The sequence below is a fragment of the Cetorhinus maximus genome, chromosome 17 (assembly GCF_964194155.1).
Source record: "Cetorhinus maximus chromosome 17, sCetMax3.hap1.1, whole genome shotgun sequence".
Lineage (NCBI taxonomy): Eukaryota > Metazoa > Chordata > Chondrichthyes > Lamniformes > Cetorhinidae > Cetorhinus > Cetorhinus maximus.
The window spans coordinates 89,467,047-89,755,404 of record NC_135895.1 but is presented as its reverse complement, the minus strand read 5'-3'; the positions used below and the strand labels follow the sequence as shown (position 1 = coordinate 89,755,404).

The following is a 288,358-nucleotide window of genomic DNA, read 5'->3' as shown; positions in this document are numbered from 1 at the left end:
TGTCTGCCAAGATTGTGTCTGCCCAGGGAGGTGGTGGCAGAACTCTTTGGTATGCTGGAGCAGGAGTTGATGCCAATGGGAAGTGGTAGGGCACCCAATGCCTGTGGTTCACCTGTGGTTCGTTACAGGAATCATATGGAGATCTACCTGGCATCTCTTAGTCAGTGGTCCATCACTGCATAAATGAGGCCACAAATGCCCATGTACCGTCGGGCTGGCCAGTATATCAAGCTCACGACCAGACAGGCTGAGAGGACAGTCAGTTTCCGGGCCATGGCAGAATCTCACCAGATGCAAGGAGTCATTGACGGTACTCACGTGGCTCCCTCCAAACAACCAGGTGGCTTTGTGAACAGAAAGGGCTTCCATTCCCTGAAAGTTAAGGTCAGCTGTGATCACTTTAAATGAATGATGCAAGTGTGTGCAACATTTCCAGAAAACTGTCAGGATTCCTACATCCTTAGGCACCCCAGTTGTCTCAGCCCTTCAAGCCACCCAAACACTTTCATGGCTGGATCCTGAGGTGGTGACAAGGGGTATCCACTGAAGACATGGCTTCTGACGCCAATACACAACCCCAACACACAGGCAAAGGACACATTGAACTGCTGCAATATGACTACAACGGCCACCATGGAGCAGGCCATTGGGCTGTTGAAGATGAGGTTTTGATGCCTGGATAGATCTAGGAGAGCCCTGCAATATGCACCCTCAAGAGTGTCCAGCATCATTGTCATCTGCTGCATGTTGCACAACCTGGCACCACAGAGGGGAGTAGCATTGGAGCCAAAAGCTCTTATCATCTTTCTGTACCCGTCACCACTACTTTTAAAAAATTATTCTTTTTATTGGGATGTTAATTGCCCTTGAGAAGGTGGTGGTGAGCTGCCATGAAGTGGTGTCCATGAAGTTTTCACTGTTACAGACTGTCCCTATATTTGATTCCAGCTCTGAGCACTGTCAACTGGTTCACAAAAGTAAATACAAAAGCCATTATATATTGCATGTCAAACCCTTTAACTCTCACAAAACATTAAAGTCTTTTGTTATTAACAAATGATCACCTAGTGAAACCTCAAGTGCAAATCCATCCATTTACGTACTCACTTATGGTTACTTCTCCTGGCTGCTTCCGCTGTGCCTGGAGTTGATGTGGAGCAGCCTGTTTCCTTTCTTGCTCCAGTGCATTGGATGTCCATGGCCTACATCCTCTGGATCTGAGCCCTCCTGAGACCCAGCATATTCAGGACCGCCTGTGTTTGTGCAAACTACGCCTGTCATCAGACCATCATGCAGCATTGGTGTCGCCATCAAGGGGTCAAGAATCTGCCTCCAATCAAAATGCCTTGAGGGAAGCCCCCATCGTTGCCTTCACCCTGCCTCTCCTCTGCCCTTTCTGATTCCACATCCATCCTGTGGTTGCCTGGAGTGTATCAGTTCCTGGCAGTTGGGGTTGCGTGGCAGCCCCATTGTGCCCACCCATTGCTCCATAGACCTCTTGGATGAGGTTATCCTATGAAGGTGTATCTACTCGGTGCTATGCTCCATTTGTCTCTCCATGGGAGTCACGACTCTCTCAATGGAGGATGTTATGTATTCACATGCCAGAGGTATGATGCCACTTGTGTGGATGGGCTGCAGGTAATGATAGACACCATCATCAGTTCATTCACTCTCCATTACATTTCCACTTGCCTCGCACTTAGCAACAGGCTGCATGCTGTGACCCTTTCGATCTCCATTGTCTCCCCCTCCTCCATCAGTGTCGTCATGGCAATAAATGACATTCAATCTCGGATTTGCTGATGTTCCCTGTCATTCACAGCACATTATCCCTGTAAGCACAGGCATACAGAGTGTCACTCCTGTCTTATAGCCCATCTGTGCTGGTCACTCTGAGGCACTGTAAACATGCAACACCACGTCAGCCATCTCAATGCAGCATTTATCCATCACTGAGCATGTGGTTCGGGAGCACGTGAACTAGAAGCATTGATCTTCTAACTGGCCTCACATTCCATGGGTGCCTTTTCCTTCACGCTGGCCTTCCAGTTTGCAACTCTAAACATCAGTCACTGCAGCTGGTCATTTAAAACTCTTCCTGCACTGGATCCAGGTTCTTGAAACCACCTCTCAGCTGCTTACAATATCTGTCACCTTCAGTCACGCCTTCATGTATCTTTCTAGCCTCCACCTCCCATCTGCTGGTAGCAGGACATCTCTCTCTGACTGCTTGCAAAAAGCGCCAACGAATCATGGACCAACCCTTCAGCATTAAAAGTGACATCATTGCCCTGCTGCTTGTTTTGCTGTTGACTCCTCCTTCTTGCCCCCGTCTTCAACCGGCCTGACTGCTGCGCATACCTTTAAAAATGGCCGCTGCATTTGAGATGCAGGCACTAGGACCCACATGCCACTGTTAATTGGCCGACCCTATTTGAAGTTGATAAATCTCCTGAACCGGATGATCTACATCCCAGAGTGTTGAAAGAGGTGGCTATAGAGATAGTGGATGCATTGGTGGTCATCTTTCAAAACTTATAGACTCCGGAATGATTCCTGCTGATTGGAAGGTAGCAAATGTAACCCCACTATTTAAGAAAGGAGGGAGAGAGAAAACAGAGAACTACAGACCTGTTAGTCTGACATCAGTAGTAGGGAAAATGCTAGAATCTATAATAAAAGATGCGATAACAGGACACTTAGAAAATAATGGTAGAATTGGGCAGAGTCAACATGGATCTATGAAAGGGAAATCATGTTTAATAAACCTGTTAGATTTTTTGAGGATGTAACTTACAGAATAGATAAGGGGAATTGCTGGAAGTGGTATATTTAGATCTTCAGGAAGCATTTGAGAAGGCCCCACACAAGAGGTTAGTAAACAAAATTAGAGCACATGGAATTGGGGGCAATATACTGACATGGATTAAGAATTGGTTAATGGACAGAAAACAGAGATGGCAGGCCGTGACTATTGGAGTGCCACAAGGATCAGTGCTTAGGCCCCAGCTATTCCCAATCTATATCTGATTTGGATGTGGGGATTACATGTAATATAGCTAAATTTGCAGTGACACAAAAGTAGGTGCAAGTGTGAGTTGTGAGGAGGATGCAAAGAAGCCTCTAGGGGATTGGGAGAGTGTAAGTGAGTGGGCAAAAATTTGGAAGATGGAATACAATGTAGAGAAATGTGAGGTTATCCACTTTGGTAGGAAGAACAAAAATACAGATTTCTTAAATGGTGAGAGGCTGGGAAGTGTTGAACTTTAAAGGGACTTAGGTGTCCTTGTTCATGAGTCATTAAAAGCTAACATGCAGCACAGCAAGCAATTAAGAAGGCTAATGGTATGTTAGCCTTTATGATAAGAGGATTTGAGCATAGGAGCGAAGGTGTCTCACTGCAGTTATATAGAGACTTGGTGAGACTGCATCTGGAGTATTTTGGGGAGTTTTGGTCTTCTTACCTAAGGAAAGATATACTTGCCACAGAGGGAATGCAACAAAGGCTCAGCAAGTTAATTCCTGGGATGGAGGGATAGTCCTGTGAGGAAAGATTAAATAGACTGGGCCTTTATTCTCTGGGGGTTAGAAGAATGAGAGGTGATCTCAATCAAACGTACAAAATTCTTACAGGGTTCAACAGGGTAGATGCAGGAAGGATGGTTCCCCTGGCTTGTGGCGGGGCGGGGGGGGTCTAGAACCAGGGGACACAGTCTCAGAATAAGCAACAGGCCACTCAGGTCTGAGATGAGGAGGAATTTCTTCATTCAGAGGGTGGTGAATCTTTAAAATTCCCTGCCCCAGAGGGCTGTGGAAGCTCAATCATTGAGTATGTTCAAGACTGAGGTTGATAGATTTCTTCATATTGAGAACATCAATTTATACAGCAGCTTTCACAAGATCCCAAATTGCTTTACAGCCAAATAAATACTTTTAAGTTATAGCCACTGTATAATATAGGCCATGTTATCAAATGGTGGAGCATGCTCGAGGGGCCAAATGGCCTACCCCTGCTCCAATTTCTTATGTTCTTATGACTCACCTGCCTGCAGGCCCTTAGTTGGCTGTTGCTGGTGAAATCCTGTTGGAATTCAGCTGGTGTATGCCGCCAGCCTGCATTACATTGGTACATTCACCTGGCCGGTAAAATTCAGGTCAATGTTTCAGGTCAATGATCTTTCCTCAGAACTGGTAAACATGAGAAATATAATAGTATTAAGCAGGTGAAAGCTGGGAGAAGGATGGGGTGGGGTGAAAGGTGGTGCGTGAGTGGTGGGTAAAAGAGCAAAAGGGAAAGTTTGTGGTCGGAGGAAGGCAGGAGGGATTAAATGAGAAAAGAGTTGGTGGCAGTGCCAAAGATACTCGGATACATTTGCTGTAAAGATGTGTTTGGTCTGTCGCTAAGAGATCTTGAGACTTGTACATTTAAACACAAACCATTTATTATTAACCCATAAATATGTATATATCCCAGGTACTGTCATGCATGGGTGCTGCCTTCTTGATGGCTCCTTCCAGACTCTACCCCCAAAGTCCATTACCAAGTGACTCTATACATCATACCATGGGCAGTACTATTCTCCAGTCCCACATTAACCTTTGCTGTGCCAAACATCTTTATATTACAATGGCATGCTGCTACCACATACAACAACTCCCTTTTTTAAAAAAAAACTTACCTTTCTTCCAACAGAATATAACTATTTACAATACAATCTTTACTTTACTTGCTACCCCTTCTCCCCACCCACCCCCACCCCCCCAAGTCTCTGACTTTATAAATTCAGACAGTTTTGAAGCTTGACAAGTCTTCCACATCTTAGTCTGTCACATTTGAAGGAATGGTAGACTCAGTTGTTTTGGGTTGACTTTGTTGATTTAGCATTGACATTGTGGCACTCTCTGTCTTTCCAGTACTTGGTTGTCTCCACTTGATTCACTTTTTGCGTTCCTTTGAGTTGCATTTCTCTTTATCGACAGCCCATCTGATTTGTTCAGACAGCATGGGTTTGCCCCGTTCCTTCCGAAGGGAATGTGCACTCCGTTCATCCCTAGAGTGGACTTGAAGTTTATTTTTTTGTGGGGTCCGCCATGTTTTTGCTGGATGTTGTCATTTACAAATGGAACCTTCATTTCCTCTTCTTCCACAATTTCAGCCAAGCATTTGTTTGCTCTTTTATTTTCAAGTTGTTTTGCAAACTTATGAATCTTCTCATTCAGCTCAGCAACTACTCTGGTGAGTCTAGTTGGCATTGTTTCAGAGTGATCTGCAAAATCCTTAGACACACTTAACAACTTCACCTGGGCTTTCAGTTCCTTTTGGAGTCTTTCTTCCGTGGCCACTGACTGCTCCTTACATTCTCCCAATGCACTCATTAGATCATCAATCAGTATCCTAGAATTTTCCTTTTCAGCTTTTAAAGTCTGGATTTGGTCTTCCATGCTGCGCATTTCATGTTCTTCAGACAGTATCGAAGTTCAAGAATTTCACTGATCTTATCATGACGAAACTCCAACATTTCACCAAACCCATCTTGCGTATGTGAAAGTTGGTTCTTTACACTGACCAGTTTTTCCTTAGCAGAGTCTAATTCGCGTGTGCTATCCTGCAAGCTCACATTCTTTAATTTTACATCTGCTAGTTGTATGTGAGACTCCTCACGCTGCTTTGTGAGAACTTCTAATTTTCATTGCAACTATTCAGCTTCTTCTTGACATTCTCGGTTCTTGATTTTCATTTCAGCCATGTCATTTTTCAACAACTCGATGGTTCTCAATATGTTTGAGGTATCCAATGCTTTTTCTTCTTCTAGTTCCTTGAGCTTCAGTGTTGTATTTACATTTTCCAATCTTATTTCTGTCTTTTTTTTCTCCGTCTGCAGCAGGGCCTTGTCCTTGCCCTTCATTTTGGTTTCACTGTTGGCCAGGTCTGTCTCCAGCAAAGTCCTAATTTGTTTCAATTCTGTAATTTCTGTAACAAGAAGTGCTACTCTTGGCTTCGTTATCTGCTCGCAGCTTGAAAAGTTCCACACTTTTCCTTTCAATGCCTCCTCTTTTCCATTCAGCTAGTTCTTCAGCTCTTCAGTCTCTTTCTTGTACATTTTGGCTTCCTTGTGGAGAATGGAACATTGCTGAGTCTTCTCTGCCAGCTGGTTCTTCAATTTGTTCACAGTGACTTTAAATTCATTTTTCTTCGCTTCCTAATTTTCCAGAGGAACAAACTTTATCCTAAGGGGTCCTTGTATTGTGTGAAGACCCTTCAACAGGTTTTCCTTTTCTTTGCAAAGCCCATTGCCTCATCTTGAGTTTTCTTGTAATTCAGCAATGTCTCCTCGAGTTTCCTTTTCTGTTCTTCCATTCTACTGTTTAAGACAGAGTTTATTTCTTCATTCTGCTGAAGGGTTATGTATTCATTTTGCATTTGATCTTAAACATCAATCAGCTGTTCCTTCAACTGTTAATTTTCTTGTTGACCTCTTGCCAACTCATTCAGCACTTCAGTGTATTGCTTTGTTGCTACTGATAGTTCCAACACAGCTTTTTCTGAAGTAATATTCAACATCTTTTTCAGCTCTTCACGTTTTTTTGATGGCTACATATTGATTCTTCAAAGAGCCTTTCAGGGTCTTAACTTCTTTGAGTGCCTTTTCTGCCTGCTGTTGTGCCTGGGCACTCCATCATGATTACTTTATCAGCAAGTTCACCAAATGAGCGCAAAAATACATAAATTTGGACTTCTTCAGATTTTGTGCTTAGACCTGATGCAGTCCAATTTAGAAATTCCCTTTTTCAAGATTCCCAATCTTGGGTCTGGTTAAGCCCCTGCCTTATCCAAAGTGAGTCTGGTGATCTTAATTTTCAATCCATGGCTGTTTTTTTAAAATCTTGTAGTTACTGCTTTAAACGTTGTTGCCCCTTTAAGGCTATCTGTGCAGTAACCTTTTTTTCACTTCAGGATGGCTCTGCAGCTGTTGGTTTTCTCTCTGTGATTATCCTGTGCTTTTTGGGGATCAGTAGGACCCCTCTGCGATTGTGGGCCTTTTTTTAAATGTTTACAAAGTTGCAGCAATTTTATCTTCTTTTTGTTTATACTCTGCAGATTTCTCTCTACTCTGCCTGCCATTTTTTCTAAACTTTTTTTTTTACTTCAGCCCGGCCACCTTGTGTTATGGTCCCAGCTGGCATTGTCGCTTTCCTCCAGCTGCCCTATGGATATTCTGAGCCCTGAGACTGCTGCCTATTTTAGAAATATAATACAGCTTTATTTTTTGTATTTTGCTCACTCTTTTTGAGATTTGGCCAGGTCTATGGTCTCTGCTTCACTCAGGTGTTTCTCTGCATCTACACAGTGGATTCTTCTTTACAGTGGATTCTTCTTCTGTCAGCCTTTTTCTTTTTTTCTTGTTTTGAAATTTGCGCAGCCCTTTTTTGTTGCGATCAGGCCATGTTCCTTTACTCTGCTTTTCTTGATCAGGTCTGGCAATGGACCTCCACGCACTCTGGTAGAGTCCTTCAGCCTCCACATCTGTAATGGAGCTTTCTATTTGGGCAATCTCCAACTGTGTCTTCAGTTTTTCTTCTTAGGCAATCTCCAACTGTGTCTTCAACGCAGCTGCACTTCTCCCGGGTCAGGCTTCAGTTTCTTCGGTTTTTCATACCTTGGGATTCCACGGCCCTTCTCCAGCTGCTTTGAGGTTCTGGGTTCAGTCATTTGTCTGCCACCATATTGTAAAGGTTTGTTTCGTCTCTCACTGAGACGTCTTAAGACTTGTATGTTTAAACATAAACCATTTATTGTTAATCCATAACTATGTACATATCCGAGGTATTGCCATGCATGAGTGCGCCAGGATGGCTCCTTCTAGACTCTACACCCAAATCATGTGACTCTATACATCATACCGTGGACAGTGCTATTCTCCAGTCCCGCATTAACCCTTGCTCTGCCGAACATCTTTCTATTACAATGGCAAGCTGCTACCATATAAAACTCATACAGAAACAAAAGATGTGTCTAGAGGAGGTGTGAATGGAAGACTGATGAACAGCTGCTTTCTGAAAGAAAAAGCAAGATTAAAGTTCTACCCTGCAAAGAAAAGTGGGGGGGGGGGGGGGAGCAATTGAGTCTGAAACTATGGAACTCATTTTTTAAAAAATTCACTCACGGGATGTGGGCTTCGTTGACTGGGCCAGCATTTATTGCCCATCCCTAGTTGCCCTAGAGAAGGTGGTGGTGAACTGCCTTCTTGAACCTAGAAGGGTGTAAAGCAGGCTAGTCCAACCTTATCGCTTGGTGGGCCACACTTCCATTCTTTCTTCACTCAAACGGCCCATGAGAAAGTTTTGGAAAGATAAGGTTTGGCGTAATATTAAACTGAATTTCAAAAAAATGCTGAGGTATTATGAAAATAAACTGCTCGCTGAGCAAAAATCAAGCAATGACATAGCAATGAATTGTTAAGTTTAAAAAAGATTAATTAATAAAAGATTGCTTAATAAAAATGACCAGAGTGTGAAAGGGTCAAAGTGTGTGTGTGCCAGGCTCATTCCCAGTCTCAGGGTGCTCACTCGCCCACCCTCACCCTCTGTGTGGGTGGCTGTGTGTATGTGTCAGTGTGGGCTGGTGGCAGTGAGTGATAAACCTGAGACTGGGAGTAAGACAGACGCATATACACTCTCTCACTCTCACACACACACATGCACATACACACTCTCTCTCACTTCTACACGCACGCACGTGCACACACACACTCACTCACTCCCTCTCTCATTCCCACACATAGACACACTCACTTACTTCCACACGTGCTCACTTTCTCTCTCTCAAACACACACACACATACACTCTCTCACTCCCACACACATACTCACTCTCTCAGTCCCACACACATACACTCTCTCACTCCCACACACATACTCACTCTCTCAGTCCCACACACATTCACTCTCTCAGTCCCACACACATACTCACTCTCACTCCCACACACATACACTCTCTCAGTCCCACACACATACTCACTCTCTCAGTCCCCCACACAAACACAAACTCAATCTCTCACACTTGCCAGCCAGCCTCTTCCACAACCCACCACCCTACTCTGACCACGTGCTCACGTCTCATTCTCGTGTCTCACAGTCCCTCCTCTCCCCACCAGCCCTTGGCACTTCCTTCCTCCCCCAGGCCTTCAGCACTCACTTCCTCCCCCAGGCCCTCGGCATTCGCTGTCTCCCCGGGCCCACGGCACTCGCTTTCTCTCCAGGCCCCCAGCACTCACCTCCTCCCCTGGGCCCTGGGCCCATGGCACTTCCTTCCTCCACAGGGCCCTCCGCTCTCTCTTCCTCCCTGGGCCCATGGCACTTGCTTCCTCCTCAGGCCCCTCCGCTCTCTCTTCCTCCCTGGGCCCATGGCACTTTTGCTCTCCTCTCCTCTCCTCCCCCGACTAAAAGAAGATCTTTTTCTGCCCAGCAACTCACTAGCGGGCCGGTCGGCAGCAAATGTGGGGAAGGAACAGCCTGTGATTGGAGGAGCAGCTCCTTGTAGAATTTTCCACTCCAACTTACGTGTATGAGCAGCATTTTTTAAACTGGCTCTGGGGGGGGGGCCACAGAGAGGGGCTTCGCAGGCCACATCCGGCCCGCGGACTGCCTATTGGACAAGCCTGCTGTAAAGTGGCTAATTGAAAGACGGGGTGCTGTTCCTGAGCTTTTGTTGAGCTTCATTGAGACACTGAAGGAAGCCGAGGACAGAGAGGTCAGCATGAGCGCAAGGTGGGGAATTAAAATGACCGGCGATCGGAAGCTCAGCGGTATGCTTGTGGACTGAAACCATTCAATTTGCGTTCAGTGTCCCGAGCGCAGGGCATACCACGTTGTGAGCTGCGATTACAGTACACTAAATTGAAAGAGGTACAAGTAAAATGCTGGAAGGTATGTTTAGGGCCTTGGACATTAGGAGAGTGGAGATAGTAGGGCAGGTGTTACATCGCCTGCACTTGCATGGACAGGTGCCTGAGAAGGAAAGAGGGTGTTGGGGCTGACTGAGGAGTGGACCAGAGTAAAGGGAAATGTCCCTTTGGAAAGTTGGAAAGGGAGGGAAGGGAGCGATGTGGTTGGCGGTGGCATCACACTTAAGTTGCTGGAAATGACTGACGATGATCCGTCATCAAAAGGCATGAATAAGTGGGACCGTTGCAGGTACCCATAGCAACACCTTTTATCAGGAGGAAGTGAGTTGAGTTAAAGGAGAAGTTGTTGAACATTGAACACAGTGACCTGTACCGTTGCCAGGGAAGCACGCTGGTTTGTTCTTTGTTGTTAATAGGGTTGCATTGCTTCCCCTTCAGGATAACTCAAGTTTACCACATGAGAGGTAAGATTAAAAAAAAACCTCTGTGTGGGTTGCTTACTTTATGTTCAGCCCTGGTAGGCAGATTACCAATTTAATCACAGTTTAAATGAGTCGATGGGACCAGACATCTGTAAATGCATGGTTGCTATTGGTTTACTTGGCAGAAGACGTGTCATTGCAATCACCTTTATTCAATTCTTTGATGATCAGTTTTCAAAGTCGCCAAGAATTGAATTCATCCTACTATGCAGTGACTTGTGGTTTGCATAGTGCTTCACTAATAATTGAGACTGAATAGTGAACTGTTTCTTTTCAGTTTCAAGCAAAGTACTTTTTCAGTAATCCTCTCAAACAATGCCATGCCATATTGCTAGAGAGGAGACAGATGAGAGCAAAAGCTATATGTTGGTCATATTCAGATGGAAGAATAAATGAAATGTCATATGTCAATTAACAAGATGATATCTGAATTTTATCCTTGGCTATGCTAGAAATTAATTATTTAGCATATTATAATTTCAAATAATGCAATAAAAGACACTGCTTATGTTAACAGTAGGGGGCATAGTATAATGTTTAGCAAATTAAATATTAATTTATCCAACTATTTAGTCACATCACATTTTTGAACGGGACTTCTATGAATCAATCTCGGTCATATGTAATCTGAAGAAACAAAATATGGGATAAAGTGTTTTGGTTTAATATAAAGCAAAATACTGCAGGTGCTGGAAATCTGAAATAAAAACAGAAAATGTTGGAAATACTCAGCAGGTCTGGAAGCGTCTGTGGAGAGAGAAACAGAGTTAACGTTTCGGGTCAGAGATTCATTATGGAGAAGGCTATTTGGCCTCTTGAGTCCATGTCCAACTCTATGAAAATGACAATTCTGCTGAAAGATTATTGACCTGAAACGTTAACTCTGTTCCTCTCTCCACAGGTGCTCCCAGATCTGCTGAGTGTTTCCACCATTTTCAGTTTTCATATCAATATAATACTCCTGGTACAGGTAGAGTCGCAATTATTACTGTCTTTTAAATGACAAACACTTGAGTGCAAAGGTTTGGATATTTGATAAATGCATTGCGAGATTGCAGATACATTTAAATCTTCAAAGTTACTCTGCAAACGGCATGCCTCCACAGAAATAAAAACAGAAAATTCTGGCAAAAGCTTAGCAGGCCTGGCAACATCCGTGGAGAGAGAAGCAGAGTTAATGTTTCGAGTCTGTGTGACTGTCCTTCAGAACTAAAGAGAAGTAGAAATGTGATGGATTTTATACTGTTTGAGAGGGAGTAGAGCATGTGGAGCAGAATTGTCTTTCGTTCTGAAGAAGAATCACATGGCCTCAAAACATTAACTCTGTTTCTCTCTCCACAGATGCTGCTGGACCTGCTGCGTTTTTCCTCATATTTTCTGTTTTATTTCAGATTTCCAACATCTGTATTATTTTGCTTTTGTCTCTACAGAAGCACTGGCCTGCAATTTTCAATTGCAATGAGGCCGAAACTGTGTGTGGCCGTCATGACTGAACAAAACTGACAGCAAATGCTGGCCTCTACACATGCACAGTTAAGCACAGAAATCTAGAAGTTTCTGTCAGTGATATTTTGCTCCTCCACAGGATGCACTGTTGCAGTTTCCACAGATACGATGAACATAGAATCAGTGATTTGACCATTTTCGCTATAAAAACTATTGAAAAAGTTAATCCTACTTGAATGAGGTGTATCTGAGTTTTTAATGACTCACTAAATCATAATCTGAACAACCTCTCTGGCCCTAAAGAGGTTATTTTACAAATGTGGAGTCTTATTCCCTCAGAAGAACATTTAATGATTTTAACAATAATATAAATTAGTATTTTAAAGTTTTTAAAAATTATAATTTTGCTTCTCCTTTGATCCCATTTGTATGTTTCAACCTTTATTTCTCTTTCTGTACGATGATTAAAATGTGAATTACATTCCATGCTTTTTGCTTCCTGCTGCTGGTGAGAATTCTTCAATCTGATTGGCTGATTAGTCTGTCTGTACTGTTGCTATATGTCACAGATGGTGCCAGATTCAGAATGGCATTTGAAATTGGGAAACCTACACTCTAGATCCCACAAAATCTTTGTGGGGAATCTCTTTCAAGGTCAACGTTGGACACCATCCCTGTGCCATTGACTGCAAAATCTGGACCAAAGTTCTTTAAATGCACCATCAGATTTTGCATTGAGCCATGGAGAGTCCGAATTGTCAGCTCTGAATTTGATTTAAAAACTTGTGCTAAGCGAAGTAAATGCACACAATTCTGACATTTGAAAATCAAACCTTAACAAATTTGCATTTGATATCAGGCACTCAATTAGTTCAATAGTTGCAAATGAGTGAACAAGGTTTATCCAGCTTCATGGAAAAAGCTATACTGAAATGTTAAAGCATTCCTCCTGGGTGATGATGAATCAGACCAGTCAAAAATGTTCTTTTAATATTATTTTCCTGAACCCAATTTTCTCACTTCTTCTATTGAAATCACTGCCTGAAACTGGGGAAAAGCTCACTCAGCTCCAGCTGTCCCCTGAATAGCTCATCCAAAGAGCCATTTTCTGTGTGAGGATCCATGAGAGTTGGTTGGCTCTTTGACTATGGGAGGCATCATGGCCAAGCTTGACTGAAAGTGTATGCATGTGTTCACATTCTGGCAGGGGTCATTCACCACACAAACCCTAGCTATTCTTTTTTTTAACCTCAGTGGCCCTCCTGATTAAGATAAATCCTTAGCACAGGCCTTTCTGCTCCTTTTGGAACAGTTCCCTCCCAGGCAGTCCATTTGCCAAACATTCTTCTGCTCTAATATGCCAGGAGGGGAAGGCAAAGGGTCCAGTCTCCACACTGATCCTTCACCATTAAGTGACTCAGCTTTCTTTCTGATCCCTCCAGTTAATGAACTCTCTTCAAAGTGTTACTTTCACATAGGAGAATACATCATTTAACCTTTGGGGGTTTCTTGTCAGTAGAACTTAGGCAAATATATCTCCTATGCTCTGTCTCCCTCTCGCTGTACTTGGGAAAAAACAGTCCAGAAAACCAGGAATATTTTCATTTATGGATTAGTATAATCTGAAAAATATAATTTATATCGCAAAAGTTAATCTGAAATTAATTTCTTATATTCGTTTGTGGGAAGTGGGCATCGCTGTCTAGGCCAGCATTTATTCTCATCCCAAATTGCCCTTCAGAAGGTGGTGATGATCCACCTCCTTGAGCCACTACAGTCCATGTGGTGTAGGTACACTCACAAGGCTGTTCGAGAGCAAGTTCCAGAATTTTAACCCACTCACAGTGAAGGAACGGTGTGGGATTTGGAGAGGAACTTGCAGCTGATGATGTTCCCCAGGTGTCTGCTGTCCATATTCTTCTAGGTGGTGGAGTCTGCAGGTTTGAATGGTGCTGTCAAAGAAGCTTTGGTGAGTTGCTGCAGTGCATCTTGTAGATAGCACACACTGTGCATCAGTGGTTGAGGGAGCAAATGTCCAAGATGGTGGATGGGGTGATGATCAAGCAGGCTCCTTTGTCCTGGATAGTGTTGAACTTCCCTCGTGTTGGAGCTGCACTCATCCAAGCAAGTGGAGACAATTCCATCACACTCCTGACATGTGCCTTGTAGATGGTGGACAGGCTTTAAGAGAGTCAAGAGGTATGGATACTGCAGAATTCCCAGACTCTGATCTGCACTTGCAACCACAGTATTTATGTGACTAGCTGCTCCAGTTAAGTTTCGGGTCAATGGTAAGCCCGAGGGTGTTGGTGATGGCGGGGATGGCAGGGTGGGAAGGGTGCCATGGGCCGGGGTTGGGATGGGTGGGTGGGGTGGGGGAATGGGTGTGGGTGGTGGTCCGCATTGGTAATGCCATTGAATGTCAAGGATTAAACTCCATGGGAGGAATTTTCCATGCCCACTGGCGTCTGGCGTCGTGGCAGGCATGAGCAGACAATATGGCAGGAAGGCCAAATATCAGTTTCACGGCGTCCTGAATCAACTGCCATGCTGGATCATCCGCACACCGACATGTTTCACAACAGCATATATAAGGTGTGTACCTGATGAGGGCACTTGAGGGGAACTCGGAGGTGAGTGCACAATAATGTTGCGCAGCACTTGCAAGGGTCGCCCGTCCGACATCAAGGTTGAGGCGCTGTGCATTCAGGCGAGGGCACAGGCAAGTTGCTTTTCCCCAGCTGGCTGACAGTGTGGTGCCAGGGCAGGGGTTGCACTGCGTCTGAGGTGAGTTGGGTGAGGTTGGGAGAGGGGCGGGGAGGTCTGCCCTGCGGCTGAGGCGAGTTGAAGGGGGGTAAAGGCTGCATTACGGTTGAGGCAAGCGGGGGGTGGCGGGTGCAAGGACTATCTTGCAGCTGAGGCAAGTTGGTGGAGTGGGGGGTGGCCAGATTGTGAAGGGAGCAACACACGTGGTTGAGGTAAGTTGGGGGTTGGGTAAAGGCTGCACTGCTGTTGATGGTAGTGCACAAGCACGTGCTGGGGGGTGGGGGAGGGAAGCGGCCATGCATTAGGGAAACCTTGTATAAAGTGACCATCCCTCTGCAGCTGAGACAGTTCAGGTGCAGCCACATTGACATGCTTGGAATCGGGCCTCTAGCTTATCTGCCCACTTAAGCAATGAAGAGGCCTGAAAGTGCCACAAAGTTCTCCAGAGTTTTTTTCACCCCTCGGGCACAGACTGTTTTAGTGGACTGGAGAACAACTGGTGACTGGGCATGTTGTACAATCTCTTTGCTAAAGCTGACCATAGAGCAGTCACTGGTGGAGGCGCTCACAGCCCCTTGCAATGTCATCATTCCGGTTTGGACCAGTCTCCCCCATGGTTCAAGCTAACAGTGCAGCCTTGCAGTGCGGGTTAGGAGAATGCCTGTACCCGAGCTGAGGGCACACCATGCAGTCCAATGGGCAAAGCTGCTGCCAATCAGTCGGTGGAGTAGGGCAGAGGTGGGTGGGGTTTTGGGCAGCCATGCAGCGCACTAATCTCTGGCCATCGAAGTAGTGGACAGCACTCTCTGGGATGTGTTAAGGGGCCATCAAACTTAACCAAGGGAGGTTCTTAGTACACCCAAACTAACCCACGCATCTCTGTCTTTCATCCTGTAGGAGGACCACATCAGGAGCTCAGAGCCTGGTCACCTAGCTGCATACCTCATGGCTTACAGAGAGCGGAGACGAAGGAGAAGAGAATGCCTGGCTGTGCAGAGGGAGGAGCAGCACCCTCTGGAAGAAGGGGCAGCTGGTGCTCCTGTGCACGCCGCTGAAGAGCCACAGTGAGCTGTCGCTGGTCGGCACCTAGCGACACCCAGGGTCTATAGATCGTGCTTGTCATTCCTGAAGATGACCGAGAACCAGTGTTGCCTAAGACTGCGCATGTCTAGGGAACTGGTTGGTTACATCTGCCAGCTTCTGCAGGATTGGTGCCACTGGGGCATGGTGGGCATCCACTGCCAGTGGCCTTGAAAGTGACCCCGAGACTCAATCTTTACGTCAGTGGCTCCTTTCATGGCTCCATAGGTGATCTCTGTGGGATATCACAAGCCTCCACCCGCACAAATGCATCCATGAGGTCACAGATGCCAACTTCGCGAAGGCACACAACATTGTGCATTTTGCCCGGGGCTAGGAGAGCCAGGATGCAAGAGCGATTGGATTTGCCCAGATCTCAGGATTCCCACAAGTGCACGGTGTCATCGACTGCGCTCACGTGGGGTCTCCGTCGCAACAAGGAGTCAACTATATCAACTGCAAGGGCTTCCATTCACTGAATGTGCAGCTGGTGTGCGACCAACATAAACGCATCCTGCAGGTCTGCACACGGTTCCCAGGGAGTGTCCATGACTCCGACATTCTCAGTATGTCACAGATCCCTGACATCTTCCAGGCTCCTTGGGGACAAGGGTTACCCACAGAGGACGTGGCTGATGACACCCTTGCGGCAGCGGCCTCAGAGTGCTGCAGAGCGAAGGTATACAAGGCTCATGTTGCAGCTTGCACCTTGGTTGGGCAAACCTTCGGGATGCTGAAAATGAGGTTTTGGTGCCGGTCTGGTGGAGCCCTGCAACACAGCCCGCAGAGGGTGCCATACATCGTCGTTGTTGCTGTGCCCTTCACAACCTGGCGCTGCCACAGAGAGAGGAGCTGGCTGAGGAGGAGATGGAGGAGCTGGAGGTCTCCTCCAATGAGGAGGCGTCAACGGAGATGAGGGTGAGGAGGTCCTCCAAGGCGAGGATGAAGGCAATGAGGCCATGGCACTGGCCAGATGAGGCAGGTGCACTCCGGAGGCCCTCATAGCTGCTAGATTTATGGAGGATGATGAAAACGTGCAGTGAGGAGACACCATAGATCCTCACGTTGCATCTGTGAACATTTGACTCCTGTCTGGCTGATGGCAGCGCACATACCCTCTGTGATAAGGCTCCTGTCATGGGGACACAGCTGAGACCCTAATAGTCACTCAATTCCGGGAGGATGATGATGACATGCAGTGAGGACACTCCATAGATCTTCACTGAGAATGTCTGACTCCTGTCTGGCCGAGGGCAGCTCGCTTGCGCTTTATTATCAGGGTCATATCATGGAGACGTAGCTGTGAAACTTTAAATGCACCTGGTCCTTTGTCAGGCTTCAGCACCTGACCCCTTCAGGAGCACAGTGTCACTGGTCACAAATGCTGAAGAGGTGGGGGCCAGCCCCACCTTAAAGGTGCTAAGAGAATGACGGAACTCTGTGATGCCTGCCCACGACATTCTGGCAGCAATGACCAGCACCATCGAGGTGCAGGTATCAGTAATGTGTCCAGGGAGTTTGAGGCCGGACCATCATTTTGTTCTGAAGGCTGCCCAAATCACAGGGAAGAGACCCTGGACTGAGACACCTGCCTTTATCTTGTGCAGAAAGGTTTCACATCTGAGCGACATGAACACTGCTCATCAGAATAAGGAACCAGAAGCAGAGAGACATTCTTGGGAGTTATTTACAATAGCAAACATTATGTACAAGTGATTAACACCCATGCCCAGGCTGTGCAACTGCATCTTCTTAACTTTTCTAACCCTGCCGCCACGTCTTGGTGCTCCCCGGACATCCACAGCGGAGGTGGAGTCAGACTGCTGATTGCTACGCCCTGTCTGCAATGACATTGACGGGCGTCCTTGGAGGGCCGAGACCCAGAGGGCCTTGGCCTGCTTTCGGGGTCCTACTGTGTGGCAGTGGTACCCTGCTTGACCTGTGGAACTGAAGCTGCTGGAGTCACAGGAAGAGGGAATTCAGATGGGCTAGACACTCCCAGAGTCACCTGGATCGATGACCTTGGGTGGGAGGGGGACCTGTTGATCGTCCTTCCTTTGGGTGCCCAAGAGCCCAGGCTCACTCCTTGAGGAGCAGGGGTAGCTGAAGTGAGATTGGGCTGCCCGCACCCCTCTCACGTTGACACTGCTGGAGGCCTTGAACTGTGGATATGTGATGGGTTTGTGAGTGTGTGAGTTGAGAGTGATGAGAAGAGTGACTTACCCTGGCGGAATGGAAGATTTCATTCATCCTCTTGCGGCATCACTGGGCAGCTGTCCTCTTTTGCAGGGTGTTGGCACTGACCACAGTTGCCACTGCTTCCCAAGGTGAATTGGTAATGATGTCCTCCTGCTGCCAGAGCAGGGGTAGAGGACATCACGGCGGGCCCCCACATCATCCAGAAGGTATTCACTAAACCAGGGGTTGCATTTTTCTTGCCTTTTGGGGCCACGTCTTTTTTGCAGCAGTCCTGGACTGAAAACATTGAGGGGTGTGAATGTGGCTACACGTTAAATATGGCGCCCGGCATGACGAAGTGGAGAGGTGAGCGCATGGTGGGCGGATTGGAGTCCACCTGCCATCAAAATAGTGTGTTTCCCAGGAATGTATGATTAATGAGGCAGGATTGGGACGATGGGGCGTGAAAAGCCTCCATTGCGGCCGGTGGTTAATTCATTCTCTTTCTTGCCCGCTACCGCACTTAGTGCAAATCTGGGAAGATTCCGCCCTATATCTTGGATATTATCATTACCAGCTGTGAATATTACTTGCCACTCATTAGCCCAAGCTGAAATGTCATTTAGGTCTTGCTGCTTGTGGGCGTGATTTTATTGAAAGAATTTAAAGTCAAGGCTTTCTTCAGAGAATGATACAGCACAGGAGGAGGCACATAGACATGTTCAAAATGTAGCCATATATTTTAATAAGCAATTATTCTTGTTGATTAAATTGCTTGCTCTCCGTGCAGACATTATGGCTGCTGCTTTCCTTAAAGTTGCACTTCATTGTAATGCATTTTCATCCGAGAAAAAGACTTGTCCAGGTTTCTGGTAGAATTAGCAACGAAGTTGTCAGAGCTCACCATTATTAAAGAGTAAATTGGATGACAACCTCCAGCATCTGGACATTTGTACTGTTCAAAGTGGATATGATGAAGTTGCTATCCAAGTTGTCCTACTCCTCAAGGCAATTCTAAATGCCTAGAGATTTGGCATTAAAAGGAAATGAAGCTAGATATCCATTGAACACAGCAGAACTTCTTAATGGTGTGGTAAGTCTTAATTACTACCAAACCTCCCTAGCACTGAAAATTTAGTTTACATGTTTAGATGTTTCATTCCTTGAGATTTTAACTATTGTTGGAGATCATTAAAAAACTAAATTTGTTAAAAAGCTTTTTCTTCTGTCTTTTTTTGTCTGTTGATCTTTTCTTCCTATCTCTCTTTTAGTTTCATGTTCTATACATAACATTGAATTTAATATTCCAACTTGCACTTCCTGATTCCGACTCATGCATGTGACGTTACCAGCAGGTCCCCCACCCATGAGCCAGTGTGCTTGAAAGGCTTGACTTCCAGCCTGATGGTGAGCAGTCCAGGGCAGACCACAGGACTTCACAGGTCAGTGGCCACAGGGAGGAGAGGAAATGGATTTGACCCCAGGAAGGAAGGATGGTCAATCCCTGGGGATGGGGAGCTGTGAGAGGTTGATCCTGGTGTGGGGGGATGGGTCCTGGGTGGGATGGGGGAGGGTTTGGAGGGCTGGTGCAGAGGACTGGAGGCGTTGGTGGGTGAAGGGGTGGAGGTAGCAGGGCTGTTTGGTTGTGGGAGGGTGAAGTTGGTGCAATCAGGGGTCTATGCTGAGGGCAGTTCATAGGTCTTGGGCGGGAGAATCGGAGGACTGGGGGGTGTAGGGGTGGTGCTGAAATCAGAGGCCTTACAGGTGTGAATTGGTAGCTGGGGGGGAGGGGCATTTGGGAGGTGAGATTACAGGCCTGAGGAAGTGGATTGACGGCCTGGAAGCTGAGGTTGGAGGCTTTTGGGAGGAAGGTCACAGGCCTGAGCAGAGTGTGGAATCAAAGCCTGGGGAGATCTGAGGCCTCCTGGGGTAGCTGGATGGGAGATCGGAAGGACCAGGTGATTTGATGATGGGGGTTTTGCTCTTGCGGGCACACTGGATCCACTAGGTGAGGGGAAAGGAATCCTGTTAATCCTTGTCTGGGTTTAGAGACCAGATTTTGCGAGGCTCGGGAAACCCAGTCGCCCATAGTTAAATTCAAAATGTTGAAAAACATTGAGATTGGAATAATACTGAAAGTGACAACCCGCCTCCCTGGAGCAGGCTGGTCGCCCGCTCCAATGAACCACCTCCCCTCATCAACCCCCATCACCCTCCCTTCCCGAAGGGTTGGTGTCAGAATTCTAATTTTTTAATACCCTAACCTCCTACATGACCCCAACCCGTCAGTTTTTGTGGTTGAAATTCTTCAAGCTGGTTGGTTGAACAGACTGCTGTTGCTTGCCATGTTCACACAGGTTCCAGATCCCCAGTTGTCGGTGCTGGACTAAAATGGAGCTCAAATCACCCGACATTGCCACATTGAGAGTCAACTGAGAGTCTGCTGGCAGCAGCAAGTATAACGGGCAGTGAACCCTGTTCATCCGCCACTTTCCGCAAAATCCCAGCCAATCTCTTTTCAAATCTCGTTTGCAGGTTGCTCTTATTTCGATCTAAACGTAAGTAAGGTCACAGCTGAAATCAAAATAGCTGCAATGTCACTGCTCAAGTAGTTTCTATTAGGCAGAATTGAAGTACTTATCATTTTGAGCGCGCTCTACGAATGTTGCAAGTGTGGGGCATGACTGAAAAGGAGAAATTACAAAACTCCAGATGATTAAGCGCTCACAAATTTGTTGGAAGAAATAGTGGGGGAGAGGAAATGGCTAAACTGAGAAAAACAACATGTCATCATGGCCAGAAACATAAATCAAAAAAATGAAAGTAACTGCAACTTAAAAAAAAATAGAAAATAGCAAGGAAAAGTCCCATTATCCAATCACCATGGCAACGTGGAGCTAATTGTCACAGTGGTGGCTGTTCATTAATTAAAGGCATTAAAATGTTAAGAGCACAGCTAGTGCCTCTTGTAGCTTAATCTTTAAGGTGATAATATCTGTTCTTTGGAGATTTGCGTTGGGGGGGGGCAGGTGGAAGGTTGCATTTTAAGGTTTGTTGGGAATAATTGCTGCTCGATATAAAATCGTCTTTCTGATCATGTTAATTCATTGCATCTGTCACATTGATTGGTGGCATTTGAACTGTGCAGAGATATATTGGAGGAGGTGGCACCCAAACTCCCACTTTGCTCCAATACACTGTGTAGCAGAAACTGAAGAGCTTCTTGTTGCTATTGGTAACAAGAGCACAAAGCAGTTTTCATGCTCCTTCACCTAATTTCCTTTGATTTATTTGCTCATTATCCCACTGAGGCATCCCACACTATGAACATTCATAAAGATACAGCTCTCTAGAGCTCTCCTTGTGGTTTAGTGGCTAACTCTACTTGATGATGTGGCACCCAGCCAGACAACCCAGGAAAACCCCAAGTCTGTTCTCTCTCTCTGTCTGTCTTTCTCTAAACATCCCACACCCCTCGCAAACACCTACCATCTGCTCTCTCTCTCTTTCAACTCTGTCAGTCTCTCTGTCAGTCTCGCACTCTCACTTTCATTCTATTTTCATTCTCTCACTGCCTCTTGCTCTCAAACTCACTCTCACTCATTCTCTCTCTTTCAATCTCTTGCGCTCACACTTTCTTGCGCTCTCACTCCCTCACTCTCTCTCATTACTATCAGCTGGAGCTATAGGGGAGCTCCAATCTTCCTGAGTGCCACTGGGCTAGGGAGGGAGACCAATTAGCCTGGAGCTTCGCACCTGATAAATAATCCCTGCTGAAAAGTAGCTGTGTATAGACCTTTGGTGGGGAGGGGACTTGCCATTACTGTGATGTCCCCACACGGCTGGCACTCACACATGGGGAATTACCAGCTGAAGGAGGTATGGCAGGCTGGTGAGCATCGGTGAGACCATACCACAACATCAGCAAGAAAGGCTGGTGCAAACATAGAGGGGACGTTGAAGAAATATTTCCCAGACAACCCCATTTATACCTTCCATCCACTTTAAATATAGCCTTCTACGCAACAGTATTCGGCTGAGGCAGGATGTGCCAGCACTCTGTAACACGTGCCATTGAAACTACTGTGCCCATCATTTGCCATCAGAGAGACAACTCAAGGTTTTCCTACTCCTGTTAAGTGCAGTGCTCCATTTTCAAATATGACCAAATCTTATATGTCAGCTAGGCAGGAGGGTTGAAGGTAGTGGGCCGCTTTAGTACTGTTGCTGAATCGCTTAAGAATAACAATTGGGCTTGCCAGTCACAGAAGATGTATTCTGAGATATTATTATGCAGTCTTTAGCTGAAGATACAATTGGATGAAAATCCATGGTGTATTATTAGGTCTGACTCTGCTGTGTGAGTGACTTGATTTAGGTCCATTTAAACTATCCATTTAAAAATGTAATTTTTTAAACATGGCTACAGATAGACATGTATTTTGAATAGCTGAAAATGTTAAGCTCTGGCAATGACCTGCAGTTCAATTATCTTTTTCTACATAACAAAATCGACCGTGTATTGAAAGCCTTCTAAAAGATATTCACGAGTGGCAGGTTGAAGTATTTCTTAAGGAACCAGTTTGCGAGCATATCATCTCATTATTGTTACAGAACAAGGTGCCTGTTATATGTCAAAATGTCATGACTTGTGGGGCTGGATGAATGGTTGGTGGTAAACATCAGTATCACAGCTGAAAAATTACATGAATGGGAGCATGTGAAACACAGAGCTTTTGTCCTGTATGAAGGAATGAACATGTCTTTAGATAGAGTAAATGTAACTGGAAAGAAAAGTCTTCCATTGTCTCTTTGACAGGGCACTATTTCTGTGACATTTTGATGCTGGCAGGGGGAAGGAGACAAGTTGATTATCCGTAATGTCTGAAACATCAGGAGGTCACGGAAGAGGAGGACGGCTAATTAATACCTGTGACGTGAAAGGCTTTCTTTTGGCATAAGGGTACTGCTATTGCTTCTCCTATTTATTTAAGTCTTCAGCAACAACATTGTTGCATTTATATAGCATCTGTAATGTAGTAAAATGTCCCAAGGTGCCTTGTAAGTGCATTGTCAAACAAAATTTTGGTACTGAATCACATTAGGAGATATTAAGACAAGCGACCAAAAGCTTGGTTAAAGGAGTTGGTTTTACAAAGCAGCTTTAAGATGGAGAGAGTTGTAGAGAGGTGTAGGGAGAGAATTCCAAAGTTTAGTGCCTAGGCGGCTGAAGACAATATGGCTGCCAATGGTGGAGCAATTAGAATTGAGGAATGCTGAGATCTCGGAGGGTTGCGGGTTGGAGGAGAGATAGGGAGGGTCAAGGTCATGGAGGGATTTGAACACCGGGATAAGAATTTTAAAATCAAGGCATTGTTGGACTGGCTGTCAAAGTAGTTCAGCAAACAAAGGGTTAATATGTAAATGGAATGTGCTGTGAATTAGAACACTGCCGGCAGCATTTCAAGTGAGCTCAAGCTTACGGAAGTTGCGAGATGGATGACCAACCAGGAGAACGTTGGAATATTCAAGTCTTGCCGTAACAAAGCACGGATGAGGGATTTAGCAGCAGATGGGTTATGTTACAGATGTTGCATCTTCAGCTTTGTTTCAGATTCTGACAGGGTGTTTCTGGCAGTTGTATTGCCCCAACTCCATATATACGGTGCATTGGGAAGTCTACAAAGGGCTGCTTGCTCAAAAACCTTAGAGGTCATTGAACCATAACTTGTTCTGAAGAAGACAATCTTAAAGTTTTGAGGACTGATTATACTTTGTTTTCAAGGGATTTTACCATCAGCATCTTGCAGGGGTTTTTTCCCCCATGTATTCTGTTTAATTGTTTGATTTGTAAATAGATCTGACAGATTTAGCTTGAACTTGGTGTTGCAGCAATATGGTATTTACCACCTATCAGACTAAACAGGACAATACAATGGACATCCTGCATTGTCATCTATGTTGCACTTTGATTAAAAGGTGGTTGTTCATTCTGACTCACGCTGACCCACTTGCAGCTCAGATAAGGCTGCAGGTTTTGTTCATGAGTCATTGGGTTTGATAACCTCCTTCTGTGAACCAAAGTTAATTACTTAATTTAAAAAAGCTTGAATCTCAATGGGAGGGTTGGGCTCAGAGAATACTTTGGAAATGAGAAAAGCTTGGTGCAAAACTCTGATGGTTTAATTTTGCAAGTAAATATTTTTGTACTTTTATAAATAACCATAAACACATTTTACCTGATAAGATATTTTGCGAACGGGACATAAATTTGATACGCCATAAATTTATTGAATAACCAGTGAGTAGGTCACAATGTCAAAATACATGGCAAACTCTTAGCTCATTTGGTGGCAAAAATCCATTTTAAAAGTGTCAGTGATAACCTGCTGTACCCAACGTAGAGGATGCCGTGATAAGGCTTTCCAATGTAATTAACGGCACTGTCTCTACTGTATAGTACATTTGAGCCAGTATTGCTGTGACAGCTTCCCCAGCACCAGATCTGACGTTGAGGAACCTTTAACTTACGAGATCAAGACCTGTAAATGCAGAAGAAAGAAGGAAACAACCAATTGTATTGTGGAGATAACTGTTTAGGCCTTGGCAGAGGCTTTTAATTATGAATCCTCTTTAATGTTATTGTGCTGGATCATCTGTTCTCGTGCCCTCCCGACCAACTATACTGTGCCTTGCAAGAAATTTGCACAGCTCAATCTGTCCTAAATTCCCTGATAAGCATTCCTCATTTGAATCCTCTCCTTAACCAAATGCAGCTGAAGGTTAAGTTTATAGACTTTCCACCCTCTTTGGTCCCATTGCTATTTCATGGAGCTGTCAAATCATGGGCTAACATAGGCCAACCTCTGATGCCACTCTGTACGCAGGCATCACTGAGCACAGCAGCCCGCTGGTATCTGTTGTCACTACAATTCTGTTCCAATTCCTTGCTGACCATCCTGGAAATCCCCGTCTCCACAATGAGATTTTTCTTGTTGCCTCTCCCACGCCCCTCCCTTTCCTCTCTGCCCTGGAGTGTTCCTGGAAATACAGACCCTCTCCACACAGACCATTATCTCTCTATCTCTGCTGAGAATCTTCCATGAAGACACTCTCCCAGATACTCTTCAGAAGGACACTAGCATTTTCCTTTGGAATGAAAACAATCTTCCACTATTACCCTTACACAATTTCAGAAAGTTTTATCCTCTTTTAACATTTCCCAGGGAGTAAAAGTCCCAATTTTACAAACCTTTCTTCTTAAATAGAATACTTGCACACCCATTATCATCCAGTGAATGTTTTTGATACAGAACCACAAAATCACAGAATTGTCACAGTGCAGAAGGAGGCCTTTCTATACCGGCTCTCCGAATCAGCATTTCACTTGGTGCCATCCCCCACATTCTCTCCGTAACTGTGTAAAATCTTCCTTTTCAGTTAAAAGTCTAATTCCATTTTGAATGCTTAGATTGAACCTGCCTCCACCACACTCTCAGAAAGTGCATTCCAGACCTTAACCACTCACTGCGTAAAAAAGTTTTTCTCATATCATGTTGGCTTCATTTACTAATTATTTTAAATCTGCACCCTCTCTTTCTCAATCCTTTCATGAGTGGGAACAGTTACCCCCTATCTGCTATGTCCAGACCCCTCATGATTTTGAAATCCTCTGAAAAATCCACTCCCTGCCATCTTTTCTCCAAGGGAAATAGCCCTAACTTCTCAAATCTATCTTCAGAATCAAAGTTCCTCATCCCTGGAATTATTCTTGTGAATATTTCCTGCACCCTCTCAAATGCCTTCACATCCTTCCGAAAGTGCGGCACCCAGAACTGGACATAATGCTCCAGCTGAGGTCAAACTTGTCCTCTACAAGTTCAACGTAACCTCCTAGTTCTTATACTCAATGCCCCTGTTAATAAAGCTTAGGAGACTGTATGCTTTATTAACCACTCTCACAGCCTGTCCTGCCACCTTCAATGATTTATGCACGTATACACCCAGGTCCCTCTGTGCCTGCACCCCTTCTAGAGTTGTACACTTTATTTTCTATTGTCTCTCCATGTTTTCTTGCCAAAATGAATCACTTCAAATTTCACTGCATTGAACTTTATCTGCTATATATCCGCCCATTCCACTAATTTTTCAATGTCCCAATGTCAAAGTTCTACACTATCCTCCTCGCAGTTCACAATGTTTCCAAGTTTCGTATCAGTCGCAAATTTTGAAACTGTCCTGTACACCAAGATCTAGGTCATTAGTTTATACGAGGGAAAGCAAGGGTCCCAAAACTGGCCCTGGGGAACTCCATTACAAACCTTTCTCCAGCCCAAAAGACATCCATCAGCCACTACTCTCTGTTTCTTGTCACTCAGCCAATTTCATAACCATGTTGCTATTGTGCCTTTAATTCCATGAGCTATAGGTTTGTGCAATGTATGAAATGCCTTTTGGAAGTACACCACATCAAAGCCCTCATCAACATCCAGGACAAAGCAGCACCTTGATTAGCACCCCATCCACCTCCTTCAACATTCGCTCCCTCCACCACCAACGCACAGTGGCAGCATCTACAAGGTGCACTGCAGCAACTCACCAAGGCTCTTCAATAGCACCTTCCAAACCCATGACCTCTACCACCTAGAAGGACAAGGGCAGCAGATAGATGGGAACACCACCACGTGCAAGTTCCCTTCCAAGCCACACACCATCCTGACTTGGAAATATATCACTGTTCCTTCACTGTCGCTGGGTCAAAATCCTGGAACTCCCTCCCTAACAGCATTGTGGGTGTACCGACACCACAAAGACTGCAGCGGTTCAAAAAGGCAGTTCACCACCACCTTCTCAAGGGCAATTAGAAATGGGCAATAAATGCTGGCCCAGCCAGTGATGTCTGCATCCCACGAAAGAATAACAAAACCTCTGTTATCTCTTCAAAAAAACTCCAGCAAGTTAGTTAAACATTTTCCCTTAAGAAATCCATGCTGGCTTTTTCTAATATTAATTATCTCCCAAATTAATGTTTCTAGATGTTTCCCCACCACTGAAGTTAAACTGATTGGCCTGTAGTTGCTGGGCTTATCTTTACACTATTTTTGAACAGGGGTGTGACTTTTGCAATTCTCCAGTCCTCTGGCACCAGTCCAGAGACTAAAGAAGACTGAAAAATTCAGGCCAGTGCCTCCACAATTTATAATCTCACTTCCCTCAGAATCATTGGATGCAACTCATCTGGTCCTTTAACTACAGACAGCCTATCCAATACCTCCTCCTGATCAATTTTAAATCCTTCTAGTGTCTGAGTTATCTCCTCTTTCACCATAGCGTGAGTAGCATCTTCTTTCTTGATAAATACATTTTCTATGGATGTAATAGACTTCCCATAATGGCTCATTCATTGAACTATGTGTAATATTCCAACTGTGGCCTTGTACAAATTCAAAATCACCTTCCTGTTTTTGCATTCAATATCTCTGCACATCAAACCCAAAATAAGTCACTTTGTTCTTCTGCTCTAGTAAGAGCTTCACTCTTTCCAATACATCCTCTGTTACTGTTCTTTTTCACAAATTCTACTACTTCCTATTTTTCTCAATTGAAGCACAACTATTACCAAACTGGTACAACTCCCCTACTTTATTCTCTCAGATAATATAGCTCTTTTTGCTATTTGACTAAGTGAAACTTCTCTTTATAAGTCTACACCATTCCATACCAAACCCCTGTTTTTTATGGAGTGGTGGAGTCATTGATGTTATTCTTCTGCAGAACTGGTTATCAGCTAATGAAAGTTCTCAGCAGTATGCACTGGGATGTCTTTGAATGAGGTTTAATGTCTAAACTAAACATTGCTTTAGCGTCAGTCTTAATTCAATAATTCAGTGATCCATTGCATCTAAATTGGCTTAAACTTTGTCACATTAACAGTAAAGAAATGAAAGGCTATTGTTACTACAATATAAAGTGAAGTCAATAAAACATTAGCAGACCTCAGGACAATTTGATTAACACTTTCCTTTTGCTGGTGAAGTGAACAATTTCAAAGTTTGCAGATGATACAATACTTGGCAACAGAGTGAAAAGTGAACAGGAGAGGTGCAGACTTCAGGGAGACAGATTGGTGAAAAGGGTAGACACATGGCAGGTGCAATTTAAAGTGGATAATTGTGAAGTGATATATTTTGGTAGAAATGACATAGAAAGGCAGTATTATCTAAATGCTACTATCTTGAGGTGGGTGCGAGAGCAAAGGGATGGTGCATATTCACAAATCCTTGAAGGTGGCAGGTCAAGTTGATAAGATGATTAAGAAAGCGCAAGGGGTACGTGCATTAAATACAAAAACAAAGAAGTCATGCTGAACCTTTACGAAGGTAAAAGTCGCAGCTGGAGTATTGTGTCCAATTCTAGGCATCACAATTATGGAAGGACTTCAAAGCCCTATAGACAGCACAGAACAGATTTACTAAGGATGAGGGAGTTCAGTTACGTGGAGAGCTTGGAGTCGCTGGGATTGTTCTTCTTAGGGAAGAGAGGTTAACGGGAGAAATTCAAAACTGGCAGAGCAAGTAGGGAGAAACTTTTTTCCTGGTAAAATAATTGGCAAAAACATAAAGAGGAAATGAGAAATTTCTTCACATGGAGGATTGTTAAGATCAGGAACACGCTACCTGAAAGGGTAGTGGAATCAGGTTCCATGGGAATTTTCAAAAGGTAATTAGATATGTCCTAGAAGACTAATATGCAGAGTTATGAAAAAAAAAATGGTGGGACGTGGGACTAAATTGGAAAGCTCTTTCAAAGAGCCAGTACTGACATGATGGGCTGAATGGTCTCCTGTGTTGTAAGGTTCGATGATTCTAAGTCCTTCCACCTACTGAAGATGAGGTCATCCGATGACACAATTCTTTTCCTGTGACCAGCATTCTTCATTCAACCACTGAATCTTATTACATTTGACGAAGTATTGGACAGGTAAAGGTGCACCATAGCTTGTATGAGTGTGTCCGATGAAGGTTGAAATGAAATGAGATGGAAGGAAGCTCACGTGACGCATAAATACTGACATAGACACGTTAGGCTCAATGGCCTATTTCTGTACTGTAAGTCCTGTATAATTCTTTGTGTGGAGTGTGAGGAAGGTTCCCTCTAAGCACCGCGGCTACAACCTGAAAATTTCCGCACAGACTGTGCACAAGTTGAGTCCCTTTAAGTGATCATGCATGCACAGCTGAGCAAAAAATTTAAAGAGCTCGTGCACTTAAAAAAAATCGCCCGAGCACTACAAAGAAAAAAAATAGAATGGATGTTGAGTGCGAAGTCTGTTTATGGTCATTTATGGGAGGGGCCTTGGGCGATGCACCCAAGGAAATGTCTCACTTAAAACATGTAACACTGGCGTGCCAATCCACTGAACCACATTGTCTCAGGATGCAGAGAGCGTCTGCAAACGGGACTGTTCCACTTTGGCCAAAAGTAGGCAAATTTCAACATAAGTCTGTTTGTTTTGACACTACAGGCTTTTTAATTTGAATGCATTTAGGTAGCTGTGAATTTGAAATATCTGATGATGTTAGTTATTATATTCTAAATTGAATTTCCATAGAGTATCAGCTAAATTTAAAAACCAAAATGCTGACATTTTCCAGGTTGAATGCAAGAGGTAGGAAATTTCAGAGTTTTGGGGCAATATGGAGAAAATCTTCATTCAAATTTACATTGCTAATTAAATCTGTACATCAGAAGTAACCTCAGTAATCAAATGCATAAGCACGTACAGTGATCCTACCTACAGTATTAACCAGACTTTATCCACCCTAGTTTCTGAGTTGTGTACAGAGACAGTGCTCTGTAACAGCTGGTGTGTAAATTCTACATGCACTCCACATCTGATTCTTGCAGACTCATCACACTCATGGCATCAGCTTTGACTGTGGTGTGGTTGTTGCTTGGAAACTCCCAGGCGGCCTATGAGTTTCCACACCTTTCAGCTTGAGTGCGTGAAGTCAATCTTCTCCGCTGTTCCCCGCTATCTTAAATGGTGTCCTTCATCAACGGACCCGAGGAGTGCTGCGCTGATGCCATCACATCACAGTTCCTCATAAACTCAGATACCGGCCAGCAGGGAAGATAAGCGGACAGTAAAGACAGCCCTGATGCAGTCTGTCAGGACTGTCCCAGTGCAGACAGACTTCTCAAGCCCTTACACACCAAGAGGAACTGGACAACGACCTGACGGCTACAAAGTCAGGCAAAGCAGCAGAGTCAATGGGACTTGCCCAGAATTGCTGAAGAACGTCAGGTCACAGGTAAGGAAGTAGCTAGCAAAGCTATTTACCAATGTCCGCAGCACAAGCACCATTCCAAAAGTCGGCCACCAATCCAAGATAGTGGCCACGCTGAGCTAGGGGAACTATTCATCAACACATGGAGCTACCACCCCATCGCACTGCTCTCAGGCGAGGTGGTGGCGTAGTGGTATTGTCAATGGACTAGTATCCCAGAGACCCAGGGCCATTCTCTGGGGACCAGGGTTTGAATCCCACAACAGATGGTGAAATTTGAATCCAACAAAAATCTGGAGTTAAAAGTCTGATGATGACCAATGAAACCATTGCCGATTGTTGTAAAAACCCATCTGGTTCACTAATGTCCTTTAGGGGAGGAAATCTGCTGTCCTTACCTGTTCTGGCCTACATGTGACTCCAGACCCACAGCAATATGGTTGACTCTTAAATGCCCTCTGTACAAGGACAATAAATGCTGGCCTAGCCAGCGACGCCTGCATCCCATGAATGAATAAAAAAAATAACATATAAGGTCCTGGAATGCCACCTGCTAAACAGACTGAGTCCCACTCCAACAGGCAGGTTATTCTACAACTGCTCCAAGTGGACCCTGACTTTACATATGAGGCTGGTTTCCAGAAAGGCCTGAAGTCACGAACTGCTTCTTTGTTGACTTATCCTGTGCCTATGACACAGTGTGGTGCACAGGCATGCTCACCCAAACTATCTGCTGTGTGGAAACCCTACAACCTGTTATGAAATTGTGGTAATTATGGTTTTGTTTAGTGTGTAATGTGCCTTTAAGAATAATACTTGTTAAGGAAGATCACATGATCTGTAGTAACCAATAGGAGAGTAGCACAGGCTACCTCAGCAGTCAGTGTAGAGTTGGAGTTGAAAGCACACGTGTAGTTACAGCTGAGTACATTGTAAATAAACTTTATGTTTCCGCCCAAGAAGTGTCTGATGATCAACTCTAACATCAATAGTAGCAATGTGGCCACCCTTACAACAGAAATAGAGAAAGTTTAAGTAAGTTATATTGGCATTTGTAGTTGTTAGGAATGAGCTTTAGCTTTAATGTTTAAGTTTGATTTGTATTTCTGCATCTGTGTTAAGGAAGGTCAAATTGAGTTTTAGTTTCACTTTAAAAAGCTGCGTGCATTTCTAATGAGTTTTTTTTAATGACTGTAAGCTAAGGTAAACAAACAAGGGTGGAAAAATTGGGCTGTTGTCTAGCAACAGGGGTCCAGAGAGTCAGGTCTTCCCCACGGACACACACACACACATGATAGAAACAGCAGGTTTGACCTGGAAGCTGTGTAGTTCAGTTGGTTTTTGAAAGTAGCTGCCAGGAGAGACTGGAGCAAATGGGACAGATAGCCAGTCCCAAGCTAAGGAAAACCCCAAAAATCCTGGGGAATGGAAGAGCGGAATGTTCAAGAAGATCTTCTAGTCAAAGGAAGGGCAGGAACCTGGAAGAGGTCTTTTTAAGTGAAGTTAAGAGTGAGAGGCAGAGAGAAAGGCTCCATGCTTCAGGTTTAAAGAGATAAAAATCTGCAGGAAACAGGGTTAAAGCGAGAACAGCTTCAAAGAGGCAAGAAGGTCCAAAGAGAAAACTGAAGGTGCGTAAATATTTTTCTATGGGCATGTGAATCAGTGGTACTGTTGATGGCTGAGTCAGTGAGAGAGAGTAGGAGGAAGACAACTTGAATGCCTGTGGTGACCCAGGGAAGAGGAATATCACAAGGAGAGTTCAAAACCCTGGAGGTGAACCCTTACGCAAGGTGTCTGAGAGAAAGCGTTAGTTTGGGAGAAGATTCCAAGGTGAGGTCTTGGAGAGTTGAGATCAGAAACCCTCGTGTGAAAGATGGAATTCAGTGAGACTGGTTGACTCATGGTGTGACAAGCGTCTGGGGGGAGTTGATGAGAGATCCATAGCATCTGGTTGAGGTGGCATCTGTCACTTGATTTCAGAGCGTGGCGTGTCTGAACACAGTTGCCACAGGTTTAAATGGACTGTGTATTTACTGTGAACATTAAAATGTAAGACAGCCTTTGTAGCTTGTGTTATCCTTACAAATCTGTATGTATATGGAAAGGTATAGTTGTTGGTGAAGGAGTATTATAATATAGTTCATCTTTTCTTGATGAATAAATGTTTTATTCTTTTGTTAAAAGTTCATTAGCTGACTCCAGTGACTGTTCAGTAGTCACTCTCCACGTATCTAAACGAACAAATAAAAGTCAGGATCTATCAAGCCAGTTCCACCCTGGGATCAGGCTTGTCCAGAGGTAACATCAGCTGGGATCGTAACAAACCAATCAACTCCATGATCAGCAGCTGACAGTTCCGTGTGCACCTTGGAGATCATGCATAACCAACAATGGAGTCCCACAGGGATCAGTCCTCGCACCAGCTTTCTTCAACATATATACCAGTGACCTCCATCCCACAGTCACACCTCTTAATGACTTGATCCTGACTTTCCAGACTAAAGAATGTCAGGATATATTGAGAAAACACTCACTTTGACTGAACGCTGCCAAGATTGTTTTTTCAGGCTTCCATCTGAACAACTCAAAGGCCAGGGAAGAACTACACGTCCAGTTCTATGGATGACCACTCACCCATGACCCAATGCCAAAATATCTTGACATCACTCCTGACCATACATTGACGTACCAGTAACAGCTCCAGAACACCAGAGTCAAGGTCAAGATGAGAGTGAATCTCATATGGAAATTGTCGGGTACCATCTGGGGCAGCAGAGCCAACACACTTTGCACTGCTTCACTCACCCTGGTCTACCCAATAGCAGAGTATTTCTGCTCAACCTGGCTCAGGAGCCACCAGACATATGTAGCAGATATCCGTGGAAGCCATGAGCATTATTTCTGGGACATTGAGACTAACACAGCTCGAGTGGCTTCCTGTGCTAGCGCACATTGAACCTCCTGGTGTCCGCAGGGAAAGCATCCTCAAAGAACACCATCGGCTGACAGCTAACAAAGCACTCCCACGGACACAAGACCTAAGAAAAAAACCCACACGTTCATCTGAAATCCGGTATCCCCTACTGGAATACACTACACACCCTAAAAACTGACCACAGCCCCGCCCCTCAATGAGACACCTTCTGGTTGAACGCGAATGTCACCAGCCGCAACCTGGTAACTAACCCGAGTGGTGACCACCTTCTGTGGAAAATCTAGACAATCCTCAACCCCTTGAGGACAGGCCAGGGAAGGAGTAGCCACTTGCTCTACAATGGAACATGAGGAACAGGTCAAATGGTGACTGTGGCCATCCAAGTCAGGCCATCACCCGCATATTGAACTTATGCCCTGAGAAAAGCATACCTGGTGGCATCACAACCATTCACACTGCCTCAGCTGAGGCCTTTGAATGGATTGTTAACCTTGACATTGAACGGTAACTGCTTCCCCAGCCATACGCATAAAAAAAAATCACATTCACACTGAGGGAACAGATCCCAATGCTGAACCTGACTTTTGTTCAAATTTTAAAAATTTATAAACCAAATGCACACATCAATTTCTTTCATTTGTACATGACTAAATTTTTATTGCACTAAATTAAAGAGTTTTACATTTTGAGTACTTTGTTTGTACATTCTCAGTGTGACATTTCCCTGCACACACTACCATTCATTCCAGAAGCGTTGATTCTGCACAATGCATTGTGAAGGGGAAAACTGGGAGACAGCGCCAGCTACTGGACTCTAAAATCAATACACCACAAAGTGTACACATTTATACATTTGATTTTAAAGTCTAGTGGGCCTTATATATATTGGGTTTTTAATCATCCTATATCTCTCCAAGCTTCCTTAGTGCAATTAAGGGACAGAGTAATATGGTCACATTTAGGGGCTTAATCATTGTTCACTCAATATAACACTTAACATCTGGGAAATATATTAATGGAAGTGTATCTCCATCTGAATTGCACACATAAAGAAATACAAGAACACACCATCATATTGCTTCATGTTAAGGTCAGACAGTTGAATAGCCGAAAAGGTCAAATTGTGTGTTTACTAGCTCTTTCCAATTAAATAAAATTGGATTTACTTTCCAATTATATGTTACAATTAATAGTTAAACACCAATTACAGATTGTCAGTCAAGCTCACAGTGTGGTGCATTTGCATGTACTGGAAGCTACATATATTATTACACAGTGACCTGTAATTTGCAGACAGAAAGGACAGGTACACACATTGCGCCTGTTTCAGCTAAACAAGTTAAGTGACAGCCATTCGCTGACTCATTCCTCAGGGCAATGCCTTGACCAATCAGGGTCAAGCTGCCCCATTTAAATTTCAAACAATGTTTGGCAGTTAACCATCAGCCATCATCAATTGGTGCATTCTCCATGGCAATGCCTCTACCAATTGGAGTCCACTTGCCAACCAATCAGCGCTCTCTTCTCAAACAGTATAAATTGTTGTTTTCCCCTTATATTGGTTTTCTTGCAAAGTGTCCTGAAAAGTTTCAACATGTCTCTTTTTTCAGCAATACTCAAGTTCTGTACTACTAAATGACTATAAACATTAATTTAATGGTCTCAGTTACACTTACCTTTCTAAAACAGGAATGTACAGAAATATATTTCTTTTAAAAAATTATTCCTTTCCCAAAATATTTTCTAGGAGGGTAACTATTTTATTTAGGTCAGCAAAGTGACAGATGTTCAGAAGGTGCTTCAGTGTCATGGCCAATATTTATCCCTCACCAAACTTCACTAAAGCAGATTATCATATGGCTGTTTGTGGGATTTTGCTGTGCAAAAATTGGTTGCTGCGTTTCCCATTCTACAACAGTGACTACATTTCAAAAGCACTTCATTGGCTGTGAAGTGCTTTGGAGCATCCTGAGGTTGTGGAAAGGTGCTATATAAATGCAAGTCTTTTTCCGCATGCAACAACATGCTGTCTGTACATCTGCTCTATAAATTATAGAACAAAACAGATCTAACGTCAATGATAATATGAGTTAATGGTGCATGGTGATATACAGCATTCAGTTAATATCGGTGGGCACTTTGAAAATGTTCACAACTGATGGTTTCCTGGGATAGTAACTATCTGATGGTGAATAATAGTGACATACAAATCTTCACCTCTGTAGTACAGGGAATCATGAACCTGGCTTTCAGGTTACAAAAGAGTCATTGGCAGTTTAGCCCTTTGAGAACTGTAGTAGCGTTTGTGCAGTACAAGAAAATATAAGAAGCTGTGAATATTCAAGAAGTATAAATGCTAATGAAAGCTTTTCTATTTAATTTTGTGCTGCTTAGGTTTGGCAATGGTGTATTTACATAACAAAGCTGAGAATATTTTAAAATATGCAACAATATTTGTTGCCTGTAAAGAGCTCACATTGCCCGGCCAATTAATTTTACTGTGCAATATAAGACTGAAGCTGGCCACAATACTACAACCTGATAAATATTCCAGATCAAGGTCTAACATAAAATTAACATTTTAGCACCCTGGTTTTAAAAAAAAGTATGAAGAATGATTAGAACCTCCCATCTCAAAAGTATTCTAAATGTGTTCTTTAATTTGTAGAGATTTTCTGCAACATGGGTTATTACACCCCTTTAGTCTGCCATCAATATTGCTAATTAAATAGAGGGCAAGATCCTAATCCACTTGTGTGTGGTCATGAAATTTACAAAGTATACTAGGAAACAAAGAAAGTAAACTAATTTGTTGGAGAGAGAGGCAAACAAATCAAATTGAGATGACTTTTCTCATTATTCCTTGTCCCCTTCTCCTCTCCTAATGCCTTATTGGGGATGAAGTTCCACAAGTGGAACCTTAGCTGATTACAGTCCATTTTCACCCAGGTGATCAGTGCCAGACAATCATACCTTAGACAGGTGACCATTCTTCCTCTGTCCCCAGATAGCCAGTGCCAGGTTACCAGTCTCCCAGTGTGCCTAGGTCATTTGTGCCAGAAGGCCATATGACCAGCGAAAGCATCAATTTGCCTCGCTCTCCTTGGCCTAGGGCTGAGTCAAGCTGGGTTCCTGCTGGGTTCAGCCAGGACTTGTTTTCACTTGAGGTCACATGCATACACACAACTTCCAAAATGTGGAGGGAGACCCCGGTCAATTTTTCTCTTCCCTGGTCTAGTGACACTCGGGCCAAGTGTAGCGTTCTAGCCGAGATCATCCAATACATCACAGTTGGAAGCTGTGTTACGTGACTCAATAGCACACTGGGCAGCTCATCCACTTACTGTGTTTCTATGTTAATGAGGCAGAATGTCAGATGTCTGTTCTCTGGAAATACCAGCACCACATCTGGAGATGCTGCCAATGAAAAAACACAAGTGAGGCATCCATAAACATTCATCAATTAGTTTGCTTCTGGTTTTAGGGCATGGTGCTGGCAAACTTCAAAGAGGTATTTAAATTAGTGCCACTGAACTATTTAATTCACTGCAGTGTCCCACAGCAGTTGGCAAGGCAGTGTGTTGTAACAGTTAATAGTTAACTGAGTTTCATTGTGTCAGCTAGAGAGAAAACACAGACATTTTTTTAAGGGATTTGCTGTAAATCCTGTAATGCAGCAATTGCTGCTCAAAAAATTGAATTATGCAAATGACAGATGCATTTAAGGGGAAGCTAGATAAGCAGGAGGGAAATTGGAATGGAAAAAATTGAAATAGGATGAAGCATAAAGACTGGCACAGAAGAGTTGGGCTGAATGGCCTGGTTCTGCTGTAAATTCTTTGCAAACTAGAGTACTTTCCTGCCTATCTTCCAAAACGGTCTTTTCTGTAGAGCACATCTTGGGAATTTAAGCAGTATGGGGATTCTGCCACCTGGTGGCCAGAAACCATAACAAGATAGTAATCTATGACATTGGGACTGTTACTGGACCCAGCAGTGCTAAAATTATTCAGTTACCACTTGTGGCGCAGAGGAATCTGCCAAGCATTTCTGTACAATGTAACGTCAGAACAGGAAACAAGGTAAAAACTCTGCCTCTGTCTATCTCTTATTGCATAGGCTTGAGTGTTAACCATGTGGGATATTAACTGGAAAACAATGAATCTGGAAGTGTTTAGCAGTGGAATGGAGGAACAAAACCAAACGACTAAGGTACAGCAGGTTAAAGCTAAAATGAGGTGATCATTATTTTTGCCAAAAAATCCACAAAGCGTTGCATCTTTTATTAATTTACTTGGGATGTTTTTGGCACCACTTACTTATAAACTTCAGCTAAAAAAAAAATCAAGAATTCTTTATCAAGAATTATTTTAAGTACCTCACAAAAGTAAAGATAACCAAAGAACTAAATTCCTATCAGTAATTATGGTTTTGTTTTAGTTAAAACTTACAAAAGCTAGGAGAAAGATTCTAATAAAAGAACTTCAAGGATAGTAATCCCAGAATTACCCCCCTTTCCATGTGCTAGTGAGCATGGGAACAGGAAGATAGTGCAGGTAAATGTGTGGCTGGAGAAGTGGTGCAGGAGGGAGGAGGGAGGGTGCGGGGGGCTTCAGATTCCTGGTGCATTGGGAGAGATTCTAGCAGAAGGAGTACTGTACAAGTTGGACTGAGTCGGGGCCGATTAACTAGTACTGACGGGGAGGGGGTTAAATCAATTTGCCAGGAGGAAGGGAACCAGAAAATAGCAGAAGTGAGATCAGAGGACAGTGAGATATAGACAGCAGTGAAATTAGAAATATCCCAGAAAATTGCTGGTACCAGGTTGAGGAAAATAACAAATTATGACCAAGGAAGTATTAAGGTATATGCATGAGAATGTCTTTAGTGTAACAAATAAGATCAGCAAGCTGTGGGCACAGATTGCTACATGGCATTACGATGTGGTTGCATGATCAGCAACATGGCTCAAGCAAGGCCAGGAATGCGTTCTTAATATTCCTGGTTACCAAGTTTAAAGGAATGATAGAGAAGTTAAAAGAGGACAGACCATGGCAGCATTGATAAAGGATGTAGTTATAGTTGCACATGGAAAGAATTTACTAGGTGGCTCTGGGACTGAATCTATTTGGCTTGAGTTGAGTTGAGGAGCAGAGGGGGAGCTGTCACATTTGTTTAAAAGAGTTTCAAGCAATGAGAAGCAGGTGAGGAAATGTGTTGGCAAATTTCAACGGCATGTAACAAGAATAGTGTAATGATTTTAGGAGATTTGAATTACCCCAACAGAGACTGGGAGAAACATAGTGCTAAGGGTAGGAAAGGAGAGGAATTTCTGATATGCGAATGGGAGAACTTTCTCAATCAATATACCTCCTCTTCAATAAGGAAGGAAGCAGTTTTGGCTCTAAATCTGGGAAATGGGGGTAGGGTCAGTGGAGTGTATAAGAGTAGGACATCTTGCAGCATTTTTACTTCTCTTTAGCTCTGAAGAAGAGTCATACGGACTTGAAACGTTAATTCTGTTTTTCTCTCCACAGCTGCTGTTAGACTTGCTGAGTTTATCCAGCATTTTCTGTTTTTGTGTCATATAGCTAACAGTGGTCACAATAAAATTCGGTTTGGAGCATTTATGGAAAGAGACAAGAAAGTGTCATGTGTAAAATGCACATCTGGGAAAGGGCTAATTTTAGTCTTTTAAGAGGGGTCCTAGCACAGGTAAATTGGAAAAGGCAATTACTGGGTAAAGAAGTAACTGAACAATGGAGGGCATTCAGGGAAAAGCTGGTTCAGGTACAAACTAGGTATATTCTTTGAATCCATAGCTAATGCACCCTGGCTGACAAAGAAAAAATATAAGTTAAAATAAAATGGAAAACATTCTGATCTGTGGTAGTCCACCTGTGAGTATTGTTACAAACAGGGGAAAGACGTGGGATAATTTCTCCCTTTTTCCCACCTTTCAACTGACTGCAATGAGATGTATTTTAGAGAAGAAGTGTTTTAACCCCTTGAGTGCTGTGATTTTTAGAAACAGTCACAAAACAGGCTTTCTGGTAAGTTTAAATCAAAAGAAAGGATAAATGTTTATTTCTCACAGCACCCGAAAACGTACACAGCAAACACCTACTCCTCATTCACACAAACTCAAACGAAAAGATGATTTCCAAAGATGTAACAAGCACTTAGATTATTTAAGGGCAGAATTTTCCCCCCATTGAAGAGGAAGTTGAAGAGCGGGCGCGCGGAGGTGCGTCTCTGATTGACGCCCCCGATTGGGGCGCGCTGCCATTTTACATGGGCGGGCCAGCGTGAAGTTCGCACGGAAGCGCTATGTGCTCCCTGTGTGGGTGGGGGAATCCCTGATCTGGGAGTGTGCTCTTTTGCGCATGCGCACTAAAGAGCGCACTCATCTCCCTGAGGCTAAGTGCTGCCTCAGGGAGATCGGCTGTACATTAAAAGATATAAAAAGATCGAAAAAAATAATTCCCTGACATGTCCCCTCATGTGACATATCCATAACTTTTAAAAACACTTTAATTAAATTTTTTAAAACTGACACGAAACCTCATCATGCCCATGGATGAGGTTTCATGCTTTTTCTAATGCCCATCAGGGCTCCTGGCCTGCCCGCCAACCTTAAGGTTGGACGGGCAGGTCCATTAATTACTTAAATGACTCTGTCAATGGCCTCAATTGGCCATTGACAGGTCAGCGGGCACACAGCTGATTTTGCTGAGCCCCCGCCTACCTGAAAATGTAAATGGGGTGCGATGACATCGGGAGTTGCGCCCGACGCCAACGCGCATCAATTTACGCGTTGGCGCGGGGGCTCTGCTCCCCGCTCGTTGACAGGAAAATCCTGGCCTAAGGTCCCAAAAGTCAATATTAGTTTATTTCCCAAGAAGGTCGTTGAAAACATTGCCGGCCTGGAAATTCTCTTTCAGTTCACTGCAGGGGAAAAATGAAAGTCAGAGGTTTCTGGTGATGAACTCACCAGAGTCCGAGCAGTAGCAAGTTTCTGGTTTTTCAGTCGAAGTTATACTCGAGCCTCTGTAATGAAGAAATATAATCTTGCAGGTATAAGGAAAGCTCCATTTCTCTGCCTGAGGTGACTCATTGAGGCGGGATTCTTCCATTTTTCATGGTGAGGTCTCTTCCTTTGTGGTGTTGGTTCCAGACTGCCTTTTATCTGGGACATTCTCAGAATGATAGGATATTTGCTAGCTCAAACCAGTTTCGATCACGTGACCACGGGATAATACTTCCATTATCCACACAAATCATTTGATGGCAAGCCATTGTCACACAATGGTGAATGAATGATGCAATTCATACCTGCTTATAATAAACTGGTTCAGTCACACCCCTCTTTGTTAGATTTTAAGTTTGTAGACACCCCAAATCTGGGGTCACCATTGTATCTGAGTTTCTGTAAATATCCAGACAACAGTAACTGTTAATTCCACAAGTGATGTTGCATCCTGATGTCTCTTCAATGGAAGGTCCTCCAAAAAGGACATTTGTATTTTAATGACTTTCCAGAGACATGTTCAGGCCTGAGTTAATACTTTTCTGCATTGAAACCACAAGTCACCTGACTGCCTGGAGTCTATTTTGTCAAGGTAAATTGTAAATATTTTATGCTCCTTTTAAAAAGTAAATTGTCCATCTTCCTAATAGGTTTTACAGGCATATGGTGCTACTGTTACAGCACCATTCTACCAAAGATGGGCTGTGAGATGGTTTGGCAGCCCTTTGTCAGCATTACATGGCCTAACCTGGGAGAGGGAAAACAAATATCCTGCTCTTTCATTCTGGATTCATTCATCCCTCGATGAAGGATCAAAAGGCAGCTACAATTTGGTTTTTTTAATATATACATACATTTATTTATGGGATGTGGGCGTCGCTGGCTAGGCCAGCATTTATTGCTCAACCTGCTTTACACGTCCGCTTGTTATTCCCACTTCTGCTTAAATCTTCTGATGAAGATGGTGTTGCACGTGCAGAGCTTAATTACTAGTTCGAAAGCATATCACTGTCCCTCTCCATTCAGGTGTAAGTAGATTTGTGCACACTTTACCTTTTCCATGCTGATTCCCTGACATGGACTCGTTTCCTGGAAAGGATGAGAATACTTATGTTGCACTGGCAAAGATCAAGTAGTTAAGGGGGCTAGAGTAGATGAATCTAAGTGAAAGCTTGATATGTATGTGAGGGAGGAATGAATCTAAGGATATACTGGAAGAGGGGTAGGAAGAGGCTCATGTGGAGCATAAACGGTGGCGTGGACCATTTGGGCTCAATTAGCTGTTTCTGTGTTGTACATTCTACATAATTCTTTGTGGCCTATGAACTCGCTTAGCTACTCCTTGTGATGGTGATTGATCTTTGCCAATGTGTCCTTAGTACTCTCTTCCCTTCCAGAAAAAAGCCCAGGCAGGGAGTCAGTATGGAAAAGGTGAAATGTGCACAAACCTATTTACACCATTCTTCTTTGTAAGCTGGGAACTTGCTTTGTGTTCATTTCACTACCTCTCAGAGGGAAGAACACAAAAAGGGTCCCATTTTCTACCATTGGAATCCATTTAAATCTTTTCTGGAATAGTTTTGTCTATACCTTTATTTTAGCGATTCATTAAAAGTCAAGTTTGTTAACATGTCTTTTGTTCCACCTTATTCATTTCCCTGTATAGGAGAAGTTCATTTGACATTAGTTGCTATTTTTCACTTGTAGTGACCTCCTCTTCCGCAGCTAGGCAAAGGCAAAGTGACGGAAGGCCATGGGTGAAGGAAAAGCAAAGACTAGACGAGGCCAAGGTTTAGGGTGATGATAAAGGTCAGAACAAGGACAAGAACGAGGCTAAGGCAAGGTGAGAGTGAGTATAATAGGAGGCCAAGGGCAAGGGCAAGAATGAGGGTAAGGAGAGGGTGAAGGTGAGGTAAAAGCCAGGGCAAAGACGAGGGAAAGAGTAAGGGCAATGTGAGGCAACGGCAAGATCAAGGACCAGGGTAATGTGCTGCAAGGGCAAGCGTCGGAGCGATGGGCGCTGAGGCTACTTTACAAACTACAAACAGCAACCACAGCAGCTTACCCTAGTTTACATGATCAACCAATTGGAGTCTGGCTTCCTTGAGGTGAACGAAGCTGTCTCCCATTTTCTTCAGTGACTCAAAAGCCCTGACCTTATCTTGTGGTAGGCAGGGGTGTGGGGGCTGCAATCTTAATGTCAGGAAACCCAGAAGAACAGGTAGTCCAGCTAAATTTAACTATCCCATTTAGAAAACGTTCATTAACCTCAAATTGAATTGAATTTGCAGAAAGAAAAAAAATTGTCCCAAAATGAAAAAAAGGAAAAAAATCTGAAACTATATTGATTGCCACACTGAGCTCTTAACCGCTGTTCAAAAAAGCACAATGATCTATAAAATCTAACATTTATTCCAGCTAAGCTTCCTTTCTGTGCTCAGAGCCCCAGTGCAATCTAGCCAATACTAAGCCAAGTTGCTTTCTCTGTATTATTGAAAACGTTTCAGCAGTATTAGCCCGCTAAAAATTAAACTAACTTGACAGACGGCAAATTTATAGGATAAGGTACATCACACACTAGATGATGACTCGGTGTTATGAAGATGTGCTATTTAGAATATTAATTTGTCATGTTATCTGCCTGAACTTTTTGAAAATAAATTTTTGAGCTAAAACAAAGGTTACTAGCCTACTGCAGCTACTAAGTTGCATTTCTTAAGGTCACAAACCACTTTAAGAAGACACAGAGTCTATGTAGCTCTCAGGGACAATGGCTAAAATAAGCCCCAGATTGAAACCAGAGAGAAATCCCGTGACCCAGGTCTTGGGTGGAAAATATACTGGATTTGAATTAGTAGATGGACACTGTCACAACGATAGCAGGGGCAACAGCCTTACTCCCTCCCTCCCTCTCTTTCTCTCTCTGTGAAACCTCTCTCATCGAAGCTGAGCCCTATTTATGGTTTGAAAAGCCACCAGGAGACCTCATTGCTGCAAACTGAGAATTCTTAAAGGAGGATTCCCACTCATACCACTATCTTCAAGAGAAAAGAGAGTCAACCAGCCATGACTGCAGACTGTGACAGCTTCAGTGAGAAACCAAAGTACCAGCAGCCACTATGGAAAGGGACTCTCTTGCTACGAACAAACATTCGGACAATCAGTGAATAATTTTTCTGACTTTACCTTTTTCACTTGGTCAAGTTTTAACATCTGATACTCTGTGAAGTTTTATTTATTTCGTGCATGCCTGTGGAAGTTATGTATGCTTTTTTTGCATTAGTGGGAAGTTGGACATATTTGTATATTTTAAACCTTTCAGTGTTACGACCGGGCTGGGAGGAGTGTATGGATTATCTCGCCCCACTACTCTGCAGGTCATACCATTAGTTTAAAAGTTTAATTTACTCACCAAAATGGCTAATTGTTTACCTTCACAACAGGTACCCAGAATAAAAGAGACTTTAACCAGGCTTCTTTCAATAAACTCAGAATGATTGATTTATTATAAAACAAAGCTTATTTTTTTAAAAACAAGTTGCAAGTGCTGGTTAACATACAATTGTACTCTGGAAGCATAATTATCTATCCCTTTTAAGAATACCCCAGCATGCACACACGCACACAAACAAAGAACAAATAGATAGGGTCTCACTGCAGAGATGGGCTTTAGAGGATAAGCATTATAAAAGAAAGGATAAGGTTCAAAGGGTCTCAACGCTGTCAATCTGGAGATCCCTTGTATGAAGGCAGGCCGCTGGAGGATCTCACCAACGGAGCTTTGGCATGGAGGAGAATATAGAGCTGGACCAATTCTTCCTGTCTCAGTTTTGCAGGTCCAAAATGCAGACAAGTTACACTTAAATGAGGATGCTCTGGCTACAGGTTTATAACCACACACAGAATTCCAGCCAAGGCAGAGGGAGACAGTCAGTTAGGGTAGTCTTCCTGCTCAGCCAATTCCCCAACAAGGCTGAATTCACAAAATAAAAGGTTCAACACTTAAAGCTTGTATCTGCCATGTGATTTCCAGTAAAGCATCTGCTGTGCCTTTACCAGTTTCCCCCCATCTATTAAAATGATTACAGTTCAAAATAAATAAACAGATCTTCCTCAAGTACCATGCTGATCAGATACTTTCTTGGAAAAGGCATGCTTGCTGACAGTTCCAAGGTGAACTTATGAACATTTTTAAAAAAGAACTCCAGGTCAGCATCCAAATGTCCAGATAATGCCATGCCTTTCCATATTTTAAAAGAAAAATCCAGTTTGTGAAGATATGGATTTCCCAACATTAGTTTATAATTTCTTTATTTAGCTGAGTGAGTTTTCGTAATAAAACTAACTTCTTACTTATTAACTCAAGGAATACGGCTGGCTTAACTCTTACACTGAGCTATACACAATTAAATACATACAAACTGGCAATATTACATCTTTTTTAAAAATTCAAACTTTGTATAACCAATTTTTAAAATTCATTCATGGGATGTGGGCTTCGCTGGCTGGGCCAGCATTTATTGCATATCCATAGTTGCCCTTGAGAAGGTGGTGGTGAGCTGCCTTCTTGAACCGCTGCAGTCCATGTGGTGTAGGTACACCCACAGTGCTGTTAGGAAGGGAGTTCCAGGATTTTGACCCAGTGACAGTGAAGGAACGGCGATATATTTCCAAGTCAGGACGGTGAGTGGCTTGGAGGGGAGCTTCCAGGTGGTAGTGTTCCCATCTATTTGCTGCCCTTGCCCTTCTAGATGGTGGTGGTCGTGGGTTTGGAAGGTGCTGTCTAAGGAGCCTTGGTGAATTCCTGCAGTGTATCTTGTAGTTGGTACACACTGCTGCTACTGTGCGTTGGTGGTGGAGGGAGTGCATATTTGTGGATGTGGTGCCAATCAAACGGGCCGCTTCGTCCTGGATATTGTCAAGCTTCTTGAGTGTTGTGGGAGCTGTACTGATCCAGGCAAGTGGCGAGTATTCCATCACACTCCTGACTTGCGCCTTGTAGATGATGGACATGCTTTGGGGAGTCAGGAGGTGAGTCACTTGTCGCAAGATTTCTAGCCTCTGACTTGCTCTTGTAGCCACGGTATTTATGTGGCTCGTCTAGTTTAGTTTCTGGTCAATGGTAACCCCCAGGATGTTGATAGTGGGGAATTCAGTGATGATAATGCCATTAAACATCAATGTTCACCAAATCAAACATCAAATCAAACATCAAATCAGAGTAGGGCAAGGGTCAGTTCACCGCTCCTAACCTGGTCATAACACAAGGTAGAAATGTCTTTAGTTTTACAACAGCTCACACATAAATATAAACACATAATAATAATTCACTAAAAAGAAAAGCTTGTATTTATATTGTGCCTTTCATGACCTCGGGACATAAAAAAAGAAAGCCTTGCACTTTCATGTCCTCTTCAAGTGGATTTCCACTGAATATCTCAAGATGCTTTACAGCCAATGAAGTGGAACTTCTGAACGCTTCTCAAGGTGTGGTCACTGTTTCAGTATAAGAAATGAGGCAGTCACTCAGCACACAGCAAGGTCACATGAATAGAAATACTGTTTTGACTGTTAGTTGAGGGATAAATATTGGCTCTTCTTTGAAATAGCGCCATGGATCTTTTATGTTCACGTAGCCTTGGCTTAAGGTCTGATCTGAAAGACAGCGCCTGCAATAGTGCAGCACTTCTTCAGTATTGGACTCAAGTGTAGCCTGAATTTTGTGCTCAAATCCCTGGAGTAGGACTTGAATTGACCAAATTCAGTGAAATGCTTCATGTCCATAGTGAGGCATTTTATCTAAAATAGTCTAATTGGAAAAAAGCAGTCTTTGCTAGTTAGTTGTATACACATGCTTATTAGTGACAGTTATTCTGTCAGTTATTGGCCTTTGGACATGACTTGTGCATCATGTGTTTAAAAAGTTCATCGATGCTCCCAGTGCAAGAAGAATCACTTGGAACCAGAAACGGTATGATAGGGTGAGGCCAGTCAATGTTGCTGCCATTCAATCCTAAACTTAAGGAGGACAAATGAATGATCATTGGAAGTTTGCTGATACAGCTCTCAGTGACACCACAAATCCAGCTAAGTTATCTGTACTGGACTTTTCATTGCCCGCTACAGCACAAATAGCCTGTGCTTTAAGAAGGTTGAACAAAATTGAGAAAATCAATCATCAATTCTCTTTCATTCCCCCAGTAACTAGTATGTTATTGAATGATACATGTATTACATGCACTCTCGTGTAATAGAATATTAACAGGAGGCTGAATTCATACAATTGGAAGGAAGGGGGAAATCAGAGAACAACAGGCTACATTGTGCACTTGTTTGGTCCTGGTAGGAGCTGTCCTGGGAGGGCAGAAACTGTGCTAGGCACACTCAAGGGACAATACACTGATGTTCGGTGCCCAAAACTGAATGCAGTACTCCAGATGGAGCTTGACCAAGGCTCTGGACAACTGTACCATCAATTCAGTGGAATAAAGGTAATTAAATGAATGATTGGCATGAGCTATGCACTAGCCCCTAAAATAAGGTATATAATCGGGCACTTGGGGAGGGAGGATAAGCATATAATGGGATGCTTCATACGAACATACAAACAAGGAGCATGAGTAGACCATTCAGCCCCTCGAGCCTGCTCCGTCATTTAAGAAGATCATGGCTGATCTGATAGTAATCTGAAATCTGCATCCCGTCTACCCCCTATAACCTATCACCCCTTTGTTTACCAATAATCTATCCGCTTCTGCCTTAAAGATACCTTTTCAGGAACAGAGTTCCAAAGACTCAGACCCTCTGAGTGAAAAAAAATTGCCTTATCTCTGTTTTAAGTGGGCAACCCCTTATTTTATACAGTGACCTCCAGTTCTAGATTCTTCCACACGAAGAAACATCCTCTCCACATCCACCCTGTCAAGACCCCTCAGGATCTTATATGTTTCAGACAAGTCGCTTTTTACTCTTCTAAACTCCAGCGGATACAAGCCTAGTCTGGCCAACCTTTCTTCATAAGACAACCCACCTACTAGAGGTATTAGTCTGGTAAATCTTCTCTGAACTCCTTCCAATGCATTTACATCTTTCCTTAAATCGGTGATCAGTACCATACACAGTACTCCAAATGTGGTCTCACTAGTGCACTTGTACAACTGAAGCATAACCTCTCTACTTTTGTAAACAATCCCCTCACAATAAATGATAACATTCTATTAGCTTTCCTAATTAACTGCTGTACCTGCATAGTAGCCTTTTGTGATGCATGCGCTAGGACACCCAAATCCCTCTGCACCTCAGAGCTCTGCAATCTCTCACCATTTATATAATATACTTCTCTTTTATTCTTCCTGTCAAAATGGACAATATCTCATTTTCCCACATTATACTCCATTTGCCAGATCTTTGCCCATTCACTTAACCTATCTATGTCACTTTGTAGCCTCATGTCCTCTTCACAATTTACTTTCCTACCTATCTTTGTGTCCCCAGCAAATTTAGCAACCATTCCTTCAGTCCCTTCATCCAAGTCATTTATGGGATGGTGATGGTGGTGTCTGGGACATGATCTGTAAGGTATGATTCTGTGAGTATGACTATATCAGGCTGTTGCTTGGCTAGTCTGTGAGATAGCTCTCCCAATTTTGGGGCGAATCCCCAGATGTTAGTAAGGAGGACTTTACAGGGTTGACAGGGCTGAGTTTGCCATTGTTGTTTCCTGTGCCTAAGTCAATGCTGGATGATCCTTTGAGACTTTTTAGCGGTTTGATACAACTGAGTGACTTGCTAGGTCATTTCAGAGGGTTTTTAAGAGTCAACCATTGCTGTAGGTCTGGAGTCACATGTAGGCCAGATCAAAAAAGGCCAGCAGATTTCCTTCCCTAAAGGATATTAGTGAACCAGAACCAATTGACAATGGTTTCATGGTCATCATTAGACTTTTAATTCCAGATTTTTATTGAATTCAAATTTCACTGTCTGCTGTGGTGGGAGTCGACCCCAGGTCCCCAGAGCATTACCCTGGGCCTCTGGATTACTAGTCCAGTGCCAATACCACTATGCCACCGCCTCATCAAGAAAAGTAGTGGTCCCAGTACTGATCCATTAACACCACTGTACAACTGTTACGACCGGGATGGGAGGAATTCGCGAATTATCAAGCCCAATATCCGCAGGCCGTACCACTAATTTAAATGTTTAATTTTCCCACTGAAATGGCCAATGTGTCCCTATACCTCTAGTGCCCAGGAGAAAAGAGGCTGTGACCAGGCTTCTTTCAAAAACTCAGAATGATTAATTTATTTTAAAACAAAACTTCTTTTAATAAGTTTCAAGTACTGGTTTACACATAATTGTAATCAGGAAGTATAACTATCTATCTCTTCCTTAATTATTCCTCCATAACACACACACACACAGAGAAACAAAGGACAAACAGATAGAGTCTCTCTGCAGAGATGGGCTTTGGAGGATGGGTGCAAAACAAAGGATAACGCTCGCAGGGTCTCGATGCTGTCGACCTAGAGTTCTCTTGTGTGCAGTCGGGCTGCTGGTCCTGGTGGATGTGTGGAAGCTCTCGTCAACTCAGTTCCACTTTGCAGGTCCAAGTGCAGCCTAGTTACACACAAATGAAGGTTCTCTGGCTACAGGTTAATGGCCATACACAATTTTAGGCAAGGCAGAGCGAGAGAGAGAGCCAGTCAAGGTAGCCTTCCTTTTCAGCTTGTTCTCCAACAAGACTGCCTTTCAAACAAGCAGGTTCACAACTTAAGTTTTTTTTCTGTCTGCCATGTGACTGCCTTTTAGTCTTCCAGCTTTTCATTAATTAAAGTCATTGCAGTTCAACACAAACAAACAACTCCTTCTCAAGGACCATATAGGTCAGGTGATTTCTTGGAAGAGTGCCTGCTTGTTGATCGTTTCAAGGTGAACTTATGACCTTCTAGTGAAAAAAAATCCCAGGTTAGCATCCACATGTCCAGATCATGCCAAATCCTTCCATTGTGTAAAAGAAAACTTTAGTCTGGAGAGATATGATTCTAACATGCCTCCGCCCTTAAGGGATGAAACACAATTTTCAAGTGTGTTTCATCGCAAAGTGTACAGAAAAAAGATATGTACAGCATATAAACAGAATTGAAACATGCACTCACTCAGTCATTCGCTCCTTATACAGAATCTGTTCAGTTTTTTGACTTTCTTGCTTTCCAGACAATTATAAAAAATGTACATTCTTGATAATGCATCAGCAATTATATGATCTTATCCAGCAATATGAAAATCTTCAAGCTATAAGGTTGTATTCGGAAGCTCCATTGGAACAGTCTGTCGTTCTGAGTCTTAAATTTTTCCACAAAGGCAAAGGGTTATGGTCAGTATATATTAATGTTTCTTTACAGCCTTGTCGGATATATACTTCAAAATGCTTAAAAGCCAGTAACAATCCCAGTATTTCCTTTTCTACCATAGAGTATCTCTTTTGATACTGACTTAATTTTTTTGAAAAGTACCCAACTGGCTCCTCTATGCCCAATTCATCTTCTTGCAATAAGACTGCACCCACCCTCAAGTCACCAGCATTGATTGCCAGTTTGAAGGATTTAGCGAAATTAGGGGCAGCTAATACTGGTTCATTAGTTAGGATCACCTTCAGCTTCTCAAATGCTGTCTGGCACTCTCTTGACCGTACCACCTTTGCTTTCTTTTGCAATAAATCCAATAGTGCAGCCGCTATTGTGCCGAAGTTTGGCATAAATTTACGATGGAAACCGCACATCCCTAAAAATCTCATGATTTTCTGTTTAGTTTTAGGGACAGGGAATTCCATCAAAGCCTGTACCTTTGCTGCTCTTGGCAAGAATTGTCCCTGCCCTAGAATAGGCCCTAAATAAATTAATCGCACTTTTGCAAACTCATTTTTTTATTAGATCTGTTGACTATAATTGTTTAAATAAGGCTTCCAGTTGTTTTTTATGGTCTTTCCATGTGTTGCTATAAACCAATACATCATCCAAGTAAAGTAAACCACACAATTAGGTACATTGATGATCACCTGATTCATCAATCTTTGGAAAGTGGCTGGAGTACTTTTTAGTCTAAATGGCATTACTCGATATTGGTATAGCCCAATCGGTGTTACAAACGCTGATATTTCCTTAGCTCGTGATGTTACAGGTATTTGCCAGTATCCTTTCAACAAATCTATCTTAGTAAGGAATGTGGCATTGCCAACCCTGTCAATCCAATTTTCTAGACAAGAGATTGGATAAGAATCCGTTTTTGTTACTGCTTTAACCTTTCTATAGTCTATGCAGAATCTGGTTGACCCATCAGATTTAGGCACTAACACTACTGGGGAGAACCAACTGCTTTGATTAGGCTAAATTAGGTGATTTTCTAACATATACTGAATTTCTGCTGTCACTTCGGCTTGTTTCTCTGGACTTAACCAATAAGGATGTTGCTTTATTGGAGAAAATTCCCCTACATCCACATCATGTGTGGCTAAAGTTGTAGACTCTACAGATCCTTTTAAATTCTGTAAGTAACTTCACTAGAATCTCTCGTTGTCTTACCTCTAAGTATGAAAATTTGGTATCTAACTGACCTAATATTTCAGTGTTAGCTAACCAGATAGTAGGAGGTTCAATTTGTGAACTGTCTAAGTCTTCTTCTACCTCACTCTCACGGTGTCTTTCATCCTCCACTACGTTTACAACCTGACATACTTACTCTTTCCTATCTTCCTCCCAATGATGATATCATTTTAACATATTGATATGTTTTTCCTATGATCTGGTGTATTTATCAAATCATTTACTTTACTAACCCTCTTAATTACCTTGTATGGACTACTGAACTGTGCTTTCAGATGTTCCCCATGTAATGGCAATACTACTAACACTTTATCCCCTGGTTGTAATGTTCGGGTCACAGATTGCTTATCAGCTCATTCTTTCATCTTTGTTTGAGAAACTTTAAGATGTTCTTGAGCCACTTTGCAGGCTCCCTTGAGCAGTTCCTGGAACATGGACACATAATCTAACATAGAGGATTTGTCCTTCTCTCCTAAAAACTTTTCTTTGATTAATTTCAGAGGACCTTTTATCTTATGTACGTAAATTACTTCAAAAGGGCCAAAATCAGTAGATTCATTTGGTGAATCTCAGGTAGCAAATAAAAGAAAATCCTGTCCTTTGTCCCAATTATGGGGATATTCATGACAATATGCTTTAATCATTGTTTTGAGAATTTGATGGTATCTCTCTAAAACTCCCTGTGTTTGTGGATGATATGATGTGGACTTTAACTGTTTTATACCCAAACTACTAATTACTACTGAAAAATTTGAGACATAAAATTGGAACCTTGATCTGACTGGATCTCTACTGGTAATCCATACCGAGTAAAAAACTGGGTTAATTTCTCTATCACTACTTTAGCCATGATGGTCCTTGAAGGTATGTCCTCTGGAAATTGAGTTGTCATATCCATAACAGTAATGATATACTGCTGTCCTGCTTTCATTTTTGGTAATGGACCCACATTGTTCACAAACACCCTACTGAATGGTTTCTCAAAAACGGGTATAGGAATTAATGTTATGACTTGGCAGATGATGTGTGCCAGGCGGACCAAATCCACAAGGGAAACTTGGTCACGCTATCAGAACGGTTTTACAATTTGTGTTTATTACAAGATATGTGCACTGAATTCAGAAGTAATGAGTCCACCAAGACCTTTAGAAATGTTTTAAAATTAAATTAAAATATTTACTAACAAAATAAAAGATTTCAAGCACATACATATGACTACAATTACTTACTACTATAACAAATCCTAAAATTTCTAATTAACCAGCCCCCAGTTACACCTCCTTTAAGGCAACAGTCCAAAATTGATTTTAGATTTAAAACAGAACCAGCAAGTTAACACAATACCCACTTGACAGTGGAATTCCAAATGTCTTTTCCCCAACTTCAGTTTCATTACATAGCAGACTTATGCACAAATGGCTGGAGACTTCTTGAAAGCTGTTTCACACACTCCTGTTAGATCTTACATGGCCTCCTCCACATAGCCTTTCAACCTCCTTTATATATGTTTTTCTTTCTTTAATATGTAAATTCTATTGTTCCATATGTCTTGAAACTGTATCTTCCCCATAATATAAAGACTTTCATGTTGCCAATATTGTCAGTAATCTCTGGGGAAAATGAACACACTCCTTAGCCCTGCTTATCTGGCTAGTTGTAAACAGACTAACATCCCTTTGAAATCCAACAATCCCTTCATTTATCTAAAAATGCAAATTCCCTTCACACCTTACATGCTAAACCAGCATCCACGTTTACTCTAAGATAAAAGCAAAAAACTGCAGATGCTGGAAATCCAAAACAAAAACAAAAATACCTGGAAAAATTCAGCAGGTCTGGCAGCATCTGCGGAGAGGGACACAGTTAACGTTTCGAGTCCGATTGGTTCTGTTGAAGGGTCATTCGGACTCGAAACGTTAACTGTGTCCCTCTCCGCAGATGCTGCCAGACCTGCTGAGTTTTTCCAGGTATTTTTGTCCATGTTTACTCATTAGCATGTCGTGCACATTTCTCCACCTAGCTTCTTTTGATGATTTCAAGCTTGCAGTCTACTTGACTCCAAATGTAATTAAATCACACAGACAGACCCAACTATACTTATCCCCATAAATCTACTTCACAATAAACCAGAAAAATATTGTGAAAATTATTATACTTTCGTCACAATAAGGATGCCGGTTTGATTGCATGTTGTGGTTTTCCTACCATCTGGCATGTATAGTATGCTTTACAAAACAGCACCACATCCTTATGAATACCTGCCCAGTAAAACTGCCGGTTTATCCATGCTTGAGTTTTCCGTATCCCTACATGTCCTGCCATAGGCATTTCATGTGCTATCTGTAATATCTCTTTATGCTATCTGGGCGGTATCACTATCTGATGAACAAGCATCCACTCCTCATCTACAGGTGTGTGAGGAGGTCTCCACTTCCTCACTCGAATCCCATTTCTAATATAATAACATTCTGGAACTGCCTTAGCTTCAGCTTCAGTTTGGGCTGATTGTACTATTTTACTTAACTCTGAATCAGCTGTTGACCCTCAACGCAAGAAGATTTGTTAACATCTCTTTCGGATTATCTAAGTCTTTAAAGAACGTTTCAGCCAGCCAAATATCTGTCTGTGATATCATTTTGACCTTTGATGATGGACTTTGCTTAGCCATTGCTCAGGTCATCACACACAAAGGAAAATTTCCTGGAACCTTTTCCTGTAACTACTCCATCTCTTTAACCTCACTTGGGCTTTCTGTAATTATGGGAGAAGGTACTACCTTCGCTCCAGCTAAATCATTTCCCAGGAGTAAATCAACTCCATCTATGGGTAACTGCTGAACAACCCCTACCATCACTGTCCCAGACAAAAAGTCACACTCCAAGTGCACCCGGTACAAAGGTATGGGTATATACTCCTCACCAATACCATTGACTAAAACTTTGGCTTTTGATGTGCTCTCTGGTGGAAAAGTTAAACCTTTCCCCAGCAAAGGTGTTTGAGTGGCTCCTGTATCTCTAAGTATGTTTATAAGTTTAGCTGTCTCATTTGAGGGATAAGGGGTTACTTTTCCCTTCGACAAAAATTCTTTATAACTCTCATGTATCTTATTCACCTCTCCTGGACTCACAGCAGTGTCCACACTCAGTTTCATAGCTGCAGTTAATGCTACAACTTGATCTGTTGTATTTTCAGTCAGGGCTCCTTTTCCTGAGTCACCCTTATGTACCCCAGCACGTCCCATGGATTTCCCATGCAACTTCCCGCAATCGGCAAGAATATGTCTCACCTTGTTACAATGGAAACACTTAGAATATCCCTTACACCCTCAGCACCTTCCTTTCTGGCCTGAAGAGGAGTTTCCAGGGTGTTCCCAGCTGTCCCTTCTCTTCCCTGGCTACTTGCTTTCCTTTCACGTTCCCACCTTCTATCCTTCTTAGGCTTGTAAGGGTAATCGAAAAAGGGTTTAGATGTATGCACCAGTTCACAGTCAGCCATTTCCACTGCCTGTCCAGCCATTTTCACCCTCTTGTCTTCGATATGTGTTCTAACTACAGGAGGAAATGAATCTTTAAATTCTTCCAATTATTTCACTAAGAGCTTCATATGTTGTCCCTACCTTTAATGCCCATATCTAACAGTCAAACTTACTCTGCTTTACCCTCTCAAACTCAACATAGGTCTGCCCAGGCTATTTCCTTATATTCCGAAATTTCAGGGCATACTCATAAGCACTCAGAATAGCCTTTTTTTTTACTGCATCATACTCCAGAGACGTCTTCTGAAAGTAAGGCATCAACTTGTGAGCTTTACACCAACCTACTCTGTAAGAGTAATGTCCAGAAGTCTTTTGGCCATTTCATTTGCTTAGCCACCTTGTCAAACATCCCTTTCCTCAAATTTTGGGAGAGCTTGCACAAGCTTAGACATCTCCCCACTGGGCTTTAGGTTGAAGGTTTTTTCATCATCAGAACCTTCCTCAGCATCTGAGGCCCCCTTTTTAAGGTGCAGCCTTTTAAGCCGGTACTCTCTTTCTCGTTCCTTCTCTCTCTCCTTTGCCTGTATTTCTTTATCCTTCTCCCTTGCCTGAAATTCCAGTTCCAGTTTCCAAATGCTCCTTATGTTTCCTTTTCTTCTCTTTCTTTTTCCTTTTCTTTTGCATCTAGCCTGTTCAATTCCAATTCTCTTTATCTTTTTCTTTCGCCTCCAATTCAAGTTTTTTCATTTGTAACTGAATCTTAGTCAATTCAATTGACTCACATTCCCTGGAGAACGTAGTCTCTCTGGCATCCCTTCCAATTTCAAATGCTGTGCTATTATCTCAACTATATCTGCTTTCCTCGCCCCTCTGGGTAATTCTAACTCCAGCTCTTCCACCAATTCCGTTAGTTAAGTCTTGGTTAATTTATGTAAACCAGTCATGGTTACATTTTCCATCTGTAAAAAAGCCTTAGCAACTTCCAAAGCCCTTTCAGTTTACCAATGTATAAGAAACCTGATCTCCGTCCTTTTATCCTTTACAATTATTATTATGCATCCAATCACCCACTGTCCACGTTTCAAATCCCGCAAGAGCCTCTAATTTATGTTACGACCGGAATGGGAGAAATGCACAAATTATCAAGCCCACTACTCTGCAGGCCGTACCATTCATTTAAATGTTTAATTTTCTCACCGAAATGGCCAATTGTGTACCTATACCTCTAGTACCCAGAAGGAAAGAGACTCTGACCAGGCTTCTTTCAAAAGCTCAGAATGATTAATTTATTTTAGAACAAAACTTCTTTTAGCAAGTTGCAAGTTCACACACAATTGTAATCATGAAGTATAACTACCTATCTCTTCCTTAAAAATACACACAGCACACACACACAGGCAAACAAAGGACAAACAGATAGAGTCTCTCTGCAGAGATAGGCTTTGGAGGATAGGCATTATAAAAGAATGGATAAAGTCCGCAGGGTCTCGATGCTGTCAACCTGGAGTTCTCTTGTGTGCAGATGGACCTCTGGTCCCAATGGATGCCTGGAAGTTCTCACCAACTGGTTTCAGTTTTGCAAGTCCAAATGCAGACTGGTTACACTCAGATGAGGGTTCTCTGGCTACAGGTTGATAGCCACACACAATTTTAGGCAAGGCAGAGAAAGGGAGAGAGAGAGAGAGAGAGAGCCAGTCAAGATAGCCTTCCAAACAAGCAGGTTCACAACTTAATTTTTTTTTACTCTCAGCCATGTGACTGCCAATTTGTCTTCCAGCTTTTCATTAATTAAAGTTCTTTGCAGTTCAGCACAAACAAACAACTCCTTCTCAAGGACCATATAGGTCAGGTGATTTTGGAAGAGGCCTGCTTGTTGACAGTTTCAAGGTGAACGCACGACCTTCTATTTAAAAAAAAATCCCAGGTTAGCATCCACATGTCCAGATCATGCCAAATCCTTTCACTTTGTAAAAGAAAACTCCAGTCTTGAGAGACATGATTTTAACAATAACTTCCTCCATTCCAGAATACAACTGTTCTCCATATTTCACGTCACTCGGCCAATTTTGTATCTATGCTGCCACTGTCCCTTTTATTCCATGAGGTTCAATTTTGCTGGCAAGCCTATTACGTGGCAATTTGATCAAACATCTTTTGGAAATAAATGTACACCACTGTAAAAAACTTAGAGAGTGCAGGATGGGTTTCTTGTAAGAAACAGTAAACTTTATTAACAGACTTCAGAGGAGACTACATTTTTGTTCCAAGACCAAGGCTATAAAGCTCCGCCCCTAAGATTCCCCATGGTTAGGGCTGATTGGTCTATACAGTCACATGATCCCCATAACAGTAAGAAATGGTTTAATGTACAATCATTACATCCCTCCCCATTTACTTTTGTTTTACCCTCCTATTTATAAAACATCTGAACCCATATTATATACAATTATATACTGTTCTTGCCATTATAAATTTAATCTTTGAGGAGGTTTTCGGATCTGGGTAGAGTGATGCAAATCCACAATTGGAGATTCTTCCATTGGATCGACTTGACCAGGAATTGCAGCTTCGGGGACATCCATGGACAATGGCAGTTCAGAGTTATTTACTTCAGCAGTGACATTCGATATGTATTCTTTGTCAATCTGGCACCTCAGGTGTCGAAGCTTCGACTTCGATTTCAGGTGGATTAACTGGTTGTTGGAGAGTTTTCGACTTCTGAGATGATCCACGTGTTTCCTAAGAATTCTGTTTTCCACTTTTACCTGATAAGATAACGGCCCTGTTTCGGGGACGATTGTACCAAGGACCCATCTCAGTCCAGTTGCAAAATTTTATACAAAAACTGTCTCTCCCACAGTAAACTCTCGACCTTTACTGTGAACGTCATTATTCACATTCTGACTCCCCTGGTTTCTCTCCAACTTCCCCGCTAAATTAGGGAATACTAGACTCAATCTTGTATGAAGTTGGCACTTCATTAACAATTCTGAAGGTGTTAAACCAGTGGTCGCATGAGGAGTTGTGCGATAGCTGAACAGGAATCTTGAAATTCGTGTTTCTAATGTTTCCTCTGATTGTTTCTTCATGCCTGTTTTAAAGGTTTGTACCCTCTTTCCACCAAGCCATTAGATGAAGGATGGTACGATGCTGTTCTGACGTGTTTAATCCCATTTAGATTCAAGAATCTTTGGAATCCAGTGCTAGTGAAAGCCATACCATAGTCTGATACAATAACTTCAGGTAAACCATGAACACTGAAACTCTGGCAGTTTTTCAATGGTTGCAGATGAAGCGGGTGATCTCATTTCAACACGTCCATCCATTTTGAATGTGCGTTGATAATCACCAGAAACATGGTACCTAGAAATGGACCTACATAGTCTATATGTAGTCTAACCAAGGGTCAACCAGGCCACTCCCACGGATGCAGCGAGGCTGAAAAAGGCAACTTCTGCTGTTGCTGGCACTGTAGACAGTGTTTCACCATTTTTTTGATATCACTGTCTACACCTGGCCACCAGATATAACTTAGTGTGAGCATCTTCATTTTTGAAATTCCACTACGAAGTTCTTCCGATAATGGTTCTCTTCCTTGGACAGGGATACTGACTCTTGGTCCCCATAATAAAATACCACCTTGACAACTGAGTTCAGATCTACATACAAAGAATGGTTTCAAAATTTCAGGAACTTGGGCATTTGACCATCCTTGCAATACTTGTTCACGGACTCTTGCTCAAATTGGATCCTGATTCATCCAATCTTTATCTGAATTGCACAGACTGGTGAGGAGTCCAGGAAATTTTAATGTAAGTACTATCTCTTGAGGTACTGGTACATGTGTAATGCTATCAAGCAAAGGGAGAAAACTGAGGGCGTCTGCGTTTGCTTTATGCACACCTGGATGCTGCATAAAAGTGCACTCACATGCAGACAAAATTAAAGCCCATCTTTGAATTCTAGCAGAAACTATCCTGAGCTTCACTAAACAATCCTAACAGTTGTTTGTGATCTGACACTGTGGTGAAGTGTTGACCATGTGAATATTGATGGAACTTATTTACTCCAAATAGATAAGCCCTCTTTTTGAAACTGTGAGTATCCTTTCTCAGCTGCAGAAGGGTTCTGGATACATATCCTATCGGTCTTTCAGATCCATCCTCCATCTTGTGTGACAATACTGCTCCTACTCTATAGGGAGATGCATCACAAGTGAGTATGAATTCCTTAGACAGGTCATAGTACAGTAGCAGACACAACAGTTGTAGAAGCTTCTTAACTCTAGTGAAGGCTACCTCTTGATGAGCCTTCCGGGACCAGCTGTGGTTCTTCTTCAATAATAAATGCAAAGGGGCTAACACTGTAGATTGGTTAGGCAAAAATTGGCCTTAATAGTTTACCATGTCCAAGAAAGACTTGAGCTCTGTGATGTTAGTGGGAGAGGACGCTTCCTTGATGGCCCTGATTTTCTCCTTTAATGGGTGCAACCCTTGGGCATCCACTTGATGACCCAGATACGTAACTTCCTTTGCTTGGAAGGCGCACTTTTCTTTTTTAAATGAACGCAAGCTTCTAAAAATCTCTTCAGAACCTCTTCCAGGTTTGTCACGTGCTCTGCGTCTGTGGATACTTTAATTAAGACACCGTCCAAGTATACTATAACTCGGGGGAGTTCTTGTAGTGAGCTTTCCATAGTTCTCTGGAAAATTGCACAGGCAGAGGACACACTGAAAGGTAGGCATGTATATTGGTACCATGTTTATGGTGACATAATTTCTTGATGTGTTGTTGAGCTCGAGCTGCTGATACATTGGCTCATATCAAGTTTAGTACAGGATCTTCCTCCTGCAAGTTTAGCAGACCAACCTTTGGGGTTGGGTACTTGTCCAATTTCGCAGCCTTGTTTACTGTTAATTTATAATCCCCACAGATGCGAATGATTGGTCCGGCTTCAGTACAGGGACTATGGCTGTTGCCCAATCTGAAAACTGGACTGGCTGTCTTATTCCTAATTTCTCCAAACGACATAATTCCGCATCTACCTTTTTTCTCAGAGCGTAGGGCACAGGTCTTGCCTTATAAAACCAGGCTGTTGCTTCAGGGTCCACGTATACTTTAGCTTGTAGACCTTTGATTTTCGCCACCTCATCTCGGAATGCTCTGCCATATTTTTTCAACTCTGGAATTCCTCCAGTCTTGAACTGAAAAATTTCTGACCAATTTAGTTTGACTTCCTTCAACCAATTACGGCCCAGAAGGCTAGGTCTATTGTCAGTTACAACAATTATTGGCAGCAGAGCTATCTGTATGATACAGGTACACAGGTGATGCCTTTCAACCTGTATGGCTTTTCCTGCATATGTTTTTAATAGCAGTTTCCTTCAAACTCAATGGCTGGGTACCTTCTCTGAGGTATTCAAAGATGTGTTCCCTCACCAATGTGTCTACCTCCATGAACAGAGGCTTTCCATTTACTTTAAGTGTAACAGTGATTGGTTCAGTTTTCCTGGCCTTCAGATTGTGTAGGGAATAAACATCAGCTTTAGTATCTTCTGGCTCTTCTATATTGTGCCTTTCATTTAACTTGACTTGCTGTTGGAATGGCTGCCTTGATCGAGTCCTGCAATTTTTAATAAAATGCTCTTTTTTGTGGCAGTAGTGGCATTATGCCTCTTTAAATCTACAGACTTCGGGTACATGATTTCCCATACAACAGTAGCACTTTAACTTCTGGGTTACTGGTGAGCTGCCTTCAGCGTTTCTTTTTGCTTTTCTAGTGGTAGGGGCCATGTTCCACTTCACTATAGCCTCCCTGATCTTCGCGCAATGTCTGGCGGCAGGTTCCTGCCCTAGCTGCAAAACGGCGCCACGTTGCACACTCTGCAAAGCCTGCGAATCCCTTTCATCACTCTCCATTGCTAGTGATACCTCCATGGCATGCTTCAGGTCTATCTCAACTTCTGCAAGCAAATGGCGCTGAATGGCGTCGTCATTTATGCTGCAAACTAAATGATCTTGCAACATGTTGTTTAAAGTATCACCAAAGTCATGGTGCTCTGTTAATTGTTTTAACTTCACGATGTACGTTGCAGTGGGCTCACTGGGGTCCCTTATTCAAGAATTAAACTTGAACCTTTGCATGATCACTAAGGGTTTAAGCTAAAAATGTCTTTTCACGAGGTCGACTAGCTCGGTGAAGGATCTGGAATTTGGCATGGTCAGAGCTGTCAAGCTATGGATTAGGTTATAGGTTTTGCTCCCGCGGACCCTTAGCCTTCTGTTTCTCCTCCACTGTTATTTCGTTGGCTATAAAGTAGAAACCTAATCGCTCAATGTATTGACTCTGGACCACAATGGATGAGATGAGTCGTAGGGGTCAATTCTTCCACAGTGAGCCATTGCTGGTGAGAATACTTCTCTTCTTCCCTTAAAATATCGGAATACTCACAGTCGCGAGCCAAGGTGCTGCATCGGCGCTTTTTATCCTCGTCGCCACTTGTGATAAACTTGGAGAGTGCAGGATGGGTTTCTTGTAAAAATCAGTAAACTTTAAGACCAAAGCTAAAAAGCTCCGCCCCTAAGATTCCCCGCGCTTAGGGCTGATTGGTCTATACAATCACAGATCCCCATAACTATAAGAAATGATTTAACTTACAATCATTACAACCACATCAACTGCCTTACCCTTAACAACCATCCCTGTTACCCCATCAAATTAGTTGAACACAATTTGGCTTTAACAAATCCTTCCTTAATTAATTCACGCTTGTCCAAGTGATTGTTAATTTTGTCCTGGATTATTGTTTTTAAAAGCTTTCCCAGCACCGAGGTTAAACTGCATGGCTTCTAGTTGCTGGATTTATTTTGGCACACATTTTTGAGCAGTGCTGTGGCTCCACCCTTGCATCTAAGGCGGATGGGAAGATTACGGCCCTCAGCAGCAGATTGGGGGCCAGCACTCCAGGCAGGCTTTAAGGCCCTCCCTACCTGTTTGGGTGCAAGTGCAGCAAAAGGCTGCCCTGCCGAGGGATTCCACACCACCCCCCACCCACCACCCCAGCTTCACAGTGGTGGTCTGGCTGCTATTTCTTGTTACTTACCCTCTACTGCAGTTTGCTGCTCCTCTCAAGCTGGAAGGCTTCTGATTGGCCTTCCAGCTTTGAGAACCCCTTTGCTGCCCTTATCCATATCAAATAATGGGGCACATCCATGAAAATTCTAAAGAGTGACTGTGGGAAATAGGAGCCTGGACTGTTTCCAAATCCCGGGCACGTGCACTGAGGGAAAATCCAGTTCTCTAACTCTATTGTCATCCAAGAATACATTTATTGTACTTATAAAACTGGTAACAGAGAAGTAAAACAGTAGTTACATACAGTATCTACAAACTCTTGAATCTTTAGAATTGTACCCTTTAATTTATACCGTGTCTCCGTTTTCTTCCTATAAGATACAATGCTTCCAATATAGATTTGGTATTCAGAACAAGGGACAGTAATTGAGAGTTAAACTGGTTAAAGCAGAAATAAAAACTTTGCGTTCACGGTAGTTTTATGCCCATGTTACAGAAATCTGGATAGTCCATTGATTTGTAAAGTGTTTTATTCTTACTGATCATCAGTGTTACTTACAATGCTCATCATCAGGGAATGATATGAATAACATTTAGATCAATTTAGTTTGGAAACAACTTTAAAGACATACAGAAAGGGTGCTTATTAAATTTTTTAATGGTGACAATGAATGCATCATATACATGCTGGATTTTGCAGAGAATGAGTGGCAGGTGCTTCTGCTCACTGACCCTGACAATAGTTACAGTACCTTCAGATGTTCAGAAAAGATAGGAAAGGAAGGAAAGGAGGAGGGCTGACGATATTGATTAAGGAGGGCATTGCAGTGCTGGAGAAAGAGGATGTCCCAGAGGGTTCAAGGACAGAATCAATTTGGCTAGAGCTAAGGAATAAAAAGGGTGCAATTACATTGCTCCGTATAGTCCACAGGCCGTCAAATAGTGAGAAGCACGTAGAGAACAAATCTGCAGGGAAATTGCAGAGAGATGCAAGCATTATAGAGTAGTTATAATGGGGGACTTTAATTACCGGAATGTAGACTGGGACAGTGGTAGTGTAAAGGGCGGAGAGGGGCAAAAGTTCCTAGATTGTGTTCAGGAGAATTTTCTACAGCAGCATGTGTACAATCCAACAAGAAAAGATGCACGGTTGAACCTGGTTCTTGGAAATGAGGTGGGCCAAGTAGATCAAGTGTCAGGGGGGGAACATTTAGGAGACAGTGATCATTGTATTGTGCGTTTTAGGATGATGATAGAAAAGGATGATAGGCAATCCAGAGTAAAAATAATTGACTGGACAAGAGCCGACTTCGATGGGGCAAGAACGGAGCTGGGCCAGATAGAATGGAACGAAAGATTGGTGGGGAAAACTGTAGTTGAACAATGGGCTACCTTCAAAAAAGAATTGGTTTGGGCACAGTCAATTTTTATTCCATTGAAAGGGAAAGGTAGGGCAAACAAATCCAGAGCTTCCTGGATGAAAAAGGAGATAGAAATTAGGGTAAAGAAGAAAAACTGTGCTTATGACAGATGTCAGGTAGAAAACACAATTGCGAACCAAGAGGAATACAGAAGGTTCAGAGGGGAGGTGAAAAAGCATATTAAAGAAGCGAAGAGGGATTGTGAGAAAAGACTGGCAGCCAACATAAAGGGGAATCCCAAAGTCTTTTACAGGCATATAAATAGTAAAAGTGTGGTAAAAGGAGTAGGGCCGATTAGGGACCTAAAAGGGAATTTACACATGGGTGAAGAGGCCATGGCTGAGGTATTAAATGAATACTTTGCATCCATCTTTACCAAGGAGATAGATGCTACCCAGGCCATGGTGACAGATGAGGAAACTCTGTCACAAGAAGGATTCAAAATTGATAAGGAGGAGGAAGTGTTGAATAGACTGTCGGTACTTAAAGTTGATAAAGCAACAGGACTAGATGAGATGCATCCAAGGATATTGAAGGAAGTGAGAGTAGAAATTGAAGGGGCACTGGCCATAATTTTTCAGTTTTCCTTAGACTCAGGGGAGGTGTCAGACGACTGGAGAATTGTAAACATTACGCCCTTGTTCAAAAAAGGTTGTAAGGATAAGCCCAGCAATTACAGACCAGTCAGTTTAACTTCAGTGGTGGACAAGATTCTAGAAACAATTATTCAAGATAGAATTCGTCACATGGAAAAATATGGATTGATAAGGAAGAGCTAGCATGGATTTCTAAAGGAGAAATCGTATTTAACTAACTTGCTGGAGTTTTTTTGAAGAGGTAACAGAAAAGGTCAACGAGGGTAATGCTGTTGATGTGGTGTACATGAACTTTCAAAAGGCATTTGACACAGTACCGCACAACAGACTTGTGAGAAAAGTTAATGCTCATGGGATAAAAGGGACAGTAGCAACGTGAATACAAAATTGGCTGAAAAATAGGAATTAGAGCATAATGGTCAATGGATATTTTTCGGGCTGGAGGAAGGTTTGTAGTGGAGTTCCCCAGGGGTCGATATTAGGACCTTCCTTTTCTTGATATATATTAATGATCTAGATATTGATGTGCAGGGGACAATTTCAAAGTTTGCAGATGCTACTAAGTTTGGGAGTGTTGTAAACTGCAAGGAGGACAGTGTAGAACTTCAAAAGGACATAGACAAGTTGGTGGAGTGGGCAGATGGGTGGCAGATGAAGTTCAATGCGGAGAAGTGTGAGATGATGCATTTTGGTAGGAAGAACATGGACAGACGATATAAAATAAGGGGTGAAATTTTGAAGGGGGTGCAGGAGCAGAAAGACCTGGGTGTATATGTGCATAGATCATTGAAGGTGGCAGGACAGGTGGAGAGCAGTTAATAAAGCATATAGTATCCTGGGCTTTATTAATAGGGGCATAGAGTACAAGAGCAAGGAGGTTATGCTGAATTTGTATAAGACAGTCGTTAGACCTCAGCTGGAGTATTGTGTACAGTTCTGGGCACCACAGTGTAGGAAGGATGTGAACATATTGGAGAGCGTGCAGAAGAGATTTACAAGAATTCATCCAGGGATGAGAAACTTCAGTTATTACGATAGGTTGGAGAGGTCGGGACTGTTCTCGTTGGAAAGAAGAAGGCTAAGAGGAGATTTGATAGAGATGTTCAAAATCATGAGGGGGCTGGTCAGGGTAGAAAGGGAGAAGCTGTTCCCTCTCGTAAAAGGATCAAGAACGAGAGGGCACAGATTTAAAGTGATTTGCAAAAGAAGCAAGTGTGACGTGAGAAAAAAGATTTTCACAGGAGTGGTTCCAGTCTGGAATGCACTGCCTGAAAGTCTGGTGGAGGCGGGTTCAATCGAGCATTCAAGAGGGCATCGTGCAGGGGTATGGGGTAAAGACAGGGGAATGGCCCTAGGTCATAATGCTCACTTGGAGAGCCGGTGCAGACGCGATGGGCCGAATAGCCTCTATCTGCGCCGTTAAAATTCCGTGATCTACAATCTTTAGAATTCAAACTCATTGGAATCGTGCCCTTTATTTTGTACACACTGGGGAGCCCGCGCTGCACAACCGGAACCTTCGTCCGGGGCAGGCGGGTTCCACCCGGAGTGTTGATGGGTCCGGGCCAGTTTGTCAGTAGTTAGTGAGAAGTTGGAGGGGGGGGCGGGGGAGCCGCGGATAACGAGTGATTAACCAACCACTCACAAGCCAGTTAGACAGCAGTAACCGAGGAGTATCGCGGGAGGCCTGGGGCTGGAGCTGGAGCCGGAGCCGGGCACATGGCGGCGGTGTCGGGCCGGGCGAGTGGCAGCGGGAGTGAGGAGCATCCGGAGTCGGAGGCCGGGCTCGCGGACGGGGAGGAGGGGGGCGGCGCCGGGCGCGCGCTGGAGGCCGAGTTCGAGCACGCGGCTCAGCACGTGCAGCAGGTCGTGCACGAGGCGGGACGGGAGACCCTGCTCTACCTGTACAGTCGCTTCAAACAGGTAACCAAATACCCCCCCCCCCCCCCGGGAACAGGTAACTAAATACTCCCCCCCCAGGAATAGGTAACCAAATACCCCCCAGAACAGGTAACCAAATACCCCCCCCCAGGAATAGGTAACCAAATACCCCCCAGAACAGGTAACCAAATACCCCCCAGAACAGGTAATCAAATACCTCCCAGAACAGGTAACCAAATACCTCCCCCCCGCGGGAATAGGTAACCAAATACCCCCCAGAACAGGTAACCAAATACCCCCCCCCCCCGGGAATAGGTAACTAAATACCCCCCCCCAGGAATAGGTAACCAAATACCCCCCAGAACAGGTAACCAAATACCTCTCCCCCCCCCCCAGGAATAGGTAACTAAATACCCCCCCCCCCCAGGAATAGGTAACCAAATAACCCCCCCCAGAACAGGTAACCAAATACCTCCCAGAACAGGTAACCAAATACCTCCCAGAACAGGTAACCAAATACCCCCCCAGAACAGGTAACCAAATAGCCCCCCCAGAACAGGTAACCAAATACCCCCCAGAACGGGTAACCAAATACCCCCCAGAACAGGTAACTAAATACCCCCCCAGAACAGGTAACCAAATACCCCCCCAGAACAGGTAACCAAATACCCCCCCAGAACAGGTAACCAAATACCCCCCCCAGAACAGGTAACCAAATACCCCCCCAGAACAGGTAACCAAATACCCCCCCCAGAACAGGTAACCAAATACCCCCCCCCAGAACAGGTAACCAAATACCCACCCCAGAACAGGTAACCAAATACCCCCCCCCAGAACAGGTAACCAAATACCCCCCCCCAGAACAGGTAACCAAATACCCCCCAGAACAGGTAACCAAATACCCCCACCCCCCGGAATAGGTAACTAAATACCCCCACCACAGGGAACAGGTAACAAATACCCCCCCAGTACAGGTAACCAAATATCCCCCCCCCCCCCCCCAGAACAGGTAACCAAATACCCCCCCGGGAATAGGTAACTAAATCCCCCACCCCGGGAATAGGTAACTAAATACCCCCAGAACAGGTAACCAAATAACCCCCCCGGGAATAGCTAACCAAATATCCCCCAGAACAGGTAACCAAAAATCCGCCAGAACGGGTAACCAAATACCCCCCTGGTTACCTGTTCTGGGGGTATTTAGTTACCTATTCCCAGGGATGGGGGTATTTAGTTACCTATTCCCGGGGGGGTATTTGGTTACCTGTTCTGGGGGGGGTGCGGAATATTTGGTTACCTGTTCTGGGGGATATTAGGTTACCTGTTCTAGGGGATATTTGGTTACCTATTCCCGGGGGAGTTATTTGGTTACCTGTTCTGGGGGAATAGGTAACTAAATACCCTCACCCCCGGGAATAGGTAACTAAATACGCCACCACAGGGAACAGGTAACAAATACCGCCCCCCCCCCCCCCCCCCCCCCCACAACAGGTAACCAAATATCCCTCAGAACAGGTAACCAAATATCGCCCAGAACAGGTAACAAATCCCCTCCAGAACAGGTAACTAAATACCTTCCCCAGAACAGTAACTAAATACCCTCCCCAGAACAGGTAACCAAATTCCGCCAGAACAGGTAACCAAATATCCGCCAGAACAGGTAACCAAATACCCCACACCAGGGAACCAGTAACAAATACCCCCCCACCCCCATCCCAGAACAGGTAACCGACTACCCCACCCCGGGGAGCAGGTAACAACTGCCCCCCTGGGAACAGGTAACCAAATACCCCACCCCAGGGAACAGGTAATCATATACCCCCACCACAGGGAAGAGGTAACAAAAACTCGCCATGGGAATGGGTAACCAAATATTTCTTGGAAACAGGTAACCAAATACACCCACCCTCCCCGTGAATAGGTAACTGAATAACAACTCTCCCTCAGCCCCACCCCCCCACCGGGAAGAAGTAACATATACCCCACACCACACTCCTCCGCCGGCACACAGTGGCAGCAGTGTGTACCATCTACAGCATGCACTGCACAAATTCACAAAGGCTCCTTAGGCAGCACCTCCAAACCCATGACCACTACCACCTAGAAGGACAAGGGCAGCAGATAGCTGAGAACTCCACCAGCTGGAAGTTCCCGTCTCAGTCACTCACCATCCTGAATTGGAAATACATTGTCGTTCCTTCACTGTCGCTGGGTCATAATCCTGGAACTTCCTCCCTAACAGCATGATAGGTTTACCTACACAAGGACTACAGCAGATCAAGAAGGCAGCTCACCACCACCTTCCTAAGAGCAACAAGGGATAGGCAATACATGCTACCCCAGCCAGGGAAGCCCACATCCTGTGAATGAATAAAAAATGGAAAAGTTATCAAATACTTCCTGGGAACAGGCAACAAAAAGCACCCTCCTCCCCGACCTTGAGGGAAGAGGCGCCAAATAGCCCTCTCCAGGTGGAGGCGCCGAACGCCCCCTCTCCGGGAGGAGGCGCCCAATACCCGCCCCCTCTCCGGGAGGAGGCGCCCAATACCCGCCTCCTCTCCGGGAGGAGGCGCCCAATACCCGCCCCCTCTCCGGGAGGAGGCGCCCAATACCCGCCTCCTCTCGGGGAGGAGGCGTCCAAAACCCGCCCCCTCTCCGGGAGGAGGCGCCCAAAACCCACCCCCTCTCCGGGAGGAGTTGCCTAACAGCCTCCCTGCTCCTCTGGTAGAAGGTGCCAAATACCCTCCCTGGCTAGCAATACTAAATACCCCTCCCCGGGTGGAGGCGCCTAGTAGCCCCCTCCGGGTGGAGGCGCCGAACAGCCCCCTCCGGGTGGAGGCGCCGAACAGCCCCCTCCGGGTGGAGGCGCCGAACAGCCCCCTCCGGGTGGAGGCGCCGAACAGCCCCCTCCCCTGGTAAGAGGTACCAAATACCCTCCCCGGCTAGTGATACCAAACATCCTTCTCCGGTAGGCGCGCCCAATACCCGCCCCCTCTCCGGGAGGAGGCGCCCAATACCCGCCCCCTCTCCGGGAGGAGGCGCCCAATACCCGCCCCCTCTCCGGTAGGCGCGCCCAATACCCGCCCCCTCTCCGGGAGGAGGCGCCCAATACCCGCCCCCTCTCCGGTAGGCGCGCCCAATACCCGCCCCCTCTCCGGTAGGCGCGCCCAATACCCGCCCCCTCTCCGGTAGGCGCGCCCAATACCCGCCCCCTCTCCGGTAGGAGGCGCCCAATACCCGCCCCCTCTCCGGTAGGAGGCGCCCAATACCCGCCCCCTCTCGGGGAGGAGGCGCCAAACACTCCCCCTGGCCAGCGATACCAAATACTCCCCCCCCCCGGGAGGAGGCGCCAAACGTCCCACCCTTGGTAGGAGGTGCCAAAAGCCACCCCCCCCCCCCCCCCCCCCCCCCCCCCCCATGGTGGAGGTGCCACTAAGCCCTCCCCTGGGAAGAGGTACGAATACCCCCTCTCCCCGGGGAAGCGGTACCAGATACCTGTCCCTGGGAAGGGGAACCCTATTCCCCCCCCAATGGAAGAGGTAACAAATACCACCCCCTCCCCCTGGAAATAAGTAACAAACAACCCTCTCCCTTGCGGGCAGTGGTAACAAATACCTCAGGAAGAGGTAACCAAATGCAAATAATATTACTTTGCTGGTAATCATAAGGCCTGGACTAATGCTCAGGAAACACGAGTTCAAATCCCACCATGGCAGCTGGTGAAATTTAAATGCAGTTAATTAATAAATCTGGATTGGTGACCATGAACCTACTGGAATGTGGTAAAAACCCATCTGGTTCACTGATGTTCTTCGGGGGAAGGAAATCTGCTGACCTTGCCTGACCTGGTCTGCATGTGATTCCAGACTTACAGATGTGTGGTTGAATCCTAACTGTCCTCTGAAATGACCTAGCAAACTAATCAAAAACAGAATTACCTGGAAAAACTCAGCAGGTCTGGCAGCATCGGTGGAGAAGAAATCAGTTAACGTTTCGAGTCCTCATGACCCTTCGGCAGAACAAAAAAAAAACATAAAAGCTTTTAGCTTTTTGTTTTTAGCAAACTAATCAGTTGTATGAGGGAGGAGCACAAATGCTGGCCTTGCCAGTGATGCTCACATCCCATGAAGGAATAAAAATGAAAGTAAACTTCTCCTATTTCAGTCCCTAACCCACAAGGCCACCCTCATGTTTGTCTCTTGCCTGGATATCTTGCTAACCTTAATCCGTTTTTTTTAGATATAGGCATAAGACCCTGCTTTATGAGCTCCAGAAGGTATTGTACAAAAACCTAAGCCTAGAGTTATGTCCTTGACAGAGATAATAGGCTTATGCTGTTCTGTGTTTTTGTCAGCTCTGGCCAGCTGCTATAGAATCTTTCTTAATAAGTGAGAAGAGAGAGAGAGTGCTGTTTCTATAATATTCAATTAATTCCTTAAGATCTTATAAGGTTACTAGACAAGCCATTTTTTACATTGGGTAACAGTAGATTTTAATACATGACTGTAAATCTGCACCTGGCTTAGTAGACTGATCGCCTGTGCTTACTTCTCTGTATATTACTGCACCCAAGTGCACAGGATCAAACTGGTGCAGATAAATCTCTGACCATACGGAGAGTAGTATTGCAGGTGAAAATGTAGGTAAAAAAATCATTAAAATTGTTTATGGTATGGGAAATTATGGCTGGTGTTATGATCCACGTAGAGACTGATAACTTTTAAGAGATAAATTTCCCAGTGACCGATGGAAAGAATCACATGACAAAATTTCACATTTTTAGAACATTACTGAAACAAACATACTAAAATAAACAACAACTAAACATTACTTAGTAAAATACGCTAAACGACAGAAAAGCAACTTTGCCCATTAACTAATTAACACAACCGAAAACCCCATGACATGTTAAAATGTTACACCTCCCTCTCAGCAGATATGTATCCTTGTAGACAGAGCCCCAAACTCCTCTCGGCTTCCAAAAGGATCCCTTCTTTCCTGTCACATCCCCTTGGTCTTTAAATCTCTACAAGTCCTGTCTCTTCAAACAGAGGTCCTGTTCTCACCAGCATTCTGTTTGATGGTTAACACAAAAACAGTCTTTCCTTCCGCTTGGCACAGCAGCAGCTGTTTTCAGTCTGCCTCTCCAGTTTTCTCTTCCTGCATGAATCTGAGAGTCTGTGTCCAGTAAGACCAGCTGCCTCTCTTTTGTGTCAAGGTGTGAAAACTGGTGCTTGAGTTTCTATGGGTTTTGACCTGGGCCTCTAATAGCCTGACAACCACATAAGCCTGTTTCCAGGGAAGTAGTACAATTACACCATCCCCCATTCCAGGACATTCCGTTTTACCTTAAAACCTTAAAAGAGACAGTTTCAAACATAACCATCTTATAAGATCTTGCCTTATTTATAATGCTGGTGAATGAAACTTTCAGGATCTAATGTCAGGCATGGTAACATTGGTAAACAGAGATTATTTTTTGTTGCAGAAATAAATTTTATCCTTCAGCAAAGTGGAAAATATACAAGCACTGTCCGAAAAAACACTACTTACATAGTAAAAGTCAGTTAAAAGACATGCTGGGGTACAGAATACCAGCTGGGTTAGCATTGATAACTTTGATTATTGCACTTGCATTGTTAGTGTTGGCCTTGGTGCATCTAAACCACAGCCATCTATTTGGCTACTGGCTACCGAACCCAACTGTCTGTAGATTGACTCCAGGTGCTCAATATAAATCTGCAACAGGAAGGATGTGGTTATTGAAACTGCCAAAGAGAACCCCAGTCAGCCAATGACCCTGTCCTCTTCTCCAAGTTCTCAGTCAGCCAGAGTTGTCAGTCAATCTGCATCTTCCCCTGACTGGGGCCTATTCTTTGATTTGTATCAAGGTGGATTGGGAATATTCCTCCCAGGCATCCTTAAATGAAAGCAGTGATGACTCCAATTCTTATAATCAAACAGCCATTCCTCAATATTCAATTTCTGATAATGGTAGAGATGTTTCTGATTCAGTGTAATGGCCATGAATTGATTTAGGATTGTGCTACTTAGCTGACTGCTTCTCTGTTTGAGCTAGCCACTTTATTCCCTTTTTGTTACTGATGGGAATGTGAATTTTTCACGTGTAATATCCATTTGAATGATGGAAAAATAACCAACAGTACAATGATACGCATTTTTCCTTTCTAGGTTTAAGCTGTACTTATGATTTCCAGCAACTACAGGTTGTCACTGATGATGATTGGTGATCATAGAATCTTGCAGGACAGAAGGAGGCTATTTGGGCCTTCATGCTTGTGCTGGTTCTTTGAAAGTGCTATTCAATTAGTCCCACTCCCTTGCTCTTTTCTGTTAACCCTACAAACTTTACTCTTTTAAGTATATATCCAATTCCCTTTTGATTGTTACTTTTGAGAATCTGCTTCCAACACCTTTTCAGGCAGTTCGGTCCAGGTTGGCTGGTTCTTCTTTCAGCTTTTCCCGTGTTATGTGGGATCAACACAACGCTGGTTGATCACCTTCATGTCAACCATCATTTTTGGATTTGGTGGGTGGTTTTACAGCCAGATACTCTTCCTGACGTTATCTCGCCATGTTTTTCCAGGCTGGGGGCCAGCACTGATACTGGTTTGCCTGCCAGTGGCTGGATTCTTTTGTCGCCAACAAGTCCTGAAGTGGAACTTGAAGCCAGGGCCTTCCAGCTCAGTCCCTGGTGTGCTGTCCATTGAGCCACTCCAGCTCCGTAGGTAGTTCAGTCCCCTCTGGTTCTTCTACCAATGATCTTAAATCTGTCTCTTTGGCCATTCCTTCTGCCAGTAGAAACAGTGTCTCTTTATTTACTCTAACAAAACCTCTCTAATTTTGAACACCTCTATTAAATACCCCCTTAACAACTTCTTTAGCTCTGCAAGTTTGCCCAGGAATTGCTGCAGCAAACAGACTCTTAGGTGTGTGCTGAGTTAGCTGATGTAAGCCCGGCCCACGCAATTGTTTTTGGCTCTTCTGGATTAGAGCAGGAAAGGTTGGCCAAGGTTTCCTCTCTTGAGTACTGCCCATTGATCCAAGTTGGAAATGCATACACGCATGTTCAGTCTCAGCTTCAAGGCCCTCGTTGTCAGATGGAGTGCCAGCATTCACTGTTGGAGTTCACACCTGAGTAATAGCCATATACTTCACCCATCGCCAAAGGAATCATACTCCAGCATGGAACCAAGAGGGGAGGAGACAGTTGGCTGTGCCAAAAAAAGAAATGTGATTTTGGTCCAGGAATGCAATCCCTGTGAAGACCTGACAGTTTTAAATTGGGTGCTGTTTGTTTTATTTGCTCATCCCACATTGGTAATAAGCTGCGTTATGATGTGATCAAGTAACGTTGAACGGTGTCACTCTGAAGAGATTGACAAAGAAAAGAGATAGAGGAAGGAGTTTGTAATATAAAGTGAGGAAATTATAGAACGCCTGGATAATTTTATACAAAGCTAAACTTGCAAATGTAAAGCTCTCTCTTGTGAGTGGAATAAATTGTACAGTAGGAAAAATAGTCCTAATCCGTCTAGCTGAATATTTGTGAGCTCCGCAGTGATAAGGCAGTGTTTGTGGTACATTGGATACATTTATTAAAAACAGAGCAAGACGATAGTGGTAAACGAAAGATAAGAGCATGGTTGCACATTCTGGAGCTCTAAAGGGCAAGAATTTTAGGTTGCGTCTTTGAAACCGTCAGTGTTTTTCCCATATGGTTGGACTTTCCTTCAAACTAAATTTCTGACATCCACAGGCAGTGACCATTGTTCTACTGTCTATCGATTCCAAAGATCTAAGCATGCACTTCTTTAACTTTTGACCCCAACTTGTTGAAATGAGATGAACATTTCTTCTGCCTCTTGCTGGGAATGGTCCAAAGAATAAAAACAATTTCAAACTAAAAGTAAAAATTGCAGCCCATGTCCTGTCACATTGCATCATTTCAATGAGGTTTGTAGAAACTGACCATTTTCAATTATCAATAATTTCAGCTATTATTCCTGTGTTTTGTTTTCTAGGCCAAATTTGGGAAATGCAATGTCCCAAAGCCTGGATTCTTTGACTTTGAAGGCAAACAGAAATGGTAAGTGGTTTTAAAAAAAATGATTTTTTAAATATAAGTGCTAAATATAAGTACCAATATATGTTTCGAGAGAGAGTTAAATATGCGTAGGATGGAATAAACACAGTGCTGGAAATACTCAGCAGGTCTAGCGTAGCATCTGTGGAGAGAGAAAGAGTTGTTTCGAGTCCAATATGACTCTTCATGTGCAATCATGCTCTCATCTTTGGTGTACCACCATAGTCTTGGTCTATATTCAATAAATGTATCAAATATACCTCAAGCATTACTTTGTCACTGTGGAGCTCACGATTATTCAGCTGCAGTGAATAGGACTACTTTTCTTGCTGTACAATTTATTCCACTTCCTGTTCTGAAGAGTCATATTCAATTCAAAATGTTAACTCCGTTTCTTTCTCCCTAGATGTTGCTAGACCTGCTGAATATTTCCAGTATTTTCTGGTTTTATTTCAGATGTCCAACCACAGTATTTTGCTTGTATTTGTTTGTATGGGTAGGATGGAGTCCAGTCAGAGATTCGGATAAAACCATAAAAGCAACGTTCCAGTGGATTGCTCAGCCTCAAGGTTGGGTAACTGCTTTTCATTCTACCCTGATATTAGTTTGGGTTTTGAGATACATATTTTGCTTTTACAAGTTGAGATTGAAAATTTTGTTTTTTTTTGCGTGTGGACATTTGCTGTTGTGCCGGTCCAAAAATGAACTGTCAAGTGCTGGAAGCCTGGGTTGATTTCCCACTATTCATACGTTGTATTTTTTTTTTTGCCTGTTCAAGTTTGAGGACCAGTGTTCAAGAAGGATCAACTGAAGTTTTCTGTGCTTTTGATTTGAAGAGAGGTATTACTAAAACCAGAAATATGAGCATGAGCGCAAGGTGGTGAATTAAAATGGCATGTAAATGGAAGGTCAGGGTCATGCTTGTGGACTGAGCGAAGATGTTCCACAAAGCAGTCACCCAGTCTGCGTTTTGTCTCCCCAGTGTAGAGGAGAGCGCAATGTGAGCAGTGAATACAGTATACTAAATTGAAAGTACACTCCTTGTTGAGCTCTGGGAGGGATGTTGGTGCCTGTAAATCTGAATCCTGGCCTGCACGTTTTGGAAGAGGAAGGGTCAAAATTTAGAACATGAACAGAAGTTGTGCCCAGCAGTATATCTGATGAGGCAAGCCAAATCTGAACATTTTGCTTTCCTTTAGATATCTTCAGCTTAAATTGTTTCTTGTTTACTGACAGGGAAGCATGGAAGGCAATGGGTGATATGACTGCACAACAGGCTATGCAGGAATATGTTGCAGCTGTAAAGAAATTGGACCCAGAGTGGAATCCTAAGGTAATGTTACAAGGAAGGCTGAAAAAATTTACACCCTCAAGTTGTGAGGTTTAGAAATAACCACATTTTCTATTATTTGCTTCCTTTACTCTTCCTTGATCTTTTCTTCACTACATTCTTGCTCCCTCCTATCCTACGTGACCAGTTACCACTCTTTCCTTGGGTGTCTTTTCTTTTGTCCTTCAGCTTCTCGCTGTAGTTGCATAGTTCAAATACATCCGTGACCAAGTGAGAAGTTCGTGGAATTCTCTTTTATATTCACAAAGTTAGGATTATAAACAAGGAAACTGCACTGTATAATAATGTGTGGATATGTAATAGGTTTAAAATAACTGGTTACAAAATTGGATAAAGGAATTTCAAATCTGTGCATTACACATTAGTTTCTAATTTAATATCCAGGTCAGTGTACTCTGATGACACTCAGGAATGTCATTATGCCGCTTTAGCCTGTGCTTTCCTTAATGTGGGTATGCGTTTGCACCCATTGTGGCAGAGAGATATGTTAACAGGCAATAACCCATTCTCTCCAAAAGGAGGAAGCAAAGATTGGCGCTTAACCACAGCATTTTTGTTATCATTTGGCTGCTGAAGTATGAAGGGCACAGGCAGATGCCTGGGAACAGCATATCTATGGTTCCAAACCTCTCCTCCATTGTGGGGGTTTTCCTGGGTCTGTTCTGGACCTATTGATAAAGATTGTTTGCTATGATTAGTCAAATTCTCCATTATTAGTGTATCATGATGGCAGAAGGTGAACTAGGTCAACCTTAACCTTGGCCGCCTTTGCCAAGCAATCCCTATGTACCTGGTACTTCTCATCTTTTGATGCATCCATCCTATGAAGTGGATTCACTGCAAGAGTTCCTCAGGGCAGTGTCCTAAGCCCAACCATCTTCACCTGCTTCATCAATGACCTTCCTTCCATCATAAGGTAAGATAGTCGTTTGGTAGTATAGAACTTGAGTATTGCTGAAAAAAGAGACATGTCGAAGCTCTTCAGGATACTTCAGAAGAATACCAATATAGGGGCAAGACAACAACTTATAGTGTATGTGAAGAGAGTGCTGATTGGTTGGCAAATGGAGTCTGATTCACAGAGGCGTTGACAAGGAAAACGCACCGGTTAATGGTGACTGACAGTTAGCTGCCAAGCATTGTTTGAAATTTAAACCAGGCAGTTTGACCCTCACTCATCAAGGCATTGCCCTGAAGAATGAGTCAGCGAATGGCTGCCACTTATTTTGTTAAGCTGAAACGAGCTCAACGTGTGTACAGGTTTTTTCTGCCTGCAAAGAACAGGACTCTGTGTATTAATATATGTAGCTTCCAGTACATGCAAATGTGCCACACTGTGAGCCTGACTGACAATCTTAAATTGGTTGTCAGCATAATTCTTAGCACACTGAGGATTATTTAGCAAATGTTGCCCAATCGTGGAATCAGATCTAATGTTGGACACTGTTTTGAGTTTTGCAAGCATGGGCTGGTTGGATATGGCCTGTATCTTGTCCGTTGCCAACAGTGTGTCTTCAACGGAATGACTCCTAACCACCTACCCCTCACATATCATCCACATATAGGAAATATGTTTGCTATGTTTAAATCTGCAGTTGCATGTAATAATTTCCTTACATGTCTTAATGGGCTCAATCCTGCAGTTAAACTCTCCTTTGAAATGGAGCACTCAAATGAAATCTCCTTCATTGACATACTAGTTGAGAAATCTGCCAGGGGGTTTTCTACCACAGTCTACTGCAAGCCTGCCTTCATTGGTTAGTATACGCATTGGGATTCTTACAGTCCCACACGCTATAAGATTGGTCTTATCGGTAACCTTGTAAATAGGGGCTGAGCCATTTGCTCACCATGCAAGCTTGATGCTGAACTAGGGCACATCAAAGGCATTCTGTAGGATAATGCCAACCTGATCAGATCATTTTGTGATGTATATCACACAAACGCATGGTTTTTGGCCCTGAAAAATGTCCAGTCTACCTCGGATTACCCCGGAAGGGCAAGAGATCTCAAAAATTTGAGCAGAGGTAAAGCTAGCTGTTTTACGCTAGCAGTAGCAACACGAGTGGTATTTGCCACTAACAGGGTGCTGCCATCAAGCCAAAAAGACATTCTGCCTATCGCACAAATGAATAATGTGGTATATGAATTTCAGTGCCAGTGTGATGCTGAGTATGTAGGCAGTAAGTTCCAAAGACTGGCGGATTGTATTAAACAGCATGCCCCAGGCGCTGTTCACAGTGGGCAAGGCACAGACCATACCCAACCAGCCTGTGCTTGCAAAACTCAAAACACAGTGTCCAACATTAGATGTGGTTCCGTGATTGGACAACATTTGCTAAATAATCCTCAGTGTGCTAAGAATTACGCTGACAACCAATTTAAGATTGTCAGTTGGGTTCGCTGTGTGGCGCATTTGTGTGTACTGGCAGCTACATATATTAATACACAGAGCCCTGATCTTTACAGACAGAAAGAACATGTACACACATTGTGCCTGTTTCATCTAAACAAAATAAGTGATAGCCATTCGCTGACTCATTCCTCAGGGCAATGCCTTGACAAATCAGGGTCAAGCTGCCTGGTTTAAATTTCAAATAATGCTTTGCAGTTAACTGTCAGTCACCATCACTGACGCATTCTCCATGGCAATGCCTCTACCAATAAGTCCACTTGCCAACTAATCAGCACTCTCTCCACATACAGTATACATTGTTGTCTTTGCCCTATATTGGTATTCTTGCAAGTGTCCTGAAGAGTGCAAGACGAAAAGCTTTTGTCCCTTTTTTCAGCAATAAGGTAAGATCATAAATGGGGATGTTCGCACAGCGCTCAGCATCATTCCCAACTCCTCAGATAATGAAGCAGTCCATGCCTGAAAGTAGTAGGACCTGGAAAGCATTCAGGCTTGAGCTGATAAGTGGCAAGAATTTTCTATTCTTTCATGGGATGATGTGAGCATCGCTGGCAAGGCCAGCATTTGTTGCTCATCCCTAAACGCCATTGAGAAGGAAATGTGAGTCACCTTCTTGAACTGCTACAGCCTGTCTTATCCTACCGTGCTGTTAGGAAGGGAGTTCCATGTTTTTAACCCATTTACAGTGAAGGAATGGCGATTATAGTTCCATGTAGTTTGAGATCGTGTACAACTTAGAGAAAAACATGTGATAGGGTTCCCATGCATCTGCTGTACTTTTCCTTCTAGGTGGTAGAGGTTGGGGGTTTAGAAGGCATTGTCGAAGGAACCTTGACAAGTTGCTGCAGTGCATCTTGTAGATGGTGCACATTGCTGCCACTATGCGTCAGTGGTGGAGGGAGTGAATATTTAAAATGGTGGATGTGGTGCTGATCAAGTGATCTGAGTTGCACATATCCAGGCAAGTGGGAAGTATCCCATCATACTCCTGACATGCCTTGTAGATGGTGGACAGGCTTTGGGAAGTCAGAATGTTAGGTTTTTGCTGCAGAATTCCCAGCATCTGACGAACTCTTGTATCTATGTGGCCGGTCCAGTTCAATTTTGGGTCAGTCGTAACCCCCAGGATATGACAGTGGGGGATTCAGCAATGGTAATGCTATTGAATGTCAATGTGAGCTGGTTATATTCTCTCTTGTTGAAGATGGCTATTGCCTGGCACTTGTGTGGCATGAATGTTACTTGCTACTACTTGTCCAAGCCTGAATGTTTTCCTGGCTTTGCTGCATGTGGACACAGACTGCTTTTTTTTAATTCATTCACGGGATGTGGGCTTTGCTGGCTGGACCAACATTTATTATCCATCCCTAGTTGCCCTTGAGAAGGTGGTGGTGAGCTGCCTTCTTGAACTGCTGCAGTCCATGTGGTGTAGGTACACCCTCAGTGCTATTAGGGAGGGAGTCCCAGGATTTTGACCCAGCGGCAGTGAAGGAACGGCAATATATTTCCAAGTCAGGATGGTGAGTGACTTGGAGGGGAACTTCCTGGTGGTGGTGTTCCCATGTATCTGCTGCCCTTGTCCTTCTAGATGGTAGTGGTCATGGGTTTGGAAGGTGCTGAGTAAGGAGTCTTGGTGAATTCCTGCAGTGCTTTTTGTAGATGGTACACACTGCTGCTACTGTGCGTCAATGGTGGAGGGAGTGAATGTTTGTGGATGTGGTGCCAATCAAGTGGGCTGCTTTGTCCTGGACGGTGTCTAGCTTCATGAGTGTTGTGGGAGCTGCACTCGTCCAGGCAAGTGGGGAGTATTCCATCACATTACTGACTTGTGCCTTGTAGATGGTGGAGGTGCTTTGGGGTGTCAGGAGGTGAGTTACTCGTCACAGGATTCCTAGCTTCTGACCTGCTTTTATAGCCACAGTATTAATATGGCTAGTCCAGTTCAGTTTCTGGTCAATGATAACCCCCAGGATGTTGATAGTGGGGGATTCAGTGATGGTAATGCCATTGAACATCAAGGGGTGATGGTTAGATTCTCTCTAGGAGATGGTCATTGACTGGCACTTGTGTAGCGTGAATGTTACTTGCCATTTGTCAGCCAAATCCTGGATATTGTCCAGGTCTTGCTCCATTTGGACATGGACTGCTTCAGTATCTGAGGAGTCGCGAATGGTGCTGAATATTGTGCAATCATCAGCGAACATGCCCACTATTGACATTATGATGGAAGGAAAGTCATTGATGAAGCAGCTGAAGATGGTTGGGCCGAGGACACTACCCTGAGGAGCTCCTGGAGTGATGTCCTGGAGTTGAAATGACTGACCTCCAGCAAACACACGCATCTTCCTTGTGCTAGGTATGACTCCAATCAGTGGAGGGTTTTCCCTCTGATTCTCATTGACTCCAGTTTTGCCAGGGCTCCTTGATGCCACACTCTGTCAAATGTGGCCTTGATGTTAAGGGCAGTCACTCTCATCTCACCTCGGGAGTTCAGCTCTTTTGTCCATGTTTGAACCAAGGCTGTCATGAGGTCAGGAGCTGAGTGGCCCTGGGTGGGACTTCGTCTCCACCCCTACCAATACTGTCATGGACAGATGCATCTGCAGCAGGCAGGTTGGTGAGGATGAGGTCAAGTATGTTTTTCCCTCTTGTTGGTTCCCTCATCACCTGCCGCAGACCCAGTCTAATGGCTCTGTCCTTTAGGACTCGGCCAGCTTGGTCAGCAGTGATGCTACCGAGCCACCCTTGGTAATGGACGTTGAAGACCCTCACCCAAAGTATATTCTGCACCCTTGCCACACTCAGTGCTTCATCCAAGTGGTATTCAACATGGAGGAGCACTGATTCATCAGCTGAGGAACAGTGATACATGGTAATCAGCAGGAGGTTTCCTTGCCCATGTTTGAAGTCATGAGACTTCATGGGGTTCGGAGTTGATGTTGAGGACTCCCAGGGCAATTCCCTCCCGACTGTATACCACTGTGCCGCCACTTTTGCTAGGTCTGTCCTTCCGGTGGGACAGGACATACCCTGGGATAGTGATGGTGGTGGATGGGACATTATCTGTAAGGTATGATTCTGTGAGGATGACCATGTCAGGCTGTTGCTTGACTTGCCTGTGAGATAGCTCTCCGAACTTTGGCACCAGTCCCCAGTTGTTAGTAAGGAGGACTTTGCAGGGTCGACAGGGCTGAGTTTGCCATTGTCATTTCCGGTACCTAGGTCGATGCCAGGTGGTCCGCCCAATTTCATTCCTTTTTTTTGAGACTTTGTAGTGGTTTGATACAACTGAGTGTTTTGCTAGGCCATTTTAGAGGGCATTTAAGAGTCAACCACATAGCTGTGGGTCTGGAGTCACATGTAGGACAGACCAGGTAAGGACGGCAGATTTTCTTCCCCAAAGGAGGAGTCGTGAATGGTGTCGAACATTGCATAATCTTCAGCAAATGTCTCCACTTCTGACCTTGTGATGGAGCTGAAGAAGTTTAGGCTGAGAACACTGCCCTAAGGAACTCCTGCAGTGTTGTCCTGGGACAAAGATGATTGACCTCCAACAGCCACAGCCATCTTCCTTTTTGCGAGGTATGACTCCAACTACGGGAGAGTTTTCTCCTGATTCCCATTGATTTCAATTATGCTACGGCTTCTTGATGCCACACTTGGTCAAATGCTGCCTTGAAGTGCAGTCACTCTCACCTCACCTCTTGAATGCAACTCTTTTGTCCATGTTTGGACTAAGGCTGTAATGATGTCATGAATGAAGTGGTGCTGGCGGAACCTAAACCAAGCATCAGTAAGTAGTAAGTTGTTGCTCTGTAAGTGTTGCTTAATAGCCCTACCATTAACACCTTCCATCACTTTGCTGATGATTTAGAGCAGATTGATGGGGCTGTAATTGGCTAGTTTGGATTTGCCTTGTTTTTTGTGGACAGGACAGACCTGGGTAATTTTTCACATCGTTGGATAAATGCCAGTGTTGTAACTGCACTTGAACAGCTTGGTTAAGAGGTGGCCTGTTCTAGAGCACAATTGAATTAGTTGAAGATTTGCATCTGTGATGGTGGGGATCTCAGGAGGAGGCCAAGTTGGACCATGCACTTGGCACTTCTGGCAGAAGATGGTTGCGAATGCTTCAGCCTTGTTTTTTGCATTGATGTGCTGTGCTCCCCTATCATTAAGGATCAGAATACTTGTGAAGCTTCCTCAAGTTAATTGTTTAATTGCCCACCACCATTAATGACTGGTTGTGGCTGTACTGCAGAGCTTTGATCTGATCCATTGGTTGTGGGATCACTTAGCTCTTTATACTGTATGTTGCTTCCGCTATTTGACATGTATGTCAACCATCCCTGGGTTGTAGCTTCGCCAGATTGAACTCTTATTTTTAGATCTGCCTGCGTGCTGATGTTAGCATGCTTTCCTGCACTCCTCATTGAACCAAGGTTGATCGACTGGCTTGATGGTAATGGTAGCATGAGGGATATACTAGGCCTTGAGTTTACAGATCATGGTTGAATATAGTTCTTCTGCTGATGGCCCACAGCACCTCAGGAATGCTCAGTTATGAGCTGCTGAACCTGTTCTGAATTTATCTATAAAGCATGATGGTAGTGCCACACATATGTGGATAATGTGCTCGGTGTGAAGATGGGACTTTTGTCTCCACGAGGACAGTGCAGTGGTCACCCCTTCCAATACTGTCATGGACAGATGCACCTGTGACAAATAGTTTGGTGATGGTTTATAAGGCCTATGTTCTAAGCATATTTCTGTATAGTTGTGAAACATGGATGAGCTACAGCTATCAAGAAAATAAATTAAACAATTTCCATCTTTGCTGTCTGTGGCGCATTATGTGTATAGGCTGGCAGGACAAAATCACTAATTGTGGCAGGCCTCACAAAGGCAGAGCTCCCAAGTTTGTTAGCACTCAATAAACAGAGGTGGCCTTGTTGGCTTGGATGTGTGAGCTGGATGGCAGGCAGTCACATACCCAAGGACTTTTTGAGTGATGAGTTAGCCGGAGCCAGACAACCTGTAAGGTGCCCAAAGCTCCGCTTCAAGGATGCTTGTAAGCATGACAGGAAGGCCCTAGTCATCGGCTATCACCACGGCGAGTCACTAGCTGCGACAGAGAAAAATGGCGACACCTGTGGGTCGGCATGCACCATCACGATGACCAGCGGTTACACTGGCTTTGCAACAGACAGCAACGCTGAAAGCAACAGCACACAACAACACTTGGTTGCTTGCTGTGCTGCACTTGTGGCAGAACCTGCCTCTCAAGGATTGACCTCTTCAAACATCAGCTTACTTATATGCAAGCACACTTGTGGTGGTAAAACATCTCAAGGCAGCTCACAGGATAATTATCAAACAAAAATTGACATCCAGAAAGCCATGAAATCCAGTTTAGATCAAAAAGAGATATGTCGTGTTTGACACCACACATGTTATGCAATCATATTTTTAGATGTTGGCAGTTTGAATATTGGTAGTTTGGACACATTCCTAAACGTAGAACACTCAGGCCATTGGCCAGCACTGCGGTACCTGAGAGAACATCAGTGGCAAGACCCTAAATCTGTAATTGTGTTTCACGGCCAATTAATAAGTTTTGAACTGGTGTAAGCAATTGTGGCGGCCTACTTGGGCTTAGGAAGATCTCTCAAACAGCAATGAAATGAATTACCAAATTAACCTGTTTTGGTGCTGTCCATTAGGAATGTTAGCCAAAATGCCAAGAGAACTCCTGTTTTGTTTTGTTCAAATATTGCTATGGGATTTTTTAAGTCGATCGGAATAAGCTGGCTGTTCTGAAAGATGACAGCTTTGACAATGCATCGTTGTCTTGGTTTTGCACAGATAGGACAGCCTAGATGGTGTGCTCAAACCCTGGAATGGGAGTTCAAACCCACAAACTGTTGAGTGCCATTTCTGTAATGCTTAAATCTAAAATGAAAGTAAGACAAATTATCATACAGCTTGGCAAAAACTTATCAACAGATTGATACTTGGTGAAAAGTTTTCATAAGATACCAGGCTAGCCAATCTGTTCCCAGGCCTTTCCCAATGCCACCATTCGCATAAAGAAGTGATGATAGAGTGATTATTACTGCTGCTCCATCCCTGTGACTGTAGAGAGGCAGGAAGCAGATGCCAGATACCTCCAAACAGCAACTCAGTTTGAAGGCTGAAACAGAACGTAGAGGAAGTGGCACTTTGCATCAGTGATCCAAGGTAGTGAGCTGCTTAGTTTAACCCCATGGACTCTGTTAGAGTGCCTTGTTCTGAGGGGCATCTTATTGTGTTGCTCTGCATAAAGTCGGCCTTAGAACATAAGTTTTAAGATATTGAATCATAGAGTCTTATGGCACAGAAGGCGGCCATTTGACCCGTCATGCCTGTGCCGCTCTGAAAGTGTGTCCAGTGTAGTCCCGTAACACCGCTTTTCCCTCCATAACCCTGCAAACCTATCCTCTTCAAGTATGTGCCCAATTGTCTTAGAAAAGTTTGTATGGAATCTGATTCCAGCAGCCTTTCAGTTGGTGCATTCCAGATCTTAACTACTCTCAATGTGAAAATAAGTTCTCTTAATTTCCTCCTCAATCTTTTGCCTGTCCAATTTATGACCTGGGTTATTGATTCATTTGCCAAGGAAACAGTTTCTCCCTACTTGCCCTGTCAAAATAATTTTGAATACCTCAACTGGATCTTCCCTTAACCTTCTCTATGGAGAATACTCCCAGCTTCTTCAATCATTCCACATTGCTGAACTCCCTCATCCCTGGTATTCTCATAAACCTATACCCCTTGAGAGCCTTGACATTCTTTCTTAAGTGTGTTGCTTAGAATTGTAAACATCACTCTAGCTGAGGCTTAGCCAATGATTTGTAAAGGTTTAGCATGACTTCATTGTTTTTGCCCCTACTTAGAAAGCCAAACATCCTATATGCTTTCTTAACTATCTCATCAACTTGCCCTGCCACCTTTAAAGATTCATGAATATGCACCCCTAGTTCCTCTGTTCTTGCACATTCCTCAAAATGGCACTATTTGCATTATACTGTCTCTCCAAGCTCTTTCACCCAAAGTGCGTCACTTCATACTTATCTGCATTAAATTGCATTTGTCACGTGTCTACCTAGCCTGTTTATGTCCTCTTGAAGAGTGTTACTATTGTGCTTATTGTTTACTACATTCCCAAGCTTTGTATCTTCTGCAAACTTCAAAATTGTACACCTTTATCACCAAGCCCAGGTCATTTATATATAACAAGAAAAGCAGTGGTCTTAATACTGACCTCAGGATCCTCCTGCATACTTTTCTCCAGTCAGAACAACATCTGTTCACCATTATTCTCTGCTTTCTATCACTTTGCCAATTTCCTACCTAAGTTCTCACCATTCCCTTAAATGCCATATGCTTCTATTTTCAAAATAATTCAGTTATGAGGTACTTTATTGAAGTCTTTTGAAAGTCTGTATATACATCTACTGCGTTGCCTTCTTCAACCCTCTCTGTTGCTTCATCAAGAAACTCAATCTGGTTAGTCGGACACGATTTGCTTGTAAAATGGCTTTCCCATGTTTCAAGTGAGAATTAATTTTTCCCTTAACAGTAGCTTCCAGTAGTTTTCCCATCACTGATATTTGACTGATTGGCCTGCAGTTACATCTTTTGTGAACATGGGTGTAACATTTGCAATCCTCTGGCCCTCTGTACCATTCCAAAATCCAAGGAGGATTGAATGATTGTGTTCAGAACTTCTGCTATCTTCATCCTAGTTTCCTTGGCAATGTAGCACGCATCCCATCTGAAATGGGTGACTTGCTAACTTTGAGTGTTGCCAATCTATATAAAATCTCCTTTCTATCTATTTTTATCATATCCAGTATTTCTACTCTCCTCTTCTGCATCATTAACTTCATCCTTTCATTTTGTGAAGATAGGTGCAAAGTACTCATTTAGTACCTCAGTGATGCTCTCTGTCTCCAATAGAAGATTTCCAGTTTTGTCCCTAAACGGTCCCACCTCTTCTTTAATTATGCTTTTACTTTTTCTATGTTTATAAAATATTTTGGATCCTCCTTTTGTTTTGCTATTCATTAATCTTTTCTGATGCTTTCTTTGTCCTTACGCCCTTTCTTCAATTTCTTTCTGTAATCTGCCTAATTTTCTGTTGTATTCTTTACCTGACCTTTTTTTGTAACCATTTTTCTGTTTTGTTTTAATGTTTATTTCATTTGTCACCTTGGGAGCTGTAGCTTTGGAAGCCCCATCTTTCTTGTACCTGAGCTACCTCTGCCTTGAAGGCCTGTTATTGCTCGTTTAGTGTACTGTTTTCCTGCACAAATTTTTTTTCAGTCCATTTGAGCTAGATCTCTTGAATCGCTGAAATTGGCTCTATTCAAGTTGGGTATTATCACTCTTTATTTTTCTTTGTCTCTTTCCACAGCTACTTTACAGATAGCAGTGCAGGTTACATTAGCAAATCAGTTGAGTTCAATTTCCAGATTACATGCTGAAGCTAAACAGTCTTTTAGTTATGCTACACTTGCAATGCTGTGCTTAGCTCGAGTCACTATGAAATAAGAGGGAGCACAACTCCTACAAATGTACAGAGTAGAGCAAAGCTGATCTTTGGTCTCAAAGAAAAGAACTTGGGAATGGCTTGAGTAATTGGGCTCTTCAGTTGTTTGAAAGAGGTGTCTCAGGGAGGGCCTTCCAGAAAGGCGCTTTTTGTGTTGGTTCCAACATTATCCAGGGTGCATTCAAATTGATGTTGTTAATAAGGATTTACCGAATAATTTTAGAAAAATTCGTTTACTTACTTGGTATTAAAATCCATTGTTGAATTCATGAATTGATTTTTGCCATAGAGCCCTGAGTCAACTCCAGTTAGATTTGGGAGTCTTGGGGGTTCATAAACACAAATGGCCTTATTATCTTTTCAGTGGACAAACATAGTGCCATAAATGGAAGTAATCGCGATTGTTTCCAGGTGTACCCTCTAAAGTTTTTAACTGCTGTTCAAGAGCCATGACCATACATTTTTAGCCAATTTGACCTTTTAGGCAGCCTCATACACAATATGTTGAATGTAAACAAATGCATGCTGTTACATTTTTAGGTTATTCATTTGACTGAATGAAGCAACTTGTGTCCGACAATCAATTGGGTGCTCAATAGCATCAGTTTCAGATGGAGCTATTTCTTTCTGCTGTGCAGTTGTAATAATTTATCCACTTCATTTATCTGGCTGACTGTTAATGCCACTGAAGGCTGTTGACTCATGGATAATTCGCTCTCAGGAGAGACTTTAAGCCATCTATTTTCACAATGTTGTGTGTGTGTTTTTAATTTCGGTAGTATCCTTTCAGAATAAGCAATGAAAAATAAATTTGGCTTACTTTTCCAAAATGTGGAAAAGAATGCTCGAGTTTTGTGTTCTTTCAACGGATGAACTTTGCCATCTCAAGTAAATATATAAACAAGTCCATCCTGATATAATTAGACTTTTTGACCCCTCCCTACCTGAATCTAAGGATGCTATTGTTAACTATTGGGTGGCTAAATATACAGTATAGCCAAGTATTCAGTGGCTAAATATACCCTATAGTTAAATATTCAGTGGCAGCAACTAACTCAGACTGATGTTTGTAATGAGAGGAATCCAGCATTTTATGTTCCATGTTATTGCAAGAAACGGGAAGTAATTTTCTCTTCTGTAAGAGTTCGCTTAGAAACTTCAGCTTTGATTCTAGCCAATGTAGTACTTCACCAGATTGATTGTACATGTAGCTAACTGCATAACATCCTTCTCTACATAAGGTGGCACTGTCAGATCACATTCATGGAATATGCAAGTTGCTGATTGCTTTACAGCAGGTGCTTTTACTCTGTTGATCTCTTGTTTCTGATACACCGAAACTGAAAGAAAGCGTTGGATTTTTAAAAACTCAAATAAGTAGCTTAAACTAGTTGACACCATGGGGGTGGAAAGGATTGCTGTTGAATAGCAATTTAAAAGTTCTGCTTAATGTAATCGTTTTAAACATTAGTGAACAAAAACATTTTACAGAGCAATTTTAGAGTCTTGGCTTCCAAATTCCTCCTTGTTGAAATGGTGCCAATACCTTTTCAATTCTGCACATTCCAGAATAGCTTGAATGTTAGCCTGAATCAGTTTTTACTAGTAAATTCTTGCCTAGGGATAAAAGGAAACCATGGCCTGAAAAATAAATGCAAAGGGTTCTGGGAGAGATTAGGTGCTACAGTGGATGCTCACTGTGGTATCTGGGTGTGAAACAATCCAAACAAATGGGTTGGCACCAATATTCTCTTTCATTTTCTCTTTTTCTGTCTCTTTATCTTTTATTCTTTATTAATTTAGTTTGTGGCAGTCTAAATCTACTTACCACTGGGAGCTGATCCCCTAGTGCTAACCTGACAATCTCATTTGGGCCACAAAGATGACTGATGTTAGAGGTAAGAATGAATCATTTGGATGTCTGGATGCTGGCAGCTGGTGTCCAAAACCAGGCACGTCCTCTTTCCAATTGTTACCCTCTCTCACCTTGATGAGCTCAAAAATTATAAATTTAAAAGTGATTCAAGGGAGAGCAACCATAGTGGACTTTTGTCTCCATTGACTAAATTTCCCATTGGGCCCAATCTGCAGTAGTGCTGAGTGGAGCCCATATATCGGAGTAGACGCAAAGGCCTATTACAATGCATTATTCCACGTCACTGGGATCAGTGTTGAGTTTTATCCTCTTCCAAACTTTTAATACACTGTATGGGAAGCAAGTTCTTAGATTTAAATAAATAGTTATTTGTTGATGAGCTCTTAATCTCAGCATTTTGCATAGCCCTTGGTTTCCATGGGCAAGATGTGATCATGTTATACTGCAGGGGGGGAGGAGGAGACTTTTCTCTGTTGTTGTTTAGAACCTAGCTTCGCTCATGGATGGAACATTATCTTATTCTTCAATCTTGGCTATTTCTTGTTTAGCAAGTTAGCTAGACAGGGACATGCAAATTGGAATAAAAGTAAAATACTGTGGACGCTGGAATTCTGAAAAACGGAAAGTGCTAGAAAATCTCAACAGGTTTGGCAGCATCTGTGGAGAGAGAAACAAAATTGATGTTTCAAGTCTCTTCTTTGGAACTTCTACAACTCTTCTTCGGCACCCAATGAAATGAGAGAGAGAGAAGTTTCATCCTATCAGCTGGATTGGATTTAAACTCAGATTTTGCAGACAATGCTCATTTTACCACCATGTTATGCTTTCCTCACACTGGAGCTTTTTTTTTAATCAGTCGATGTGCTGAATTGTTAGCACAAGCAGTAGCTTGATTTTTCTATGCTTGTATGGAAGCTCTTTTCTGCCATGTTTATCAACCTAACAAGATTTTGGGTGCTTATTTTATTTTGACAAGGAGCAGGTAAAGTTATGTTAAGTTGGCAGGTTCTTTATCTGCCAAAATTTACACTGTTGCTGGGAGTAATGCAATATTCACTACTGAATTATTGTCCTGGGAGTGGATATTCATCCAGAATGATGTGATGGGCTTTGTATGGAATCGAAAGGTGTGCATTTTTTATTGTGTGTTTTGACATGTCACAAATTAATTTAGATGAGAGAAGCTGTATGTTGAAATGGAGAACACCTTAACTTACTAAGGTGCGTTTCTATTTATTTTCCAACTAAGTAGTACTGAATTCTTTGAGTCGTAGCAGGAGCTCGGACAGAACGGGTTATTTTTCTGATTTCCAGGGAACCAGTTTAATCCTTTAATTTTTCTTTCTAGATGTGACTGTACATAACTAGGTTAGTTCCGTGCTCTAATATATTGCTCTCAATATTGCAATTCCTGCAACTTATCTGGAAATTGAGCCCCTTTCATTCTTGCACAAAGGAATTGTCCTAGGCTTATGAAACCACTTCCTTTCGATTATCACAGATTTGTGAGTCTTGCAGGGAAACAGCACGTGGTGGTAATAATGGGTTATACAGGATTGGTACATACCAGCACCATAACTGCACTGGTAATTGCAGCTATAAAGCTTTTGGAGAAAAGCGGAAGGTTTTATTTGCTAAATGTTTTTTTTTGAAAAAAAGACTCTGGTTTCAGGCCGTCTATTGAATTCTGTCAGACTGGGCCTATTTTAGACCAGGTAGGTGTGATCCCATAATGATGGTTGCTATCATTAATAGCCTGTTGTTAACGGGTGCATAAACCTCGACAAAGGGCTAGTTTAATGAGCAATTGATTACAAGATACAGTTATCCCATTCTCGGGTTTCCTGTGGGTATTGCATTCCAGCTTGCATAAGGAGAACTGGATTTTCCAGTTGCTGTTTCAATGGAATGGTGGATATAATTTTAATATAGTCATGCAACCTCATGGAGTTTTTCTTAATGGCTATCTGACTGCAGAGTACTTTATGATAATGATCAGTGAATGATGTACACAATTTATATCCTGACCAAATATAATTTGCTTTGCTAAACAAATAGGTTATTCATCTCCAGGAGTCCAGTGTCTCCTGCAAAAACTGTAAAATGGGCAGGAGTGTGTTGGTCATGAGGGTAAGTGCTGTAGTTTATGGGGTTTACACAGGGAAACCTCCTTGGCTACAAATTACTGTAACATGTTGCAGAACATGCTGCCTTTCGTGGGTATTAAAACTGTGCAGCATTTGCAGATAGATAAATGCTTTTGGGTCACTTCTTAGGCTAGAGTGTAGTTGAGGGCAGCAGGTTATCAAATTGAAAAATTAATATTGTGGTGAGAAGTGATAAAGTTGCATTTTAAAAGAAAAAGTGGGTATAGTGCATTGCTACATTTGCATGATCCTGGCTGCTAAGTTTGCTTCAAAAGTGGCATCCATGCTATGCGCACATACTGCTGCCAGGGCTCTTGCTGCACCTATTAGCCTGGGAGTCAGGAGCATGTGCCTGAAGTATGCAGAGTAGGCAAATTGTGCATCATTTAGCATGTAAAGCCGATTTGATACTAACATTGCCATTTTTGAGCTTGCTGCTCAAGCACATGCCATATTCTAAACATGGGTGTTCAGCAGCAGGAAGGATCCCTCACCAGTATATTTGAAGAGATCATCAAAACTTAGAGGTTAATTGCTAATTAATCTGTTTGAGTTTGTGGAAGTGCTTGGTTGTTTGTAGAGTTATTTAAAGTTGGTGAAGTTGACAGAGGGTGGAGAAGGGTGGGTACCAAACTCTGCACAAAACCCTGTGCCAAGTTGGAGCCAGACTCATCATGCTCCTTGACAGTGGCAGCAAGCTTTCTGTCAGGCTTCCAATGCACCAAGCAGTTTTGTGTGCACCCCATCAGTCTTTTTTCTGCAAGCGGGGCCGAAGTTGAACAGACAAGAAAAGAAATAGTGGCAGAGGCGCAGATCTGGAAGGCCTGCCCCCATTTCTAGCGCTGCCCATTTTCATTAGCACTTGAAGGGGTTGGGTTGTAGCCTGCAGTGTCGGGTGCACTGTTGAGTTGATTGCTGAAGTAGTAAATCCATCATTTTGATGACTTTGGGTGAGTTTTAGAAGTCTTTCTAAATCGTGGCAGCACAGTGCAGTCAGGAATGGAACAGGAGGCTATTTGCAATGGCGGAAACATTCTGGAAAGTGCAAGTATATGGAGCTTTGCTGTTAAGTGAACTGGAAAGGGCCAGGGAAGGAGTTGGAATTGTACAAGGAGGAGGATAAGAGGCAGGAGTGTGTTCATTGGCAACGTGGGGGCTGCTTTCACACCAGCAGGGCATCAGGCCATTCAGCCAGGCTTCCAGTAGCTCCACCCGAAGAAAGGAAGTCCGCCACTGAAAATGTATGTAGCTCCCTCACACCTGCAGGCCATTGAAGCTGCGCATGGGCAGTACCGCACATCACAAAGAAGGTCACCAGGCAGCAAGAGGCCAAGGAGGAGGAGCCAAGAATACCCTGAGCACCAGGTCTACCACAACAGGCTCACCTACCTGGTGATGTTCAAGCATCAGTGCAGGAGGAGACTTTGACTGTCCAAGGAAGTAGTGACTGACAGCTGTGCCTTCTTAATGACAATTTGTCCTCTAGAACCACCGATTGAAATGCCCTGCTGGTAGCACTGAAGTTGACGGTGGCCCTCAACTTCACCTCTTGTTCATTTTAGGGCCCTGCTGCTGACCTCTGTTGGATCTCACAGTTGGCTGCTCACCACTTCATTCACACCATTACAAAGGTGGCTGGCTTCATGGGTTTCACTTCAATAGTCGGCTTCCCCCAGGTCCAGGGCCTGATTGACTGCACACATGTTGCCACCAAGGCACTCACTGACAGACCTGACAAGTTTATTAACAGGAAGGGCTACCATTTCATCAATATCCAGCTGGTATGCAAACATAGGAAGAACTTCCTGCATGTCTGTGCATGCTTTCCAGGCAACTGCCAAGAGGTGTTTTTTACTGAAAGGGTCAAGTCTGCCTCAGCTATTCCATCCCACACCCCCAGGTATGTGAATGGATTCTGGGCAACAACAGATACCTGTTAGGGAGATGGCTCCTAACTCTCTTGCAAGATGGTTAAACGAGAGCCACCTGCACACCAGGACACTCGAGGTTTCGATGCCTTGTGCATGGCTCTGGTGGGGCCCTGCAATACACACCTGACTGGGCGTCCCGCATGGTCGCTGTGTGCTGCATGTTGCATAACATGGTACAGCAGAGGGGAATGATGCTTACAGAGGCAACTACAGCCTGTAAACAATGAGAGATTGCAGGATAAGGTGGAAGTGGAATGTGAGAAGGTGGATTATGTTGGAACATGTCGTCACCCTCTATGGTTTCAGCTCCACCACTGCCATGGTCTCCGTCATGATTGCACCAATGGTTGCCAACATCGTTTCTTTTATAGAAAGGGCCAATGATATCATCATCAGAGGAGGAAGCGCGGGATGAGGGAGTAGAAGGGCCTGTGAATCAGAGGGAGAGGACTCATTATTGGGCAGATCTCAAAGAAATGGCGCTGGAAGGGCCATTGTTGTAAGGGACTTGTTGACCTAGCAACAGTTCAGCTGAGGGATCCTGAGTAACTGCTGATGGAATACATGCCTGGAACTGGAAGAGACCTGGGTCTTCACATAGAGATCAACCAATATAACATCCTTCACAACGCAGCCGTCACATCTAAGAATCCACTGGCACCAGTGAGAACCTGGTGAACTCTTTTTACATTGTAAATACTGTTTGTAGAACTGTAAATAGCATGCAAACCATCACATAAACCAGTTAATTTATTTTAATAGTGAGTGAGAGAATTTATTCACCAAATACATATATAACACACCATAGTGACTAATTAGTGATCAAGCGACGTGGTGCCCTACGGGCATGGACACTCCTATGATGTTCTCCCCTTGTTGCCTTGGTGGTGGTAGAAGCAGCCTGTACACATCTTTGGCTTTGTGGCTGTCAGGATCATGGCAGTTGGCTTTGTTGTGCAGGGACCCATTGGGGCTCTTCCTGTGACTGCGTTGCTTGCATCTCTGGAGGTTCAGCTGTTGTCACGGGAAGCTGTGCCACAGATGCTCCCTATGTGAGAAGAGCCAAGCATGGTGAGGTTCCAACAAGCTACTTGGAACTCTCATCCTCCTCTTGAACATCCTCAGCTCTTGGTGGGCTTACCCGCTGACATGAATGGTTCTGCTGCTGGGGCGCAACTTTCATTCCTTTCAGCCACCATTGGGCCACCTGTGTTATTGACCTGTTCAAGGTCCTTAGTTCCTCACGTACTCCACAGATATCAGGGCTCAGGCTCGGAAGTGCCTGCTCCCAGCTCGGAAGTGCCTGCTCCCATCTCCAGGCCCTGAAGTGCCTGGCCCAGGCTAGGAAGAAAGCCATACAGCCTGGGCAGCACATCACATTGCTGTTAGCTTCACTGCAGATGCTGTTGCATGTGGCTGTCCATAAGGTTGGCCACGCTCATAGGAGGTGCTCATGCATTGGAATCCCCAAGACTTGGTTCATCTGGACTCCTACATTCGCAGTGCATGAGCTGGCAACACTTTGGGGAACTGACAGTTAGCCACACATTTGCTGTTCCAGGTACTGAGGAAGCCAAGGGAACATGCAGTGGGTTGTGAGATTACTTAGGGTTCCTTTATGCTGGTCCAACTTTCACAGGACATCAAACTATTAGGCAGCAATGACAATACTACTCTCAGCCTGATGTTCATTCAGCACTTCTAGTAATAATGTTTCCTTCAGCGGAGACCTCCAGAGGCGGTCATTTTATTGGACCTGAGATGGGTTAGACCCTCCTGCAATTGCGTCGCTGTTTGTGTCTCCATGCTGGCATGGGAAGTGGCAGGCCTGACTCTAGCCCATCCCCACCTCCCCTCAATGAAAATTGCCCAGGGTTGCGGCATCAGGAAATTTCCTGACTCCTGATTCCCACCTCCAAGAGAAAAATCTGGCCCTGTGTTTTTTCTTCATTGATCTCTTGTCCCTCCCACAGCAGTTCTTGACCAGGTAACAATTCTTGGGCATCTGAAATAAAGGCACAAGGGTAGGATTGGGATGGTGGAATGTTGTTGGGGGGTGGGGGGGTGGTGCAGGAGTAAGTGGAGGTGGGGGCGAAGCAAGAGGTGCATGCTTATATACCTACAGTCTGTAAACCATGAGAGATTGCAGGATAAGTTGGAAGTGGGATGTGAGAAGGTGGATTAAGTTGAAACATACCGACACCCTCTATGGTTTCAGCCCCAACGCTGCCATGGTCTCCGTCATGATTGCACCAATGATTGCCAACATCGTCTCTTCTATAGAAGTCAGGTCATGTAGCCATGCCAGTTCTCTGCTGATTAGCTGCAGCTGCCTTCAATTGTGGGTCACCTTGTCCTGCAAGAGAGAGAGATTTGCATGAGTGAATCGGTGCAATGTGTTGAGCGATGTGCCAGCCACAGTTGAACAGTGTGCAAGCTGAGAAATGCAAATGTGAGGCATGCAGCAGTACAAAGTGAAGTGAGGTGAGGGAGTGCATGATGGATATGAATTGTGCTGGATAGGGAATGTTGGTAGGTGAGTGAAGAGGTTATGTTGAATGGAACAGTGTGTGTGGCTAGTAATTCATTTGTAAGGATATGCGATGTGAAGATGCATTCATTCACCTTGACCACACGTATGTGGTCATTGAACCTTTTTACGGCACTGTGTCCAGGTCCTTGGAGCTAGATTGCTAACATTACCTGCTCCCACTGCCTTTGTATTGTCTTTCTCAGGGACCTCCTGGGCATCTGAAGGATGAGTTCGCCTCTCCTTCTGCACCAAGACTTCCAGAGCTGCGTTGGAGGACCTAGGGGCACCCATTTGGGCATCTTGTGCTATTTCTTCTCCTCTTTCTGCTCAAAGATTCTTCTTGAACCAGGTCCAGCAGCTAGATGAGAACCAGACTGCACATTGCCTTTAAAAGTTGCAGGCCAACTTTAAGCCATGCTAGCCGTATATGAACTTGGGGCTCCTACTTAGGCATGCAGCCAATCAACAGCGTGATTTGTGCTAGCTGCACACTATTATTTAAATAAGCAAGCAGCATGAAGTCTGCATGCTGCCTGCAGCCTGCATTGCTACACATGGATGTGGGTCAAACACGCATTGTGACTCTAGCACCCAATTACTGGCCTAATCCAATATTTTCTACTAAAATAAAAGCAAAATACTGTGGATGCTGGAAATCTGTAATAAAGTCAGAAAATGCTGGAAGAACTTGGCAGGTCTGGCAGCATCTGTGAAGAGAGAAACAGAGTTAAAGTTTTGAGTCTATATGATGACTTCAGAGCCGAAGAGGTAGAAATGTGATGGATTTTACACTATTGAAGAGGGATTCGGGTGGTGGAGCAAAATAGAAGGTCAGGGATAAGTGGGAGCTCAGGAGAGATTTGACAAAGTTGTCATGGACCCTAGACAAAGGGAGTGTTAATGGTAGTGTTAAACACTAAAGGTTCTAACAGTGGCTTAAAGGTGTTATTTTCTACTATTTTTATTATTTTCTACCAATATTTTCAACTGAAATTGCGAATGGATTCAAATTTTTCTTAATTTCCAATGTGTCTCCCATACAGCACCTATCAGATAATTGAGCAACCTATATGAATGGTACAGAATACCCTAGGCATGAAAATTAAGACTGGTGCAAAGAGCAGAAGCTACATGTAATCTTCCTTGGGATAGAAGGTTAATTTATGTTTTGCAAGGAAATTGGTAATAGTTAAATTGTGAAAGAAGGCAAGGGCGGAATTGTTCCTATCCTGCCTCATTAATCATACATTCTTGGGAAACACGCCAGTTACTGGCAGTGGCGGTCTCTGGTTTGCCCGCTACGCTGTCACCTTGCTGCTTCGACATGCTGGGCGCCATATTTAAAGTGTAATCGCGTGGACACCTCTTAGTGCTTCCAGCTCAGGACTGCTGCACAGAAGACATGGCCTGGAAAGGCAAGAAGACTGCAGCCCCCTGATTCAGTGACGCGTCCTTGGAACGCCTCTTGGACATCGTGGAGGCCTGCCGTGACGTCCTCTACGCCAGCTCTGGCTGCAGGAAGGGTAGCAACATTACCAACCCGGCTTGGGAGGTGGTGGCGGGTCAGTGCCAGCGCCCTGCAAAAGAGGGCAGCCACCCTGTGCCAAAAGGATGAATGATTTCCTCCATTCCACCGGGGTAAGTTACTCTTCTCATCATTCTCAACTCACACACCCATCACAGATCTACAGGATCTCACTCACTGCCAGTTCGAGGGACATCACCATTCACTCTCTCTCACACACATTCATTGTCCTCCTCCTGCCCATGGGATTACTCACCAGTCACACATGAAAGGCATACTTATCATCTTGTTTGGCAGCTGTCCTGCTTACACTCTCTCCACCTGTATTCATGCAGGACAAGCTGGCACACAACAAAAGGGAGAAGTCTCGGACTGGTGGAGAAATGCCTGAAATAAAGGTCCTCACTGACTTTGAAAACAGAACCATCCAGCTGGCTGGCGAAGGTCTGGACCCTTCCTTTGCTCATGGTGAGGTCGGCGGTGCTCAACCAAGTGAAGATCCAGCAGTGCAACATCCGTCAGATAACCATGCTGTGAGTGATGTGTCCTGTTTCACAGGCCACTGCCATGCCCTAATCACCTCTCCTTGCTTTCATAGCACATCTGGGAAACAGCTGAGGGACTCCAGTACTCAGGTCCTCGACTCAAGCCCGGAGGACGCCTCAAGAGAAATCTGCTGAAACGCTCATTGAAGACCCGCCACAAAGCTCACCCACATCCTCCACCAGCACAGAGACACATATCTCAGTTGGACCAAGCTTTAGAGTAACCTCGGGGTCACAATCTGGTGAGCACATCGCACTGTCTGATCCACAGCAGGGACTTCCCAGATTTCTGGCACTCAGAGGACAACTGGAGACCAGAAACCTACCGAGTCCGAGTCAGTTGACAAGCCTCTGAACTTGATCATATCTCAGTTGCTGGAGTTGCAAAAGCCAGCTCAGGAACATCAGGAAGGATATCCGCTACATTCCTCAGATTGCACAGCACGGTGGAGGAGTCTGTCCACTTTCAGTATGAAGTGACAGCGCCAACATGCCAGTGCATTAAGGTCAACACTGGCAGGATGGCAGCCACCATAGAGACCTTGGTCCAGGATATTGGTCCTGCACTGCTGCGCGACTAAACTCCATCGCTGACGCCATAGTTGACCTCCAGCAGCGTCAACACAAGAGGGGTGTGGGGCAGCCCGATTTCACTCCAGCTTCCCCTTCTCAAGGAGTCAGCCAACGGCCCTCAAGCACCCTTAGGGAGGAGGATCAGCAGGTGCACACTTCGGGACCATCTACTGAGGTGACTCCGGGAATGCCCGTCCCATCTGAATCCCCTCTTCCTGTGACCCCATCCTGTGGATGTCGGGGGAAGCACCAAGACATAGTGGCAGGGTTAGGAAGGTTAAGAAGATGGAGTTGCCAGCCTGGGCACGGATGTTAATCACTTGTACATAATGTTTACTTAGTTAATAAACTCCCAAGAATGTCTCCTTGCCTATTGCTCCTTGTTCTGATGAGCAGTGTTTGGGTTGCTCAGATGTGAAACCCTGTTTCCTGCATAAAATAAAGGCAGTTGCCTCAGCCCAGGGCCTCCTCCCTGTGCTTTGTGTAACCTTCCCAGCACACTGATGGTGCGCCTTCACAGTCACTGGACAAATCAGTCATGCCTGCACCTCGATGAGGATTATCATTGCTGCCAGAATGCCTTGGGCCAGCAGCAGAGAGTTCCGTCATTCTCTCTGTGTGGCCCCAGCACCTTTGAGGGGCGACTGGCCCCCATCTCATCAGCATCTAGTGTCTGGTGACATGTGGTCCTGAAGGGTTCAGCTCATGAAGGATGCCACAGGGTCAGGAGAAGTTTAAGTTTCCCAGCTGCACCTCCATGATATGACCCTGTTCACAGAGTGCAAGCGAGGTGCATTAGCAAGATAGGAATCAGGCATTCACATAATCTATGTGAGGATCTATGGAGTGTCCCCACTGCATGTCGTCATCGTCCTCCTGGAATTAGGGACTATGGGCATCCGCTGCGTCTCCATGACAGGAGTCTTATCACGAAGGGTATGTGCGCTGCCATCAGCCAGACAGGAGTTAAACGTTCACAGATGCAATGTGAGGATCTATGGTTGTCTCCTCACTGTACGTCGTATTCAACCACCATGAACCTAGCAGCTATGTGGGACTCCCGAGCACGCCTGCCTCGTGTGGTCAGTGCGATGGTCTCATCGCTGTCATCCTCGCCTTGGAGGGCCGCCTCAGTCTCATCCCTGTCGACGTCCTTCTCATCGGAGGAGACATTTAGCTTCTCCATCTCCTCCTCGGCCAGCTCCTCTCCCTGTTGCAGCGGCAGGTTGTGAAGGGTGCAGCAGGAGACGACGATGTGTGACACCCTCTGTGAATTGTGTGGTAGTGCTCCACCAGACTGGTCCAGGCATTGGAACCTCATTTTCAACATTCCAATGGTTTGCCGCACCAAGGCGTGAGTTGCAGCATGAGCCTCCTTGTACCTTCTCTCTGCTACAATCTGAAGCCACTGCATGGGCGTCATCAGCCATGTGCTCTGCGGGTAGCTCTTGTCCCCGAGGAGCCAATCCTGCAGCCTCTCTGGATTGTGGAAGTTGTCAGGGATCTGAGACCTATTGAGAATGTAGGAGTGGTGGACACTCCCTGGGAAGCGTGCGCAGACCAGCAGGATGCGTTTATGGTGATTGCACACCAGCTGTACATTCAGCGAGTGGAAGCCCTTGTGGTTGATGTAGTTGACCACTTGTTGCCACGGAGATCTGAACGCCACTTGACTACAATTGATGGCACACTGCACCTGTGGGAATCCTGAGATTTGGGCAAATCCCAGCGATTGTGCTTCCTGGCTTTCCTGACCCCGGGCTAAATGCACAAAGCTGTGTGCCTTCATGAAGATGGCATCTTAAACCTCATGGATGCATTAAAAAAATTTTTTTTTAATTCATTTGCAGGATGTGGGCATCACTAGCTAGGCTAGTGTTTATAGCCCATCCCTCATTGACCTTTTAGAATGTGGTGGTGAGCTGCCTTCTTGAATTGCTGCAGTCCCTATGGCATAGGTACACCAAAGGTGTTGTTAGGAAGGGAGTTCCAGGACTTTGACCCAATGAAGGAACGGCGATATATTTCCAGGTCAGTATGGTGAGTGGTTGGAGAGGAACTTCCACGCGGTGGTGTTCCCAAATATCTGTTGCTCTTGAACTTCTAGATGGTAGTGGTCTTGGGTTTGGAAGGTGCTGCCTAAGGAACCTTGGTGAACTTCAACAATACATCTTGTAGATGGCACACACTGCTGCGACTGTTCGCCGCTGGTGGAGGGAGTGAATATTTGTGGAAGGGGTGCAAATCAAGTGGGCTGCTTTGTCCTGGATGGTGTCAAGCTTCTTGAGTGTTGTTGGAGATGCACTTATTCAGGCAAGTAGACCGTATTCCATCACACCCCTGACTTGTGCCTTGTAGATGGTGGTGAGGCTTTGGGGAGTCAGGAGGTGAGTTACTCACAGCAGGAGTCCTAGCCTCTGATCTGCTTTTGTAGCCGCAGTATTTATATGGCTAGTTCAGTTCAATTTTTTGGTCAGTGGTAACCCCCCTGCATATTGATAGTATGGGATTCAGCGATGGTTGTGCCTTTGAATGTCAGTGGGCGATGGTTAGACTCTCTCTTGATGGAGATGGTCATTGCCTGGCACTTAGGTGGCACGAATGTTACTTGCCACTTGTCAGCCCATGCCTGGATATTGTCCAGGTCTTGCTGCATTTGGACATGGACTGCTTCAGTATCTGAGGAGTCTCGAATGGTGCTGAACATTATGTAATCATCAGTGAACACCCCCACTTCTGACCTTATGATGGGAGCAAGGTCATTGATGAAGCAGCTGAAGATGGCTGGGCCTAGGACACTACCCTGAGGAACTCCTGCAGTGATGTCCTAGAACTGAGATGATTAACCTCCAACAACCACAATCATCTTCTTTGTGCTAGGTATGACTCCAACCAGTGGAGAGTTTTCCACCGATTCCCATTGACTCCAGTTTTGCTAGTTCATCTTGATGCCAGACTCGGTCAAGTACAGCTTTGGTGTCAAGGACAGTCACTCTCGCCTCATCTGTAGAGTTCAGCTGTTTGGTCCATGTTTGAACCAAGGCTGTAAATAGGTCAGAAGGTGAGTGACCATGGCGGAACCCAAACTGACCCTCAGTGAGTAGGTTATTGCTAAGCAAGTGCCACTTGATTACACTGTTGATGACCCCTTCCATCACTTTACTGATCGAGAGTAGACTGATGGGGCGGTAGTTGGCCATGTTGGGATTTGTCCTGCTTTTTGTGTACAGAACACACCTGGGCAATTCTCCATTGAGGATGGGGATCTTTGTGGAACCTCCTCCTCCTCCAGTGAGTTGCTTAAGTGTCCACCACCACTCATGACTGGATGTGGCAGGACTGCAGAGCTTAGGTCTGATCGGTTGGGTTATGGAATTGCTTAGCTCTGTCTATCACTTGCTGCTTATATTGTTTGGCACACAAATAATTATGTGTTATAGCTTCACCAGGTTGATACCTCATTTTTAGGTATGCCTGTTGCTGCTCCTGGCATGTCCTCCTGCACTCTTCATGGAACCAGTGTTGATCTCCTGGCTTGGTGGCAATGGTAGAATGGGGGTTACAGATTGTGGTTGAGTACAATTCTGCCTCTGCTAATGGTCCACAGTGCTCATATTTGCTCAGACTTGAGTTTCTAGATGTGTTCTGATCCCACTTAGCATGGTGATAGTGCCATACAACACGATGGAGGGCAACCTCAATGTGAAGATGGGACTTTGTCTTCATTGTTGGGACAGAACATACCCAGGGATGGTGATGGCAGTGTCTGGGACATGATCTGCAAGGCATGATTCCATGAGTATGACTGTGTCAGGGTGTTGCTTAACTAGTCTGTGAGACAGCTCTCCCAATTTTGGCACAAGCACCCAGATGTTAGTGAGGAGGACTTTGCAGGGTCGACAGGGCTGGATGTGCCGTTGTCATTTCTGGTGCCTAGGTGAATGAAAAGGTCCATCCTTTTTATTGACTTTTTCGTGGTTTGATACAACTGATTGGCTTGCTAGGCCATTTAAGAGTCAACCACATTGCTGTGAATCTGGAGGCACCAGACCAGTTGAAGATGGCAGATTTCCTTCCCTAAAGAACTTTAGTGAACCAGTGATAGTGGTTTCATGGTCATCATTAGACTTTTATTGAATTCAGATTCCACCATCTGCCATGGTGGGATTTGAACCCGGGTCCCCAGAGCATTACGCTGGGTCTCTGGATTATCAGTCCAGTGACAGTACCACTACGCTACCACCTCCTTTGTGCGTGGAGGCTTGCCATATCCCACAAAGGTCACCTGTGGAGCCCTGAGAGGAGGCACTGGCATAAAAATTGAGCGCCACTTTCATGCCATTGGCAGTGGATGCCCTCCATGTCCCCGTGGCACCAAATCCTGCAGCAGGTGGCAGATGTGACCGATCAGTTTCCTGGATATGCGCAGTCTTCGGTGACACTGGTTCTTGATCATCTGCAGGAATGATAAGTTCTGTCTATAGACCTTAGGTCTAGCTAGCCGCTGACCAGCGATGGCTCGCTGTGGCTTTTCAGCGACGTGTGTGGGAGCCCCAGCCACCCTTTCTTCCTAATGATGCTGCTCCTCCCTTTGCCCAGCCAGGTGCCTCCTTTGCTCTCTTCTCCATTGCCTCTGCTCTCTGTAAGCCATGAGGCATTAGGCTCGGTCACCAGGCTCCATGCTCCTGATGTACTCCTCCTGCAGGATGAAAGAGAGAGAGATGCGTGGGTACACTAAGAACATATCTTGATTAAGTCTGAAGGCCCGTTAACACATCCCAGAGAGTGCTGGCCACCACTTGGATAGCCAGAATTTAGTGCACTGCATGGCTGCCCGAAACCCCACCCAACTCGGCCCTACTCCACCTGACTGATTTGTCCATTGGACTGCATGCTGTGCTTTCAGCTCAGGCTCAGGCATTCTCTTAACCTGTACTGCAAGGCTGCATTGTTAGCTTGAACCATTGGGGAGACTGGTCCAAACCTGAATGATGACATTTGCAAGGGGCTGTGAGCAACCATGGCCAGTTTTCGCATGGAGATTGTACAACGTGCACAGTCGTCCAATTGCTCTGCAGTCCACTAAAACGTTCATGAATTTGCAGTCTGTACCAGGGTAGTTGAAAAGCCCTGGAACATTTGGTGGCACTTTCATGACTCTTCATTGCTTAAGTGGGCAGTTAAGCTAGAGACCCAACTCCAAGCATGTCAATGTGACTGGACCTGAACTATCTTGGCTGCGGAGGAATGGTCACATGAGACAGGATTTTCCTGATGCATGGTTCCTTCCCCACCATCAATCGTAGGGCAGCCCTTGTGCCCCGCACCCCCCCCCCCCTCAACCAAAACATGCCTCAGCTGCAGTGCAGCCGTTGCCCCCACCTTCCCAACTTGTCTCATCTGCAGTGCAACCCTTGCTCCAGCACTGCATTGTCAGCCAGCTGGGAAAATACGACTTGTCTGTGCCCTTGCCTGAATGCGCAGCGCCTCAAACTTGAGATCTAACAGGTGTCCCCCGCGAGCGTTGTGCAATGTTACTGTGCACTCACCTCCGAGTTCCACTCGAAGTGCAGCTCGCCAGGTGCACGCTTCATTAATGCCGTTGTGAAACACGTTGGCGTGATTGATGATCCAGCTTGGGGGTTGATTCCGATGAGCAGGGCTTACAATGATATGCAGATGCATTTAAATGAATATTCAAATGAAGTTCCTGATGTGCAGTAGTGGGGAAACATGGCCTGCCATTGATGGGCAGAGTGGACAGTTGCAAACTGGTTTCACAACGGCATGAAACCGATTTTTGGCCTTCCTGCCATATTGTCCACTCACGCCCGTCATGATGCTCGATGCCAACAGGGATGCAAAATTCCGCCCAATGTCTTCTGCAAAGCTTGGTCAAAAATGACGGTGGATAATTTATAGTGCAGAAAATGATGGTCCTACCGTATGTATTGCTCTGAGACATTCCAACAATTCTTAAGAAAAAAATTAAATGTATTCATGTGGCTCTTTATGAACATTATTATGACAGAGCCTTTTATCTAAAGAGTACAGTTCAGCCGAGGTGAATTTGTACCCCTTTTTTGAGGAACCCGTAACCAATTAAGTGCTCCATTTGAAAGGGGCACTCCTACCAAATGTAACAAAAACAAAAATTTTAAAGGAAACTTAGAATAACATTCCTGGTGCTGCTGATTGGCCCCACCTATTCCCCAACCCCTGCCTTGGCACCCACCACTAATTAAATGAAAAGAGGGTCTCTAATTACTCCAGATAAATCAACAGACTCCTAAGTCCCTTCACTTTCAGTTATTGATCCTTTTTATTACATTTAAAAATGCTATCTTGGCTTTAAGACAAAAGCATAACTTTATGCAGGCACAAGTCTGAATTCTATGTAAATGTGTGATCTATAGATCCATCAGTGGAAAAGGAGCCATTTGACATTGTATAGATTGAATCTTTGTCCGCCTCTCTTTCTCATTCCCGTCTCTCCCTCTCTCTCGAGCAGGTACTTATAAATAGTAGCCCTGTGACACCTTGCCTTGAAATTAAAAAGGTTCCAAAATTTGTACTCTGGCTTTAAAATCATTCAGAAAAATAAATATCATTACAGCCTGTGGAAAGACAAGCTTTCAGTCATTGCTTTTGGAAACAATGCTAGGACATTTATCATGCTGCAGAGCCGGGGGTTTACAAGCACAGGGCTAATTTTTAACACTTGCCAGCTGACACTGTTTATAGCTCCGCAAACAATCCAGACTTCAGACCCAGGCTTTTCAGTGAGGGTTGAATATAAATGTTAATGACGATACTCATGCATCAAGTTTTATGTGCCCGTTTAATTTGACTTTTCTGACAGATGAAATTCCTCATGTCTTTATGTTACAATCTTGTTTTGTTATTTAAGAAATCTGGCATTCTTTATTACCAGGAAATAATGTCGCTGCTATTGGTTAACAAGTTCTGATTTGTTGAGGCTAACAGGTTTTGACTATTTTTGTCATCTAGTCGGGTCGCTCTTTACTTTGGTATGATAGATTTTCTTAACTGCTTATGATTTGGCACTGTTTCGCCAGTCCAAAATCTCAGCCAGTTGCTAATATATTTCTGTTTTTCCTGATATGACTTTCTTAACCTTACATAGAATATGGAACACACAAGCAAAAACTTAAACAAGCCATTCAGCCCAACTTGCCAGTGCTGGCATTTATATTCCACTCGAGCCTCCTCCCATCCTTTCTTGTCTGTCAATGTAGCCTTCTCTTCCCTTTTCCCTCATATGCTTAATCTAGATTCCCCTTAAATGCATCTATGCTATTTAACTCAACAGTTCCCTTTGACAGCGAGTTCCACATGCTCACCATAATCTGAGTAAAGAAGTCTCTTCTGAATTCCACATTGGTTTCTCGGTGATTATTTTATTTTGATGGCCTCTAGTTTTGCTCTTCCACACAAGTGAAAATAATTCTGTGTCTACTCTATCAAGACCTCACATAATTTTAAAGGCCTCTGTTAGGTTACCCATCAGCTTTTCATTTTCAAACAGAAAGAGATCATCCTTTCCTGATAGGTATAACATCTCGTAGTATCAGGTTTGTAAATCTTCATTGCACCCTCACGAGTGCCTCTTTTTACTTTTCATGATATGGCAACCAGAATTCTAAACAGTAGATCAAATGTGGCCTAACCTAGGTTCAATACAGGAGTAGAATAACTTCACTGCTCTTCAATTCTGTCTTAAAAAATCTTGTGTATTCATGTATTTTCTGTCTGCTGACACAGAATTACTTCTCCTGTCATGCAATAATGCTGTGGCTTTGTGCTACTGATAAACTTACCTGATATTTCTATTAGCTCTGAGTTTGGTACTATTGCTTATTTCCCTTTGACATCTCCCAGCTACCAAAATACATGGAGCTGTTCTGCACAGCACCACCCTCCTTGGAGCTCCTGATGTCTGCGCCCTTCTACTGCCTGCCAATCTTCCTTCTGAACCCATGGCTGCAGACTCCCTTGGTCAGTTGTGGTTCTCTCCTCTGCGACCAGACCACCTCAAATCTATGCCCTTAAACCCAAGCCTGGTCATTACTAGGAACCGATTTTAAGTTAATGGCCTGGATTTCCCTGTACTAATGATGGCAAAACTGTTAGCTTTCACTGTCATTATTCCTCTGAAACTGAAACAGATGTTCTTCTGGAGTCTGCACATGTGCTGTTAAACACATAAATCCAGAAGTTGCTGTTAGTGATTCTGCATTTCTCCATAGGCTGTGTCGTTCAAGTTCCTACAGAATGCAATCAATTAGAAATTGGGGAACTGCCGAGAACGCCCCCATTTACACTAATATCGCGGTTAAAACCCCTGAAAAAATTATATGAGGTGTAACTGGGTTTTTAATGGCGTAGGTTATCAATACTGCTGAAGAATCTTTTTGATCCTGAGAGGCTAATTTTACAATTGAGTCACACCAAATTTTGCTATTCTGATAATTCCAGGTTTTAATTTTTTTTGAAATTCATAATATTTCAATTTCTTATGTACTGTAAATCATGGTATATAATTTGACCTGACACATAATACAGCCACCTTTTTCCGGCCCCAAAAATTATGTTTTTGCATATACTTGACGTAAAAGTCGATTCCCCCCATTTCCGCCTCAACAGGTTATGCTCGCATTAGTAGTCAGCCTCAATTTTTCACCTCACAAATGCATGTTGTAGTTATCACTGTTGCAAGAGATCAAGCAGGCGCTTTGGTTGTATTGAGAAGATGCGTGGGAATTTAAGACATGCGTACCCTTTGCTTTGGATGCGAATGACATTGCAAAATGACAACCACTTACTCCCATGCCAGTGGTCGCTTTTAGACTTGGCGTATAAGTCGGCCCCCGTTTTTGGAGAGATTTTTCGAGGCTTCAAAAGTCAACCAAAACGCTGACATCTACAGAATATGTTCCAATTATTTGTTTTGCTCTCTAAAATTCCTCAAGCAGTGATTTAGGAGAAGTTGTATTTGTTTAAAAAGAATTACGTACTCGCCTGAGTTTTAAGTATTTTGCAGTTGCAGGAAGTTATCCATCCCAGTAACTGGGCTGTTATGTGCTTTCATTACTTTGGAGTTCTTTGGGAGCTACATTTTGTAGTTGTGGGATAATTGAACGAGAGCACGTTATTGGTGGGAAAATCATAGATAAATGGCAAATTAGATATAATTGCACAACAGCCATTCTAGAGACAGTGATGCATTTCTAAGGGGATTCGCCTGTCTGTATTCCATTAGGTAAAGCATTTTTGCGATTTCATGCTCTGTGAGAGTTACTGCAATAGGGCTATCCTGCGTTTGTAAACTGTCTCTGGATGCACTTCGGGGCTTGAAGGCAGGACCACCTGCACACGGGTGGATCTGCCATTTCCTAATCCTCTCTTGTTTTCTTCCCTCAAGGAAGGAAAAAAAGCCATCTGCAATTATTGCTCACACAATTAGCATCCTCCTGATTTTCTGTGTTCTGGGTAATTGTGGTTGTCAAATTCAATTAGCTTCTTCCTAAGTTTCCCATCTGCAGGACAAAGGGATGCCGAATGGTAGAGGAGCTGCAAGTACTACCTGTCTCGTTCATCAAATGCTTAGCAGCTACTACTGAAATGCCTGAGACCAAAAAGCATCAAATGAAAAGATGTCCCTGGTTTATTTAATTTCACTGCATTTCGCACCCTAACTGTGCTGCCTCAGTCAGTTTAGGTGCTGCAGTGCAGATCCAGATATAGCTGAAATACCAAGTTCTTGGAGGTTAAGTCAACTAGCTAAATAGAAGAGCAAGCTCCCAGTGCTCCTGTTTAGACAGATGGTTGCAAAATGAAGCTTGGGATTTTGTTTTTTTTTTTCTCTTTTTTTTCTGTTTCATGGAGATTGGGACAGAATTAGTTAATTGTTCAGGTAAGGGCCCTTATCCTGTGAGGAAGAGGACAAAAGCCTTCTATTAAATGCTTTCCGTGAACTCTCTGTTTGATGAATGCAACAAGGTTTAATAAACATTAGTTGACAGGCTATATAGAAAACTCTCTAATACCTTCACATCCTTCCTAAAGTGTGGTGCCCAGAACTGGACACACTACTCCAGTTGAGGCTGAACCAGTATTTTATACTTTAATTGGGTAAGTGATCTGGAGAATTGTGCTGGAATGCCAATGGGTAGGTCCCATACTTACCTGAGGAATAATGCATACTGCAACAACCCTGCTTCTGTGTCATTCATTCTGTAATTTGAACTTCCCAACACCTGGGAATGAAATCCACAGACATTGAGGTGTAAATGTGGAAGATCTTGCTTGACGTAAATAAACGTGGTGCTTTGGGTTAAATTGTAGGAATTGTTGTGCTGCTGTAGTCTTACTATTAAAGACTACTGGCAGCCTGATGTAAAGCTAGTCTGTGGCATGAGGTAGGCCAGCCTTTCCAATTTACTGGCCTAAATAACATCTGACTAAATTCAGAAGCAAAAGATTGATTTTTCTCTGTAACCTGCCAAGTGTCGTTTCAGGCTATAAGGAACAAAGCTGTCACTTACTGTCAAGTTGAACGATGCATTTCTTTGAGAATTTCTCCTTTTTCTATAAGCATTTTCAGCCATTATTTTTGTTTTATTTTCCTCACGGTTGCTTATAAACTACTGAGCTGAATGTTTGTAACAGATAAGAGCTTATATCTTTTTTAAAGAGAAGTAGGTGGGGAAAGCTTTCTTGACAGAGTCGTTGACATGGCCTTCTATGCACTGGAGGTAAGGTGCCATTTGTCAGTAGGTTATCCAGCACTGTCTATATCTGTCTACAGTAATTCAGTTGCTGTTCATCTTTTAGGTGGTGAAGTTAACTTTAGAGCCTGCTGCTTTCAGCAAGAAGAATAACATCGCTTTGGATGACAATCATCAGCTTGTTAAGAGATTGTAGGGCCAAGCATCCATATAAATAGATGTTACGTCAAGGCTAGCAGCAGTGAGCAAAACATGTCTTCAACTCCTGCAGATTAAGATGATCCAGAACGGTTTGAAACTTTGGAGAGTATCATTGGGGTCCACTGTTGGAAGGGCATATCAAGGACTTGGAAAGAGTGCAGCTTTGCCTGAATGGTGTCAGAGGTGGGACTTGGATTGTGTGGGGAGGGTGATCTTTTCCTTGGACTAGGGAGGGTGGTGGTAATTTGTTAGAGGAGTCCAGAATTGTGGAGGCATTTTGTGGAATGAATGGGTGAGAGGCTGTGTCTAGTGGTTGGGTGGGAGGTGGGGAGGATTTGTGGGGTGGTTTGTGGATGGAGGATAGAGTTTTGAGGATGTGGGGGGACCAGAGATGACATGAGGAAAAGGAAATTGCAAAGTGGACTGTTGTGATCTGGTGTGGACTGCCTGGAGGGGTGATGGAGGCAGATGCAGCGCTGGGTTTCAGAAGAGAATTAGATAAGTACTTGGAGGAGTAAGTTTTCAGGGCTGTGAGGAAAAGGTAGAATAATGGAACTAATTGGATAGTGCTTTCAAAGAGCTGACACAGGTATGATGGGCTAAATGGCCTGTGCTGTATCCTTCTATGATTCTCTGACACTGTGTTCCAGTGTAAACTGCCTGCTGTATTATGTCTCTTCCTTAAGATTTGTATCTAGATTCTTTTTATTTCTCATGCTACAATTTTCAACAATTTCATTTTTTTGTATATATTTCTCAACAGTTGTTCGTTTTCCTGGTTCCGTGAGATGGATACATTATTTGAATACTTAGATGAAAGTAAAGGGGAGAAAGGCTAGAGTCTCCAATGTTTTTACAGTGGAGAAACTGGAAGGGGACCCTTATTTTTCAAATTTTCAAATCCTTCCATGGTCATGGGCTTCATCCATGAAGGTTGAGAGGTGACCTACTTGAAACATGTAAAATTCTGAAGGGAGTTCTGAAGAAGAGTCATATTTCATTCAAAATGTTAACTCCATTTCTCTCTCCACAGATGCTGCCAGACCTGCTGAATATTTCCAACCCTTTCTTGGTTTTTATTTCAGGTTTCCAGCATTTGTAGTACTTTGTTTTTTTAAGATCCTTATATTCACTGGCGTTTATTGTCCTTTCCCATTGTCCTGAGAAGATTTTTTCAACTGAAACAGTTTGAGACGACTGAGGGGTTTGCCACTTTAGATAGCACTTAAGAGTCAGCAATGATAGTATGGGACTGGAGTCACAATATAGGCCATGTGGGGTAAGAGTGGCAAGTTTCCTTCCCTAAAGCGCATCAGTGAACCAGTTGAATATGTGCGACAATCTGACAGATACATGGTCATCATTACTGATACCAATTTTTTATTTCCATATGTTTTCTTTTAAACTGAATTCAAATTCTCAAACTGTCATGTGGGTTTTTAAATCACATTCTCTGGGCTGTTGGTTGAGGCTTCTGGATTACTAGACCAGGAATGTTAGCATGGCACTGTTATACCTGCATCCCCCTGGTACCAAAGTATTGCCATTACACAGCTCTTGTTGATTGACTTAGCGGTCTATGTATAAGACTTGATAATGAGCTTAAATATCTTGGGGGGGAGGTTTTGAGCTCCAGTTTGTCAAAAATCCTCTTTCACTTAGTCTATATTTTGGTTTAGTCTTTACCAATTGAAAAGGTTCCTTGGTAAATCCCATGGAAGGGAACTGAACTAAATCTTTGACATCAAAGTCGAGATATTTGGGCCCTTCATAATCAGCTCGACCCATAAGCTAGGTGATGTATACTGTGCTGTAGAGGTAGCAGTAAACAAATTAAGCTTCTGTTTGTGTGGAATTTCATCAGCAGTTTGTAACACTGATTGCCTCTGTTTTAATTTTGCCAAGTATATCCCTTGAAGGCCTGAAGCACTATATTCACACTTGGTTTAAAAAAACAAGAGGGATTCCCATCTAAATAGGACCTGTTGACATTGGGGAATTTGTGAATTCACAGTGAAATAATTCAAATCCACTCGTATCTGTTCCACACAGCACTTCTGTTTACAAAGGCAAAGTATTGGGCAAGATGTGTGCGCTTACAACCTAATACAAGTGATGTACCCTCCGGATATTTGGATGTCTCAGCTCTGTGCTCAGAGTATTGGTAGCGCACTGTGGGAAAGATATTCCAAAATGTATAAACAAAAATAATGTTGATGTCTGTTTACCCGAAATAAATTTTGGTGACCAGAATTACTGAGTAGAGGGAAGTTGTTTTTTTTAAACATATTTAAAATATTCTCTTCGCTTTTTGTAAATGAGGACTAAACTAAACTTTGTTCAGAATCTTTCTTTAAGTGAGAAGACTGTTTCCCATTTCCCATATCCTAATAAATCTGTAATGGACAATAGTCTAGTGCATATGGTCCTAAACTGGCTATGCACATTCCCTGAGTCACAATTGAATTGCATAAAGCCAATTATCTGTGGGCTGACACCAGAATGAAAATGACCATGAAAGTTCCTGGGATTGTTGTAAATACAGAACTGGTTCATCAATGTCTTTCAGGGAAGGGGCCATCCTTACCCAGTATAGCATACGCCTCAGCAATAAATAATGAGAAAAAATGTCTCTTGGTTAGAAGCTGCTAAACCTGCTTTATGTAGCAGAAGATCCATCTGGGTGACCTGTGTGTTGAGTTTGTGCTCAGTTTGTCTTTGTCATATTGCACACGAATCAACTTTGTCAGGATCCTGGATGCTGACCTCGCTATTCTGGTACAATAAAAAGCTCAATTGCTTCCTGTTACGTGAGGATGAATATGTCCCTGAATAACTTGGTTCCTTACTCCACTGCTTGTGGTATTGTGAAGGAAAAGCATTTGCATAGTCCTTGCCTTGCAGAGAGCAGTACTCAACAATGACAAGTGTCTGAGCCAGATGCAGCATTGTTATGGTGTGCCACTGGGCTCCAAGCAGTCCAATTCTGCTGGATCTCACTTTGTGTTTCCAGTGAGGAGAACAATCAGCCAGCTGGAACATTCTACTTCAGCTGTTAGAAGCATTTTTTTTTCATATTCTAAATCTAACAATCGTTTTTTTGAGACTGTCAGATGAACAAAATAGTATGGCTTGATTTGAATGGTAGTTCTTGGAAGTTCTCTGGTGAATTGAGCACTGCCATTGTAGTTTCCATGAGAAAGGTAATGAACTCATTTATAACTCCTGTATGCATACACTGTTTCCATTAACCTTCTGAAAAGGGAAGAATGAGAAATTCATCATGAGCCTACTAAAATTACCTTTGTTAATATCACAGATATAAATATTCTCCTTTTATCCCAGTCTTCCTGGGGACAAATCTGTGAAAAGTATATCATTGTCAAAAAAGGCAATAGTGATTTAGCTTTCTTTCTGTTTCGATTGTGTGATAGTTACTAAATGTTTAAATCTGTAGTGTTAACAGCTGTAATCTTATAAGGTTTGTGCTGAATTTCCATTATATTTTAAGAATTATAAAGAGGTTTGTCACATTTTTCATGGTGATTAAGATGGTAGAGTAATAAGTTCTGTTCTCCAGAGTGCCACCATTTGAGTCAAAATTTATTGTTCTTTATCCAACATAGCCCCACAAATGTACTGCTAGCAAGCAATATCAAAAGATTTGGAATAGCTTGAAGAGAGTTCTTTGGCTGGCTGATTACTCTGCTTACTGGGGAAAAAGCTGGTGATGAGAGCATAGAAACTCTTAATGAGGTTCTGTAAGAAACTAAGATTGTAACAACTGGATCAGGTGCTGATTCAGAGCCTGATCAAACTACTTTTCGTTTTTATTTTTACTAAATTTTATTCTTCTATTAACTACTCAATCAGGATATTGGTACAAGTTCAGTCTGATGTCTGGTATCTACCACTGCTGCTTCACACTATCGAATCCAGCTTAAAAGATGACAAAAATTAAAGGCTGTTTACCTAGAACAGAAGTTAAGAGGAGATCTGATAGAAGTGTTTAAAATCATGAAGGGTTTTGAAACAGAAAATAGAGAAAAATATATTTATTTCCATTGGTCAGCAAGTTGGTAACAAAAATGCCATACTGTGGGAAAAAAAACAAATGGAGACATTTGGAGAAACTGCTTTATAGAGAGGGTGTAAGAACTTGGAATGGCCTATCAGAAATAATATGGAAGCAGGATCTATAAAAGAATTTAAAAGGGAAGTGGATAAAAATTGGGGTAAAATTAGAAATGTTAAAAAATGTCAGGGAACGGAAATGGATCTAATTGTTTAGCTTTTATGGGAAGCTCGCGCAGTCAGGATAACTTGTGAATTTCTTTAATTCATCAATTCAAATTGCTGCTACTACTGTAATCACCGGTGGCTGATTTAGAACTATCTGATATTACACAGCATAAGAAAAAAAAATCTCCAGCCAGAATTAATGTTTAGAAAGATAAAATCTATAAACTAGATATACTGGTGTTCAGTGGTGGCTGGTGACCTTTCTGACAAATGAGGGACAGCTGTACATGCCTAACCAAGCCAATGTAATACCGTGACAACCGGCCTATCCTGTGAAATCTAACTACCAACCTTTATAAGTTGCATATTGTATTTTTCTAACTGCATTACTCAGCGATTGTTTTAAGCTTTACCTCCAGGATTAAGCAATGGAAACTTTATTTTTTAAAAGAAAGGCGTCAAGTGGAGTTTCAACAGACTGGTTTGGGAAACTTTAATGCTCAGGGCTGTCTAAAATATAATGACCAGCATAGATAAGTGGTCATTGTTTACAAATTCCTGAGGCAGGATTGAATGATAAGTGACAAATAGATTTTTTAAAAACTCTCATTTGTCATTAAGATAAAAGCAAAATACTACAGATGCTGGAAATCTGAAACAAAAACAAAAATTGCTGGAAAAACTCAACAGATCTGACAGCATCTGTGGAGAGAAAAAGACAGAGTTAACGTTTTGAGTCCATATGACTCCTCTTCAGAACTTAAGAAGTAGCAATGTGGTGAAATATATACTGTTAAAGGGGGTGGGGCAGGTGAAGCTGGATAGAAGGCCAGTGATAGGTGGAGGCAAAGGTGAGATTGCAAAAGATGTCATAAACAAAAGGTCAAAGGGGTGTTGATGGTGGTGGTACTGGCTAAAGGAGGTGCTAATGGTGACATTAAGAGTAGAAAGCAGGATGAGCAAGTGACAGATGGCCCCAGCGGGGGTGAGGTGCGGGGAGGGGATGGTGTGGGAAAAAAGATCGAAATAGGCTAAAAGTTGGGGATAAAACAATGAATGGAAATAAATTTTAAAAAAATAATAGAAGTAGGTGGGGAAAAAATATATAAAAATTAAAAAATAAATATTGAAAAAAGGGGATCAAAAAGGGGTGAGGATGGAGGAGAGAGAGTTCATGACCTGAAGTTGCTGAACTCAATGTTAAGTCTGGAAGGCTGTAAAGTGCTTAATCGGAAGATGAGGTGCTGTTCCTACAGTTTGCGTTGAGCTTCACTGGATCACTACATCAAACCAAGGACAGACATGTGGGCATGAGAGCAGGGTGGTGTGTTGAAATGGCAAGTGACAGGTAGGTCTGGGTCATGCTTGCGGACAGACCAAAGGTGTTCCGCAAAGCGGTCACCCAGTCTTTTTGATCCCCCTTTTTTCAATATTTTAAATTTTTTATATATGTATGTATTTTTTCCACCTATTTCTATTATTATTTTTAAAAATTTATTTCCATTCATTGTTTTATCCCCACCTTTTAGCCTATTTCGATCTTTTTTCCCCACACTTGTCCCCTCCCCCCATCCCACCCCCACTAGGGCGATCAGTCACTTGCTCATCCTGCTTTCTACTCTTAATGTCACCATTAACACCTCCTTTAGCCAGTATCACCACCATCAGCACCCCTTCGACCTTTTGCTTATGACATCTTTTGCAATCTCTCCTTTGCCTCCACGTATCACTGGCCTTCTGTCCAGCTTCAACTGTCCCACCCCCTTAAACAGTATACATTCCACCACATTTCTACTTCTCTTTAGTTCTGAAGAAGAGTCATACAGACTTGAAACGTTAACTCTGTCTTTCTGTCAGACCTGCTGAGTTTTTCCAGCAATTTTTGTTTTTTTCTCATTTGTCATTCATTATTTGAGCCTTTGACTGCAAACTATGCGGTCTACAGCAATTTGGGTGACAAGAAAGCAGTGAAATCCTGGTCAACCAAAGAAGGCAAAGAAATTAGCAGTGGCAAGACTGGTGAAGGTGTCATGAAGATTGGTGATCCCAGTAACAAAATGGTAACCCCCTTCTCTTTCTCGTGTGACTCTGTCCTGGACGCAAACCGTTGCAAGAAATGTTTCCTCTCAATCAGTTAAGGTCATCTTCTAAAATAAGACCTTGTTGAGGGTTTGGAGGAGACTTACTAGAATGGTACCAGGATCCAGGGATTTCAGTTATGTACTAGAAAGCTGGGGTTGTTCTCCTTAGAACAGAGAAGGTTCAGGGGAGCTTTACTAGAGATGTCCAAAATTACAAAAGACTTTGTTAGAGTATATAGAGAGGACTTGTTTCCACTAGCAGGAAAGTTGATAGCCAAAGAGCACAGGTTTAAGAACAGTGGGGAAATATGAAGTTTTTGTTATGCAGTGAATCACGATCTGGAATACAATACCTGAGATGCTGCAGATTTGAAGTTCTCATGACTGTGTTTAAATTGCTGTATGGTCTTGACCTTTCCTATTCTGTAACCTCTTCTGGTCTACAGTCCCGATAATGTTGCCTTCCTCCAATTTTAGCCTCTTGTGCTTCCCCAATTTCCTTCACTTCTCCTTTGGCAACTGTGCTTTCAGTTGCACAGACCCTTAGCCCTGGAATTCCCTCACAAAACCTGTCTCACTTCTTTTAAGAGGCTCCTTAAAACCTGTCTTTGACCAAGCTTTTGGTCTCCGTTCCTAATACCTGTTTACGTGGTTCAGTATCAAATATTGTTTGATAATGATTTTGTGAAGCATCTTTGGAATGTTTTACTATGATAAAGGTGCCAGAGCTTTGCAGGCTGTTGTTGAAAGGGTGGTAGAATTATATTAGTGACTTTCAAAAGGGAATTGGACATCTTGAAGAGGAAAAATTTTTAGGGCTGTAGGGAAAGAACAGGGGCGTGGGGTTAATTGGATAGAGCCAGCAGAGGCACGATGGGCCAAATGGCCTCCATCTGAAACATAACCTGTGATTTCAAGTTCATTCTAACTCTGAAACTGAGTCAAACTTCACCACTTCCCTTCACTACTGTTTATACTGGACATAGTATGAAAATTTCAAAAATCGTCATTGTATATTTACTATAATTCTATTGACAAGACTGTGCTATTATCAAGCTTTAGCTAGCTTTGTTGTGAATTAACAGCAGTGGGATGTACCTTTTAACCAGCATGCTCAGACTTGCAGTTTCTCTTTCTGTCAAAACAGAATTGCCTGTCTGCAAATGTTACACTAACAAGATATAATTAGTTCCTGTCAGCTAAGCCTTTGAGTGGTTATATTGAGTAGTCAGGAGTCTTGGACAGGAGGCGAAATTGAGCTGATACTGCAGCCGTGGCTTTGTTTTTGAGTGAAAGCTTATGTTGTGTGAAGAGCAGTTTTAGTTGAAGTGCAGTAAACTTTTCAATGGTTTTTGCCACCCTACAAATGCCTACAAAACCCATTTTAATGAAACAATGTTTGTGGTGGCAATAGAATAATGGCAGTGAGGATCGTCAGTTTAAACCTCACCTGCAAATACACTTTCACAAATTATGGACAGCACAGTTCACTTATGCTAACATATTGGCATGTCACTTGAAAGTTCACATTGATTATGGGTTATTATTGATTGCCCATTTGCCAATATTTTCATGTTCTTTAAGTTGCATTCTTAAATCACAGGATGCAGTGGTTAAGTTAGCCCATTCAGCATGCATTTTAATTGTGAAAGCAGATTGAGAAGGGAATTTTGGGTACTTCAGGACAACAGATTTTAATGTAACATTGGATGAAGATCTGTGTCAGAATTAATATAAGTATTCCCACAGTATCACTGATTTATTGACTTTTTTCCCCAGATATATTAAGTTATCTGTTGTGCCATTCCTTGTTAATGTGAGCCTCACAGGCCAAATCTTCTGGTCTCTGGATCATTAGAGACTTGAAGTGCAACTGAAGACATGTGTCGGGACCCTGTAGATGTCCTGATGCATGGACCTAAGTGAGAATCACTGGGAAGTTTCAACTTCTGATGGGCAATTCCCCTACTCCCCGTGACCCTCCGCTAATGCCTTTGGACAGTTCTGCGTCACTTGCCTGGGGAATTACCTAGGAAATGTTAGACAGTTTAAAACCTAGTCTAACACCAGGGTAGCGACACAGCTGACTCCCTAATAACTTCCTGACCACCCAATTACCTGCTCTAACCACCCAACTACCCCCGACTACCCTCACTGATTATCCCCCCGATCCGACCTGATTTCCCTGCCGACCCAACCCAACTACCCTTCAACCTGACTACCCCCAACCTGAATACCCACTTACCCACCTACCCAACTCACCCACCTCATCCACTTACCCACTTCACCCATTTACCCTTCTAAATACTGTGGGTACAAAAGCAGATTAGAGGCTGGGAATTCTGTGGAGAGTAATTCACCTCCTGACTCTCCAAAGCCTGTCTGCCATCTCCTAACTATCCAAAGTGAGTCTGGAGTGTTAATAATGGAAAATAAGGGGATGGCAGATGAATTGAAAAGATATTTTGCATCGGTCTCCATGACAGAGGATACAAGTAACATTCCAGAAATAGCTGTAAATCGGGAAGTGATGGGAGGAACTCAAGAAAATTACAATCAACAGGGAAGTGGTACTTAGCAAATTGTTAGAACTGTAGGTTGACAAGTACCCAGGTCCTAATGGATTTCATCCTAGGCCCTTAAAAGAAATGGCTAGTGAGATAGTTGATGCGTCGGTTCTAATTTTCCAGAATTCACTAGATTCGGCAAAGGTTCCAATAGAATGGAAAATAGCTAATGTAACTCCTTTATTTAAGAAAAGGAGGGAGACAGGAAGCAGGAAAGCCAGTTAGCTTAACATCTGTCACAGGGAAAATGTTAGAAGCTATTATTAAAGATATTATAATAGGGCACTGAGATCAATTTAAGGCAATCAGGCAGAGTCAACATGGTTTTGTGAAAGAGAAATCATGTATAACCAATTTATTGGAGTTCTTTGAAGAAGCAACAGGTGCTGTGGATGAAGGAGAACCGGTAGATGTACTGTACTTAGATTTTCAGAAGGCATTTGATAAGGTGCCACGTCAAAGGTTATTGGGAAAAATAAAAGCTCATGACGTAGAGGGTAACATATTGGCATGGATAGAAGATTGGCTGGCTAACAGGAAACAGAGAGTAGGCATAAATGGCTCATTTTCCAGTCGGCAGGATATGACCAGTGGTGCGCCACAGTGATCAGTGCTGGGGCCTCAACTCTGTATAATTTATATAAACGATTTGAATGAAGGGACTGAAAGTATGGTTGCTAAATTTGCTGATGACACAAAGATAGGAAGTTAATTTGTGAAGAGGATATAAGGAGGCTACAAAAGGATATAGTTAGGTTAGGTGAGTGGGCAAAGACCTGGCAAATGGAGTATAATGTGGGAAAATGTGAGGTTGTCCATTTTGGCAGGATGAATAAAATTTCATATTATCTAAATGGTGAGAGATTGCAGATCTCTGAGATTCTGAGGGATCTGGGTGTCCTAGTGCATGAATTGCAAAAGGTTTGTATGCAGCAAATAATTAGTAAAGCTAATAGAATGTTATTGTTTATTGCAAGTGGACTTAAGTGCAAGAGCAGGGAGGTTATGCTTCAGTTGTACAGGGCATTGATGAGACCACATCTGAAGTACTGTGTACAGTATTGTTCTCCTTATTTAAGGAAAGATGTAAATGCATTAGAAGCAGTGCAGATAAAGTTTACTAGATTAATACCTGGAATGAGCAGGTTGTCTTATGAGGAAAGTCTGGACTAGCTTGTATCCGCCAGAGTTTAGAAGAGTAAGAGGTGACTTGATTGAAACATTTAAGACCCTCAGGGGACTTGATAGGGTGGATGTGGAAAGGATGTTTCCTCTTGTGGGAGAATCTAGAACTCAGGAGTCACTGTTTCAAAATTAGGGGTCGCCCATTTAAAACGGAGATGAGGAATTTTTTTTCTCTCACAGGATTGTGAGACTTTGAAATTCTCTTCCTCAAAAGGTGGTTGAGGTAGAGTCCTGAATATCTCTAAGGTAGAGGTAGTTAGATTCTTGATAAGCAAGAGGTGAAAGGTTATCAGGGTGAGCAGCAATGTGAAGTTGAGGTTAAAATCAGATCAGCCACAAGTCAGGAGTGTGATGGAATACCCCCACTTGCCTAGATGAGTTCAGCTCTAACAACACTCGAGAAGCTCGTCACCATCCAGGACAAAGCAGCCAGCTTGACTGGCATCCCATCCACCACCTTCAACATTCACTCCCTCCACCACTGATGCATAATGGCAACAGTGTGTACCATCTACAAGATGCATTGCAGCAACTCATCAAGGCTCCTTCAACAGCACCTTCCAAACCCGAGATCTCTACCATCTAGAAGTACAAGGGCAGCAGGTGCATGGGAAAGCCACCACTTGCAAGTTCTCTTTCAAGCCACTTGGCATCGTGACTTGGAACTATGTTGCTGTTCCTTCACTGTCGCTGGTCAAAATCCTGGAACTTCCTTCCTATCAGCACTGTGGGTGTTCCCAAAACACATGGACTGCAGCGGTTCAAGAAGACAGCTCACAACCATCTTTTCAAGGGCAGTTAGGGATGGGCAATAAATGCTGGCCTAGGCAGTGACGCCCACATCCCATGAACGAGTATCAAAAATCCTCACCCATTTACCCACCTCACCCATCTCACCTACCTACTCACCTCACTTGTGCTCCCAGTGTGGCGACAGGCCTGTCCGCAGCTGCGTTAATACTAGTGGCAGCAGAATGAGACCATTAAGTAGTCATTAATTGTTCAGTTAAGGGCTTCAATTGGCAGAGGGGTGGGAGGGCTGACCATGTGCCTTCCCACCCTGGACTTAATTGGGGTGGAGGTGGGAAGATGGCAGGGTGCTTGCACACCACCCTCCTGCCTAATTAAATGTCCTCCCCACTTCCAAACAAGTCACTGGAGAGGTCAGAAGATTCTGCCCAATGAAACAAAATTCTCTCTCAATTGGGTTAGGATTGCCCATGTTGGACCAACGAAGATCAAGTGTTCCAACTAAGTCTGCACAGACTGGGGATTGAATTTGAGGCAGTCATACTCTGTGTGGCTCAGCTGTACATCATGCGATACATTCATCTGGGAAAGTGCAGTGCGCAGCGTTTGAGTTTACACGAACATTTGACTGTCAAATGGTTTCTATTGTCAAGTTTATTTAAAAAAATGAAAGACTTGCCTCTTTCATGGCATGCAGCATCTCAAAGTGTTTACAAATAATGGAGTGCTTTTGAGTCCGATCGTTTCCACTGCTCGGAAGATCCAGGCCACTGAGTTTAAAGGGAACTCTGCCTGTGATTCATTTGGTATGTGTGCATCGCAGGAGAAAACTGCATGTCCGGGGAGTTCAAAATGGGGTTCCAGCTTTATAGACTATACAGTCGATTGCTGCTGTTCTGTTAGAGTAGTGCAGGCAAAAATATGAAAAACTGAGAGTATATTGAGCTTTTTTCTCATATTGTATGTTTTCTATCAAAAGAGACTCACATTTGGTATGTTACTAATCGGTTTAGGTAATCAAATTGTTTGGAACTATGCATAACTTAAACAGGGTCTAATAGGAACAATATAAAACTCAATGGGCAGAACCTTGTGGAGGCGACAGGGGTCTAGGTCTCACCTGCCAGCTGGAGAGCTGCGAGAGACCTGCATTGGCTCCTTTGAGGGAGGCCCACTGAAACACATGCTAATCAGGCAGTCGAGAAGTCGGGGGGGGGTGGGGGGCGGGAGAAGTCCTGCTTGCAGAGAACTGCTGGCCAGTCAGAGGAGGTGGTGACCTGTTGGTCATATTTAAATGTCAGCAAGGAAAGTTTGGATCAATACAATCTCCTTCCACAGTGTTCAACAATTTTACTGTCCCCTGTTGGATCTCTACTATTTATAATACTACAAATGTTTGTAGGCTTAAATCACAATAGGAAAGCTCGTCATAGATCAGTGCATTTGGTATCTGTCAGCCTGTGTGAACACAATATTCTACAGCTTACTATGAACACCAATAATTCTATAGTTGCATAAAAATCACAGGATCATATCAGTGAAAGTAAGCTGTGTATTTGCATAACAATTGTAACCTGTCTGTCAGTGACAAGTGTGCAGGGGCACTGTTGTGACAGACTGTCACGTAGAATTGCAGCAAAGAGGGAATTTCAGTCCTGATTTTATTGACAAATTGCTTCCAAAGGCATGATGTAATCACCTTTGATTTGACTAAAATCGAATTGACCCTTTGGAATCATATGATAGAATGTCTAGACCTGCCACTTGGTATTTCAAAGTTTTCTTGTTTAAGTCATCAGAAATATTGAGTTTAATGGAATATTGAGAGGGTTTTGGGTAAGAGTGCTGTACATAGATCCAGATTGAACTGAATAGGCAATTTTGAAAAATTCGAATTACTGTTGACTCCATATAAACTTCAAGAGGCACGAATTGTAATCTATCAAATACTATTTTCATTCATGGCCATTATGTGGAATTGCTGATCAAGACATAGCATAATTAATGTACAATGTATTTTTTACTATATGTAAAAATGTTACTCGGGGCAACAATGAATATTATTAGTTCAAAAGGACACAATCTATTCAGTTGCTGTACTGGATATACAGAGAAGTATCATCTAAGAATCCTCCCTCCTGAGTATTTTGGCATTTTCTGTTTTTATTTCTGATTTCTGCAGTATTTTGCTTTTGTTCAAAGATGTACCCTGTGCAGTTATATATTTGGTTATTTTTTTCCTATCTGACATTCTTAACACCTTCCTGGGACCTCAGAGACTAACAGTCTATACACTGTCAGCACAGATTCTTCTGCCATTGTCTACAGATGTTCCACCTTCTTCTCAGTGAAACAACCCAGGTCCCCTTTTAATCTTTAGCGGTTAAACCACCCAGGTTTACTGTCAGCAGAATTCATAACAGATTACATGACTTCTTATTCTTACATTCTATCCTTAATAAAAGTCACAGTCCCAAAATATAACAACCTTAACTTCATATTTGTAACAATTCTCCCAATGAAACATGCTCTGCTTTCCACACTTCATTCCCCAGAGCTAGATCCAGCACAGTTGCTTTCCTCATTGGACTGGCAACACATTGATCGAGAAAAATGTCTTTCAGGGCATGTTACTATCCCAGTCTATATTATGATAATTGAAGTTCCCCATCATTACCATGCTGTATGTTTTACAAGAAAGGGAACTTTGACTCAAAAGACTCTTAAAGGTTATGTGTTCATGGGCAGAATCTTCGGCTCGGCGAGCGGGGGCGAAGCCCACTCGCCGAGGCGTAAAATGACATGGGGTGACGTTGGGCATGCGTCCCGACGTTACCACACGTCATTTTGATTTTCAGTTTGGCGGGCACACAGCCAACTCAGCTGCATGCCTGCTGAACTGTCAAAGGCCTATTAACGCCATTTAAAAACTAATTAAGGCAATCAGCTGAGCTGCCTGTCCAACCTTAAGGTTGGTGGGCAGGCGAAGAGCCCAGGTGGCCTTCGCATTTTTCATGGAACCTCATCCATGGGATGAGGTTTCATGAATGATTCAAAATTTTCAGAAAATTTTTTATTAAAATTAATGCACATGTCCCAGCTCATGGCCAGGATTTTCCCGTCGGCGATTTGGGGGTGGGGCCTGCTCGCCAACAGAAAAATGACGCGGGATGACGTAGGGGAGGAACCCCCGATGTCATCCCAGTCCCTTTAAATTTTCAGGAAGGCGGGCGGACAGCGAAATCAACAGTCCGCCTGCCGACCTGTCAATGGCCAATTAAGGTCATTGACAGGCTAATTAAGATTGTTAAAGACCCTGCCTGTCCAACCTTAAGGCTGGCGGGCAGGCCAGGAGCCCCAGCGGGCGGGATGAGGTTTCATGTCCGTTTTTAAAAAGTTTCATAAAGCTTGTGTGTTTCTTATTAACATGTCCCATCTCGTGTGACATTGTCACATGAGGGGGACATGTTAATAATTTTAATATTTTTCTATTTTTGTAGTTTTTTTACCTGTCAGTAATCTCCCTGAGACAGCACTGGTCTCAGGGAGATGTGCGCTCTTTTGCACTTTGACAGATGGGGAATCCCTCCCCCCCGCCGCAGACCACTGGGTGGGCCTTAATTGACTCGCCCACTCAAAGTGATGGCGGGCCCCATTTCGGCGGCAGAGTTCGGCTGCCCGTCCGCCGCCGAGCCAGTGGGGCCCGCTCGTCCACCAAGGGCAAAATTCTGCCCCATGTGACAGTTTCACACAAGGGGACATGTCATAAAAATTTTCTCGCCACTTTATTATACTTCTTAGACTTAAAACTAATCTCCCTGAGGCACCTCAATGTGGCATCCTAGAGCCAACCATCTTCAGCTGGTTCATCAATGACCTTCCTTCCATCATAAGGTCAGAAGTGGGGATGTTCTCTGATGATTGCACAATGTTCAGCACCATTCACGAGTCCTCAGACACTGAAGGAGTCCATGTTCATATGAGCAAGACCTGGACAGCATTCAGGCTTGGGCTGATAAGTGGCAAGTAACATTTGCACCACACAAGTGCCAGGCAATGACAATCTCCCAACAAGAGAGAATCTAATCATCCGCCTTTGACATTCAATGGCATTACCATAGCTGAATCCCCCATTATCAACATCCTGAGGCTATCAATGACGAGCAACTGAACTGGACCAGCCATGTAAATACTGTGGCTACAAGAGCAGGTCAGAGATTTAGAATTCTGTGGTGACATCTTAAAACCTCTCCACTATCTACAAGACACAAGTTGGGAGTTTTTTTTAATTCATTCACAAGATGTAGGCTATGCTGGCTGAGCCAGCATTTATTGCCCATCCCTAGTTGCCATTGAGAAGGTGGTGGTGAGCTGCCTTCTTGAACTGCTGCAGTCCATGTGACGTAGGTACAACACATGGGCTGTGATGGAATACTCTCCACTTGCCTGGATGAGTGCAGTTCCTGCAAAACTCAAGAAGCTTGATACCATGCAGGACAAAGCAGCCTGCTTGATTGGCACCCCATTCACCACCTTAAATATTCACTCCCTCCACCACCGATGCAGTGCAGCAGTGTGTACCATCTACAAGATGCATTGCAGCAACTCGCCAAGGCTCCTTTGACACCACCTTCCAAACTCACGATCTCTACCACCTAGAAGGGCAAAGGCAGCAGATGCATGGGAACACCACCACTTGCAAGTTCCCCTTCAAACACACCATCCTGACTTGGAACTATATCCTCATTCCGTCACTGTCGCTGGGAAAGAATCATGGAACTGTCCCCCTGACAGCACTGTGGGTGATCTACACCACATGGACTGCGGCTGTTCAAATAGACAACTCACTACCACCTTCTCAAGGGCACTTAAGGATGCGCAACAAATGCTGGCCTAGCCAGTGATGCCACACCCTGTGAAAGAACAATAAAAAGATTAGCCTCAAACGTTCCTTGATAGCAAATTCCATATTGCCACCACTCTTTGACTAAAGACGTTTCTCTTGTATTTCTTATTGGATTTTTTAGTGACTATGTTATATTTATGACACCTAGTTTTGGACTTGATTTCAATCTTTCTCTAACGACTGCAATTGACATTCCGTCATGTTTCATTCTGGAGTAAGGAACTTCAGGAAAATGAAAGAACTTGGCAGTGCCTTGTACTTTCATGAGCTTTTTATCTACTCTGTCCCAAAATTAAAATGAGTTTGTATAGTGACTTATCATGTAGACTAATGTTGCAGCCATTTTGTTCCCAGGAAATCCCCACAAACAGCAATTGCCTGAATGGCCCATCAGCCTGCTTCTGTTTATGTCGGCTAAGAAAGGAATAAAATTTTAAAAATGTTAAAGTAGTTAGACATGTCTGACTTGGGAAAAACATGTTTAAACTTAACAATGCATAAAACCCAAGTGGCTAGTGGAAATTTACAAGTATAATGGATCAAACCAAAATTATACCAAAACTCTGCTTCACTTCATTTTTTGAGTTGCTAATTTTTTGTGTTTGTTGCTGTTTTAAAATAACAGAATCCCTCTTTGGCAACATTTTCTTTTCTCCTCAATCAAACTTTGAATAAGAGAATAACAGATGCCAAAATAATTTTGGCTTCTCGTCAGTCTGCAATTCTAGTGAAGCTTCCACTTTGGTTGCATCAGGGAGCCCTGGGAATGCTCACTTCTCTTAGATTTTTCATCTGAGAAATGCAGAGTACAAAGGTTCAAATGTTTATTTGCCAGCTTTATTTCATCATGCTTTTCAAGTTCGGTGTTCAGGGAGGAAAATGCATACAAACAATTGCAGAACTGTCAGCATTTTCATTGTTTGATGTTGCTGACTTTTTGGTCTGTATAACTGTGACCTCTGGTGAAGCTTTGTAAACCTTCTAGAAATATCACTCCATCCTGCAGAGCACATACTATTGTGTTGGACCAGGAGAGAAAAACGCAACTGACGTACAAAAGTTAACCGTAGAGGATAATTGATTCCTATTGTTCTTATTGAAAACATGACTATACAAAATGATCCTGACAGGCGATTAGTAATTATCTATTATGGGAGTTATGTAGTTTTTTTGATTGCTGATGGTCAGGACGGTTACTGGAGCTCCGCAATCTGACTGCCTTCATTTTAGAGGTGGGTTGGTTTACTTCACTGTATTTGAATGACCTTTTCATGAGAATATTCTTCGAAAATGTCTTTTTGTTTCTCGTACAGTGTGAGACATTGGCAACTTGCTTTTTCAGCTCTTTGTTTTTCATACTGCAGGTTAACAGGACAGCTGTGATAGTAAACATGAACCTAAAGTAGATGCGCATTTTTAACTTCCATGGTCGTGGTTCCATGAGTTCTTTGGGGCAAATGGCTAATCCCTACACTCCAGAATTCCCTCGCTCAACCCTTCCACATCATTCGCTTTTAAGTCTCCCCTTAAGAACTGCTTCTTTGTCAAAGCTTCTTATCACCCCTCTTGCATCAATTTTTGTTTATGTCTCCAAGAAGTGTTTCGTGATGCTTTTTCATGCTAAAGCACTCTATGCATGCAGGCTCCTGTTGTAGATTATCCACATCTGCACCTTTCAAAATTATTAAATCTGTTTTTGTCTCTTTGACAAAACTGCCTTTAAAATAAACTATTCTGTGTTCTTAGAAAAACCTGTTTCTATGACGCTTGAAATAATTTCTAGAACATTGCCCAATTTCTAAAGCAAACAGGCAGTGTGATGTTCTGAATTTTGGCAAAACAGATAAATGCAAACTAGATTAGTTTTACAAAGTTACTTTTCAAATGATTCAACAAGATTCTTACTGTTTCTCTATTTATTGTTGTGTGCTCTCTTTCTGTGTTTTGACAGATTTTCTTTTGGTTCCTGTGTGTTTGATTACTTAGTGTTATAGCCTGCTTGACTTCTTTCTGTCTTCCTGCCTTTCCTTCTGTGCCTTTTTTTCTACCATTGCTTCTTTTCGTTCTGTGCCTTTGTGTGTTCCTCCCATTTCCTCACCGTATTGCAAACTATAGCTGTTGGAGTTTTTCCTTTCAGCAAGTATCAGTTTTACAGCTGGATCTGCTTTCAGCAAGTAGCACTCTTCACTGTGAAGAAAAATTGAACAGCAATACATATGATGGAATGAGACTGGGGAGTTGAAACACAGACAGTGAAAAAGGTTGTAACTGTTGCTCCAGGCATACTGGTTCTGTGTTTTAGCACAGCAGTGTTGTGGAAGGACAGCTTCAGACAGATAGTTGAAAGATCAGGGCATAACAAAAAGAACCTTTTGCCTCAAATATTTGCGCGCCCCTAATGGGTATTTGCATTTCATGCTTGCACTGGATTGTTTTTAATGCATCAGGAAGGGTGAAATTGCGAAGCACTTCATTCTCACTAGAGAGCTGAAATAATCCTAATCGTTTTTGCATGTGTTGATTCCTTTACATTACCTGCCAGCCTTGAATTTGTCAACTCACTTTTTTTCATGAAAACTGTATTCTTGTTATTGTTGTAAAAGAAAGATATGAAGCATCAGTTGCACAAAATTCAACTGAAAATGAAGCATCAACTAGGGTTTCCTTACAATAATTTGAAGGCCATCATCAGTTTTTCCTTATGGACTCCAATTTATTCTTAGTAGAGTATTAGGTGAATATAGTTTGAATGATTTTGCAGTTTGCTAAAGAAAGGAGTTTTATAAGTTTACAATTAATACACCATTACTATTTCGAATTGACAGGCTCATTGGGCTTCACAAGAATATTGGCCCCATGTAATTGGAAAAAGTACAGAAAATGAAAGTGTAAATTTTCTAATATTGCTTGTCAAGCTGTAGATTTTGAGTTTGTACAAACTCCATCTGTTTGTGTTTCAGGATTCAGTGAAAGAATCTGATCAGAAATTACGGTTTGGTGGGCCTGTAGTCAGCAGCCTTTATCAGGAGGAGATGATCAGGTATGTTGGTGAAATGGTTTTACAAATGATCGCATTCACACATTCTTTTTAGGAGAAGTGAATAATTGACTGGTCTGTAGTTACTTATATAAACTGGTGGATATATCAACAACAAAAATTTGTATTTACACTGTACCTTTCAGCATAGAAACGTGTCCCAAGGTGTTTCATAGAGAATAAAGAATACTGCTGAACAGTTACTTAGATATGCATCTGCTTCACTATAAAGATTCTGTAATTGCATTCTGCAAATATTCTGTCATATGTTTAATTTCAGTTCCTCCAATTGAACTATTTCATTCCTAAATAAGCTGTTGATGCATAGAAATATCTCTATTGGATAATCATATAATTGTGTTCAGTACAGTCTGTGCTGTTCTTATGCAATTCTCCAAATTCAGGGTCATGCATTCATTTGGTAAATTACATCTTAATGCAAAATTCACAATGGTAGAAAATGAATCTTTAACAGATTAATAGATATCCTACAATTCCTATTTATCACATGAGGCAGGAACTGTGTGCAAGTCCATCAGAGATTGCATGGAGTCCATTTTGGAAGTAGTGCTGGCTTACCTTACTTCACCAAAACTTAAATGAATTAATGACTGTTGAACATCTTCCATTTGCTTACTGTTCTGACCTTTGTGATCTACTGCGCTGTGACATCATCATGTTTGATGTTGAGGTTGAGATAAAATCAATAATTGGAGCAGAAGATAAATCCTAATCAAAGGCAGTTTGATGGTGCAATTCTAAAACACACATCATTTGAAGCTAGGTAGACTTTTTAACTGTGTTTCATTCTTTTTGGGTATGTACATCTTTATAAGTGTTACTAATTTAGATGATTAAAAATAATGAGGTTATTTGGTTTTTAACCTTCTTCTGCTGGGTGATATTCCCTCCTGCTGTATCTGTCCATATAACCTCTATAATTTACAGAATATATAGAGAGCTCAATGACATTTCACAACAATGCCAGCATCATTTAATGTAAAAATATTTGCATTTGATGAGCAACTCCATTCTGAAATGACAAGAAACAAGAATGTACCAAACCGGTTATAAAAGTTAACAAGGAAAATCACACCTCCTTTTCAGGGACCTGTGTGTGATTGTATCTTTGACATGATCCGGGTGTGGGATTTTCAATGTTAACTTCCTTGCCAGCTTTAGATATCTCAATAACTGGTAAATGTAATGAATTAAGTGTTAGCAAAAGAATTGGATGTTGTTTGGCTGAAGTTGAATCTTGGTGGTCAAAACACTATTTGTAAGACTACAAAATAGATAAAGATTATAACTCTTAATTCCATGAATGAAACTTAGTTTGCTCCCCAATCACCTACCTTTATTTTATATTTAAGCTTTTAGCGTCTACTATCTTAACCAGAAGGTAAATTAATGTGTTAATCACACTTTCCATGACATCTGCCCTAAATCATCTGCAACACTGTGCTTTTGACTCTTGAGTTCCAGATCGTTTAGGAAGTTAGCAAATAAGAGGGTCCCAAAACAAGCTCCTGTGGGGCACCACTGGTAACATTCTCCCAGGCTGATGACAATCCCGTTCTAAAATATTTCTCATTCCCGATTTCTTTATTTTCAGTACCAATCTTTCCAAATGAACTTCGTCAAAAATCTTACTGTTTGCATCACCCATTCACTGTCTTACCCTTCTCAAACTCCATTGCCACACCCTCAAATAAAACCACTAAGTTAGATTGGCAAGACCTCCTGCGCATGAACCCATACCAGCTATCTTTTATGATTGTAATCTCCAGATGCTTCATTATCTTTAATAAGAGTTTCCATAACATTATTCATAATGGATGTCAAATTCACTGGTATGTAGTTTTTTGAGTCACTTTTAAACATGGGTAGCAAAAGTATGAGTAGCATCTGCTTTTCTGCAGCTCTTTTTGCATGTAGTATAAGAAATAACACAAGTGAGTTAGAAGGACATATTCAACAAAAAGAACATAATGTTGCAGCCAATACAGAGACCTGGCAACTTGCTAGACATGATTGAGAGCTAAATATTTAAGCTATAACAGCTTTAGGAAGGGAAGGGAAACTGGTAAAAGGAGGGAGTCGCAATGTTGATTAAAATATACAATCACAGCAGCAGAACTGAAGGATTTTAGTAAGGGTGATCAGGCGGTGGAAATACCATGGGTGGAGTTAAGGAAAAGCAAAGGATACAAGATTCTGGCAGGATTTGACGGCCAACCTTCAGTCAGCAGTGATGCAATTGTGTGAGGGGATGTAGGAACTTGCATAAATACAGAGATCAGGGAAAATTGTAGCAAGAAGAAAGCCGTTATAATGCAATATTTAAATTTTTACAGACTGGGAGAAGTCAAGCATTTCAAGTGCTGTACAACAACAGTTTGCATTTCTATAACGCTTTTAAACATTCCAAGGAGCTTCACAGGAGTGTTATCAAACAAGATATGAACCACATAAAGAGACATTAGGACAGGTGGCCAGATGCTTGGTAAAGGGGTAGTTTTTATGGAGTGTCTTGATGAAGGAAAGGAGGGGTAGGAAGGCAGAGAGGGTCAGGGAGGGAATTCAAGAATGTTGGACCTTGACAGCTGAAGCCATGACGCCAATAATGGAGCAATTAAAATAGGATGCGCAAGAGGCCAGAATTGGAAGACCACGCTAACTGCAAAGGCTTGTAGGGCTAGAGGAGGCTGCAGAGATAGTGAGTGGGTGAGACCATAAAGGAATTTGAAAACAAGGATGACATTTTTAAAATTGAAGTGCTGCCAGACTGGGAGCCAATGTAGGTCAGCTAGCCCAAAGGCGATGGGTGAACAGGACTGGTATGAATTAAGGTATGAGCAGTAGAGTTTGGGATGACATCAAGTTTATGAAGGGTAGAAAGTGAGAGAGCATTGGAATAGTCAATTCTAGAGGCAATAAAGGCATGGATGGTGGTTTCAGAAGTAGATAAGTTGAGGTGAGGGGGGTGTCAGGTCATGTATGGATGTAGTAGCATCTGTTTTTGGCGATGGAATAAACAGTAAATTAGAAGTTCAACTCTAGATCAAGTACAACACAAAGATTGCAGCCGGTCTGGTTCAGCCCCAGACATTTGCCAGGGAGAAGAATGGAGTTAGTGGTTAGGGATTGGAGTTTGTGGTGGAGACTGAAGACAATGTCTTTGGACTTTCCAATATTTGATTGGAGGAAATTTCTGTTATCCACTACTGAATGTCGGGCCTGCAGTTGGTAAATCAGAGAGTGGAGGGTTTGAGAGAGGTAGCAATGTGGTAATGCTGGATGTTGTCAGTGTAAATGTGGAACTTGATATATTTTTGGAAGATGTCACCCATGGGCAGCATGTAGATGAGAAAGAGAAGGGAATCAAGGATAGATCCTTGAGGAACACCAGAGGTAGTGATGCAGGAATGAGGAGATAAGTCATTGCTGGTAATTCTCTGGCTATGACTGGATAGATAATAGGGTAAGATAATTTTCCAGGCTATATTTTAACAGCATGTTTTGGAACCAACAAGTCACCAGGCTAGCTAGATTTAATGATTAGTCATGAATCAGAATTACTATATACGCTCGTGTAAAAATGTAATGTTTGAGACCAATTTTTAGGCCAAAAGTCAAGGGGTCGACTCTTGCATGGGTAATGTTTTCGAGGGGTTGACATATGTGCTTGATTTGGTTCAAGCCAAGTCCACAAAAGGCTATAATGAACAGTAGTAATTAAACATGAACTGTAGTAACTACCGGTTTGTTGTCCATAATCTGATCACATTAATAATTTGAACAAATAAAAACAAAAACTTAATCATATAAATGTTTTAAGTATTTAATTGCTAGCACTCACTTTCATTAGTATTTGTAGATTTACAATGAAATCAAATCACTAAAATCTCCAGGGTTATACTTTGGTTCTGAAATTTTTAGGCTTTGACCCCTGGAAAACTAGGCTCTACTTTTACATGAGGCACATGAAAAATTGCGTTTTTTTAGATCAAAAATCATGAGATTGACTTTTGCATTGATTTTTACACTAGGATATACAGTAATTGACAACCTGATATTAGGGAAACATTTTGAAAATAGTGAGCGTAATATGATTGAATTTGATATCTGGTTTGAGAGGCAGAAAAGATTGTCACGAACATCATTTTAAATTTAAGTTAAGGTGCATTTCAAGGGGATGAGAAATTAATTTGCCACAGTAAATTAGGCAGAACTGTTAGTGCGTAAATCTACAAATTAATAATGTGAAGTGTTCGGTACAATACAAAACCAGTACTTTACTGCTAAAGGGCAAAGGCTCTACTTGTGCAGTTCAGCAACCACGGTCAACAAATGAGGAAAGAGTCAGTGTCAAGCTAAAAGAAAAGGCTTGCGCAAATGTAAGGAAAAGTGGAAATCCAACGGTCTGGGGAAGCTTTAAAAAAACAACAAAGGGATATAAAGGAAGTAAAAGGTGATGTTAAAAAGGGCATGACAAAAAACTTAAAATGGATATTGAAGTTGATCTAACAAGGATACCAGTAGCACAGGGATACCATCAGTTCAGATAAATGCAATAAAGCTCATTTGTCAGCTTAGAAATAAAGGAGAGTTGTAGCCGATCAAAAGGCTAATATAATGCTCACCTTTATCTGAAGGAATTCAAAAATGAGGATGGTGATGCTTCAGAGGGTTGGCCAGATGCCCTCTGGAGTATGGCATTTGGTTTTGGGAACTGAACCTCAGGACATATATTGGCGATGGAAGGAATGCAGCTCAGATTCACCTGACTGATAATACTTAAAAAAAGACAGGTTACAATAATGTGTATTCCCTCAAGTTTGGAAGGCTGGAGGGTGATCTAATCATGATCTTTAAAATGATAAAGGGGTTTGATAGTGTAGATACAGAGAAACTATTTTCTCTGGAGGGGAAACGAGCATAAGGAGGCATGAAATTAGAGCTAGGCCATTGAGGAGTGAAATCAAGAAGCACTTTTTCATAGATCTAGAATTCTCTTTCACTCAAAGGCTGTGAATGCTGGGTCAATTTAAATTTATAAGACCAGGATTGATCTATTTTTATTAGGTTAGGGTATCAAGAGATACAGAATAAATGGAGTTAAGGTACAGATCTCCCATGATTTATTGAATGGCAGGACAGGCTCAAGGGGCTGAATGGCCTGCTCTTGTCCCTGTGTTTCTTTCACTAAGATTGACTGTCATTCAGCTATCTCATTTGACAGCACATTTCAAACCCTCAACTCTACCACTTAGAAGTTTAAGGGCAGCAGTCGCATGAGAGCACCACCACCTACAAGTTCCCCTCCAAGCCAGCACACCACCTTGACTTGGAACTATATCGCTGTTCCTTCACTGTTGCTGGGTCAAGATCCTGGAACACCCCCCTAACAGAACTATGGATGTACTTACTTGGACTGCATAAGTTCGATTAAGCAGCTCACCACCAACTTTTCAATGGCTATTAGGGATGGGTGACGGATGCTGGCCTCTCATAAAAGCTTGTGACTCTCATAAAAGCTTCCCCTGCCTATAAACTCCTCTCTCTAGTTTCTTCCTTATCGTGCTTCTCCAAGCTCATTTTATCCATGAGACTGATCTCTTGTTTCTTTGACCCAATCCCTACTAAGCTGTCACCACACGTTTTCCCTCCCTGGCCCTTATGTAAGCTGATATTGCACATGGTTCCCTTTGCTCAGGTACTGTCCTTCTCTTTCAAAATTGTCTCCCCTGCTCAACTCCACAATCATTAGAAAACGCCATCCAAACTTCCTCTCCTCCCAAATTTTTAAATGCGTTGTCTTTTCCTAAATCTGTGCCTTTTTCCCTACAACCCTCTACTTGAAACTCTCTTATCGGGTTTCTGCTTGGGACATGTATTGAACTGAAGCTAGACTGTACAACTGAGATAAACCTGACTCCATCTCATGTGAACAGGATTCAATTTAATACATATTTCCATAAGGTTCTCTCCCAGTTATTTCATTTCAGGGCTAAGAGTTCCAGTTTCTTCAGCCTTTCTTCGGAACTCTATCCTTTAGTCCCGGGATTAGGTTGTGGCTTTTCTGTGTACTACCTGCAAGAGTTGAATGTTTCCCTTCTGATTTGTGATCCAAACTGAATACCTGATTCAAACTGAGGTAATTAAAGAGGCCATATTGTTCGGCAGGACAAAATCTCCACTTCGTTGATGTTGAAGGAATTTACCTTAATGTTTTCATTGGCACTGTGTTCAGTAGTGCAAAATCACAAGAAAATATTTTTAGAGGGGCGAATATTTCCTCTCCCATCAATCAAAGTTTCAAAGTTGCCTATTTTGGTTTCTGCCGATCCTTCACTGGAGAGTTTGATTGGCCTGATTTTGATTTTGAAACTTTTTTTTTGAGTGAACCAAGCATAGTAGTCTAGAAACAATGGTTTGTCTGATGCTTTTAGGCTATTTCATTGGCCTGGAAGAGAATGAGATGACTGTCATTAACTGTATGCATGTGTACTGAGTGACAGGATCCTCTCCTGTTGGTGTGCACTATTGAATTGGTTGATGGAATTTTTATGTATTCATGGCACAGCCGCTCATGAAACATTGAACATAAACCTCAACATTTCCTCACATTTATTTCAGGAAGCGGTTACTTGCCAGTGCTCTGGATCAGGATGTGATAGACTGTTTAGAGCTATTGCAAGCTCTCCCAGGCATCTGAGAAAGATTGACTTACTGTTGATATGTGACAGAAGTGCCAATTCCAATTGGGGTACCAACATTTGTCATTTCTAGCCTCTGCTGAGCTGAAACCTTTGTACATACTGGTATTCATACAAAGCAAAGAAATTCATCCCTTCCTGTGATCATGATTCTGTTGTTGCTGAATAACCCTCCTTGGTTCATTATTCAGCTGCAAGCATCTCACTGTTGGGAATATTTGTAAAAATGCAACACTTATGACCACTGAAGAAACTACATTAATTATTGTTACAGGGATAATTAAATTTGTTAAGAAATCAGAAGAAAAATATCAAAGTTCTGGCTTTACGTGTTCAAAATCCAAATTAATTAGCTTTATTGAGTTTTGCGGCTGTGTAATATCCTGTTATTGTTATGGGTTTTTCGGTGAAAATTGCAGCATGACATGAACAGTGTAGAAAGTATAATTACAGTCTCATATGACATTTGAAAGCCAGTATCCCTAATGGGCCACTAATCCACATTCCCCATACACTCTACTTCTTCAACTAATCTTACTTGTGCACTGTGTTTCTTAATTCAGCCGTCTAATATGTTTCTCTTTGTATTCAAAAATGTATACAGAAATGAACATATAAAGGGCATGAAAGACTAGCAAAAAATATGCATTCCGAGTCCTATGATTTTCCATCAATTGTCATGTTCCGACACTAACACTGGCAGGAGAGCATAGAAGTTGAAATGGAGAAGTCAGGGTTTTTGGTTATATGCAGTGAATGTCAGTGGTTAATCATGAGTATGTAGGGTTTGCTGTTGAAGAGAATCTGTGCAGAATCAAGTAACTTGATAAAGAGCTGGGATCCCACTTAGCTAGAGGATTGGGAAAAGAACCAGCTCTGACACATCAAGGTTGCTGTACTAAAGCTGAAGAGGTTTGCAACATCGACTAAACAATTCTAAGTGTGTGAAAAAAGAGAAACATTTATTGCTAGTGATGAACTGCTGGACAAGGCCGGCATGTGTGCTTTCCCCAGAAGTGGAGTGAAATGGCCTATCTGCTTTTGGAGAAGTCCCTTCAACTACATCAGAGAATTGGAGGCTGAAATAACTGCAAGGTGCCAACTGGATGACTAACAAGACTCCAGCATCACCATGTAATATGCAGGCTCTCTCACAAAGGGGAAACTTCTCTTAGCGAATGAAGTGGCAGTGGAACCTTCACAGAATACTTAGCCAATCAGATGAGAATGACAAGTGATGAAGGAGCAACCAGAATAAAGCGTAGTTAAATTCCAGCTTGTTTGACAATTGTTTCTTGCAGTTTGGGTTTCTTTAATTTTTTTGAAAACCAGATACTTTTGGCTTCCATTGTTAATCCAGTGGGATAACCATGAACCCAGGGTACCTTAAACTTCAATAGATATAGAGGTTGTGTCATAGGGCTGGAGGATAGTAATTGTTCATGAAGGAAGAAGACTAGTGTATACTGGGCAACTATGGACCAGTCAGTCTAGCATCAGTTGTGGCCAAACACTTGGAACCCGTAATTCAAGATCACATTAGTGACTATTCAGAAATGCATGGGGATAGACAAAGTTAGTCAGAATAAATGTGTTAAAACTGCATTGTGTTTTACAAACTTAATTGTTTCATGAAGTGGCTTATGGGAAAGACAGTGCAGTAGATGTAACTTAAATGAATTTCCAGAAACAAGTTATGTAGGGTGTCTCACAGGAGATTTGCTACAATCATTCAAGAGTATGGTTTCAAAGGAAGTATACCATGGATTGAGAATTAGTTGATGGATAGGAAGCAAAAGCTTAATGGGTGCTGTTTAGATTGAAGAAGGGTTGGAAGTCTAACTTGGTCAGTGCTGGAACCACTTATCTATTTAGTTAAATAGATTATTTTAACTTGAATGTAGGGAACTTGATATTGAAATTTGTTGATGACACAAAATTAAAGATTTGGCATACAGGGTGGAGGCCTTTAAAAGTGCTCAAGACAGTACAGATCGGTTATCAGAAAGGAGAGATAGATGAGAGATGCAATTTAATTCCGTAAAGTCTGATGATATGCTTTTAGGGAGTGAAAATACAAAGAATAAGAGTCCACACTCGAGGAAGAACACTGAAGGGTATGGAGGAAGAGAGCAATCTGGGATGAAATACATAGTTCCTTAAAAATATGAGTGCAGTTATATAAAACAATAAAAGAGCAATAGAGATTTACTTGATCAACAAAAATTGCTCTGAGATTTCTATATTTAACTATTACAGGGTCCTGCTGAGCTTGCCCTGTTTGTAGATGAGTTGTGTGTAGTGCCTGGTTATGTTCCATAAGTTTAAAAGCTGCTTTTATCTTATTCACAGGTGCATGCATACCTTTGTTAATATGTAATAGTTTTTAAAAGCTTCATTTTAGTACGTTTGTCTTTTGTTACGTTTTCATATTGTAGCATCAACGTCCATGGGAAAAAGTGTGGCAATAGTAAGAGTTTAACATATTGCAGCTTAGAGGCTACAGTTCTCTGGTAGCACGAATCTCAGCTCATACCTTTCCCCACAAATCTTATGGGCCTTTTCACAGTTGCAGTGTGCAATGGTTTTCATTTCTAGCCCAGCAGCAGTAGCTTGCATTTATATGGTGAGCTGAATTTCTCTGGATACTTCACAAAAGGGGAAGAAAACCTAATAGTAAAGACGGGCCTTGTGAAGATTTTTAAAGGTAGTGAGAGATGAAAGGCAAAGGAGAGAAATTATGCCTTCGGTCTTCATGTTGCTCACTTTAGAATAAGGTTTGACTTGTCCATGTCTTGATACCAGATGGCAGCCTGACAGTGTAGAGGCTGACATGGGGCCAAGAGAAGTGGTAGAGAGCCAGAGCTGAGTATTATTAACATGTATGTGGAAATCTATCCCACGCCTGCTAATAATGTCACCAAGGCATTGTGTGTGGATGGGGAAGAGGTGCGGACCGAGAATAGATCCTGAAGGAATCCTGGAGACAGGTATTGAAGCCATTTCTGGAGACACACTGGCTCCATCTGGACAGAATGAAGTAGGATCATGCAAGGGCGGTACCGCTGAGTTAGACTAAGGTTTAAATTTGATAATGATAGCATGACCCATGTCAAATCCTGCAGAGAAATCAAGGGTAGTTATTTAGGATACTACGTTATATTTACAGTCACAGCGTTGAATTTGTGACTTTTACATGCACAGTCTTGGTCCAGTGAGAAAGATTAAAGCTCAGCTGGAGGGTTTTGAAGTGGGAGTTTTGGGGTAGTTGAATACAGAGCTGGGATGTCATACATTAAAGAGTATTAAAGAACTTGAGAGGAATGGAGAGGGCAAGAGAGGGGGCAGTAATGGAGAGTGCCACTGGGTTTTGGGTCTGTATTTTGACCAGGGCAATGAATGCAGCTTTGAAAACAAGGTTGATGCCTTCAAAACTATTAATAATGTCAGATAATGTAGCGTCTAGAAGGGATCAAGAATTGATGGGGAGTGAATGAATGAGCACTTGGTGGATGTCTCAAAAGTTTGAAGAGGGCAAGGAACAGATTGGAGATAACATTTAGTGTTCAGGGAAATCTAAATTAAAGTGAATGAGATGGTGGAAGGGGGTGGTGGTGGGAAACTGAGTTAAAAAGAGTGGGATATTGGGGGAAAGTTGGAAATGGAAGGACAGGAAGAAAAGGTAGCTGTTCAGATGATCTCAAGCTTGTAAATATGTACACCCCTGAGCTCTTTGCATTTGGTGTAAGAGGTGAGGGTGAAAGATGATTGGGTTTGATGTGGATGTTGGCGAAGGCGAGCCTTTGTTTGTCCCAAGAGCCCACAGAAGCCTAAACATTTTTGACACAATTGAAAAGGTTAAGAATAGATTAAGAATGTCTTATCAATAATAGCATATAAATGCTTGATTCTTTTGGCGTATAGCTTGTAGACAGTTTAAGGGATGTGAAAGACTTCATTTTAATACAGGTGTTCAACCATTTAAAATAAATAGGAGATTGTCACATGAGTGCATTGTGCTCATTCTGTTATGGCCAACAGTACTTTCAGCCCTTAACTATGTTAAGGTTTTATAATCAGAAATTATTTGAGTGGAATAACATCTTTCTAAGCATCTAAAAGGAGAAATGCCAAGTTAATGATTTGGTGTAACCCTTTATCAGAATTAAAGTTTGTTTTCATATTGACTCACTCTTGTTTCCCCTGAAGATGCTTAGGATAACTAAATCTAACATAATGTCAAACTGCTTAATCTTCTTGCGGACCCAGGACGGGGTTGCTATCACAATGAGCCAGTTTTGTGCATGTAGAATTGGCTGCCACTTGGGATTATTTTGTGTAGTGATATAAGAGATTTTAGTTCACAAGTAAACACACTATATCTGGGGCTAGATTTATAATTTTGAGACTGGAACCAGTAGCTTTATGGCTACTTTTATTTCCTTTATTTTAACTATGCATAACCCTTCTAGGATTAAGTTACTTTTGGTTTGAAAGGTAGAATTTAGATAGGTCCACAATGCCATAAACTGCACCAAGTGCCAAGAATCAAATTATTTGCAGTAGGTAGTGGGGGTGAGGGTGGGAGGATGTTGTATGTTTGCTGCAAGTTAAGTTTCAAGCCTAAGTGAGCATATGCCCCTTTCTGAAGCCCACTGCTGCCAACTTTGCTTCTGTGTACATTAGGATTTTCCCCTGCAGTAACAGTGATGGCATGTTGGATAGGATAATAGCTGAAGTTAGAAGTGTATGATCATGGAACAGTACATTGCAGAAGGAGGTCACTCAATTCATCATGTCTATGCTGGATCTTTAAAAGAACTATCCAGTTATTCCCATTACGATGCTATTTCCCCAAAGCCCTGAAAATGTTTTCTTTTCAAGTAATTATCCAAGTCCAAATTAAGCCCAGCCTGTTTCCTACTTTACTTTGTCTAGCTCCTTGGCTTCGCCCATCAAAAGGCCTATTTTCCGGGCTGTTTTTGAAGCTGTTGCTCAGATCTCAGCTGGTTTTCTAGGTTGGTGCATGTATTTAAACATGAAAATAATCAGATGTTATTGTCTTTTTTTCTCCCTGGGGTGCAGTTTTATTTTTTATTTGCTGCAGTACAGTGCCTGTACTGTACCCACAGCTTTTCCAAGTGTGCTATTTGTGAGAAGGAGGAAAGTAGCCTTTCAAGTTTCTTTTTTGTGTCAAATTAATCTTTACCCAGCTGGAGCTACCCCCACCCAGATCGCCTCAATAAACACAACAAAATGGGCACTTTTGCTGGGCAAGTAAATCTGAAACGCATGAGCTATGGCCACCGCCTTCCAGTAGAGACATGTACCCTATTTAAAAAAAAAGAATTGTGCTTCATGCAATTGTCATTGTATTCTGAGGTGAAAGGCTGCTTAAACTGGATGTTTTTCAGCTGAACCACAAAAATGTTTTAAAAATATTCTAGAATATTACATAATAATTTCAGTTGTTTCAGATGGGGGTTTTTAAATTCAAGATTATCAATTTAAAAAAAAGTTTCTTCTAAAAAATTGTTTACGTTGTTTAATGAAGCTGAAAGGATTGTGATGAATACTTGATCGCACAGTGCTGTAGAGCTCCCAGTGCACTGTGCCATGGTGACAGAGCACATGTTTGCACTTGTGATTCCCCACATGGCAAGATTCAATCTCTGCTGCGCCATCTGGGAGGCAGGAGTAAAAATAGAGAGCCACTATAGACTCTGAAGTGGCATTAGTTGGGAAATTAAGTAGAGAGGTAGGTTAGCACACTTATCAATTGCCTACTGGAACATGGCTTTCAATTCAACCCAGACCAAGGGGATGAAAGTAATCCAAAATGTTTTTGGGCATTCTTTGTATAATTCTGAGGGGGTATGCATATTAAAAAACTGTCCAGAAATAGCACAAATTGACATTTTCACTCAAAGGTAGTAAGGCCATCTGAGGTAGATATAGGATTGTTGGGTGGGACAGATATAGTATTATATTTTTTACCTTTTTTATTCCTGATCTGGAAGCTTGACACTGACACCTGAAGGTAGAACAGTGTACCATTCCCAGCAGCGCAGCATTAACACTGCACTGAGAAATATGAAACTCATTCACAGAGATTGAAAAATAGTTAACCCTTAAGCACTGTGAGTCAGTGATGGTCATTTTGTAAATAGAAAGGGGTGGGGGGTGGCGGTGGGTGGTGTGGTCCCTAAGGCCACCTGATTCCTATTCATCCACCCCCCAGTTTTTTCATTCTTTAGAAAACTCAGTGGATCCTATAATCATAGCTGCATGCTGACAGTGCACTTTACCCAAAAATGTTTATTTCCTTTTGGATAGGTAAACGTTTTTTTTAGAAATTAGTGCTCCCGTTTCAAGCATCCTACCACCTATAGTGTATCAAGAAATATTAACCTTATGGTTTAGGTAATCATTGTATTCTATGAGCCAAGGACAGTTCTATGAATGGAAGAGGGCCCCACTATCAAACCAAATTTTAAAAGGCCCTGGTATGATTATCAAAACAGTGACCTGATGAAGGATTCTGGTGCTATGGGAATCCTTATAGATGAGTTTACAAAACAATGATTTTTATATTGTGGAAATCACACCTTTATTGCTGTACAACAATTACTCCACTAGCACAAGTGATTTGTGACCATCTATTTTGTGAGCGGAGCCTGTATATGCTTATCCCAGTGGCCCGTTGTGTTTATTCAGTGAATAGCTGAGCTGGACAAAGCGCCAGGTTTCATCAGGTATCGATGCTGAGTTAGCAGGTCTCCGCAGAGTGGTATTGGGGGAAGACTGAAATTGACTTGAGATCGCTCTGGGTGAGGAAGATTGACCAATCTTCAAATTCCTGATTCCTAAATGTTAGTCTCTATTAGAAATGGATCTGTATGAACATTCGGCGAGGACGAGGGCTGCCTTGTCTGTAGCTTTCTGACACTTAATATTGGGCTCATGGGATGAGTAAAAGCAACCTAGGTACGGTGACAGAGGCTACCTGGTCTTTATGGAGCTGTACTGCAGTGAGGTGTCAATGCCTTGAGGAAAGGGAAAGGAGGAAACTAAGGAACTTATTGAGTATGAGGGCAATGAAAGGATTCAATAGTGTTATTGAGAATGACTTAAGGATAAGACCATAAGACGTCAGAGCAGAAATAGGCCATTCAGCCCATTGAGTCTGCTCCGCCATTCAATGAGATCATGGCTGAACTGATAATCCTCAATCGCACTTTCCTGCTTTTTCCCCATAACTCTTGATTCCATCACTGATTAAAATTCTGTCTATCTCAGCCTTGAATATACTTAACGACCCAGCCTCTACAGCCCTCTGCGGTAAAGAATTCTTCAGATTGGCTACCCTCTGAGAGAAGAAATTCCTCCTCATCTCTGTTTTAAATGGGTGCTCCCTTACCCTGAGATTATGCCCTCTGGTCCTAGACTCTCCCACAAGGGGAAACAACCTCTCAGCATTTACCCCTAAGAATCTTATTTGTTTCAATAAGGTTGCCTCTCATTCTTCTAAACTCCAATGAGTACAGGCCCAACCAATTCAACCTCTCCTCATAAGAAAATTCCTCCATCCCTGGGATCAACATAGTGAACCTTCTCTGGACTGTCCCCAATGTCAATATACCTTTCCTTAGATAAGGGGACCGAAACTGTCCACAGTATTCCAGGTGTGGTCTAACTAGTGCCTTGTATAGTTTTAGCAAGACTTCCCTCTTTTATACTTCATTCCCTTTGAAATAAAGGCCAACATTCCATTTGCCTTCCCTATTACCTGTTGAACTTGTATGTTAGCTTTTTGGCATTCATGCATGAGGACCCCCAAATCCCTTTGTGCTGCAGCTTTCTTCAATCTTTCTTTATTTAAATAATATTCAGCTCCTCTATTCTTCCTGCCAAAGTACATAACCTCATACTTTCTCATATTATATTCCATCTGCCACTTTTTTGCCCACTCACTTAACCTGTCTATATCCCTCTGTAGACTCTTTGTGTCATCCTCACCACTTGCCTTCCCACCTATTTTTGTGTCATCTGCAAACTTGGCGATAGTACATTAATTTCTCTAATCAATTCATTAATATATATTGTAAATAATTGTGACCCCAGCACTGATCTTTGTGGCACTCCACTTGTTACAGGTTGCCATCTTGAAAATGCCCCCTGTATCCCAATTCTCTGCCTTCTATTAGTTAGCCAGTCCTCTATCCATGCTAATATACTACCCCCAAAAAGTAATGTTAATATTATATAGAATCATGTTTAGACCACACTTTAAGCACTGCGCACATTTCTGGTCACCTTATTGCAAAATGAATTATAGAAGCAGTATAGCATGAGAAAAAAATTACAAGGATGATACTAGAACTGAGCGAGTACATCAATTTGGAAAGAGTTAACAGCCTTGGCTCTTTACTATAAAGAAGAGAAGACTGAAAGTTGACATGATACAGGTCTTTGAGTTATGAAAGGGTTTGATGAGATTTGATCAAGGGAATAGGTAGGTATGTGCATGAGGGAGAAAAGAATAGAAAGATTTGCTGATAGGGTCAGATGAAATAAGGTAGGAGAATACTTGTGTGAAGCATAAACATTGGCATTGACCAGTTGGGTTGAATGGCCTGTTTCCGAAAGCTACGCAGCACTGACTTTTAGCAAAGTTCTATTTAGACTACTTCCTCTTAAACTGGCTCTTGGAAAAAGCATCTTTTTCATTAAACCATTAGGTGGGAGCTGCACATAGCTATATTTGCAGTAAAGTATGTAGTACCTTTTAGGTGTTATGTTGCGGGGAGACAGTGATGTAATGGTAATACTATTGGACTAGTAATCCAGAGGCCCAGGCTAATACTCTGGGGAAATGCGTTCAGATACCACTACTGCAGCTGGTGGAATTTAAATTCAATTAATAATTCTGGAATATAAAGCTAGTCTCATTAATGCTGACCATGAAACTATCATCAATTGTCGTAAAAACCCATCTGGTTCACTACTGTCCTTCAGGGAAGGAAATCTGCCATCCTTAACTGGTTTGGCCTACATGTGATTCCAGACCCACAGCAATATGGCTGACTCTTAATGGCCCCCTGAAAAGGTGTGGCAAGCCACTCAGTTCAAGGGCAATTAGGGATGGGCAACAGATTGCCAGTGATGCCCAGATCCCATGAAAGAATAAACAAAAGGTGAAACCTATTTCTTTATATAGCTGTGTATATTATATAAAATCAGGGGAAAGAATATTTTTCACCCCAGTATGCATCTCCCCATCCAAGTGGAGTATTTTGTATGTTAAGTACACTTAAAGCCCCGATAGAGCTGTTTGCAAGTGGAAAAAAAGGGCAAAGATTTAAAAATTCCCAACCTTATAATCTTCCCACCATACCTCATGACTGCTGACTGTTTTGTAACTTATCTGAACACCCTGCTATTTTACCACTGACACCTGCAGACAGCTGGGCTCCAGGACCAGTTGTGACTAATATCCATTGAGTTTTGCTGACGGGCTGATTAGTCACTCTGGCAGACAGATGAACTGTTTTGGCAGATAATCCTGATTTATCATCAGGGTCGAGGGCTATTCATACATTATACAGGATGTCGAATACTGCTGTACCACCCAGCCACTCCCTCCCCCTTTCCAGGACTTGACATCTGGGCGCAAGAGGGAATAAACTCAGTTACCAATTTATTCGACTTGCAAGAAGCGTCTGGCCACAAAATAATTAAAAAGCTGTGAATCGGCTGCGACTGGTGCCTCAGAGACCCCCCCCCCCCCCCCCCCCTTTATTATGAAAAAAAATCACAATTGCGGCAATAGATAATAGTCGCACATTGCAATTAAACAGTGGCGGTGACAGGGGAGAAGAGATGCGCTGAGTTAATGAGCTTTCTTGCAGCTTGTGCACCGCACCCTCTGAAGTAGGAAAGTGATTAAAGCGTAAAGATAATTATAGATTAAGTGAAAATTTCTCCCAGAGGACATCTCAATATAAACAATAACTGTTGCAGGAATCCCACGTGGACTCGCTCTTGAACATGCTTCGCTCAAGTGTCATGTTTCAGCAACATCATGTTAGTAGAAGGTTGAGTCTCCTGTTTACTCCAGTAATTCGTTACAACATTGGTGGATCTTTCCCCCAACAACATTTTCCTGGTGATGCAGTGCTGGGTGCATACAATTGTAGGAACTTGTTCTATTCAGTTACGTGTTGCTTTCCAAAAGCCTGTGTAACCCTGCTACAATACAGGATCAGCATTCAGATGTTTTGATGGTATAGCATTCATATATTACCATTAAAACATAACCAAATTAGAGCACTATAGCACTAGATAGAGTAATTTATGCGCAATGTAATTTGACTTCAGAAAAGGAATTTTATAGGAAATCAATTGTGTGATATACTGTGAAGTGTGTGACAGTAAGGTAGAACATATTTAGGAAAAAGAGCACATGAAAAGGTTACTTTACAGCAACCTACTAACAGTGCAGTCAAATTACATCCTTTGCACCAGTCTATGGATCAGTTGTAATTAAAACTTAAAGCAATATGTGGAATTTATTTAATTCCTATAATAGGTCATGCTGTAACAGGTTGATCATAAGCTTTTCCAATTCTTTGAGAAGCCATCTTTCTCCCTCTTCATCGATTCCACCCATCCCCAACAATCAGTAGATCGCCTGGCGTCATTATAAAACAGTGTTGGTTAAAGGCAGCTGAAGTGGAAATGTAAAGCCGCACATTAAAATGTTACTGTGAAGGTCGCCCACCATATGGTACATATAACCTAAAGGATTTGACGGTACTTCAGCATCCCTGACACTGAGTGTTCAGATCCCTATCAAGGCAAGTCTTGAAACTTAATTCAATAAATCTAGGAACTTGTTGCTAGTCCCAGGAAAAAACTGACCAAGAAAATTTTCTGGATATTCGGTGGCAGTTAACTATTCTTCATTATTTATGAATTAACTTCAGGAAGGAAAACTGTTGGCCCTCCCTGGTCTGGCCTATGCGTGACTCCAATCCCACATTACATGTTGACTTTTAATGCCCTCTGAAGTGGCCTAACAAATTAATTCTTAAACCTATTGGTTCTCTGCCTTCTTAGGGAAACTAGGTGCAAAAAATATTCCAAGAACAAATGGAAAAAAATGTGACCGCTTCTGACTGTTGTCCTTTAGGCTGTGCAGTTCCTGCCTGTGTTTCATATTAGGATTATAATTTGGTGTATGATGGTCTTAGTATTGCTTTGTATCTCATCACTCTGTGACACAGTATCTTGATGCCCCAGCCTAATGCCACATACCGCCATGTCTTAATTTTTTTTAGACAAGATCCATGGCAGCAGCAAATGAATGAAAAGAACTCCAAGTTATACATAACAACTGACTGACAGAATTCACTTGCTTTGATGGTTATTTACTGAACCAGGCGGGTTGAATAATACGGGGTAGGGGGCCGGACACCAGCACACACCACCCCCTCCCCCCCACCCTCTGCTCCATGCCACCCCGCCCCACAGCCATTACATGCAGGTGGGACTTGAGCCCTTCACTGGTGAGGAACTCCTGCCCTCTGGATCTGCCAGCCAATCCGATTGGCCGACAGATCCATCAGTCCCGGCAGCGCCAAGGGCGCGTTAGTGATTACTGTCAAGACTGCACCGAAGAAGGCCCATGGATCCCTGGAACTGGTAAGGTCTGAGCCTTGAGCAGGGAGGGTTTTGGATGGTCAGGGAAGGGGGCAGCATTGAATTCAATAAAAAAAATCTAGAATTAAAAGGCTAATGATGACCATGAAACCATTGTCGATTGTCATAAAAACTCATCTGGTTCACTAATGTCCTTAAGGGAAGGAAATCTGCTGTCCTTACCTGGTCTGGCCTACATGTGACTCCAGACCCACAGTAATGGCCTCTTAATGGCCCTCTGAAATGGTGTGGCAAGCCACTCAGTTCAAGGGCAATTAGGGATGGGCAACAGATTGTCAGTGACGCCCACATCCCGTGAAAGAATAAACAAAAGGGGAAACCTATTCCCTTTGAAATGGCCTAACAAACCATTCAGTTCTCAAGGACAATGAGGTATGGGCAGTAAATGCTGGCCCAGCTAGCGACGCCCACATCCCATGAATGAATAAAAAATAAGGGGGAGCTTTGGATTTAAGTCTGAGGGTGTTTAGGAAGAAAGGGAGCTCAATCTGAGGGGTGGGGTGGGGAGAAGGCGGAGGCCCCCCCCCCCCCCCCCCCCCCCCCCAAATAAAAAAACACATCCGCCAGGGGCACATAAAATGCAACGCAAGGTCTCCATCTTTGGAATGCAGAAGAGGAAAAGAAGTGAAAAATACCCTTGGATGTTCCAGGATGCATGATTCAACTGGACCATCTTACAAAGCATGTTAATCCCAACAAATACCCAAACTCAATGTCGTAACATTGATAACCCACATAACAGGAGGTTCAGTAGTCCAGTCATCAGTCAGTGCTTCCATTTGGTGACCAAATAGGGAATAAATAATACTTGAATTTGTATAGCACTTTGTCAAATGTCCTATTAGAACTACAAAGTAGGCAAATGTAGCATCTATTCTGCACCTCCAAAGTTGCACAAACATCACGGGGTGTATTATTAATTACTCTTCCTTTGGTAGCAACTCGTTCAGGAAGGATTGTTGGCTCAAGGGGCAAATTTAAATTTTTCAGATAGTGCCATAGGATATTTAATGTCCATCAGAAGAGGTAGATGAGACTTAGTTTAACTTCCTAATTCAAGATTGACACACTGGATAACACAGCACTCTATCACTCGTTCACTGGATTGTCAATGTAGACTGAGCTGATGTGGGACTACAATCCATAACCATCTGATGCACAGGTGAGGTAGGTACTTTGTGGGTCCAGTTAACTCAATTTTTGTTGAATATTCATGAAGCTTAGAGACTGAAAGTAAGTTGAAGATTTTATTTTCGTTGCAATTTGGGGGAAAATGTGAGTTAAATGCCCTCATTGACTATTGAAGGACACTTTGGCCCTGTGTCATCTCAACACTTTTCGGTCCATTTTGCAATCTTTCTTGAGCTTCCTCTAAACCTGTATGAAAATATTTTCATCTTTTGCAGGGAAGAAGACAAGACTATATTTGATTATTGTAGAGAGAACAACATTGACCATATTTTAAAAGCTCTCGTATCCAAGAATGTGGATGTTAACCTGAAGGATGAGGAGGTATGTTCTTCAGTGGCAATGACTTTGCTTCATTGGCTATATTGAACAAAATGTTGATCCATTTGACATATTTCACTAAAATATTTAAATTCTCAATGGCTTGTTCACTTAATAGAAATTCACATCAAAACATGCATCTGTTGTGTAACAAGTTTGTTTTTATATTTGGCCATAATAAAGCATATTTTCCTCTGTTTAATGAGTACAAGCATGAATATAGAAAGGACAAATATAGTTTTGCACTAACGCTATATATTATTCATGTGGCTGGGGAAGCAGTTATAATTCAATGTCGAGGTTAACAATCCGCTCAGCTGATGCAGTGCGAATTGTGATGCCACCAGGAATGGATCTCCTGGGGCAGAAGTTCAATATGTGGGCAATGGTCTGACTGAGATGACCACAGTCACAATCTGAGCTGTTCCTCATGTTACATGAACACTGACCTTTCTCCAATATTAGTACCTGGACAGAAAAGCCCAGTGACGCATTAAAAAAAATAATGAGCTGAAATATAGTCTTAAGTTCGACTTAAGTTTTCTTCGCTCATCTGCTTCATGAATCAGAGAAGATCTGTTTTTTTCTGTTTAAAGTCAATTCTGGTTGATATCTATAATCATGTAAGTGATTTGTGAATTGCAGTTAGTTTTTTTAATTTAAAAAAATGTTGCTGGCTTCGTTATAAAACAATGGAAATGATTTTCTTCTGAACATTGGCACACTCATTAAAATCAAGGAAGAACAAAAGAAAGAAATCACTTGCATATGGATCCCCCATGCATGTGCTTGGCCTTCTGAAGAGCAAAATCTAGCTTTGACGGTGAGTACAGATCAAGCCTTAAAGCTTGAGTTTTTCAAAGCTGTTGGCCAATTCTTTGAAGCAACTGAGTCCATGCTCTGAAAATAAAATAATTTAAACTCCAACTCCTTTTCAATGAAGGGCCAGTGGGTGATCCAATATTTGTACTTCTTGTAGAGTTGAGTGGAGCCTCTGTCAAATACTCCTTTCTATCAGAAAGTGTTGCTGAATCCCAGGAGAAGTTTTTGAGTGTGTGTACAGTGCCCTTCCTTCTCCGCTTGTCAACAATGGAGAGCACAGTCTAACTGCAATAGCCCAAAATAGCACTGCTAAAATGCTGTTTTTATTGGTTGGAGCAGTATAGTGATAATAAAACCACGGCTTAAAATCACCAAAAAAAAGTTGTTGCTTCATAGTAGCACTTATGGTTGATTATGTAAGTGTCTCTCTTAGAATTTCACTGTGAGATTTGATGAGCGGAGAACATTTTAGGCTATTTTCTGACTCACGTTGGCTAGACATGAACAGTAGAGGGCAGCATCCTGTTGCAACAAATCAAAGCAAGCTAATACTGTCAGTGTGCAAACCTCTACTCCTCTCTTCTCCCCCATGCTCTGCAACCCTTCTTAAAAGAGAATGAAATTTGTCACACACTTGAACAGCTGAAGTCTTTACACATTCATGGATTGAGACACACAGAATTCAGCAGGGTTCATTTGAAAACACCGATCAAATATCTGCCTTTTCAACCATAACAACTCTTTCACTCTTTGACTGATGTAATTTCAGCAACTGCTTGAATTTGCATCATGCTGTGGTATTGAAATTGTGTGTTAACCTCAGACAAATATGACATGTGATCGCCAATAGTATTAGATAGTATTAGTCTGTATTTTGATTTGCACAGGTTGCTTTACTTTGACTATGGGATGGTTTGTGAATGAATGACAGGTGAATTTAGATGCACCTCAGTAGGAATTCTAGCTAGTTTTTAAGATAATTATGCACACTTAACTGACAAAATCAGCATTCAATGACAACTAGAATTGCAAGCTCTTGCAGAATCAAAATGGCCCAACTGAACTAGCCGAAGGGACGATAAGGAGCAAAGCTACCAGATTTTTGTGGATGAAGCATTTTAGTTATTCCGTGAAGAAAGTCAAACATAGTCCCTTATGTGCTGGGTGAGGTGGCTGCTTTGTCTGAGTCTCGGTCTAACAGCCTGTCTCATTTTTCCTTCCTGATTTGTGTAATCTAATTATCTTGTCCTTTTGAACCTAACCAGATCCATCACCTCGTGCTTACTATGGATTTGACTAAGTTCATCCCTTGCTGCATAGTTAAAATGCAGCTGGTTGATGATAGGTTTCATCACAGCCCTGCACCTTCCTGTCCATTCCAATATTTCAGCCCTTTTTCCTTTGTAAGTTGGCCCTTTCCCACGTTTCTCGATCCCTAGTCATAGCCTACTTGGCTCAGTTAATTTTCTTCATAAATTGGAGTTTGCATGTCAGGACAGGGAGGAAACGTACTGGCAAAGTGAAATGTGCAAACAACATGAAAAACGCACTGATGGATTATGGATGTCCTATTTGGTCAAATGCTGCCTTGATGCCAAGGAAAGTCACTCCTCACTTCACCTCTGGAATTCGACTCTTTGTCTATGTTTGGAGCACGGCTGTAATGTGTTCTAGAGCTGAATGATCTTGGTGTTCCCCAAACTGAGCATTGGTGAGTAAGTGTCACTTGAGGGCACTGTTGGCAACTCCATCCATCTCTCTGCTGATGACTGGGAGTAGGTTGATGGGACAGTAATTGGTTGGCTTGGGTTTCTCCTGTGCTACATAACAATAGCGACTGCTGTTCAAAAGTAATTCCTTGGCTCTGACATGTTTTGGGAGTATCTTGGGAATGTGATAAATTGAACTTCTTTTGCTTTCAGATATCACTCCAGATCAATTCAATTACATCTTACACATTACCTCTGGAATATTCTTTGGTTAAATTCTGGAGCCCTTTCCAGATAGAATTAATTTATATTTGAGAGTGACATACCCTATTTTAATTTTTGTTCATTACTTGGGTTGCCTACTGTATGACTGTCCTGACTTGGCTGCCTGAGCACACTGATACTCTTGATACCAGCTATTAAGAGGAGCGTTTTGGGCTGATGTCCCCTTTTTGTCTGAAAACGCCTGTATTCTTAGGACTGCTGAGACTGTTGGACTGTGATGGTAGGTGTTTTAGTGGCTTCTTCGTACCACTCTGTGTTGTGCCTCCAACACATTACTATAGGGTGGAATGTGTTAAATGAAATACCCGTGTTCCACTTCAACACTGATGCTATTTGATCCTGAAATTAAATGCAAGGATAGAGCCTGCAGAGGGAAGCTGCTCCAAAGTCAAGTCAACCTGTATGAAAGCAAAAACTCACCAAATAATCCACCAAATCTTTCTCCATTTCCGCTTTTGTCAAGATTATCATCTCTCATCTCTTCAATATACTAATGACTGTTCTGTTACTATGCACAAAATTAATAAGGCTGCTCTCAGCTGTAATCATGCTTCTTTAAAACAAGCATAGAAAGACATATTTAAAGTCGTAGGATCCAGTTTTCAATTAATATGCTCAGCAATTTTGTGCACTATGCTGCAGTGACTCCTGGGATATTGTGCTGGATTCTTATTGCTTTTAACACGTTGTCACACCAGTCTTAAACCATGGATGATCCTACCAGCTCTCTGAACAGCAAGGCTACATTCCAAGTGTACCTATGAATTCCAAAGCCACATGGGCAATTATAGTGGGATGAATGTGGCACTAAATGTCAAAAATTATGGGAATGGACCCTTGCAAAACCTATCACTTTTCAGAACCCATATTAATGTGCTTTATGTTGTTTTGTAATTATGACAGCACAGATTTGATATGTGAGTGCCCATTCATACTAAATAACTGCACATTACTTTGCCTTCCATAGGGAAGAGCCCTGCTACATTGGGCATGTGACCGAGGACATAAAGATCTGGTTGACATGTTACTCCAACAAAAAGCTGAAATCAACAGTCAGGTGAGCTGACCTGCTACTGCCAAATGATCTTTATATTATTTCTTATAGTTGTGGTTGCAGTTTATTTGACTAATGTGGCTTTTTTAAAACAGAAGTGTGCACGTGAAAGCATATGATTTATTTTCCCTATTACAGCTTACATCAGTATTGCAAGAACAATAGCAGTAGGATGAATCTTGAAGCCTCATTGCTATATAAACCTACAATATTGTTCTGCAAATTGAAAGTAGTTTAATAAGATAAAACAGCAAAAGCACCCCTGGCCCATCATCATTTAAAGGACAGTGTAACACTTTTCTTGTAATACTTTGAGTATTTTTGCTGTTCTTTTAGCTCTTGGTATAATAAAGCATTGCATTTAAAAATAATTGTGCATGGTTTCTACTAACTTGAAATATAAATAGATCTGAAAAAGTAGAACATTTGGTATGAATAGTGGTGAATTATTGGGTTGCTTCCCTTCTAGGGTAAACACATCTAATTACTCTACACTTGGGAAATTAACCCATTAAACACCTCTGCGGGCGCAACACCTCCATTGTTGGTATTTCCATTCTCTCGAGAGACAATGATTCACATGACTGAAAATTCTAAAAAAAATGCTAAGCTAGTGATGCAGAAATATTTACCCTGCACTTCTGATTTCTGGCATCAACTTGAATCCTGGAGAAACAATCCCCATAGTATCAAAGAGGTGCTGCACCAGTAGATGGTACATCCAATTTTTAGTAACGTATGCGAATGTGCCATTATTTGTTCTCGTAGGTGACGCTTGGGGGCAACAGCTGTTTCAGTTTGTTAATATTTATTTGTTCCTGGTATGTGGACAATGCTGGTATGGTCACACTTACTGTCCATTCCTTATTTTGATTGTTTATATAAGATCACTTCAGAGGATATTAAGAGTCAAGTGTACTTAATGTGATCACACTTATTGTATCCACCACACTGGAAGTGACCTGTTACCAGGGTGCTAATCTGCTTGTGCAATTGCACTATTATGATAGGAGTTGACATTTACCAGTAATGGTCTGATTTTACTTCCTGCTACAGGGAGTGTGATAACTGCTTATTACTCAGTGTCTTCTTAATAATTCAGCTTTCAGTGATGTGGAGTTCCAGTCTACACCCCTTTTTAAAAAGGTGTTGTCAGAAGAGAATAAACAATTGAATTACGCTTTTAATATGCATTTTTAGCCTTGTGGACATGGACAGGTGCTTTACTTGGGTTGAAAACAATGATTATTTTATACCTAGCATCTTATTTTCATTTTAAGTTGGTGGACTGCTTGTTCTTGTCCTGCTACATTACTGGTTCCGAGTCCTGCTACAGAGATTGGCCTCCATGCATTGCAGTTTGTAGCAACTGCATACTTTTCTATTTGTTAGGGAATATCACAAGGTACGTTTGGATGAAGAAGTGTGTTTGATTTCAAACTTACTGGGTTCTCAATGCAGTATCTATCTCTGTTTTAACTGGGTCTAGTGCTCTGATTCCTGTCATAAACTGATCAGAGCTGTAAACTCTTGTCTTACTACCTTTGCATATCTGAAAGCATTGTTACTTTCTCTAACCTGTATTTTCCATGCCCTGCAGTGACCTCTCTGAGATGACTCCTTTCAATAGTCTTTCCTCATAGGTCATCCCTCTATCTCTATACAGGCCATGCCAGTTAGTTAGGAGTGCTTCTGCTGCCATGTTTTCTGGCCAACTCTGATGAGAAATTTTACATTGGAGGATGAGCTGTCGATACTGCTGAAATCTGCTTACTTTGATACTGAGGCCCATCTCCTACAGCAGTGATCCCATTAGATTCACATAAGAGTTCACTCCAATGGCAGTAGACATGTTGGTACCAAAATGCTAATCTTAATGTATATTAAATTAATCTTGACCATCTGTCACTGAAAGATTTTTTTTTCTGAGGAGAGTTTAAAATATATAGAGGATAATTTGAGAGGGGCTGGTGCGCAGGAAGTCCTTTCATTTGTGTGAAATACTTTTCCATTTTGCAGCACTTAAGGGTTGGAGCTGTTTCTTTCATATTTGTGCAGGATCATCCCTCGGGATTAGTTTTCCTATTTTGCGAAGTTTTGATTAAATTTACCATTTTTTGAGTTGCAAAATGAAATGTTGTTAAATTCTTTGTGACGTGCATACCCAGCTATCTGGTTGGAGTCAGGTCACATTCCATTGCTGGCCACAGGTGTGAATGGGGTATTAACTACAATTATCACAGCAACCAATTACTCTGATAATGTTGTTTAGTTGGACAATGTCACTTCAGCCTTTTGTTGACATGTTAAACCCTCTTCACAAATTGTCATTTATTGGAAATCCTGGCAACAAGGTGGAGCATTCCAAATTGTAAATGGGAACCAAGATGCATTTCTTTACCTTCCTTTGTAAATGGGAAGATGATTGAAAACAAAGTGCCAAGATTTAAATGAATCTTTTTGTGCAAGAAATTCAATTTATTTTTAGCCTCTTGAGATTTTTTGTGTGCTATCTTTTTGAGGCACAGAAAATCATCTGTAATTAGGAGAGGTGTGTTAATGTGATCCTGGCCTAATCGAGTGTAACATTACAGTTTTATGAAATTGCTTTATTTCTAATGTGGATCTTGCAGACCAAAACTAAAACATTTTCCTTCCTGTGGCCAATGGCCTGTCTTGATTTGGCACCAACTCCAACATGGCAACCAGAGCTAAGCAGAAACTTGCATCATAGTTGTGAAATTACCTGCATATAAATTAAATTTGTGTACTATTGGAGTTGGTGGGTGGGGGATTGGTGTGGAGGAAGTAAAGGACAATAAAAGGCAGGTTTTACTCAGTGGCATAAAGAAATAAAGCTACTGCCACGTTTGGGGGACATTTGACCTGAATTTAGTAATAATTATGAGGATCTTTTTTTCTGACGTGCTGGGCGCCTGGTGGCTCCTGATGCCCTTGAGCAGTTCAGTGCATCAGCTGAAACACGTTCTGCGTTGGCTATAAATGCTGCAAAACCTTGCTGAGTGCCTGACTTGAATGCATCCTTGCACCATGTTGCAATGATAAATGCATAATTATTCCAACTATTGGGTAGATATGTATTTTGGCTGTTGTTAAGGCACCAACATAAATGTGAGAGCTCAGGGGGAGCTGGGCAGATGGAGATGGTCCATCTTAAAAACTTCACATCTCTGCTGTTGGTCCGATCACTTCAGGCAATGCTGCGAAGCAAAATGAAAATCCAAACTTGATCATGTCTGTGGGGAGGATGAACCACTTTGCAGCATAATGGCAACGTTGTTTAATTTGTTTGTTGTTTCTTGGGGCACAAAACACTTTGCTGTGGATTACACAAGGGATCTCAATCAGCTGAACAGTACCACAGCGATTTTATATGCTGTGGAGGTACGGATACTGAACGAAACATTACATGAATGGTCTTAGTCACAGTTTACGTTGACCTGAGGGACAGATTGATATAGGAGGCTTGATGAGATAAATTGCAAAGCTTTGGACAGGTGAAACCATGATTGGGTTTCATAAGCTTGCAGGTTGGGGGGGAAGGGGACAATAAGGTTTGTACAGTTTTGAGGCCTTTGGATGAATTTCAGTATGTCTTGCAGTAATTCATTGGGGATGCAGCTATGATAAATAATGTGTATGATGTCAGCTTTGGTGCTTGGAAAGACCAAGATGGGAAGGTTCAGAGAGAATAGTATTTTCACAAATCAACTTCCGAGGCATGTAGTAACTGGCGTCCCCAATGTTAATAATAGCCAGTATGACGCCCAATTTTTTTAAAAATCAAAAGAAGTACCTATAATGATCATGTAGCTTGCTCTAATTTGATTAGTACGGCAAAGTTTACGTTTGCCCTTGTGGTTCAAAACTAGAGATTTCCAGAGGCTGCTGAACCAATTGAAAAATAGTTTAAGGTGGGACTGAATCCATGTCACAAGACTGTTCAATATTTGCTGTTAGATATTTTAAATTAAATTTAGCTGCAAAAAATCCCTAGAAAATCATATTTTCCCCTTATCATTGTCATGTGAACTATGACACACAGACTTTATATTAAAAAAATGCTATATTTTTAAGGGCTGGAAGTTTGTAACTTTTCAAAATCAAAGTGCACTACTTCTATCAGAGAATATGTGTACAGTAAGATTTTCTGCTAGTTTCTAGTTTGTTGTGAGAGTGCCAAAATACTCTAATGCACAGCTTTTTATGGTCATATATATTTATATTTGTACAGAAATACCCCTTTCAGAGTGAAAGACGTTGAGATTTAAATCAATTATTAGCCTATGTAAGCCAGCAGTATAATGGGTCATTAGGTATAGAGTAGGGTGTGTTCTGCTGTAAGATAAATGTGGGAAGGGTTAAGCACAGCAAAAAAGTGTAATTTGTTAAATTACCTGTGTGATTTGCAGTGGTATTGTCTGATGTTCTTTATCTGCTACAGGTGTACACAGGACAAAAAGTTCAGATGTGAAAACAGCAGCTATTCAGAAACATGAAACAGGACACCAATAGTACATTGGCCTTTTTATACATCAGTGCACTCCCTTTGAAAAATAGCCTGAGGTCAACAACTTTACCTTAATTCGCAGAGATTTAGGGTGGACTGGCTTCATGCAGCACTGGACCAATTTATAGAATACAATTGGATCCAAATGAACTGCCTTGTTTTTCATTGCTAGTTTGTTCCTTGAAATTGATGGCTTCCTTGTTCAAGCCTTGTTCCATTTGCATTTTTCAAAAAATGTTTCTATTAAAGAAGAGTACCCTAAGTAACCCTTTTTGTTAGGAATAATGTATAGCTTTAAGTTTAATTTATATTTTGTATTTGGGTGTTACGAAAGGTGAAACCTAGGTTTAGATTCATTTAGAATTTTTTGTGAGCTGGGTACCAGGAAGCCTGCGGCCCTGTTTGCAATAGTGAATTTTTAATGAAGTTTTACAACTCTTGAAGTGAAAAGGTGGATTACCAAGGAGTTAGTAATTTAGTGAAGTTTTAAAAAAGTAGAAAAAAACTGTGCTTTTGCCTAGCTACAGGGGTCCAGAGACACACACAAGGGTGGTCAGTTAGTGTGTGTATCCCAGAGAGTGCAGGCTAAAGGTCTAACCTCTATCATAAGAAATCCTGAAAGCCTGCTGGGGAACTGAATTTAGGGAACTCATGTGTTTGGTCTGAAGTTGAAGTAATAATGAGTTTAGATTGCGGGTTTTGGATGCCTCAGGGAGAGGTACCAGCTGGAGAAAAGCATCTGGTGAATGCTCAGAAGTTTGTCAGAAGAAAACTGTTTGAAACTTAGCTAACCGAAGCAAGAAACCTTGGTGTTGAGACGGTGGTAAATCTTCACTGGGGTCTTGTATCTGTAAGGGTAGCTGGGATAAAAGGAATAGTGAGAGTTTGAATCATTTTCTGGTGTCTGTACTGAAATCTTTCCAACCTTTTTGTTTAGTATAATATAGTTCATTTTTCTTGTTTAATAAATGTTTTATTCTTTGTGTTTACAGTATGTTGGCAGATCTTGTGAATATGTTCAGTAACTGACCTCCACAGTTTCTAAAAAAGCAAAGTTAGGATCCACCAAGCCAGGTTTCACTCTGGGATCTGACTTGCCTGGTCTTAACATCAGCTGGGATCATAACATCTTGGTGACCATCCTTCTCTGATTTCTGTCCATTTTGAAATGTACATCTTTTTAAATAGTATATGCTGCTGACATCTTCAGAAGAAGTGAAGTGAAGGGGTTACTGCACACACTAATGTGAAGGAACCTGTTACTACTCCTATTAGCAGAATGACCACTTGTAATTTAACAGTGTGTTTGTTAATTCAGCTTTCTGGCACTGTTGCGTTCAATAACTTGGCTTTAAATGATATCACCAGAAATTTCCTTGAGGCAAAAACACAAATAGCTCTTAAAGTTAATCAATGCTCTTTAACCGTTTTAAAATAGTTGTGAAGATATTCCCTCTTGAAGATCCCTAGGTTCGTGGCAAATTGTGTAATTTGAGAATAACAAAGGACATTTGAACTGATTCAGTACAAATCAATCTGATTTGTACTGAAGCCTCAATTGTACCAAAGCTTGATACCTGGTTGCAGGAAGTGTCAGCTAGAGTTACCATAGTTTTGGGTTTTACAGCAGTGTGTGATATTGGAATGCTGTGACTGAATTAAAGGTGAGAAAATGCAATGGAGTTTGCACTAAATGCAATATGACACCAATGCACCATCTATAAAGGAGTTATGTTCCAAATGTTTGGCTACTGTCACCTATCTGCAATAGTGAATAAGTGAATGCTACCTTCTTCATTCGCTACACACCCTTCCTACCCTTCAATGTTGACTTGAGCACCATGGTGAGCATACAGCTATGCTAACTTGTAGCATCTCTTTATGGAAGTTAACCATGAACCAACAACACTAGATGTGTGAATTGTACCTGAGAATTATGTAGGGCTCGATACTCTTCTGAATGTACTATTATAATTAATCTTGTATGTCACAATATAGGACACTAGCAGATGAAATACCTATATTTTGTTTAGTTTAAGGTCTCTTACTCCACTGTAAAAGAATATGGAAGATTCAGTATTGCTATTAATAAATGAGTATTTAAAAAATAGTGCTTTACCATGCATTACAATGTTGACCTATTAGATGGCTCCTTTCATAATTTGAAGAACATATGTAGATGTGCAGATCTTACTGTGGTATGGCAACACGTGAAAATATCTTTTATTCCTTAATATTAGAATTATTTAATCTATGAACTAACTGAGTAGGGAGCACAAACCATTTGATAGGATCAACAATAGAAAACGACAGGAACACCAAGAAACTTAATTGCTTTGTACCATTGAGAGAAAAATGCATCTTCTGTTTATGCGAGAGGTAGAAAGTCTATCCTAGCGAGTAATACATAAAGTTGGATAGAATACATCCCTTTTTTAAAACTTCCACACGCAATGTTGATATTTATTTGGAATTCTATGAGCATTGTGCCATTACCTCTCAGCACTAAAGAACCATAGCAAAACTGAACTCAGTCAAGAAGAAAACCCTCCCATAGCTAGAGTCATACCTGGCATAAAAGAAGATATTTGGCCAGCATAGCTCCAGGACATGGCTGTCAGTGAGTGTTGCTCCAGGAGAGTATCCCCAGCTGTTCCTTCAAAAACCTTCTCTTTCTTATAAGGTTAGGAGTGGACCTGTTTATGAAGATTGCAATGTTCAGCTGCATTCACGATTCCTCTGATAATGAAGCAGCCCATCACAGCCTGCAACAGAATATGGACAACATGTGGCCTTGCGTTGATAAGTGGCATGTAATGATCACCTCGCACAACAAAGGTCCAGCTACCTCTCCCTAACTTTCAATGGTCCTACCATTGGCAAGTCCCTCACCATCAACACCTTGGAGTTCGCAATGACCAGAAGCTTAACTGGAATAGCCATATCAACACAGACACTAAAGAGCAGAGCATAGGCTAGGTAGTCTGTTAGTTGGGTCATATTTATTCTACGAGCATTGTGCCATTACCGCTCGGCACTAAAGAACCATAGCAAAACTGAACTAAGTGATAGTTAAGAAGAAAATCCTCCACCTGGCTCAGAAGAAGGTGGTCAGCCATCACAGCCCCAGGACAAGGCTGTCAGCGAGTGTTCCTGATGTCTCAAAGCATCTCCAGCATCCACAAGCCAGAATGTGATAGAATGTTCGTATTTATTCCTTCGCTGGCTAGGCCAGCATTCATTGCCCATCCTCAGTTGCCCTTGAGAAGGTGGTGGTGAGCCCCCTCCCTGAACTGCTGCAGTCCATCTGTTGTGGGTACACCCACAGTGTTGTTGGGCAGGGAGTCCCAGGATTTTGATCCAGTGATAGGGAAGGAACAGTGATATAGGTCCGAGTCAGGACGGTGTGTGGTTTACAGGGGAGCTTGCAGGCGGTGGTGTTCCCATGCATCTGCTGCCCTTGTCATTCTAGGTGGTTCATTATTTCCGGTGCCTAAGTTGATGCTGGGTGGTCCATCCGGTTTCATTCCTTTTTGACTTGATAGCAGTTTGGTACAACTGAATGAGTGGTTTCCTAGGCCATTTCAGAGGGCAGTTAAGAGTTCGTCACATTGCTGTGGCTCTGCAGTCACATCTAGGCCAGACCAAGCAACAACAGCAGATTTCCTTCCCCTAAAGGACATTAGTGAACCAGATGGGTTTTTACAACAATGAACAATAGTTTCAACAAGCTTTTGTAATTCCAGATTAATTAATTAATTGAATTTATGTCTCTTTTCATTCTCAATCACTAGATTCTTATTGTACTGAATATTTTAGCCATTGTTGAGAAGTTGTTTATTTTATCTTTATTTCTCCTTGAGCTAGTTACAATTGCCATGTCTCATACATACGTTTCGGTTCAGCCTGAAGCTTAATTAGATGAATGAAACTGTTCACTGAGGAGTGCCGTCATGAATTTAACATCTTTAGCAGGTTAGGTTGCTTTTTCATAAGTATTCCTCCAATATTCTTGCCTAAAAAGGAATGAAAGCTCCTTACGTGCAGGCTCAGCAAGTTCCCTCTCCAGGCTCTGCAGTTTCCATCTTGATACCAAAGCACCTACCTTCATACAGCACAGTGTGCCAGAACTGAACTGTTCATATGCTAAGTCAAGGTGTACCCTTCTGTAACTATCCTGTAATTTAGTTTAAACTGTAATGTTAACTATGAGACAAGATCCTTAATATCCAGAAGCGGTGCTTGAAACTTGTGCTGAGTATGTACCAAAAGGAAACCACATTTTGATTATTTTTGCCCTGTATATATAGAATATGCTACTGTTCTAATGGCTATGTCGATCCTTGTTTAATATTATGAACATTATGCCTACTCCCATGAATGATTTTATGCAGCTTTAGATTTATTAGAAATTGATATTGGCAGAAAAAAATCCAGTTTTTCAATTAAATACTTGAATGTATAATTTCTCAAGATACTTTCTGTGTTTGTTGCCACCAAAGCTTTATTTATTATTAAAATAACATGATCCATGAGCTGCTCTTTCCATGACTCCTATGTTTGCTAATTATAATTGCTATAGCCAGAGAGAGCTGGGGAGTTAGTGAGGCAGTCTATTGGATTGAAATTCATAACTTAATTGAGGTCAGAGTCCAGAGCTCAGAGAACAAAAGTCTTAACTGGGACATGGCTGATCAATAGTAATAAATATCTGGCTTCGCTACAAGCAGTTTATTGTGAGGGATTAGCACAGTCTGTGGAGATTGAGAAACAGGGACTGGGAACTAACTGAGCTGCCAGACATTCATTAGCATGATTGGTGGGATCTGTGCTTCCTTTTAGCTGCTCTGCTGGGAGATGCACAACAAAAAAATAAGAATGACTGGGACTCCAATATGAAGGCCTTTCTTTCATGGTATTTTTCCCTTGGGCCAAATTTTTTGTTTCCTTCCAACACATCCCTACTGGTCCGCACACCAGAAACCATCTCATCATTAATGATATTAATATCCTTTTGGACCCTCTGCTGAGCTCGAAGCCAAACTTTGGGAAATGCCTATCTCCTTTAACGGAAGGCGTTAGATTCCTGGGACATTTGGACTCTTTCTGGGGGATGTGGTACGTGTACAAGTTGGACAACTTACGTCTGACAGGAACCAGACCAACATCCTTGTGGGGAGGTTTGCTAATGCTGCTGGGGTGGATTTAAACTAAATTGGCAGGTGGGTGGGACCCTGAAAATTAGTTCAGAAAGGAGAGAAGCTGAGATTGAATTAGAAGTTAAAACACTAGTAAGTGAGTCTGGGTGGCAGAGGAAACATATATTAACTGGGATAATATCCAAGGATATACATCCTATCAAAAAGATAGGCAGGTTGGCAGAGGGGGTGGGGTTGCTTTGTTAGTAAGAAATGAAATTAAATCAATAGCAAGAAACAACGTAGGGTCAGATGATGTAGAATCTGCGTGGGTAGAGTTGAGGAATCGCAAAGGTAAAAAAACCATAATGGGAGTTATGTACAGGCATCCGAACAGTAGTCAGGATGTGGGGCACAAGATACACCAGGAGATAGAAAAGGCATGTAAGAAAGGCAAGGTTACAGTGATCATGGGGGATTTCAATATGCAGGTAGACTGGGAAAATCAGGTTGGTAGTGGACCCCAAGAAAAGGAATTTGTGGAATGTCTACAAGATGGCTTTTTGGAACAGCTTGTGGTGGAGCCCACTAGGGAACAGGCAATTCTAGACTTGGTGATGTGTAATGAGGCAGATTTGATAAGGGAGCTTAAGGTGAAGGAACCCTTAGGAGGAAGCGACCATAATATGATAGAATTTACCCTGCAATTTGAGAGGAAAAAGCTGGAATCAGATGTAACGGCATTACCGTTGAATAAAGGCAACTACAGAGGCATGAGGTAGCTGCTGGCCAGAATTGACTGGGAGATGAGCCTAGCAGGAAAGACAGTGGAACAGCAATGGCAGGAGTTTCTGGGAGTAATTTGGGAGACACAGCAAAAATTCATCCCTAGGAAGAAGAAGCATACTAAAGGGAGGACGAGGCAACCATGGCTGACAAGGGAAGTCAGGGACAGCATAAAAGCTAAAGAGAAAGCATACAATGCGGCAAAAGCAGTGGGAAACCAGGGTATTGGGAAGCCTATAAAGACCAACAGAGGACAACTAAAAAAGAAATAAGGAGGGAGAAGATTAAATATGAAGGTAAACTAGCCAGTAATATAAAAGAAGATTGCAAGAGTGTTTTTAGATATATAAAGGGTAAGAGAGAGGCAAAAGTGGACATTGGGCAGCTGGAAAATGACGCTGGAGAAGTAGTAGTGGGGAACAAAGAAATGGCGGAGGAACTGAATAGCTGGAAGACACGAGTAACATCCCCAAAGTTCAAGAGAGTCGGGGGGCAGAGGTGAATATGGTGGCCATTACCAAGGAGAAGGTGCTAGGAAAACTGAAAGGTCTGAAGGTGGATAAATCACCTGGACCAGATGGATTACACCCCAGAGTTCTGAAGGAGATAGCTGAAGAGATAGTAGAGGCATTAGTGGTGATCTTTCAGGAATCACTGGAGTCGGGGAGGGTCCCAGAGGACTGGAAAATCGCTAATGTAACCCCCCTGTTTAAGAAGGGAGTGAGGCAAAAGACAGGAAATTACAGGCCGATTGGCCTGACCTCGGTCGTCGGTAAGATTTTAGAGTCCATTATTAAGGATGAGATTTCAGAATACTTGGAAGTGCATGGTAAAATCGGGCAAAGTCAGCATGGTTTCATCAAGGGGAGGTTATGCCTGATAAATCTGTTAGAATTCTTTGAGGAGGTAACGAGTAGTTTAGACAAAGGAGAGCCAATGGATGTTATCTACTTGGACTTCCAGAAGGCCTTTGACAAGGTGCCGCACAGGAGGTTGCTCAGTAAGATAAGAGCCCATGGTGTTAGAGGCAAGGTACTAGCATGGATAGAAGATTGGCTGTCTGGCAGGAGGCAGAGAGTGGGGATAAAGGAAAGGGGTCCTTCTCAGGATAGCGGCTGGTGACTAATGGAGTTCCGCAGGGGTCAGTGTTGAGACCACAACTTTTCACTTTATACATTAATGATCTAGATGAAGGAACTGAGGGCATCCTGGCTAAGTTTGCAGATGATACAAAGATAGGTGGAGGGACAGGTAGTATTGAGGAGGCGGGGAGGCTGCAGAAGGATTTGGACAGGTTAGGAGAATGGGCAAAGAAGTGGCAGATGGAATACAACGTGGGGGAGTGTGAGGTCATGCACTTTGGTAGGAAGAATAGAGGCATAGACTATTTTCTAAATGGGGAGAGATTTCAGAAATCTGGAGTGCAAAGGGACTTGGGAGTCCTAGTCCAGGATTCTCTTAAGGTTAACTTGCAGGTTGAGTCGGTAGTTAGGAAGGCAAAAGCAATGTTGGCATTTATTTCGAGAGGACTAGAATATAAAAGTAGGGATGTGGTGCCGAGGTTTTATAAGGCTCTGGTCAGACCACATTTAGAATATTGTGAGCAATTTTGCGCTCTGTATCTCAGGAAGGATGTGCTGGCCCTGGAGAGGGTCCAGAGGAGGTTCACTAGAACGATCCCAGGAATGAAAGGCTTAACATATGAGGAACATTTGAGGACTCTGGGTCTATACTCGATGGAGTTCAGAATGATGAGGGGGGATCTGATTGAAACTTAAAGAATACTGAAAGGCCTGGATAGAGTGGACGTGGGGAAAATGTTTCCATTAGTAGGAGAGACTAGGACACGAGGGCACAGCCTCAGAGTAAAGGGAAGACCTTTTAGAACAGAGATGAGGAGAAACTTCTTTAGCCAGAGAGTGATGAATCTATGGAATTCATTGCCACAGAAGGCTGTGGAGGCCAGGTCATTGAGTGTATTTAAGACCGAGATAGATAGGTTCTTGATTGGTAAGGGGAATAAAGGTTACAGGGAGAAGGCGGGAGAATGGAGTTGAGAAACTTATCAGTCATGATTGAATGGCGGAGAAACTTGATGGGTCGAATGGCCTAATTTCTGCTCCTATGTCTGATGGTCTTATGGTCTTAATATTAACTGGGATAGTTTGTGTTCAAGGTGTTCAAGGAGGGAGAAAAATTCTCAAGTTTCATCCAGGAGAACTTTTTTAACCAGTTCGTAGAAAGCCCAACAAGGGAGGGGGCAGTTCTGGACCTATTATTCGGAAATGAGCCCGGAAGGCATATTAGCCAGGGAGCATTTTGGAGATAGTGACCTTAACTCAGTTAGATTTAGGATTGTTATCGAAAACGATAAGGTTGGACCGGGAATAAAAGTTCTAAACTGAGGAAAGGCTAACTTTACTAAGATGTGATACGATTTGGGCCAAGTGGACTGGGAGCAGCTACTTGCAGATAAAACTGTGTCAGAGCAGTGCGAGACATTCAAGGAGGAAATAGCGAGAGTACAGGGCAAGTATGTCCCCATAAAGACAAAGGCGGGGGATCAAGTCCAGAGAACCCTGGATATCAAGGGACATAAAGGTTAGGATTAAGAAAAAAAGAGAAGCTTATGGCAGATACCGAGGGCTCAATACGGCAGAGTCCCTAGAGGAGTACAAGAAGTGCAGGGTGGAGCTTAAAAAGAAAATTAGGAAAGCTAAGGGAGTGCATGTGAAAGCATTTGTGGGTAAAATAAAGGAAAGCCCAAAGGGGTTTTTTAAATATATAAAGAGCAGGGGAATAACTAGGGAAAGAGTAGAGCCAATTAGGGACCACAGAGGTAATGTGTGTGTGGTCCCAGGAGGCATGGATACAGTCCTCAATGAATACTTTGCGTTGGCCTTCAGAATGGAAAAGGATGACGCAGATATAGAAACCAGGGTGGAGGACTTTGAAATATTAGAGGAAATTAACATAGAGAGACAGGAGGTACTAGCGGCCTTAAAAGTGGTTAAACCTGCAGGCCCGGGTGAGATGCAGCACAGGCTGTTGAGGGAGGCAAAGGAAGAGATATCAGGGACCCTGGCAGTAATTTTCAAATCCTCTCTGGCCACAGGTGAGGTGCCAGAGGACTGGAGGACTGCTAATGTTGTCCCATTATTAAAACAGGGGGGAAGGGATAGACCAGGAAATTACAGGCCAGTCAGCCTAACCTCGGTGGTGGGGAAGTTACTAGAAAGAATTCTGAGGGACAGAATATATCTGCACTTGGAGAGACATAGATTAATCAGGGATAGTCAGCATGGATTTGTTATGGGAAGTTCATGTATGACAAATTTGATCAAATTTTTTTGAGGAGGTAACTAGGAGTGTTGATGAAGGTAATGTATTTGATGTGGTCTACTTGGACTTTAGCAAGAGTTTTGATAAGGTCCCTCATGGCAGACTGGTCAAGAAAGTATGAGCCCATGGGATCCAAGGCAAAGTGGCACGTTGGGTCCAAAATTGGCTGAGAGGCAGGAGGCTGAGAAGGTGATGGTAGAGGGATGTTTCTGTGACTGGAAGCATTTTTCCAGTGGGGTTCTGCAGGGCTTGGTGCTGGGGCCCTTGCTGTTTGTGGTGTACATAAATGATTTGGACTTAAATGTAGGGGGCATGATCAAGAAGTTCGCGGGTTACACGAAAATTGGTAAGGTGGTAAATAGTGAGGAGGATAGCTGTAAACTGCAGGAGGATATCAATGGGCTGGTCCGGTGGGCAGAACAGTGGCAAATGGAATTCAGCCCGGAAAAATGTGATGTAATGCAATTGGGGAAGGCTAACAAGGCAAGGGATTAAAATATGAATGGTAGGACCCTGAAAAGTACTGAAGGCCAGAAGGATGTTGATGTGCATAGCCATAGTTCCCTGTAGGTAGCAGAGCAGGTAGATAAGGTGGTTAAGAAGATGTATGGGATACTTGCCTTTATTAGCCAAGGCATAGAATACAAGAGCAGCAGGGAAGTTATACTGAAACTGTATAAAACACTGGTTAGGCCACAACTGGAATAGTCACCACATTATAGGAAGGATATGATTGCACTGGACAGGTTGCAGAGGAGATTTACCAGGTTGCTGCTTGGGCTGGGGTTGTCTTCCTTGGAGCAGCGAAAGTTGAGAGGGGATCTGATATAGGTATATAAGATTATGAGGGACATAGGGTGGATAGGACGGCAATTTCCATTAGAGAGGTCAATAACCAGGGGGCATAGATTTACGGTAAGAAGTAAAAGTAAGAGGAGAGTTGAGAAATTCCTTCACCCAGAGGATGGTGGGAGTCTGGAACTCTCTGCCTGAAAGGGTGGTTGAATCAGAAACTCTCATAACATTTAAGAAGCACTTAAATATCTACTTGCGTTGCCATAACCTTCAGGGCTTTGGGCCAAGCGCTGGAAAATGGGATTAGTGCAGTCAGATATTTGTTGACTGGCACGGACACGATGGGCCGAATGGCCTCCTCCTGTGCTGTAAATGTCTGAGTGGGTCCAAATGTTCTGCTCCGAACAGCTGTTGTCAGCTTATACTTACAAGTGTATATCTTTTTACTAACTGTTCCCCATGCTCATGATTACCATATCATTTACATTCTAAGGGTACATGGTCTGCTTCATGTTTTACACAGAGTGTGCTGTTTTGGGGGTTGATAGGCCAAAGTTTCCCAAGTATACTTGTATAGATTTAGCATAAGCTGAGGGCTGACAAAGCTCTCCACGTATCTATCAGTAATTGGATTTAAATGTAGACTACTGAGGAGGTTTGTTCTCTTAAACGCTAGTGTTACAAATACTCTACTCAATCTTGCTTCTTAATAATAGTTATTATAACAGTCACAGTTCTAAGCATGTTGTTGTAATTCCTCCTGTGTGTGTGCATGTGTGTCTCTGTGTATGTGCCTGTGTGTATGCAATAGAACCATTTTATACAGTATGAAGCTGAGGTAAAAGAATCCATCTGTTTTTACAAGTTATGCTTGAAATACCAGTAGTTTGCCCCTCTATGACCTGCCAAATGCATAATGCAGTGTTAGCGCAATAGATTTGTTACATTTACACCTACTTGGAGCAAATAGGCTGTCTTAATAGTTTTCAAAACTACAAATAACCTGAGGAGCAAATTAAATTAGCAGAACAAAAATATGATCCAAGAGTTCTGTAAATGTCCAGTGGCTCATGTGTCTAATCTACTTGTAATTGTTTTATTCATGATGGTTAGAGTGCAAAACAAAAATAAAATAAAAACGTTGTGCCAAGATGCTTGATAGTAGAAAAGCATAGGGTACAGTATTTCTAAGTATTTAATTTGTTTCCTAAAGAAACAGCCTACAGGTTTCATCTTCATAATTTACTGACTAGATCTAGTTAGGTACCTCAATAAAATAAGACTGGATTCAGTAAATGTTAGATGGAGATGCATCACACGCCCCATGCTTAACAGCTAGTTACCTGATATTGGTGCTTTAGTATGATTTCTGATTTGTAATATTGTCTTGCCACCCCTATCGGTAGAACTTACATTTTCTATGATCTGGAATGCACCTTTTGCTGCTCAATATCTATTAACGATTGTGAGACCCAGAGATTATGCTGGCACTGAAACGTCCTGTACTGCCACATGACTTATCCATTATGGAATATACACTGTGAAGTACTCCATCCAAGCAAAGCACCACTTCAAGCAAATAAATTGGTATATGCCACATTAAGTACACGAATGAACACAATATAGATTTCATATAGATTTCACAGTGTGAACAGTCAATTTTCTTGGTTATGAAAAGTAACAACGATACCACTTCACCATATTGCGATAAAAAGACCCACATTTCTCGCTATTTCAAAGCTAACTGGGCTAGGTTTCTGTTGCTGCCTGCTAGGCCATTGCTCATCTGTGCAGCTTCAGAGAGAGCGAGTGCCAGCCCTTAAGTCTAAAACCTAGGTCAAGGCTTTGGACCACCAATTTAAGACACCACTCCAATTAAAACACCTCTCCTTCGGTACGTTGCTATCACATGTCTAAATCAGCTAAGTCCTTGGCTCTACAAGAAGAATGAAAGTGTCCGATCTCTTGAGGGGTCTGGAATGAGGCAACATAGATATGAATAACTGTAAGAGATTTGGCTTAGAGAATGGGAGAAGCATATTTTGCATAGAGACCTTTGGCAATGGGATACATTACATCAGAATTAGGGATTGAAGCAGAGACCTTGTGAGCTTTTACATTTATATGAGATGTGATTGGAAAAGGGGAATAAAGTATTGGATCAGCAGGCACAAAGGATTGAAACTACTCATGGACTATAAACACCGACACAGGAGTTTGAGTCAAGGAGCATGTTTTCACTGAAATTTCCATTACTTCTATGGAATAGTTTGTTGGGGAGGGGGGTGGGGAACAGCGGGAGAAAGTTGGAGGATATTTGGATTAGGAACAGGTGTGAATACAGCCCTATTTAATGGGTTGAGCGACTGAACACCGCATACCATCTTGTTCATTTATCAGGGACAACAAGAAAATTTGCTGCTTGCTCTCTGGTGTCCTATTGAAGAGTAAATGGTGGAAATTGAATGATGCACTAGTGCACAATGCATGCATATTTCCCTTCAAATCAGAGTCAAGCTCTGGTAGTCTGTGTGTGCTTCCTTTTAGGGTTGTGATCCATAACAAATAATGGATGATTATCTTTGTATCAATAAACAACTTTAGAGAACATATTCAGCCTGGATGTAGAATCATGTCAAAGAAGACAGTCCTGTTGTGATGAAATACATGGTTTCAAAGATTGCTTTTTTTAAGATAGACCCTAATTGTACAAGGAAACTGAAAAGTGAAACTGAAAATAGAAATTGGATAAGGAAACTGAGAAAAGAAACTGGCCCTCCCAGTTTCTAAGAAAACTGAGACTGAGATTGGAAACCAAAACTTATGGTTGAAACTATATTAAAAGACGCACAGCCATCAGAGCTCAGTAGTTGATGATGAGTCCAGTGATGCATCCAGAGATAATTTTGAAGATAACATAGATGGATGTACACCATACAGATCATCATTAGCAGAGTTGAGGAGGGTCTACAGATGTGTGCCATTTTTGGTGAAGACCATGCTTGTGGAACTCGGGTTGGTTGTACACTGCTGTCAGCTTAAGATCAAGTTAGATCCTGAAAGAAGAGTTGAAATTCTTTGTGAGAGAGACAGAGTTCTGATGGATTTTGTGACAGAGGTTGATGACATATATGTTGGATGGACTGCCGAGTCAATTCTTAAGATCTGACCTAGTTGTGTCTGCTATTTAATGTAGAATTTATAATTTGTGATTGACCACAATTTTCCTGTTAATTCATGTTTAACTTATATTGATTCTGGGTTTTAGCGTTTAGGGGATTAGCTAAAATAGCATTTAGTGTTTGCTTTGTTTGACTCTTGTATGGTAAAAATTCTTTTGTTTATACCGTGCAATCTTGTGGCTTCATTCTTCCAGTAAATAACTGGGATTTCGTATTTTTTTTCTTTGGTCTCGACTGAGATTGTGTTTATTTTAAGAGTATGTTAGTTCTTTGAACCTATATTTTACCTTGCTGTTTTATGAAATGCTGAATTGCTTTGAATAAGTTCAGATGCTGGTGTTTTTCACCTCCTAGAGGGGCTGTACATTTCCATTTCATCCATGCCCCTTACCAAATGTTAACTATTATTTACAGAATCACTGGTAATTATCCTTTCAGGATCTGATTATAGAGTAGAACCCGTAAGATTATTCATGCACTACATGTGAATTTTTATTTGAAGAGCAAGTTGATCCATCAAATATGCCTTTGTTCAAAAATCATATTATTTAATGTTCAGCTTTAGCACCTTTCTTTCCTATCCATTTCTGTGTGTTCTAAATTTTAAGTGTTGAGTACGCATGGTACTGGAGAAAGTATTGAGTCTTGATAGTGAGGGTGAGATAGTTGAAGTGACATAATCACAGAATTGCCCTAGGCTAAATTAATTTATCTTTGTTAATTTAGCTTGCTCCCAGTAATATCAGCAGCACACACCGTTTAAACAAAAATATTTACCAAATCAACAAATAGAAAAAAGATGCCATTATTAGTCTTTATTCCTTACACAGCTGTTCAATATTTAAAACTGGTACTGATGGTAAAGCTGTTTAAAAATTGCACCATTGTAGATAATTGCATTGAACAAAATACTATAGTTTGTTTTATTCCCCACAAAAGGCATCATTTGGATTGTTTGTCCCACAGCCTATTATTTCATTGCTAAGTGGTACAGATGAGTCAAGATTGACATTAAATTTGAATATCTGAGGGTGCTCCACTTCTGCTGTCCCATAATCACAGATTAACATTTGACAAGGCCTAAGAGCTAACGTGACAGTATTTTGGAGAAAGTATTTTGATCCATCTCACAATATTACCTGAAGATTCCTTTTGTATAGTGCTATTATAGCGGCCAGGCTTCATGATTGTCATAGTATGAGAAATTGCCATTTATCTTGAATTCCCTGTTGGGGAATGGCCATAGTGTGGGTCACAGTTATGTGACCTTTTTAAAAAGGAGTTGTCTCTTTCCTGTAACCTAAATTTTGTAAACTGTAGTTTGAAATTGTCATAAATCATTCTACCTTTTCCAATGTTATTTGTTTTCACTTTCTCATGCAACCTTGGGAGTGTAATTATACAGACTGAGGAATAAACGGCAACATACAGATTTTGAGCAGTATTCTGTTAATGTAAAAGTAGAACAACCACAAATGCAGCGATATAATTTCAATGTCTGCACTGGTTATTTTGCCCCACTCTCCTAAAGCGGATGGAGAAATTTGATTGTGTCCAGGACCCAGGCATTATACCTTGTCTTGGCCAAACCCAATTGAGTTTAAAGTGGAATGATAAAACTTAATTAAAACCCCATTTTTAGTACTGGAAAAATTATCATTGCAGCAAGCGATTCATGAGAAACCACTTTAGTTACTGTGCACACTGGGAAGGAAACTTTAGTTTCACAGGTTTAGTGAGGGTAGCAGGAGCCGGGACGAATTCATTCCATTAAAAATCGTGCTATCTTCAGTGTTTTCTGGGTAGCTACCCTACCCAGGCTTACTAACTGACATATATCAACTGGGGAGAACCATAATTCCTAAATATCAACTTGGGTCCGCTTGATTGGGAGATAATTTAACCTGACCAGAATATTTAGCTCGGATCTCCCCAGACTTATGGATAAATGATTGATATAGGTGCGAGAGACTAAGACCTCATTTTTATAAAATATATATGGATATCCTTATGGCTAGTTATAAAATTTGACAAAAATCCTTAAAATGGCTGAATCTATGTCTGTTTGTGACCCCTGAACAAAAGGAGCTGCCTGGCAGTATCGAGGAAACTCGTACATTGTTATCTCTGGGGCATCACTAATGACCACATTTGGGCAGCACAGGCCAAACCCAAAGAGAGCTATATGAAGGCCATCTGCCTTTCATAACCCTGTCCAGCCAACAGGAGTCTGCTCTCCTGCTAAGGCAAAGGGCCCCGCAACCTTGCGTTTAATTCTTAATGGTTGAGACATTTAACAATCTCGGGGATCCCAGACGAGGGATACGTAATCTTTGTCAAAGGCAGTGTGGAGAGATGGAAGTCACATGCCTAGGCCTGTGGCTTATTGAACAAGTAACATTGCCTTGCTGGGCTGAAGTCTGCTGTTTAACATCTGACTAACAGGCCACACTGAAGGAGCGCTGGCCTATGTTGAACACCTGGCCCCAACTACCTTGCTTCTGTTGGAAGTTCTGTGCCATCGCCTTCAAGACAGGCACACAGAGATGAATCAATCTCATCTTGTGAAGTTAGCACCACCGGGAAAGTGAATTATCCAGCATTGGTTTTGAACCCACTGACCTCCGTGAAGGAATATCTCATTGGACTTTGATCCTGGAACCAATGTGAACCAATATTTATTTTCTCTGTGGTCTCTGTACTGAAAATCCTTCCTTTCTCTATCCTTCCCTTTACTGTCGGAGTGTGTAGGTGACATTGCGACCCTCCTGCCCCGCATTGAGTATGTGCAAATATATTAATCCTTTGGGTTCATCCTATCTCAAGTTTGCTGTGGGGCTATTATTAGCAAATTGGACCACATAAAAACCAAGGGGTTGGGGAAATAAGCCACTGCTTATAAAGAGGGAAACGGATCAAAACACCTTTCTGTTTGTGGACATAGGATGAGAGGAGAATTTGGTGCTGCTTAAATTAAACCCTGTCGGTAATACAGGGAAGAACCCCAGTAGATCCGAAAAACTTGTGTTATGGACAGAATTTGTGTGGTCCCTTCCAGTCCATAATCAGGATGTTTGTATGTAAGGTGTGTGTATTTCCTTATCCTCAGAGTGATTTTTCCTAATTTAAAATAAATTCCAGCACCGGGCTTTTTAGTGATTTAAGAACATAGGAGCAGGAGTAGGTCATTCCATCTGACAAGCCTGCTCCGCCATTCAAACATATCCTGGCTGATCATCTGCCTTTACACCATTTTTCCCCACTAACCCCATATCCCTTGGTGTCATTAGTATTCAGAAATCTGTTGATTTCTGACTTCAACATACTCAGTGATTGAGCTTCCACAGCCCTCTGGGGTAGCGAATTCCAAAGATTCACCACCCTCTAAGTCAAGAAATTCCTCCTCATCTCAGTCTAAAATGGCCTGCCCCTTATTCTAGTACTAAGCTCATCAGCCAGGAGCAACATCCTATCCACATCCACTGTGTCATATTCTGTATATTCTTCCTTAGATAAGGTGACCAAAATTGTACACAATACTCCAGGTGCAGTCTCACCAAGGCTCGATACAATTGCAGTAAAACATCTTTATCCTGTACTCAAGTGCCCTAGCGTTGAAGACCAACATACCATTTGCCTTCATAATTGCTTGCTGCACCAGCATGCTAGTTTTCAGTGACTCATGAACAAGGACATCCAGGTTCCTTTGGACATCAACACTTTCTAACCTCTCACCATTTAAGAAATACCCTACCTTTCTGTTTTTTCTACCAAAGTGGATAATGTTCTTGCCCACTCACTTAGTTCTGTCCAAATTCCCTTGAAGCCTCCTTGCATCCTCCTCACAACGTAACATTCCCATCTAGTTTTGTGTCATCAGCAAATTTGGAAATATTACATTTGGTCCCCACATCCAAATCGTGTATCTAAATTGTGAATAGCTGTGGCCCCAGCACTGATTCTTATGGTACCCCACTAGTAACAGCCTGCCATCCTGAGAATGACCCATTTATTCCTACTGTTTTCTGTCTGCTAACCAATTCTCAATCCATACCAGTATATTACCCCAATCCCAAGTGCTCTAATTTTGTTTACTAACCTGCTGTGTGGCACCTTATCAAAAGCCTCTGACAATCCAAATGCACCACATCCACTGGTTTTCCTTTATCTATGCTGCAGGTAACATCCTCAAAAAAACTCCAACAGATCTGACAAACATGATTTCCCTTTCATAACTCCATCTTGACTTTGCCCAATCATATCATTATTTTCCAAGTCACCTGTTATCAACCCCTTTACAATAGATTCTAACATTTTTCCTACTACTGACATCAAACTAACAGGCTTGTAGATCTCTGTTTTCTCCCTCCCTCCCTTCTTAAATAGTGGGCTTACATTTACAGGAACCGTTCCAGAATCCATAGAATATTGAAATGCATCCACTATCTCTATAGCCACCTCCTTCAACACTCTGGGATGTAGCTCATCTGGTCCAGGGGATTTATCAATCTTCAATCCAGTTAATTTTCAAATATTACCTCTTTATTAATGCTAATTTATTTTGGTTTCTCATTTTCACAAGTCCATTGGTTCCCTAGTATCTCTGGGATATTTTCTGTATCTTCCCCTGTGAAGGCAGACACAAAGTAATTGTTTATTTTCTCTGCCATTTCTCTGTTCTCCATTATGAATTCTCCTGTCTCCACCTGTAATGGATTTTAAAAATAAAGAAAGTTATTTATTATCACACACTTTCCCTGGATGTTTAAAACACAAAATCTCAATCTCAGGTCTCACTCACACCATCACACACAAAGATTAGAGATGTTAAAACCGTAATTATAAGAATGGGATTTATAACTCAATCTCTATGTCAGTGCAGGCCTCTTGTTGTCTTAGTTGAATTTAGTTTAGTTTGAGTGTAGGTCTTTTAGAAACAAAGGATTCTCATGAATCTGTAAAGTCCCTTGTAGATGAATAGCCAGGAGATTGGTTCTAAGGTGGACTTGGAAGCTGGAACAAGTACAGTACTTTGGCTGCATTAGAAGACCTTCAATTATGATGGTTCAGATGTTTCTGGTTTCAGATGTTTCTTTCCTGGATTTGCTTTGTTTCAGGGTATTTTACTGCAGTGCCTGAAAGTTAGTTTCAGTCACATGACTGCAGGGTTATCATTTCTGGGGGCCAGACCACCACGATACAATGGCAGTTAACAATGGTCATTCACTCTTATCTCTTCCCCACCTTGAGCTCAAAAACCCTCCTTTGTTCAATATGGCACTCTGAGACAAACAACCTAGAAATCCTATATTCCTCAAACACTGGTTCGTCCTTAAACAATGAGATGTCTAATGAGCTGCTGCGTCCCTCATTCAGGTCCATGTTTAACTAAATGTTGGCCACAGAATCGAATGCTGTCCATGGTTTAAATCCCACAGTCACATGTGAAGTTGCAGCCACCTTTTGTGGCCACTTTCACAAAGTATGACCTTACAGTCTGTAAAATCCAATATCCTCATGCTTGTACTGAGCATGACACTTGATAGAAATTTATTAGGCCCTGCAACAATAGAATTAAGTCATTAACATCGGGTGCTAATTTGTGCTTGTGTTAGCCTGTCATATAATATTACAGAAATAGCCAGATGGCCCTTAAAGCCAGCACTGGGTTTTCTCCCCACATGAGCCACCTGGTCCAATGCTACTCTCCTGCTTGCTTCTCCATGCCCTTTGACATTATTTAGAATAGAGTAGGAAGTTTTCCTGATGTCCTGCCTATCAATGACCCTCCAACTGTCACTGCCAAAAATGTTACTGCTATTGTGGGCTCTGTGTACAAACTGCCAGCTGTGTCTGTTTGCATAACAACAGTTACAGCATTTAGAAAAAAGTAATTCACTCCACAGGAAGCACTTTTGAACACTTCTGAGAGCCATGATGAGGAACTATATAAAAGCAGATCTTTCTTTCATGCGAGCTGCTAATAATCGTCCTCATATTCTGGTCAGTATGCATTGTCTCTGACAACAATCCTGACTTTAAGACAAACTGCAGATAGGGCAGAGGGCATTGCTGCTTTATTCCATTGTGCAGATCAGCTAAGAAACAACTGTTGGATTTCAATGTATGCATATTGCAAAAGGAAATACCAAAAGCTGTACTTGATAAAATGGAGCTCATCAGGTAAAGGTACAAAAGGCAGAGGATTTGGGTGTATTTGTTAACCACTGAATAATTCTACTGAAAATATTTAGTGGTATTTTGAAAATGAGGAACACCTGATGCCAGTCCTCAAGTGCCAGTGATTTACAGGTTTCACTGTACTTGGAGTGCCTAGTTTCTTATGGTGGGTTTGTAAGCATGCAAGGTTCATTGATATGTACAGTCAAAAGACATGCAGACAACCTTCCTCCCCTTTGCATAAGCTCTTTAGTGATGCTTTGTTTATTCTCTGAAAATTACACACACAAGACCAACAAAGAATAGACTTCAGAATCCATACTTAATATTTTGATTTTTTTTTTATTACTCAGAGCTCTATTCATTATAGCTCCTGCCAGCTCCACTAGATATATAGGCCCCTGCCTAGGAATTCACATTACATTCCCAGATCACTCTACATTTAATTTCCTGATCTTTTATTTCTGTGCATTCAGAGTGTTGCTGATCGTTCCTATAGCCTACCTTGAATATTTATTGTTAACTGTTTTACTTGGTCTGCTGATCCATGCAAGTAGAACTGCCAGTCAAACCAACCACTGCTCCTCTGGGTGGGGATTCCTGGAGGCTCACTCTTATTGTCCTGGGTTGAATTGGTCAACCAACATAATAGGTGGGGATGGCCGACTGGAACGTCTAAATTCACTCGCATTGTCTTAAGTTCAAATGGTAGGTGAGAGGTACCAATTCACAGAATGTCCATCCAGCTCCAATACATGCCTTGCCAATGTCATGCTTTTTTATTCAGTGATTTAACGCTTTGTGAGATAAACGTAAACTAATATGAAATGGTGAGACCTACCGTTTGTGAAATGGCCATTAACTCCAAGACATGACCTTTGGACTGAATTATTTTGCCATATGCTGTGCAGTATATTACTCTATGGCCCAGCTGGAGTTGTGCATAAAAGATCTGTGTCTTTTAAGAAAGCAAAGTTTAGCTAGCACATGCCAAGCTAACTTAGAACCTGATTGTGGGCAAGGGTATTAAGGGATATGGAGCCAGGGTGGATAGATGGAGTTGGGATGCAGATCAGCCGTGGCCTGTTTGGGTGCTAAACAGGTTGTAGGGACTAAGTAGCCTACTTCTGTTTCTATATTCACACATTTCTGAGCTTAATTAGAGGCTAATTACTGTTGCTGAGGGAAGATTGGATCAGAGAAAGAATCAGAGAAGAAAATCCAAAAAGAAATAAACAGAAGAGGACGCTGTTAGAACGAGAAAGGACAGACAAAAAGGGAGGGAATGCTCTCAAATGTAAGATAGTCACTAATAAATGCAATGAGGAATTCAGGAGAAACTTCCTTACTAAGAGAGTGGTTCGAATATGGAATTCATGGCCACTCTGTAAATTCTGTGTAAAAGATTGCAATTCATGTGAACCTGTCAGCAAAGGTAATCAAATTCTAGGATACATTCCAAGGCTCATTTACTTATAAGTTGAAAGAAATGATTCTAACTTTGTGTACTTTTGCAACATAGAAATGTAGTAAATTTACTGCTCAGAGGAAACTGACGCCCGTTTGGAACATGATGTAATGAGGATGATTCTGTGGTAAGACTTGTAGTACTTATTTTTATGGGAGAAAAGTGAATGCAGGGTACATGATTTAGACTTAAAATGCTAAGATGCATCATAGAAGTAGAGTGATTCAGACTGTGAGCACAAAAGACAGATTTAAGATTTAATGTGCTTTGGGGAAGATTGGAGATTAGAAGAAACATTTACCCCTACAGACTACTGGGTGCATGGAGCATGTTGCCATAAAAAGCACTTAATGCATGTTATTTAAGACCAATAATAACGGCTTGTATTTACATAACACCACCTTTAACTTAGTAAAGCATCTCTAGGTGCTTTACAACAACGTTATCAAGCAAAACATGACATGAAGCCGCATAAGAAATATTTGGTAGGTGGCCGAAAGCTTGGTAAAGTTGTAAGATTTAAGGTGTGTCTTATAGCGAGATGGAAAGCCAGGCGGAGAGATTTAGGGAGGATGTTCCAGAGTTTGGGGCCTAAGGCAGCTGAAGGCCTAATCACTAATGATGGAGTGATGAAAATCGAGAATACACAAGAGACCAGAATTGGAGGAGTGCAGGATGAATATCTTGGTTGGCCTGAAAAGCGCAAGTTATAGGGAGAGTTATAGACTGAGATTGTTGAATACGCTATGCGTTGTTTCCTACGATGTTGAAGAAAGGAAAAAACTAAACCTCCAGTAGATTTGAATTGTGACGTTATGGAGCTAGATGACTATTCTGAGGTTTTGCTCAATTATGTTTGGGATAATAATGAAAGGCTTTTTGTCAGTTTGATTAACTGAGTGGAGGGTGGTGAGAGTCCATCTTCTGAAGCTCTGAGCTCCATAGCACCTCTGAACCAACCATCTTGGCTTCCACCTCTAGCTGAACCAGGAAGTGCAGAGGTCTGGGACCCCTCTTGATTCTGACCTTGGTTTCCTTCTCCACTCCCGCTCTGTAACTGAGCCACTTTTTTCTATGCACCATTGTCTGCCTCGTCTCCATCTGACTTGCTGAGTATTTCCAGCATTTTCTGTTTTTATTTCAGACTTCCAACACCCGCAGTTTGTGAACGGTACAAAAAACTGTTTCATCTCCTTAATTAATTGAGTTGCAGAATCGTTAATGAGTAGTGCTGAATCATAAAGTGTCAGAATATTGAATTCAATCTCAACTCAGGTACACAAAGCAAAATAAAAAAAGAAAGATTGGAGGAGAGAGAAATGAAACATAAAGCTAAAAATATATATTTTTAATAAATCTCCAACAATTATTAAAACCTGAAGGAATGAAATTTCGCACTTGTAAAGTTAACTTTCAGCGTCAGAGGTTGTTTGATAGTAATTAAGACTTGCCATGCATTAAAAGGGTGCTTAGACTGGAATAAACAAACCCTAACTTTTTTTCTTAGTTTGTTTTACGAGGCAAGCACAGCGATTTCACATTATTCAATGTATGTCAATGGTGAGTCAGATGCCAAAATGCCATCTTTGGAAAACATTTGAAGGAGCAGTGCATCTTGGATAGCAACTTCGAATTTTCAGGTTTAATTGTGCACGTGTCCTTGTCTAAAGTTACTGTGCCATTTGTGTTTAAGTAATGATGAGTGTCATTAACCTCAATGTTATTTCTAAAGCAAAATTGAGCCTGATATTTCTGTTCTCGTTGCAACAATCTGAAATGAAATCCCCCTATTCTTTTTGGATCCTGTAGGTATGATACGCTATTGTGTTATCAGCCCTCTGAATATATTGGTGTAGCCATGCCTCAGAATTGCTGGAAAAAATGACTTTTTATTTAAATACATCTAAATACAACTCTTGTGAATTCCTGTTTAAAGTCAAAGGATGAGAGGATGAAATTAATATCTTAGTTGTCGATCTATGTATATCAAGTCATAGATAATTATAGTATTTTTAAATGAAAAGCAGAATGACAGATAAAACAGTTTTACTGTTCTTTTCTAACCCGCTTCCTCCTCCCCACTTTTAAATGATTATTGTTACAAATTTATTTAGACATTGACTATTACAAATCGGGACTCTTGTGTGAGATTTGCATAAAACCACAGTATTGGGAATAATTTAACCCCAACTCAACTGATTTGCAATAATAGTTCAGGCAGATCAATTGTTTTGAAAAGTAAAAAAACCATTTAAAGCCTGATCAATAGCAAAAATGGCATGAAGGAATAATCTCCTAAGCATTATCTGTATTGATCTCAACAGGAATGCTTTTATTCATGATCCACATAGTGTTGGTAAATTGAGGATTTTCTTGCAGAATTTTGCCATCAATCTTTTTTACCAAAGAATTTGTGAACATCTGTGGCTGTTGCGCTTGATGGGTTTGTTGGGTGGAAAGACCTAGGTTTGATCTTTGCTTTCATTCAGAAATATTATGATTGTAAACCAGTAATAGGGTATTGAACAGTGTGTCAGTGTGAACAGAAAGCTATGCCAGAGTCTATTTTTGTTATTTTATTTACTTGGAATTGCAAGTATTCAAAATCAAAGAAGGGAACTTAGTCATTTGGGGTATTTCTGTTTTACTACTGTTCCCTGCTGTGAGTCCAGCCATCCCTGTTGTCTTTTATTTTCTTCACTAGTGTGATGCTAACAGGTTGGTATGAAGGCTGCACACATAACAATTGTTTTCAGTCAGGGAAGAGCTGCAGTGTCAAATATGTTAGAGACTTTGGGATCAGATGGTTTTCAGTCCTGCCTATGGCCAGAATCTTCGGCTCGGCGAGCTGGGGCGGGGCCCACTCGCCAATGCGTAAAATGATGCGCGGTGACGTCAGGCGTGCATCCCGATGTCACTGCACGTCATTCCGATTTTCAGTTTGGTGGGCGGGCAGTCGAGTTGGCTACCCGCCCGCCAGACTGTCAAAAATGGCCTATTAAGGCCATTTAACAACTAATTAAACCACTTAACATAGCTGCCCGTCCAACCTTAAGGTTGGTGGGCAGAAGGAGAGCCCAGGCGGCCTTCGCATTTTTCATAAACCTCATCCATGGGCGGGATGAGGTTTTATGAATGATTTATAAGCGAAATAAAGATATTCATTAAAATTCATAGACATGACCCAGCTCATGTGACATTTTCACTTGAGGGGTCATGTCCTAAAATTTTTTTTATTACATTTTTTGAAACTTATACTAATCTCCTTGAGGCAGCACAGAGCTGCCTCAGGGAGATTTCTGTGCTCTTTCGCACAGGCCCTGACTCAGCCTACTCCCCCCTGCCCGTACAGGGAGCGCTCAGCGCTTCTGGGTGCATGTCACGCTCGGTGGGCCTTAATTGGCCCGCCGACGTAAAATGGCGGCGCGCAGACGATCGCGGTTGGCGATCAGCTGTACACCCGCCCGCCCCTGCTCCTGCCCAACCCCCCCTGACAGGGAGAAAATTCTCCCCAATGAGACAGTTCTATAGGAATGACATTTCTCATTTGTAATGACTGCTTCCTGATACAGGGATATGGTGGCTAGGTGTTATGACGTGGCAGCTGATGTGTGCCAGGCGGTCCAAATCCAGAAGGGAAATGCTATCACAGCTGTTTTGCAATTTGTATTTATTAGGAAAAGATTTGTGCACTGAATACAGAAGTAATGAATCGCCTAACACCTTTAGAGATTATAAAAATTAAATTAAAATATTTATTAACAAAAAAAATTCAAGCACATACATAAAATTACAGTTACTTAATACAATAACAAATCCCAAAATTCCTAATTAACCTGACTCCCAACTATACACCCCCTTTAAGGCAACAGTCCAAAATAGATTTTAAATTTTAAAAAAAGCCAGCAAATTTACCAAAGCACCCACTGGACAGTGGAACTTCAAAGGCCTTCCTCCACTTTTGGTTATTAGACACAGCAGACTTCTGTAAAAGTGGCTGGAAGCTTTTAGACTGTTTTACAGAGTCCTTTTAGATCTTATATAGCCCCCCAAGATAGCCTTCTATTTTCTTTACATATGGTTCTCTCTCTTTAACCTGTAAATTCCATTGTTCTGTATGTCTTTGGAAATTTACTTTTCCTATAATATAAAAATCTTTAATGTTGCCAATGCGATCAGTACCTTTGGGAAAAATAAACATAGGGCTTGGCCTTGCTTATCTTGTTAGCTGTAAACACCCTATCATTGCTTTGAAACCTAAACAACTCCTTCACTTATCTAAAATGCAAATTTCCTTCACATCCTACACGCTAAGCCCTCATCCATGTTTACTCATTAGCATTTCAAATGCCTTTTACCCCTAACTTATTTTGACAATTTCAAGCTTGCAGTCTATCTGACTAATTCAATTAAACCACACAGACAGAACCATCTACACTCACACACATAAATCTACTGTACAATAAACCATAATAATATAATGAAAAAATGTTAGTTTCATGACACTAGGTTCAATCTATTTTACACTGATGCACAAAAGACAAAATATTTTGATACAGATTCTAATTAAAATTATCCCTCTGAATATTGCAGTGTTGTTATGCTTCAGTATCAGTGGAAAACTATGACTTTTATTTAAATGCAAGCTGGTTGCCTATATTGAACACGGTACTTGATTGAGATTTTTCATGCTCGGTAATGAGATAAGGCAAGTGTTCACTAGACTGCTTTCAAACTAGGAGATATTGAAATTTCCCCTCATGTTGGCGAAATGGATCAACTCACTTGTTTATTTTACAAAGAAGTATATTGCACTGGATGGTATCTTTTGATTGCCTGTAGATCTCTCTTGCCCAAATAGTTTTTCAATCACAATTTTCTCTGTTTGAAGAAGGACCAAGGACCCTCAACATCCGTACACAATTTACTTTCTATTCCTACTCCCCATCTCACACCCTGCTTTGTGACATAAATGTAAATGTCTGTCTCTTGGTTGTGTTTTCATCTGTATCTACAGAGATAAAGAGCAATAACTGAGACTGCCATTTTTGCTGCTGTGCTCGCTATCCTGAGCTTGACATATTTAACAGTCCTGAGCATAATATTACTCTGTTTACTTGAAGGTGATAAATTGCTCTAAACATTACCACTAAGAGGTATTTTTTTATTCCATCATTTAACTATGCAGCACTCTCTGTTAAAATAAAAAGCCTTTAGTGTACAGATTGTTCTCTATACGAGGGACATTAATGGTATCCATGGCAAGGTTTCAGCTATCGCCCTGCAGTCTATGCACTGAAGGTAAAATGTCAAGAACAAAGGGAGAAAATTTATCTCCTGACTGTGCCAATAGAAAAAGCAATTTACTGCACACAGTGCAAGTATAAAATATAATAAGCTCCTCTGCAATTTTTTGCAGTTGAAGTTTTACAGCTGCAGCATATGGAAATCTCAGTCTCATGCCACCCAGTCTCTCAGAGCTCTATAAAATATATGCACCTTCTTCCATTACACACAATAAAATGCATGTTTTATTTTAGGCCTGACTAAAGGGTTTAAAAAAAATACAATACATTATTGGCATGCTTTTAGCATTTTCCAGCAGCAAGACATTTTTTTTCAGCAATTTTGCACAAATAAAAATAGAGGTCACATGATAGCAGAAATGCCCACACATTCACTTTCAAGCTCCTACAGCACTGAGTAGAACAGGAGTGATTTACCTTTCCTTAAGTGTCAGCCTGGCTGAGTTGGTAGCACTCTCAGCTCTTGAGTCTGAAGGTTGAGAGTTCAAGTCCAACTCCAGGACTTGAGCAGGCAAATCAAAGCTGACACTCCAGTGCAGCACTGAGGGAGTGCTGCACTGTTGGAGGTGCTGTTTTTTGGGTGAAGAATTAAATCGAGACCATGACTGTCCAATAAGGTGGATGTATAAGAACCTACAATACTATTTTAAAGGAGAGCAGGGGATTTATCCCCAGTATTAAAAACAGAAAGTGCTGGAAAACTCAGCAGGTCTGGCAGCATCTGTGGAGAGAGAAACAGAGTTAACGTTTCGAGTCCAATATGACTCTTCTTCGGAACCCCAGTGTCCTGGCCAATACCTTTACTTCAATCAACATCACAAAAACAGACAATAAAAACAGAAAATGCTACAAATACTCAGCAAGTCAAGTAGCATCTGTGGGGACAAAAACAGTGTTAACATTTCAAGCCTATCACAGTGCACCCGGCCCATGGATTCATATGTAGTGTGAGAGATGAGTGACGTTTTGGTTCAGCTAAACAATGTGTTTTCTGCATTTGCAGTTATTCCATCTGATTGGCTTTATAGTAAATATACTCCTGTGTTGGGACCTGATATGCATGCTCATCATTTGAGCAATGGACCAGTCCAGTACCTTCAAAGGAGGGGACGGGGTGAACCATAGCAGATGGTGAAGATATGCTGTAAGCCCCTATTGGAGATAATTAGACTAATCTGTTTATGCAATTCCTGTTGGCATTTGTATTAGTGGCACTTTTGGGGAGGAGACTCGTCCAACTTATTGGGAGTATTTACTGAATTTTGTGCTTGAAAATTAAGCCATAGCTCCTTCAGTGGCTTTGTGGGTAAATGCACAGTCTGATATGGATGATCGTAATGCAAACCAGGGTGATCCTAGCTTTGATTCCTGTTCTGTTCCGAGTTAGCTGATCTCTACCAGGATTCTTCAATGTGTACATGTGGTGGTGTGTGTGGGAGGACTTGAGGTGAGGATAGGTTTGGCTTTGGATATGATATAGAGCCCCGACCCCACCGCATGAAATGCTACCTAGGTCAGCATCAGCACCTTCTGAAGAAGAGAAGAAAAAGACAGAGAAAAAAAGACTCATGACTAATGTTTGTTTTATTTACCGGAGGCAATGGACACGCATCAGGCATACAACCACTAATGGGCCTTTTCAAAAAAATTTATGCTCATTCACAGCTTCCAACCGGCCACAGATTACAGCATATGCCACAGAAAACATAATTCATGGGGGGAAGTGAACTAATGGGTTAGTGATTTTCACTAATGATTTAAGAGCTTACAGTAACTGGTAACATATTTCATTTATTGAAAAGGCAAAAGAAGATCTCTATATGAAAGTCATAAACTATTTTTACAGAAATATATCCGCAAACCCATATATAGATAGACTATGGCAAATTAAAAGGTTGTTTAATTTATAGAAGGAACAGAGAGAATATGTTTACTTCTAAGCTGGTGACCTATACTGGTACACACGACCATTCACAGGTTCAATCTGTACTACTGCTGTAGCAGCAAAAATATTTTTATACGGTAAAAAAAGGTTAAAAAAAAACCCTGTGAGGTCACAACGAATGTGTGCAATGGCCTCCACCAGTCTACAATGCTGGACTGCATCAGATGCTGCCATACCTTTTCAGGAAGTCACTGCTTGTGATTGAGCGAAGGCTTATTTTGCATGAAAATCTCAGCATTCCTAAGGTATTTTTTGATAACTTTTTCCACAAAAATTTGGGGATGGGGAGCTGAGAGGAAAAAGTTTATTTTAGTATGTTTATGCAAAGTTTGTTATTGCAAGTTTATAAGACATAATTTAACAAAAGGTGGTTAATATGGCAAAGGGTTGCAATTTTTTAGTGTCTTCAGGTAATCACATCTTGCACCCATTGTGTTGAAAAGTTCTTTAATCCCTGTTCTAATAAAAGGACAGATAACACACCAGTGGAGGGGCCTTTTGCAAATGAATGTTGTCAGGGTTTTTAAACAGAGAATTGCAGAAGCCTTTTAAAGGGTGAGAGGGTCAAACATTTTAAAGGAACAGTTAGAAGTTTTTTTAAAGACAAGTGAGATGTGAGGACGTGTGCTGTGTTCTTTGTTTTTGTATGCTTATGCAAAGATATGTTGAATTAAATGAATCTGACTATAACTTATGCTCCGTATGTTCACTCACTGAAATAACAAAAGGTTTACAATCCCTACCAACCTTGACTTACCAAGAAATGGCTGAGTTTGCCTGCAGAAAGATTGAAATATCACAGGCACAATAGCACAAAGAACTTGTTTGGAATATGTGAACATGTCAGTTTGTCTAGTTGAAATGACCAAGTACTGCTGAACTAAATGGAAAAAAAAACATTCAGATAGTTTCAGACATTCTGATTTTTAATGGCCTGATCAACATTGCACTCTTCCTGTAAAAATACATCAGTGATTGATTTAGTTAGGGTGCTGGCCTAATTCAACTCAAAGTTTATTTTCTTTTTAATGGTGCCTTTTCCTTGGTTTCTTTTCCTAGTTTTTTTCCCCCTTATTTTCTTGAGTCCTGTTCTATGGTTGGGTCTGCGGTGCTTTAACTGAGTGTCCATTCTCCCTAATTTTGCTGTGTGACTGAGTTTTTGATATTGAGAAGTTATCATGGCCTGATGCCTTCACGTTATCACACTTGTGTGTGGACAGCAATTGGGAGTAGGGAGCCTGGCTAAATTTAATTTAATTTTTATTTTCACCTTTCTAATTTGAAGCTGATTGTCACCACTGTGCCCCCCGACCCTTGCCGGCTCTACTAGCATAGATGAAACATTTAGGTCTGTGTGACACATTGCCTCATTGGGCAGCGCCCTTTCCTGAATGTCATTGGAGAACTTCCAAGTTCATCTTTAAGGGAAACATGCAGCCACAATACAGTACCAGAGCCAATGTGGGTATTATAGAAGGTAAGATTATCTTGGTGGCATTTTAAATTTGTCCTAATTCAGTGCTATTGTTGTCTAACAAGCATGATTCTTTGCCTCAAGTGTGTGTTTGGTTAGGAGCGGATGTTAGATCCATGGGATGTAGATTGTGTAAAATATCACTTCTAAATCTTACTAATCAGAAGTCAGGCCCCAAAGGGCACAACTTACTTCTGAGGTTCACCTGATCCTCAGTTGTAGAGTCAACTTATACCAGAATTTATCTTCCCTGTTAGCCAGACTTCGCATTTATCCAAATTACAGAAATCTGTATTTATATTGCAAATGAGCCTTTTAACTGTGAATATAACTTTCTAATCCCTATCAATCTCTTCTGTCAACAGGACAATAATTTCATGTATATTTTGCTAGTCCCCTGTATAGTATTTGAGTTTAATTTTAAGAATCCTATTGCACACACCAACAGCTCTTAAGCAGGATCAATATGTTTAAGTCACTTTTTTTATAACAATCGTTGTCAGATTATTTTAGAAAGAAAAAATAAATGAGCGAGTGCTGAGTAAATAGGTTCCTAGGTTAACTTTTTTCTGGTTGAGTAACAGGGCAAGTGCATATTCTGTTTCACTTATCCGAAAGGTTTATTTTTACTTGTTATAAAGGCACAGTAGCTGCACCTCATCATGGACCACATCGGGTGCTGTAGCTACTTTTTTCACATCCACTTATCGACTTATCTTGTATGTTCTTTTCTCACTTACATTGAAATGTGAAGTACAATAAATACTTCTCATATCAACAGTGCATGCAAACTCAGTGCCACTTTCGATTATTGAAACATAAGATGGCCATTTTAAAATCCAGTTTAAAACCAAAACCTGGCACTCTGTGGTTTTCTTTGATCTTTCAACCTGAATGTAACATTGTGCTACAGCATTTTCTCATAAACCACAGGAGTCCCTGTAGTTCGAATCATAGAATAGAATCATAGAATGGTTGCAACACAGGAGGTGGCCTTTTGGCCCATTGTGTCCATGCGGATTCTCTGTAAGAACTACTCAGCTAGTCCTGCTCCCCTGCCTTTTCCCCATAGCCCTGCAATTTTTTTCCTCTACAGGTGCTTATCAGTTGAATCTGCCTCCATCACACTCTTAGTGCATTCGAGACCCTAATGACTCACAGCATAAAAAATATTTTACTCATGTTGGCCTGGACTTTCACTGAGTTGGAATGACTCGGGAGCCCTCTAAAAATGGCAGGTGGGTCCTGATTCCAGGATTGCGGATCCCATTCCCGGGCTGTTTGATTTTCAGAAGTGCATTTAAAGGATGTGGGCCCTGTCAAAAGCCTGCACTCGGCATGCCTGACCTAGCCAGTTCCATTGCAGAGATAGGCATGTCCTACTCCTCCGCAATTCTCATTGAGTTGGGTCAGGTTTTTAAAGAGTCATGGTTCACAGCCCCTTAGAGGAGTCATGAACCCGAGTCTGCATGAAGGGATCTTTTAAAAGGTAAATTTAAAAGGTCCTTCTCATGCCCCCTATGCCAAGCTCTGCCCTTCCACCCACCTTCCATTGCCCCTCATGCCCTCTGTGCCAAACTATGGCACTTCCATGTCCATTAACCCACTATTTGCTATCTAGAACCAGTGAATCCTGTAGTGACAATAGGGTATGTAAACAAAAACATTTTGAAGAGTACTTCATTCATAACTTTCTCCTATGCTGGGGAAAAAAAGTCACTTCACTACAAGCTAATAAAAGTCTCAATTATCCAGACCCTTTAAAGTATTAATAACAAAAACCACAAACCCTCGAAAACACTTAACGTTGTGGAAACAAACATTGTGAAATTGACAGCAGAGATCAGAGAGCCTGAGCTGTCAATCAAACAATGTTTTGTCTGGGACATAGGTGTTTCAACAAGAGTAATAGTTGTCTGGGCTCTCAGCCAAGTATACATAATGATTTTTTTAAACACATCCTATTGTCACTACAGGGCTCATTGACCCACTATACATTGTTTAGAACCAATGGGCATGGAAGTGCCATAGCTTGGCATGGGGGGCAAGTGGGGCCTTAAGGAATGGGTGACAGGGCAGAGCTTGCACAGGAGGCATGAGGAGCCATGGGGGAGCTGGGTAGGGGACATGCAGTGGGGCATGGGGAGTGTTTGGAGGGTGAGTGTTTTAACTGGGACAAAGTCCCGCTGCACTGAGGTGGGCCTTTTAAACAGCCTGCCTCTACAACCAGCAGCCCCTGTGGCTGCCTCCAAACTTCTTCCCTGGTGGGCTGGCCCGACTTCAGCTTGCACCCACCCCGCGGCAATGAAGATTCCACCTTTGCAGGCACTTTCTCCCCAGGCGAGTGGGCCAAGCTGAGCATTTTCCTGACTCCACTACCTGCCTCAAGGATGAAAATCCAGGCCGTTACCTCTGGTTCTTTTGGCAATTGCCTTAAATTGGTGTCCTCTGGTTCTTGCCCTTTCTGCCAATGGGAACAGCTTCTCTCCAACTACTCTGCCTGGAGTCCTCATGATTTCTAACACCTCTACCAATTTTTCACTCAACTCCTCTCAGGACAGCATGACTGACAGCATTGTAAAATAAATCGTAGTTCCTCACCGGCTGTTGATATACCAAAACTGCAAAAAGGCTTGTTCTGCTGATGACAAGGTTGTTAAAGACACTGTGCGGAGCTGAGGTAAAGAAGTCAGGAAGGTGCCAGGTTCAACCTCCAGCTTTTGTTAAGTAAGTTGTTGTCAGTCAAGGAACCAGAATTAGCTTCAGTGTTCCTGGATTTCAGGAAAAGGGAAATTAGTCAGATTCCTGCTCCTACCTTTGATGTTCCTGCTGGAAAGTGAGTGCATTGGGCAAGTACACGATTAAGCTTGGCTGTGGTGCCCTTCAGGGTTAAATAGTTTATCAATGTTGTCTAATCGTTTTTATGAAGATGGCTACTTCAGGAGGCGCTGGAGAGTGTCTTTGTCAAGAGCTAAAGGGAGAAAGATCTTAGAAAAAAAGTCTTGTTTTCCTTCTGTTTGAAACACATGATCAAATCTTGACATGTCAGTGATCCAATAAGGATTCACCTCATCAGTCGTCCATATCCTTTCCCAGAAAAGATGTTTTAATGAATTTCTTCATCACTGTTGTAATGTGTAAAATTTTCCAGCACTGTCTCTCCTCAACATGAATATGTTAACTTTATTTTAATCTGTTTCTGTGCGTTTAAGAGTACTGTAGATTGGCATGTGAACCCGTCTGTTATATATACCATTGTTCAGTGAACCAACATTAATCTCCTCTTAATCATATTTCTTAAAATTTGACTAGATAATTAATCACTACAATCACTGATAGATTAATGTACTTAACATATAATCGATAAACCCAAGCACAGCAAATTCATCAAAACTAAATGCAAAATATATCATGAAGATTATTTGAATTGGTAAGAAAGCAACAGTTTCCTAGAATTAGTTGTTTTTAAAAATGTTGGGGAAAGTCAAATTGGCATGCCTGTAAATACTGTAAATAAAGCCAACTGCGTCAATATTTCTTTTATCCCATTGTAATAACCACAGATCTCAAGTATTCTGAGTTCAATCAGAATGTGGCTTTTAAAAAAAAACATTACAAAAGAGGAACACAGTTTAATTTGGGGTTATTTTTGTATTCCACTAGCACTGCATTAAAAAAAATATTCCTAGTACCTTCTATGGCTTAAGAGTTATTACATTAATAAGGGTACTAAGGCATACATACTAGAAGGTTCCAGGTTCAATCCCCTTATGTTTGCTAAGTTTGTTGATGTTTTACCCCTTACTGTGAAGTGTGCATGTCAGGTCAAGTCTGGATCAGACTCGGCTGTAATGCACTTCACGGTTGAATACCCATCCTTTAGTCATTGTCTAGGCTCACCTGAAGAAAAGGTCTATTTGTGTGAGCTGTATGCACCCATGGTCTATACATCAGTGACAGTTGACACCTTCAAAAGAGCAAGTGGGCTATTGAGGGAAGGTGAAACACCACTTCATACTTGGATGAAGGGACTGACTATGTTGCAGCCAAAGTTGCTGCTGATGTAAAGATATGTAGGGCTGGCAGATGGAGTATAATGTGGGGAAATGTGAGATTGTCCACTTTGGCAAGAAGAATAGAAAAGCAGCATATTATTTAAATGGAGAGAGAATGCAGAGTGCTGCAGTAGATGGATCTGGGTGCCCTTGTACATGAATCACAAATTATTAGCATGTAGGTATAGCAAGTAATTAGGAAGGCAAATGGAATGTTTGCCTTTTTGTAAGGGGTATGGAGTATAAAGCTAGGGAAGTCTTGCTACAACTACTGGGCTAGGTCTCCTTACCTAAGGAAGGATATACCTGCATTGGAAGCAGTTCAGTGAAGGTTCATTCGCCTGGGTCATTGAACATATTCAAGGCTGAGTTAGACAGACTTTTGATTGACAAGGCAGTTAAGGGTTACAGGGGATAGACAGGAGTGTGGAGATAAGGCCACAATCGATCAGCCATGATCTTATCGAATGGCGGGGCAGGCTCGCTGGGCTTAAAAGCCTACTCCTACTATTTCTTATGACCCTATGATATTACTCATAATTTTACACCGAGCAGTTGCTTTATATTGACACAATTGGCAAGAACACTTTAAGGAAGCTAATCAATACTCTCAAATAGTGCATTGAAATGTTCCACTGTTCCCATTCCAAAAATCACAAATGGATTCCCCAGTGTTGGCAGAGCATAGTGGTGGAAGATTATTCTTTACAACAAACAATTGTTTATTTCTTAATGTTAACCTCTGCCTGGCCATACTGAAAGTATACCGCTGTAAATACATAAACCAATATTGTTCTTTAAGTGGAGCATAATGTGGTTTATTTTACACAGGTAAAGTTGACCAATAAATTATGTTCCGAAATATTATGTATTACGACTAGGTGAGGAAGGGTCAAATGGCTTCCGTCTTTGCCCTCTCCTTGTTTAACTGCAACAGGTTTTTGTTTGTTGGAAAAGGAAGTACTTACAATTCAGTGACCAATTCAGTGAGTACTTAACTGTTTATCTGTTTATGCTCTGGGATCATAAAAGAACCAATAGGATAGGTTTTCTTGAGTTTGACCAAGAAAGAGGTTGGCTTTATTGACAGGATGGACAGGTTGGTCAAATTCGAGTCCATATAAGTAAAAATGAATTCACAGTCTGTAGTTTGGTGACTCAGCTGGCTTCAGTTTGAATCCGGTGGTCGTCTTTCAGCATCGAGATGGTTTAAAACCGTAGATGGATGATGATATATCTATTCTTCTGGAGACACAGCTATTGAGTTGAGTTCTTTCTTTAAAATCTCTCTATGCTGCGCAGGGAGAGAATATCAAACAATAGCAGACAGAGCCCAAAAGCTTGCAAGTTAGTTGGAGAGTGAGAGGATGTCTCTCAGCTTCACAGCTGCTTGTCCTCAGTTCCTCAGAAAACAGATGCTTAAAACATATAAAGGGTTGGCTTGCCATGTGATTTTGATACTCCTAATTTTTTCCCCCTCCAACTGACCAGTAGTTTAAACATGATCGTTCATTCCAATTGCAACCTAATTAGGTCAAGCCTGGGAATTCCCATTCTTAGCCTGAGTCCCATTGTTCAACTAATTAGGTTTGATAATTTGTCTTTGCCCAGTTGAGTATATGGACGTTATGCTAATGCAGGTTTGTCCTGCCTTCTCTTGTGAGGGACCTCGTTTCAATTTTTTTCTCACTCAAGGAAATGATGAGCAAATTTCAGAAAGACAATGTTTGGCGCAGCATTAAACATGAATTTTTTTTAAAAATCCATGTCAAAGCAATAAATTGATAATTTAAGGACAGAGTGATTAATAAAAATGACCATTAAAAAGTGCCAAGCAGCAGAGCTAACCAATAAAATCTTTTTTGCCTTTTTGCTTAAGAAGCAGAGCTAGAGAGACAGACTAGGCCCCAAGTCTTGATCACCAGGGAAGGAGTGGGGACAGGGGCCACATTAAGGAGTTGAGTTTAACATGCATTCTTGCATTCGGCTCTGGTGGTGCACACTCTGAGCTGGCCTCAGTGAAATTCATAGGAATTTCATGGGGGTCAGAAGTGTTTGGCTTTTCATCCTGGGTTTTCCTCTTCTCCTGGCCTGCTTTGTGGATAGGCTTTTGGAGAGGAAAGAGGGGGAGGGGGAAAGGTGTGTGTGTGTGTGTGTGTGTGTGTGTGTATCCAGCTCATTCCCAGTCGCAGGAATCTTTATCTTACAAAGAGTTGTGTACACTCAAATGGACTCAGACTCGCACAGATTCACACTCTCGCAGACTCGCGCACACGTGCACACATACACATCTCACACTCTCTCACACGCACAGACTCACCTCTCTCTCTCACGCATACATACACACACAAACTCACCTAACTCACTCTGACACTCACTCTCACTGACTCTCACTCGTGCACATACACACAGACTCTCACTCGCTCGCATGCACACGCACACTCACACAGACACACACTCCCACACACACACTCCCACATGAACGTACACACACACGCTCACTCACACACACACATACTCACTCATACACACACAGACTCCCACACTCTCACACATAGACTCACACGCGAGTCAGGATTTTCCCCAGCTGTTGCGGAGGAGGAGGAAATTCGGCGGGAGGGACAAAAATTGGTTTCACGCCAGCGTGAAATCCAGGGTCATCTATGGTTTCTGCCATAGTAGATTGTGCATCCTGCTGGAGGCCAACGTGAAACCAATTTGCATTTTGCTAATGGGATACAAAGTAAAGCCTGACTGGAATTGTCCCCCCAATTTACCTTTGTGCCGATGGGGAAACACAGCAGTCCAGAACATGTCTGGACAAGCATAACGTGCAGAAGTCGGGATTTACCTTTAGGACTTTGCTCAGATTGCGGACATCCAAGGAGAAGAAGATGCCTACAGCTACCGGACTCTGGGGGAATACATGCATCGCATTCTGGGTTGATCCTCAAGTACATGGCCCCACAGCGAAGCAGTCGTCTCCCAGGGACTTTGCCATGGGGGCTTGCGCCATCTCCCAGGGACTTTGCCATGGGCTCGCACCGTCTCTAGTGCCATAAGAAAGGGGGCATGGCCTCCTTGAATATACTGCATCTTGACTTCGCTGGGGCTTGCAAAGAGTCTTTCGATGCAGGCCCCAAGCAGCTCCGGTGAACGGAAATGTCAACATTATTTTCAAGGTCAGGTAAGTAGGTATTTATTTCTTCTAATTTCTGCTGGCCATCACTTTCCAACGCCAATCAGAGGTTACGGTCCATTATCAGTTACCTTTGGAAAAATAAACACTCTGCTTGGCCCAGCTTCTCTGGCTAGGTGTAACATCCTATCATCTCTTTGAAATTCAAACTACCCTGATTTATCTAAAAATGCAAATTCTTCTCACCTCACATTCTAAGATTTCAGCCATGTTTATGTACTTAGCATTTCAAACCTAGCTTCATTTGATGAGTCGAAGTCTCCAGACCAGCAGTCTCCAATTCAATCAAATCCCCCCCCACACACACATACACAGAAACTATCCAAATCCCACTATTAACCTACTTTTACAATAAATCATAATATTCTGAGAATTATTATACTCTTGTGACACCTCACCATCGCCAAAGTTATGGTCCACGCCCTCACCAGCTAGCACGATGGCACGCTCCTCAAAGTGAGTAAGTGGCCTAATATCGGCCACTCCACCCCAGGCCTGGGACCTCTCCCTCCTGTTGTGGGCCAACTTCTCCTGCATGCAAACAGATGGAGAGAGTGTGAGCAGGCGCATGCCACGGCAGATGATAAGGATGTGTGGAATGTTTGTGTGGTGAGCAGAGCCATGGACAGGTTGAGGACACGAGCTTCAGAGGATATGAGCCTGATGGAGATGTGGGTGTGTGTGAGAGAGTTAGTGATATTGTCCCTTGAGGCATGAGATGGGTTTGTGAGTGTGTGTGTTGAAAGTAATGAGGTGGTTAACTTACCTTGGTGGAACAGATGAGATCAATGACCCTCTGCCTGCACTGGATGGCTGACTTCCTCTGTGTTCCATTGGCACTGACCGCCACTGCACCGCCTCCCAGGCCAAGTTGGCGACTCTGGTATACCTCCTCTGGCCACAGCGGGGGTACTGGACATTGTGGCAGGCCTCAACAGTGTCCAAAAAGCACTCCAGTGAGGTGTCACCACATTTGGGTGCTGGCATCTTCCTGGCTTTTGGTGCCATCTGTCACCTGGAGCAGTCCTGGTCTCTAGGCATGAAGTAGGCTGCTCTGGTGGCCTTTAAATGTGGCGCCCAGAGTGTGGAAGCACTGAGGTGACAGCATGGCGGGAAAATCCAAGGCCGCCCTCCAGCGTTCCGATGTGTTTCCCATTCATGCATTATTAATAAGATGGGACGTGCTGGGAAGCGGATGTTACGGCACAAAAACCTGCCATTGCGGCCAGCAGGAAAATCATCATTTTTCATGCCCGCCACTGCACTTAATGCAATACAGGCAAAATTCCGCCCGCACACTCTCACTCTCACACATTCACACAGACTCTCTCTTTCTCTCTCACACACACACACTCCCATATACTCACACACGTGCACACTCCCACACAGACTCACTCACACACACATGCATGCACTCAGACACTCTCTCTCACACACACATTCTCTCACCCAAACACACACACAAATACACACACAGACTCTCACTAACACACATATACGTGGACTCACGCATGCACACGCACTCACACTGTCATTCACTCACGCACTTTCTCACACACACATTCTCACACACATACATACACACGTGCGTGCACAGACTCACACACACACAAACACACGCACACTCGCGCACACACACACACACACACTCACTCACACACATGCATATACACACAATGTTATGATATGGCAGGTGGTAATTGTCAGGCTTGCCAAATCCCAAAGGGAAACTTGGTCAAGCTATCATAACGATTTGCAATTTGTGTTTTATTACAAGAAGGTATGTGTACTGAAGTCAGGTCCACGACCACTTTTGGAGATTTTAAATATTAAATTAAAATATTTATTAGCAAAAGAAAACTTAAACATACAAGATTACAGTTACATAGTTAAATTTAGCCTGGAAACATTTCCCAAAAGATTTCTATTTAGCTGGACTCACAAATAAACACCCTTTTCCAAGCAACAGTCCCTATAGATTCTTAATCTATAAAATATCCAGTAATATTACCACAACCTACAGTTGCAATAAGGGAGGTATTTCACAAGCTTCTCTTTCCTTCTCACTCGACAATGGAAATCCAAGGCTTGTAACAAAACATGGCTTTCTGGACCAATCAGACATTTCTCTGGAGTGGTTAGAAGTTGCTTCCTTCACGGGACTGTGCTCACAGAGCACAATCTTCAAAATCACGTAGTCACACACCTCCATTCAGTCTTCAATCTTTCAGTAAATACATTTTTCCCCTTTCACCTTTAAACCCATGTTTTTAACTTTCTTTTGAAAGTTACCTTTCCTAGAATCTAAAAGTCACTCACTCACTCACTTTCATACACTCCATTCTCTCTCTTTCTCTCTCTCTCCCCATCCCCTTGGATATTTTGCCACTGAGGAGGAATTTGGGATGGCTTTGAAGGTGCCACAACACACTTCCTTGCTCAGCCCTGTCGGATACTCCAGCTGTCCTGGATGGAGGGGGGATGTGGGTGGCGGGAGGGCGCTATTGCTGTGACTGCTATTCCTCGTGGTCTCCCCGACTGCTCCTCTATCTTGATCCCTGTGCTTCTTTAGGGAGCCGGCGCCTGTGCAGAAGGTGAAAGAGAGAATGCAACATGGCCACTCACCTTCACACTGTTCCTCCAATCACAGACTGTTACGCACCCACATTTCCTGCTGATAGGCTCATTGGTGGGAGAGAAACGGCCTGTGATTGGAGTAGCATCTCCTTACAAGTCTTTCACTTGCCCGTACCTGTATTTTGAACAGTAAGTCCGGGCTGGATTGCGACACGTTGGCCGTATGTTGGAATAGGAAATATGGTTCATTCACATTCCCCTGAGGTCATTGTATTTGGCTTTTGCAGACATGCTATCTCCATCTCAGTGGAATGTACAGTGATGCAAATTATATAGTCACCTTGGCTGAGAGTTCATCATTTTAGCCTGTGTTTTAAAATGAGTCTGTTTTTAAAAGTACAATTCATGGTACCAGCCAGTGAATTAAAAATCATTTGCCACAAAGCACATCTTCATGACATGTGCTCTAATTGCCACTAAAAGTGAATGTATTTTATAATAATTATGCAGTTAAATTCTGTCATGGCATCTTTTGTACGATATAATAGCAGTTGGATACCGTAGAAGAAAGCTGCACATACATTGTGTTTTCAAGTGATCTATTAAAGCCGTGAAAATGTTATATTCACTATAAAACAATCAGATGACACCAGCAACACTTGATGTTTAAAAGGAGCCAGTAGTGCATTTTTCATGTAAATCATACTTTATGAAATAGAAGGTTGTAAATCATTTTTTGAATTTGCGTTGACGTAATTTTCTGCCAGTAAAAAGGTTAAGACTTTTCAACAAAGAATTAGTTATACTCCTATATAGAAATATTTGGACATTTTTGAGACCAAAAATAAAAGTGATTCTTATACTTTTATCTTTTGGGTCTTTAACTAATGAATCAATCGTTATACAGCCTGATATAATCAGTCATAACGCTATTTTTCCATTTAGTATTTTTTAAAAATAAAACTTCCCCAAATGCATTTACCAATCTGTTTACTGTATAATTATGTAATCATTCAGGGCTGGAAGGCTCTTTGGGTGCTCGTCATTAATTTCCAAATTATGACAGGGTTCTACCGTATAGTGACAATTCAGGCAGTTTGATTGATTATTTTTCCCTTCTCTTGAAATACATGAGCCTGAAACCTCTTAGCATGCTCATGTTAATTTTCTGCTACTTTTGCCCCTACAAAATTACTTAATGGAGGTGTCTCTGCTGATACAAGGGGGTAGGAATTTGGAAACCTTTTCAGACCTGGGGTAGGTAGACAGGCAGGCTTGTTTTTGGGGCTGTGTCATATATGGATGGTTATCAAAATTGTTAAACTTACTAATTCAGATTAAAACAAATTAATGAAGAAATATAAACCTTAATTTGAGATTTTCATACCTCCTTTCAACCCAAGTTTGAGTAGAATAACTAGGGCAATAGACAGGGCATTAAACTAATAAAGGGGATGGTGGGAGGATCAGGGAAGGGTAAATTCAAAAGCAGCAAGGGAAATATCAAGGCGCCAGAGCACAGCAGCATTTTGGATAAAAATAAGCAGAGTGAGAGTACAAAGCCAATAAGGCATCAATGACTAAGGCAATGTCAGGGAAAATTAGAAAACCGTCAAACTTAAAGGCACAATATCTTTGCAAACCATTTGCAACAAATTAGATTAATTAATAGTGCAGATAGAAATATATAGGTTTGGTTGTATAGTCGTTACGGAGGTGTGGCTGCAAACTGACCAATGTTGAGAACTAAATAGTCCAGGATTCTTAACTCTTTTAGAAGATACAAGCAAAATGAAAAGGTAGGAGGACTATCCCTGATAATAAATAGTGAAATAAATTAAGGATCTTAGCTCAACAAATCAAGATGTAGAATCAGTTTAGGTGGAGCTAAGAAACAGCAAAGGACAGAAAATGTTGGTGTGAGTTGCTTATAGGCCCCCTAATAGTAGCTGTAGGACAGAGTCTAAATCATGAAATCAGAGATGCATGTAGTAAGGGTAATACAGTTATCATGGGGGACTTTAATTTTCATATGGACTGGTCAAAACAAATTTGTAATAATATGGAGGACGAATTCATGGAAAGTATGCAAGATGGTTTCTTGATCAGTATGTGAATGAGCCAAATAGGAAACAGGTTGTTTTGGATCTAGTATTGTGCAATGAGAAGGTGAATTAAATTGTAGTAAACGGGCCTCTAGGGAAGAGTAACCATTATATGGTAAAATTTTATTTTAAATTTGAAAGTGACTTAGTTAAGTCTGAAACTAGAGTCTTAAATCTAAACAAAGCAAACTACGTAGGTGTGAGGGGCAAGTTGGCTGAGTTAGATTGGGAAATTAGATTTAAAGATATGAATGTGGGCATGCAATGGCCGGCATTTAAAGAACAAGGCAAAGGAACACAATTAATGGGACAATACTGAGAGATGTAGAGGAAGTTAGGGACCTTGGAGTGAAAGCCCACAGCTGAAGGTAGCAGGACAGGTCAATAAGGTGGTTAAGAAGGCATATGGAATCCTTTCCTTTATTAGCTGAGGCACAGAATATAAGAGCAGGAGATTATGCTGGAAACTGTATTTTTCATTAGGCCACAATTTAAGTACTGTGTGCAGTTCTGGTCACCTCATTACAGAAAAGATGTAATTGCACTAGAGAGGGTACAAAGGAGATTTATGAGGATGTTGCCAAGACTGGAAAAGTGCACTATGAGGAAAGATTGGGTGGACTGGGGTTCTCCTTGGAACAGAGGAGGCTGAGGGGAGAACTGATTGAGATGTACAAAACTGTGAGGGGCCTGGATAGAATGGATAGTAAGGACCTACTTATCTTAGCAGAGAGGTCAGTGACTGGGGGGCATCGCTTTAAAACGATTGATAAAAAGATTAGAGTGGAGATGAGAATGTTTTTTTTTTCGCCCAGAGGGTTGTGGGGGTCTGGAACTTACTGTCTTAAAGGGTAGTAGAGGCAGGAACCTCAACACATTTAAAAGGCGTCTGGATATGCGCCTCAAGTGCCATAACCTGCAGGGCTATGGATCAAATGCTGGAAAGTGGGATTAGGCTGGGTGGCTTGCTTTTTGGCTGGCACAGACAAGATGGGCCAAGTGGCCTCTTTCTGTGCTGTAAACTTTCTACGATTCTAATTAATGCATGATTTGGAACAAATAATCATTTCTTTAAGGCACAAAAGCCCTACAGCAAAAATGCTCCAACTGTGTCTAACAAAATGAATTAAAGATAGCATTAGATCACAGGATGAGACTTATAATGTTGCCAAAAAAGAGTGGTAAACTTGAGGATTGGAATGATTTTAGAATTTAGCAAAGCAGAGCCAAGAAATTGATACAGAAACAGAAAAACGAATATGGGACGGATTTTGGCTACCCAGGTTGGTACTTTTTAACCAACCTTGGTTAAAAAGTACCCCAAAACGTGCGACATTCACTCCAGGGAGGGTGGGCGCAGGATATAGTCAGGTTCACCAACCCCAGAAGCAGAGTATAGGCATCCATGGGGACGGTCAAGTTCCAAAGTGCGCTGGTTAGAAGGCCCGTCTCTGTTCTCTGGGATTTCATCCCAGTTATTTTAGAAGTCATTAGGTCCTCACCCAGCCCCATGGCCCCTCATATCCTTCATGCCATGTCCATAACCACTCATCCAGTATCCACCATTAGCAGACCTCAGGAGCCATGCGGGGATGTAAAGAATGAACTTTGAACAATCTAATACAGCTCTCTTTTGTATACACTTGATAGTGAAAAATAACTTGCACCCATAAAGCCCATTCAAAGTTTTTAAATCCCTTCCAGTGGTTCATCTCTTATAAAAACAAACTTCTGTGTAGACCCATATCAAAGACAGCTAATCCATTCATAGACTCTTTAAACTACCAATCAAACTATGAACTCAGAACCCCTTGCTGAGGCAGTTGTAGCTTTTGAAACTTAGCCAAGTATACATGATGATATATTAATAGCCCTTGGGGAAATGTCAACAAAGAGCTCTATTGAAACTGCATGACTAGATGCTTCAGTTTTTTTCTCACCTGTAGTAGTTGGTCCCCTGGCTTTGTGGTAATGGTAGAGCGTGGGATATGTTGGGCTATGGGATTACAGGTTGTGATTGAGTACAGTTCTTCTGCTGCTGATGGCTCACAGTGCCTTATGGTTGCCCAGTCTTGAGTTGCTAAATCTGTTCAAAATCTATCCCATTTAGCATGGTGGTACTGAGTGCCACACAACATGATAGATGGAGGACATCCTTAATGTGAAGATGGGACTTTGTCTCCACAAGGACTATGCGGTGGTCACTCCTACCGATACTGCCGTGGACAGCTGTATCCGTGACAGGCTGGTTGGTGAAGATGAGTTCAAGTACGTTTTTCCCTCTTGTTTGTTCCCTCATTATCTGCCGCAAACCCAGTCTAGCAGCTATGTCCTTTAGGACTCAGTCAGCTTGGTAAGTAGTGGTGCTACCAAACCACTCTTGGTGATGGACGTTGAAGTCTCCAACCCGGAGTACGTTGTGCGCCCTTGCCACTCTTAGTGCTTCCTCCAAGTGGTGTTCAACATGGAGGAGTTCTGATTCATTAGTTGAGGGGTGGTTGTGGGGGGCTGCAGTACGTGGTAATCAGCGGGAGAATTCCTTGCCATGTTTGACCTGATGTCATGAGATTTCATGGGGTCAGGAGTCGATGTTGAGGACTCCCAGGGCAACTCTCTTCTGACTGTATACCACTGTGCTGCCACTTCTGCTGGATAGTGATGGCGTGTCTGGGGCAATTCTGTGAGGTATGTTTCCATGAGTATGACTATGACAGGCTGTTGCTTGACTAGTCTGTGAGACAGTTCTCCCAATTTTGGCATGAGCCCCCAGATGTTAGTAAGGAGGAATTTGCATGGTCGACAGGGCTGAGTTTGCTATTGTCATTTCTGGTGCCTACGTTGATGCCTTTTAGAGTTTTTGGCGGATTGATGCAACTGAGTGGCTTGCCAGGCCATTTCAGAGGGCAGTTAAGAGTCAACCACGTTGCTGTGGGTCTGGAGCTGCATGTGGGCCAGACCAGGTAAGGATGCCAGATTTCTTTCCCTAAAGAACATTCGTGAACCAGATGGGGTTTTTTACAAAAAATATGGTCATCATTGGACTTTTAATTCCAGATTTTTATTGAATTCAAATTTCACCATTTGTCGTGGTAAGATTCAAAACTGGGATCCCAGAGCATTACCCTGGGTCTCTCAATTACTAATCCAGCGACAATACCACTATTGCACCGCCTTCCCCTAATTAGATGCTGTATGAGAATTCAAGTGTGTTTTAATAAAATAAATTGATGATAGGATGTTGTTCTTAAAAGGTAATGATCAATAAACTGACCAGTATTGTGAAAGTATTCAGGTGCATTTGAGTACTTTCTCCAGTGAATAAAGTGCTTTTGTGCATTCAGTAGTATGAGATTTGATTTTAGATTGTCAATTTGACCATTTGTTTTGACCTACCTGTTGAGCCTTACATGCATCCATTTTTCATCTATCTCATGAGCCTTTTAATAGCTGAATGGATGGCTGACTGATTGACAAAGTAGGCATCTATTCAGCATTTGAAACAATGGAACAGTTGATCATCTGTTCTACTACTTCAAAGGTTTCAATGCACTGCTGAAGAAAGAGACATGCCGCCAAATCTTTTCATCTTACACTCATCAGGACAGACACAAGAATACCAAATTTTAAAGGGAGCAACAATTTATACTGCATGAGCAAAGGGTGCTGATTGATTGGCAACTCAAGTTTGATTGGTCAAGCCATTGCTATGGAAAATGCACCAAGAAACTATTGTGCTCCATGCCTTTGTTTAATTCAGAAAAGCCACAATGGCGGGACATGTTCTTTCTGCTTGCAGAGGACAAGGCCCTGTTTATAAATATATGTAGTTTCAAGCAAGCATATGTGTGCCGCCTTGTAAGCCCAACTGATAATTTTAAATTGTTTGTTAGTGTGATTCTTAGTTTTAATGTACTCAGCTCTGGATATTTTGTTGACACAACCGTGCAATGGATTCTTGATTATGAATGCTCGGTTGAACTCTAAATCTCTCTAATGGATTCAGTTTAGCAGGGGGTTATTCGTACAGCTGTTAAGGGGACTGTGAACTTTGCTTTGTTTTGATAGTTTTATGAGCCCGTAAAAGGATTATGTTTTTGAAGAAATTTTTGAATGGCTGTTTGTTTATTTTGATAGTTTCATGAACATCTCAAAGACTTCCCAATGTTACGATAGGGTTCACAGAGTCCTTCCCATAATGGATACTGGGTGAAGGTGTATGGAGGGGGCATGCTGGATATGGAGGAGAATGGACAGTGGGTGATGGCTGAGAGCTAGGGTGCCTAACACTCATATACTGAACTGGGCCATTGCCCCAGTGAGTGGAGGTGGTCCTTCTAACCTGCCAGCCTCGGCATCCACCCGAGGGCCTGCCTCAAGAGGTGAGGCCCTGACTCCAGCCCATCCCCACCATCCTGCCACATAAATATTGTAGACTGGTGCTGCCAAGCAGGAAGTGGGATTGTGACTTCAGGAATGTCCTGACTCGCGATTTTCATGTCAAAGGAGAAAGTCCAGCCCATAAAATCAGATTGCGAAAAGCTTCAATAGGGCGGTGCTGATGCAGTACATCTGTCACATTTGCCCACAGAACTGTGGTAACTACAAATTCATTGCTTAAAGTAATTGAAAACCTTTTAAGTTGACAGACACATGAAATGCATGTTTTACAACAATGTGACTGTAAGCGTGATATGTTATCCCTCGGACCTTCTTGACCGATCTCAGTTATTAGCACTGCCAGCTTCTGGCCACAGCATCCTGTTCCAATGCCTCTCCTTCATTTCCCAGCTAGCGGGACTGGTCTGACCTGATTCCACTCAGACCTCTCTGATTGTACGCAAAACATCTCCAACAGAGGCTTCTCTTCCTACTGGCACACAGGCACAGTCACCTCTGGAGTTTTCCAATGACCCACCTTTGTGTTCTAACCACCATACCCCCCCTCCCAACCTCCCCATCTTCCTTCTCTTCCTCATCTACATTCTGGCATCTGAGCAACACAATGCACATACAAAGGCTCAGCTTCCAATGTATGCTGACAGCACACAGTTCATTTGATGATGCACCATCTCATTTGATCTATCCACGCTCTTAGAGCTGTTAAACTGTTTTATCTGATATTTGGTCTTGGCAGGCTGTCTGTTGTGTAAACTTTTTTTTTTGCCTATTGCCATGGACAATTTTAAGGTGTTAACTTTTTATTGCCCATTATCAAATATATTTGTATGTGGATGTGTGCATTTTCTTATCCTTGGAGTGATTTAATCAATTTAAATAACGCAGCAGCAAGCTTTTGTATTTTTAGAATGACGAATGTTAGTTTATTTCTCACACATTTGCCCCAGAGCTTAATGAAAATGTCACTCATACAACTCACCCATGCTAATGCACACATAAAAACTAGATACAGTTGAAAGTAAAACGGTAATAATAAAAATGGAATTTAACTAATTCTCTATTTTGGTGCAGGCCTGATGTTTCGTAGTCAAGTTGTTACTTTAGCTGATGTGAAGGCCTTGAAAATGCATTGATTTCGCAGCAGTGGTGATGGCTCCTAGATTTGACCTGCCCACAAGTTGTTCTCACAGATAGGCTTGAAGATGGAACAAGTTAGAGGAGAGAGGGAGACTTAGTTTCTCTTTCAACATATTGTAGCTAGTTACTTTGCTGCTTAACTAGTGCAGCAGTCGATGACTTTGCCTGTCGGTTCCCCTCTCTCTCTCTCTCTCTCTCTTTCTGATGGAATTCTGTCTGCGTCTCTGAAGATGTCTCTGAAAAGCAGTTTCAATTCTCTGCTATATCTGTAACAGGGAGCCAAGATGGCTGCTATATCATGTGACCTCTCATCAGTGTCATGTCATGGTCCCAAATAAGGGATTGTGGTAATTTAATTAACGGTCTGTGGATTTTAGGTGGCCAAAACTTTAGATGTGACGAGGCAAATTTGCATTTTTATAATGAAGGTGTCAATGGAGTTTCATTTGTCTCTTGGCATAAACCACAGTGAGTCAATATCAGAAAAGGTATCGTTGCCCTCTTGAGAGATGAGATGGTTTAATCCAAAAAACTGTGATAGTTCTGATGAGTTATCTTAAGTTCCAGTTTTATTTATTTTAAAATGTAGTCTTTAAAAATATACCTTTAAAGATTTATTATACCGTCATGCACGTACTTGTCTTGACACTATTGTGCATCATAATCACTGACCTAAAATCACCCTTATTAATAGATGTGATAAAATCCTGATGAAGCTCTGGCTGCTCCAAAGAGCCTTCACAGCAGAGCACATTTGAAGAAGAAAAATTAATTTGGCACTTACGATGGTATGAATCACCAATTTCTGACAAAACTACAAAACCATATCCATTCCCATTCCCACAGCCACTTGAATGATTATACTTTTAACTATTAATTGAAAACAGGCCTATTTCTTCAGAAAAGAGAAATTGAATGAGTTTCACACGACATACTTGACTGCTAACTTGTGTGAGGTCTATGGTAACTGATAATAGCCATTTTGTAATTCAGTTAATCTATTGCAGCGCAATTTGTCCTGTTTGTCAGCTGAATGTACTTGATCTTTGAGTTTACAAAGGGAGAGAAACAAAATAGTGAATGTAAGAAAATGACAAGACTGTTGTGACTCAGGTCTGTTTTGACTAAATAATTTAAAATAAAACATGCGTCAATAAACATATGACTGATCTCTTCCTCCTGTCCCAGATGGTTGTGTGGACAATGTAATGCCCACAGAAGTTCCAGGCATGATCCCTAGTCCAGGCTGAGTTAATCAATTTTGATTGGAGTGCCAGTAGGGGATGTTGGAATTGATACAGTCTCCTCAGACTAGGGTTCCTGCTCCTGATTGCCAATCAGTTGTTTGGACAACAGTTGCTTTGGCCTCCCATGTTATCCCACCCATCTCCCTGATTAACCTGTCAGCACTGACTGTCTAGACTGATATATTTTGAAGGCTGCTTTGACATGATGCTGGAGGGCTGCTGAAACCCCTGATTCCTAATCCTAGCCTGAATCCCTGCCTTCAGTAGATAGTAGAAAATCATCCTGGCAAGTAACTGTAGAGATGGCACAGTGAATGAAAGTGCACCATAATCTATAACTGAGTAATCTACCATTCTGGCAACTTTGTTGTGTTCATGATAGAAGACAATAGAATTTTGGCTTATAAATAAAATGTTCACCCAATTAAGAGAGAAAAATTAATGAAAATGCAAACCATGTAGTAATGTAATCCACCCCCAAATGCACTTCAGGAAGGAGAAGCAATTACATGAGCACATTACAGTAATAAAAATTTTAAAATGAAGCAATGTTCCAAGCTAGATTTCTATACGTCTTATATCATACCGATATGAACATTTATTGTTGTATTTGTGGTAGAAGTATTGAACTTTATGTTGGGCTGTATGATGCATTGCCTTTTTTAGTTCAACTGCTAGTTCCTCAAGGAGCTTGTCTACGGTCAGTTTGTCATAGCTTTCCCAATACAGCAGCATGGAAAATGCAGCTTATCATTCCAGCATTTTGAATTATATTTAAATTTAATTACTTTCTTATTCCAGTTAATTGGTGATTGCTGGGTTTCTCTTGGTGATAGAAACCATTCAGTCTCATAACACGTATTGTGGCAAATAACATATGATAAATAGTAGACTGCACAGCATAGCGTATGAACTAGCTCAGTTCTGAAATGGTTAGTTAATTCATGTAGCTACCTGATTTGGAACTCAGTGTTTAGTTATTTGATTAACTAGAAAACCTTGAAAGCCCTAGATGCTTGAGTGTTTAAGTAAGTCAGCGAAATAAATTGATCCACTAATATCATAGGCTCGAAAGGGTTACAGTCAGTGACCAATATGTATGGCCTATTCTCTTTAATTTGTTCTCCTTTGGTGGCATTAATAAATGTGTATAGCATTAGCTTCTTTCAAGACCTTGCACTTCAGGGTGTCTCTGCCTTTCTCAAGAGTCCCTTTAATGGAATTGGAGGTATCTCCAGGGCTCACTTGGCACAGGGATTGAAGGCCTTATTGGTTTGGTTTCTGTGCTGGTTCAAGGACAGGGTAGGAGTTAATGTGCACAGGCACGCTCCTGTTTGCTTTTTGATTGGCAAGGTTAATGTTAAGAGGTACAAAACAGGCTGGAGTTTCTTCATTGAGCTCCTCTGATTTGATTAGATAACTCTCCTGCCTGATCCTCTTAACACAGCCTGTGGCCCTGGGACAGTCAAGTGATTTTCACACTAAATTTGAAGCATTGTGCGGTGAATAGCTGAGCCAAGGAAGGAGTTGACACATTATTGAATTGTGGATGAAAGCTGGCCATGGGGTAGGGGAACCATGAAATTAAGGGATGTGCTCTTCTGTGGAATCTGTGCACATCTGTGTGTGTGTCAGAATGTGAGCTTGGTGGAGTATGAAATGCATTAACCCTTTCAGTTATCCAATAGCAATATTTGGGACCTGTAAGTGCCAAACAAAACTGCCATTGCACAAGCCTCAAACTGCAAAGCCCATCAGCAGAACTAAGTTATCGCAGGCCAGCGACTATATTTTATTATAGAAATTCTAATCATTTGTATAACCTATATACTTCTATCTATCTAAATCTATACTTATTAAGTGATTTATTGTTGTTGAGATCCCTAATTTTCTTAGCCAGTAAGACTTCCTCTGCAGAATCATAGTACTCAGCAATAAATTGTTTTTTTTTTATTATTCATTCATGGGATGTGAGCTTCGCTGGCTGGGCCAGCATTTATTGCCCATCCCTAATTGCCCTTGAGAAGGTGGTGGTGAGCTGCTTTCTTGAACCGCTGCAACCCATGTGGTGTAGGCATACCCACGGTGCTATTAGGGAGGGAGCTCCAGGATTTTGACCAAGTGACAGTGAAGGAACAGTGATATATTTCCATGTCAGGATGGTGAGTGACTTGGAGGGGAACTTCCAGGTGGTGGTGTTCCCATCTACCTGCTGCCCTTGTCCTTCTGGATGGTAGTGGTCGTGGGTTTACTTTGTACTTCATGTAAGAATTTTGCCGGATGTTGCACAGTGTCAAGTCACTTGCTCCAAATATAATGCCTATTCCAGTAACATTCTGCAAAATAAATCTGGGGATATCGTATTATAATGTAAAGGTATTATGTTATGCAAGTCCACCAATGCTTTAACCTTTATTACCCTTTCACCTACTTTACACCATCCTGTAATAATAAAAATTCAAAAATAAGCATTACAGTTTAAATAAACTGTAAATTATATTTCAAAGGTCTGGCAGTCAATTTAAAAGAATCATTGAATTGAGTGCTTCTGTTTCTCTGTTGTCACTTACAGCATCAGAACCGTTCCATTAAGTTTACTACCATGTAACTCAGCCCTCTCGAATCCCTTCTGTATTTAATAGTGTGGAAGTCTTTCATTTGAAATAAGTGTTGGGCACTGTCAAAGATGTTGGTTGCAGGTGACCTACCTGGCTCCTGATAATTCAACTACACAGACATTAGCCATTGAGGTTATGCTTAGAGTACAGCAACATGCAATTTTTCTAACTCCTGTAACTTAGTAGTGTCCCAATGTGTTTCACAAGAGTTTTATCAGGCAAGATTTGACACGAGCCACTAAAGGAGATATTAGGACAGATGACCAAAAGATTGATTAAAAAGGTTGGTTTGAGGACTATCTTAAAGGAGGAGAGAGGGGTAAAGAGGGCTTTTCAGAGCTTAGCGTCTAGACAGCTGAAGGTAGAACCACCAGTGGAGGAGCGAAGGAAATCAGGGATGCTCAAGAGGCTAGAATCAGAGGAGTCCTGAGATCTCAAAGGGCATTAGGGTCTCATGAGGTTACAGAGACATGAAGGGGACGAGACCAAGGCAGGATCTGTTTATTTAAAATTTTGAGTTGGAACTGGAATTAGAAAACTCAGTTTAAATAAACTACTGATTATGAAGAATAAAAATGTGAAAGTGTATTGAGTGGTGTTATAGTCTGTTTGAAATGGCATTCATAAACTGCATGAACTTCACTGCCACGGTTTACGATGTCACCTGAACTGCTCCAGTATTTTATCTCTGGTAATCCATTTAAGTATTGAGTTAGTTAATCATCATCTTCTGCACATACATTTATAAAACATATTAAAAACATGTCCCGACACATAAAGAGAAAAGGAACACGTTATTTTATGTTAAACATCCTGTTTGCAGTGCTTCCCAGAAGATTTTTTTTGTAATGTTGAAGCTGTATTATTTGGAAAATGTATAGAAGGAGATGATCAAAGGAGTGTTTGAAGACACAATCTGGTGTTAAGATTGGGGGATGAATGACAACATCAGTTAGATTTGAAGATGTCAAAGCACTTGCAGCAAGCACAGAAGAAGCTTTATAAGAATTAGTCGATAGACTAGTAACAACAAACATGAACTTTGGAATAATGAAAGCGAACATTGGCAAAACGAAAGTGTTGCATATCTCAAAATCTCCAAGAAATATTCATATATTCAAAGAAGGATAAGAACTAGAACAGGTGCAAGAATTCATGAAGCATAATATCTGGATGGCCGGTGCAACAAAGAAATAAGAAGAAGGATAGCAATGGGAAAGGTCGCATTTGGTAAGAAGAGATGGTTGCTAAATGGAAAGTTGAATAAGCAATTCAAGAAGTGACTTGTAAAGAGCTTGATTTGGAGTGTTGTTTTCTAGGGATGTGAGACGTGAACCTTAAAGAAGGAGGAGACCAACTTGCTAAATAGCTTTGAAATGTGGGTTTAGAGGAGAATGGAAAGAATCATTTGGGCAGAAAAAAGTAAAAAATGCTGTGGAGAGTCAATGAACAAAGAGATTTACTGAATGTAATTAGGAACAAAGTCCAGGTAGGGCGCATCTTAAGAAGAAACAGACGAGTAAAAGATGTGGAAGAAAATAACAATGCTGGATGGTTTGAAAATTGAAGGAAGTTATTGTTAATTAAAAGGCTGGCACAGGATAGAGAGACATAGAAAGGCTATGAACCAAGGACCTGTCTTCAGGCAGAGCACACATGATGATGACAGAAGGAAGATCATGCAAACCATCTACACGGCTCAGTCAAGGAGGTTGATGAATAGAACAGGCATTCCTACTAAATAGCTGACCAGTATTCCGAATCATGACATTAAATAAACTTGCGATGTCGACACTGTTAAATACACTGTTTGTGATGTTATTGAAAAAAGAGACACGCTTTCGAAGCTTTTCACCTTGCACTCATCAGGATCAACGCAAGAATACTAAATTTAAATGGGAACAACTATTTATACTGCATGAGAAAAGGGTGCTGATTGGTTGGCAAGTGGTCTCTGCTCGAGGCATTGCGATGGTGAATGCACCAGGGAACAGTTGCCCCCTATGCTTTGTTCCAGTGAAAAAGTGCAATGCTTGGATGTATTCTTTCTCTTTGCAGAGGGCAGGGCCCTGCGAATAAATGTATGTAGTTTCTAGAAAGCATCAATGAGCCACATTGCAAGCTCAATTGACAATCTTAAATCGGTTGTTAGTGTAATTCTTAGAACACCTGAGATTGCTCAGTAAGTGCTGTCCAATCGCGGAATCGCATCTAATGTTGGACATTTCTGAGTTTTGCAAGCACGGGCTGGTTGAGTACGATCAGTATTCTGTCGTGAACAGCCAAAGGGTCATGCTGTTTGATGCGATCCACCAGTCATTGGGACGTATGGCTTACATACCTGCCATCACACCAGCACTGAAATTCATATGCCACATTACTCATTTGTGTGCTAGGCAGAACGTCTTTTTGGCTTGACGGTAGCATCCTGTTAATAGAGAACACCACCGATGTTGCTACTGCATAGTAGCAGTGTGAAAAGGCTAGCTTCACCTTTTGCTTAAATTTTTGAAACACCTCTCTCAGAGTAATTTAACTCTCTCAAAAAAACTCTCCCAGAGTAATTTAAGGTAGACTGGTACAGCCTACACTAACAACCAATTTAAGGTTATCAACATAGTTCACAATGTAGCTTACTTACGCTTGCTAGCAGCTACATCTATTCATATGCAGAGCCCTGTCTTCTGCAAACAAAATATGTCCAGGCATTGTGCCTCATCAATTAAACAAAAGCATGGATGACAACTGTTCCCTGGTGCATTCCCCATGACAGCCCCTCAACCAGAGTTGATTTGCCTTTTTTGAGTTTAAACAATAGCTTGGAGGGTAAATGTTCGCTCTTGCATTCTCCAAGGCAACACCTCTACCAATCAGAGTCCACTTGCCAACCAATTAGCACCCTTTTCTCATGCAGTATAAATTGTTGCTCCCTTTGAAATTTGGTATTCTTGCATCAGTCTGGTGAGTGCAAGATTTCAATCTGGTGAGCGCAAGACAAAAAGCTTTGACAGCATGCCTCTTTTGTCAGCAAAACTGAAGTTCTGTAGTACAAAATGACTATTTGTGATGTTCATTTTCAGAAGGCGCCAACCAGTTTCTCCCTCACGAGTCAGCTGGGGGCAACAAGAGTGTGATGTACACCATGTGGTGTGACATTGACCCATAAAGACTAGGAAATATTTTTGGGACTGAAGGCCCATTGTTGGTTTGCCTCAAGTGGAATAACATGCTGTTTGCCTTTCTAATTGTTTTCTGCACCTTTGAACATGGGACTTAGGGGCATGAGTAGATTGCCCTTCAATAAGATCATGGGTGATCTGGTTGTGGTCTTAAAAGAGTTCCACATACTAACAACTCCTTGAGAGAAAAAAATTCCCCTAACCTCCATCTTAAATGGTCAACCTCCTATTCTCAAACCATGTCCCCTGGTTTTAGTCTCTCCCAGAAGTAGAAATATCCTCCTGGTACATACCCTATCAGATCCCCTCAGGATCTTATATGTTTCAGTGAGATCACCTTTCATTCCCCTGAACTCCAATGGGTATAGGCCCAAACTATTCAACCTTTCTTCATAAGATAAAGACCCTCATCCTGAGAATGAGTTGATTGAACCTTCTCTGAGCTGCTTCTAAAGCAATTATATATTTTTTCAAATAAGGAGACCAAAACTGTACACAGTATTCCAGATGTGGTCTCACCAAGGCCCTGTACATCTGCAGTAAAAGTTTAAGATTCTTGTTTTGGACTGGAGTATGTCGCACTTAAATTTAAGATAGAATTCAACTGTATTATGATCACTTTTTCCCAGAGGATCTTCTACTATAGAATTATGAATTAAACCTGCCTTATTACACAATAATAGATCTAAAATAGCCTTACCCCTAGTTGGTTCCGTAATGTATTGTTCCAACATTCTACAAACTCATCTTCCAGATTACCCTTGAGAGAGTAATTACTGATTTGGCCAGCCTATATGAAGATTAAAGCCCCCCATGATTATTACATTGCCTTTGTTACAAGCTCCAACTTTTTATTGCTTAATGCACTGTCCAACTGTAAAACTACTGTTAGGGGAGCCATAAACTCCTCCCACCAGTGTTTTCTGACTGTTGTTATTTCTAATCTCCACCAATATGATTCCACATCCTGATATCCTGAGCCCAAATCCTTTCTTACAACTGTCTTTAAGTCATCCTTCACTGCCTGGGCTAATGCTCCTTTTACCTGCCTTTTCAAAATGTTGTTGCCTGGATTATTTATCTCCAAACCTTGGTCACCTAGTAACGATGACTTTGTAAGATATTAGATCTAAACCATTTCTCTGTAACACTAGTTCATTCATCTTATTACAAATGCTTAATATATTCGGAATTCTGAATGGCTGCCTGCACTATAATGCAATGGCCAGTTTGCCTATGCATCCTGTGGTCCTAGTTCTCATCCATACAAGTAGCAAGCACCCTTTTCCTGTTGGTCAAAGTCATGGGACATGGCTCCTCTATCACTGCATCCTGGATTCAAATACCTGTTTGGCGTGCATCACACCTTCTGCCCTTGACCATTGACCAACTCTACAGTATTACTTAGCCTAAGGTTGTTACTGACTCCTGGAACAAAGTGTCCAGGTAACTCTTTCCCCCTTTGTGATGCCCTACAATGTCTGCAGCTTAGACTCCAACTCAACAACACTGAGCCAAAGTTGCTCAAGTTGCAGACACTTAGCACAGCTGTGGCTGTCCAGGATCTCAATGCCCTCCACAAATGCCTATATGTTGCAGTTACAGTACACCACCTGTCTTGCCATGTCCTTACTTATTTATTTGATTAGTTAATTAGTTATTAATTTCATGAATTAACAGCTTGGAGATAAATGAAAAGTGCTCAGCTGCTGCTGAAGGTTAAACAGAACAAATAGAGCACCTCCTTCAACTCTAATGTTACAACTAATGTGCTTGTTGAAGCTGGCTAACACAGCACAGACTATGGTAGACATGGACAAGAAATTTATACTTGTTGGGAATCCAAAACTAGGGGCCATAAATATAAGATAGTCACTAAGAAATCCAGTAAAGAATCCAGGAGAAACTTCTTTACCCAGAGATTAGTTAGAATGTGGAACTTGTTACCAAATGGAGTAGTTGAGGCAAATAGCATAGATGTGTATGAAGGGAAGCTAAATAACTACTTAAACAAGAAAGGAATAGAAGGTTATGCTTAGATTTAGATAAAGCATAGGGGGAAGAAGCTCATGTGAAGCATACATACCAGCTTAGACCAAATGGCCTGTTTCTGTGCTGTAGATTCTATATAAAAAGAAAACCTAGAATGCTCTTTTGCCAGTAGGATCCAGTGGTTCACCAGCAGTACATTTGCCAACTAAGCCATCAGGCAAACAAAGTCTGTTTAGTGTAAAATTTGCATGACTTTATTTTCTAAATTATTTCCTATGTAGTGCTCGGTGGTATACCACAACATCACAAACCACTTGTCAGTGTGTCGTAAAATAAAATCCTTGCTTTTAAAAATACATGCATTTTTATTTTAATTAAGCAGATAGAATTGGCTGAGCTATCTGTCAGCCATTCATCGCTTTATCTTCTGATCCATCTATCATCTAATTTATTATTCTGCCATCCATCCTTTCATTTTAAAAGATTGTAAAATTTATTATTTTACCAGTCTAAGGCCTCGTAATAGAATATCCTTTATCTGGTGCCATTCCTACATTCTGACAAGGATTTCTTTGAACAATCAAATAGAAGAGATTTGTTATAGAATTGTGCCTGAGCACAAGCTCAAGCCAGTTTTTTAAAGGGAAAATCGTGGAAAAAAAGGACAGCAAAAGGCATTCATTCCTGAAATGTAATGATGCACCAGAAGGAACAATAAACCATATCTGAGGAAATTCTGATGATTGATTAATACTGCTGTTCTTGTTCTTGATCCTGTTATCGTTTAGTTGTAAGTGAGCTTTGACCATGCTTTAAACTAATGACAAATCACTCCTTTCAAAGCTGAAATACTTGGTTGCATTATGGTTTTCAAAACCAATAAGTAAATCAGCCAGTTCAAAACGCTCTCAAAGTGGATTGTAACATACATTGCGCAACTGCATATAGGTTTCTATTACCTGGGCCTAGAAGACATTGAAAGAATGCACAACACTTAGAAGCCAGGGACTGTCAGATAACCTCTAGCCTGGTATTCTGGGGGGGGTGCGGGGGGTTGAAAGCTAATGTGATAAGGAGGAAGACCTAACAATTAATACAGTGTCCTGATGAAACAGCAGCAATAACAAAATTGTACGCGCAGCAGGCATTGTATTACTTAACACTGCTGAAAGTATTCAATAATTCAGTCATTTCCTGCTGACTTTTCATGCTTCGCTTACCAGGCCTGAACCCAAGTACAGGCACCAAAGATTTACAAGCAACTGCCAATCTACAGATACTCCCTACAATAAGTACACTCAAGGGGGAACCTGAAAATCAACGTTAAATGGAGAGAACAGGTTAAAACATCACTCCATCTTAGCAACCATTACAACCAAGCCTGAGACTTTCAGTCTATCCATGGACAATACCACAAGAATAGAGGAAATGGACAGGAGAATGAGGGGGGCGAGTCCTAGGAGGTTAATGATGAACATATTCCAGCAAAGGAGCAGGAGAAGATTATTTTTCTTTTGAAGGAATCGTCTGGTCCCATTGGCAGCAGGCGTCATGGGTGTGAGTGAATAAAATGGCGAGAAGGCCAAAAATTGGTTTTGGTGCTGTCGTGAAACCAGATTGCAATCATCCGCTCCACCCGTCGATGGCGGGCCACCATCCAGGGTCGGGAACATAATTTTAATGTATTTGCATCTCATTATTCTGCCCTCGCGCTGGAGTCATCCCTCCGCATCAAATCACGTTGGCGTGCTTCACAACTGCCTTTAAAAGGCATGCGCCTGGCGAGCTGAACTTTGAGGGGAACACGGAAGTGAGTGCAGACAACTGTGCGCAATGCTCGTGAGGATCGCCCATAGGACACCAAGGAAGTTGTGGGGGGGAGGTGGGGGCGGGCCGCAGGCGAGTCGCTTTTTCCTGGCTGGCTTTTAGTGCGATGCTGGGGCAAGAGCTCCATTTGTGGGTGAGGCCTGGGGTGGGAGGGGGAGATGGGAGTGGTGGATGAAGGATGCGGTGCTGGGGGCAAGACAGCCCAGACTGAAGGAAATGCACAAGCACATCCCAGGAGGGTGGGAATGGGGGTTGAGGGAAGCAGCCACACACTTGAAAAAGTTTGTCAGAAGTGAGCATTCTTCCGCAGCTGAGACCGTTCAGCAGCAGCTCCATTGACATGCTTGGAGTCGGGCCTCTGAAGCTTTTCTGCCCACTCAAGCAATGCAAAAGCATGAAAGTGCCACCAAATCCACCAGAACCTTTCACCTCTTGGGTGTAGACTAAAAATTAACGTGCGTTTTAGGGAGGCAACAGAACAATTGGCTGACTGAGCAAGTTGTAGAATCCTTTTGTGAAGGGTGGCCATGGCGCAGTCACTGGTGGAGGCACTCACAGACCCTTGCAATGCCTTTATTAAGGCTCAGACCAGTACCTCTCATGGTTCAAGCTAACAGCGAAGCCTTGCAATGCGGATTAGGAGAATGCCTGTGCCCGAACTGAGAGCGCAGCATGCAGTCCAGTGGCCGAAGCTGCTTCCAATCGGTCAAGTGGAGTGGGGGTGGAGATGGGTGGGGTTTCGGACAGCCATGAAGCAAACTACATACTGGCCATCCAAGTAGTGGCCAGTGCACTCCTGCATGCATGAATGGGCTTTCAGATTTAACCAAGAGAGGTTCTTAGGACACACATGCTAACCCACGCATCTCTCTCTTTGACTCTGCAGGTGGAGAAGATACAGGATCATGGAGCCTGGTCCTATAGTGATATGCCTCACGGCTTGCAGGGAACAAAGAGGAAGAGTGCAGCGGAGGCGCCTGGCTCGGCAAAGACAGGAGCACCTCCATCAAGACTAAGGGGTGGCAGGGTCTGCTATGCACGCAGCTAAAGATCCACAAAGAGCTGTCGTTCATAGATCCAATATCTATGATGGTGCCTGTCACTCCTGCAGGTGACTGAGAACCAGTGTCACCGAAGACTGCGCATGTCTAGGGAACTGTTCGGTCACATTTGCCATCTGCTGCAGGATTTGGTGCCACGGGGACATGGAGGGCATCCACTGCCAGTGTCCGTGAAAGTGACCGCGGCGCTCAATTTTTACATGAGCGGCTCGTTCCCGGGCTCCACAGGTGACCTGTGCGGGATCGCGTACGCTTCCACGTACAAGTGTATCCAGGAGGTCACGAACGCCATCCTCGAGAAGGCACAGAGCTTTGTGCATTTTGCACAGGAACAGGAAAGTCAAGAAGCAGGACTGTTGGGATTTGCACAGATCTCTGGTTTTTCATAGGTGCAGCATGCCATTGACTGCACTCACATGGCGCTTGGAACTCCATGGCAACAAGTAGTCAACTACGTCGACCACAAGGACTTTCACTTGCCGAATGTTCAACTGGTCTGTGACTACCACAAACACATCCTACAGGTCTGCGCATGATTCCCAGGGAGCGTCCGTGACACCTACATCCTTGGCAGGTCTCAGATCCCTGACATCTCCCAGGGTCCACAGAGGCTGCAGGGCTGGCTCCGTGGAGACAAGGGCTACCTGCAGAGGACATGGCTGATGACACTCTGTGGCGGCCTCAGACTGCAGCAGAGTGACGGTATAACGAGGCTTATGCTGCGACCAGACTTTGGTGGAGCAAACGATAGGCATCTTGAAAATGAGGTTCCGGTGCCTCAACAGGTCTGATGGAGCACTGCAATACAGTCTCCAGAGGGTGTTGCAGATCACCGTAGCTTGCTGCGCGCTACACAACCTGGCGCTGCAAGGCCAGGTTGTGTAGCCGGGGGGAGGAACTGCTCGAGGAGGAGATGAATGAGCTTCACGTTTCCTCCTATGAGGGGCATCGTGAAAGAGGATGATGGTGATGAAGTCCTCAAAGGTGATCGCACTGGGCAGGCGAGCTCAGGGGCCCTCATAGCCACAAGATTTGAGGAGCACGATGACGAGATACAGTGAGGACAGTCCTGACACCCTCACCTTGTATCTATGAAGGTTTGACTCCTGTGTGGCTGATGGCAGCATGCATAACCTCCGTGCTCAGGCTCATGTCATGGAGTCGCAGCGGAGGCCCTAACAGTCGCTGGATTGATGACATGCAGTGAGGACATTCCATAGATTTTCACATTGCTTCTGTGAATGTCTGACTCCTGTCTGGCTAAGGGCAGCTTGCTTGTGCTCTGTGATCAGGGTCATATCATGGAAACACAGACTTGAAACTTTAAATACAGCTGATCTTTGTCAGCCTTCAGCACCTGTCCTCTTCAGTATCTGTGTCCAGTAACGGTGTGCTCCTGAAGAGATGGGATCCAGCCCCACCTCAAAGGTGCTGAGAGCAGACAGAGAGAATAATAGAACTTGTGATGCTTGGCCACAACATTATGACAGCAATGACGAGCACCATTGAGGTGCGGGCATCACTAATGTGTCCAGTGAGTGCAAAGCTGGACCGTCACTTTGCTCTGAAGGTTACACACTGCACAGAGAAGAGGCCCTGGACTGAGACACCTGCCTTTATCTTGTGCAGGAACCAAGGTTTCACATCTGAGTGACACGAACACTGCTCATCATAACAAGGAGCCATAGGCAAGGAGACATTCTTGGGAGTTTATTTACAATAGTGAATATTATGTACAAGTGATTAATACCCATGCACATGCTGTGAAACTCTATCTTCTTAACCCTGCCACTACATCTTGGTGCTCACCCGACATCCACAGCGGAGGTGGAGACATCCTGCTGACTGCTACGCCCTGTCTGTCGTGACTTTGACATGCGTGCTCTGGAGGGCCGAGACCTGGAGGGCTTTGGGTGTCCTGCTGTGGGCCAACTGCACCCTCCTCTGCCTGTGGAGCTGGAGCAGTGGGGGTCATAGGAAGAGGGCCTATGGATCGGCCGGACATTTCTGGAGTCACCTGAGTGGATAGCTCCGGGGCATTGAGCTGCTAGTCGTCCTCTCTATGAGTGCCTAATGACCCCTGGCTGACTTCTTGAGGAGAAGCGGAAGCTGGAGTGAGATCGAGCTGCCCCATACCACTCTCACATTGACACTGTTGGAAACCAACTATGGCTTCAGTGATGAAGTTCAGCCCATGCAGCAGTGCAGGATTGATGTCCTGGACCAAGATCTCCATGGCGGCCACCATCCTGCCAGTGTTGACCTCAGCGCCGGCATGTCGACACATTAACACCTCAGACTGAAGGCAGATGGACTCCTCCATTGTCCCTTGTAATATGAGGGGTGCACCAGACATCCCTTCCTGATGGTCGCATGATTGTCCTTGCAGCTCCACCAACTGATTGAGTTCCAAGCCCAGAGGCCCATCATCTGACTTGGACTCAGCAAATTCCTTGCCTCCAGCAGTCCTCTGAGTGCTGGCAATGAAGGATTTCCCTGCCTCTGCCTGCTGTGGAACAGATTGTGTGTTGTGCTCACCAGATTGTGATCTAGAGGCTACTCTACATCGAGGTCCCACCGAGGTGTGTGCCGCTGCACTGGTGGAGGGTGTGGGTGAGTGCCTGATAGGTATTCAACAGTACTGCCCTCTGGGTCCTCATCCGAGATGCTCTCAGCACTGGGGCTGGGGTCAAGGTTGCCTGAGGGTGATGTGTCAGCTGTGCCTAGGGTAGAAGGTGGAGATTATTAGTGCTTGGTAGCTGCTTTGAACACAGAACAGTGGACTCAGAGTAGTGTTAGGACAGGGATGATGTGGTGCAGGATCTTTAAGTGGGTGCTCGTCCCCGACTTCACATTCGTTGCACGAACGGTCCACATCCTCTCCGGCCAGCGCGTGACCCTTGAACGGACTGACGATCTTGATGCCTGGCATAGTAACCCCCATCTGGGATCTCTCCCATTGAGCATGCACAATCTTGTCCTGCATAAAGACAGATGGAGACAGTGTGAGCAAAGGCTGATGCCAGGCGTGAGTGTTTGCTGAGTAGAGCCATGGACGAGATGAAGAGGCTATCTCCAGAAGAGATGAGGCCAGATAGAGCTGTGAGGGTGCATGTGAGAGTGTGAGTGGTGATGTCCCTTGAGCTGGCCATGAGTGAGATGCCAGCGAACGTGTGATGTGCTTGTGAGCGGGTGAGTTGATATGATGACAAAACCTGGCAGCACGGATAAGATCATTTATCTGTTTTCTGTACTGGATGACCAGCCTCTAGTGTGCAGTGTTGGCACTGACCACCCCTGCCTTCCAAGCCAGAGTGGTGACACTGATGGGCCTCCTCGGACAGAGCAGGAGTAGAGGACATCGCAGCGAGCCTCCACGGCCTTCAGAAGGCATCCCAGGGGTTGTGTCACTGAATCGGGGGCTGCATTTTTCTTGGCTTTCAGGGCCTTGCCTTCACCAGCCTGCAAGCATTAAGAACTGTGCATGCAGCTGCAGTTTAAATATGGCACCTGGCGTGAGGAAACGGCGAAGTAATGGCATGGTTGGCCAATTGGAGGCCGGCCACCAGCGAGCCAGCATGTTTCCCGTGACTGCATAATTTATGAAGTGGGAAGGGGACGATGTGGCGTGAAAACCCGCCATGCAGCCGGCGGGCAAAATGCTTTCTTTCATGCCTGCTACCGCACATAGTGCAAATCTGGGATGATTCTGCCCTTTGTGCATGATTCTAATTTTTTTGGGCCCTTCCTCCCCTGAACCTGATGGCTCCTGCTTGAGCTCGGTTCTACAAGAAGCCAGCAGGTACCAGTACTTTATCCAAGTGGCATTCTATCTGTGTGAACCCAAGTAGTGACTGCCCATAAGCCACTCAGCCATGGGGGGCAGGAAACTCTAGGTGATTTCTATTTTACCTCTGCCTAACCCCGGAGCATTGAGGCCAATTGTAATGTTCTGATAGCTGCACTAGCTGAGGGTGAATAGCTCAACACGTTCTCAGGGTTGAACTGGGAATGTTCTTGGCACTGGTGCCCTAGGCAGATTTTTTAACATGAGAATGTGTTGGTTTGATAATGACCTGCATGAATGACTGCGAAACACTAAGATGGCAAAAGCCTGAAGGAAAGAGTAAAGACTGCTTGCAATGGAAAGGGACAAATTTCCAAAATTTGAAACTGTTCCTTCTTTCAGATCTGATTCAAGGCCTTACATTTTAATCTTTAATAAAACTTGTTTTTTGTATATACTTTTATACTCATTAGCTGGAGAGATTTTTGTGTTGGGGTAGAAGATTTTCCTATTTCAAGGATCCAGTGTTACTGCCATTGAGTACTTCCAGTCTCATTTAACATGGTCAGGTGCTAAGGAAGCTCACTCCCCTTTGCCCCCCTAAGCCTAACTTCAGAAAAATATTCCCTACTACATCAGCATGACTTTTTTATGATCTTGTACCAGGCATCCAAAGCGCCTTTCTAAAGCTGACAAATTGTGGTAGATTGGGGGCAGTTTCATTTTGCGGATCTGTGTCCTTGGTGGCTGACTGAGGCTGCTAGAGCACATTTCTTGCAGGATCCGTACTGCTGATTGAGTGAGGAGCCATTTTTCCTCCTCATCTGAACTAAATTTGAATGTGAGGACCAGAAGTGAAAGGGTGGTATGCCAACACACAGTCCTGCCGCCACCCAGCGTTGTTACTGAAACAATGTCTTACCAGAATCCCTGCTTCTACCAGCCAGTTGGACAGTCATTTAGATTACTTAGTGACTAAATGTATTAAATAATTTACGCATCATTCAGCAGTAAAAGGGGTCCATATACTTGATTCAGATTAATTTTTGTAGCATTTTTGGTGGTGTTACAATAAAGAAATTTAGGTCATTTATTCAAGGTGCTGATGTTGTACATCTTCACTGGGATCATCGAACTCCCTTTGTTAGCATAACAGTCTTGTAATGTATTCATAGGCTTCCGTTACTGTACATTTAATTGGCAGATTAGTTTCTGTCATATAAGAAATGCTTTGTGATTTATGGTTCATACATCTTAAGACTTATTTATTCTTTGGAGTCTAGACTGCAATACTTCTGTCACATGTGAGTGTTTTTTGATGTCTGACAGTATTTTTATTGAGCTGCTCTTAAGCATCCTTTTATCCTTCCATTTAACCACTATTAAATGTTTACAGAGGAGTGGAAGCTTTAGATGACTCTGTTTCACAAAGTGTTTTACAATTGAGCAGCAACTTGCATAAGCAGCTATGTGGGTGGATCGCTGTCTCGATTTGTGGGGAGTAGAGTGGCTGGAGCATTAAGTCACGGTCTGTAGGAAGTAGTGAGGGGCAAGCACTAGGCCACAGTCATAGAATGGTTACAGCACAGAAGGAGGCCATTCAGCCCTTTGTGTCTATGCTGGTTCTCAGCAAGAGCAGTTCATCTAGTCCTGTTCCCCGCTTTCTGCCCATAACCTTGCAAATGTTTTCTCTTCAGATAATTATCTAATTCTCTTTTGAAAACCTCAATTGAATCAGCCTCCATCAGACTCCCTGGCATTCCAGATCTTAACCACTTGCTGGGTAAAAAAAAGTTTTTCCTCATGTCGCCCCTAGTTCTTTTGCCAACCACCTTAAATTGGTGTCCTCTAAGTTCTTGTTCCGCCTGCCAAAGGAGACATTTTCCCCATACCTACTTTGTCCAGAACCCTCATGATTTTGTACACCTCTACCAAATCTCTTCTTAATCTTTTCTTCTCCAAGTTTCTCCAATCTATCCAAGTAACTGAAGTTCCTCATCTCTGGGACCACCTTGATGAGGTCTATGGGAAACTGTGAGGTGGGCGCTGTCTGTATGTCTGTGGGGTGCAGTGTGGGGAGACCATGATCTCTCATTCTGTGAAGAGCAGTGTGGGAGGAGCACTGTCTCACAGTCTGTGGGGAGCAGTGTAGGGTGAGCACGAATTCACAGTCTGTGGGGAGCAGGGCGGGGCGAGCAATGTCTCGCAGTGTGGAGTGCACACCATCTCAGTCTGTGAAAAGGAGTGTGGGAGGAGCACTGCCTCAGCCTGTGTGGAGCAGTGTGGGGTGATCATTGGGGAGCAGTGTGGGTCAAGCACTGGGTCACTGCGTGGGGATCTATGAATGTGGAGAACCGTATATGGTGAATATTGATTAAACATGGTGTATACTGCTCTTGTAAGCATATTGCAAATTGGTAGTTTACACTTAAAGCCTAGTTATCTTGATTTGCTTGGAGTGGGTGAATAGCTGTGTTATATAAGTAATTCCAACTTTAAGTTGATGCAGCACAGGGAGAACTCGAGGTTAGAGTTCAGGGGTTTTGGTTTTGTAGATTTGCAGCACAAGCAATATATTTTTGTCATTTTATTACTTAAAGCATCGCTTGGGGATTAAACAGGTTTTTTTTGCAGTGTCCAGAAGATTCTCTGTTATTTGAAAGGTTTTTCTGTGGCTGCTCCAGTAATAGGATGACTATATGGGGCCACTAAATGTGGATACAATCCAATTTTCCTGATTCCATCAAGCCTCGGACAGAGCATTAGCTCATGATCCAAAAAAGAAATCTGACCCCTCGGCTGATGGGTTGGTCAAAAATTTAAAAAAAACCTCAAGGCTAAGCTATTTACTCAGCACAGTAAAACAACTATTCATGTTTTTGCATTGCTTGGGTCATGAAAATCCAACTCTGTTAGGGAGCTAAAAGCAGAGGACGCTATCGTACATTTTTATTAGAACCTAACAAGATCAGCAGAGGCTGTGCTGGTATTGGCTCATAAGATTAGACACACAGGAAGGTTTTCTACGTGTAAAATGAATCAGGAGGCCAACTACGGGGTAAATGACATTACCATATTATGGGATATGCCAACAGGTGATAGCTGTTGTGTAGTTCAAGCAGGGGAGTGGGATATGGGTAAATATTAATGAAATGGTTTAGAAACATTTCAGTGCAACTTGTGCTCCATGATAAATGAAGGGAGAAAGAAAAGTGCAGCTCCCACTTGGAAGATAGCAAACAAAGACATAGAGCACAGGACAAGAGGTACAATGGCAGTCTTAAAAAAGATTGTGGTAATCAGGCTATATTCCATACAAAGGGTGCTGTATTGAAGATAAAATTGAATTGGAGGATTGTCAGCAGGATTTCATTACAACTTAGTGTGTGAAATCATCATTCTATGTACAATTGTCAAGTAACACCGAGTTGTATAATTAGAGATTTTAACCTTCCAAACTTGGGTTGCCTTCTGAAGAGATGATAGGTGGCTTCTGGTAGTTGTGGTGTCAGTTGAGGTGACGAATTATGATCACAAGATAATTGTCCTTGAACTCACCCTATATTTAATCCATCTAGCAAGGTCCTAATGTCCCCCCACTGTAACATGCTGTTGTTTCTTAAATGATTCTAGAGCTTTTGCCTCCTCAGCTTTAACTGGCAGCCTTTTCCATACATTGATCTGCATTTGTGCGATGAACAATTCTCTGATAATGGTCCTAAAATTACCTTTTGCTAATTTGAACCTATGTCCCCAAGTTTTACTCCTCAGCCCTGCAATTTAATTAAAAGTAATTAACTTTTTCTATACTCTAAAAAATGTAATAGATCCATGTGAGATCATCTCTGGGACGCATTCTCTTCAGATTGATAAGACCAGTTTTCTGCAGTCTTCCCTCAAAACTCAGATCCCAACACTGAGGATCAGTCAGCCTCGTGGCTCCAGTGTTGAATGTCTCCCTTGTTTCTAAAGAGCCAGAATTGGGTGCAGTATTCAAAGTGCAGTCTGATCGATTCGCTGTCATATTTGATAACTTTTTATTTATTTATTTATATTCATTAACGGAATGTAGGAGTTGCTGGCTAGGCCAGCATTTATTGCCCATCCCTAGTTGCCCTTTGAGAAGGCGGTGGTGAGCTGCCGCCTTGAACTGCTGCAGCCCATGTGGGATAGGTACACCCACAGTGCTGTTAAGGAAGGAGTTCCAGGATTTTGACCCAGTGGTGTGAAGGAATGGTGATATAGTTCCAAACCAGGATGCTGTGTGGCTCGGAGGGAGAATTTGCAGGTGGTGGTGTTCCCAAGCATCTGCTGCCCTTGTTCTTCTAGATGGTAGAGTTCTGGGTTTGGAACGTGCTGTTGAAGGAGCTTTGGTAAGTTGTTGCAGTGCATCTTGTTGATGATGCACGCTGCAGTCATTGTGTTGGTGGTGGAGGGAATGAATGTTTAAGGTGGTTCAGCATCTTATTTCATCAGGACTGAAAAATGTTATAGATGTAACAGGTTTTGAGCAAGGGTAGAGGCAGAGAAAGTGGTAAGGAGTGGGGGCTGGGGTGGTCGGAAGGAAAGAACAACGGGGAAGCCCTATGATAGGGATAGGATGGAAGGCAGGAATAATTAACTGGCAAAGTGTTCCTCACATCCCTGCAACTTTGAATTTAATTAGTAGCGTTTTGTGTGGAACTTAATCAAGATCCTTTTGGAAGATGAGGTACCCCACATCATGCCACATTCTACTTGGGATTTAATTTCCTCACAGAAGTCGAGGAGGTTGGTCAGGCAGAACCTTCCCTTCTGAATCTGTGTTTGATCAGAACCTTCCTAATCATGAGGCTTTATGCTGTAGCAAGCAGTGAATATAGCAACTGAGTTTTTCAAGCTTTACATCATTTTTAACATCAATTCTGATCCAATCCCATTAGAATTCTTGATGGAAATATCTGTTTACTAGTTTTATTGGGACAGATCAACCAGATTATAAAGTGTCTGGGCTGTATAATCATTTAAGACCTCTACTATCATCAGTAAAGCGTTCTGAAATAAGTGTAATAGTTCCTGTAGTGCATTGGGACTAAGACAAGTGAACACTGCAGGCATCATTTGGAAAGGTAGGCCTTGATCAAGGAATATTTGTGGCTGATTGTGGGGGACATTATAAAAGGATTGGAAAGAAATGTTCTAAAATAGACTGGTTATGTTGCAGCCATTTTTGTGGAGGGCAGACAGGAAAGTGGAGTTCAGACCGTAATCAGATCAGCCATGATCCTGTTGAATGGCAGAGCAGACTCTAAGGGCCTACCCCTGTTCCTAAGTCCTATGTTCCTATGGCCAGGGAAAAGAAAGGAAAAAATGAAAGACTTGCATTTATTTGCTTTTCACAACCACTGGACGTCTCAAAGCACTATGCAGCCCACAAATGATGGGTAGTTGTAATGTAGGGAGGAGAATGGAGTTAGTGGGAAGGCAATAGTTTGTGATATGGATGCGGGTGGCTGAGGAGCAAAGACAATAACTTAATTCTTCCTAAAGTCTAGCCGGAGGGAATTGTGGCCAATGCCCCTCTAAGTGAAAGTTCCTGTGCTTGCTGTGTACAAGTTGGCCCCTTTATACTACTGCCTATACGAAGCTACACAAAAATACTTACAGTGCTCAAGTACTTTGTTGGTTATGGCCCACAGAATTTGCTTTCAGTCAAGTACCATATAGCCAATGACAGCAGACTGGTCAGGCGAGATGGTGGAGAGGTAAATCTGGGTATCATCAGTGTGCATGCTGACTCTAACACACTGTCTCTAAATGATGTTGCCAAAGTGAAGCATGTAAATAAGGAAGAGGAGTGGGCTGAGGACAACCTTAGAGGACTCCCAAAGTGAGTTGGTATTGGTATTGATGCCCTGACTTTAATCACAAAGGTAAGAGTGGAATCAAGGGAGGGTAGTCCCACTGAGCTGGACAGTGGAGGAGGGTAATGAAAGCTGCAGAGAGATAAATAGGATGAGAAGGGCTACTGCTCACAGTCACAGAGAATATAATTTGCTCCTTGGGTTAACTAGCTACCAAAAGCACGAGAAAGTGGCTTGGAGTTTGCCCTCTCTGTGTACATATACCTGGCCACCACTTAATGCTTGGCTGTGGTGACATTGCGGGGAAGAACCTGTATCATATCACTCTGTGATGAGGACATTGGAGAAACGCTTTAAGTAACTGGAATCTTTAACATCAACTCTGATAAGTCCTGCTAAACAGATTTTTTTGCTTAGTTTAATGAGGATTGATCAGAACCTTATTTTTATTACCTGCTCAACACAGGAGCCTTCTGTTTGATTTTTTTTTTGCTTATTGCCTTCTTTTGGAAGTGCTGACTCTTGTTGGGACACAATTCCATGAGCACTGTTGCCTTCATCCAAGTTGCCAGTTATGTTATAGCTCAGACAAAGAGTATCAGCAGACTGGTAAATCACTGTCAATCTTGGTCCTATCTGCAGACATACATTTTCCAACAGGAGCTCTGGATAATGATCAGGAATCACTTTCCTAGTTGCTTTTTCCTTTTTCTAACCTAGGCACTGTGACCAATTGCCAATACCCCTATTGCTGCTGCATAGTAAATGGGCTAGCTCTGTATAGATCAGGGCAGTTCCCAATCATGTGGCTCCGCACCGTTGCAACCAGTTTATATAGCAACTGAGTTTTTCACATTTTACTTCATTTTTAACATCAATTCTGAGCCAATTCCATTAGAATCCGCGATGGAAATATCTGCTAGTTTTTTTAGAGACCGATCAAAGCCAGATTCAGTTGGGCTGTATAATCCAGCGCTTCACAGGCAATAACTGAAAATCTTAAACCAAAAACAAAAACGTGAATCAATAAGGAACTTTTTTCTATTGCTCTTGTCAATGGCAGTATTTGCTATCAGAGGTCCTTGCTGTCTTAATGCAACATTTTACACCTTTCGCCACCCCTCCTGGTCTTTTATTTTAATGTTTCATCTACTTGAGAAGTTCAAATCTATATTAAGTTATTTTTTGGCAGGATAAAATAAAATCAATTCTGTCAGGACTCCCTTGAAGCAAATGTACAAGAGATTTCAGATTGCGAATGTTTTTTAGCACCTTATATTATTAGACAGCAGCTGCGGCTTAACCCTTTCCCAAGCCATGGCATTTAATTGTGTCTCTATTCCAGTTGAAAGCTTGAGGTTTCCAGGAGAGAGTGGGTCAAATTTACAGAACCCTTATGCTCAATCGATCTGTCGTTCAGTATTATTCATATTTGTCAGTTTTTAAGCATGGACTATGACTGACCTAGCCCTAAAAGTAATTGATATTGCTGGATAAGAGGCAGGGCAAATTATTTTGAAATCAATATCCATACTTCTTACACAAGCATTGATGTAGATTATAGGCTGCTATCCCTTGGGACGTGTGCCCATATCGACCTAAATTGGGGAAAGCAAGCTCCCAACATTGTCTGTAAGTGATGTGTGCTTCAAGTATGTTTTCATTTTCTTGCATCAAATGATCTGCACTTGCAATTGTTGGTAACCTTTTCAAAGATTTTCCCAGGACCAGGTGTTGGAATAAAAATACAAGTAGCATTCCTTCACAGTCCTGTGTATTGTGTGTTCATTTTCTTTGTAATGTCTTACTTTCAGGAGTGAAGTAACTTTCTAGCTTCAAGGATTATTGCCCTTTTATATGTAGATATATATAAAAATTTGGAGTTCTGCAGCAAATTACCATTACTTTCTAAATGGTGTAATGGAGGCAGTGGCATAGTGGTAATGCCACTGGACTAGTAATCGAGCAGCCCCAGCTAACGCTCCGGAGACAACTGGTGGTATTTAAATGACAATGACCATAATAATCATCATCGATTATCATAAAAGCCCATCTCGTTCACTAATGTCCTTTAGGGAAGGAAATCTGCCATCCTTACCTGGTCTGGCCTACATGTGACACTAGACCCAGAGTAATGTGACTGACTCTTAACTGCCCTCTGAAATGGCCGAGCAAGCAACTCAGTACAAGGGCAATTAGAGATGAGCAAAAAATGCTGGCCGTGCCAGCGACCCCCACATCGCATGAAAGAATAATGAAAAAGCCGCAGCTTTTTAGAATGGTAATTAATAATAGATTTATTTTGGTGAATTTTATCCAAAGCATTCATGTTGGTTTTGAAGGAATTGTTCTTGTTAGCTGTATAATTTGTGTCCAGTATACATATATATTTTATATATTATATATTTATATTTTACAGAAGTACAATTTATATTACATTAGTCAGCCGATCTTCCGACAAACACCAGTTACCACCATTGAGGGGAGCTAGTAGACAAGCATACTGCATCATATAATGCCTGAGATTTCACATTATGAAATGAATTATCAATAGTGTGGTAGAAATAAGTGAGTTCCCAGTTCAGTTTCATTGTGTGTTCAGCACCTCTATCCATCTCCTCCTCCCTCTTTCCTCTACCACCTCCTCTGCAACTCCTCTACCGCCTCCTCCTCCCTCTCCCCGCCTCCTCCTCCCTCTCCCCGCCTCCTCCTCCCTCTCCCTGCCTCCTCCTCCCTCTCCCCGCCTCCTCCTCACTCTCCCTGCCTCCTCCTCCCTCTCCCCGCCTCCTCCTCCCCCTCTCCCCGCCTCCTCCTCCCTCTCCCCGCCTCCTCCTCCCCTCTCTCCCCGCCTCCTTCTCCAGCCCCTGCAGCCTTCTCCCCGTCTCCCCGCCTTCTCCCCGTCTCCCCGCCTTCTCCCCTGTCTCCCTGCCTTCTCCCCTGTCTCCCCGCCTTCTCCCCTGTCTCCCCGCCTTCTCCCCTGTCTCCCCGCCTTCTCCCCTGTCTCCCCGCCTTCTCCCCTGTCTCCCCGCCTTCTCCCTTGTCTCCCCGCCTTCTCCCTTGTCTCCCCGCCTTCTCCCTTGTCTCCCCGCCTTCTCCCCTGCCCCCCTGTCCCCCCTGCCTTCTCCCCTGTCTCTCCGCCTTCTCCCCTGACTCCCCGCCTTCTCTACTCTCTCCCCACCATCTCATCTCTCTCTCCCTGCTTTCTCCTCCCTCGGGAGTAGCTGCAGAGATAGTGGATGCACTGGTAATAATCTTCCAAGAATCCTTAGATTCTGTAAAAGTCCCAGAGGATTGGAAAACTGCCAATGTAACACCCTTATTCAAAAAGGGAGGGAGACAAAAAACAGATAACTATAGGCTAGTTAGCTTAACATCCATCATTGGGAAAATGTTGGAGTCTATTATAAAGGATGTAATAGCAGAGCATTTAGAAATACATAATATAATCGAGCAGAGTCAGCATGGATTCATGAAGGGGAAATCATGCCTGACAAATCTATTAGAATTCTTTGAGGAGATAACAAGCAGAATAGATAATGGAGAACCAGTAGATGTAATATATTTGGTACCGCACAAGGCTACTTAATAAGATACGAGCCCGTGGTGTTTTGGGTAGTATATTAGCATAGATAGAGGATTGGCTAACTAATAGAAGGCAGAGAGTTGGGATAAGGGGGGCATTTTCAGGATGGCAACCTATAACTAGTGGAGCCACAGGGATCAGTGCTGGGGCCACAGTTATTTACAATATATATTAATGACTTGGATGAGGGAAATGAATGTACTATTGCCAAGTTTGCGGGTGACACAAAAATAGGTGGGGAAGCAAGTGGTGAGGAGTCTACAGAGGGATATAGACAGGTTAAGTGAGTGGACAAAAACTTGGCAGATGGAATATAATGTGGGAAAATGTGAGGGTATGCATTTTGGCAATAAATAGAAGAGCTGAATATTATTTAAATGGAGAAGGACTGCAGAAAGCTCCAGCACAGAGAGAGTTGGGGGTCTTCATGCATGAACCCCAAAAAGCTAGTGTACAAGTTCAACAAGTAATAGGGAAGGCAAATGGAATGTTGCCTTTATTTCAAAGGGAATGGAGTATAAAAATAGGGATGTTTTGCTAAAACTATACAAGGCACTAGTTAGACCACACCTAGAATACTGTGAACAGTTTTGGTCCTCATATCTAAGGAAAGAAATACTGGTATTGGAGGCAGTCCAGAGTACGTTCAGTAGGTTGATCTCAGGTGTGGAGGGATTTTCTTATGAGGAGAGGTTGAGTAGGTTGGTCCTGTACTCATTGGAGTATAGAAGAATGAGAGGCGACCTTAATGAAACATATAAGATTCTTAGGAGGGCTTGACAGGGTAGATGATGAGAGGCTGTTTCCTCTTCTGGGAGGGTCTAGGACCAGAGGGCATAATCTCAGAGTAAGAGCTCGCCCATTTAAGACAGAAATAAGGAGGAATTTCTTCTCTCAGAGGGTAGTTAATCTGTGGAATTCTCTACCACAGAAGGCTGTAGAGGCTGGGTCATTAAGTATATTCAAGGCTGAGATAGACAGATTTTTAATCAGTAATGGAATCAAGAGTTATGAGGAAAAGGCAGGAAAGTGGAGTTGAGGATTATCAGATCATCCATGATCTCATTGAATGGCAGAGTAGACTTGATGGGCCGAATGGCCTACTTCTGCTCCTTTGTCTTATGGTCTCTCCCCACCTCCTCCTTCTCCTCTCCACCTCCTTGCCCCCTTCTTCTCCCCCTTCTCTGCACCTCTTACTCCTTCTCCCCTCCATCGACTTCTTCCTCTCCCCACCACCACCTCCCCTCCCTCCACCCTTTAAGGAGGCTCTGAAACTTAAGCCTTTTTTTTTTCAAAGACACTATTAGGTATATTTTAAAGGCTTTTGAATTTTGTTTTTATTTACTAATACCGAGAATGTACAGAATTCTCTTCCCCAGAGAGCAGCGGAGGCTGGATCATTGAATTTATTCAAGGCAGAGTTAGATTTTTGATAGACAAGGGAATGAAGGGTTATGGGGGTCTGGCAGGAAAATGGAGTTGAGACCACGACCGGATCAGCCATGATCTTATTGGATGGTGGAGCATGCTCAAAGTGATGAATGCTCTCTTACTGTTCCAAAATCCTATGTTTCTAATAATCAAACTGCACCAAGTTACCACTGTTAAATATATCAAGTTTTTTTTAGCAGCAACGTATCTTTTTTTTAAAAAAGTGTGCCTTATAAAGCTGCTTGATTGTGCTGGTTCATGGCAGATTTCATATTTGGCATTATGCAAACAAGTTTGAGCTAACCAAAGGGAAAAGAAACACAATTTTCAAAACAGACACAATTTTGGGGGCATTTGCACCTGAGTCACCAATTGCACCGAAAGCAGAACACTAACACTTGGATACCACATCCTGGACTCATTTCTTAGCAACTATGTTCAGGGAGGTGATATGTGTGTGATGTGACTTAGGTTCGTATTCAAGTTCTTTCAGTGCCGCTGTGCATTTTTAGCCTTGTTTGTAGTTGCCACTTTAAAATGCAATTCCCTTTAATTCTCTCTCCCCCATTCTTCCTTGCTCTCTCATGCTATCTCTCTCTATCTAACTCTCTCACTCGCCCTCTCTCCATCTCTCTCTGTCTCCCTCTTGATCTCTCTGTCAGTCTCCCTCTCGCATCTTTCTCACTCTCTCTCTATATAACTCTCTTCTTTCCCCCTCTCTCTCTTGCACTCTCTTGATTTTTTTCTCTAACTAAATCTCTCTCTCTCTCCCACTCTGTCCCTCTCCCCCCCCCTCTCTCGCTTTCTGTCTGATACTAGCAGCTCAAGTGACTCACACAACAAATGATGGCAGAATGGTCAATAATGGGAGCATCAGAGCTGAGCCAGAAGTCTTCAAAATTGTGCTGTGCAGAAGGAAATCACCAAATAATGATCACAAGTGGGAGACTTGGCTTTTTCCTTCTTGCTAGCTTCTATTAATACCAAGCCCAAGACTAGCTAACTCACACAGCTGGATATAAATCTCCCAGTTAGCCATTGAACCATGCAAAGAAAGACACTTCTCCAAAAATCTCCTCAACCCTGCTGCCTTCACTTCCACCATAGCAATAGATCTGGGCTATGTCTTTCCTGGTTTTCACACTCTAAGTAATGTCAACATGGCCATTGTGACAATAGCTTTAAATAGTGACAGTACAGCAATAATAAAATATGGAGTCAAAACTTGGTCACTAACACATTTTTGTTTGGATGAGAATCTATGTTATAACGCATCCCAGCATAGGCTCAAATGACTAGTGACAGGAAATATATATCTGACATCAGTCAGGGTGAGTAAAACTTGCATGAACTTGCACTTGGAAGTCAAGAGACAAAAGCCAAGTTTTATTTCTGAAAGATGTATGAGTTACTTAAGTTAGGGATTAAACAGCCACATAAAAGGATAGGAATTGCTGGACAAAAATGGACCAAGAACTATCTCATTTATCTTCTACCCCCTGCTAGTCACTTAATGTAGCGATAATGGAGTTGTTGACTAATCATTGCAATCAATCTCTATCAATTAGCCTGCAACAGACCCAGACAAGAGGTGAGGAAAATGTTCAGTGGTGGAAAACAATCGGAGGTCTATTAGTCCAAAGTCACCTGTTCCTCCCAAACATATTCCACTTACAATTTGTCATGCCTCAGATTCATCATATATCACCCTAAAATAATATTTTCTGAAAGAAATAATGACACAGAACTATCTGCCTAAAAGACAAGTACACCTGCACAAAACTTCAGTTCAGCAAGCTGCATGCTAAAGTGGCAACAGAATATTGCCAACTGAGATGATGTTTCAGCACCTTGGAGAGTTCACAGTGAGGACTTTTCTCTTAGCCGCATGCCCTCCGTTTGCAAAATCCCCTGTGGTTTCCAATAGTTTCTGAAAATCTGCATTTATTTGTGGATGGGTTAGTAGGAGTGGGGTGAGAAATAATCACATCATAATATTTTTTGTATTAGTGAGCTTCATTCACACTTTTTAAAAAGAAGCCTTGGGTTGGAGGAAGATCTGCTTGGATTGAACAATCCAACCACAATGTCCTGGGCCTGCAGTTGGCCTTGTGTCTGCCACAACTTTGCGAGCTATATACTTGTGATTATTTACAGGTGATTATCAATTAAGTGCAGCAGTCATGGCATTATTTCTCCAACCTGCTATCCAAGATCTCTGCTGAGCATTTGACTTGTGAAGCTGCTGGGGTGCTAAACAATGAACGACCAAAGAGAATTGTGAGGTTATGAAGCTATATTAGTTTTGTGTTTATAGGCTCTAAATTGGACTGCTTATTAAAAGCACAGCATTCTTGATAGTAATCATTATTAATACATTATTGACCAGTGTGAGGCTGATGTTTCTGCACTGTGGTGTTGGAGGACTGCCATGTAGCCATGGCAATGACTGCATTTTTCTTGATCATCTCCATTAAGTTTCTGTTGATGTTTAACATAAACATCCTTTTTAAGCATGTTCAATTTTTCTACATGTTTTGCATACAGGTTTATATAGTTGAACAGGAGAAACCTGCAGGCCAATGGAAAAGAGCAGGAAAGTGGGATTAATTGGATAGCCAGCACAGGCATGATGGATGGAATATGATTTTATACATACATGCTGTATGATTTTAGATTAACACCTATTTTGACATTTGCTTTAACACTCTGAGGGGTTGAGATGGTGTTCAAAGACCACAAAAGGAGGTGGGTTGGGGGTAAGTGGAGAGGTGGTAGTTAACACATCAAATAATGTAAGCCAGAGAATGATCATGGAATACTGCAGATTTAGATTTACAGGACAGTTTGGTATGAGGCGATAATCCCATCAATTGCAAAAGTGAAACTGATGTGCTTCATAACTAACATCTGATGCTTACAGCTATTACCTGGAAATCAATCTTGTGTCATACCTTCTCTTGTATTATTTGGCCATAATAAGGTTTATGTTGTCTCTTCTGGCAGTAGAAAGGCGAAACTTGCAGTTAGGTAGTATTGTTTATTCTCAGGACTTTCTACATTACTTCACATCCCATCAAGTGTAGTCACCATTAAATAGGCAAATATAGCAGTCAGTTTGCATTCAACCTATTGTACAAATGAGATAGAGAACTAGTTTATCTGTTTTCGGTGATGGTTCAGACAGGACGCAGTGAGAACTCCCTGCTCGTCTTCAAATGCATTCATCTAGTTAATTAAAATAGGCAGGAGGAGTGCTGATCCAGTGTCTCAACTGAAATACAGCATCTCTGAAAGTGCAGCACTTTCTTAGTACTGCACTAGAGTTGATACACTGAACTACTCATTTAGTGACGAATAGTTGATGTAATCACTCAGTTTATTCAGCAATAATCAGGTAATTACTGATCAGTGTAGGAAAGCTATCAGAGTGCATTCATTCATAATACCATCAGCTTCACTCAATGCTTAGTGAATTTACTCAGGTGTGTGATAGCAGGTCCCATGTGACAACAAAAGTCCAGGGAAGTTGGTAAATAGATAAAGCAACAGTGCATTAGAATGTGTTGTACCAGAGATTAGGAACTTCAGTTATGTGGAGAGACTATTGAGGCTGGGATTGTTCTCTTTAGAGCATAGAAGGTTATGGAGATATTTAATTGATGAGTTTAAAAGTATGAAGAATTAAGTAATAAGAGTGGATAAGGAGAAACTATTGCTGCTGTCAGGACAGTTGGTAACCAGCAGATGTAGATTTAAGGCAATTGGCAAAAGGACTAGGGTGCAGATGGGAATTTTTTTAAGTGGTGAGTTGTTATGATCTGGAATACGCTCTTGGAAAAGATGGTGAAAACAAATTCAGTAGTAACTTTCAAGAGGGAAGTAGATTAATACTGGAAAAGGAAACATTTACTGGGCTATGGGATGAATTGAATAGTTCCTTCAAATAGCTGGTATAATCACAATGGGCCACTGGCCTTTTATGCTGTAAAATTCTGATTATTTTTGCATCACACTGTCATGTCATTTACAGAGTCTCCTGCCTTCCCCCCTCAAGGTTACAATTTCACATCTGCACGCACCAGTAGCTCCTGATATTTCTCTTGATACTACTACCTGCTGCTAAGATTAAGTATGAGAATGGTCAGGTGAGGTAAATCCAAGTGTTGGTCAAAGACAGCTGAGCTGTGAAGAAGGAAAGAGAAGCACAGAAAGGGAGACAAAATAAAATAAAAATTGAAAGCCATAGAAAGTAAGAAGAAAAAGACTAATTTAATTCTGTGGTTTTCTCTGGTACCCCATGTGGTGGGCTCATTCTTATCCATGGATATGTTTTGGCATGATGTGGAGCCTCAGGCTAACAGCTCACCATTGCAACTTAATAGCTAGGCTTTGTCCCACTGTCAACAAAACTGTTCACTGGTGAGGATGACCGCCAAACTCACTATATGGGAGTCATGTGCTATACTGCTTGTCTGTGACAAAACCTAAACATTTCTATCTTTGTGTTAAGTTTGCTATTAGCTTCTTTATTTCTACCACTGTGTGTAAGAGATTAAAAGCTCGCTTCACTTATAAGACAATCCCCGGGGAAACTGCTGGCTGAAGTATTCCAAAAAAATGAAATTCAACTAACTGGGGCAGGGTACCGCTTTTCCTATGGAAGAGATCTGAAACATGGAAGCTAAAAAATATCCAACGTAAAAGAACACAAAATTGGATTGGATTTATCCAATAGCCGTTCTGAATGTCAAGGAAGCTTGAATAGCAACACCACTGTGCATGCAACATGGAAAAGGAAAGCTTGAGCAGTGATCTATTAGACGTCTTTAAAATTATGAAAAGGTTTCATAGGGTCGACTTAGAGAAGTTGTTACCACTTGTGGGGAGATTAGTATAAGATAGTTACTAATCCGATAAGGAATTCAGGAGAAACTCCAAAGAGTCGTCAGAATTTGGAACTTGTTACTTCATGGAGTAGTTGAGGCGCATTGTATAAATGTGTTTCAGGTGAGGCTGGATAAGCACACAAGGAAGAGAAGAATGGAAGAATATGTTGGTAGAATTAGGTGAAGGAGGGTGGGAGGAGGCTCATGTGGAGCATTAACACCAGTATAGATCAGTTGGCCTGTTTCTGTGCTCTACATTCTATGTGATGTGTCCTTAAGATGATTTTTCTATGATAAAAGAGAAGTTCCTTTAATTTTTTTAAAAACATTTTACTCTTGCAATCCTTTCTTAAACACACAAAACAATGGCACTTTAATGCAACAAGTTTCCTACTGTGGTTTGAGCTCACAGAGACTTTTAATATTCCATTTAGCTGTTGGGAATTAGGCAGTTAATCCAATCGATGAACCAGCTTCAGGGCCTGCCTCCCATCTGTGCTGCAATTAGATCAACCGCAAGATTGTTTAAAAGCACTGCACTGTATGTCAGGTGTAATTCCTAATTGCAGCCTTATTTATTGGGAGGGTTCTGGGAAAAATTCTATTTTGCCTGCACGCCAATACTGACTACTGGTTGCTGGTTTTTCCTCCCATAAAAATGTAGTCCTATTTTCATGTATCTTGCATTGAAAAATAATCAGGTCTTCATATATTTAAACAGTTTTGTAATCTGTGTCACTCTCTTTTTGAATTAAAAAAACTCACTCTTTACATTTCCCTGAGATGGACTGCTGTGCTTTTCTCTTGGATTGTACATAAATTTTCCCTCACAGTAGCACTGTTCTGTGTTAGCAACTTCATAAACAGCAGGAAGAGTTTCAATGACACCCACTTCCAATGAGATTGTTTGAGGTATGTTCAGAAATGTTAGAAATAGTGAACATAGGAAAATTGTCCATGTTCTCCCTTTTTTGCCTGTAGGTGGTGCATGTCACAAAGAAAACCCACTTAAGAAGAGGTGTGACAATAAATGGGGCCTCAACAATAGTGGATGGGCACAGAAAACGGAAGGGAGAATATTCAAGTACTATAAAGGGGGAGTGTCTTTCTTCAAAAAAGAACAACAGCTTTTATTTATATAGCGCTTTAATGTAAAATGCGCCAAGGTGCTTCAAAATTTTACACCGAGCCACTTAAGGAGATATTAGGGCAGATGACCAAATATTTGATTAAAGAGGTAGGTTTTAAAGGAAGGAAGAGAGGAGGAGGGATGGAGAGGTTAAGGAAGGGAATTCCAGAGCACAGACCCTACTCAGTTGAAAACTTAGCCACCAGTGGTAGAGCCATTAAAATCAAGGATGTGAAAGAATTGGAGGAGCCACAAATACCTTGGAGGATTGTGGGGCTGGAGGCGATTACTTAAGTATATGGGAACAAGGCTGTGGAGGTGATTTGAAAGCAAGGATGAGAATTTTAAAATCGAAATGTTGCTTAATTGGGAACCAGTGTAGGTCAGCAAGCAAAGGTGATATGGGTGAACAGTACTTGGTGCAAGATATGATACAAGCAGCATAATTTTCAATGAACTTCAGTTTACAGATGGCCAGAAGTGCATTGGAATAATTCAGTTTAGAGGTAAGAAATTTACTGATAAGGATTTCAGCAGCAGGTAACCTGAGGCAGAAGTGGAGCCAGGTGATATTATGGAGGCGCAAAATAGGCAGTCTTAGTGATCGAAAGCTCATCTTGGGGTCATTTATAGCATCAAGGTTGTGAACCATCTGGTTCAGCCTTAGATAGTCAGCAGGATGGCTGTGTTAGAAATGGTGAAGAGAGGTTTGTTCATTCATTGACCGCCAGAAGCAGATGGACATTTGAAAGTCGCTGATAGTTGTATGGACACTAGTAAACTGTAAACTGTGCAAGGCATTGGTGAGACTGCACCTGGAGTACTGTGCACAGTTTTGGTCCCCTTGAGGAAGGATGTAGTTGCACTGGAGGTGGTTCAGAGGAGGTTCACTAGATTGATTCCAGAGATGCGGGGCTTGTCTTATGAGGAGAGATTGAGCAGTTTAGGCCTATACTCGCTAGAGTTTAGAAGGATGAAAGGAGATCTAATTGAGGTATATCAGATGCTAAAGGGGATAGACAAAGTCGACGTGGAGCGGATGTTTCCCCTTGTGGGGCATTCTAGAATGAGAGGCCATAGTTTTAGGCTAAGGGGTGGTAGATTTAAATCAGAGATGAGTAGGAATTACTTTTCTCTAAGAGTCGTGAGTCTATGGAATTCAGTACCTCAGAGTGCAGTGGATGCCGGGACGCTGAATAAGTTTAAGGAGGAGATAGACAGATTTTTAATTAGTAGTGGGTTGAAAGGTTATGGGGAGAGGGCAGGAAATTGGAGTTGAGGTTGAAATGAGACCAGCCATGATCGTATTGAATGGCGGGGCAGGCTCAAGGGACTGAATTGCCTACTCCTCCTAGTTCTTATGTTCTTATGTTAAACTTTCATTATTTTAAAATGAAAAGCAGTTACATTTCATTTGGGTTAGCTTTGACATTGTCTACAATGCATGTTATGTGAGTGAGCCCTCATGATATTATGGCCTTGGAAGATAATGATTAAGATATTGGAGCTGTGTGCAAGACCCTATAGGATATAGGGGTTGATACATGAGTCTTATTGGGTTAATATGGATAGTAAATTTAAAAATATATATTTTCTTTGATCCAATGGAAGAAAATACATGGCTGTCTTAACTAATTCTGTAAACCTGTCACGTTTGTTGTGCCTTGTGCTTCAGTTTTTACTTCTACTTGTCTATCCTGATTGTCATCTCAATATTGCGGGATTGTCTATTGATTGCTAATGTGCCATACAGGACAGCCTGCAAATGAATATCTATTTTTAAAAATTGAACAGTTTATAAAAAATGGATACAGCCACTGAAGGGAGGACTCTGTCTGCAATTGACTGCAATCCTTTAATGTAAAGGTGCCTCCTTCAACATAAGCAAAGGGCTGCTTTTATTTACTCGTCAATTTCCCCTCCCTGTCCTGAAGCATGGCCTCCTTACTGGGATATACTTCCATGGTATCTTACTGCATTGGGTCATTCTGACAGTATGACCCTGGACCGTGAGTGCTCGCAGGCCATTTGACTATGGGAGACATCACAAGCGGAGGCTGATTCTATCCTTATCTGAGGCCAATGCATGCTTGTTATGATCAAGGACAACAACAATATGCCCACTTCAAGATTCATGATGCCAAGATTGGGGGGAGGGGGCTGTCCAGACTAATATTAAGAAATAAGTAAAAATTATCTTTTTCTATAGCAAGACATTTAGGTGAGTGGCCAAGACCCCTGATGTAGGATGCGTCAGTGTTGCAAAGTTGGAGAGAAGTCACTGTGAACCAAATAACCATGATTAAGATGAAGCCAAGCTTGGTTTTAAGAGCGTGTAGGACATAAGAACTGGGGGATGGGACAGGTTATGAGCTCTATAGTTGCATGTCAGGTGCAATAATGTAATTTAGTAGAAGCGTGGGCTTCACTGCTTGCTAAACAGAAATTGGAGAACCATCAGAGAGAAACATTGCTGAATTGTAAGAGTTAATGTACATCCCTTGATTGGCTCTACAACATTGGGGGTTTCTGAGCAATGTTAGTTCCTTAGAGTTCTAACATTAATATTTCTGATACTGAGATTAAGAGGAGGAAAATGTAAAGTAAACCAGATTTAGCACTGACATAGTACCAATTATGAGTTACTTTCTTTAAGTTACTATAACTAATGACGTATGAGGGCAGCCCATTTCTTCCACAGTTGTCTGTCCAGAGCAAGATGTTTGACTCCATTGGAGCATTCTCCACAGTTGATGTTTATACAGGTACAGTGTCTCAACTCTGGCTGTCCAAAAACTGAAATTGTCTGAAAACTGGATATTTTAGAATATGTCATACATCAATTTTAATTTGAGTAAAATTTTAAAAAATAACTTAGCTGGACAATTCGGCTAGGCACTGCATTGATGCGGTGTAGCGCCTTACTAGTTATCCACTTTGCCACTTGCACGCTGGCCTATTCCCGTGGTCCAAATGACCCTTAACCCCACCCAACCTGGCTTTGCCCTGAACCATGAACCACCCACCACCCAAAGCACCCAACCCGAAATCCGGCAAGACCTGAATTCTGGCATTGCCTCGGTCCCAAGGTTGCTGGTTTTAAGACACTATACCTGTATCTGCTATAGTCATGCCTTAACATGGTCTGGCCTAGATGTGACTCCAAACCCACAGCAATGTGGTTGACTCTTAACTGCCCTCTGAAATGACCTAGCAAGGCACTCAGTTCAATGGCAATTAGGGATTGGCAACAAATGCTGGTCTTGCCAGCGACACCCACATCCCATGAAAGAATAAAGAAACTTTAATCAACAAATTCATCACCAACTGGGGATGAAACCTAGAGCTTTGCTTATCCATATGGGTAGATACCACACCAGGTGGTACACCCACTAAGCTACAAGGGGATCCCAGAGGATAGCCCTCTATCCCACTTTTCTAACCAATCCACCTTTTATCTGTTTTATTCAATTGAAACAAAATCTCATTTACGCAAAAGTGATTAGACTTCTAAAGAGTCTCGATAAATCCAACTGAAATTTGACAGTGTGTGGATTATATTTAATGTGCTGAGCATTTAAATATAGAGTTTGGTTAGGATGGATTAAGACTGAGCATCCAACCAAGCTCTGGGGGACTGTTTGAACCACTGCACAACATCCCAATTGGCAGAACACAGGTAATGTTCCTCACAGAGACTATAATAAGTTGGCTCACGTGAAAAATATGCCACAAAGAAAAATTGAAGCTAAGCCCCATTATTAGAGCAGAGTAGAGGAAACTCTATTTTATGTGTAAGGAGGCATTTATACGACAATTAGTGAGCTTTAAGCTCTACACTCTAACCTTATTATGATCTGTACTTGAGAGCCCATCATTGCATGAAATGCACAGTGTTCCAAATTGCAGCACTATTATCCCTCGCTTTGTGAGCACAATATCTACAAAACTATTCTGGATAATTCTAGGATCAGGGTTCTATGAAGTATTTTATCTTTATCCTTGCATTAGGAACTGTATTCAAAGCAAGTAAGTAGGAAATCCACACTTGCCTCAAGTGCTTGTTTATCTGGATCACCCATACTCAATGAAGTTACTATCGTAAAGATTTCTTAGATCAGAGCACTACGCACACTGAAGGTTATGGGTATAGAAAAAAAGAAAGACTTGCAACTATACAGAGTGATTCACAAGCACCAGACATCTCAAAACACTTAATAAACAATGAAGTACTTTTGAAGTGTAGTCACTATTGCAATGTGGGAAACAGATCAGGCAGTTCGCGCACAACCTCCTCCCACAAACAGCAATATGAGAAGTGTAGGAGAGCATGCCAGGAGCAACACCAGGCACACCTAAAAACTAGGTGCCATCCTGGTGAAACTACAACAGAGGACCACATGCATGTCAAACACTGGAAGCGACATGCGATAAATAGAGCAAAACGATCCCACAACTGACTGATCAGATCTAAGCTTTGCAGTCCTGCCACATCCAGCCGTGAATGGCGCTAGACAATGAAACAATTAATCAGAGAAGGAGGCTGCACAAATATCCCATTGTAATGGTGGGGGAGGCCAACTCTTCAGTGCAAAAGACTAGGCTGAAACATTTGCAACCATCTTCAGCCAGAAGCGCCAACTGGATGATCCATCTCAGCCTCTTCCTGAGGTCCCCAGCATCACAGATGCCACTCATTAACCGATTCGATTCACTCCACATGATATCAAGAAACAGCTGAAGGCACTGGATACTGCAAAGGCTACGGGCACTGATGACATCCCAGCTGTGGTGCTGAAGACTTATGCTCCAGAAGTAGCTGTGCCCCTAGCCAAGTTGTTCCACGACAACACTGGCATTCACCCAACAATTTGGAAAATTGCCCAGATATGTCCTGTCCACATAAAGCAGGTCAAACCCAATCTGACCAATTACTGCTATCAATCTACTCTCAGTCATCAGCAAAGTGATGGAAGGTGTCATTGACAGTGCTATCAAGTGACATGTACTCAGCAATAACCTGCTCACCAGTGCTCAGTTTAGGTTCCACCAGGACCATTTGGCTCCAGACCTCATTGCAGCCAAACATGGACAAAAGTGCTGAATTCCAGAGGTCTGGTAAGAGTGACTGCCCTTGATATCAAGGCAGCATTTGACTGATTGTGGTATCAAGGAGCCCTAGCAAAAGTGAACTCAATTGGAATCAGCGAAAGCTCTCCTCTGGTTGGAGTCATACCTAGCACAAGGGAAAATGGGTTTGGTTGTTGGAGGCTTATCATCTCAGCCTCAGGACATCGCTGCAGGAGTTCCTCAGGGTAGTATCCTTGGCCCAACCATCTTCAGCTGCTTCATCAATGACCTTCCCTCCATCCTAAGGTCAGAAGTGAGTGTGCAGCACCCATTGCAATTCCTCAGTTATTGCAGCAATCCGTGCCCACATGCAGCAAGGCCTGGATGATATTCTGACTTGGGCTCATAATTGGCAGGTAACATTTGCAGCACACAAGTACCAGGCTAAGACCATTTCCAATAAGGGAAAATCTAACCACCTCCCTTTGATGTTCAACAACATTACCATTACTGAATCTCCTATCTTTAACATCCTGGGGGTTACCATCGACCAGAAACTTAATTGGACTAGCTATATAAATACTGTGGCTAAAAGAGCAGGCCAGTGGCTGGGAATTCTATGGGGAGTAACTCACCTCCTGACTCCCTAAAGCCTGTCTACCATCTACAAAGCACAAATTAGGAGTGTGATGGAATACTCTCCAATTGCCTGGATAAATTAAAATCCAACAACACTCAAGAAGCTCAACATCATCCAAAACAGGTAGAGTAGAAGATCAGCACCTCATCCACCAACTTAAATGTTCATTCCCTCCACCAATGGCGCACAGTGGCAGCAGAATGTATCATCCACAAGATGTAATGCAGCAACTTTCCAAGCCTCCTTCGACAGCACCTTCAAACCCATGACTTCTGCCACCTAGAAGGACAAGGGCATCAGATGCATGGTGTTACGACCGGTCCTCAGGCGAGGTCCCCAATTTGTTAACTTCCCAAACGTGACCCCAATTTTGTTATGTTCCAGGGTGAGGAGGAATGAGCTGGCTCCCTTTCTTTATTCAACTCCCTCAGTTGGTCATCACAAGGTTAATTTGAAAGGGATCCCTCCACACCCTTCCTCCCCCCGGATATCTTTTCCCAGTCCAAATGTATTTATTTTTTAGAAGGAGCCAATTTAACTAGACTTTCTTGAGTCAAAGAAAGAATAAGTTTATTAGTTACTAAACTTCAAGAAAAATAATAAAAACAGTGAGTGAGACTTCGCCTGCAACTGCAGGCGTGTCCAGTTGGCCTTCTTGTGCTGTCACTCTCAGCATGCCAGCACACACAGTACTGCTTTGCATCTAGCTTTTTAACCCATTTTCCCTGCGTATTCTTTGAGAGAAATAGTCGCCTTGCATCCATCTCAGAGCTACTTACACATTCTGGGAAATAAATCAACAGGAGGTGGATTTTTAGATGGCTGCTGAGATGTGCAAATCAGTCTTTTGTCTCTGTAACCACAGGAGATTAAAGTTCAGTCTTTTGCATCTTCCTTATCTCCCTTTCAAGTGTCTCTGCTTGAAGAAGGCCATAACACTTTTTCAAATGTGACATTCCATGTTCTCTCAGGACAGGTCTGTCAGTATAATCCACATAGGAATCTTCCAGAAAGTGGTCACTTTACACTGTCAGCTATCTTTTGCTCAGTGTCCTTGCTTCTATTTCTTTAAAAACACACACGTCTTCCTTAAAAAGTTCAATATGCCCACAAATAATTTGTGGCAGTAATCAGCTTTTCATGACAATGGGAACACCATCACGTGCAGGTTCCCTTATATGTTGCACATCATCCTGATTTGGAACTACATTGCTTGTTCCTTCACTGTTCGGTCATCTGGATCTGGAACTCCCTTCCTAACAGCATTGTAGGTGTAGATACACCACACAGACTGCAATGGTTCAAGAAGGTAGCTCCCACCACCTTCTCGAGGGCAATTAGCAATGGGCAATAAATGTTGGCTTTGCTAATGACACTCACTTCAATGATTTTTTTTTTATATGACCTGATATTCTGTTTCTGTAATATTGAATGAAGGATAGAAATTGGCCAGCACGCTGGGGATAACTCCCCAACTCTGAAATAGTGCCATGGGATCTTTGACGCCCACCTGGGAGGGTAGATGGGGCCTCAGTTTAAACCCTCATCTGAAGGACAACACCTCCAGCAGTGCAGCATTCCTTCAGTTTTACACCAGAGTTCCAGCTATAATTTTTTTGTGCTCTTGTCCTGGAGTGGCACCCCCAACTTTTGACTCAGAGGCAAAAATACAACCAGATGTTTCCCCTGCTTGGGGAGTCTAGAACCAGGGGACACAATTTCAAAATAAGGGGGAAGTCACTTAGGACTGAGATGAGGAGAATTTATTTTTACTCAAAGGGTTGTGAATCTTTGGAATTCTCTACTGTGGAAGGGCTGTGGAAGTTCAGCCATTGAGTATGTTTAAAGCAGAGATTGACAGATTTCTAAATACCAGTGACATAAAGGGATATGGGATGGTGTAGGGGAAAAGGCATTAAAGTAGCTGATCAGCCATGATTGTATTGAATGGCGGAGCAGGATCAATGGGCTGAATGGCCTTCTCCTGCTCTTGTGTTTCTAACCAGCTGAGCCACAGCTCTCATACCGTTTGCTGTATTAATCAAACAGTCTTTGAATCAATCTCTAATATGTGTCCAGCTAACTGTTCTCAGTTGAATAGCAGATGGGATGTTACAATGGCCACAACAGCTTGGAGTAGACGGGGGGAAATAACCGTCCAGTGCTCTGGTTTCTTATTGTTACACAGCAAAACCACCTCACCCCATTCACCCACATGGTAGAGTAAGCTGGTGATTTTCGTTGTTCAGGCTTAGACTTGAAGAAAAGCCATTTGGAAAGCTGCCAACCCCTTTGGAAACAGCACCCCCACCCCCCCTCCCCGCCCCTCCAACACCTCCCCAAGAAAAAAGCCTACATTTTATGAGTGGCAGTAGAGCGGCAACAGTGAACATGTTGCACCTGCCTTCACTGGAAGAGCATTCTAGAAATCACAGTGGTGTCAGATGCAGTGACTCACTCTGTGCGTTTCTGTGATGTTGCGGTTTTGTTTTGGCAGCACTGTCTTTAATCAATGTTACAGCTAGAAAGCCTTGGATGAGGGAACAGAAACACATTACATTACATTTCAATTCACCTTCATTATGACACTTAACCACTGAGCGTCTTCAGGGAGATGCTGCGGTAAGGTACTTGAAGCGTCATCATAAAAGAATTACACACTCTGCAACTTTGCTCAGCAAACTTAAGCTTTGTTCTTTTTACTCTCTGTAAGTAGCCCAATCCAATAATATTTCAGTAATGACCTCAGACTAATCCAATAGACCGGACCTAAAATAAACTAACCCTTCACCATGCAGGACAGAGCACTGCAATTAAAGAAAAAGAGCAGCATGCAAATGTTTTGGGGGGATCCCAAGGGCAATACAGATACATTGGAAAATCATCACCTGCCATCTCTTCTACACTTTTTCAGTTATGTTGGCCTGGTTGGTCGCATAGCTGACACGCTTAATGCAAGTGCAAAGATTTGTGAAAGAGAAGGATGGAGCAGCTGAATACTTGGATAATCCACTTATCTCTAAACATCCTCCAGCTTGCCTACCCTCAAAGAACACTGCGTTCCCCTGACTATAGCCTCTTGTGCATTTCCTTCTTCCTTTGCTCTACGTTGACAGTCGTGCCTTCAACCATCGAGGGTCTTAGGCTCTGGAATTCCCTCCTAACTCCCCTCATTGGCTGTCTTGCTCTAACTTCTCCTTCAAGAGGCTGCTTAGAACCTACCGCTCTGACCAAGCTTTTAGTCATTTGTCCTAATACAGGTATCCCCTATTTAAAGAGCTTTGTAATAGCCTGTTTTCGTTTTAGCAATGTTGTAAATAACGGAACTTACTTGATTAGTGCTATCTCCATTTTTGTTTTAGTGTGGTTACTGCGCATGCTCTGTCTGTTTTTTAAACACAACACCGCTTCACTCACCATCTCTCCTGACCCCTTCAATCGCCCCCACTTGTCACTTCCCTCTGACTACCCTCCAGCACACCACTTTCCTCTCCTGACCCTCGCACTCACTGCCCTTCTGGGCAGGGGGCAGGAGGGTCAGGAGAGGGTAGCGACAATTGGGAAGCAACGATGGGGAGAGCATGAGAGGAGAGGCAAGCGGGAGGGAGTGAGCAGGTCGGGAGAGGGAAGCAGCGGAAGCATGGGGGATGGGCAGGAAGTGCCGAGCGGGAGGTAAGTGGAGTTAGTAAGGGTAGTAAGTAGAAAGAGGATTTTTGGGCCAGTTAGGTTCAAGACAGCTAATAGGTTTTTAATGTAAAAATTACAGGAACGTAACCAACCCTTATTACATGTTTTCTTATTTGAAAATAATTTTTATTTAGCAAATTTTCATTTAGCACAACGTTTTTTGGGAACACGATTAGGAGTGCTAAATGAAAGATAACTATATCCTCCTTTGTCCATTTTGTTTGATAATGCTCGTGTTAAGTGCCTTGGGATATTTTATGTTAGGAAATAGAGATAGTTTAAGTAAGTTATATTGGTATTTGTGGGTGTTAGGAATGAGTTTTAGCTTTAATGTTTAAGTTTGACTTGTATTTCTATATCTGTGTGTTAAGAAAAGGTCAAGTTGAGTTTTAGTTTCACTTTAAAAGGTGCTTGCATTTCTAAGGTAAGTTAAGAGAAGATAAGCAAACACAAGAGTAGAAAAACTGGGCTGTTGTCTAGCAACAGGGGTCCAGAGAGGCAAGTGCCTCCCACAGACACAGAGAAGAAACTAGAAACAGCAGTTTTTGAGTTCAGTTTTGAAGACAACTGCCAAGCAGAAGCAGCCTAGAAGGAGCAGATAGCCAGTCCCCAGCTAAAGTTGGTTGAAAGTAGCTGCCAGGAAGATACTGGAGCAAAACGGACAGATAGCCAGTCCCAAGCTAAAGAAGAAAGTCCCCAAGAATCCAGGGGAGTGGAACAGGAGAAAGTCCCAAGTAGACCTTCTAGTCAAAGGAAGGACAGGAACCTGGAAAGGGTCCTGTTAAGTGAAGTTAAGAGTGAGAGGCAGAGAAAGACTCCAAGCTTCATGCTTAAGGTTCCAAGCTTCAGGAAGCAGAGACAAAGCAATATAAAAGCTTGTGAGAAGTCAGAAGGTCCAAAGAGGCAACTGAAGGTCTGTAACTTATTGCTGTGGGCATGTGAAGCAGTGGTGTACTGTTTGCAGCTGAGTCGGTGAGAGAGAGTGCGTGGAAGAAAGCTTGAATGCATGTAGTGACCCAGGGGAGAGGAACATGGGAAGGAGAGTTTGAAACCCTGGAGCGAAACCCTTGTGGAAGGCATATGGGAGAAAGCGTCAGTTTGGGAGAAAATTCCAAGGCGAGCTCTTGGAAAGTGGAGATTGGAAACTCTCTTGCGAAAGACGGAGTTCAGTGAGACTGGTTGGCTCACAGTGTAACATGTGTCTGTGGGGAGTTGAGAGATCCATAGCATCAGGTAAGGCTGAAGCATTTACTACAATCTTCAGCCAGAAGTGCAGAGTGGATGATCCATCTCGGCCTCCTCCGGAGGTCCCCACACATGCCAGTCTTCAGCCAATTCGATTCACTCCACGTGAAATCGAGAAACAGCTGAAAGCACTGGATACTGCAAATACTATGGGTCCTGACAATATTCCAGCAATAGTACTGAAGGCTTGTGCTCCAGAACTTGCTGCACCCCTAGCCAAGCTGTTCCAGTACAGCTACAACACTGGCATCTACCTGGCTATGTGGAAAATTGCCCTGGTATATCCTGTACACAAAAAGCAGGACAAACCCAACCCGACCAATTACCGACCCATCAGTTTACTCTTGATCATCAGTAAAGTAAATCAACAGTGCTATCAAGTGGCACTTGCTTAGCAATAACCTGCTCACTGACACCCAGTTTGGGTTCCGCCAGGGCAACTCAGCTCCTGACCTCATTACAGCCTTGGTTCAAACATGGACAAAAGAGCTGAACTCCCGAGGTGAGGTGAGAGTGACTGCCCTTAACATCAAGGCTGTGTTTGACCGAGTGTGGCCACTAAGGAACCCTAGCAAAACTGGAGTCGATGGGAATTGGGGGGAAATCTCTCCACTGGTTGGAGTCATACCTAGCACAAAGGAAGATAGTTGTGATTATTGCAGGTCAGTCACCTCAGCTCCAGGACATCACTGCAGGTGTTCCCCAGGGCAGTGGCCTCGGCCTAACCATCTTCAGCTGCTTCATCAATGACCTTCCTTCCATCATAAGGTCAGAAGTGGGGATGTTCGCTGATGATTGCACAATGTTCAGCACCATTCGCGACTGCTCAGATACTGAAGCAGTCCATGTCCAAATGCAGCAAGACCTGGACAATATCCAAGCTTGGGCTGACAAGTGGCAAGTAACGTTCGTGCCACTCAAGTGTCAGGCAATGACCATCTCCAACAAGAGAGAATCCAACCATCGCCCCTTGATGTTCAGTGGCATTACAATCACTGAATTCCCCACTATCAACATCCTGGGAGTTACCATTGACCAGAAACTGAACTTGGACCAGCCATATAAATACTTTGGCTACAAGAACAGGTCAGAGGCTAGGAATCCTGTGACAGGCAAACTGTCAATCCTGACAGTTGTGGTGTAGATGGTGCCCTTGTCCTGACTCCCCAAAGCCTGTCCACCATCTATAAGGCACAAGTCAGGAGTGTGATGGAATGCTCCCCACTTGCCTGGATGAGTGCAGCTCCCAGAACACTGAAGAAGCTTGACACCGTCCAGGACAAAGCAGCCTGCTTGATTGGCACCACATCCACAAGCATTCACTTCCTCCACCACCAACAGCGTGTACCATCTACAAGATACACTTCAGGAATTCACCAAGGCTCCTTCGACAACACCTTCCAAACCCACTACCATCTAGAAGGACAAGGGCAGCGAATAGATGGGAACAGCACTACCTGCAAGTTCCCTCCAAGCCACTCACCATCCTGACTTGGAAATATATCATCGTTCCTTTACTGTCGCTGGGTCAAAAATCCTGAAACTCCCTTCCTAACAGCACTGTGGGTATACCTACACCACATGAACTGCAGCGGTTCAAGAAGGCAGCTCACCACCACCTCCTCACGGGCAACTGGGGATGGGCAATAAATGCTGGCCCAGCCAGTGAAGCCCACATCCCATGAATTTAAAAAAAAATCCGTCTGGGGTGGCATTTGTAACTATGTTTCAGAGTGTGGTGTGTCTGACCACAGGTCACCTATTGGTACAAGGACTATGTAATTACTGTGAACATTAGAGTATACGATTGCTTTTGTAACTTGTGTTATCCATATAAATCTGTATGTATCTGTAAATATATAGTTGTCTGTGAAGAAGTATTGTAATATAGATCATCTTTTCATGTTAAATAAATGTTTTATTCTTTTGTTAAAGTTCATTACCTGACTCCAGTGACCCTATTGAGTAGCCCCTCTCCACGTATCTAAACAAACAAATAAAAGTTAGGATCTCTCAAGCTGGGTTCCACCCTGGGATCAGGCTTGTCCAGAGGTAACATCAGTTGAGGATCATAACATTTCGTACTTGAGAGGCACTATATAAATGCAAGTTGTTGTTGCAATTTTGTACCTATAAGCACCCCACTTTGGGTTGATGGGTTATTTTAATTATTTTTATTAATCATCAAGATGAGGAATGTTAGTATTGGCAGTGAAAAGTTTATTACTTTCAGGACCCAGAGTCAACACCAAGTTTTCCAAAACCTGGTTCAAACACAGATACAGAGAGAATTTCCCTCAATACCTTCCCAAAAATATGGTCAAGTTCAGCCTCAGGGCATTCCTTACTGTTATATTTTTCATACCATTCTTCCTGAGGTTCATCTAAGTGAGGTTACCTGTTGGCAGGAGAAATTATCACTCAGAGTAGTATTTTCATTGTTTCCAGGGTTTTCTAATGCAAAATTGCAGAATTCAGGCTAAAAAATACAACATGCGATAATTGTGAAGATGGTCACGCTGTGCTAAATTGCTTACCGGATCAATTTTTGGTTATTTTGCATTGTGGGTCTGTGCTATTAGGAACAGGAGTCACACTGTTCGCACATTTCATGTATTCCCTTTATAGTCAACAGGGGAGGTTTTCATTCTTAATTTGAAGCCAGATTCCAGAAGTGAAAGGCCAGTAGCTTAAAACTGGCTACCCGCCAGTCTCTCTAATATTAACTTTGCATCCAGTTAGCATCATCAACTCATACCATGACTTAATTATTATCTCTGTGCAAATGTTTATTACATGATCCATTGTTTAGTCATTTTTCTGATGATGTGAATGATGTATAGTGATACTTCTCTCTTCTAATTGCAGGATAGTGAAGGACAGACAGCATTACATTACGGTAAGCCTGTTAGCTGGACCTCTTAATTTATTTTGCATTATAAAAATCTTTTCACCAGATTTTGAGATGGAGGATGGACCACCTCATTACAGCTTCAACTCTTAACTATCTCATGCCATCATTTTGGGACACATATAGTCATGATGACAGATAAACTATGAAGTAAGTGTGACACTGATATTTCCAGCTGCCCCCTCAGCTCATTTTGTGTTACCTGCTGCTATCTCCTTAGGCAGCCAACCTGCATTGCTCCCAAATAGCAAGCAGATTTCTTTCCCTTTGTGTTTAATTGCTGATGATTCTATGATTTCTCCAATGTGCCAACAAAAGTGAAAATACACCAGTTGTTCTAATACATTACATTGATAAATCATAATTATACTTTTGAGATTGAGGGACATCCAAAGTGATTGTGAGTGCACATGCATTGAAAACTTAAGGCTCTGTGTTGTCTGGTTACATCCCCGATGTGGATGCCTATGTATGGGCCACCTCTACATTTCCTGGTATTAGTTTGGTGGGGTGGGGGGTAGAATCGTTAACTGCACCCGCTTATTTAATTTTGCTTGCACTCCTTAAAAGAAGTGCCCATATGCAAGTCAGTCTGGTCCAGCCCAGCGTTAAAATGATTAGAGCCTGTTAATAATCCATAGCTTCTCTCTCTTTCTAAAATGTAAATTTCCCATAGATTTGCGAAGATCTAAGCTAGCTACTGGGGCTTCCATGACTCTTCCTTTTTCATCAGTGAGAATGACACTGTTCTCCTACTACAAGTAAATTCAGTGTTTTGTAGCGGAGGTCAATATCAATGTCACGAACAGATGGATTGTGTACTTGTCCTATCAACCTCTGTTACTTATTCCTGAATTCTGGTCTTGTAATTGCCTAAAACCCAAAGACAAAGATTGCACATCAGTAGTTTCAAGGCACAGTGCCTTCCCGAATTTGATAACCATCGTGGAACTCATTCAAGACATCTCTCCAGTTGGTAGGGTTAACTCCTATTTAAATGCATAAAAAATAAACAGGTGGGGGGGAGATAAGGAGGAAATCTCAGATACCACACAGGATGGATTTCAGTTGCCTTGGAAGCAGGAAAGCCCCCCTTCAGTGGCATTGAGTGTTGTTTCTGAGAGGAGAGGAGGAATTTCAAAACCATGCAGTCAGGATCTTGAGAGGTAAAAGTTAACTTTGAGAACATATACCTGACACTCAGTGATTCAATTATACATGCAAACCTGAAAATATGGAAAACAAAATAACAAAACTAAAAGCCGGCAATGGAGAATTTTTAAAACATCCATCTCTAGGACTGGTCAGTGATACGAATATTTCAGGAGGCTGTCTTATTTACTTCTGTCTGTTGCTGTTATATTTAGTTTAGAAATAATTGTAAAATTTAAACTGCTTTCTCCTCAAAATTCAGAATGTAGTAAATTCAGTGTCATTTTAGATTACCAGAACTTCTGTTTTGATCGTATTTAACTTATTAACATTTTTTTTGGTGGAAGTTCTGGGAATTTTCAAAATCCTCCAATTTTCTGAGTAAACTCGGCTTTCACTCCAAACAAGTCAAAGGCATTGACAATTTTTTTCTGCTGCCCCTTTATATACTAGTGAGTACCTATGACTTCAGACATAAGCTGAATGTCACAAATAGAAACGTTTCCCTCTTTTTTTATCTCTATATGTTTCTCTCTCCAGCAGACACTTGCTCTTGCTTTCTCAGTTGTCTCCCTCCCATTCTCTGAATTAATTGAGAATGTTCCTTTATTTCCTTGGGATAGAGTCAATTAACTAAAGAGAATATTTATTTTCTATTAAATAAAACTATAATTTTTTGGTATTTGAATTTCTGGGGCTTTTTTTAAAAAAAAAAGTCAATTTCTGAGACTAGATTTATGGGGCTGAATTATATAGGATGCCGTGGTCCCCATTCCCCCCTGCTAAAAGGTTGGGTGGGGGTAGCCCACCAGGGGAAGAATTGCTACCCCGTTAAAAGGCTTGAGGCAGGATTTTCACCCCTCAAGGGCAGGAAGTCCCGCCTCAGAAAGCTGCCAGCCAATCAGAAGCCAGCTGTCCCCACTGTATCAGTAGCACCAGCGAGAGCTGTGGCCCCTACTCTTACTGCACTCGGATGATGAGATGCGATGGATTGGACTTCTGTAAGAGTTTGAGAGTTGGGTTTGAGAGGCCATCGGGGAAGGACAGCTGGGGGGTGGGGGATAGGTACACCTTGGAGCTGTTCATTAGGGCCAGGGGGCCAGTTAAGAGAGGTATCACCCCCACTGCCGTCCATCAGGCTGTGCAGTGAAACTTACCAGACTAGTTGATTGGCATGGGCCTCTCATGTTACCTGTTAAATGGTGGGGGGATGAGACCATGCAGTAGGCATCAATTGCCCACTTAAGGGCCTCAGTTGGCCCACAGGCAGGCGGGCCACCCAATTCCACCCCTGCCATGGGTATAATTGCAGTGAGGCAGGGGCAGATAGGCCGCCTGCTGGATTAATGTGCCCCCTCACCCCTGCCTTCAAAGCCACCAGCGAGGAAGCATTAAATTTAGCTTATGGTCTTCTCCGTTTCCCTTTTATCCAAAGTTCAAATGTGAATTAGTTTATTTGAAAGTTCTTTATGTTTCTTATTTTTAAACAAAGTCTGGAAGTGATTTTGAAGCATTAACATGGAGCTCATTGGCATGGAGCAGGTATGCAGGGTGTGGGCAAACTCAGATAGAGGCTTGGGTGGGTGATCTCAGAGGTGTGTAACTAAGGAAGGAAATTGCAGCACAGACAAATTGATTTGAAGAGCAAGCCTTCAGATAAAGTCCCTTTAATTCTACCTGCTTTTCTCAATCCTTCCATTTCTCTACAAGCTTCTTGTCAGTACATTGCCAATACTTTATAGCTTTTAAAGATTGCTGATTGCGATAGTGCAGCACTCCCAGTTGCTGTTGGTGCCCCTTAATGTGACATGTAGGTTCAAAATTCGCAATGGTATACTAGAGAACTGTACATTTTACAAATTTCCAAGAGTGAGGCTGCTGTGCTCCACCACTTCGATGTTCCCCCATGCACTGAAGGTTTTACATCAAAACTGCCTTCTGTACACACCTCGTTTAGTTGGAAGACCAATAAGCTCCACTGTCTTCTGTCATGTATGTAAAGACATGCACTGTCTTGGAGGACTGATGTGCCTACTAGGCATCTTGCTTGCTCTCCTTGTCACTTATAGTGTTTATGTGAAATTCCTTGTCCCTCTATTTTAACAAAGCCCTGTTTAAAAAAATGGGTAGGCAACTTTATTAATATAGAGGATAATGGAATGTTATACAAATGTTTTAAATATGGTTGTTACTGATTACATACAGTGCTTTTTCATCCCTAAGATATAATTAAGTAAATAGCAGTCATTCAAATGTCTCTTATTCAAGGAGGAAACCAACTCATGTAAAGGTGAGCTTAAGCCAGAGGAAGGTTTGAAGGAAGAATTATGATAAATTATATATTTTATTTTGTGTGGTGAACTCTACTGGGATATTACGACTCTTTGATGGTTCTCTTGGGAGCTGGTTCTCCTCCCTTTCACTGAGTTACAGCTGAGTTTGACAACAGTCCTTAAAACTGACAGTTCGACTTATTACATGTGACGTCAAACACATTGTATGGACACAGGATGCAGCTGGAATTGTTAATTGTTGAAGATTCAGCACAAGACAAGGCTACTGAGGACACACTGAATGCGTTTTCAAGCAATGCACTTGTTTCTGTTTGTAGAAGCTGAATATTTATTTCAAGCTCATGGGGCATTTGCCTTCATATTTAATTTTTATGTACACTTTGGTTGTGTATGATAAATATCAAATCCATTGTTTATTGCTTCTTAACTAGTAGGGTGACTGTATTAAGAAAGAAATACTTGGATTTATTTAGAGCTTTTCACAGCCTCAGGCCATCTTTAAGTGAAATTATTATACTCTTGTTCAAAAAAGGTTGTAAGGTTAAGACCAGCAACTACAGGCCAGTGAGTTTAACTTTGGTGGTGGGAAGCTTTTAGAAATTCTAATTCAGGACAAAATAACAATCACTTGGGTAAATGCAGATTAATTAAGTAAAGCCCGTACAGATTTGTTAACGGCAAATCATGGTTAATTAACTTTCTTGACTTGTTTGATGAGGTAGCAGAGAAGGTGGATGAGGATAATGCAGTTGATGTGGTGTACGTGAACTTCCAAAGGCATTTGATAAAGTGCCGCATAACAGACTTGTGAGCAAAGTTAGAGCTCATGGAATAAAAGGGACAGTAACAGCAGGATATGAAACTAACTGAGTGATAGGAAACAGAGTCGTGGAGAACAGTTGTATTTTGCACTGGTGGAAGTTATACAGTGATGTTCTCCAGGGATCAGTAGTGGGACCACTGCTTTTCTTGATATGTACTAATAACCTTGGAATGGTGGGGTACAGGGGATAATTTCAAAATTTGTAGGTGACACAAAACTTTGAAGTACAGCGAACCGTGAGAAGGATAGTGACAGACTTGAAGAGGACATGGAGTAGTGGTAAATAATTGTTTTTCGGACTGGAGGAAGGTTTATAGTGGGGCTCCTTGGGGGTCAGTATTAGGACCTCTGCTTTTCTTGAGATGTATTCATGACCTGAACTTTGGTATACAGGACACAATTTCAAAATTTACGGATGGCACAAAATTTGGAAGTATTGTGAACTGAGAGGGGGATAGTGTTAAATTTCAAAAGGACATAGGCTGGTGAAATGGGCAGATAAGTGGCAATTTAATGCAGAGAATTGTGAAGTGATTAATTTTGGGAGGAAGAACCAGGGGAGGCAATATAAAATAAAGGATACTATTCTAAAGGGGGTACAGGAGCAGAGGAATCTGAGGGTATAAGTGCACAAATAATTAAAGGTGACAGGGCAGGTTAGAGAGTGGTTAATAAAAGCATACAGGATCTTGGATTTTATAAACAGAGACATAGAGTACATAAGCAAGGAAATCAAGGTAAACCTGTATAAAACATTGCCTGTGTCTCAACTGGAGCATGTGCCCAGTTCTGAGCACCACACTTTAGGAAGAATGTGAAGACATTAGAGAGGATGCAGAAAAGATTTACAAGAATGGATCCAAGGATGAGGGACTTCAATTAGATGGATAGGTTGGAGAAGGTGAGGCTGTTCTGCTTGGAAAAGAGAAGGCTGAGAGAAGATTTGATGGAGGATTTTAAAATCATCATGAATATGATCAGGAGATGTAGGGGGAGATGGTGCAATAGTTGTAATGTCACAAGACTAGTAATCCAAAACCCCAGATTAATACTCTGGAGACACCGGGTTCAAATCCCACCTTGGAATATAAAGCTAGCCATCAATAATGATGACCATGAAACTGTCATCCATTGTCATAAAAACTCATCTATTTCACTAATGTCCTTTAGGGAAGGAAATCTGCTGTCCTTACCCAGTCTGTGACTCCAGATCACCAGCAATGTGTTTCACTTTTAACTGCTCTATGAAATGGCTTGTTAATCCACTCAGTTCAAAGGCAATTAGGGATGGGCAACAAATGCTGGCCTTGCCAGCGAGGCTCACATCCTGTGAAAGAATTTTTTAAAAAGGAGTAGATAGGGAGAAACTGTTCCCATTGGTGGAAAGATCAAGAGCCAAAGGACACCGATTTAAGGTGATTGGCAAAAGAAGCAACAGCGACATGAGGAAAATCTTTTTGCACAGGGAGTAGTTAAGATCTAGAATGCACTGCCTGAGAATGGTGGAGGTAAATTCAATCATGGTTTTGAAAAGATAATATAATCATTACCTGAAGACAAAATATTTGCAGTGCTACAGGGAAAAGGTGGGTGAGTGGGGCCTAGTGAATTGCTCTTGCAGAAAGCCAGTTCAGACATGATGGGCCGAATGGCAGCCTCCTATGCTGTAACCATTCTATGGTTCTATGAATTCGCTTAAAGATTTTTCTTACTATAGCTGTTGCAGTCAAACTCTTATAAGTGCCATATTAGCAGGAGAGTCTAGTAGGAGATGCAGCCCTTTGCTGTCACATATGGTGGGGAGGTGTGAGATATTGTTGGGTGGGTGTGTGACTGCTGGCTCAGAGTTAGAATGGAGTAAAGGTGAATAACAGCTTTAATCATATACTGTGTGCAGCTCCTGCCTCCTTTCTAAATTGAAATTCCTATGACCAATCTGCATTGTGCCTTCAGCAGTAATAATGTTCTTGGAAAAATACAGACCTGTCCTTCAACTCAGGACTTCGTGGAATTAATTCCTGCGGTAGTCCACAGCACATGTTGTTTACCACATATTATACCTGATCAATTCTACATCTCACACAAAAGATTCGTGCATCAGAATTTTAATTCGGTTGAAGATTTTTTTTTAAAAGCTCAATGTTGATGCTAGGATTCTAATATGATGCAGTGATGGGGTATGTGAAATCTTTTTACTATGTACATTTGAACTGCGAAAATCGGTCAACAACACGATAATGGATTTTGTCCTTCCAAACTTGGGTTGTGTCTGGAGAGAACACGTTGAAGTATACACTACAAGGGTGAAGTATTTAGTGGAAGTATTTGAGATGATGAAATAAATGTATCAAACAATAAAGCATATTGACAAATCTACTGGTCTAGAGACCTGGGTTGTTTGTATGATATGAATAAACCACTTTTTCTTTTACCTTATTAAGGCTGGACTGATAATGGGGAATGTCATGCCATGCTTTTGTTAAGCATCAGGACTGCAAACAAATCTGTGACCTTCACAATGAGAGAATAGGGGAATGATGTGTTGATGTCAGGTTTAGTCCCCTAACCTTGCAGGCTCCCCAGACTGCAGCCTTTGACTCTGCTTATGCTGTCAGCCAGGAATAATCACGTTGGTTTGGGTCAGAATGGTCTGAACAGAATGTGATTTTCCCCAGGGTTTATATCGAAAGCTGCCCTGAGTGAGCCTGTAAACTTGGATGGCATTCAGTGAAATGTGTCAAGTATTACAGTTATTTTTCCAAGGATAAATATTGGAACAGATCTCCAACAAACCACTGATGCCAGACTGAAGAATATTTCCAACATTACAACCCAATCTGGACTGGGATCCCAAGCTGAGAATTTTCACTGTAAATGTGTAACTTGAGCAAGTCCAGTGAGGCGGATTGCTGATTAAAGTTGTAACACTACACTGGCATTCTTGTTTAAGAAGCAGAATGTCAACATTCAATTTTAAGTTACATTGATCACTGGAACACATTAGCAGCTAAGCCACAGCTCTGGCAGTAATATATAGTATTCTGGATATTTTGCCTGGCGTCCTTACTTGATGAGTTTATGACAGCAGCTGTGTATTGAATCATTTGTATGGTAAGGTGTAATCAGTGGCTTCACCTTCATGGTTTATGCTTCCCAGGATGCATGAGGCCAGCAACTTCAAATAAACTTCATTTAAGATTGTTATGTAAAGACTCAAGTATGTGTACCATAGCAGTGACACTCACAATTCAATGCGCTGTCATATGTGGCAGTGAATTTTCTGTGCAAATATTTTCCTCAGTTTGTGTTTCTACAAAGTGTTTGACAAAGGAACTGAAGGTAGTTTGTATTTAGAACCATAGAAAAGTTATGATACAGAAAGAGGCCATTCAGTCCATCGTGTCTGCACTGGCCAAAATGAGAAAAAAAGAAACTAGCTGCTCATTTTAACCCCACTTTCCAGTACCTGGTCCATAGCCTTGCAGGCTACAGCACTTCAGATGCAGATCTATGTACCTTTCAAATGAGTTGAGCGTTTCAGCCTCAACCAATAATTTAGGCAGTGAATTCCAGATGCCCACCATCCTCTGGGTGAATATGTTTTTCCTCATGTTCCCACTAATCCTTCTACCAATCACCTTAAACCTATGCCCCCTGGCAATTAACCCCTCAGCTAGGGGAAACAAGTCTTTCTGGTCTACCCTATCTAGGCCCCTTATAATTTCATACACCTCAATTAGGTCACCCCTTAGCCCCCTCTGTTCTAAGGAAAACAGCACTAGCCTATCCAATCTCTCCTCATAGTTGCAATTTTCAAGCCTTGGCAACATTCTTGTAAATCTCCCATGCACTCTCTCCAGAGCAATTATGTCCATCCTGTAATGTGGTGACCAGAACTGTATACAAAATTCCAGCTGTGGCCTAACCAGCTTTTTATACAGTTCCATCATTACATCCTGCTTTTGTATTCAATACCTTGCCCAAAGAGGAAAGCATTCTATATGCTTTCTTGACCACCTGGTCCACCTGTCCTGCCACCTTTAAGGACCTGTGGACATGCACCTCAAGGCCTCTCACTTCCTCAATAACCCCTCTCAATAACTTCCCATTTATTGAGTATTCCCTTGCTTTGCCCTCCCCAAATGCCTTACCTCACACTTTTCCAGATTGAAGTCCATTTGCCACTTCTCCGTTCACTCAACCAACATTCTGGAGTCAACAGCTATTCTCTTCACTGTCAACTACACGGCCAATTTTTGTGTCATCTGCAAATTCCCCGATCATGCCTTCCAAATTTAAGTCTTAATCATTAATATATACAACAAACAGCAAGGGCCCCAACACTGAACCCTGTGGAACACCATTGGAAACCATTTTCCATTTGCAAAAACATCCATTGGCCTTTACCCTTTGTTTCCTGTCACTGAGCCAATTGTGGATCCAACCTGCCGCCTTCCCTTGTATCTCATGAGATCTCACTTCCCTGACCAGTCTGCCATGTGGGACCTTGTCACATACCTTACTGAAATCCATGTAGACAACATCCACTACACTACCCTCATCAATCCTCCATGTTACTTACTCAAAAAATTCTGTTAAGTTGGTAAGACATGATTTTCCCCTAACAAAACCATACTGACTATCCCTGATCAATCCATGCCTTTCTGAGTGACAGTTTATCCTGTCTCTCAGAATTGTTTCCAATAATTTGTCCACCACCAAAGTCAGACTGACCGGCCTATAATTTTCTGGCCTTTCCCGCACACCGTTTTTAAATAATGGTACAATGTTCGCAGATCTCCAGTCCTCTGGGACCTCGCCTGTATCTGATGAGGATTGGAAAATGATCCTCAGAGCATCCGCTATTTCCTCCCTGGCTTCCTTCAACAGCCTGGGATACAATCCATCTACCTTCAAGGATGCCAGTCCCACCAATACTTCCTCTCTCACTATGCTTATTGTATCTAATATTTCACACTCCTCCTCTTTAATTAGAATGTCTGCATCATCCCTCTCCTTAGTGAGGACAGAGATAAAGTACTCATTGAGAACCCTGCCCACATCTTCTGCATCAACCCACAAGTTACTATGTACACCTCTGATAGGCCCTATCTTTTCTTTAGTTATTCTCTTGCTCTTAATGTACTGGTAAAACGTCTTAGGATTTTCTTTGATTTTACCTGCCAATATTTTTTCATATCCTCTCCTTGCTTTCATAATTTCTATTTTCACTTCACCCCTGTACTTTCTATACTCCTCTAGGCTTTCTACAGTATTAAGTCTTTTGTGACTGTCATAAGCTTTCTTTTTCTGCTTTACCTTAGCCTGTATGCTTTTGGATAACCAGGGGGTTCTTGATTTGGCAGTACTGCTCTTTTCCTTTGTGGAGACATAGCTACACTGTGCCCATAGAATCTTGCCTTTGAATGCCTCCCGCTGATTTGACGCAGCTTTTCCTTCTAATAGCTGTATCCAGTCCACTCTCGCCAGCTCACCTCTCAGCTTTGTAAAATTTGTCTCCCCCCAATTTAGAACTTTTACTCCTGTTCTATCTTTGCCCTTTTCCGTAATGATGCTAAATCTAATGATATTATGGTCACTGTCTCCAAAATGGCCCCCCCATTGCTACTTCATCCACTTGCCCAGCTTCATTTCCTAAGACTAAATCTAGAATTGCACCCCCTCTCGTTGGGCTTGTTACGTGCTGGCTAAAAAAGTTCTCTTGAATGCAGTTCAAGAATTTTGCACCCTCTGTGCCCTTCACATTGTTTGTATCCCAATTGATATTAGGGTAGCTGAAGTCCCCAATGATTACTGCCCTATTGTTTTTGCACTCCGAGATCTGTACATATTTGCTCTTCTAACTTCCTTCCACTATTTGGGGGTCTATAGTACACTCCTAGCAGTGTGCCTGCCCTTTTTTTATTTTTGAGCTCAACCCATATGGCCTCATTTGATGCTTCATTTACTATATCATCCCTCCTCACGGCTGTAATTGATTCTTTAACCAGTAATGCTACACCCCCACCTTTTTTATCCCCCTCCCGATCCTGCCTGAAAACTCTATATTCAGGGATGTTGACCTGCCATTTTTGCCCCTCCTTAAGCCAAGTTTCCATTATCACGATGACACCATGCTGCCATGTGTCTACCTGTGCCCTCAGCTTTATTTACTATGCTCCTTGCAGTTACATATATAACTATTAATACTGCCAAATTCCTGTGCTGTACACTTTTTAACCTGTGCTGCTTCTGTCTTTCAGTCACTCACTAATTCTCCATCTCCTGTTCCCTGCTCTGAATTTGCCTTCAGGTTTCCATCCCCCTGCCAATCTAGTTTAACCACCCCCCACCCCCCTCACAACACCACGAGCAAATCTCTCTGTGAGGATATTCATCCCAGTCCTGTTCATGTGTAGACCGTCCAGCTTGTACAAGTCCCACCTTTCCCAGAACCAGTCCCGATGTCTCAGAAATCTGATGCCCTCCCTCCTACACCAGCTTTCCAGCCATATGTTTATTCACTCAATTCTCCTATTTCTATACTCGCTTGCATGTGGAACTGGGAGTAATCCTGAGATTCCTGCTTTAGAGGTCCTGCTTTTCAACCTTCTTCCTAGCTCCCCAAAGTCTGCTTTCAGGACCTCATCCCCTTTCCTACCTAAATTATTGGTACCAACATGGACCATGATCTCTGGCTGGTTACCCTTCCCCAGAAGAATGTCCTGTAGCCACTCCATGACATCCTTGACCCTGGCACCAGGGAGGCAACATGCCATCCTGTGGTCACGTCTGCGGCCACAGAAGCGCCTATCTGTTCCCCCAACTAACGAATCCCCTATTACTATTGCTCTTCCCCTCACCTTTCTCCCCTCCTGTACAGCAGAGCTTCCTGTGGTGCCACAAACTTGGCTCTGACTGCACTTCTGGGAGGAACAAATGCCCTTAGCAGCATCCAAAATGGAAAACCGATTGGTGAGCGGGACCCCTGCGAACTCTTGCACTACTTGCTTAATTTTCTTGGAATGCCTGGTTGTCACCCATTCCCTTTCTGCCTCCAGGCTCCTAAGCTGCAGTGTGACCACCTCTTTGAACATGCTATCCATGTAGCTCTCAGCCTCTCAGATGAGCCACAGTGACTCCAGCCACTGCTCGAGCTCTGAAACCCAGAGCTCAAGGTTCTGCATTTCCTGCACGTGGTCGTCTAGGGCACTGGTAGCATCCACAACTTCCCACATATTGCAAGACACACATCCCACATGACCGAGCTGTCCTACCATGGCTTTAGCTTACTTTCCATGTGTTAACATTATTTTACTTTGGTTTAGTCAGGCAACTTTATTTTACCTGGCCTCGACTCAACTTTATTTCCCCATTGCCTGTGTTTCTTAAATGTAAGCAGCCCCTTCTTTTAAAAATAATGTGTTTTTCTAATTCTCAGCTACTTGATGACATCCCCAAACAATGGTTTCTCACCAGCCAATGAACTTATGTTCCCCCTGTGATGTTAGTGCTAGTTGCTGCTGACTGCCTGGCTCGGGGTCCTTCTCTCATACTCTCCTCCAGGTGCTGCTGACTGCCTGTCCTAGGGTCCTCCACTCGCACTCTCCTCTAGGTGCTGTTGACTGCCTGTCTCAGTGTCCTCCTGTGGCAATCTGGATGCTGTTCCAAGGTCGTCCATTCACACTATTTAAGATACTGGATTACTGCCAGCAAATTACGGGAAGCTGCATTACACTGGGAAAATAGGAAGAAGTGTAGGCCATTCAGCTCCTTGCGTCTATTCCACCATTCAATTACACCATGGCTGCCCTGACTAGTAGCCCTTAATACCCTTACCTAACAAAAATCCATCAACCTCAGTTTTGAAATATTCTCTTGAGCCCCAGGCTCAGCAGCATTTTGGGGTAGTTCCAGATTTCCCCTGACCTTTGTGTGAAGAAGTGGTTCCTGACATCACTTTGAATGGCCTAGCTCTAATTTTAATGTTATGCACCCCCTTGTTCAGGATTCCCCCAGTAGAGCAAATGGTTTTTCTTCATCCATCCAATCAATTTGTTTAATCATCTTAAACACCTCAATTCGATCACCCCTTAATGTTCTCTACCCATGGGAATGCCAGTCTAGTCTATGCAGGCAATCCTCATAATTTAACGTTTCCCCAGTTCCAGGCATACATGTTTTTTGTATATAACCACAGTCGATATTCAGTGATTTAGGCTTCCATTGAGCTGATTTTGTATCAGTTGATATCCTCATAGTTTTTACTGAAGTGAAATATGTCGTTTGCATTATATGCATGACATACATTGTCTACGTAAGTCATCATTCAAGTAGTTTTATTTTGGAAGAGTGTTTATTAGTGTACGCAGTGAGGTCCTTTTTGATGAATTTCAGGTTACAACAATCTCCAGATTCAAAGCATGCCTGCAGCATTTGTGATTCAAGGAAAATGATCTCTGATACAGTACCAAGCATAGTACACTAACAAATGGGTTTCAATGTGCTTTATCAATAAAGTTTATGCTTCAGTATTGCAGTGATTTTTTTTTTTGAACTGCAGCTCAAATAACCCAATCTCTACATTTTCACAGCAATCTTCAGACCTTGTGCTATAAATTGAGCAAATTAATAAATCAGCTTCTTTACATTATCTACTAAATCACCAAAATGATTTTGTGCTAAATTATATTAATGGGCCAGTTCTCTAATCTGCGTGTCAGACTTTTGTTGCAGAGATGATGACCCTGAACCAGCAGACACCCTGTGTGTGTGTGTGTGTGTGTGTGTGTGTGTGTGTTTTCAAACCAGCAGTATCCTATTGTGTAGACAAGAGCCCTCCTGGGATTAGTTTATTGCCCACAAGCAGTCCCTGAGGAAATCACAACTGTTCTCGGAGGAAGGTTGTGGGGTGGTTTGTGTGAGGGGGGGCGGGGGGGTCACATGAGGTGTAGAGGCGGGTTCTGTGTCCTCGGAGCCCTTTGCTTCAGAGGCACCATCTGCCGCTTTGTGCTACCTCACTCCCATCAGGACAGACCTCGACAGCAAGGGACAGAGCATCAGCACAGGGAGCCGAACGACTGGAATAATGCAAGTTGATGAAGTTTAGCAAGAGATGAGCATTCATTTTCCCTTCTCTCTGTGCAAGGCCAAAGTTCTGTCACTTGACAAATGGGGGTCCCGGAGCACCATAAATTTAGCTGTTTAACCTCCTGAGTCTTACACGAACATTACATGAGCATTTCCTGCATCCAGATTTCTAATATAACCAGGCTTGCATTTTCCATTTTTATATGCAGCTTGCAATGATAAAGTCAGTATTTCATTTTGCATGACACAAGCTTTTACAGTATTATTTAACCCGGCTGATGCTGAATTTTTTTGCATCCTTTATAAATATGCATATTTGTAATCTGCATACTGAGAATTTCCATAACACACACGCTATATTTCTGTACATTTGTTGAAATAAAAATGCAGCATGTATCACATGGGCCATTGGCACTGCAGCACAAGTCACATGGGGCAGTGCCACTGCAGTATAAGTCAGTTGTTGCGGTGGAAAGGAAGTGGTTATGACGCCGGACTAGCAACACCAGAGGTCATGAGTTCAGATTCAATAAATTTAGTAATTTTGTGAGCTGGCACCAGAAAGAATCACCATAAGAGCTGCCAGATTGTCATAAAAAGCCAACTGGCTCACTGGTGTTCCTAAGGGAAGGGAATCTGCTGTCCCCACCTACAGTCCTACTTTATGTGATTAACTCTTTGTACCCGTCAGAGCTGGCCTAGCAAGCCAACCTTTCACTACAAAGCAGGGGCTATCACCTCCACCAGGATGAGCAATAAATGCAGGTGTATTTTATCATACTTCAGTTCTTTTTGCTTCTCTGGAGGCAGTGCCAAATACTGGGTACAGTTCCATGAGTGTTGGCGCCCTACATTATTTCATCCTAGAGGCCAATCTGTACATCTGACCGTAGTCAGTAAGATTATTCAGTTGCGTGGGGGAGGGCATCACAGTCGACCCTGGTGTTCACAGTGCATTTGTCAAGTACAGGAAACCTGGATAACTTTTCTCTGCTCAGCCCCTGTGATGCTGAGTTTAGATGTAACACCTACATTCTATTAATTTTAGAATCTCTTAATTCTCCTAACAGTACATTGTTCTGTGCATAATACACACCTTATGTACTGAAGTGGAGCGCTCTGATCCTTTCATATAAAAGATAGGTTCAGAGTGCCCCAAAAAAATGTATTTTTCATCCTAATAAGCACTATGCCCTCTACAGGCACTTGAATGTATCTTCTTAACCAATCAGATTGAAGAATGAACAAGAGTCTGAACCAAGAAATGTAAGTTGGAGCACAGTATTGTATTCAATGTCATGTGAGATAAAGAAAGCAAAGCAAGAAGAGAGCTTGGATTAAGAGAGAGTTAAAAGAGACAAAGTAAAAGAAAATATATTTTTAAATAATTAAAATCTGAAAGAATGAAACTCCACGGTTGTAGAAGTTTCCTTTGTGTTGTTTCGCAGTAATTAAGACTTAACACACTGTTGAAAGGTAATTGGGCTGGAATGGACAAGCACTAATTTTTTTCTGCCAAATTTAGTCTGTATCTTTTGAGGTAAGTACAACAACTTTGTGTCGTTCGATACATGTAAATGGTCAGTCAGACAGCAAGATGCCTTCTTCAGGAAGCTTTTGGTAGCGCAGCAAATCTTGAACAGCAGCTTCCAGATTCCCGTGATTAACTGCGCATGTGTGGTTGCTGCAAGTTGTTGTCTGATTTCCACATAAATCAAGGTGCTGTTATCCTTGCAATTATTGTTACAGCAAAATCCGACCCATTATGCTGGTTCCTTTGTTCCAACAGGTTTTAGCAGTTGTTCCTCTCAAAATTGATGGAGTTTTCAATTAATTAAGAAAGAGCTTTCAGTTTAGTTTTGGAAGCAGACCGGTCATTCCTTTTGGGAATTGGGAGAGGCATATTGGAGGTTTGTGCTTCACCATCTGAGTAGGGCCATTTGGGAGATGTCTTGGGGATTGGAGGGGGAGAACTTGAGAGCAAGTCAAGTTTGCACAATGTCTCACTTCACTGGCCAGTTATTAGTATTGACTGAGGCTGAGGTGTATGCTGTTTGGTCACCCTGTTGGGTGCATGACATAAAGAAGGAGAAACCGTGTGCATGTGTGTGTGTCACCCAGTGTACACCGTGTGGGCATTGTATTGCTGGTGCCCGTTTATAGTTGTGTTTGTTCATGAGATTTGGGCGTCACTGGCTAGGCCACCATGTATTGCCCATCCCTAATTCCCCTTGAGAAGGTGGTGGTGAGCTACCTTCTTCAACAACTGTAGTCCCTGTGGTGTAAATACAGTGAAGGGACTGGGTCAAAATCCTGGAATTCCCTCCCTAACAGCACTCTAGATGCACCTTAACCACATGGACTGCAGCGGTTCAAGAAGGCAGCTCTCTACCACCTTCTCAAGGGCGATTAGGGATGGACAATAAATGCTGGCCCAGCCAACGATGCCCACATCCGATGAAAGAATTTTTTTAAAATGATGGCAGTAGAGTAGGTAGCTACATTTTATATTGTCTTGCAACTGAGTACAGATTATGTAGCTTTCTATATGAACATAAGGAGCTATTGCTCTGCTATTTTCCTGCTTATCAGAATAGCTGTTCCAATTCATCAGTCCTGTTCTGAAGGTTTTTCTACTCATGGAATATGCTGAGGTTGTCCTTTGGTAAAGTGTAGCTGTAACACAAAATCAATGAGCATTACTAATAATTCCACCTTCTCAAATAATGAGATTTTACACTAGTAAAAATAAAAGTGTTCTATATTATGTATGAGTCCTAGGTAACTGGGAATGAGATACAGGTCTGCACTTCAATTGTCCCGAGGGTGATGTGAAGAGAAACAGATTTTGTGAATGTTTTTCTCAAAAAAGATTTGCATTTATATAGTGCCTTATCAACTCAGAAACTTGTGAGAATAAATAACATGGAAGTGCAGTGACTATTATTTGGTAGGCAATTGAAGCAGCTATTTTGAAGGCTTAGCATCCTCCCAAACAATAATAAGAGTTAACCTGGTTCTGTTGGTTGAAGTATGGATGTTAGGTAGGAAAATCCTTTTTGATTAATGAAATGCTGGCTTTAATCTCCACCTAATAACTGAGACAGATGCCTCATGTCACAGCGTTCCTTCAGTCTGCACTACAGTATCAGTCTCTTCAAGAAATGCCTTCCCTGAAGAAGTATCATTCTAGTTTACTTTCTCCAGGAATGTCACTCACAACTGTCTGACTGAGATGTAAGAACTGAGTCAGACTGATGCTGATTGAAGTTTCGCTCCTAGCTTATTCCTAGGTTTTTATTTTACATTATACAATACCTATTTTCTGTACAGTGTGGTTCATATCCCCTCAAAAGTCACTATCAGTGTTCTTGCTCCTGGCTGTTGCCCAGCAATACCTGCTGCAAATTTGTGTGGACACTGGGTAAGGACAAACAGAAGTTATCTGTATCCCCCTATCAGGCCTCACAGTGCACTATATTACAACCAGCAGTGGTTGAGTCAGCACTTTCAGGAGGGGAGAGGAGCAATGTGAACAGTGGGCAGAACCAACATACGATCTATATATTTTGAATTACCCATTTGAGAGGTGGCTGGTCATTTTACTGCAACAGGTAGTTGAGCAAAATCAGAGGCAACACATTGTTCATATGCAAATACATTTTAAGAGCAAAGCATGTAGAAATGGCTGCTTGCTTTCTCATGAAACCAATCAGTTTAAGGTCAGGCTTTACCGCATTAATGCTTGGATCTGTTATCTGGGTGCTCAGGGAACTTTGTTCATAATGGAAGACACTTTTTGATAGATATATCATAGTTTTGAACTGCAAAGGGTATGAGAGATATATCACACGTTTTCAGTTCTCTTGAGCCGTCAAGTTAGACATGTAAGTTTTATGTTGCAGACCCTGATCCAAGTTTTAACGTTACTAAGAGAGTTAGCAAAATATTGTATCTTTTATTGTTTTTGAATACCTGAGGAGGTGTAAGTTAAATATTCTGTAATCAAGTAAAACCTGCTGTTATACTGACTTAGTCATTGTTTATTTTTTACAACAGTAGACCTGATTTGTTGCTTAAGTTGCACGGTCTGATAAAGTTTGTTTTCCACTATATAAAGACTGGAATCACATGAGTGCGTTTATGCCCATTCTGTAGGATAATTGAACAACTGCCCAGCGATGATACAAAATCAGTTACATTACTATTTATTGTGGATATAAATTCACATTGGACCAGATCTTCCGGTCTCCGTATCATCAGAGACCAGATGTACTCCCCAAGATGTGCTTCAGAACACCGCAGAAGTCCAGACGCACTGACTACATGGGAGTTTCCTGTGAACTTCTGATGGGCAATGCCCCTGCTCCCCGGGACCTTCCGGAGACTTTGGACAGTTCTGACTTACTTACCTGAATAGTTACCCAGGAAATTTTAGACCGAAAGATCCTAGTCTAACTCCTGGGTAACTGTACAACTGACCCCAATCAATGGCCCTCGCTAAATTCCTGACCTGACCTGACTAGCCCCCACCACTCGCCCCCAACCCTCAGCACCCCTGACTTGACTAGGCACCGATGTGACAACCTTTCCCAATCAGAGTACCCCACCGACCCACCTTCCGTCTCACCCACCTGCCACCCTACCCACTTACCTCAAACACCCTACCCAATTACCCATTTACTCATTCATCCACTCATCTAATCACCCATTCACTAACATTCACACCAGACATTTCAACTTACCTTATGGCAGCTAGTGCCGTAAAAATGGCGTGTATCTTCTGCGCAGGTTCTCTGTGCTACTGTCTGCGAGGTTTCCTGCACTGAGGTAGTTCATCTACATCATGGATCAGAAGTTGGAGCCTTTTCCATGTATGCAGCTAAGTGGATAGCTTTCTGGCTGATTAGTGTCGGACACAAGGGTTCCGACTCTGATTGGAAGTTCTTGGCCATTATGTTTAAAAAGAAAGTGTTCTTTGCATGAGGTGAATATTTGGTCTGTAAAAAGTGAATTGGTGAATCCTTCCCCATAAAGTTTTTTTGTATTACATGACATCATCATGGATGTTGCTCTGCAACCTCACTAAGTCTATGGTGAAACCCATTTCAGTTGAAATTGAAAAAGAAAGAACAAGGCATAATTCATAGTTTTTAAACAAGTAATCTTTTTAGCACTAGAAAGAATAAAGAGCTGGTCATGGTTTTTGTTTTCTAGATCCCATGTATGTGCGTGTGTATTGTAAAGATAATGCAGTTCCCAGTGCGTGAGATTCAATATATACTTGATTTCGACTTCCTTGGTAATAATCCGCTGCAAGTTATTTCTGCATAACTTTACATTGATTGATATCAAAATGATTCGCCATTATTATGTACCTTGGATGATGGAGTGAACTGACAACTGGTGTCTGGCCTAGCAATCTTTCCCAAGACAAAAATACAAATTAGCCCTCCCCCACATCACCAAATGAAATTAAAATGTTGCAAGATGCTGAGGAGTTGTTTCAAAATGCATTCTAATATAGAGTTCGAAAGGTGATTATAATCTTATGTAAGTGCCACTGTTGCTGATGAAGACAATCCATCTGAACAGGAGTGTTTTTATCTCTCAAAAGAATTTATGGTGTTATGAAGAGAAAGTAAATCTAGTTTTATCCCTTTAAATCCAGTTACAATACATAGGATTATAAACGTCACATCCCTGGCTTGAACCAGAATAAATGTGACATGTTGTTATAGACAACCAAATAAACCAACTTCCATTTAAATGGCCCCTTCAACATAGTAAAGTGTCCCAGGATGTTTCACACGAGTGTTATTGAAGAAGAATTGACACTGAGCCACATAAAGACATATTGGGACAGGTGGCCAAAAGCTTGGTCAACGAGATAGGCCTTAAGGAGCATTTTAAAGGAGGAGAGAGAAACAGAGAGGTTTAGGGAGGGAGTTCTAGAGTTTAGGGCCTAGCTAAACCACAACTACTACTGGTGGAGCAAAGAAAATCAGCGATGCTGAAGAGGCCAGAATTGTTAGAAAGAGATCACATTGGTTAACAAATTGTCACCACCCTTTGAGAGTGTTTACAGCAGGCTTGCTTGGCAGTACAGATGGATTGCAAAACCCTTTTAAAACTATTCTCCTGTCTCTCGCAGTGTGTATCTGTCTTGACTGCTGATGGTTTAAATTCTCAAGCCTATTTCAAAAGATTGTGCATTTGTTTTCTTAATTTTGCATATATTTGTGTAGTGCGGTGAATATGGTGACCTAATCACCAAAAGCTTGGCAAGCACTGTAATCCTGTTGCACAACATTGCACTGGTCAGATTGCAGAGATCTTGAAGGAGTGTAGGTTTGAGGAGATCACAGAGATAACCCACAGGTTTCAGTGAGGAATCAAATCACACTAATCGACTGCCTACTCCATTTTGTATTGAGTTGTCAGTTATTTAATTCAAGGATCCCTCTCTATGGTTTCAGGGCTATTTAAGTAAGTCAGATTGTTCAAGAATTGGATCTGACTAGTGGTGTTGTTCAGTAAGATTTCTATGCTTGCTAAACTTGTGGTGACCAGGTCACCATTTTCACCACGTGATTCAAAATAATATGCAATATTACTAATACAAATGCGCAATCTTTGGAAAATGGGTTTGAGAATTTAAACTGTCAGCAATCAAGATTGATACACTGACTGCAAGAGTCAGTGGAGCAGTTCCAAAAGGATTCTACTGTCCATTCTGCTCTGTTCCATAAAGCAAGCCTACTGTATACACTCTAAAAGGGGGTGACAATCTGTTTAAGTGTTCTATTACTGACCGTGTACTCTGTATTTCAAAAAAAATTTCTTCAAGAGTAAACTCTGTCTATTTTATCAGAATTTAAATATTGGGAGACTCAGGGAGGGAAAGGAATTGACGAATCTCGAAGTATTGACTTCTGCACTCTTGCCTTGCTTATGCTGTGTCACTTGCCATTTCTGAACACACTGCCTGGACACTTAATGGATTTGCGGTTCATGGCCAATTTCCTGTAATCTCCTTTTATGCCAATAGCACCCTATTCTTTTCAGTTCATTTCAAAAATCTGTTAAGGTGAAGACCGAACATATTTGCATGGTGCTGCACTGCCGCAGCTTGCCAGAATTGTCCATTTCAACTCTCTGGGCAGCCATGCAGCACTGTCCATCTCTCACACACTTCAGCTGTTTTGTGGAAACCACCAACTACCATCTAAGCAAAAGCTGGTTCTTCAGTCAGCATTCCCTATGTCACTAGATTTCCCAAGAAAAATTTGAGAGCAATCGGATCGCTTTCCTTCCAAAAGCCAGCCCTACTTTAATGGCACTTTACAGAGCAGTCCCACAGATCTAAATGTATTGTCATTTAGAGGTACCCAAATAAGGTAAGAAACGGCAACTTTTTGCTTCTTTGTGTAAGTAACTCGAAGTCACTAGACACCTAACAACTGAACTATATTCTGTTAAATATGGTCTCGGTTTGGCTGATATTTGACTTCTGTCCAACAGCAACATGATTGATTCTTTGCTCAGTTACGGACAGTTGACAAATAGCAGTTCAGTGAGTGACACAGATACTCATACCCACTGCTCCAACTTCAACACAACTCAGTATTGTGTGGCTCTAAAAATGAACAGCAGCAATTCGCCACATATCTGTGGCTGATTCACCACAAATGGCCAAGTATTGGACAGCACTGTACTAATGTAGCTTCCGCAGTTGTGAGAAAGAGAAGGAAAGAATCACCATTTGTAGAAAATATGATTTCAAAAGCTGGATAATCTAATTTCTACTGTAAATATGTGTGCATATTAGCTATTGTTAGAAGAAATAGCTTGATGGTAAAAATATGAAATTAAGCCTGATTTTAGGATTACTTATGTTACAGCAGATGAGATTATGGGTGATTTGATGGAAGTGTAATAAACTATGAAGGACTGGAGCAGGGTAAATGAAATAGACTATTTCCAGTTTCTAGAAATGGGGGGAGGGAGTGGGGGGTGCGGACAGACATAGATGTATATTTGGATGTAAGAGATTTAGGAAAGAGAAGGGGAAAGACCTTTTGACACAGTGTTGTGTGGCCATGGAATCTACTGCCGGAGTTGGTGAATAAAGCAGAGACGGTGTCAACATTTAATAGGTTAGACAGGTGGTTATAGGAAAGGGGAACTAGGGGACATGGGAACAAGCTGGGCACATGGAATTAGGTGGGGATAAACACTAACAGTGACTGGTTGGGCCGAAAAGTCTGTTTCAGTTTTATCATTTCAGTTAATTTTGCTGTGATCGCTTTTGTAGATGGAAGAAATCCTCCTGTAGGATAAGATCATTCCAGTAGCTAAGGTAATTCACTAAAGTTCACTGCACGTTATCTTAGGCATGCTACCAAAACTTTACCTAGACATTGGAGTAGTGAAGGCTATTGGGATTCGACTGTTACTGTAAATTTGCATTCCAGAAGCTTAAACTATAAATTGAAGATGGTAGAAAAGACTCAGAATGTAACTGTCTCCAACTACAATGCCATCATTGATAGATGAACAGAGAGAAACTGCTTGGCATTTTATGACCAACCTAGGCTCAGTTAATCACTTGCAGGTATCCAATATTCTTGATAAGTTATGGAATGCAGAACCTTTTCTGTTATTTCTATTTGTCATTAGCAAGATTTAATGAACATGAATTAGACCAAAAGTAATGTTACTGTAAATTATGCATGATCTGTATACTCTTATTTTGGTAGTTACTGGCCAGTAGCCATGTAATTATATAGTCTGTGCAGAAAACAAAAAACTTTCCAGAGTGTTACAAGAGCATGTGTTTTATAGCATGCCTTGCTGATCAGGATATTTAATAACATTTGATGTTATATTCATCAGGCCTGGGTATATTGAATTGACTCTAAGTAAGAGAAAGAGCATATAAAACATGTAATGTTTTAGATCGAACCAAACCAAAAGCTGATGTGACTCCCTGTAGAATACATTCTTCAAACAGAACTCAACTGTGATTAACTAATCTTTGTCTCAGGACAGATACCCAAGTTCCCTACACTTAGAAATGAATATATATGATTAGGCTGTGAATATTGATGACATCAAGCGAACTAGTGGGAACAAGTTACTGAGCCCAGTAATCTCATAGATCTGAATAAGTTTCCACCATTAACATGAAGAGGTGTCAGCTGTGGCTCAGTCCATAGCACCCTCGCCTTTGAATCAGAAGGTTGTGGGTTCATGTCCCACTCCCGGAAACCAAGAACTGTGATTGTACTCAAAAGAGTTGCAATCTGTGACTGTTGATAACTCGAAAGAATTAACATGAAGTAATTACAGAATCTAAAAACAATCTTGCTAATAATATAGCTTCATCGTATGATCAAAGATGCAAGGCACTCTTTCCCCCTCCTGCCTTTTCTTCCCTTTCTCTCTTCCATAATCACACTGCAAAGACTGTTATACTTATGGCAATATGTAATAACCACCCGACCCCCATATGATATTGGTATTTTTGATCACATTTGACTGCCCTGTTTTGGTAATTAGGGATGTCTTTCAACTACTCATTATCATAAAACATTTGAAATTTGCACATTTTTAAAAAAGATGATGATGGATAGTCATAAAAAAATCATGTTTGTTATTGGAGAGTGTTAGTAAAAGTATATTCAGGAGAGTGCAGATCATATCTAGATATGCAATTGACATCTGGCGATATCCTAATTGGATTTTTAGTCTCTTTGTGCTCCCCTGAAAATTCCGTGCAAAATAAAGGAGAAGATCATAGATGGTTTTTGTTTTTGATCTTTCCCAATTATAGTTATAAATTAAACAGGATGGAAAGCAGCTTGCTTTTGTTCACTATAGCTGTCATCGACATGAACCTTACTCCAACATCTACGAGAAATGTGGCATGAAGTTAAAAACATAGCTGCTGGGATTGGTAATGTTGATTAGCCTCTAGTAATCACTAAGCGGTGGGCCATATGTTCACACCTATAAATGCCCATGATGAGTTCCCAATTTCAGTCATGGGGAGATGCTGAATGTACACTGCAACTTGATAATTGAGAATGTAAAAATGATTTGCTAAATTTAGTGGTATCTTAAGCTTTGGTACTGTATTGTTTGTACCTGTGCTGGTTCTGAACACAATTACTCTATTCCATCAATTTCTTTCATTAAGAAGGGACATGATGCTTTTTAAAAAACAACAGAGAACAACTTGAGGCTCCTTCACTTTAATCATGCAGTATAGAGTTAGCTTATGTGACAGAAATGTAATATATATTCACTTACACTTTGCTCTGTGCCTACTTCTAGCATCTGCCTGCGAATTTGCTGATATCGTGGAATTGTTGTTGAATTCTGGGGCTGATCCCACCATTCAGGACGGGGAAGGGTGCCTACCTGAAGAGGTGACTGACTCTAAGGACATCTCACAGATGCTGCGACAGTATGCCGCATCAAAAGGTTAAACCCAAGCCAGATGCATGACTACAAATGGAAAACTACAGAAACAAATATGTATTGAAATATATTTCATGGTGATTGTTACGTTACAATATGCAATAATTAAACAGTCATTCGCAATAGCAGTGGTTTATGCTTTGTTTCAGTGAAGATTTTTTGTCAAAATAACTTGCACTTTATGTTAAAAGTTTAAAAGCAGGGAGTTTTAATGAACAGCAATTTGAAAATAGTTTAGAACACTTTTTAAATAAATATAAAAATTGAGATCCTTGCTGACCCTTAAGGGTCAGACTGCTTATATTATATAGATAGATCTACCTATACAAAGTATGAAGCTATTATAAGGATAGCATGGCTTCCCATGTCCTTTCAGATCATGTTTGTTAATGAAATCTCAATAACGTTAATGGATTACTAGTTGCATGTGTACCCTCTCCTTCTCTCCAATCCAGCCTGCCTGTCCGGTAAACAGTGGCCATACTACCAGGACATTTGAACACCCCTTGGTCCAGCTTCAGTTAAGTTGCATTGTACGACATTTGCACAGCTCGGTTAACATTGCACATCTTCACAAAGTAATAGTACTTCATCAGAGCAGAGAAATGCTACCTATTTCATACAAATTTGGAGCCATGTGCTTATTTGTGGCAAGTTACCCAGTTGCATTCTCAACCTGGAAAAGAGTTTGTTGTCTGCACCATTGGTGAAAGGTCACTTGGACATTATCACCAGTGAGTATCAGGAAAAAAATATAACTAAAATATGTTTTCTCCATTGTCTGAGACCGTCTTATCCAACTGCAAGGTTGTCATCAATTACCACTCCCACACCCCACTGCAAAAGTTATATTATTAATGAGGTGTATTTATTGGGAAAAAAACATAAGGAACTGAACTGTAGGAGTAAAAGCCATTTGGTTTAAGGCTTTTTTTCTGCCACTTGGAATCTAGCCAGCCCACTTAGCTTCTGAAACAGGTGACGCAAGTAATACCTCCAAGAAGTTAATGGTCAGTAGAATGTATTCCCAAATCTCAAAATTAACAGTTTACTTGCTTATGCAATTGAGCTGCACAGATTAAATTTTAATGAATGTCATCCTTAAGAAGTAACACGATAATTAATACCTGTATAATTTAAGCAAATATTTCTTCTTTGAATAAGACTGGTTAGAGTGCAGCTCCAACAACACCCAAGAAGCTCAACACTATCAAAGACTGAGTGACCTGTTTGATCAGCACCCAATGCACCACCTCAAACGTTTGCTTCCTCCACCACTGGCACACAGCGGCAGCAGTGTGTATCATATAGAAAATGCATTGCAGCAATTCGCCAGTCCTTTGACTGCTCTTTCCAAACCCATGACCTCTACCACCTAGACAAACAAGGGCAGCAGACATGTGGGAACACCGCCACCTGCAAATTTCCCTCCAAGCCACACACCATCCTGACTTGGAACTTTTTCACTGATCCTTCACTGTCACTGGGTAAAAAACCTGGAGCACCTGCCACCATCCCCATCTCCCCCCCCACTCCACCCCCAACAGCACTGGGGGTGCACGTACACCACAAGGACTGCATTGGTCAAAAAGACGGCTCACCACCACCTTTTCAAGGGCATTTAGGGTTGGGCAAAAAAACTGCCCTTTCCAGTGACACACACACCCATGAATGAATAAATGAAAATTTAGTGCAATTACCATGTGGCCTTTTCTCTTGTTTCTCTTCATTTTTACAGTTAGCCTTTGGACAACTTCTACATAGGATAAAGATTGCCATTTTACTTCACATCTTCCCAATCATAATGTTTCCTATAGCCTGTTCACAGCAGAAAGGTTGCATCTTTTTGTCTTCTATTTGGGCTGGTGACTGTATAACTATTGATGTTGTGACTTCTTGGTATGGCTGTAGACACAGCAACCTTGGCATCATTGCAAAAGCAATTGGATACTGTGACTGGATAGATGAGTTGGCTGGACTTTCTATTGCCATTTTAGCTACACCTTTCTCATGCTGTTACTGAAATAAATGAACCATTCTCTTGTTCCCGCTTATACAATGGGCACTAAATTTGGAATGGAAATTATAAAATAATCACAAAATTATCATGTAGTATTAATTTGTTAGGTTTAATCATCAGTACAATCGAGGTTAGCATCTGTAAGGATGAGGAAATTGCCTTAATAAAAGCAGGAAGGCATAAATAGTTTGTAATATATTTGATATTCAATTAGGACTGAAATGAGCAATTTTGGATTAAATTTAAATTGCAATAAATCTGGATTCACGTGGGAAATTATAACTAGAATCTCTTTCTTGTAAAATTACCAATTAAAATTGTGCACTTATTTCTTGCTCTTCCATTTAATTTGGCAATGTACAAATCACTGTTAACTCCCATTTTAAAAAAACTCCAATTCTTCATAGAACAACAATAAATGTAATAAATAATCAGGCTTTCCTTTGAGGATCAAACCTGTCGTCTTATACTAATTCTCATCTTCAAGAAAATGATATATCAATGAGGACCACATTTGATCAAACTGATGAGCAAGTCCTCCTGGTTTCCATTATACTTTCTCAGTTATATGTGTTAGATACGAGGCCAACTGTTGATCCATTAAAGGAGAATTGGAACCCTTCAGCTGCGCCAGCTCTGCCTTCTACAAACTGCAGCAGCGAATGTTTGACAACAAAACACCCACATGTCATCAAACACTGTCAAAACACCCACATGTCATCACTGCAGTGAGACCTGGTCTGTGTATCAGCGACACATAAGAGCACCAGAGAAATTCTATCAGCAATGCCTCCCCTGGATTCAATGAGAGGATTGTTGAACAAATACTAGTGTCCTTCTTGAAGCCAGTTCCTCAAGCATTTAAGCAGAACTGCAAAATCAACTTCAATGGACTGGACACAGTGTCCGGATGTCACAACAGTCGTCCCAACAGTTCCTGTTTTCTCAGTATTCAAATGGTCAACGTTCCAGGGGACGGCAAAGAAAATGCTTCATAGACACACTGAAGCTCTTCCTTGAAGTGCAGCAGCATAGACCTTATGACTGGGAGGAGCTTTCTACTAATCATTCAAAATGGTGACATCTTGTCCATCAAGCTGCATCACACTTTGAGTCCCAACTCCTTAAATGATGAGGTAGAGCGACAACAGAGAAGGAAAGAAAATGAAGCAGAAGCTGGACTCCAGATCCTACCTTGTGGGATGTCCTGCTCCATGTACCCAAAGAGAATTGGGTTGAGAATTGGCCTGTTCAGTCACATGAAAACCCATGGCAGAAACTCCTAACCCTGAGTAGATGTTATCCTTAAATTGATGGACAGCTGACTGTAGAGTAAAGGGTTAATGGTTATGTTAATTAGACAATGATGTTAATGATATAAGCATGACAAAAGGGTCAGATGACCAAGAGGCTCCAAGAGAGCAAGGCACAAAACAGTCTCTGTCCAGAGAATAATGTACTTGCCATACATACACTCGGCCCCTCGAGCCTGCTCTGCCATTCAATAAGGTCATGGCTGATCTGAATGTAACCTCAACCCCATGAGGTCTTTGTAAATATTGTGAATAAATAGTTTAAGAAAAATTAAATACTGACTATCTCCAATTCACTCAGAATAAATGAAATCTCATCAAAAGATGGTGACAGCGCTGGAGGCTACAGTTTAAGAAACTGAGACCACAGATTGGTAATTCACGGGTGAAGATCTTGAAGATCTTTCAACAAAAATAGGGGACAGTGAGCCACTCATGATGTTGGCAGCCATTGAACAGGCACTACCCCTTCCACAGCCCTTCTAACACATAAAGAATCCACAGCAAGGACAACAACGGGGCTCTGGAGGAGACAGTTTGAAAGGTACCGAACAGCTTTGAGCTTACAAGAGGAGGCACAAAAACACTTGGCCAGTACCCTTCTATACACGATTGGGGCCATAGCTGATGATGCACTGACAAGTCAAGGAGGCCTCGACGTCCTACGAGGGCTTTCAATAATTACTTCAGCCCTAAGAAGAATCTGGTCATTGAATGGGCGAGATTCAACCAAAGGAGCCAAAGGCCAGTTTAATCCATTGATTAATTTATAATGACTTTTATCAACTGGCCAGTAGTTGTGGCTATGTAGCTTTAAAGCCTGAGTTAATTTGTGACTGCACTGTGGTGTGTTCGACGAGGAACTGTCATACTTTTTGCAAACCAAGGAAGATTTAATGTAGAGAAGACTGAACAGTTTGCAAGGCAAGTGGAGCTGTGACAGCAGAATTGGGGCATACTTCAGGGAGACTTTGAGGCTCGGAAAGGGGTTGCTTTAGTATGTAGGCCCAAAGTTGGAAGCCCTGCCTACTGAAAAGCCTGCCAAAGGGCTGGGAAGAACCCTTCTACCTATTTTAAAATGCTCCAGATGCAGTGCCAAAAAGCAGTATCGCTGAGGAGAATGCCCAGAAAGGGGGCCAAATGCTTTCTCTGTGGCAAGACTGGACATTTTAAATGATTCTGCAGATCTAAAACACAATTTAAGGGAAGAGGGTGGGAACAAGCTTCTAACCATTCTAAAGTACTGCAAATTGGAAATAAAGGCATTCAGGATAAAGATTTCTTGGGAGAAATAATCGATCCCAATAAACAGTTCTGGTCTTTAGAGCTGGAAGTCAAAGGATACAGAACAGAATTTAATTTGCAAACTGGTGTTGGGATCATAGTCTTATCAGACAAATTGGAATGGCTTAATAATGTTGAGATTCAGCCTTCAAAAATAAAGCTAAAGGGGCCAGGAGGCACAAACTTCAAAGTGAAGGGCCAGACCACTACATCCCGTAGACATAAAGGTAAAGGAATTAATTAAACTCTTTTTATCCTCCAGAATCAGCAGCTATATCTGCTCAGCAGGGCAGTGTGTTCGGCCTTCGACAAAGGGTTGATGAGGTAACACAGAATGACAGAGGAGTCATATTTAGGAATGAATCTCCTAGGTTGTTCCAGGGACTGGGAAAACTCAAAAGTGAATATCATATCACCCTACTCCCAGATGTCAAATCTGTCTGCTTATTTACCCCTAGGAGGGTACCACACCTGCTGATCGAGACAGTCAAAGAGTAGATTGACATGATACTGCATCAAGGAGTAATCTCTCCTGTTACAGTGCCATGCAAAATGGTGCTCTGGTCTAGTGACAGTCCCTAAACCTAATGGAAACACACTCTGTATCTGCTCTAGTTAAACAATCTTGTACCTTTGAGTGTGTGAGCATATATTTCCCAGAATTTGAGTTTAGCCCTGGATGAAATTACTTTCCTTCTCCCAGTAAATCAGGACATGTACATTTCCGGTCAAAAATAGCATTGTTTGTTACAAAGTGCAGTAAACATATTGTTTCCAAATTTTAAATTAGAGTCAAGATGTACATTTTACTTCGGATTGATGTGGGAATTTTTCATTTTTAAAATCTATTTCCTGTCTGCTAATGGTGCCATAAAGTGCTTTACACCTGCTATCTTGCCAATCAATTCTGCCAGGGCAATGTATTAACAGTGTAATAAATAATTGGCCAAATAAAAAAAAGTGCTAAAGCTAGTCTTTTGATTGCACAGTAGTTAGATTTATTATGTTAGTCATCAATACAGTGGGACCTGCTTATTGTCACACTGCATTGTGACATAATTTAGAATAGTAACACTTCAAATATCTAACCATTGCCCGTTTGGTTTGCTTAGTCTGTTTTGTCACTTAATGAAGATCACTTGATAGCTAAGTGCTCAGCAATCCTTAAATGAATCCTATATCACATTGTGACCTAGGCCAAATGTGCACTTCATTTCCCAGATATCAATCCCCAATAATTTGATAACAAAACATAATACATTTTCAGTTTTATTTTATATTAATCAAGGTGAAGGACAATAATATTCTTAAATTGATTTCCCGCCCCTGCCTTCTACTTTTAGTCCAATGTCAACACCAAGCATTACCAGGTCAAGTATAGCACAGGTTAAATACAGGGTAGAACTCACTCTACCCTGCCACAACAAGGCCTTCTGACCTTTGAGGCTACAAGCACTCAACTGACCATAATTTATCACTAATTATCATTACCTGGGGAATCTTGTTCAGAAATGCCATGAGGATTTATGTTATAGGATATTGAATGATCATACTCATATCATAGGAAAATGATCTTCTGTATTTGTGATTGAAATTGTTATTGGAGCAGTACAAAAGCCAATCTGGGTCTTTCGGGGGTAATGTCAGGAGCCACTTCTTTACACAAAGGGTAGTAGAAATCTGGAACTCTTTCCCCCAAAAACCTGCTTAGGCTAAGTCAGCTGAAAATTTAAAAATTAAGATTGATAAATTTTCTGTTAGACAAGAGTATTAAGGCTTGTGAAATTAAGGTGGGTAGATGCAGATCAGTTATGACCTAATTTAACAGGGGAACAGGCTCGAGGGACTGAATGACCTAATCCTGTTCTTTTGCTCATTTAACAAGTGATGTACTGACTAAAGATTGCTGACATGAAGGATAAACACGATCATGGACCCGCTGGCCCAAATAGCTTGTTTCTGTATTGTAATATCTACATAATCCAATGTCCTTATTTCTATCATTGGGTGTAAGAAATGGAATGTTCCATTCTCCGACATTGTAATCTCGTTGTGTGATGGTTGTTCACTTACCATTTGCCAGAACTAAATCAAATAAGGCTCCTTCTTGAATTTGAAATATACTGATCTAGGAGACATATTGGGTGGAAATTTCCCATCCCGCCCATGGCGGGTTTCATGGTGGGCAGGAGCGGAGAATCCAGCAACAGGCAAAAGGTCGGAAATCCACAGGCGTAAAAACAGCTAGCAATTCTCCGGATTGTGGGTTTATGGTAGGTCGGTTATCCCGCCGACTAGTGGCGTGAACGCTGTTTGCATTAATTAACATGTCATGAACGCTCATTAGAACAGCTGCTCACTGGAATCTTGTCACGCCTTCCAATCTTACTACGGGAAATTACGTCGGCCTCAAACCCGCTTGAAAAGGGGCGGCGTGCACAAGACGGACCTCAGTTCACTGGTACCTTCGAGGTGAATGCAACATACTTAGCCTACCTGCCATAGCACTGCACCAGTCTTGTTACGATGAACACTACTGGGGCTGTAGGGTTGGTCAGCTCCTGCTCTTTGCCTACATTGTCCCAAGGAACACCACTGTGCTGTGGTACTCATGCAGGCCTCCACTTTCAGAAACTAGCACTTCAACTGGGGGTGGGCTGTGAGACGAGGGTGGGGTTGATGAACACAAGATGGGCAATAGGGAAGGAAGGCTGTGGAATGGCAGTTAGGGGGAAGGGTGAACATGGGGGGTGGCAACAGGGATAGAAGGCTATGGAATGGCAGTGAGGGGGAAGGGCGAACACGGGGGGCAACGGAGGGAAGGCTATGGAATAGCAGTGAGGGGGAGGAATGAACACAAGGAGGCCTTTCTGGCGTCACCCTCTAACTTCTTGTTGCCGCAGGAATCTGCTCAGAGAGAAAGGAGGAAGACCTCTTTGCGATGAATGCCGCTGAAAGACAATAGTTGCATTAGCACTGTTAAAGGGCTACTCAGAACTCAGTGGCTTCACATCACAATTACTGCATCTCAAAAGTAACACATAGGAATGTAGAATTTAGGAATGCAGGCAATAGTGAAGGAGGCACAGCTGTATCATGTATGTCACGTGTTCACCAGATGTGACACTCCTAATGAGCCAAAGGGCATCCACTCACAGCAGACACATGGGAACACCACCACCTAGAAGTTCCCCTCCAAGCCACTCACCATCCTGACTTGGAAATATATCGCCGTTCCTTCACTGTCGCTGGGTCAAAACCCTGGATCTCCATCCCTAACACCACTGTGGCTATACCTACACCACAGGGACTGCAGCAGTTCAAGAAAGCAGTTCACCAGCACCTTCTCAAGGGCAATTAGGGATGGGCAATAAATGCTGGCCTAGCCAGAGATGTCCACATCCCATAAATGCCTTTAAAAAAAAACTGGCCATTAATATGCCACAACAGAGATTGGAGCACAGAGCTAGGTTGGGTCAATCATCTCACTGAAACTTTAACATCCCACACAGGCCTCAAGATGTTACCCATCTGTGATGCCATCTTGGTCACCTCTATGTGTGTGCTAGTGTCTCAGGGACAAGGCTGCCTCAGCCACTATGCAAGTAGGGCAGGAAAAACTATGGAGCCTTACAGTCTCCAAGTGTGTCATCTTCTGACCTTCACTTTTCTCACCCCTTGAAACATTAATGTCTTCAATGTTTCCTTTCAGAGAGAAGGCAAAAGCAGATATGGATCCCGGGCTCAATGCTGCCTTTGTCAGGGTCCTAATGCAATAGAGTAGGTGAAGGAGGGAGAGGTGACTTCGCGCGCAGCTCCAGTTGGAGGGACATGGTCAAGCGGAGCCACAGCATGAATAGGAGAGTCAAGAGAGACCCAGGCAACAGGGGTGACTTGCCAGATCCAGGGTTTATTGTAGAGCAGTCTCCTATTTACAAATGAGCGTGAGGCAATGCCGTGCACGGCTGCATGTCCGAGTACTGCTACATCACATATGCCACTTTCTTTGTGAAGACCTGATGCCATGTGGAGTTGGAGGGTATCCCCGGCCAGTGGTTTTGAAGGTGACCACAGCACTAAATTTCTTTCCCTCTGGTTCTGTCCAAGGATCAACAGGGAACCTGTGCAGCATCTCTCAGTCTGCAACACATAGGTGCATAAAGGAGGTCACAGATGCCCTTTACAGGAAAGCTCATTATTATGTCAGGCTTGCATTGGACGAAGATAGCTAGGCTGCGAGATTCACTGGCTTCGCCACCATCTCAGTCTCCCCAAGAATGCAGGGTGCAAATATACTGCACCCATGTGGCTATATGGGCTCCATGGCAGCAGGCCCTAATGTTTATAAACTGCAAAGGCTATCATTCCATCAATGTGCAACTGGTGTGTGATCACCGGAAACATTTACTGCACGTTTGTGTGTTGCCCTCAGAGTCGTTCCAAGGAGAGGTACAACGCTGCTCACAGCTCCACACGCTCCCTTATAGAGCAGGCCATAGGGCTTCTGTAGATGCACTTCAGATGTTTGGACCACTCAGGTGGCTCGCTCCAATACACTCCCAACAGGGTTTCCCACATCATTGCAGTGTGTCGCGCCCTTCACAATCTGGCAATGCAAAGAAGGGGCCCCCTGCCAGAGGATGAACTGGAGGAGGATGAGAGCGCATCGGAGGATGAAGATCCGGAGACCCAGGAACCTCAGGAGGCTGCTGAGGGTCAGTATGAGTGTGAACACGCCATGGAGGAAGGAAGACATGGGAGACTGGCCATGATAGGTTAATTGCTGACAGGCTCCAGGAAGAGTAAAGTCAAGTGAGAATATGGCCACATTTCTCCTAGCCCTCAGTTCCATTTTCTTTCATCTCAGGGGATGTCCACCCACTCACAGCGAGAACGAGTCCCGCATTCACACTTGTGCGTCCTGACCTCATGAATCACTAGGCCATGATTTTTGCTTTGGTCTTTGGGGCCCTGTGAGTGAGCTCCCTCTGGGAACTTAGAATCCACTTAGGAACAAGAGCGATGCGAGAGGAGACTTGAAGCCTTTGCTGCCTCACCAGGTGATTTGGCCCGATAGTCACCTTTGCACAATTAATGACCCTCCAAGCGCAGAATCTGGTGCGAGCGCCCTCCATTCCGGCCAGCGGGATGGGCGCCGCTGAAACTGCCCACCACCACACTTAGCCTCATAAATGGAAAACTCCGTCCATTGTTTCTACTGAGTAGTTTATAGGTCCCCTAATAATAACTACACTGTAGGACAGAGTGTACAGGAAGAAAATGATGGAAGCTTTAAACAAATAATTTGTGTCTGTCTTCATTGTAGATGACACAAATAACATCCCAGAAATACTTGTAAATTAAGAAGTGAAGGAGGAACTTAAAATAATTACAATCACCAAGGTAAAGGCAAAATACTGCGGATGCTGGAAATCTGAAACAAAAACAAAAAATGCTGGAAAAACTCAGTAGGTCTGACAGCATCTGTGGAGAGAGACAGAGTTAACATTTCGAGTCCGTATGATTCTTCAGAGCTAAGGGGAGTAGAAATATGGTGAAATATATACTGTTTAAGTGGGACGGAACAGGTGAAGCTGGATGGAAGGCCAGCGATAGGTGGAAGCCAAGGAGAGATTGCAAAAGATGTCATAAACAAAAGGTGAAAGGGTTGTGGTGGTACTAGCTAAAGGAGGCACTAATTGTGACATTATGAGTGGAAAGCAGAATATGATGATGGCAGGACCAGGGTAAGCACTCTGGAAAGTTACAGATGGCTCTAGTGGGGGTAGGTGGAGGGAGGGGACGGTGGTGGGAAAAAAGATCGAAAAGGCTAAAAGCTGGGGATAAAACAATGAGTAAAACTGGAATACATTAAAAAATAATAATAATTAAAATAAATGGGAGAAGAAAGAAATAAATTAAAATGAAGATGAATAAGAAAAAAGCGGGGGGGATTAAAAAGTGTTGAGGATGGAGGAGAGAGTTCATGGTCTGAAGTTGTTGAACTCAGTGTTAAGTCCAGAAGGCTGTAAAGTACCTAACTGGAAGATGAGGTGCTGTTCCTCCAGTTTGCGTTGGGCTTCACTGGAACATTGCAGCAGGCCAAGAACAGACATGTGGGTTGAGAGCAGGGTGGTGTGTTGAAATGGCAAGCGACAGGAAGGCCTGGGTCATGCTTGCGGACAGATAGAAGGTGTTCCGCAAAGCGGTCACCCAGTCTGCATTTGGTCTCTCCAATGTAGAGGAAACAGCATTGGGAGCAGCGAATGCAGTTGACCAAATTGAGGGAAGTGCAAGTGAAGCATTGCTTCACCTGAAAGGAGTGTTTGGGCCCTTGGACAGTGAGGAGGGGGGAAGTAAAGGGGCAGGTGTTGCACCTTCTGTGGTTGCATGGGATGGTGCCGTGGGAGGGGGTTGAGGTGTTGGGGGTGATGGAAGAGTGGACCAGGGTGTCTCGGAGGGAACAGTCCCTACGGAATGCCAACAGTGGGGGGTGAAGGGAAGATATGTTTGGTGGTGGCATCATGCTGGAGTTGGCAGAAATGGCGGAGGATGATCCTTGAATGTGGAGGCTGGTGGGGTGAAAAGTGAGGACAAGGGGGATCCTATCATGGTTCTGGAAGGGAGAGGAAGGTGTGAGGGCGGATGCGCGAGAGATGGGTCAGTCACAGTTGAGGGCCCTGTCAACCACCGTTGAGGAAGAAGGAAGATATGTCAGAAGCACTATTTTGGAAAGTGGCATCATCAGAACAGTTGCAATGGAGGCAAAGGGGCTGAGAGAATGGAATGGAGTCCTTACAGGAAGCAGGGTGTGAGGAGTTGTAGTCGAGGTAGCTGTGGGAGTCGGTAGGCTTGTAATGGATATTGGTGGTCAGTCTATCACCAGAAATTGAGACAGAGAGGTCAAGGAAGGGAAGGGAAGTGTCAGTGATGGACCATGTGAAAGTGATGGAGGGGCGGAAATTGGAAGCAAAATTAATAAAATTTTTCCAGGGAAGCTTCTCCTGAGTCAGATTTGGAGAATTGGGTATTTTCCCAAAGCTGTGCACCTGACTCGGAGTTTGGCCCAATGTTTCCATTTGTGGGAGAGACTCGAACCAGGGAACACAGCTTAAAAATTAGAGGTCTCCCATTTAAGATGGAGGTGAGGAGAATTTTTGTCTCTGAGGGTCTGAGGTGGAATTCTGTTCCCCAGAGAGCAGCAGAGTCAGGGTCATTGAATATTTTTAAGGCTGAGTTAGATAGATTCTTGCTTAATAAGGGAGTCAAAGGTTATAGGGTGTGGACAGACAAGTTGAGTTGAGGCCATAGTCAGATCAGACATGATCTTATCAAATGATGGAGCAGGCTTCAGGGACCAAATAGCTTGCTTCTGCTCCTAATTCATATGTTTGTATGTATGTTCTCAAAGAGCACAACTCCTAAACCTACTGTACATGCCCTTAAGTGTACTTGATGGCATTGGTTTTAACAGCAACCATGACTTATGGCTTTTCTCTCTTTGTTGAAGGTTTCCATTTATTTCATGATGTCCTTCATTCTTATATCAGAGAGGGATCATATTATTCAGGAGTCCCAATTCAATCTGCAAGAAAGGCTGACTTTTCTGGCTATAGAATCTCCCACGAGGACCACTCACTTATTCTTGTGGTCCACATGTCCCTCATTCCTTGAATTGTCCCTTGTGTCACAATGTGTCTTTGGATCATTGTCTTCTCAGTCACTGTCAATGTCTACCTCATGTATTGTGCAAACACAATTTCAATAGACCAGAGTTCCATAGAATCATATAGCACAGAGGGAGGCCATTGTGCCTTTGCTGGCTCTTTGAAAGATTTATCCAACTAGTCTCATTCCTCTGCTCTTTCTCCATAGTCCTGCAAATGATTTTTCTTTGACTATTTATCCAATTCCCTTTTGAGAGTTGTTATCGAATCAGCTTCTGCACCGACCTCTCAGGCAGCTTATTCCCGATCATAACAACTTGTTCTGGTTCCTTTGCCAATTACCTCAAATCTTTCTCTAGTTACCAATTCTTCTGCCAGTAGAAACAGTTTCCCCTTACTTACTCCATCAAGAACCCCTCATGATTTTGAACACCTCTATCAAATCTTTCCTTTGCCTTTTCTGCTCTTAAGGAGAAAACTCCCCAGCTTCTCCAGTCAATCCATGTAACTGAAAGTCCCTCATTCCAGGTACCATTCTAGTAAATCTCCTCTGTGCCATTTCCAAGACCTTGACATCCTTCTTAAAGTGTGGTGTCCAGAATTGCCCACAGTACTCCAGCTGGGACCTAACCAGTGTTCCATTAAAGGTTAAGTAAAACTTCCTGGCTTATATACTCCATGGTCTAATTTTGACAGATGAATGGAAGTTCTGATGCTGGGGTCATCTGTGGTTCACCCGGCCACAGGGTGGGTGGAGGGACTTCCCACCTGTGACCAATTGGGATCAGGCAGGGGATCCAGTCAATAAAGGTGGCAGGGGCAGGCACAAGAACAACACAACAAGACCTGTCGAGCCTGCTCCACCATTCAATACAAACATACCTGAACTTGGGTTTTAGCTCCACTTTCCTGTCTGATCGCCATTTCCTTTGATTCCCTGAGAGAGCAAGAACCTGTCTACAGATAGTGCCAGCAGATCAATAGAAGGCCCCAACTTTTAAAAAGCAGGTTGCACAAAAAGAGGGCATTAAAAGGGGTGCAGAACAAGGGAGCATGTGCAGGAATGTCTGGAGACTAGAGGAAAGCTGGCTCCACAGTTCAGTGATATCTTCCTGGAGCTGTCTCTGCAGGCAGTGAGGGAATGGAGACAGGTGCTCTTCCCAGTAGATGGGAGGAAAAGGCCAGAAAGCCTCACAGAAAGGATGTGATTGGAGGGTTATCAAGGAATTTGGCAGCCGTGGGGCGGTCCCACAAACATGGGAACAGTGCCAGAAGTGGTTCAATGACCTGGTCCAGTCTGTGAGTGGCATTCACCTTTGCTAACTTGAGGCCCCGCATGCCTTAAATGGTGCCGGTGAGATGTGAGGCTTGGTGGCCGACACATGCTTGGGGCATGACCAGGGATCAGGATCCACAGTGAGACACAGAGTTGCCTCCCACCAGAGACCCATGGTCAGTCAGGGGTGTTCGCTGCATTGACAAGGTTAATCAAAGGTTGCGAGGAGAAGGCGAGAGAATGGGGTTGAGAAACTTATCAGCCATGATTGAATGGCGGAGCAGACTCGATGGGCCGAATGGCCTAATTTCTGCTCCTATGTCTTATGGCTTATGGCTCTAAGGTTGAATGGTCACTTGTAGCAAGCTTCCCAGTGGCACAATGATAGACGTGGAAAGTAGCACAAGTTGACAAGCATAGCTGGACTATGAGACAAGAGTGACACTGTGCATGCTTGTGATTGTCAGAGAAGCTCACTCACCCATGCTAGGGAGTGGAAGAGAGAGGAGCTGGTGTGCCATTCATTGCTGTAGGGACACTGATGGAGAAGAATGGAATGGGGTTAGAAGAGGTTACAGCTAAGCAGTCTGTTGCTGTGGGCAAAATGAGTATGTAGTCCAAAGAAAGTGAGTGGAACAATGGAATCAAGCATCAAACCTTCTGACACGGACTAGCAATGGCACCTCTGTGGACCTTGGTGAACACAGGAAATTCAGATCAAGGACAGACAGCAGGAGTTGGTTGAAAGTGACATGAGACCTCAGAGAAGGATCAGTGCCATCTGACAAGACAGCATCGCATCAATCCAGCACACCTTCCAGCAGGACAGATACTCTCACATCAATGGGCATTGACATTAGAAAAGGTGGCACCAGCTGGTGAACACTGCACCAATGTGCATGAGCAGGTGATGGAGGCCGTGACAGCTGTATTCACTACCCATGGGAGGACTGAGGAAAGGCTCAGCAGTGTTCATCTTCTTTGGATGCCAAGCCTGAAGAATCATTGGCATGGAGGCAGATGCTGAAGCAATGACGTGAAATGTGTGGGCACCTGTCAGAGTTTCTAGAGGCTGTTTGCTCCCTTGTGCATATGATGGAGAAGTCCATCCAAGCCATGAGTGGCATCATGTCTCTGACATGTGAGCACATGGCTTCCTCCAGTGAGAGAGTGGCGATCCACACGGGGACCCACATGCAGCATCCCACCCAATGGATACAGGAGGCACGCACCAAATCCCAACGTATTGGCTCAACCATGAACTGTGTTGAGTGATGAGTGGTTGAGATGGTGTTGAACCATTTGAGGTAAGCAAGGAAGTGCAGTTGGATCTTGAAAGGGTAAAGAGTGGCTTCTTGAAGCCTATGTAGACTCCAAAGTGGCCCTTGCATTGACAGCGGATCATTAATCTTTTTTGATGGTCCTAATGACAGAGGCAGCTCCTGCATAGATGCAAGTGGCACCAAATGTGCTGGACCCGTCGAGGGCTCCGGCACCCAGAGGGTATCCTCTGTGGCCATCTCACACACCAGAGCAGAAAAAACAGTAGATGGCAAGGGGAGAGCACAAGGTAGGAACACCCAGAGGGGTTTCAATGGGTGATATTTATTTGCCAAATGCCACTACATTGGAGCTCTGTGGTTGTATTTTCCTTTTAGGGGGAGCATGATATTGGATATGACAAGGCTATGCTCAGCACATAATGAAAGTAGCAGAATTCCATTTGAGTTTTCCTTTCCAGCTCCATGTTGACTGAGGATGCCTGTCCATGTGATGTGGTCATGTCTGACTCTGGCATTGAAATTGTCCATAAGGATAATTTTGTCATCTTTAGAAAGGTTTTCCAGTCCCTTTGTAATCTCTCTCCCTGATGGTAAAACCAGCCCCTGCTCCTCTGCGTTCTGTAGGGGATAGACCACTCCAAAAGAACGAGTATACTGCTCCTAATTCTTCAAGCTGATCTTCGCCTACTAATCTTGTTTCACTAAGGGCAGCTATGTTTGCACCATACCAGCTAAATTCCCCAGCTGCTGGAGTTGAACAGCATTCAGGTCTACTGCTGATTTGATGATCAAGTAGAGTGCGGACACCCCAGCATGCCACTGCCATGTTTGGTGACTTGGCGTTGTCTTTGTTTTCTTCTGTAGTTTCTTGTTGCTGGATTGGGAGAGAGCGGATTTTAGTAAAATAAGGCAGGATCTGGCCAAGGTAGACTGGGAACAGCTACTTGTGGGGAAATCTACAGAGGAGCAGTGGGAGGCATTCAAAAAGGAAATGGGGAGGGTACAGACTTAACATGTTCCCTCTAGGGTGAAAGGAAGGAGTAACAAGCCCAGAGAACCATGGATGACCAGAGATATTCAGGATACGATGAGAAGGAAAAGAGAGGCTTTTAGCAGGTACAAGGGAAGCAAATCAGCGGAGGCATTAGTGGAGTACAGAAAGTGCAGGGTGGAGCTGAAGAAAGCAATTAGGAGAGCAAAGAGGGGATATGAGAAAGCTCTGGCTGGTAAAAGTAGGGAAAATCCTAAGATATTCTATAAGTATATCAATGGGAAGAGGATAACCAGGGAAAGAGTAGGGCCCATTAGGGACCAAGGGGGCAATCTATGGGTGGAGCCAGAGGACATTGGTAGAGCGTTGAACGAATACTTCACATCCGTCTTCACCCAAGAGAATGAGGATGAACGTGTCGAACTCGGGGAGAGAGACTGCGAGGTTCTTGAGCAAATTAATATAGGGAGTGACAAGGTATTGGAGGTGTTGGCAGGCTTAAAAATGGATAAATCTCCAGGTCCGGATGATTTGTGTCCCAGACTGCTGAGGGAGGCAAGGGAGGAGATCGCAGGGGCTCTGACCAAAATTTTATTTCCTCTCTGGCCACGGGGGAG

At 42.4% G+C, this 288,358-nt stretch overlaps 1 protein-coding gene across 1 annotated transcript; it reads left to right on the top strand.

Annotated features, from left to right (window-relative positions):
- Nucleotides 1-64,836: 64,836 nt before the first annotated feature.
- Nucleotides 64,837-272,032, top strand: acbd6 (acyl-CoA binding domain containing 6). Its single transcript, XM_078561560.1, has 8 exons — nucleotides 64,837-65,203; nucleotides 73,207-73,271; nucleotides 74,505-74,601; nucleotides 126,402-126,481; nucleotides 146,331-146,436; nucleotides 150,217-150,306; nucleotides 248,018-248,048; nucleotides 271,761-272,032. Exons 1-8 carry the CDS (start codon nucleotides 65,000-65,002, stop codon nucleotides 271,913-271,915), a joined length of 828 nt encoding a protein of 275 aa, XP_078417686.1. The 5' UTR covers nucleotides 64,837-64,999; the 3' UTR covers nucleotides 271,916-272,032.
- Nucleotides 272,033-288,358: the final 16,326 nt, after the last annotated feature.

Excerpts from the sequence above, each read along its gene's own strand:
- acbd6 (XM_078561560.1), top strand. The coding sequence starts at position 65,000 with ATGGCGGCGGTGTCGGGCCGGGCGAGTGGCAGCGGGAGTGAGGAGCAT. Across the intron at positions 150,307-248,017 it reads AAGCTGAAATCAACAGTCAG|GATAGTGAAGGACAGACAGC; the intron begins GTGAGCTGACCT and ends TTCTAATTGCAG. Across the intron at positions 248,049-271,760 it reads ACAGACAGCATTACATTACG|CATCTGCCTGCGAATTTGCT; the intron begins GTAAGCCTGTTA and ends GCCTACTTCTAG.